We start from the raw sequence: 286,090 nt of genomic DNA, 5'->3' as shown, positions 1-286,090 counted from the left end.
GAGGAGGATACAGGAACAGGAAAACAAGAATGTAGTCATACATATCATTAACAAGATACAACAGATCAATTGAAATTCAGGTTTACTTTTAGGTGCTTTTTACCAAAAGAAAAAGGCATAATGTGGCTTTTTTGAAGGGTGTTTACGTTTCTCCCACAGCCAACAGAATTGGGGCACTTGGTCATATGCATGCAGCTTAAAGTCACTCAGAGTTTTTCCATTTGACTTGGTTGGTTTCACACTGGCCAGAAATCAGAAGATATAGACACTCTATTAATCAAACATGGTTGGTTTTAACTTTCAACAGCATGTGACAGCTCTTTCCATCATAAACATTATATTCAGCATAATCTACCCATTATGTACTGTAAAGATACTGGCGGTTAACATCTACATGTTTCATCACTGTTATAAAAATCGTTGTTTACTTTTTTATGATCGGTTGGTTTAATTATGTACCAGTTTGAGTCTGACCAATTAGCTCACTCAATCTATCAAAGATACAATGTCTGCTCTGTTGAACAAAGTCAAGCGTCTGCTGTTATTAGAATTAGCTTGTGTTGCAGCAATGGTACAGGGTGGTAAATAGGCAGATTTTGTGAAAATAAGAGAGCATACCTTCAGTGAGAAAATTCTGAAGCTGGCATTTGTATGGTGCAGACCATTACAGACCATGTCTTTCCATCAGCAGCACACTCCACCACAGTTCTCTTGGAATTGGAAAGAGGATGGCTATAACCACGGGCTGTGGTTTAGTTATTTTCTGAGCACTTGAGTGACCAAAATGGGCAGAACTAAGTCTTTTATCGGCCTTCTCCAAATGAGGTAGACGGGTGGTGTCATATGACTCCACAGGGCCAAACATTTGTATCATACCCATCCCTTCAATTCTGCCTCTCCATAATGGTCTGTCCATCATTGGTTCATTGCTTTAAACCATCCAGTTATTACAAAACAGCCCAAATGAATCAGAACTAATCAAAACCATCCCAAATGAGAGTTGATTTGACAGGCGATCTGCAAAGTAATTGGTCTGGAACTGAACAGGATTACAAAATCACCATGCTGACGTTGAGCAACACCACCTGGGGGATTAAGTGTCTTGCAAACAGCAATAACCAGTTCATGCTGGGATTTGATCCCACAACTTTCTGGTCCAAGCTCTAGTCCATTTTTGTCTGATGTCAAATATCAAAATGTTAGCATTGCTGCAAGTGAGCTAACAGTCAGGTCTACTGAACTCACATCACACAGTAGTTACACTACTATATAACAACACCAGCTAACCAAAGCTTGGCCAGACGTCTCCACACTACACTGGACAAAGCTTGCTTGTTTGTGCAAGGTATTTTGGGGATCTCCAATAAAAGAAATGTTCCTATTGTAATTTTAATTAACTTTCAGCATGTTGGAACATTCTCATTTGGCCAATTATGGTCTTTAATAACTTACTTTGCCAAATTAAAAGCTACACTCACACCCTTGATATCTAATTTCATTCTAGTCATTACCATTTATATTAAACATGGTGAAGACATTATACATTTGATTGTTAGTCAGAAATGGATGAATAAATTAGTGAAACATTTATAAAGACACAAAACAGCAACTTAACAAACAAACAAAAGCAGCAGCTGGGGCTGATGTTTCTAAAACTCTGAAAGAAGGAATAGATTTCCTTCTGAAAAGTAGACCAAAGTCAGTATTCATGAATCAGCAGGCAGTGAAATGAGGAAAACAAGGCTTTAAATGGGGTTGCGTTTTATTGTTTACACAATCCTCCTAGTTAAGCTCCAATAGAGCACAACAGCTGTAGTTGACAAAGAAGAAAATACCTGAAAGGTGCCATCTTACAGAATCCTTAGATGAAAGTAGATGTAAACAAACATAGCTTTGAATCTCATAGACCTCAGTGAGTGGCTGGATCTGCTCTGATATTGATACTATTAATGCTGTGAGGATGAATTAAATGAGAAAACATCAGAAAACACAACTGAAAGGTGGTCTTCTGTTCAGAAAGTCCTATTAATGATTTACTCACAACCAGATAAACTTTAATTCCAACTTAGAATTAGGTTGATTCTTCAGGTGTTTCCATTCCAGTACCCAGACTCAGACACTAAGAGCCACATTTATACCGTACGAAAAAATCATGTTTTTCAGGTAGTTTCTCCCCATTGCTAAAGCTCTTAAAGCTCATTTATGGAGCCTATTTGCATCTCTGCTGAGAAACAGTGTTTAGGATGACGGCACTCGCAGCTGCAGAAGCACTGGAATGAGTGTGATAATGGATGCTCTGCATTAAGGATGAATTAAGTTTCGAATTACAGTTTCTTAATTAAAAAGGTTCAAGGTGCCTTTTTGGCGGTGGCACGAAGACGCGCAATGGTAATGTGAATAAATCAAAGGGGCCACAAGCTTGCAGCATGCCGCTTATGATAGATCCCCCTGTTAAGAATGGCTTAAATGAAGCAGAAAAAGATGTATGCAGAAGGTAATGACCGTCATTACAGTGGACTCCTGGCTGGTCTGCTAGCGAGTTTGTATTTCACTTTTAAAGAGCGTGCTCCCTTGACCATTAGCAGTGGTTTTCATTCCGACAAATGAATCGCTGCTGCCAGATGCCATTCTGCCACAGTCACTACAAGGTGAAGAGGACAAGGAGTCATCAGGCTTGTCAGGTACTAAAAGCAGCGTTTTCTACAAGTCATATCAGTAGGACAGGTTCACTCAATTACACAGTTGACTGATGGGCCTAAAAGTATGTTAACTCCAAGGGTCGCTCTGAAAAAAAAAAAGTTAAACATTGAAGTAAATCTATATTTTAAATGGTTTTTAATCATTTCTGTATTGATTGGCATCCCAGCAGAGTCTACTGCTCTGTGTGTGGTCTGCATGAGCTATATGGAACAGGGGGCTCTGCTGGGAAATGACAGGGGGATGTTTTAAACAGTAAATGTTGAACTGTCATTTCGCAGTCAGTCAGTGTGTGGATTATTTGTGTGTTCGGAGTCAGTAAATCACCAGAGTGTGTGTTACAGTGATTTCACACAGTCAGAAAGCATGCTTGCTTAAATAAATACAAAAAATATATGTCCAAATAGTTAGTGATCAGTGAAAAGAGGCAGCTGTGTCAAATACTGGCACAGACATTCTCTACCACAAAGTAGAACTCAGCTAGATGTTATTTACACCACTTCTACATTACCTTTCTGATGAGTATGTGAATACATATTTTGGATGTGTTTCAGAGGGGCATGGACTTCACTCTTGTTTACTTTGGGGAGCTTAGTTGTAACAGTGTGGTGAACTAACCCTGCAGTGTGGAGGCTGTACTTTAGCCTGGCTAGCTCTCACTGCTTCAAAATGGTGCTCTACTGCAGCCACCAGGAGGAGATTTGCACCATTTACAGACAACTCAGTAATGAAACTTTGTGCAGAAATGTGAAGATGCGATTGCAATTGGAACACGACGAGTCACCAAAAAGCATGTTCCAGCAGAACCTGTTTATCTACCAACACATTTTACCCCGCATTAGGTTGTGCCCCGCTGTTCTCTACATTCTCTACAGTGCAAGGAAATAAGTAGCAGATTGGTGTTCTGGTACGAATATCATACAGCAGTGACAGTTAACAGGTTATAAATCCACAATTACCAAGCTGAAACTGCCCTTATCTGCGCTCCTACGCAGGCTGAAAGAGCAGAAAGCTTGTGGCAAGCCCAATGCACAGCTTGTGGGAGGCACTTGTCACACATGTTGGCTAATAAGGGGGCAAATACTTAAATAGCTTTTTTTTTTTTTTTTGCAGATGCCAAACAAGCTAAAGCAGTTTAAGCCCGTCCATATTGTTCTGACATTCTGAATAAAACTGTCTAACTCAGGTGCGTCCAAGTGCAGGAGACAGAAATTTAATTAGTTCTGCTAATTACTAGAAAGCCTTCAATATGAAACTAATTGATTTTCTTTTTAATGAGAACAGCGCTAATGGTCCTGCAGGAAGTTATTTCAGAGGTGCAGATGTGGGTAGAGAGTTATTTTGAAGGCAACCTACAACAGGGACTTCATTATACAGCAGTAAACACTGCTGTTCTTGTCATGTGAACGATGACATCACATCAGAATATAGATACCAACAAAAAAAACTTTAGTTTATTTATTTTGCAGCCATTAAGTACCAGTTACTTTTTTTAGTGTCTGAAAAAAAACTCGTAATGTTTTATTCATTTTCCCAGACTTAAAGCAGCAGTATGTAACATTTTTATCAAATAATAACAGCTTAAAAATGATGTTAATAGGGAGAATAGCACTGCTATTGTTGCTACTCTGGGCTCAGCATACCTGAAAGTGCAGTACATAAAAATCAGCTGCGATAATCAGCTACGAGAACTGTGTAACACTGCGTAACCATCGTATTTCTGTAAAATCCTGTTATGAGGGAGGAAACTTAAAGGGCTGATAGGATGAAAGGTTATAGCAGCAAACGTCTGGACATCAAAGACAAGGAGATGTATGGTAATGTTCTTGATATGGTTGTAATGATGGAAATTTTTTCAGCACTGTTGAAATCTATACATAGACAGATGAAGATGAATTGAGAGATGAACTTAACATTTTATTTTATTTATTTACCCTTTATTTAACCAGGTCGTTCCTTTTGAGACACAATGATCTCTTTTCCAAGGGAAGCCTGGACAAGACATCAGTTTCAACATTTAAAACAGACAAGTCACAGTTACACCATAAAACACCAAATCAAACAACAATAAAGTATACAAAAATACAATCTAGTTGTATCAATGGTGTTGAATAACACAGTGACTTTCAAGGAGCGCTTGCCAAATTCAGTGCGAACTATGGGAACATTAAGCAGATAACAATCATTGGAACGTAAGGCATAAGTACCAATGATTATTATACATGCATAGCAGCTCAGAGAGGTGCAATGTCTACATCTTGGCACTATTTGGAAATGAGCTTATGAGCTAACACAAGGAGATATGTATATACGCTCAGTATACATGGCCACCAAGCCAATAATTGTATTACATTAACAGAACTATTAGTGCAAGCAACACCCATAGAAGTTTCAAGACACACACTATAATACTGCACTAATAATTTCTATAATTTCTACAACACTGGGCTATTACCACCCCTACATGTCCACACCTCAACAACTTAAGAATTAGCTTAGTTGCTCAGAGAAGCTAAGGAGCACCATTACACAGTCTCTCACACTGCACACTGCTCCAAAAGGGGGCTGCTGCTTCCAGTCTAAGCTTCTGATAGGCTGACATTTGCATAAGGTGTTGAATGATGTAGAGGTGACTTATATATAAGAAATACCAGTTCTTACATAATACTGCCTTAAAGTTCAGTCATAGTCACCCTATGCGGACACAATTAGTTTTACACAAGGATACGTGAGGTAATGTAATTATTGGCTGTGTATTTTAGTGATTCTGCCATGTGAGTCATCTTTGGAGACTGTTCCCTCCCGCTTCTTTGATTCTAAAACCGTTCATAAATTGACTCATAAAAACAACCCCAGTTTATATTAATCCTGTGTGAATTGGCAGGTTGTGGGCAAATCTGTGGGCAACTGTGGAAAACCTCCAGTGCTGTTGAATCTTTAAGATTTTCCAATGGACTTCTGAGAAAAGCTGCTTCTAACCATCCAAGTCCTCCCAAACACATTCAGTGACGATAACTCAGCTAACAGCTTACGTTATAGAAAGGTACAGCAGTGTTTTAAAAATGTTCCATGTTAGTCTTTAATGTTCCAGAAATGTTCAGAAAATGTGTAACTTAATAAAGGGTTGCATCACAACGGTATTAGAATGTTTCTTATTGTATACACAATATTCCCAGTCAGACAAAAAATTTATGCCACGGATAATCTAAAGTCAATTTTTAAAAAACTAAATTTAAATTAAACAAATTAAAAAACAAATTACATATAGTATAAACAAAACATATAATTGCACTGATAAACAATATTTTTATTTAAGTAATATTTAATGTCATGAAATGTTGTCAAAACTTAAGAAACTGGGCATTTAAACACATAATTGAAGATTTTAATTTTCACTGATAATAAAAAGTTTGATGATTTTGATGTTTGCTTTTCTCCCCTCTCCCAAAGAGGAAAGTGCTGTTTATTTGACTGGGGGCGGCTTTCTCGTGCAAGTGGATGATCTTTGTAATCTCTTCAGAAAGATCTAGCGAAGAATAATGTGTAATGGTTCTTTGTTCTAAACAGCTGAGGTTTGTTAGAATTGTCACAGTAAAAAAAACTGTGTATAGTTATTTGGCTCATGTACATACATGTAATTTCAGTATTGCAAATGTCAATCTCACAGTGGCAATAAAAAACTACATATTGATCTATCCTTGTCCTATTACTATCCTATTGCACAGTTTCTAAACTCTCACATCACTATGATACCATGCTTGAGGTTCATCCTCTTATAATTTCAGAATAAATTTGGATACACAGTATGTGTGATGTGAAAACAATGAATGCATAATAAGACAGTAAGACAATACATTTTTGCAGCTTATGTTCCATATATGGACTGTATATAGAGTGAATAAAGTTTTAACAGTGTTTACATAATTCACCAAACTCATTTCATTTCAATAATGCAAGGATAAACTGGTTTTTAATGATACAGGTCCTTTAAAGCAACAAGGCCACACTCTTTATTACTTAACCTAAATCTCTCAGCTGGTGCCTGGAATTGGCTTTCTGCCTGGAGATGTTAGTAACACATATTCATTACACAAATAGTCATTTCAGCACAGTTTTCTTCTCTTCGCAGCCTGATCGAGCTTTAGTTAATGTGTTGCTATTATGAAGTGTTAGTCCCAGATGTGTGCTTCTGAAAGGTGGGCTTCTGTGTTTCATTTGCTTTCATTTTAGGCCATGCTCAGTTTATTGAATTCTTAATGACCTTTGATAACATGGTCCACTGATATTTATGTACATTTGAGTTTTTCCCATCGGTCTGGTGAATGCCCAGGCTGTAAGAATGTTCGCCATTTATCTTATGTGATGTCCCTAGAGACTTCTACCTTCTGACTGTTCTGGAAAACAAATACATTTCAGCACTAGAAATATAATTTAGATCATTCAGAAGAAGTCTATGTAAACTAGGCAAACAATTTTCAAATTCTATAGACATCCAGAAAATAGAAGGTGCAGTTATCCTTTCCTCCAGGTTATGCTGTTTAGTCAGAACTAGAATGTATATGCTAATAAACTGCATCCAGTACTTTCCTGCTGGGCTAAAACTAACTAGACTTAGGTAGGTTTTCAATCACATGGATGGTTTCCCATAGGACAGAACACACACTAGGTTAATCTGGATTTGTCATTTAACCCTTACTTTGTGTGTTGATGTCAGAAAGGCTTTATATAATTAATGCTTCTTCCCCCGGGTACATCCAGCATGCTCCCCTGATTCCTGCTCCTTTTAAACCCCTCCAGTCACTACAAGAACACACGCAGGGTTAATCTGGGTTGGTCATTTAAAAAGAGGCATAAATGGTCCTTGGCCAGTTAGATGACTCGTCATATACAAGACAGTACACTTATAGATGTTCTTTACAGAACCCTTTTAAAATGGTTTTGTCTAGCACAAATAAGGGTCAAGTCAAGCTCCTTTTAGAATGAAAGTCAAAGAAATACTGTATAGACCTCTTCTATATTTTTTCAGTACTATGTACTACAGTGTATTACAAAAGTGAGTACACCCCTCACAGTTCTGCAGATATTTAAGTATATATTTTCATGGGACAACACTGTCAAAATGACACTTTGATACAATTAAAGTAGTCTGTGTGCAGCTTATATAAAAGTGTAAATTTATTCTTCCCTCCAAATAACTCAATATACAGCCATTAATATCTAAACCACTGGCAACGAAAGTGAGTACACCTCTAAGAGACTACACCCCTAAATGTCCAAATTGAGCACTGCTTGTCATTTTCCCTCCAAAATGTCATGTGACTCGTTAGTGTTACTAGGTCTCAGGTGTGCATAGGGAGCAGGTGTGTTCAATTTTGTAGTACAGCTCTCACACTCTCTCACACTGGTCACTAAAAGTTCCAACATGGCACCTCATGGCAAAGAACTCTCTGAGGATCTTAAAAGACGAATTGTTGCGCTACATTAAGATGGCCAAGGCTACAAGATTGCCAACACCCTGAAATTGAGCTGCAGCACAGTGGCCAAGATCATCCAGCATTTTAAAAGAGCAGTGTCCAAAGAAGCTAAGTGCACGTGCTCAGCGTCACATCCAAACGCTGTCTTTGAAAGATAGGCACAGAAGTGCTGTCAGCATTGCTGCAGAGATTGAAGAGGTGGGGGGTCAGCCTGTCAGTGCTCAGACCATACGCTGCACAATACATCAAATTGGTCTGCATGGCTGTCACTCCAGAAGGAAGCCTCTTCTGAAGTCTGCACACAAGAAAGCCCGCAAACTTTGCTGAAGACATGTCAACAAAGGACATGGATTACTGGAACCATGTCCTATGGTCTGATGAGACCAAGATTTATTTGTTTGGTTCAGATGGTCTCAAGCTAAGTGTGTCCAAAGATAAGTGTGTCATGCCTACAGTCAAGCATGGTGGTGGGAATGCCATGGTCTGGGGCTGCATGAGTGCAGCAGGTGTTGAGGAGTTACATTTCATTGAGGGACATGTAAACTGTGACACTATGTACTGTGAAATACTGAAGCAGAGCATGATCCCTTCCCTCCGGAAACTGGGTCGCAGGGCAGTGTTGCAGCATGATAATGACCCCAAACACACCTCTAAGACGACCTCGGCTTTATTGAAAAGGCTGAGGGCAAAGGTGATGGACTGGCCAAGCTTGTCTCCAGACCTAAATTCAGTAGAACATCTTTAGGGCATCCTCAAGCAGAAGTTGGAGGAGCACAAAGTCTCGAATATCCGCCAGCTCTGTGATGTCATCACGGAAGAGTGGAAAAGCATTCCAGTGGCAACCTGTGAAGCTCTGGTAAACTCCATGCCCAGGAGAGTTAAGGCAGTTCTGGAAAATAATGGTGGCCACACAAAATATTGACACTTCAGGAACTTTCACTAAGGGGTATACTCACTTTTGTTGCTGGTGGTTTAGACATTAATGGCTACATATTGAGTTATTTTAAGGGAAGAATAAATTTACACTGTTATATAAGCTGCACACAGACTACTTTTCATTGTGTCAAATTGTCATTTCATCAGTGTTGTCCCATGAAAAGATATACTTAAATATCTGCAGAAGTGTGAGGGGTATACTTACTTTTGTGATACACTGTATGTACAGTACTATATAGACAAGATTTAAACTGTTACTGTACTATATATAAAACCTGCTTCCCTATGTCAATACAAAATAGACCCCTTTTCTTTTCCAGTACTGTACAGTACCCCTTTCCCCTTTTTCAGAACCACATAGAACCCTTTTCTTTTTCAGTACTGTACAGAGCCCCATTTCCCTTTTTCAGTACTATATAGAACCTTTATCTTTTTCAGTACTGTACACAGCCCCATTTCCCTTTTTTCAGTACCACATAGAACCCTTATCTTTTTCAGTACTGTACAGAGCCCTATTTTCCTTGTTCAGTACCACATAACCCCTTTTCGTTTCCAATACTGTACACAGCCGGCTTTCCCCTTTTCAGTACCACATAGAATCCTTTTCTTTTCCAGTACTGTACAAAGCCCCGTTTCCCTTTTTTCAGTTCTACATAGAACCCTTTTCGCTATCAGTGCACATGTAGGCTAAACAATGGAGTTTCATTAAAATCACCTCTCAAGCTTGTCAGTAATGCCCGAAATATAAATCAGCCAAACTGAAACCCAACCTCAGCAACACCACCTCATTGTTTCACAATCAATCCTCATTAGCCCGAGGCAAAAAACACACACACAAATTGTTTAGTGGCTAAAAATTCTCAATGATGGATCGCACTGGATTTATGATCTCCTGAGCTGACAGCCATAATGGCTTATGCAAATGAATGATTAATTGGATTTTGGGAAGAGCTGTGGCAAACAAGCAGAACATAGAAGAGCATGTAAATGACTGAGGGACAAATATAGAGCAGAAATTGTTGGTGTTTCTTATTCGGACACCTGCTCCATGAAGAATGACATTACCGACTGACATAATTTTTCCTCAGGCTTGATGCTGATTAGTGTAACAGTTCTAAATATATAAACACCTAAAATAACAGTCACTTTTAGTTGTGGCCTTATTACTGTTTTAGGAGGGCTGTTAACATTAAAACTATACTAAAGATCTGTGCCTTGATTGTCAACAAACTCCAAACTCCTTTTGGAAGGGACTGACCACAACCTGGAAAAACTCCACAAGACAAGCCTGATATTTTGGAGATGTTCTGACCCACACCCTAGCCAGCACAATCTGGCCCATGTCAACATGATTCAGATCTTTATGCTTGGTCACATTACCTTCAAGCACTGACTGTTCACTTGCTATTATATTGCTAAAATATTATGTATGTATGTATAACTAACTGACAGAAGTAAATTAAGCTTTGAATTTTATTTAACTATTGACAGACTCTTTACAGTCTCAATAAAAGCAGTGTTTGAACAGACTGTTACTGCACGCTCCACTGCTGCATTTAAGCAACATTGTGCATTCAGATTGCTATCATAATGTCTGGGAAATTACAAATAAAGCCAAAATGATGTGAGTACAGTTTCCTACTCTATCAAAATGCTTCTGAATTTGTAGCCTTGTCTGGGCCATGCAACACTACCACTGGACTACTAAAAACGAGGGTGTTCTGAACTCAGGTGTTTTAGTCAAGATGATGGTGATCAGGTATGGGTTTATCAGGCCCTCCCAAATTTTATTACCTTAAAAAAGGATCTTCACTATCAAAGTCTGGTCTTCGGCACACGGCACAAATACTGTTTAAAACTCTGTATCTCGGCAGGATAAACTTATGTAAGCACAAAGATGAAATAAATAAAAGAGACACAAGTTAAATCTCTAAAGCCATATGTTTACTCAAGTACAGTTGGGGAAAGGCTCTGGTTAATGCCCAAAGATCTCCACTGAGAACAGGATGGTTAAATACTGTCCAAAGACTTTAACTGGTTGAAGCAAAGAAATTTAAATTTACTTCATAAATACGCATTTGGAGTTGGCCTTGCTCTGTACCTGGTACAGCAAGTGTGTGAGAAAGAAACACTTCAAGGCCATAAAACAAGTCTTGCAGTGGTGTTATCTCCTTAGCTAGAAGACAGAGATACTCCCTTTAGAGTGAGACACACACATTGCAACAAACTGGTTGACCCAGCTTGCACATTTGAAGAGGAAGAGAGGTCAAATAACATTAGGTGAGGCCTAATATTTATATGGAATGCATTTGTAAGTGATAAGATAGAGAACACTCAATGATTAACTATGCGATAGCAAAAATTGGTAAAAAAAAAAAAAAAAGGTAATTGGTTTAAAAAAATGGACTTGTTTAAATACCATTAGGATGTTGCTCTGAGTGGCTCAGCAGACTCCGCCAGTTAGAATTCCAGGTCATGCTATTTTGCCATCAGCAGCTAGAGCCTGAGCGAGCACAACTTGTTCCGCATCACTCTTAGTGTGATTCAGGTCGGCACAGGCACTTGCCAGTTGCTGTATCAGAGCTGGAGAGTTTTCCTAGTGATGCTGCATCTGTTGCAGTTCTAAAAGCAGTGGCTGACTTCACATGTATGGGAAAAAAGCATGTGCTAGGTGTCACCTTCGTAGTGTTGGGAGCATTGCAAGTGATCGGGGGGGGGGGGGGGGTACCTAATGAGTGGGTTGGGTAATTGGCTCTTCTACATTGGAAGGAAAACCACAGGTTTGATTCTGACTAACTGCTGTGCTACGGACGTAAGCGTGAACAATAAAGGCTCAAGTAACAGCCAACATTTAACCAGTTCTGAAGTGTTTGGAGCTGTTGCAAGCTAGCTTAGTTAGCAGGACATATCAGCCTGGCTCGGTTTTAGTTAGCTCAAGATTAAAGCTTAAACCACAGATTAAATGTAACCTGTGGTGTGTGTCTGCCCTTGCTTGCTGTATTTTCTTAGTGCCAACTTTTTACATGAGATAAGTAGCACCTACAAGCTCAACACATCAACTTTTTACAGTGTCCACCTTTTTCATTACATATGAGCTGTGACAATGACAATACAACTTCAAAAGGCTAATGACTATTTAATTCTGTGTCATTAAGCACACAATATGTCATGAATATACATTCACCTGAAGTGAATAGACAGGTTTTATCAGTTAATAACCAACAATAAATCATTTATATGCAGAGTGATGTCATTTGTCCATCCCTGTCCTGCTTACTGATGATCACAAGAAAAAATAAACAACTGGAAGCTAGGATTTGATGCTGAATATGTGTGCACCATTGAACACACCATGTAATTCTAACTCTGGAAAAACTGGTAAAATAAAAAAACGGACATTCACTTCTTTCACACTTGTTTTGCTCAACTCACAAGACAAAATGGCAAGAATCTCTTTATTTTGCCTGCTGCAGTGCTTTGACAATACGAATGTAAATTTGTCACGTCAACAAAGCAAATTCTGAAGTCACGAAGGGCCTTAAAGCTAATAGCAAAAAAAAAAACGGATTAGCGAAATAAGCTGACAACCCCGTTAACGTGTTCCTAACACTGATCCCTAACATTCGTACTGCATCCGTAATAAGAACCTTACCTTAGTCCAGATTTATTCCACCTATTTATTTCTAGAAATGCTAATGCATGAAACAGCAGCCTTCGCTCTGACACACACCTCTGCCAGAGTTCAGCCTGTAAGTGCCTTCGGACTCTCCACCAAGTTTTATCCACTGTGTTGAACTAGCAGGCATTTTTAATCCTGTCTGCGCCTACATAAGCCCACAGGATAGTGTGCCGACGTGAGTCAGTAGAAGCTGTTCACTCTCCACATTTAATTGGCTCTGCTTACTGAGGGGAGTAAAATGCAGCGAAACTGCACAAAGTGTTAACTTTCTCTGCCCGCACAGCTTTTATATGATTCCAAACTTACACAGGTGTCCCTGAAGGAATCCACCTATCAAATATGTGCCCACATTCAGGTAGCTGTAGCTCGTAAATCTCAAAATGCCTGTGGTTGTGGGCTGAGATATAGGCTTGAGTGTATAGAAAATCGGGACATTTAGCTTCTTAATTAGCGAGCTATTGCTAAATAATGCTAGTGAATAATGTAAATATTAAGTTCTGGTCAATGATTGGAAATGCTAGTTAATGTTTATTAATTGCTAGTTTGTGCTAGTGCTGGTTAATCCTTATGAAACCTCAGTAAGCATGTATTAAATGTAAATTATCTCCCATAATGCTTAAGACAGCACTAACTAGCTAATTAACTAAAATGAGCACTGACCTTTAACATTCTTTTTTTCTATGGATTTTTCACTATATGTCAGTCCATAGCCACAGGGAACAGTATCCTGAAGTTTACATACTACACATACCTGAGTGTGGATACTTGTTTAGTTCATACTAATTAAATCAAGTAATCCTTTCTATTAGCTAGCTAATAGAAAGAAATGCTAATGATGTTAATGTTCTAGTACACTGTGAGAATTACAGTATATAATTTACCATGCAAATAATATATAAAATATGTAGTGTCTAGAACACGGTATTCATATGTCCAAAGGTTTGAATGGTGGTGTTTATTTTAAACACATATATATCAAAAATACTACTGCTTGCATGTCACATGTGTTGAACGGAAGGGGGCCTAGTACGGAGCTCTGGTGCACTAGCTTTTTTAGTACCCGTAGACAATGCATCATATCAGAGCTGTGGTGATCCATCAGTAATACTATGATTTAGAGCTTAGAGCTACTACTGCATTCTGGTCTTGCCATTTGTTTGCCGGTTCATTCTCTACCTCCACTGTTTCACTTCCACTGGTATACATTTGCAAGAAAAAAATAATGCAAGCTCAGGACCCTCAAATTCCCTTCATGTTTCATCAAGGTTAGAAAATAAAGTCTGCAGAGGCTTTACTTCTGAATAATACCTACTGAGAAGCCTCCTCTATATGCATTTACTACCTCTAATGATGTTGAGTAGAGGGGAAAACAGTGGCGTGTCCATGGAGAACCAGTGGAGTAAGGCCATGGGTGGAGATAGGACATCTTAATGAGAAGAAGGCTAATTAGTTGTTTGTCACTGGAGTGAAACAGGCCAAATGTTCAAACGTTGGTGACTGCTAGCATGGAAAGACATGGGTGTTAATGTGTAAAACACAGCCCTTTCATCACAGCCTAAAATAAAGCATGAGTTTTTACTGAGGAGGCTGCATTGCTTTCAGTAAAGAAGCATAAAGGTTAAAAAGAAAAGGTTCAAAGAAGTAATACTAGTCCAGTGGTGTAGTTATAATTTCAACTGTCGGGAGAGGGGGCACTCTGCACAAACCACCCAGGCCCACCATATGGTTAGTGTTTTATTACAGATATTAATCGTACAGTCATGTCACACTAGGAATGTACTGATAATTGACTAATCAATATGCATAACATTTGTACTGTATACTATTTTGTATGAATATCTTAAATATGTTCATATAAAGTGATATTATATTGTAAATTACTATATTTAAAAACGTTACTTCTTACTAGAACTATATCGTTTTATTTTAGCATCATGCACAGTTCTAATTGGCTTCTTTTAAATGTCTCTTCTTCATTTGCTCTTTAGCATAATTGGATTTGTAGAAAATATGCCTGTTTGTAAGTCTTTTACGACAATGTTTTGGTTAACGGTCAAGCATCTGGTAGATTTTCTGTGTACTAAAACACCTCCTTATACTAACTTTCAGCATTAGATCCTAAAAAACCATAGGGCTAATGTCTGGCAGTGATCTCTGATCTACTGCTTTACAACACTTTAATACAGTGCCCAGTAGATATACTGAGAGGAGTACATGTTTAAGGGTTAACACAGACATGTACATAACATATTAGACATGGAACATGTTAGGCCTGATAAACTAGCAACATTTTTAGAGGATAACGACAGTTTACAGCATGTAATACACTGGCAGTGTCTCACATTACCAAATTTTCAAGATAGCAGGAGTGTATAAAATATATATAAATATATAAAAAACTGGTCTTACCAACCCTGGACTAATGAACTCTTGATCAAGATTTCTGTTTTATCCAAACCTGTATTCTCCAGCTCACAATTCTGTACTGCACGTTTAAGGGTATTATTTGGTAGTTAGCGGCCCTTTGCTGCAGTAACAGCCTCTACTCTCTTGGGACAGCTTTACACAAGATGTTCCACAAGATGTAACATTGCTGTGAGGAGGATTTGATTGCATTCACTCCCAAAGAGAGCATCAGTGAGGTCAGGTACCTATGTTAGACGATTAGTTCTGTCAAACCAACTCATCCCAAAATAGTTGGAAGCAGCTCCATGGTCCAGTGCTGGGGAGCATTAAACCACTCAAGCCCACACTTGGCACTGGGCATAGTGACCTGAGGCTGCTCCAAAGAGTCCTGTTCTATCTAGTAGATTATACAAGCTGTGTCAGCATTGGATGCAGGTTTGGAAGGAGGTATTCAGAGTCAGCTTTGTGATTTTGACAAATGAATCCTTCAAGTAGCTCAAGAAGCTCTTTTAGACTGCTCAGTAAAGGCTTTCCTACCGTCCAGATCAGATTCAGTCATTAGCCCAAGGTTAAAAGCTTCTTCTTTGGACGTGAATATGAAAATATAGTGCAGAAGCTTAAATAGCGCCAGGTTCAAACCCACTTACAGTGATTACAGCAATAACTTCTTATCTGCTCTAGGCAGCCAATGATAACATGGTAATTGCTGAGAAACCACAAAGCCTTGCCCAATCATTTGCACTACTATCTACCTTACAATCGTTCATTGGTAATCGTTCACTCAAAATAAGATGGATAGACTAATCTCTACATTGCATAGCTTTATGCGAAGACAGCCTTATCATAACGAGTCTGGTCAAATTAAATTATTGAAGGTCTTCAAATGCTGCCTAATACAGTGGATCTAAAGAAGAACCTTTATTTGAAAGAGAGAATAACACAAAACTGTCAAGAATTCATGAGCAAGTTCACTTTAAAGCCCTTCGAACAGTACAAATGTCACAATAATATGTGTGTGGCAGTTCATTTTGGGCACCAATACGACCTTGAATTCAGTTCATTTTCCCCTTGTGGACATGGTGACCTAAATTGCTGGTGGTACACTTTGCATCCATTTCACTCCCTCTGTCTGCAGTTAAATACATTTAACATTAAAACTTTCACTGGACAGCTTGATATAAGTATTCCTCACCTAAATTACTGCATGTCTGTCTCACTCCTATTGAGCCATCTTATACCAATGTGCTTTCAGATTTTCTCTTTTTCACAATTTATTTAGAAGAGAGAGGGCAGACACATATTCTGAATCTTCATAGCAAAGTACTGATGAAAATTGTATTTTTATCAAAAACATGCATTTTGTCATACAAGCATGGGCAGATCCTTTGCATCGTTCCTATTTAGCCTGTGTATGAGTATAACTTTAGTGTCATTGACAACAACCATATCTAGTGTCTTGATTCTAACAGCACTTACACCAAAGACACCAAAACTACTGCAATAGACCCAACAAATAACCAAAATAATGTCAGTTGATTTTATTTATATATTCTCCCTGGATGCTTTTTTTTAATCTTTAATCAGATCATTTCCATTACATGAAGCTACAGAAGTGGTACAGCACTGGGTTCTTGATCACAGGGATATAGATTTGATACCTGGGTTCATTAAGCTGACACTGTTGGCCCTTGAGCAAGGCCCTGAACACTCTCTACTCCCTGGTTGCCGGTGGCAGCAATGGCTGCCCACCGCTCCAGGCAGGTGTGCTTACTGTCCTCACTATGTATGTGTTCACTGCACTGATGGGGTAAAGGCGGAGGTCAAAACAAGGTTGTGTTTTTGTTTTAATGGAACTTCAGCATGACGAGATGCTTCAGAAGCATAAACTGAGTACCTATTTGCAGTGGCGCTCTGCTGCCTGCTCAGGGCAGGTGTGAGAATGCTATGATTTGTTATGGGAGAGAGTGTTGCTTACATTGCTTGCAGTTAGCTCACAGTGTTCCTAGGTCTTGTCGACAGGCTCCTAGCTATGCTTTTAAATTTGGCTGGTACTTTTAATAGTTTCTATTATATTAGCGCTTGTGGAACGCCTCAGAGCTGATCACATTGCGAGGTCAGAACTAACTGTGGTATAGTTATGCATTTATACATGAGAAGTCCGGTTATACAGTACATTTTTGCATGAGGGTGCAGCGATCGTAGGCAGGAGGCCGGAGGCAGAGTAGAATGGCTCTCCTGTGCCAATATCCATTGGTGTAAACACAACTTCTCATACCTATTTCCACAGTTCTGATTTCAGACTATGATGTGGATTTTGCATGGCAATGTCAGGCCCTCGTCATCGCGTCCTCCCCCGGGGCGATCCAGAGCCGCCACCCACAGGTCCACATAAGGACTTCCTGTTTGTTTGAGTTGATTCATGTTCATTTTGTGTTCACGTGTGTTTGATTCACTTTCATTTGTGTTGATTCATTGTTCATGTGTTTCACCTGGGACTGGGAGTACTTAAGGAGCTTTAACCTCTCTGTTCTCTACCGTGAATTGACTTGTTTGTAATCTCTAGGACGCCCTGAGGTTCCTCACGTGTTACCGGCGTGTTCAGGTCGGCTCTAGTTCACGACTCACGTTCTGGAGTAGATCTCCAGTCAACTCTCCTGTTCAGGTTCCGAGGCGACCCACGTTTACGGCAGCACACTGCACAGACAGGTTAGGTCTGCAGTTTGCTTTAATTCCCTGATGCCCAGGCTCGGCCTGGGGTTTTTTTTCTAGGTCCCTCCTTGCTTTTCCCCCATTGTATCCCTTTATCTCTAGCTCAGCTCCCAGCTCCTCCCAGTCCCAGGTTTGTTGTGTTCGCCATTTTGGTAGTCACGTTCTGGTTCTGCTTTGCAGTTTCTGTTTTCTGTTTTTTTTTCTAATATGCAAATCCATATCTTCACTAATCCCATGAAACTCAGTCGGAATCACTTTATCTGACCAAGTATGTTACAAATATGGCGAGGCTTAGTCTTAGTACGTGCACACAAGTAAGACATGACACATAATAAAGAGACTAGATACATGCACACACATTGCTGACAAGTATTCAAGAGAATAAGCTAGATAAAACCAGATAAAACTGATTAAAATAGGACACTAAAATACTAGACATACCAGACAAGACTAAATTGTTAAAAGACTCTTTATGAAAGGAGCTAAAGTAGAAATATGTGAATATGTACATATGCAGATTTGAAAAAACATAAAATCTGCTATTATTTACAGTGTGTTACAGAATGATAGGAAGAAAGTCAGAGGGGTTCAAGGACACTTTTATGCTTTTTAAGACCAATATTGTATGCTAAGCATTCTCTCTTGTGATGAAGGCATTTTAAATGAGATAGATGGAGCATGTAGTAATCTAATTAAGGTATTTTGTTAATCTTATTAAGATGCCTTGGGAATATATTGTGAAGTTTCCTCGCAGTGGGATGAGATGGATTAGATTTAAAGTCAATTATGAAGAAGTCGAGGCCTCGAGCTACTCACAGCAACGAGCACTGAAAGGTCAAAGATGGGAATGGTTTCTGAAAGCTGTTTAGTGACTAAAGGAGCTTTAGAATGAGGGCTGGAATGAAATCACACCTTACACTTGCTGGTGTGCAATGTTTTTGTCCACGGCGAAAAGAAGATTAATGAAAAGTGCCGAAGGACAAGCGCTTTCTCTTCCACTGCACTTACTTACACCGATGGTTATTATTTGTAATGTAGATATAATACTGTAAGTGGACGAGAACCTGTAAAGTCTGCAAATCGGAAGAAACGATGATTATCTTACACAAGTGTTTCTGGTGTGTTTAGAGAACGCTGAAAACATTCATCAAATTATCTTACAGTTGGACCAACTGCTGCTGTTTTAATAGAGTAATAACAACAGAACTCCATCTCTCTGCTTCAGGATAACATCTCTTCTTCAGCTGCTTTTTTTTCTTTCTTTGCACTGCATTTATTTCTGACTGTGATTCGCTGTGGTTTTGAGTAAAAGGATATTAAGCTTTGGTATATTTCCTGTCTTATAAAACAGAATTGATGCTTCAGGTTAATATGTTACAGCGGTGTCTCAATTTGATACAGCAAAAAATGAGGAGTGTCTACAGTTGTTAATATGTTAATTTATCTGATTTTATCTGATTTCTCCGCATGTTAGTAACAATACAATTCATTACAATATAACACACACACAGTGTGTTCAGTATCTTATTGAACCCAGTGTGTTCAGACCACTAACACAAGAATCTATTCTAATTGCACACAATTAGAACTTAATTGTTTTTTCTGGATATTAGTTTTATTAGAAGTTCATTTTGGCATCATTTCAAATATTAATTTGATTAGAAACTGATTAGAAACTAATTTTATTGTTTTTTAAAGCTTCATATTGAATTTTAATGTTATTGGAACTTCACATTGGAATTATACAACTTTGTTGTGAATTCTAATTTTATTAGAATTTCATTATGGATGTTATGAAAACTACATTCTGAATGTTACCAGGTGACATAAACACAAAATACAAAGCTAGTGTTAACATTCATAACATTGCATGATGTAAAGCCTAACGTAAAATGTAAAACTTCCAACAGCATATGTCATGCAAACATAGTGGCAAATTCTTGGTAGTTATGATAGAGAATACATGAATAGTCTCAGAGTTCATTTATATTAAGTTCTCTATTTTGGACTCATGAGCCTATACATTTTTTACTAAACAGAAAATCCTAATTTGAGAATTAAATTAAATTAAAAAATGGGATGTTAAATCATATATTTCTGCAACAAAATTCAACTTTAAACTAAAAAGATTGTGTTGCTTTTTTCTTCATTATATTACATTTATTTGTTGGAAATAGAAAGGTTCAGCAATAAATGTCAAATCTTTTTAACTCAAAATGTCAATTGTAGCATAACATGTGGAACAAAGCTGTAGACTTTGTTTATGAATTCTATGGATTTTTTTTTAATGTATATTCTCCTTAATGCGCTACAGCAAGATCTGCTGGACTAACATGAAGTTCAAGGTTTACTCACAATGCAGAACATTCACAGTGATATAGTGACTTAGTGACAAACCTCTGATGTTATTAGAGCTTTAGACATTAGACAGTCTGTTCATTGGCCAGCAGATTTCCTTTCCTTTTAGATTTATAGTTGTAGGTAGCTAAAGTGCTTTACTGTTCAACAGCCTTGTTTTTAGTTATTTCTGTGTTCTCTCCCTGGCTCTGTGTGTGTGTGTGTGAGTGAGTGTAAGTCATTAGGGGGGCAAGCAGGGAGAAAAAGTGGGACATGCTGGAGTCTTCCTAAAACACCTCATTACTGCAGGCGGCTGTTTGAAAAGACTTCTCTCAGACGCTTGATAAAGCCTGGACTTATTGAATTTGAGAAATTCTTTGCTGCGGACACACACCGGCACTCACTGGGTTCAGCCGCACACAATAGCCACCTCCCTGTAAACACTTCATGCACTTTTCAAACTGGTGTGGTGAAAAATAGAGCTGTTACCTAAGATGCCTCCTACTTTAGTGACATTACACCACCATTCTAAAATCCATCAGATATCACTTGTTATACTGTATGTTTCATTTTAAAACGAGTGATTTGAAGTATGATTTTTATATAGAGCTACTTAATTGGATGTATATTGTAATTATTTATTGTTATTAACATTCTCAATGTTTTATTACTGTTTTTTTAAATTTTGAAGGCATTCTGAGATTAAATAAGTCTTAGAACTTTATACTTGATATTGATGTTATTAGAGCTTCATTATGGATATTGATTATTCTGGGTCATACAGTCGGTTTAGAATCATCTACAGCTCTATTCTGCAAGTAACATAGTGCTTTCAACAGTCATGTACACCAACAGACACATGAAGATGGAGTGTCTCCAACCATTACTGTCTCTTTTCTCAGATCGGTGTGAACATCTGGGGACATTAACGTGACAACAACCACACCCCATTGTGGCGGGATCTGACAGAAAACCTGCACATTATCTTATTACAAGCCATTGAAGACTGCAGTTTCCTCACTTACAGCAAATGTGGTGCAGTTAGCTTGAGAAGTGAAAAGCATTAATGATTCAGAAAGACAAATTACTTAAGAAATACGGCAGCAGGAGCCATATGGTGCTTTTCCACCAAATAATCTTGTGCTGAACTAATCGATGAGCTTTTGTTTCTGGCAGGTTATCACCTTTCTCTCAGCCTCCTGCCATCATTCATGAGGGATATTTAATTATGCTGAGGTATTGCCATACACTGATGTTCAGATTTAGCCAGGTAAGACTTAAACTCAGCGTATTGTGGCGAGCTTACAGGAAAAGTGGCGTGATCACTGTGACGTGGTAAGCAGTAAGGCTCAGAGACAACACAAACACAGGGCTCAAGTGACTAACAAACCTTTGTTTTACTTCACCCTCCACCACATCTGAACGAAAACTCAAAGGAACATAATAGCCCAAGTGGGGCTCTAATAGTCTCTACACACACGCACTTATATCACTCCTAGTCTCTGGCAGCTCAGTCCTTGCTTTTCCGTGTAGGCCTGAGCAGGCCCTTTTATGTCGTTCACCTGGGCTCGTTAGACTGAACGCCACAGGTGAACGGCATCAGGGTGGTGTAGGGTGGCGCCATGGGCGGGCTCACTCCCGCCTCCTTGCCGAAACAGTATGCCTTTGTGAGCCTGCAATTACAAGCAGATTTAATTAAAGTGATGGTTGAGGTAGTGAAATATGAACTGTGTACAGTCTCCTCCCCCACCCCAAACGCAGCTGTTCGACTTTGCTTCTTTAGCTTTACACTGAGCTCTGAGGAACAGATAATGGAAGCTTTCTTGTAAGACTCAAGATATATCAGATTGTTAAAGGGATATTTTGGCCAAAGTGAAATATACAATCATCTCTATAGCTCTAAAGCAACCAGCAAAACTACACTGTTTTCAGCCTGGCAAACTTTTTGATTTGCAGTTTGCCCACCGAAGTGGGAAAGTTTGAAAATGCATGATACTATTGTATATTTGTATAGCATTTCATTTGTTATATATGACTGCATACAGTAGAATATTAGAATGAATCACCTCATAAATAACCATCTTTATAAGGATAGGCACATACAGTGAGAGTGTAAGAAATAATTGTGAGTAATATATACACGGATCAGCTATAACATTAATTCCACCTACTTAATAATGTGTAAGTTACCCATCATGCTGGCAAAATGTCTGAATCATTAAAACATGGTCTCCAGAAGACCTCTAAAGGTCAAGATGTTAGCAGCAGATCCTTTAAGTCCTGTAAGCTGAGAGGTGGGGCCTCCATGAATCATGATAATGAACCTTGTGCGCCCATTAACTTTTCATCAGCTTACAGTTTTCCTTCCTTGGAGCACTTTTTTTAGGTACTAACCACCGCATACAGTGAACACCCCACAAGAGATGAAGATACTTTGACCTAGTCGCCTAGCCATCACAGTTTGATCCTTGTCAAGTGGCTTAAATCCTTCCTGCTTCCAACACATCAACTTCAAGAACCCACTGCCATTATAATGGCATTACGAATGCCACTCATTTCAGCTGTCAGTGGTTTTAATGTATATAGCTGGACTGTGTATTTAGTGGGACTCCATAAAGAAATTACAGTCGGACATACATTTTGCGCTGGCTTCGGTTTCTGGTGGAAAAGTGTTAAGAAAACTTTAGGCTGGCAGTCTTGCACTTTTAGTCATGGCCTGGCATGCTGGTCTTCTAAAGCAGACAAAAACACCAGCAAATTTTTACTTTACAATAACAGCTTCAAAATCATGCTGGTGCTCCACTGACTGTGATATAGAAAGTAGTGTTTACTACCCTGGGCTCGGAAACTACACTATGTGACTCTGGTGAAGCAGGCATCACCACACTTGCAAGAACTGTCCCAGCCAACATGCTTGTGTGGGGCTCACATGGGTGTAATGTGGGCTAGGTGGTCATGGGCTTTGAGTGTGTTTGTACTGTGTATGTGGTTTTACTTAATCTCACATGGGTCCCATCTAGGCCCTGTATGCAGTAAATCACCCAGTTGGGGCCCATGTTTAACCTCTCCTGGCCCATCACTGACCCTGGTGGGCATCCAAATGTGGGGCCAACAAGGAATACGAGGACAAAACTTTCTGGTTCCCAGTTGGGCTACTGGGTACATGCTGCATAACCAGTGTCATGTTCATGTCAGACCTAGTACTAGTTATTGATATCATTGCTAGTTCTTATTAAACTATTAGTTATATATTAAGACAGAATCAGTGCAGTATTAACTTATGTGGTTTCTGATGTGCACATAACCCAGAATATTTCCAGACATTACCTGGAGGAGTGCAAATGAACACAAATGTCACGATTCGTTGAGCTAAACATTACCCAGACTTTGTCCAGAGGCCCCCTAATACAAAGTCTGGGTAAAGTGTGAATAAAGACCATGAAACCAAAGATTTATGCTATTCCTGCAGTGTAATGTTCGTGGCATGCCTACTGCACACACTACACAGGTGTCGTCCCTTGCCCAAACCACGCAGAACATTTCATGTAGTGAGAACGTATCTGAGATGGAAAATCTCAGGCTGTATGGTGCATGTCTGAAGGGGGGAACTCCAGACATTTTCCAGCCTATGACTCATTTCTGTTTTCTATAAACATGGTCTAAATAACAAAGCATACTGTAGGTAAAACAGTAGAAGAATTTTGCCTCATGTTTATAGATAGCCTGTAACCTATAGTCTTGGCTGGTTGACTATACTTGGGGTTAAAATAAGAGTGTAAATGTGGTTTCTCTCCAAACTATCACTTTAAGGAGTGTGCTGTATTACTTACAGTGCAGGGAGAGAAAGACACAGAGAGAAAATAGAGGCAGAACAAAGCGAGAGAGCAGCAGGTGCAAGCGTCCGCCTCAGCAAAACATGGATTTGTTGCAGGACTCAAGGACTTTAATGAAATATTCGCGACGCTGATAAGCATATTTGAAAAATCCTGAGGGCCAGACTGTATTGAAGTTGCCATTTGTTCGAGTGCAAGCAGACTGGATAAATCAGCCGCAGGAGCCTGTAATAACAAAGAGAAACACAACACAAAAGTTGGAGGGAATTCATCAGGGAATTGCAGTGGAGGCTACTTTTTGGAGCAGCACATCTGTTCAACTTTTAAAGTGTGCTGCAACTGACCTGTCCATGCTCCACCCACAAACGCTTGTTAACAAGTCCCCCAACTGCATGTTTCAGCACATTGTAGCTATGTGTAGCTCAGTTACACACAGGCATGATCTATCCTAACAGTGTTTTAAGAACTACAACGGACCCATCCATGCTCCACCCACAAATGTGTAGCTGCTATAGCTCACACCTCAGTTTATATCACAATACCTACATTTAGAGTGATATTACTATTCAACCCTAATGAAAGACTGTGTCACACCTCAGTTTATATCACAATACCTACATTTAGAGTGTTATTAATATTCAACCCTAATGAGAGACTGGAGCTCACACCTCAGTTTATATCACAATACCTACATTTAGAGTGTTATTAATATTCAACCCTAATGAGAGACTGTATCACACCTCAGTTTATATCACAATACCTACATTTAGAGTGTTATTAATATTCAACCCTAATGAGAGACTGTAACTCACACCTCAGTTTATATCACAATGCCTACATTTAGAGTGTTATTAATATTCAACCCTAATGAGAGACTGTAACATACACCTCAGTTTATATCACAATACCTACATTTAGAGTGTTATTAATATTCAACCCTAATGTGAGACTGTAACACACACCTCAGTTTATATCACAATACCTACATTTAGAGTGTTATTAACATTCAACCCTAATGAGAGACTGTAACACACACCTCAGTTTATATCACAATACCTACATTTAGAGTGTTATTAATATTCAACCCTAATGACAGACTGTAACACACACCTCAGTTTATATCACAATACCTACATTTAGAGTGTTATTAATATTCAACCCTAATGAGAGACTGTAACTCACACCTCAGTTTATATCACAATACCTACATTTAGAGTGTTATTAATATTCAATCCTAATGAGAGACTGTAACTCACACCTCAGTTTATATCACAATACCTACATTTAGAGTTATTAATATTCAACCCTAATGAGAGACTGTAACTCACACCTCAGTTTATATCACAATACCTACATTTAGAGTGTTATTAATGTTCAACCCTAATGAGAGACTGTAACACACCTCAGTTTATATCACAATACCTACATTTAGAGTGTTATTAATATTCAACCCTAATGAGAGACTGTAACGCACACATCAGTTTTTATCACAATACCTACATTTAGAGTGTTATTAATATTCAACCCGAATGAGAGACTGTAACTCACACCTCAGTTTATATCACAATACCTACATTTAGAGTGTTATTAATGTTCAACCCTAATAAGAGACTGTAACACACCTCAGTTTATATCACAATACCTACATTTAGAGTGTTATTAATATTCAACCCTAATGAGAGACTGTAACGCACACATCAGTTTTTATCACAATACCTACATTTAGAGTGTTATTAATATTCAACCCGAATGAGAGACTGTAACTCACACCTCAGTTTATATCACAATACCTACATTTAGAGTGTTATTAATATTTCAACCCTAATGAGAGACTGTAACGCACACATCAGTTTTTATCACAATACCTACATTTAGAGTGTTATTAATATTCAACCCTAATGAGAGACTGTAACACACACCTCAGTTTATATCACAATACCTACATTTAGAGTGTTATTAGTCTTGTTGTTTTTACCAGCGTTCTGTACTGTCCTCATACAGTAGCTATAAAAACTAAATGTATTTATGTTTGGATCAATGAGCACTGCTTATTTCCCCAGCTTGTTCCTGACTTCTGGCTGGACTTTTGGGTCATCATCGATCCTAAATGTGTGCGTCCTACTAATGCATCATCATCTTATGACCTCTAGAGGTCATAATGCTAATAGCCCTCACACAGTAGAGGTCTCTACAACACAACATGACAAACAGCGTATGAATCGGTGGGAGATGGATGAAACTGGACAGCAGGCATGCCACTGAAAACAGCGTCCAGAAAAGCCATTAAAGATTACACCACACTTTAATCATTCAGAGCGGCCAAGCCCACTGTGGGCTGCGCGTTACATTGACCTGAACTGGACGCCAGACAAGAAAAAAAGCCATTAATATTTAATCACATCCACAGTTCTGAAATGCTTTTTTTGTTGAGGAAATTAATATCATACCACACATGCAGGAGTACACAAGTGAATTGTTAACAATAGACTAAATGGAAAAAGTTGGTTCTTCTGGAATTTCTTATTCACAAACCACACAAGTTGAATAGAGCTCCCAGTAATATTGAGAGGCCCCCTCCCATGGCAAGAATAGGTAGATGCTACTGGGGAGTTTCTGTGTACTAAATTCATATTTTGTAACTGCGAAGTTATTTGATAAATGTTCATTGCATGTAATGGTTCAGCAAGGTGCCATTTCGGCATGTTTTGGGTAGCTACCGTGAAGGAGAAGCTTATCGTGGTTACTGACCTTACCTAGACTGTGCAGGCTTAATTTATGTTCTGTGAGTCTCATACATTCAATCTTAGTCTTGATTCATCTGCAGACTCAGTGCAGCCTTATGCTTTGAAATGTTAATAGAGAGCTTTATTACCAAGACAATAACTATTCTGAGCAACTATCCTACCACATTGTTTATTAGATCATTCTGTTGTATGTTTATAAAGAGTGTAGGGTATCCCAAAATGCTTCAGAGTTGGTTTGCAATGAACTGGCGGCTAATTACTACATTATTAAGCAGTAAGCATGTTTCACATTTTTAAGCCAATGTATTCTTTATCAAGACTATAAATGCTAATTAACTTAATGTGCATGAATATGTTTTTTTTTTTTTGCATCACGCCGGGATACAGATTTTCTAACTTTACCAGTATTTTCAAAGCATCAATGTGATTTTAGTGTCTTTTCTGGTAGGATAAAATTACTGCTCAGAATCAAATGTACAACCAGGTTTTGTATTTAAGTTTAGAATTTTTTTATTTTGTATTGGTATATTTTAATACCAGTAATTGTTTTTTTCTTGATTTACTTGCAGTGCATTTTGAGACTTCCACTTCAGTGTTATAGTTGCATATCACCAACATGGCTTGGAGAATTGGTTAGAATCTGTTACATAGAGCCAGCATGGATAAGTAAAACATCAAACATCAAGGTATTTTGTGATAAATAACAATTATGCAATATAACCAAAAACTGCTTATTAAAAACATGACTTACATATTTTAAACTGTGCCAGAGATGCCTGTTCAGTTTTCAAGATGGTAGACTAGAATGTTATGAGCTGTATTGAAAGCGCCACAGAGATTCAATGAGACCAAAATAGAAGGATTTTCTGTATCCTAAAAAATTTATTCAGAACATGAACCAGTGCTGTCTTTGTCTTCTCAAAGTTTGAGTCAATCTTGAAGATTGAGTCCTCAAATCACTTTTTGATATCAGATATTCATTTAGTTGTTTAAAATCAGTCAATCTCTAGAATTGTCCTCTAAAAGGGAAGGTCTACATTTATATTTATTGCATTTAGCAGATGTGCTTTGCTGTTCACTCCCTAGCTAGTGAGAAAAGACTATCACACTATCTAGACTTGTCTTGCATACATCTTTAGGGATGGTGGGTAAAGCTGAGTTTTGACCATTGCCATTAAGTATGGAGAGGCTGGTCCATTCTTGGCTTTGTAGACCAGTGTCAGAGTTTTGAATCTGCTTGCGGGCAGCTTCAGGAAGTCAATGAAAAAAATGCAGATGAGGAGTTACATGGCTCAACTAAAGATATAATGATGTCATTTTCCCCTGAAGTTACTGTTTCAGCGATAGGTTTGTTTTGACAGCAATATGACATAAAACGCACAAAGTCATATTAAAGATGTATTCAGTTATTACTGCGTTTCATCATTTATTCACAAGTAAAAATGGGAGCAGTATTATGCACATTCTGCACTGGCCTTAGTGCAGTAGTCAGAAAATGTTCCTTTTTTAATTTCACTTACAATACTAAAAAATAAAAAAATAAATGATGCCCCAAATGCATAATTACAAAAAAATATGTCATAAAAGTCAACTACATGTTGTTGTACCAAATATGCCTACTTATAGTTTGATCCTAAAACAAATCATGTACTGCATTAATTGGGTATTCTTCCACCAGGCTGTAAAGCCTCTTAAAAACAAATTGTACATGGACTGACTGCTAAGTGCTACCTGCGCTGTCCTCTTGCTGCCTCACACAGTTCACATCATCTAGAGGCAGTGAGACTATTCACTCACTTATAGTATACACTGTTACCTATTTAGAAACACCTACCCTGTACCTTCGCTCACTGGCCACTTTATTAGAAACACGTACCCTGTGCTCCTCCTTACTGGCCGCTTTTTTAGAACCTCTACCTTGAACTTTCGTTCACTGGTCGCTTTATAAGAAACACCTACCTTGTACATCCACTCACTGGCCACGTTATTAGAAACACCTACCTTGTACTTACACTCACTGGCCACTTTTATTGGATACCTCTACCACTTTGGAACTATTAGAAACCACTCGGTATTTTAGGTGTTATAGCTACACAGTTTAACAGCCCTCTCTACCCCATTTATCACTGACCATGACAAACGTCAGTGACTCTGATACAAGTATTTGGCACAGCGATATTCCTGCAGTAACAGCCTCTGTTCTTCTAGAAAGACTTTACATTAGAAAATGGCAGTAAAGATTTGATTGCATACAGCCACAAGAGCATAGTCTAGCTGCTCCAGAGAAGCTGTTCTTTTGGTAGAGTTCACCCTAAAGCAGCTGACCTCACCCTAGAGAAGAGGTGTCCGGATACTTTCGAACATTGACTGTACTTGTTTACGAGTAGAATGACAAGCTTGAGCAGAGTGTTGGGCTCAGTACTTTTACTGACTCTCCCTCAGGGCATTATTGTTCTTTGCAAAAGCTTTTATTTGGCATCGTCTCTGTCTTCAGGCATCTTCTCTGCTGCCCTAAGGCCTGTGCTTACTTAAAGAGAAGAAATCAAACCCGCTAATTGGTGTTTAATGGAGATGAGATGGGTTGTATTGAGCGGCGCAGCACATGTGGGACGCTCCGGAGGAGCTCATGAGCTCCGGAGCTGGAGGAAGTCCCGGTGGACGCTTCTTCTAAAGCACACTTCACTTCAGTAAGCATCACGCTGACTAGGCCGAGCGGGGGATTGATTTGTTTACGACCGAGCAGGACACGCACAGTCTACACCAGTGCTTACGAGATGAAGCCTGATAAATAGAAAGTGCTCTAACGCATCCACAATCTGAGGAGAGACGCTGATCCTGTGCCCTGTTTTCCTCTCACAGAAGAGTCAAAAGTGAACACACAAAGCGTTCTGATGCTGAATCCAGGGGTTAAAACAAAATGAACACAACCTGTTCATTGTTATGCACATGGTTTATATGTATGTGTGGCTGCTTGATCATGAGTTCGCATTTTTTTACTTTGTTATAATGAATCAAAAACAATCATAATTCATTTTTACAGAAGCATTTTAACTCTCTTTATCCTTTATAATGAAACAGGCTGTCTTTGTGACTGAACCTTTAAGATTTGCTGCCCTGTATTGTGCCTCATTCAAAAAGCAGTCCTGACTGAAATGTACAAATTGAGTTCAGACTGAAATCCTCAGGGCTGTTGGGGGAAAAATAACCTATTGTAATCCCTTTTTGGATGTGAATATAACCGTTTAGGAAGCTGCAGTAAAGCATTGGCATTATGACAGTTAAGAACAGAACAACATTTGGTCGCTTTCCCAACACCTTCAATATTAAATATTTAATACAGACTGTCTGAACATCACTGTCTATACACAGGCTGAATGAATAGGGTTAACTAACTTGATCTAGAGTAAATGAGCGAAGTTAAACTGCTGCAGGATGATTGGGTGGGGCTAAACTGAAGTAGCCTGAGTGGGTGAGGCTAGATTGATGTAGGTTGAATAGGTGAACCCAAACTGATGTGGGCTGAATGGATGAGGCTAAACTGATGTAGTCTGAATGGGTGAACCCATACTTATGTAGTCTGAATGGATGGGGCTAAACTGATGAAGTCTGAATGGATGGAGCTAAACTGCTGTGGGCTGAATGGGTGGGCTAAACTGATGTAGTCTAAATGGATGGGGATAAATTGATGTAGTCTGAATGGGTGAACCCATACTTATGTAGTCTGAATGGATGGGGCTAAACTGATGAAGTCTGAATGGATGGAGCTAAACTGCTGTGGGCTGAATGGGTGGGCTAAACTGATGTAGTCTGAATGGATGGGGCTAAACTGATGAAGTCTCAATGGATGGGGCTAAACTGATGAAGGCTGAATGGGTGAACCCATACTGATGTAGTCTGAATGGATGTGGCTAAACTGATGTAGGTTGTATGGCTGGGGCTAAACTGATGTAGGCCCATTGATTATTATTGGTTTGATTGATTGTGATCCAAAATCTGATTCTGATCGTAATTGTGAATTCGGACCATGGTTCTCATTCTGATTCTGATGTGATTCTAATTCAAATTCCGATGCTAATTCTGATTCATCCTGATTGAGACTGAAATTCTGATACTGGTTCTGACTTTAATTCTGTTTCTGATTCTGTTTTTATTCTGATCCTGGTTCTGATTCTGACATGTCAGTGAGACTGTAATGGGGTTCAGGAAGGCCTTGAAGAATCAAACGTTTGTTCTTGTTTTTCCTGCTCCTGTTGGTTATTTGGTATTGATTTGCTCTGCGGGGACGCAGGCCGGGTTTGTCATTATTCTTTTCTCCTTCACTTTACTTTCTCTCCGGGAGAGGAGGAGAGGTCGTGTGTAGAGGAGAGGTAGACTCTGCAGGCTGATAATATCACCAGCGTTCTGTAGAAGAACAAGGGAAGAAAGCTAAAGGACCACTGGGTTAAGAGACCACCTGGTTGGTGTGTGTGTGTATGTGTGCTGAGAGTACATTGTAAAAATAGACTGAAGGGAAAATGTGGATGAATTGAAGAAAAACATTGCTTTTGTTCAAGATCGTAGCATTTTAATCAAAAAGACAGTTTTGTTGTTGTCATTTTTTTTACCAAGCAGTCCAGCAAATCTCTTATAGACCTAGTTCTCACACTAACCAGACATAAAATAATCTATTTAGCTAATGCAGAAGAGTCATTGTTTATCAGGAACTAAAGTAAAAAATGAAAGACATGTCAGTTTTAGAGCGTTAACTGGATTAAATGAATAATAGAAGTCAATAATAAATCTAATTTTAATTAGGGAAAATGAGTCTTGAAAAAAATTATATTTTCAACGCACGTTCTTATATAATATTCATAATCAACTGTTATTTTACATGTACTGAAGCATGGCTGTTTGTAAGGTCCACTTATATCATTTGTGTGGTTTCATTTGGCATGTCTATATCAGCATTTCACCTCTTTCTGTGTCCCCTAGACTTAAACAGGCTGTTTTTGCTATTGTGCATTTAAGACCAATATAGTAAAGGATGACTGGCCCTCCTGTATTGTACTGTAGTATTAATAAGCAGTCTGGACTGAAACACTATTCATACCTTCAGTGTAAATAGGCAAAACTTAATGTAATACATAAATAGGTATTTGTGTAATTGTGTGTTTATGTGAAAACAAATAACAAGAAGAATGAAAACTAAATTAGGAAATGTTGCTGCCTAGTTCAAGTTTCAAGTTTCAGGTTTATTTGTCATTTGCACAACATGTCAGGACATTTATGCATTGAAATGCTTGTGGTGAGGCTCAGGTTGATACTCTACAGGAGGACAAAACTATATACATACTAAACATATTAAAATAAAGTTAAGTTTAATAAAAAATATATTAAATAAATACAAAATACACACAAAATATACACAAAATACAAAATATACAAAGAAAGGGAGGGATCTGTAGACATTCTCTGATAATGGACTGTATAGACTGGAAAGTAAATGGTGAGTTTTGAAACTTTAACAATGTGGACACACTGCATCAAATTGTATTATTTGAAAAAAAAATTATATTATAATCATATATCCAAGCCAGGAACCTTTATTTGCCTTTAAGAGTGCCAAATAAACTATTTTAGAAAAGAAAAATACAACTACAGTGTTAAACAATGTGATTTAAAACAGTGGCCACTATCACCCGCTAATTCAGCATTCATTTCATTTAATAATGAATTAATGTTTTTTATAATTTTTTTAATAATATTTCTGGTTATAAAATATATGATATACTGTTATTTACAAAACAAAACAAACCAGAAATATTATGATGTTCATGGAACAATCTTTGACCATTTTGCTGCTTAGCCTCAAGGGCATTAAGGGCAATTTTGAGGTCAGCTTGACTTCAAAGTATAGTTTCACATTCAGTTCGAATCACATCATCAAGTGTGTGAAAGTGAACATCATAAGCACTGCTATGAAGAGCATCAAATTCTTTGGTGTTCACATTGCCAAGAGCCTCACCTGGTCCATCAACAGCAGCTGTATAGCCAAGAGCAGCAAAAAAGCCCACCTCCAATCCTCATCCATGGATTATGAAGAGCAACCTGAGCTCCTGCGTCACTGTCTGGCTTGGGAAATGCAACATCTCTGACTGTAAGACCCTACAGCAGATGAGTGAGAACAGCTGAGAAGATTATTGGGGTCCCACTTCCCTTTATTAATGACATTTACACCACACACTCCACCTGCAAAGCCACCAGGATTGAGGATAACCCCTTTCACCCTTCACACAGTCTCTGTTCACTGCTTCTGTCTGGAAGAAGCATTTGGGCCATCACTGCCACACTCTGCCACACATCTTCTTCCCCCAGGCCATCACACTCCTCACACTCACTGTACTGAACTGAACCCCTGCACACTCACACATACCTCAATTTGATGAAAAAGTGTTACCTCTTTTTACTTTACTTTGCTCACTTTCTTGCTATGTACTGTATTCTTCTACTTCAGTAACTGCTGTGCGTCATGGTGTGTCTAACGAGACAGAGACAGGATGAACACTTGCAGAGATGGATCTAAGCAAGATTTATTCAAATACAAAGGGAATACAAAACAAGGTGCGAAGAAAACAAGGTGCAGCAATCTCACGGACAAAACTGGAAATCAAACAACAAAACCTGGGACTGGGAGGAGCATGGAGTGACAGGGGATGAGCTGAGATGTACTGGAGTAAAGACAAGGGAAGGGGGGAAACAGAATCTTCAAGCCTAGCTTGGGATACTGGGGAATAAAGGTGAAACCGCAAGCCTAGCTTGGGACTACAAAAGGGGAGAACAGAAAGCAGCCACAAATCGAGCTTGGGCGATTCTGGGGGGAAACTAGAACTGAGAACTAGAGCAACGCTCTACGTGAATCCAGCGATAACTGGACAACCGGCTACCTGAACGAGATACAGGGCAAGCCCAACCTGAGTATGCTGTGGAACTGCCTTGTGAGCTAGAGTCGCCAGAGAGCACGAACTGGATGCGATGTAACAGAACTGTCTCAAGAACCAGCCTTGAAGACAGCTTGACCAAGACAAGATGCCAGCTTACAGGATAATACCACAAACACATAGAGGTTCAATTCAGGACAACTACAGGCTGGAGTGAGGCTCCTTAAATGCTCCCAGTCCCAGGTGCAACACATGAACACAAAATGAACACAAACAAGGCGAAACGAGGGCCCTTATATGGGCCTGTGGGCGGCGACCCGGGATTGCCCCGGGGGGAGGGCGCGATAATGAGGACCTGACACTGTGTTCATGTAGATGTCATAATATAGTACTGAGTGCTGTGTTTATTGTGTCCAGAGTCTACTGTAATTCATATCTACCTCATTAATTGTCCTGTTTCTTTGTGTATTTGTAGTGTTGTGGTGGAACAGTTGTGTTGCTCAATGAAGCCCATTATATCATTTTCTTTTGTTTGCATGTTATAAAAGCTTGGCTACATATTTCCTATGATTTGTGCTCTTAGGATATGAATGGTATGTTTTCTCATCATTGGTCAATTTCTTATTGCTGCCAACCAGGAATTATTGAGGCGGTGGACCATTCTCAGCAGAGCAGTGACACTGATACTGACAGTGTGTGTGATGCTGGTACAAGTTTACACATTGCAGTGTATACTCTTCACTGTCTCTGCTAGCTTGAGAGAGAGTCCACCACCCAAAAGAATCCAGACAAAACAGCTCTGTGGTGAGAAACGGACCACTTATGAAAATGCTATAGATTGGCTAACACATACTGTGCATCAGCAAATACACTGGGATACACTCTTTAACTGTATCAATGTGGAGGGGGTTCTAATATAATGGCCAGGGAGAGTACCCCCTATAGTAGAGCCTTACTTAAAAGGCACATTAATCAAGGCTGTACATTAGAGCGAATTAACCCTGTTACGTCCGCCTCATTATGGCTTTGGACCAAACCAGACTGATAAACAATGACTCCGGAAATGCAGTGGCCCAGGTCAGTCTGAGTGGTCTGGGGAAATTAGTTGGGGAGACACTAATTGGAGAGAGTGATGAGCTGATCAGACCACTGAGTTATGGAGGTGACCTTTGGGCAGCCGTGTACTGATGTATTAGCCACAGATTTACATCGGCCACACTGGAGCCTGACGACGTCAAACACGCTCATCACTCTCACAGCGTATTTGTGTAGAGTGGTTGTCGATGTGGTTTTTGTATTAGAACTGATGCAGCAGTTTGACTGTAGCACGTCTGTGTCTGCAACCTCTTCTGAAAGATTTCTAGAAGCAATTGTGTGAGAAGTTCTGTCACCAGATTTTTCTTTTATTAAAGTTTCATACACACATAACCTCTGTCTCTCTCAGCTTCTATCTAGTAAACACAAACAGTTACCAGCTGAGAGCAAAATCTTCCAGCAGCACTCATGTCCTCACAAACCTTAAAAGGCTTTATTGTTTCTTAATTTCTTGTATTTTCTATTTTTCACTTACAACATCGGAGCAGTTTTCCGTACCAAAAACGCTAATAGCCCATTTCTACACAACCATTTTCCCCCCTTAAAATTAAACAGGATGTTTTTGTTATTGTTCCTTCAAGACGGCGGTAACAATAAGGAGCTGTGTTTTGATAGGGCGGGGCTAAATGATAAGGGGCTGAAAAGTAATGTAAATCAATTGGTTCTTGTGACATGAGAGTAACAGTGATTTCAAAACAGACATTTTTGCAATATTATTTTTATGTATGAACTGAATGGATTAGGGAGTGAATGATGCGTTCAGGCCTCCAACATTCAAACCTTTTTTTTTGTAGCTGTCCAAACTACAGAATGACTCCCAATTTGGGATGATTCCAGACTGAACCTGTGTAGAAACGCAGGAAGAACATTATTGACCAGACCACCTGCCCCCTACATAGTTACTTTTAGTCTGCAACATAATTATAGATCCGTAATTTAATCATGTTTGCTTTACAGCCCTTAATAAGCCTTTAATTGAAGTTCCACTAAAGAATAAACACAGCAGCAGGTCTGTCCACTGGGGATCACAGTAGTTTATTTGTGTGTGTGTGTGTGTGTGTGTGTTTATCAAATACACACATACACACACACACACACACACTGCTTTTTTATGCTGCAGTTCCTTTGGGCCAGTTCCTCATGAGAAGCAGTATAATGTCCCCATAACGACTAACTTTATATACTTATAAATACTTATAATAATAATAATAATAATAATAATAATATGTATGAATAGTCCTATACCTAACCATAATCTTAACCACAGACCCAAGAAAAAATAGTTGCGCTCTTCAATTTTAAACAAAATAAACAAAGAACTTTTATTTAAAATAGCTTTACAGAGTTTTATTGGTCCTGTAGGTTAGCCTTGTTTGTCTCTGGCTTTCATATGAAGTCAGGTCACACACACACACTCTCTAATTCAGTTATGTTCCATATCATCATGCTGTACAACATTGTCCTTGTTCTTATGTGCAAACATTATCATATTTAGGTTGTGATATACATAATCAAGCAGGCTCTCGTTCGCCTTCCGCTGCAGCACTCTCACAAAACTTCCACAGACTTCAGGCGCTTTATTGACACAATAAGAACATCACAAAGACTACGGAAAAGACGGAATACATTTGGTTGCTAATTCAAGACCCGTTTTCGGCTGCTCTTACCTAACCAAGCATGGAGGATTCTTGGTGTTGTAAATAAATCATGTACTTTCTCTCTGTCCTCCGGCTTCTTCTTTTATTGATGGCAGCCATCGATCGGGGGCCGCTAAGCGCACATGCTTAAGCTACGGCCCATAAAATTAAGGCTTTACAGCTGCTAAGGGACAAAGAAAGAATTATGAGCTAACGTCCAGGTTAACGGCATAGAAAGATTCTCTGATGACTTTGTCGTGATCAAATATTAAACCAGCAGAGGTGTTTACAATTGATTTATTAGTATTATAATCAAAATGAAAGCAAGTACTGTCCCTGATGACTGTGATAGAAGGATCAAAAGGCCAACCATTAGCAAATTAGCATGGCTCGCTGTCCTTAAGGGTTAGCACAATGTGCATATCCTCTTCTCCTACTTTTGTTTAAGAATCGCTGCAGAATTTAAAGCAGACTCTAGATGAGATGTAATCCAGGGGAAGTACTCAGAGCCATTATGGAAAAGCTTGTATTTATCACAAATGATGTGAAGAAAACTAAAAAGCCAGGCCGAGCCTTTGATATGTTGATAACCGCGCATTAAAAGCGGCTGCAGCGCATTGTTGCACAACAACGATTAGAAAAAATCATCCATTTCTTGCCGCTATTAAAATCTAATCAGACAGCCTTCTTTCCCTCTCCAAAGTGTTTGTGCAATGAATCAGACGCGAACGCCTGGAAATGGGGAGAGCAAAATGAGCCCAGACGAGCATTGTGCTACCGCCGCTGCTGTCACGTCATTTTAAAACCACAGCTTCATGTCTTTTTAAGTGAGTCTTTGTGGTCGAAGTGACAAGCCATATTTTCTCCGCTGATGTCGGAGAGAAATTAATGTTGAGATTAATATTCCTCCATAACCCACAAGGATGATCCCACTGCGCCTCCGCCCAAAAGTATTACAGTCTAATTTTAGATTTAGCCAAGCAGCACATTCATTCATCCATCTATTCCAACTCTACTGCATAATCTCAAAGAAAGATATACTGTATTGTAATTTAAAAAAAAGATTTTTATTTTAAGCCAGGAGAAATCCATTGCAGTGAACCATCATAGCAGGGTTCTACAGGACACCAAAACAGGTAATGTGACTAATATAACTCATGTAACCCTACTGAAGCACTTTTATTATTACTATTTAGAACCAGTTTAAATGGTCTATTTTAAAGAACAAAGGAAAAAGAGCTGATCCAGCAAAGTAGATTATTTAGTGCAATGCAATAGAAGAAACCAACTTTGTTATCAAATCAAATCAAATGTATTTGTATAGCGCTTTTTACAACTGTTGTTTTCACAAAGCCTATTTACACAATCAGCTATTAGTAAAAGACAAGAAATGAACAACATAAAAAAAAGAAAAACCCAAGACCCCCAGTGAGCAAGCCAACGGCGACTGTGGCAAGGAAAAACTACCTCAGAGCTGGAGGAAGAAACCTTGGGAGGAACCAAGACTCACAAGTGGGACCCGACCCATCCTCCTCTGATCAAAACTATTTAGAAATTATTGACAAATTCATCAAACCACCTACACTGTTGTACTGCTCAGGTGTGCAACATATTCATAATTATAATATAATAATCATGGTGTAGTATAACTTAATATCGTCGTGGCAGTGATCGTAAGGGTAATGAGAGTAATGATGGTTAACAGTGGTAATATTAATAGTGGCAGTGGCTAATAGTTAAGAGTCCATTTAGGTTTCAACATGGTCATCGCGCGAGGTGAAGGTGGAGCATGATCCAACTGGCAAAAGGAATTACATTTAGGTGAAAAATTTTTGATGCACTGTGCTTAGTATGACCAGAGACGTTCTAAATAAGGAGTCTGGCCACTGGTTGACATATGAATGAAAGTTCATCAAAAAGAACCATCAAAAATAATCAGCTTGCTGTATTAATATGAAGATACAAGCTTAAAAAGCATGTCTGTGTGCATTATTGAACCAAAAGCTACAAACTATTCATGAGTTTGTTTTGTCCAATTCTATCAGTAATTTAACATAGGCTTTAGAAATGGTAATGTAACCTTCCGTTTTGAGTCTTTTTTCAAAGGCCTCTCTCCATTCATAGAGATAGAAGCCTTGAAATAACAGCCCGGCGGCATGGCCATGATGGCCACTGAGTGAACAAACTAACAGCAAAGATATGCCACTTTAAGAGGTTTCCTAAATAACCAGCTTTAAAAAAAAAACACGTAAGTATTAAACCTTTTAAAGGCTTAAAGCATCTTCACATCATCTAACATTTCTGAACCTCAGCCACAAACGTTTCCATTTTCCAAAATCTGTGGCTCTCAAACTCGGCTTTGGGGATCCCCAGGTCTGTGACAAATAGGCAGAGGGTTCACAATGTTTTTATGAACCAAAATAAACCCTGACATGAGCCTAAAGAGACATAATATGAGATCTGCCACAGCATTACTACACTCATCACTCTGCACATCAACTAAATCAACTTCATTTCAAAACACTTCATGTTCAATTTTAGTTAGACACTGAGACCAGACTAAAACTGTCTCAAGTTGTCTAGCAGAAAAGCTTATATGATTACACCAGCAAAACAAGAACACCAACAACACAAAACTAGTTTTGAAACACAGGAATGAGGAGAACAATCTTCAGAAGAAATGAAAAGTGAGTCGATGTTGTCAGCGACTCAGCAGATTGCTAAAAGCCAAATGTCACATGGCAGTGGGGAACAGCTCGTGCTCCCACTAAATAAACACAGTGGTACATATTTGCCCAAAATCTGAACAGTTGGATTATACTCATAAAAAAAAAGAGTCAGCAGATTTTTCCCACAACAGGGGGTCCCTGCCTGCAGAACAAAGTTGGAGAACCCCTGCTCTTATTGAAAAATGATGCATTTTGTTATTTTATATGTTTTCGTCAGTGTTAGAAAAGCTTTGTGTTATACTAGCATTACTGTAATGAGCGTCCTCTTGTGGCTTGTTGCTTTGACAAGAAATTCATTTTTGTCTGCCGACCTTTTCTTTTTTTGTATCCGCTCATTATAACCCTAAAAGCCCATAAAGAAGCTCATGTTGGCGCGTGTACATGCTGCATGCTCCAGTTATGCAGGGACGCTGAAAATGAATGGTCTCATCTGTCTTCCTCTTTCAGCCGGCCGCGCTGGTAATGGAGGCCCAAGGTGGTGCATGGTTGGCCCCTCCAATCTGTTTTCATTTGTGTGGCATTTCATTCTATACAAGATGTATTTCCCTTCGGTGGCATCCAAGTTTCAAATGACAGGAGCTCAGAAAATGAGGACAAATTTTTAGCAACAAAAATAGAGACAGAAAAAAAACACCATCTTCACATAAGAAAGCTATGAGCATAAATTTGGCAACAGATTCATGGCTACTGTGAACGCTCGGCTTGATTCATTCCTTCTGATAATTCTCTCGTTTTTTTGCTGAGGCAGCTGCACCAAATCGACTTGTTTTAGACTTTCTGACAGCATGGTGCCTTTATCACACTGTGAAAATACATATATTCACACATTTGTGGACAAAGAATGATGCAGGATGGAGGGAAAAAACGCTAATGTTGAGAAAGCAAGAATCCAGCATGTGAGAAAGTCATTGCTTAAAGACACAAATGTTCTGAATGTACTCTTGCTAAAAAAGATACTTTTTGCTCACACTACTTTCCAAATTATCTGTCAAGAGATATACTAATGCTCCCCTTATCAAGAATGCAGTCTAATGCAAACAACTGGGCACCCTTGGTGAAATTACAGGTTTTTGTAGTGTAAATAAGTGCATCCTCTAAAAAAGAACACATTGTTATACACAGTATAACAACATTGTTATACACAGGTACTGCGCTGTAAAAGTGGTTTGTCTGTTCAACCTATAATAATTACTTTGTGTACTAACAGCCAATTGAATGGGTTCATTCGACTCAGATAAATACTTTGAAATGAACCAGTATTTATTTGAGATGAATTAACCCAGTTCAACTGCTTGTTCCCAAATGGAGCATATTTAACATATTGGCCCTACCATGAGGAGATCGCTGCTTTGATCCCCAGTGATGCCAGAGCTGTATGTGGCCAGGAGTCCCTGAGAACACAACAGGCCTTGCTCTCTGGGTGGGAAGGATGGCCTACCTTTTCCCTTTATCCATTAGAGCTGGTGTCTGTTTGCTGATCTAACAGAATGAACAGTTAGTGTTCTTTTCCAAGTGTGTTGAGCTCCAGCAACATTGCGTTAGTGGCAAGAAACATAAGATAGAGCTTGATGTGACATAGAGGATGCATATGGACTGTGGCTAGTGAAGTAAACTGGAAATTACTAAAATGAGGATAGATGGAGGGTTTGATGGATGGATAAATAAACAGACTGACAAACAGAGAGACAAGTACTCAGGCAGACAGACAGATCATATGAGAATTTAAATGATTTATATAATATTGAAGTACTTTATTAGGAACACCTACACATTCATGCAATTATTTAATTAGCCAAATGCGTGACTGATTCCTGCAGATACAGACCAGTAGTTCTGGATCAACCATCAAAATGAGAAAAAATGTGATGTCGGTGATGCTGAGCATGGTACGATTGTTGGGGCTGGTTTGTCTACTTACAGAACTGCTGATGTCCTGCGTTTTCAGCACAACAGTAATAAAGGACAAGCATCCAGTGAGCGGCAGTTCTGAAGATGGAACCGCTTTATTGATGAGAGAGTTCAACAGAGAATGGAAAGGCTGGTTCGAGCTGACAGAAAGACTTTTGTGGCGATCATTATGATGAGCAGAAGAGCATCTCAGAGATGCAGACTGGCTACAACAGACAGAAGACTATATCAGGTTCCACTTCTGTCAGCCAAGACCAGAAAGCTAAGGCTGCAGTAGGCACAGACTTACCAAAACTGGAACAGCTGAATACTACAAAAACGTAGCCTGGTCCAATGATCCTTTATTTCTTCTTAGGCAAACAGAAGACAGTAGGGTGAGAATTTAGCACCAACTGCATGAATCCATGGACACAACCTGCCTTGTGTCAACAGTCCAGGCGGGTTAAGGTGGTGTAGTGGTGTGAGGAACTCTTTCAAGTAATCACTAAACAATAGTAATAGATGCCTTTATTGTGCTTGGCTGTGCTGTACTGGGCCTCATTTCAACCTGGTTAAAACCCTTTAGTGTAAATGGATTGGGCTAAATGCTGAATACACTACATCCAAGTTAGTTGGCTTTTGTGACATTATTTTAAAACCAGACTGACAACACATTTAAACAGTGCTGGTTTGCAACACACTATACAGAATGGTACCCAGAATGTACTATTTAACAGTGTTTACTTACTACAGTAAAAACGTAGTTCCAAAAGGTAGAGGAAAACAATGCATTCCACCATATGGGCCCTTTAACCTGTGCAGAATGAGAGAGGAAAGTGCCTTGCAGAGAGAATCAGTGGGGCTGGACATTACCTGACTGAAGCAGCAGACAAATCTCATCTAAGGTCCATTTGTCTCCAGAGACACTGACCCGTTCCCACCTGCTTGACCACAACAAAGTAAGTCAGTGTGGCAAAAAGCGTCCGCAGAGCATCAATCCCTGTGACATGAGAGAGCCTTAAGAGCTGTTTATTTCTCAAACCTTTTACCTTGGTCTATAGTTTCTAGAGGCTGACACCTGCTCTCTCTGCTTAGGTGGAAAATGTTCTCCTCTGTGGACAGCGCAGCCCTGCGTAAGCACATTTCACCATAAATGTATACGTGTATAAAAGGGTCATTCCTAATTTTCACATCATAACAGTCCAGTCAGCTATTCGTGCGCTCTCCAGAGAGACGTGGAGGCTACTGCACAAAAAGAGTGTACCTGAAGACACCACATTCATACAGCAGTGAAGATCCAAAGACTGGAGGACGACCCCACAGCACTGTACACTGACCATCAAATCCTAATGAAAAATACTGTTATTAAAATTTTGTATGCATTTCTCACTGGTTCCAAGTTGATTACTCAATTAGTGCAATTGTCTTCAGTTGGCCCAGCCAGTTGAGGAAATCTTGAAGATCAGAGTGAAGAACATTTCTATTGCTTCTAAATGAAATTTTATTGCAACTCGCATGCATTAATATTTATGTATGCAATATTTAAATATGAAAACCCTTTTCAATTTGAATCAAAGTGTCTAGAAATCAATTAATTTTGAGTTTGTGGGTTGCAAATGCATTTTTTTTACTTAAAGATGAGCAGCTGATCTTCTAATGTTCTAAAAAGCTTTCAATGAATCTACTAATTTAAAAATTATGCATTTAAAATTGCACCTCCAAAATAATATATGTGTATTTTGTAGTCAAAATCAATCAATCAATCTTAATTTAAACTCAAAAGTACAGTGAGGGCCTACCTTAAAGTCAACAAGACAAAGAAGCTGAAAGTGGACTGCAGCAAGAAGCAGGAGAGGAGCTACCAATCCATCACTATCAACACTATCAGTTCCAGTAAAAGACAGTCTGAAGTACCTTCACATCTTGCAGGACCTTGCCTTGCCACATCAGCTCCCTGGTGAAGAAGGCCTGTCAGCGTCTGTACCACCTTAGATGCCTAAGGGACTTCAAACTGCTCTCCAAGGTGGTGCGAAACTTCTACACCTGGAGTGCCGAAAGCATCCTCATGGGGAACATGACGGCCTGGTTTGGGAACAGCACCGCAGACAGCGGGACAGACGGGCTCTCCAGAGGGTGGTGTGTTCAGCTGAATGCATCATTTGGGCCAAGTTTCCTGACCTGCAGACAATCTACAGCAAGCAGTGTTGGGCCAAGGCCAGGAAGACTGTAAAAGACCTCAACCATCCCAAAAATGGACTCTGTCCTCTGTTGTGGTCAGAGAAGGAAATGCTTTCTCTCCCTGAAGGCAAACACAGAGAGAATGAGGAGGAACTTCTTCCCGCAAGCCATTTGGGCTCTAAATCAGGACACCAACTAGGACTGCTCCACATACATTTATACACAATTTATACACACATGACTTTTCACTAAACATTCATTACTTGTAATATATAATAACCCCCAGCTCAGTTGCACAGCAGTACGTTGCACTTTCACATTTGCACATATTACACTTAACAACTTATTTCTTCATTACATATTACTGTTCATTCAAGAATCAAGAGTCAAGAGGATTTATTGTCATTTCACCTATTTACACAGTGTACACAGAGTACACAGTGAAACGTTCCTTGAGGACCATGGGGCAACACACAACACAGTGCAGACAGAAACACAAGTGCAAGAAAGAACAAGTGCAGACAGACAGTACAACACAATGCAGACAGTACAGTACATTACACAGAGTGCAAATGAGACACAGAGTGCAGACGAGAAAGCGTAACAGGCAGGATACAATAAATATTGTTTTTAGATTGTGTAAATTGTGTGCTATCTTTATATTATATTATCTTATTGTTCTGTAAGCACAAATGAACATTTAATAATAATATTTTATAATAATAATCTCTCCCTACAAAACCCCTAACAAGCCATGCATTCATATATGAATTTGCTCTGTTTTCCCAGGATCAGGAGTTTATCATCTGTTTTCTTCATGATAATATCATAACAACTATTTTCATTTCTTTTTGATAATGTTTATATATTTATTATTTTATTTATAAATATATATATTTAAATGTGCTCAGCTCTGATTGGATGGCCTGTATTGTGCCTCATTCAGAAAGCAGTCCATGCTAAAACTTTATAACTGTAGTTAAAGTAGGCTGGACTAACCTGCTGTAAGCTGAACAAGCAGATATACTTTATATACTAAACGTGCAGGTTTTGGACTTAATTTGTGGTGAGGTGAGAAAGTTGTGTGAATTAGATTTTTCTTTGCCAAATTATCACTGTGAGAGACATGATAAATGACTGGACTTCAAATGTGTCATCAATCCAGTTCTGTTTAAGTCTTTATACTCTAGAAAAACTGCACACATTACATCTTTGGAAAATGTGGCACTGAATCAAGAGAACAAAAAGGCTTTGAATGAAACCAAAACCTTTATCATAGAAAATGTGCTGTGAATACATTTTGCTGATGACTAGTACAGCAACTTTGAACCAGAAACGATGAACTCAGTCTTCATTGTCACTGAAAAAGGGACATTATTGAAAGACATAAATGTCTTTTGCAATTCAATTTAACTTTGCTTGACCCTTTTTTTTTAGAGAAAAGTCAGTTAAGGTCCCTAAAAAGTTGATGGCTTTGCAGAGAGGCCATAATTACCACCATCATTCACACACACCGGCATGGATTTCCCACAGAAAGTGCAGGGCTAAAATCTCATATTTCATCCCATTTATCTTTCTTTTGTGTCGTAGGAGCACCTACGAAGGTAAGGAGTTGTGTATTTAAATTTAAAGCAGATTTCCTGTAAAGTTATGAGGTTAGGCAATGTTTACCAGCATCAGCAGCCGTGTTGACGAAGCATAACTCACCAAACGCTAATGATGATTAATGGAAGCTGAGGAGGTTAGTGGTCATTCGAGTGCCCTTAATGATATTGAAACGTTTTTCCCCCCGTGTAGCCTATGCTTTTCATATCTTATGACGCCTATCTGCCTTAATGAATGCAGATTGAAGTCATTTGTCAAAGTGGACATACGATGGGACGTCGGAGGGTTATCAGTGCACAGGGCACCATTGGACAGAATATTAAAAAACGTGAGATTCTGTCTTTGACCTTCATTTGCAAGCTTCTAAAGGAGCTTTTCTCACAATTCAACGCCTCAGGATGTTTTCTTTTACTGGCTTTGTGCAACTCTCGCACAGCTCTAGCTCAGAGCAAAGTGTGTGAGCAATCAATAACTCATCCTAAACCTCATTAAAGACACTCATGGATTTAATTGGAGGCTTAAAAATGAAACATTTATCTGGGGAAATTATATCAGTTCCTGTCGTACATACAGGCTCAGATTAATTTTATTGGTTGTCTGGAGAGAAAAGTGGAAAATGGAAATCGATTTCAGCAGGCATAACTTCCTGTGGGCGCTAAATATTTGGGAAATGGCATTTTGTAACTGGACATGTCTTATTTCCACACTTTGTTTGCAATGTTAATGATATGGCCAAATCTATCATATGGAAACTCAGGATCTCAATATTCTATAAAAGTCTTTTTTCTTTCTTTTTAATATAAAACACTTTAAAGAAGCATATAAAAACTTCCACTCCTTGATCTATAGAGTCCACATTGAAACTAAGCTGTTTTGATTTTTTTTTCAGTAAAATCACATTCTTTACACCACAGTTAACAATTAATAACAAGGAGACATAACCGGTATTTACAAAGTGCTTCTAAAGGTGGATTTTATCCACAGTTTAACACTACAGAGCCAATCTATAATAATAATAATAATACATAAAGAAAGAAAATATAAATAAATATTTGATCTTTTTTACTTTCTTATTTAACGTATTAAAGTTCTTTTAAAGTTCTTTCTTGTATTTTATTTATTTATATTTTTGTTTGCATTATTTCTACAAAAGTCTGCGCTGACAAGAAACTGAAGCCTGAACCTGACCTGTTCTAGACAGAGTGGTCTGAAGCCAAAAAAATCTAATCCAAAAGAATTTATACAGATGAAAAACAATAAAAACAAATATCCCACATAAAAAAACACATACATAAATATTTATATTTTCTGTAAAAGATAGCCTAAACTAAGCCATGAAATCTGATGTTTTGTCAGTCTCAGTTTTGGTACCTTTAAATCTGTGCCTCAAAAACAGCTGTAATTAATTTTCACATAATAATTTTCCAAACCTCTTATTATTCTTTATATTGAAAGGTGGATATATGCAAACATGCTGATTTATGACCAAAAAATCAAAATAGACTTTTTTAAACTCTTGATGAAATGATCTTATTCCGTTGGCTGATCATATTTCCAAAAAGAGACAAAATAAGATAACAATTATAGTACGTTGACTAGACGTTATTTAGACAAGTTCAACTGATTTGGATCTCATGTTAATCTTGTTTTTATGATAAAACTGTGAAAAGCAAGGTTAGGTTCAGAGTTATGCAAGTCGGAAGAGGTTGTCACTGCAGTCATAAATCATTGGCAGATGCCACCTGGGTTTTCTCATCAATTTCAGTGTCATTTCAAGGGGTCAAGTTCAAACTAAACTAATGAGCAATCTGTCATAACACCGAGCTCGAAACTTGGGTTAGCATCGCCATGAAGATGAACTCTCATCACGCTGCCTGACATTTTAAACTACAGATCACAACCTTCATCAGGGTTGTCATGTCTCCTCAGTAAGTCAATTCAATATCATGGCAAAGGTTCAGAAATTCTGACGGTTAGATCAGTGTAGGCTGTTATACGCTCAGAACAGCAGTTTAGCAGTGTATTTCAGGCCGGATTCAGGCTGCTTTCTAAATGAGACACCACACAGGACAGCCAGTCAGAAAAAAGCCTGTTTAAATGTATTAGTCTTAAAGGCACAGTAACACAAGCAAACACACAAACAACAACAACAACAAGTAAACATAAATGTTATAAAAGAACATCAGGGGAAAATAAAAGTCAAGGTAAATGTAGGGTATGGGCCATTTAAGGGAGTAAACAAAACTTGATCTGGTTGCTTATTTTTACACTGATGACTCATATGGTTTTCCTTGTGTCCCCTGTCTGCAGACTGTTTATTTAGTCTGCATGTTTGGTTGCATCTGACAGCCATCTTGAGAAAGGCCATATAATCTGAACATCCATTGCAAGGCATTTTCTCTCTCGTTTTGTGCCTCATCGTATCAAGCTCATTTCATAAGACCTTGGGTGAGAGCGAGTGTGGCTGAGAAACTGACACCTGCTGACAGAAAAATCACCCATTCTCACTTCACACACTCATCCTGTCAGAAGGGATGGTTTTCTGCAGCATATGCAAGATAAAAAAAAACTGGTGCTAAATGGAACATGCAGAAAACAAGGCGCATTTCCAATCAGCGGCTGACTTTATTTCTATTGTCTAGTGATACTGACCATTTTCTGCTTCATTCATGGAGATGATTGCCTTGCTGGGTGCTGTGGGATTTTACCTGTCACGAAACATAACAAAGTCAAGACATCGTGCATCACAACAGGCTGTTACACAAGCAGAGCAACGATCCTGTCTCAGACGGGTCAGGCTGAGACGCTGCTTTGTCTTTGCCAGATGTGACCTAATTCAGCCCTGTATTAATCACCTGAGGCTGCGGAGTCTCCCAACAATCCAAGCAGCCCAGCTCAGCATGCTGATTTACAGCAGGCAAGAAGAAACAGGAGATGAATTTTTGTTGGATGAGTGAACACAAATAAGGCAGGTAGACTGGATTTGTCCTGAGGGGTCTAGATCTGTACTGTATTGCTGTTATATGAACACTACAGCACAGTAACACCTTTTGCTTTTAAATGGTCCTTTATCAATTATTAGCAAACTTTCAACAGGCTATCAGTGGCATAGTAACAACATGTCAAGTCTTTCTACAGTTTGTAGAGAGGGTTTCATTCTCATTAACACACTCACATTGAGCAGATAGACTCTGCAAAATAAAGGTACTTCTAAAGGTTCATTGAGTGATTGCATAAAAGAGACATATTTGATTCTCTTAAAATTCCTCCCACATGTTAAAGATCCCAAGTGAAGTCATGCACAGTAAACTCAAAGTCTTCTGTGGATTTGAACTACTTCTGGAGCATTACTGCATAAGTTATACCAGTAAGACTAAGACTTGGTCCATTTTTTGTTGTTTATTTTTTGGCATTTCAGACATTTCACCTTTTAGATCACAGCTGCACAATGGAGACAATATCCATTATATGTAGATAATCTCCAAGCTCTGTGCATTTGTCTTTCATTTTGGAGCTCTGACCTTTGGCTGTTGGAGACTGTATTAGTTTGAACTTACTGAGCCAGCAGTATTACAGAATTATGCTAAAACTATCAGGAAACAATCTCTGGTAAATCTGGTGAAGTTAACTGAATATGATATACACCACAGTTCCCAGTACTGTGCTGGTTGAAATGTTTTTTTTTTTTTGGCCTAACGCTGCATTCAAGTGCTTATTGGAAAAGCTGTGTATATATACTAGAAAGATAGATTTCTTTTCCCAATAATTATACATGACAATATACACCATTAAAAAAATATTTACATTTACAAACATTTGTGCTATCCAGTGTTGACCAGAGGGGGATTGGTTCCCCTTTTGAGTCTTGGTTCCTCTCAAGTCTTCTTCCTCTCAATCTGAGGGTGTTTTTCCTTGCCACTGTTGCCACTGGCTTGCTCAAAAGAGGCTCAGGCCCAGATCTCTGTAAAGCTGCTTTTGTGACAACATTAGTTATGAAAAGAGCTTTCATTATTTCATTATTTATTTCCATTAATATGATTAAATATATATAAACTAAAAAATATATTAACAGTGTATTAGAACATTTTACCTACTGTAGATTAAGCACAGACATTTGAAGCTTGTAAAAGACTTTCTTTATGTTTTATTTAATGTAAGAAACATTAATGCAAAAGCATAAACAGTAGTATTAATCAGCATCTAGTCCTGTTGTAAACAATGGCTGTGGCTACTGCCCTTTCCTAAATACACCAATAATTCAACCAAACACACTTACCAGAGTTTCCACTCCATCAAGTTTAAACATGTTCAACTCCAGCTAAATGATTATGCTCATCATGGGTCGTTTCTAACAATGCAAACAATAAAGTTCTGAGTTAAGCCCAACAGTGGGACAAATGTTCAAATGGTTTTAACTTCTGCATGACGCACTTCAGGCAAGGCAAACTAGCCTTTGGTCCATTCTGGAGAAACTTCCAGACATGTTAACTGCCCTTCTGTTGGCTGTACTTGAAGTCCAATAAAGAGTTCTGATAGAGGTTGAAGTGACAGTGAGAAAGGTCCATTTCAATCACAACACTGGCATGCGTGTGTGGCTATGTTTGAACTGCTGGTGCCATGGTGTGGTGCACAAGTATGAATGTGCCGGGCGCAGAATCGGCTATATGAGGCCGATCACTGAAAACCGTTCGATTCCAGTCACTGGCCGATCAATCGGTGCATCTCTAGAGAATTCCTATACTGCATTTTGTCTACTTTATTGAAAAAGCACATAGATTACACACAAGCACATCAGGTACATTGGTTCAATTTCACTGCCATTTTTTACTGATGGAAAAGGTTGTTTTTTTTTTTTACACATTTTGTAGACTCATGTATCCTCTAGAATCCTTGTAAATAGGACTTTCCTGGCCATTTGAGTGGTAATTGAGGGGTATTTCCCAGTTTCCAAAATCACTCAAATGCAGCAAAATACACCAAAGACAACTCAGGAAAGTTGTATTAATGATTAGCTGCATTAGATGTGTTATAATAGGAAAACACAAGAATGTGCCAGGGGTACTCCTGGACCAGGGCAGGTAACTACACTAAACTGCTGATGTAATTTCTAAACTCTTCACTAAGGTCACTTCGCTTTACACGTTTACACTGGCCAAGAACCTCAAGAGATAGCATAGCTCACAAAAGCACTGCATTACTCCAGCCATTGCATGGATTTGTTCAGTTCACACAGCAGCACACCTGATTTAGTTTCATTCTTTATGAATATTTCAAATAACTAACAATGTTCAAACAGTTGATGTCTGGCTGATGTCTCTCACTGTTTTAGTCTTGTTTCTCAGCTTTGTAATGGTTTCCTTGACTTTCATTGGCACAGCTCTGGTCCTCATGTTGGCAAACAGCAAATGCCAACTTCAAAGGAACCCAAAAGCCTACAATCAGGTCTAGATGCTGAAAGTTGTCTTGTATTTGCACGAATCAAGCAATTGAAATCACCTAAATTATAACCTGGGAAACCCTGTATGCCCCAAACATACTCTATGAGAAAACCTGTCACAAACATTATGGCATTGTAAAAGGGGAAGGTATTTCTACATGGTTGACAAAACACATTGTTTGGGACACAAGTTTTTACATTACACACACAACACGAATCAGCCCTATATGACCACTCATTTTTATATGCTATGTAGAGTTTTTTGTATAATGACCAGGATAATATTATGGATAGGCTATACAGGGTTCTGAAACAACACTCTTCATATACACACATGGTTGGATAGTAACAGAATTTCTACAACAGTGAGCTCTGGCCATGCAAGTTGATTTCACCATAATGCCATCATATTTTTGCTCACAAACTTATCAGTGCATCACTCCACTGAAAACCGTTGCCATAAATCACATAATGAACATAACGTAATGTAGCTAAATGCCCTGAGCAAGAAAACAAGAACAACCGAAAAGAAACTAAAAGGATTTCGAATGTACAATGAAAACAACAACAAAAATGGAGAATTAAAAAAAATGTAAGCAGGAAATGGAGCTGGACGCATGTTTAGCTGACTGCTGGACGCATGTTTAGCTGACTGCTGGACGACGAGCTAGCACTGCTGCTTGTTTAGCTGACTGCTGGACGCATGTTTAACTGACTGCTGGATGATGAGCTAGCACTGCTGCTTGTTTAGCTGACTGCTGGACGACGAGCTAGCACTGCTGCATGTTTAGCTGACTGCTGGACGCATGTTTAGCTGACTGCTGGTATGATGAGCTAGCACTGCTGCTTGTTTAGCTGACTGCTGGACGCATGTTTAGCTGACTGCTGGACGACGAGCTAGCACTGCTGCATGTTTAGCTGACTGCTGGACGCATGTTTAGCTGACTGCTGGATGACGAGATAGCACTGCTGCATGTTTAGCTGACTGCTGGATGACGAGCTAGCACTGCTGCATGTTTAGCTGACTGCTGGACGATGAGCTAGCACTGCTGCATGTTTAGCTGACTGCTGGACGCATGTTTAGCTGACTGCTGGACGACGAGCTAGCACTGCTGCATGTTTAGCTGACTGCTGGATGACGAGCTAGCACTGCTGCATGTTTAGCTGACTGCTGGACGCATGTTTAGCTGACTGCTGGACGACGAGCTAGCACTGCTGCATGTTTAGCTGACTGCTGGATGATGAGCTAGCACTGCTGCATGTTTAGCTGACTGCTGGACGCATGTTTAACTGACTGCTGGATGATGAGCTAGCACTGCTGCTTGTTTAGCTGACTGCTGGACGATGAGCTAGCACTGCTGCATGTTTAGCTGACTGCTGGACGCATGTTTAACTGACTGCTGGATGATGAGCTAGCACTGCTGCTTGTTTAGCTGACTGCTGGATGATGAGCTAGCACTGCTGCATGTTTAGCTGACTGCTGGACGATGAGCTAGCACTGCTGCATGTTTAGCTGACTGCTGGACGCATGTTTAGCTGACTGCTGGATGACGAGCTAGCACTGCTGCATGTTTAGCTGACTGCTGGACGCATGTTTAGCTGACTGCTGGATGACGAGATAGCACTGCTGCATGTTTAGCTGACTGCTGGACGCATGTTTAACTGACTGCTGGATGATGAGCTAGCACTGCTGCTTGTTTAGCTGACTGCTGGATGACGAGATAGCACTGCTGCATGTTTAGCTGACTGCTGGACGCATGTTTAACTGACTGCTGGATGACGAGCTAGCACTGCTGCTTGTTTAGCTGACTGCTGGACGCATGTTTAACTGACTGCTGGATGACGAGCTAGCACTGCTGCTTGTTTAGCTGACTGCTGGACGCATGTTTAACTGACTGCTGGATGACGAGCTAGCACTGCTGCTTGTTTAGCTGACTGCTGGACGCATGTTTAGCTGACTGCTGGACGATGAGCTAGCACTGCTGCATGTTTAGCTGACTGCTGGACACATGTTTAACTGACTACTGGACGACGAGCTAGCACTGCTGCATGTTTAGCTGACTGCTGGACGACGAGCTAGCACTGCTGCATGTTTAGCTGACTGCTGGACGCATGTTTAGCTGACTGCTGGACGACGAGCTAGCACTGCTGCATGTTTAGCTGACTGCTGGACGCATGTTTAACTGACTGCTGGATGACGAGCTAGCACTGCTACATGTTTAGCTGACTGCTGGACGCATGTTTAGCTGACTGCTGGATGATGAGCTAGCACTGCTGCATGTTTAGCTGACTGCTGGATGATGAGCTAGCACTGCTGCATGTTTAGCTGACTGCTGGACGCATGTTTAGCTGACTGCTGGACGACGAGCTAGCACTGCTGCATGTTTAGCTGACTGCTGGACGACGAGCTAGCACTGCTGCATGTTTAGCTGACTGCTGGACGCATGTTTAGCTGACTGCTGGATGACGAGCTAGCACTGCTGCATGTTTAGCTGACTGCTGGACGCATGTTTAGCTGACTGCTGGATGACGAGCTAGCACTGCTGCATGTTTAGCTGACTGCTGGATGATGAGCTAGCACTGCTGCATGTTTAGCTGACTGCTGGACGCTAATTAGCTGACTGCTGGACGATGAGATAGCACTGCTGCATGTTTACCTGACTGCTGGACGACGAGCTAGCACTGCTGCATGTTTAGCTGACTGCTGGACGCATGTTTAGCTGACTGCTGGACGACGAGCTAGCACTGCTGCATGTTTACCTGACTGCTGGACGCATGTTTAGCTGACTGCTGGATGACGAGCTAGCACTGCTGCATGTTTAGCTGACTGCTGGACGCTAATTAGCTGACTGCAGGACGCATGTTTACCTGACTGCTGGACGACGAGCTAGCACTGCTGCATGTTTAGCTGACTGCTGGACGTGGTGTTGTTAAACAAAGGTGCAGGTGTGTTTATGTGTATTATTTGACTACTAACAGTAATAATCACAATACCCTGTAAGCTATTTTTTATATAGTCTAGCTCACACGCTGAAACATTTACAAATACTCCATACATAATTCATAAAAAGGCAGCAGCCCTTCCCACTGCCCTGTTAGGCAAACCAGCATATAGCTACCAATGAACCAGACCAGCACCAGAACAACCTAAACCAGTTAAGGCAATTATAGATCAACATGGAATTCATGCTGGTCTAAGCTGTTTGTTTGAACTGGATGTTTGAACATGTATATATACGTCTATGGTAAAGACAGGGGAATTCATTCATGAGGACACAATAGTCACAATAGTTTTTCTTTAGTCTGTATTTAAATAAATGGCTTTATAAGGGCAAGTAATCCAAAAGTAACTGAAGGTAATAAGATTATGTTTACTTTAGTACAGTAATCCTTTGGATTAGGTTATAGGTTCATTTTTGGACAGGTAATGAATTTAACGGAATACATTTTAAGTAACCCTCCCACCCCTGTGTAAACACTGCATGTGTGTGTAGTAGTGAAAGCCCTGTGTGTTCTGAAACCGGCTGTACTATCCTACATAATCTGTTTGCACTTGCCTTCAAGTATAAGACACACAATAATCTTTGTGTAAATTGATCCAGATGTAGGCAAGCAGGATCAACAGGGCATCTAAGTTTTATTACAGCCAGTTTTTGTTCAGCTCTGTTCTGTTCAACCTCAGTTTCTGAACACTGGTATACACTCTGTAAAAACAGAGTTTATGAAGAAAAGGCTACAAGGTGTGCTGGAGTATGTCCATGTAAAGCCATTAAAGTCTTCAACCTTTCATCAGCTAAAGAGCATTTACCAGCATGCATTGACGGCTCCATCTCTCTGATCTGGCAGGCAGCCTGTTATGTGGAAATGCGCGATTTTTTTTTGGTTGTTTCAAAAGCATTCAGATTCGAAACTTCTCTCTGAGGCATTGCCCTGCAGTTTGATTAATGATCGCACTCTTAGTCTGCACGTAACACGCAGGGGACTGGCGCTCAGACGAGAGTGGATTAGCTTTAACAGGAGAAAAATGGAGCCTAAAATGACTGTAATGATCCAGCATCTGGCTCAACCCACTATAGAAAGCCTTTAAAAAGTCATCACTGCATATAGTAACACTAAACACTAAACTAATGTGCTTGTTTATTGACACTGAATAGTTCTAAATTGTGGCCTTGTTAGTTTTCTGGCAAACTCTGACAAACTCAACTGCACATGATTTCTCACTCTACAGCCCTTTTCCACAGACCCCCTTTCTGCTGTTGGATCTACTTTCCTCTATTAATAACGTGACCCCTCACTGATGCCGCTGTGTGTATTGGACAAGCAGCGAAGGTCATCTGACAAAGATCGATATTTGTAGATATTTGTAGATTTATTCTGCTAGTGTCAGAAATTCTCATTCCGAGCAAGAAAACAAATGAACAAGAATACATGTCACACATCACTCACGTTTTCATAATTCTCTGAAAAAAACACCAATAATAAGCATTTTCCGATGCAAACTGCACTCTGAATGAGCTCACACTCATGCATGCAGAAAAAACATAGCGCATCCAACAAGAACGAAAGTCTCATGCATTCTTTATAAAACGTGGTAGCTCTTAAAAAACGATGATTGATTCTACACCCTGATCTATTTTACTGTGTGCAGCGCAAACATGCACACTGTGCAACTCCTCTGGAGTCAGATTTACACCATTAAACACACAGCCAACCAGGACATTTCCATTCCTTAAAGCGAAATGACTACTAGGAGGCCTATGGGAAAGAGTTCTGAATGGATAAGAACTGCCTTCTTTGTCAGGAAGAAACTATTTGTCTAACATACAAAATAAGCAATTACAGCCCATTGTGTTGCCATGGCATGTAGGAGGAGGCAACTGTGAAATATTTCATGGATATATCTCACATTGCAAGGCTCAGTTCTGGTCACAGCATCTACTGGATTCAGAAAGGAAAGAATAGGATGTGACAGTTCCAGACTCCTTAGTTCCCATGCTGAGAGATGCTGGATGTACCAAGAAGCTTCACTGCTGATCTTGAAGTTACTTAGTACTTTTATGATTTAAAAATGTCAGCTGCATTACCTGAGCATTGGCTTTTTTGATGTTACGGAAAGTTAAAATGATTCTATTCTCTAAGGTATCATTTTCTGCAGTGAAATCTTTGCTATTTCTCTGAAACAGTTTGGCAACATGAATCCATAAACATCTGTACTTCTGTAAAGCTGCTTTCTGACTGTAATAACAATAACAAATTGACTTCAGTGGAAATCAATAGTGCTTTCTTTCATGTACACAAGAATAAGTCATCCAATTACATTGAAGTACCAGTTATTATTTGTTTAGCTTGTGTAATAATTCATCTCCACTTGATTTTAAACCACAAAATAATTTCATGCAATAACTTCAGTCAGTTCAGCCTTTGACAAACCACAGCTCTTCATAACAGCTGACTTTTGTGCAGAGTACCAGTCAAGGTAAACTTGGGCTAGTTCTCAATAGCGGCTCGCAGGCCTCTAACAAACCTTTCATTGAGGGCATTTCAGAAGCAGCCAAGTTGTCAAAGAGCTTGCGGGCGCGTCTGGCACTGAAAAAACGTGAGACGAGGCACAGCACAACTGTTTTGATTCAGAGCTAAACAAGCGAGAGCAGAGTGGATGGTGCAGCTGCTAATTAAAAGTGTCAAGACTTGATTAGGGTTGGCAGGCAGGTTTGGCTAGAGGTTGGGGTTTTTTTGGGAGGGGGATTTGAAGCTTGGCTTCCTGCAGCTGAATCCCGGAGCTGTTTAGCCACCTGCGGGACCAGCTGTCCGGAGGGTCCGCCTGTACTGGAGGACACTTCCTGGCTCAGGACCACCACCACCACTGCTGCTGCAGACACACTCCTTCTTTCTTCCTAGAGCAGTGGTACTCAACTCCGGATGGCCGGTGTCAAGTAGAATTTGGACTTCCCTGTCCTAACACAGCAAAAATGACCCCCTTAAAGTTATTATCCGATCTTATAGAAATACTTTAGCATTTTTCAGCCTAATCTCCACCTGCTGCATCTCTTAAATACAGCTGATAACCTCTGACAGTACTTTCAGTGTGTTTTCATGTATGTAGAATAAAACTTCAGAAGCTTCTACTTGAATAACCCTTACGTCATTTGTAAGTATAGGACAATGCTTAGTGATTAATGCCAATGGTAATCTACTGTAAAAGTTACTAAATAATTATTGGATTTGATGTAGAGCCCTGAGAAAAATCATCACACTTTATAAAGGTGCTAAACATTTACACTCATCTCATTTACAAAAAAGAGTCAAAATACGAATTATTCAGTATCTACTATGAATTATTCAGTGTCTACTGTGAATTATTCAGTGTCTACTGTGAATTATTCAGTATATACTATAAATTATACAGTTTCTACTGTCTACTGTGAATTTTTCAGTATCTAAAATGAATTATTCAGTGTCTAATGTGAATTATTCTGAATCTACTATGAATTATTTAGTATCTAATATGAATTGTTCAGAATCTACTATGAATAATTCAGTATTTACTATCAAATATTCAGTATCTAATATTAATTGTTCAGTATCTTCTATGAATTATTCATCTGCTATTACTTATTCAGTATTTACTGTGAATTATTAAATGTGTACTGTGATTTACAGAGAAACTCTATAAATAGTTCAATGTCTGCTATGAATTATTCAGAATCTACTATGAATTATTCAGTATCTACTATATATGATTCAATATCTAATATTAATTATTCAGAATCTACTATAAATAATTCAGTATTTACTCTCAAATATTCAGTATCTAATTTGAAATCTTCAGAATCTACTAGTAAGTGTGTACTGTGATTTACTTTATACTCTATGACTATTCCAATATCTATTATAATGTATTCAGCATCTAATGTGAAGTATTATGTAGTATCTACTATGAATCTTTAAATCCTTAAAAGTTTAAAGTGTTTAATTGAGTTGAATTAGGTGTGTTTGGGCAGAGAAAACTGTGCTGGATTGTGGCCTCCAGGACCAGAGTTGTGTTCCACTGTCCTAAAGATTCCTGTCTTTCCTCTGGGACTCCCAGTGGTTTCGCTTTCCGGTTGTCTGTGTGTGTGTGCCTGGACTGACAGCCCTGAATATCCAATCTTTGCTTCTTGCAATGCACTGCAGAGTGAGCCTGCAATCCCATGAAATTGGTTTGTCTCCCACCAGGGGACAGAAACCCTAGGACATGCAGCTACATTATACAGAAAGAGCTGGAGTAAATGACTTGTGTGGCCTCTGTACTCTGACCACGGTCAGCATTGGACAGTCAGCAATGACAGTGTCAGTTTACTGGCAATTAAAGTAACCATCATGTTCACAACTGTATGTGAAAAAAAGCTAAACTGAATTTACGTCATTCAAATTTCAATATAATTTCCACTAAATAAAGGTTACATCACCACAATTTAGCTTTCATTTTAACTTGCATTTCCCAACAGTCAACTTTTAAACAGCTTGCTTTGTGTTCATGATGTTGCAACAATAAACACATTTACATGTGATTTCCCATTGAGCCCACTTTATCTTAAAGTAAGAGTTCTACTCTGCACATTTTAGTCTGTACTGTTATTTCATATATATATATATATATATATGTGTGTTATATAAAAGATGACTGGAGGTATAAGAGTGAGAACACACAAGCAGGGAAGACAAGCAAGTCAGAACTAACACAGCTCGTGGCACCATCAGTCCAGCAACCGCCAACTACAGTCATGACCTCAACGGGATGTAGAACAACCACTAAAGGCCTTTCACTTCTGGAACCAGCCAGAATCTACTTTCGCACCTCCAAGAACCAGAGCAGCTGTCAATGAAGCATAGATAAATATTAGCAAGCCGAGCAAAATACTGTGAATTGGATCTCATGTGGAGGACGTGCTGATGGACGTTCAATCTGAGGTTAGTTAAAGAGGGCAGGGAGGCCTTAATGAGAGAGTGACATACAACAGTTAAATGACAGGACAAGGACAAGTCATTTCTATCGGATTAGGAGACGAATCATCATCTAGACTAGAAAAGACAAAAGGACTGGAAACAAAATCATTCAGAGTCTGTTTCAGAACAGAGCTGTCACATTTATCTATTATATATACACACACACACACACACACACAAATAGGTGTTTCCAATAAAGTGGCCAGTTAATTTAAGCATACGATTGGGGTTTTTAAAAAAGTGACCAGTGAGTGAAAGCACATGGTAGGGATTTCTTATAAAGTCGCCAGTTAATGGAAGTATAAGGTAGGTGTTTCTAATAAAGTGGCCAATGAGTGGAAGCACATGGTACATATTTCTAATAAAGTTACCACTGAGTGTAAGTATAAAGTCTGGGTTTCTAATAAAGTGGCCATTGAGTGTAAGTATAAAGTCTGGGTTTCTAATAAAGTGGCCAATGAGTGGAAGTATAAAGTCTGGTTTCTAATAAAGTGGCCAGTGAGTGGAAGTATAAAGTCTGGGTTTCCAATAAAGTGGCCAGTGAGTATAAGTATAAGGTAGGCGTTTCTAATAAAGTGGCCAATTAATGAAAGCACATGGTACATGTTTCTAATAAAGTGGCCAATGAGTGGAAGTATAAAGTCTGGGTTTCTAATAAAGTGGCCAGTGAGTGGAAGTAAAAAGTCTGGGTTTCTAATAAAGTGGCCAGTGAGTGGAAGTATAAAGTCTGGTTTCTAATAAAGTGGCCAGTGAGTGGAAGTATAAAGTCTGGGTTTCCAATAAAGTGGCCAGTGAGTATAAGTATAAGGTAGGCGTTTCTAATAAAGTGGCCAATTAATGAAAGCACATGGTACATGTTTCTAATAAAGTGGCCAATGAGTGGAAGTATAAAGTCTGGGTTTCTAATAAAGTGGCCAGTGAGTGGAAGTAAAAAGTCTGGGTTTCTAATAAAGTGGCCAGTGAGTGGAAGTATAAAGTCTGGGTTTCTAATAAAGTGGCCAGTGAGTGGAAGTAAAAAGTCTGGGTTTCTAATAAAGTGGCCAGTGAGTGGACGTATAAAGTCAGGGGTTCTAATAAAGTGGCCAGTTTATCTCATTTATGAAATCTGTTCTTTAAGGAAAAATCCAAATTCTTTTTCTTTTTATTTGGTGGACGTTTGGTTCCTGTGTGACACCAGTCAGTAGAAGCCTTTTTTGCCACCTTTACTGAGAAGAGTGCACTGTAAAATGATGTTTATGGTAAATAATAAATATTGAAAGGATGCCAAATGTCCAGAATGCATCCTGAACAATATGATCAAAGAAGCTGAAAATGCTATCTGGTTAAGCCGCTGCCATCAAATGGCAGTTTTGCCACACAAACACATCCTGTGTCTCTGTAAAGAGGCTCCTGCTCTCTGATTAAAAAGAGCTCTAATCAAAGCTTACAATTTGAGAGTAAATACAAATAGAGGACATGACATCCTGAATAATCCTGAATGCATTCTTTCATGGCTCGTGTCTGTAGAGGTGAAGGGTTTATTTGGCTTCATTTGGGAAGATCAAACTGGGCCCTGCGCTTAGAGATCAAAATAACATCTATCAGTCTGAGAGAGAGTGAGAGAGAGAGAGAGAGAGAGAGAGAGAGAGAGAGAGAGAGAGAGAGAAAGAGAGAGTACACAAGAGACAAGAAAGAGAAAATACAGTGAGAGAGGGAGACTGAAAGAGACAGTAGGAGAGAGAAAATGAGAGAACACGTGATAGAGAAATAGAAAGTGCTAGTGTGTGTGTGAACAAGAGTGTGAGAGGGAGTGGGTGTGTGAGAGAGAGCGAGAATGAAAGGGAACAGGAGAGGGAATGAGGAGAGAGTGCCTAAGCAGAGGGTGAGAGTAAGAGAGTGTAAAAGAGTGAGAGAGTGAGAAAGTGAAACTTCAGGCACTGAACTTGTGTGGGATGATAAAGTACATTTGGGGTAGGAGGGGATGGTGTGTGGGTGTGGGGGGTAGGGGTTGTTGAGGGGGTGTGGGGGTGTCATACATTAGATTTTAGGACAAAACTCCCACCGTAAGTTCACCAAATGCTGTGTACCACTTTAATCTCACCCACAACTCTTTAAAGGTGTGAAGTGTGTGGAGTGTGTGTTCTCTCAGGGGTGATGTACAGCGTGTATTGAGCGTTAGGAGCTGTCAGCAGCAGATGCGCGGTGGGACACACTGAGCTGGTGTGTGTGTCCCAGACCTCCACAGAGCTGTTAATTGGTGTGTGAGGCTGAAAGACACTGTAGGACTCAGACAGTGAACTGAGCTCAACTTCGTTCCACAACAACATCACACACCCTCTGAGCCATGCACACACACACACACACACACACGTCTACACACACAAATACACGGAGAGGCTGAAATACGGACAGAAAAACATCAAAATAAATAAATAACTAACTAAGATAAATAATAAAATAGAGAAGGACAGTCTCACACACAACACAGCTGCCAACACACACTAACTAATGGCTTTGTGTTTATTTGACAACATTGTTTAAATGTTAAACCATGTTACAGGGGAATTCCACCTACTTTTCAGAATTCTCTGCAAATCAAATGGCTGATATGTAGATAATGGGGACTCCTGGTACTTATCACCACCACTGTAAGTGCATTATATATATATATATATATATATATATATATATATATATATATGTGTGTGTGTGTATATATATGTTCTAAATAAAATAGTTAAATGTAGCATAAACATGTATTCTCAAAACACACTGTTCACTCCCCAGTCCATTCAGTCCCTATATGGAAACTAAGCTGTGAAAACTGTCCACTTCAAATGTACACATACCTGTTCAGCCCTGTCCGTTTACGCTGGAGTTCTATATGCTTCAGCACTCTTTGAATGAGGCCCTCCAAGCCCCCCCATACCTATGCACTAGACCCCAGAGTGGTGTGTGAGTCGGTCACAGTAAACTAAATTATTTTTTGTTGGTGTTATTACAGTGTTTTTGAGTATAATCGCTATCACGTGTATATGTATGTTGAATATGGACACTGACATGCAAAGACCTCGTATCACCATAATGGCAGGTTTTACAGGAGAATGGAAATACCTTAACTTTCAATAAATGTTAATATAAAATCAATAGTCAATATAAAACAAAAGTCAATATAAAAATATTTTATTTTAAGTCATTTTGGAGCATTTTGATGTAAGCTTTTTTAAAACTAAAATTGTTTTTTTTTTAGCTTTTAAGTTTAAAAAAATTACAATTTGCAGGCAGGAATTGAATTAAACTTCAATGTAACCTAAGGACAAGGTGAGAAATAAAGTGTTTCTAAATGAATCATATTTCTGAGTGAATAAACATAATTATTATTAAATTGACATTTTCACTGACATAAGGGTAACACTGCAGGAATGGTGATGCATGTATGCTTCAGGCTGATTTTCTACAGTGAAGGTAAAGCTGATATTGATTTGGGCAGGTATCAATAACACACACACGCTAATGAAGCCTCCACGGGCCAATATTACTCTTAACAGCACAACAGCATTGATTTGTACCACTTCTAAATGAATTCCTATGCACATTGTTCCCTGTTTACTGCTATGTGCAATATTTCAGAACAGTTTACAGCCTGTCCAGGTATTTGTGTGCAGTGAAAATCGCTGGTGAAATTCCTCAGGGGATGTTACATGGGAATGTTGCAACTGTGGCTTTTTCAACGATTTGGAGAAACACGGGCACTTACGGCAGAGTGCTCGGTCAGTAGACAAATGTCAGAGAAAGTGAAGCTTCTTAGGTAAAGTGCTGGAACTGTGGAGTAAAGACGAAGGAGACAAATGAGGTTGTAAAGGTTTACAGGGAAAATAAAATCATTTTATGTAAGAAAAGCAGCCTAATGACCCAACCTTTCTGTACCCACTGGCATCAAACAGGCTGTTTTTGTTACTATGCCTTTAAGAATGATATATGTAAATGAGTTCTGTTCTGATTGGCTGTCCTGTCTTCTGTCTCCTTTGAAAAGCAGTAGGCCTGCTGTAGGCCTAACAGGTGCACTGTTAAAAAAAAGGTGCTACAAGTTGTTTCTTCAGCGATGTTTGAGCACTTTTTGTAAAGGAGTTGTGAGTGTGAAGAACCTTTAAATGGATAAAGAACTTAAGGACTTCTTTAAATCTTCACACATATCTCTCTTTATATAAAGATTTCTTCTCATTCTTCGCATTACTCAAAGAACCCTTTGTAGCACCTTTATTTTTAAGAGTGTGTATACACACACATATATATATATATATATATATATATATATATATATATATATATATATATATATATATTTATAAGCAATTCTCCATAATATGGGCTCTGTAAATCAGCTAAGGTCCTTGCACACAGTGGAAATGACAATATGTCAGGCAGCAGCCTTTAGCTTTGAGAGTGTATTGTACTCCGCTGTGTGGATATATGATATCATTAGCGTAGCAGTTATCTCTTTTTTATGATCTGAGGTTGCATAATGAAGCACTCTGCTAGATACTCAACAGTAGTTTCATGGAAGAAAATGCAATGGGTGAATGGACAGATGACTGATAGATTGCGTATGCAGTTATGCAGCGGCGCTCACTGCACTAGTCTGGAAGACACTGCCAAGATTAGTATGAATCAGGCTAAAAGGCTAAAAGTTTGAACAGTATTTTTTTCCTTTTTGAGGTTTCAGCCATTTAACAGTGGCCGCTTTATTAGAAACCACAATCTAGAACTTACTCACTGGTCACCTTATAAGAAACATCTACCTTGTACTTTTACTCACTGGCCACTTTATTAAAAACCCTACCTTCTACTTTTACTCACTGGCCACTTTATTAGAAACACCTACCTTGTACTTTTACTCAATGGCCACTTTACTGGGAACCCTATTGTGTACTTCCACTCACTGGCCACTTTACTGGAAACCCACTTGGTCAGTATGTCCGGATGTGTGATGCTGCGGTCAGGAGAGTGTCTTGCATCAACTGGCTCCATATCAAATTACCATACATCAATAGAAGGTCATAGCCAGGCCAGAGATAAGCGCGCACTACATTCGTCATCAGAGAAGATGCCTTGCACGATGCTACTGTAGTGAACACACATCCCTCTCTATAACATATGACCAGCACTTACCAAAACACGGCAAGGCCCTGAGGGACTGAGACAGTAATTTAAACTCCAGCGAACATCACGTCAAGGTAAACACTGATTGATTTCTCACTGCCTGTTGAAACTGCTCTGGAATCAGCGGCATCAGCACTTTTGGGCTCCTCACACGAACACTCCTGGAGTTGATTAATTGTAGACACTCAATTACCCTCTCACACAGATGGCCCATCAGGTTGAAGGTTGATGAAAAGCAACGCTTCTGTGCTTAGCAATGTCAAAGAAATCTGAGTGACGTCACTGCAAAGTATCCTTCAGGCCTCCTTCACTCCCTCTGGGAGAAAGCAGCATCTATCACAGGCTGAAAGGGCTTGCTGTGTCTAAAGAGTTTAGATACTGAAGCATCTCAGTAAGTGTTTTTACATGAACACTAATAATGGGCTTGGAATATTCTCTGGTGTTTCTTACTACCCTTTAAACAACAATATTTACATCTAAAAAATCACAATTTATCCAGGGATGTAGTAACAAAGTTTCGTAGTGATAGCGCAAATGAACTGAAATCTGCAGTGAAGATAAACGTTTTCTGTCTGATGATAACAGACCAAATATAATGTGTAAGCTGTGTAGCCCAATCATTTCTCAGATAAAGATTTACATACACTGTACTTTTATATTTAGGTCTCTTTTTTTCTACATGGCAATCAGCCACTTATTACACATTACTGTCTAATAACGTAAAGCACAGTTTCCTAATTCTGCTCCTGGTTTCCCACAGCCAAGCACAGTACTTCAAGCATTTCTTGACTCTACTTACCTGGGTTAGATTATGAACTGACTACTAGTTCAGTTCACGGCTGGATCTAGTTGAGGAACTATTAAAAATAGTGCTCTGCAGGTCACCAGGAGCAAGATTCAGAGAAAAATTATTAGCCATATTAGCCATATTAACCATAAAATGCAGGCATGTCACAGGCATTAGCCAAAGTATTCATTTCAATTTTGGGTAATTTTACTCATGGTTACTTAGAGGAGAACACACTATAGACTTACTGTCATTCAGCTGCACCAACATTGTAAAAATATATATCTGCAACTGCAGAGCTGGATATGACATACATTTAAAGCAACAATATGTAATATTTTTTTACTCTAAATTACAGCTATAAAAAATCGTGACGCTCCACTGATTTGTATAGTGTCTCTATTGTTGCTACTCTGGCAGGACAGCTGCTATGTAACCCTGCATAACTGGAGTCATATTTGTGTAAAATCCTGTCATATTACTCTACCATGTCAATCCAAATGATTCTTTCACTTTCAAGGCTGGTTCTTTATCTCTCAGCTTGTAAAATGCATGCATGCTACAAAGGCAAAGGATCTCAAGGTGCGATTTGTGATCACTGCAGTGAATTACACACTCCATCTGTAGGGGGAGCCCATGAGCAAAGGAACAAAGACCATTTCTCCATAATGCTGCTTTAAAATAATCAAATCATTTAAGAACGTTTAAGCGTGCATATGCCTTTGTTTTGCAGGTTTCTTTATCCAAATGTACTCACTGAAAACGGTGAAGTATATGAAGCAATTTTAATTTATGCACATTAAAACAAGCGAACAGAACTTTTGCAGGTAAAAAAGAATTAGTAGAAATCGAACAAACAAAAACCCCAGCACTTTCCATCACAGGCGGTTGGTTATCTTCATGGAGAAATTCATTGACCCTTTTAATAATGAAGAACAAAGGCCATTACCTTCCCTTTTAGAAAATATGAACTTTGTGAAGTCGATGTGTTTTCACTGACAAAAACAATACTCGTTCTTGTGACCTCTCCTCCAACTTGTAAATATCTGAACAACACAAAATATGCTCATAGTATTCAAATTATCAAAGGATTAGAGTTATAAAAAAGGTGCTGTTAAAGTGGAATTGGAGTGTTACATTCTCTCTCCTTCTCTTTTTTGTGTTTTACATACAACCGAACGTTAACATGATTATGTTGATGAAACGCTGGGTTAAGGTGGGGCGAACTAACACTGCATTATAATAGTTTGATCTACAAAAGCTACACAGACATACAGTTAATGTTGAGTGTAACTGTACAACAAAAACACTGATATTCTGACCACGGTTAATAACTCGGCTAACAAAAGCCTGAAAGAGACACATTTGAACACGTTTGCCAGACACCAAAGTATCTACATCTTGATTGTCTGGACTTTGTCTGATGTGCCCACTTGCTTCTTCTTTTTCTTCTTCTTCTTCTTTTTTTTGGACAGGTGAATACACATTTCCTGGCCACTTTATCGCAAACCCCTCATGTCCTTGTGTCGCCACTTTGCTGGTGTAGTTAGAGACTGTACCCCATCTGTTGATGCACAGTTGGTGTTAGCCATCCTCTAGCCTTTCACTAGCAGTCATTTCCTGACCACAGAGACACTCTTAACGTGGGTGGTGGACCCACTTTCAACCTAACAATGACACTAACATGCAACATTGCAACACTGCAGTGCCTGATAAACTCCTACACTACAAGGTTGGTGTCACTGCTTTGCTGAAAACAAACCATCCAAAATAATATCTGGACAACAGCTGCCCTGTGGTCAGAAAAGGACCACTGATAAATGGGATTAAGTGGAATTGATGAACTGTGCAGCAACAGATGGAGCTACAGTCTGAAACCGTACACCTATATATTGGAGCTATAAAGTAGGTCCAATATATAAACTAGCCAGTGAGTGGTAGTACAAGGTAGCTGTTTCCAAAAAAAGTGGCCAGTGAGTGTATTCTGGGCACTAATACAAGACCTTGGGAAGATGCCAACTCAGCAAAGCAGACGAAACTGTCCATAAACGCAAACAACCATGCGAATGAATGAAGCGACAATAAAGAAAAAAAAAACATTTTGGGATGAAATTCATGCAAAAAAATAAAAGCGCCAGTGTTTCTCCTCAACGCCAGGCATTTTCTCCGAGAGTTCACAGGAGTCACATACTGATTAAATCACCTTTTTAAAAAGTTTTTAAAACATTTCTCCAGCCCTGGAGATGTTGTTCTTGCCGCTCTTCATGTGTAAGAGTTTTCAGAGTAGAGGTGGAATTTATCGTCCAGAAGAGCGGAATGTTCTTTGTTAGCTTGAAGATAGTTCGGTGGAAGGTGGACAGGTGATGTTGAAATGGTCCCACAAAAAACGTCAAATAGCAAATCACGAAGCAGAAAAAAAATTAGACTGCATGTACCAGTCGCAGTGTTGAAACTGCGCAATTAAGGAGTGCTGGCCATAGAAACCCGGCTTTAATAGTCGTCGTAGGTGTTGACGTCTGTGAAGTAGGCGTTGGTGTATGTTTTTCCAGCGAGCTGAGGATTAAAGTATTTATTTCTTTCCTCCAGGATCAAGTTATTCTTATTAAAAGCCTGTAAATGAGAGAAAAGTGTGTGGTAAGTAGGGTTCTTAATTATTTATCATCTTTAAATAATGGGAAACAACACATTCACAGTGAAAAACAACATTACAGCATTCAACTGTCAGTAAAACACACACAAAACACACAAAACAAAGAAAGAATGTGTGGCTGTAATGAAAAAAAAAATGCTAGCTGAAATTGGTTAAAATTTTTAAGAGAGACTGCTTGCACCAGAAAGGGCTTACTAGTTTATTTGTATCTTTAGTTTAAAGCAACCTTTTAGCAAACAGTAAAAGAGTACCATTTTATACACTGTACACAATCTAGTATAACAGGACCAGTTGTGAAACTGCAGATGTTCACTCTTATTTTAGAAATAAGTAATGAATCACTAAGTAAGGAATCTCTGTAAAAGCATCAATGTCAAACAATGTCTTCTATAATAAAAAACAATCTGATTGTTGTGAAATGTATGACATGCTTCTACTGATAGTCCTGTGCAATTTACAGGCTTCTATTATTATATATACAGGAATCTAGTAGTCTGTCATTAGGGTTCAATATTAATTAAATACTAGAAATGATAATTTTTAGAGTGATATAAACTGATGTGTGTGTTACAGTCTCTCATTAGGGTTGAATATTAATATCACTCTAAATGTAGGTATTGTGATATAAACTGAGGTGTGAGTTACAGTCTCTCATTAGGGTTGAATATTAATAACACTCTAAATGTAGGCATTGTGATATAAACTGAGGTGTGTGTTACAGTCTCTCATTAGGATTGAATATTAATAACACTCTAAATGTAGGTGTTGTGATATAAACTGAGGTGTGAGTTACAGTCTCTCATTAGGGTTGAATATTAATAACACTCTAAATGTAGGTATTGTGATATAAACTGAGGTGTGTGTTACAGTCTCTCATTAGGGTTGAATATTAATAATACTCTAAATGTAGGTATTGTGATATAAACTGAGGTGTGTGTTACAGTCTCTCATTAGGGTTGAATATTACATTTGCATTTATGGCATTTAGCAGACGCTATCCAGAGCGACTTACAAGGTAACTCATATTACAGAGGTGGGCCAGTGTAGTGTTAGGAGTCTTGCCCAAGGACTCTTATTGGTGTAGCGCAGCACAGTCACCCAGCCCAGGAATCAAACCCCAGTCTCCCACATGGTGTGGTAGCTCAGTGGCAGGTAGTGGTGTTATCTGTTGCGCCACACCAACCACATTCTTAATAACACTCTAAATGTAGGTATTGTGATATAAACTGAGGTATGTGTTACAGTCTCTCATTAGGGTTAGCAGTGCATAAATTTGTGAATTAGATAAATGGCACACTCAGTATGAATGTGAAAGAAACAATAAAAGAAGCCATGGAAAAAGTGTCTGATTTGGAAATGTGGCAAATGACAAAGAGCATTGAAAGAGAAAGAAAGAAAAAGAAATGCAACAACATGCAACTCTATGTTTGCGTGACGTAGCCATTCCACAACAACACCAACACAGAATGAACAAATGCTACACTGCCTTCTCACAAGCCTTGGTTGCTGCCCTGTGGAATGGTATGGGAGATGGAGAAATAATCTGGACTTTGGATGCATGGGCACGCACACCTGCCAAAACGTACACGAGGGTGACGGGGGGACGGAGACGGGATTCGCAAGAGGAGAGGAGAGGGCATGTGCTGTTGGAGAGTTAGTAGAAAATCTCCAGGCCGCGGGCCACGCCAGTGTTAGTGGACAAAGGCTGGCGCATGCTGTGGTCATCCAAAGGCAACAGTACGGAAACATCAGGCTGAAAAGAGGAAGGGAGCAGAGTCACGTCCAAAAAGACACGTCCCAACACACCACCTACAGCCTACTGCTCCACATGCTCCATGGAGTTTAATCAATAATCCACTTTCACATCTCTCACAGATAGGCAACATTTAATTTCATTTGTGGATCAACATTTACCCAAAATATCATAGACAATAGTGGCAACTCTCATTTTAAAGGAATGCAAATGTTTTGGTAGACTATTGCCTCTCTCTCTCCCTCTCTCTCTCACCCTCTCTCTCTCTGATAACCAATCAGAGCATAATTTGCCTGCTGAAGTCATGTATCATTCTGTAGTTGGTGTCATGCTCAAATAAGGAGTTCTGGGTCAATGGATTTTTTTCACTGCTGCACTCTCACCAAAGTGTCACAACAACAACAAAAAAACTTTGACAAACAAACAATACCTAGATGTGTCATGACCGAGAGCTGGCTGGGTTTAATGTGGACAACTTGTGGCCTGAGTTCAAATATCATACTAAATGTGGCCCACAGTACACTTGCTATTGCCATGTTTGACTTGTAAGTGTTGTAACTGGACTGTACTTGGTCTCGATTGTGGGTAATTATTTAGTTTTACTCAGTTGTTCAATTGTAAATGTCTAACAAAACACATCTTTCTCTTCTATACTGGATGTTGGTTTTCATCAAAGCCAGCGTAAGCCTGTGGTTCCATGGTAGAACGACAGGGTTTAGCTTTTGTTGCAATATGTACATCAGTTAGTTGTTAGTTATTTATGATTTTAGTAAAACTTCAAGTAAGAACTCATGAAAGTAAGATTACTACTAAACCTCAACAACTACTATACACACCAACTGTGGTCTAAAACTGTCAAAGCCTCTTAACTCCCACACTAACCAAACTTTGCTGGCTGGTTTAGGTCACGTTAGGGCTTGTTTACTCCTGGCATTACCATGCCTTTTTGGTGATTAGGCTTCACTTGTCTGCATCAAAAGCCAATTACCATAGGATCACTCAAGCCACATTCAAACCACAAGTGGGTACACTGTAAATCATGCTAATTTACCAGTAGATAAGAGCAGTATTACAGAGTTTGTTTCTTTGCGGTTAAAAAATAGTCGCATTTCCTAATAGAGCCGTTACAAGAATGCAAAAATCATCTATCGGTCCACTAAATTGTATCGGTCCACTAAATTGTAGAACTCGTACTTTACAGGATATAAAACGGAAATATCAATGTGTTGAAAAGTTAAATCAGATATCATCTGGTGATGCTGAGGACGCATTTTAATGAAAAGTGTCCAGATATATCCAAAGTAGATCCAGATACTATCCAGATACAAAACGCCTGTTAATGCCAGATGTAAACAGACCCTTAGTGAGGTTGCCACTCTTATGATGTCAGTTCAACATACAGGAACATTTGTATTTTGATACACAGCCAAACATGTTGGTTTGGAATAATTTCCATCAAAAGTGGTATTTTTTCAACTGAGACAAGAAACCAAAGTTTCTAAGATCAGTATGACACCAACCACACAATAACAGCACTAAAGAATCTTTAACCTCTTAACTCTAAATGATCAATATATTTATTTTTGGAGCTTTTTGCTTAATATATTAAAGTTTAATGTCAATTTTAATTAAAAACTCCTAACCTAACACCAGTAGTAAAAACTTACCCAGGCAAGACTCCACCTAAATTCATCCATCTAAGTAACGTCAGCCAAATGTCATAAATGTAAATGTAGTCCTACTTTACAATCAAACACAACAGTTTTCCATTAATATCTACCACCCTGAAACGTGTCCCACACTGTCACAGATCTACTTTCTGACAGTTTTCTGATAAATTTTCACCATCTGTCACTTGTTCGACAGAGCTCGAGTGACAAGTTGTTGAGTTTTTTTACCCCGGCAGTTAGCATCACACATTTGCCTCTAATGTAGCTCACATAGATAACAAGTAATGGACGCTAATTAGCATGGTGCTAACTGCATATGAAGTAAACCATGTGGACTGTGACTTGCGTGAGATGTCTGATGTATGACTTACGGTTATATGTAAACATTGACTAAAGTAGGTTAGCATATCCAAAAAACAGCATCCTGAGTTTTATCCAGAATTTAGTCCATGTTTTTAGATATCGGTGTGCCATCCAGCATCAAAAACAAGTGTGTACTGATTATACAGTTAGGTCGTCATGCAGGCAAGAACTTTCCATTACTGGTTAACTACACTAGCCTTGTAGCTCCTTAAAACACCACATGTCCTGAACATGGCTGAGCAACCACAGTTGGAGTAAAGAGGAAACTGTGATTTTTAGCTGAACCTTCACTTTAATTGTCCTTGTAAACATGTCTTACTGATTCAGTGATAGTGGCGTATTTACTGAAAACCTATTCACCATTTTTCCATCATTTCATATCCTGACTGCTAGGCAAAACATAATATGTCCTTTGTTCACTTTTCCTCTATTGGGCTTCAGCCTGTAGTACACAAGAGTGATTACAGCAATGAAATGCTGCATACTGCTTAACACTACACTCTCTGAACTTGCAATGAGGGTGAGCTCTTCCTCTAATTAGCCCAGACCTGAGCCAAATAAAAGCTTAATTGCTCTGTTGACTGCGTCCGCAATAAAGCAAGAGCCTTTTCATAATCACTTTGCCTTCATCGAGCTACATCTGTGTCAAAAGACTCCACTTGTTCCAATCTCAAATTGATGATAATGAGCTCCATTCAAAAACAACAGTGAGCGCTCTCTGGGCAAAAAAGTGCTTGTTTTGGATCAGATCTCATTTTAAAAACACAGTGTTTATTGGCTATAATCCTCCCTGAGCAAGGAACACACAAGTTGGGGAGTTCGCTCTCCACTTATGAGAAAGCAGTGTATGAGTAAATGAGTGTATTTAGACAGAAATGGCACGCTACAAGACAGGATTTACACACACATAGACCATACACCGGTACCTACGGCTACATCTATTTTCGAGCAGCGCAGAGGATTCACTGACCTTAATAGCTTCCACCGAATCGTATTTGTCCAGTTTGTTGATGTGGTTGGTGATGCTGGTGTTAAGAGGTGCAGCAGAGATTGGGTGGATGACTGTTGCGTCATGGGACTGCTGCTGGTACCTCTGGCAGTAGGTGTACACCAGTAAAGTGACCAGACAGCCCAGTATAGAGCTGCTTAAGCCCACAGCAATCATGTGGAAAACGTTGAAGTCTGTGGACAGAAAAGAAACTCAGTTTTCACCAGCAATAACAAAAGCAAACAGATGTTTTATATAAATTATTTCTGATTTGTGGGTTTTACTGAAACAGGTGGACATATTTTATAAGAAGATTTAATTATTATTGAAACTTGATGAACAAACACACTCTAAAACTAAGGACAGGCTCTTTGGAGCAGTCGTTTTATAGTGGTTCCCAATAAAAAACCTTCAGTGGATGGTTCTCTAAAGCACAATTTTTGAGTATGAGGAACCTTTTAAAGTGTAAAAGACTCTCCATTTATTATTAAGGGTCATTACAATTTACATTCAGTCCGGTTATCATTTAGAAAACGTTGGTGTGGGTTGTATGGGTGTGTTGTTGTGTGTATGGTTTTGTTTTACAGGAAGAAAATGTTCTGTTGGACAATCTCCCTATTCATCTCTTTTTGACATAGTTCAAAAGTTCCTTTTATATTGTGTGAAAAAGTCATTTTGAAATGGTTATAATAGTTATAATAATAAGTTTATAAGTTATAATAAGAATAGTTGCCTTCACCTATGAAGTTAGGACCAACAAATAAAAAACATATTAGAAATTTGTGAAATAAAAGGATACATAAAGTATAATTAGGCTTTGCTAAGGAATTCACTGTAAAACTGCAACATACAATGTAAATAATCTAAAATCTCTGATACAAGCTTCATATGCTACAAATGTCAACATTAAAGTTCACTTAAGTAGCAGTAAACCCTGTAGGGAGGGATTGTACATTACCGCCAGCTTACTGCTACCACAACATTATCAGGCTTCATTTTATTCATTTGATGAGCTTCAACCAGAAGCACTACTAGAAATGATCATCATCATAGCATCAAGCATTCTGGAGATTAAGATTTCTGCATGAATCGCTGTTGTATAATGATATTTGTGAAGCTGGGAGAAGTTAAAACAAATTAATGAAGTAAAAACTGCTCAATTTCCCATCAAACATAACGACTACATTTATATAATCCATAGTGACATTTGTGCAACATCGTTGTGAAGGCACCCCTGGTCAACAATTCCTTAAATCTAAACATTTTTTCATGTTTTAGACACAATTTCTATTTATTTGGTAAACATAACATACTGAAAAAATAAAACCACCCATTTAGTGTGTTCTATATAACACACTGCTGTTGTTCAGTGAAGCACATAACAAGTAATTATGCTTTAAATGTAAAGAAGTGTGTCTCTGTGGAGAATGTGACTTATTTGTATTTACAGCATCAGCAATACATGTAATTTAACTACAGATGCCCGAACATTTGCATATGACTCTAACTGTGTCAACAAATATGCATCTATGTAACCAAATGTGAATAATTTATAATGTGACTATCATGAACAGCAGAACAACAATAACAACTCTCAACTTTTGCAACCTTATCTATTGTGTGGCTGCTCTGTGGAAAGTTTTTAGCTGATAAAGGTTTCTGTAGCAAACACCACACTGTCTAGACCACCATTTGATAAGAATACTAATAACAAAAGATCAGATCAAAGGGCATAACTAAAAGCTTAGGGGTCTGAGTTGCATCACCAAAGAGGAAAATCCTGATTATTACAGAATAAGAATTAAGAAATGAACTAAACAGACCATTCGACACTGAAGAAATCCTTACCTCCACAATATCTGTCTTCATGACTAGAGTGTGCGACAGAAATCTCTGAGGAAGAAAAGATACAAAACACGAACTGTTAAGCCTGATAAGACATGTTCACACTGGTAATAATGAATGTGGCAGCCTTCTGGCACACTATTTTAGACATAATTAAAAGTCATGATGTGCCATATAATGTAATATTTGTTAAGTCTTTTAGGAAACACTTTATTTGAAGGATGCTGTTATAGAGACTTCATGAGACAGATGAATCCCAAATGACCCGAAGTAGAAGCAGAGCCAGTGTTTTTAACCTATTCCTTCCATTTAATCTGCTGGTCTTCTTCAACAACACCATCATTTCTCAGTGCTGTCAATATGTAAAGAATATACCAAGAGTCTAACTAACAAAGCTGACAATTCATAGATCAGATACATAAAACTGCATTAAACGTATGCACACATTATAATGACCAATGCTTCACAAAAAAGGACCCACAGATAAAATAAAGTAACTGTATGTGGAAAGAACGTAACCATCCACTGTAAAGAGCCAGACAGATAAAGAGTGAAAGGAAAATTATCCAGACATACAGGAAGTTCCACAACTGCATGTTTGCTCTGCTTTGATGACTTTAATTCTTCTTTTAAATCCTGACAGGGCAGCAGAGCGAGCTCTCCTCAATCAGTATCTGTGTTTAATCTGATCGGCTGAGCTGCTGGAAGTCGCTGATGTAAAATAATGGATACTGAATTATATATTAATGCTCTGAAATCCTTTTCAGGAAAGTCAACCTCTTCTCAACTACAACCATGGTGCTCAATTGTGCTTATATATGAGCTATATCAGCAGACATCAAGATTGACCTGTGAGACCAAACATGTTTAAGAACTCTTGTCCTCTAGTAGACATTCCACCAGCAGAATGGTAATCGACTGGATTTTTTCTATTACTAGCTTCAATCTGCCACCACATGAGTTGCAAAATGTGCATGTCCTCATTGGCAAAAGTACAACTTATCAGCACACATAATCTAAGCTTTCAACAAGCTACTGCAATACCATTACATGAGTCTTCTTTTATTTTGGCATAAACTGATTTTGCATAAAAGGGACCACAGAAGCTCATTCAGAGAACAGTTTGTACTGGTAAGCACTTGTTTTACGATAAAATGTGAGTGATGTTTGACTTTCTATTCATTTCTGTTCATTTTCTTGTTCAGAATGAGAATTTTTTGAACACTAACAGAATGTGTGGGCATTTGGTACCTTTATTACAGATCAAGTAAATGCAGTGACATTATACACTGTTATTCTATATTGCTCTTTATATATGTTTTATACTGATATAAATTACTAACATCACATGCAAATGACCAAAATGGGTGGAAGTGTTAGGTATCACAGAAACAGTAAAGTTGGTAATCCTCAATTTATGAATTAAATTATTTGTTAGCACAATGATATTTGCTGCTAATGCCACAGTACATCTGGTGGTGCATATTATGAATCTTGCCCACAGATTTGTACCATTTTAAAACATGAATTATAACAAATTTCACACATCAGTGGCCTATTATTCTTCATCTAATGAAAAGAACACCAGCTCAAACTGTGTTCAAATGATTGCAATCAATTTAAAGTTAAACTGGATTAAAATCATTAAATATATATTTTAGTAATAATTGATCATTGTTTTCTGTTTTTCTTTTTTTATTAATTTTTTTCACAATGTCGCACTTTTGCTTACCCTAACCTAACCTCCTGTGTTTTGGCTTTTTTTTTGTCCTTGAAGGACTTTAGGGTAGTCATATTGCAGCATGTGTCTGCTTGCTTTAGCTTACTCAGGTAAAAAGCTATATATCTGCTATAACTGGATAAATGTGAAAATGAACAAGACTCAGGGAGGAAAAACAATCTACAGAAAAGGAAACTAAATGATAAAGCTACTTTCATTACTGTGAGTCCGCTAGACTGGGCTATTTCAAACTAACCTTTCAGCTCTTTCAGATAAGTGCTTTACATCATACAATAAACAGAATGAAACTATTTATTTTAAATGGCACATCATACATCACACTCCCTTCCCCTATATACACAAGTGAGCCCTATTCTAACCTTCATCCTTACAGTGCTTTCTCACGCTGGCCAGCGTGTATAAACTGGTAGTATCTCAGCTTTCCTTCTTGTTAATGAATGCAAATGCTTCGGAAAACATATTCCTGTAATGCATTTGTTCGATCAGGCCTCTTAGATGAGAAAAACGATGAGTCGCTAATAAGTCTAGCGCCGCTGCAATCAATGATTTGGCGTGTCTCGTGTTACTGCCTGTCAATAAGAGGAGATACTTGTTTGTACTAAAGTCGATACAGACCATGCTGTGCTGTCTGAGTGTGTGTGTGTGTGCGCGCGTGTGTCTACGTAACTGTTTTCATATATTTTCAGGACAAAATGTCCTTACTTTTGTAAGTGTTATTTACAAAGTATATAATTAGTAGTTTTACTATAAAATAGTCAAACTAAAAGATGTTTGCAAAACCGTTTGTTTTTGGCCCATGAGAAACATGATGAAATATTTTTATACATAATATATAATACAATACAGTACAATAATATATCTACATCTACATAATATAATACATACGGACACATTATTTTATAGTTATCACATATATAATACAGATGGGGAATATTATTGTACATTATGCATTATCATGGGTACATTGTACATTATTGAGCATATTATTAATATTTTGTAATGATACTTTATCATTTTGATGATATACATAATACATATGGGACATCCTGGCATTGTATAAAAAGAAACCCGAGTGCCCACCTGGGATGTAGTTGGAGTCAGACAGGCAGGCACGGCTCTCGCTGCTGTTTCCTGCACACTGGTTACCGGTGGGAAAAAGAACGTCACAGTGACGGAGACGCACCTGAACACCCGAGGAGTCGCAGTGGGACCACTCAGACCAGTCTGACCAACTCTCTGTGGAAATAACAATGGCAGTTGTTTAATTGTTTTTACATGTCATATGCACTCCAGCTTCTGATTTTTGATACCTACCCATTCTCCTTAAAGTAGCTGAATTCACATTAATTCATTAGGGGGGTGTCCCCTAAGCAACTCATTTCACTTTAAATGGAACAGAAAACAGAAAACAATAGAATTCATTCATTAAGATAAATTCTGGTCAATTTTAATACATGTATTAATTCAATGTTGACATAGTTTTAGTTCATGTCTAACAACCATGCTCGTTGGTTGTTTTTTTTTTTTAGTTTTTTTGAGTCTGGCCACAACTGTACCTAGAAACAAGGTTTACAGATCTTAACATTAGATCAAAAAGAAAACCTGTCAAATCGTTGTTTAAGACACTTTAATGAACATCAGTGTCATCAAAGAGTGTTGAAGAAAAATACAACCAAAGCATTAACACACAGCTGCTTTCTCAACACTAAACCTCACCTATAAGTGTTTCTTTGTTTCCAAAGGGTTAAGATCTCGAAACCTTGTATCAAGGTACAGTTGTGACATAGTTTCAGTTAGTTCAAGTCTAACAACCGTGCTGGTCGGTTGTTTTTTAAGATAAGAGAGATAAGATAAGATAGTCCTTTATTAGTCCCGCAGTGGGGAAATTCATTTTTTAAATGTATTGTAAAATTACAGACCAGTAATGCTGTAATAATCAGAAAGGTCTCGTTGGAATAGCAGCAGTTCATGTAATGTAATTACAACTCTATTACATAAGTAATTATCTGAGAGAGAATATGCTATCACAGCAGTCAGAATTCACCTGTCTAATTATGGGTCAAAAGCCTTACTACTGTAAGAACAGTAAAACTGAATACATTGCTGTGGGGTATAAAGTACACACACTCACTGTGTGGCTGTCTTTAAAGGTTGTATCTTGGTGTATCGAATCCATGTTCTATGTAGCATTTAACACTTACTAACAACAAATGGCTGATCTTTTAGATCACTTACACACATACACACACACACACACACACACACACACACACACACACTCTCTCTCTCTCTCTCTCTCTTCATTAGTATTCTCCTCTATGGTGCTCTGTGTGATAGTAATGAATGGTGTGACAGGTAGAGGCGAACACAGCTAATAAAAGGTCACTGTGTAGCTTCACTCTGGCCGAGGCTAATGGATGGACTGACATTTGAATACAGTAGTCATCCCCCTTCCCCAACAGCACTTCAGGGTTTGACTCGCCCACTTTTCTCCATTTGCCTCCCTCACTCCCTCCCTGTTCTCCACACACTCGACTCCATCATTCCTCTTTTCTATAAAGCATGGTGTTTTGATTTTCCTCTTTTCCCCACCAGCCTTGCCTTTCTGCTGTGTATTAGGACTGAAGCGACAACCGGCAGAAAGTGCACAAAGAGCCCGTACAGGCGTGTAATTTCACCATCCACAGAAAACGAGTGTGCTCATGTCTTTCTGAATACGTTAGCACGTCTCTGTGGGTAAACAGTATGAAGTTACATTTTCATGCATTTGAATGAACTGTTTATTCTGCATATGCAGGTTTTCGAGTGCCAGCAAATGCGTGTGCACGATTACGGCACCTGTATGACATTTTTTTCTATTTGAGGCAAGTACATGATGCATATGGATGGACGTGCGTATCAGTAGTGATGTATATATACATCAGTGTGAGGGTTGTGGGTGATTGTAAATGTTTGTGCACATACTGTAATCACAGGTGTGTGGGTGTATCTTTGTACGTTCGGGTTTGCACTGGCATGTATATTTTTGACCCTGTTTGCAATATTTTGTATTAAAGGACTGTCACTTAACATCTGGACACAACTGTACCTAGAAACAAGGTTTACAGATCTTAACATTAGATCAAAAAGAAAACCTGTCAAATCATTGTTTCAAGACACTTTGATGAACATCAGTGTCATCAAAGAGTGTTGAAGAAAATTACAACCAAAGCATTAACACACAGCTGCTTTCTCAACACTAAACCTCACCTATAGGTGTATCTTTGTTTCCAAAATGTTAAGATCTCGAAACCTTGTATCTAGGTACAGTTGTGGTTAGAAGTTCTTTTTCTAGAAGGTTTTATAAACATAAATAACATATCTTTAATACAAAACTATGCATAGTCAAAAATATACATACACCACACCTAATAACATAACCTTTAAGCACAGATAGGGTTGAGGTCAGGACTTTGGGTTAGCCATTCCAAAAGCTTAATGTTGCCTGTTTTATCAATTCCACAACCACCTTTGATGTGTGTTTGGGGTCATTGTCCTGAACCCCCATCTGTGTCTAAGGTTCAGCTGAATGCTGAAGACTTTTCACTCTTCATTATTTCACACATTTTGTGCAATGTACCAGTCTAACTGACAGTAAAACAGCCACACAGTATGATGCTACCACAACCATGCTTAAAACTGCCATCCTCTCCCCAACATACTACTGGCAAACATCTAGTCCTTGGACAAAAATGGGAAAAAAGGGACTACTTTATTATCTGCCTTGTAGAGACATGAATGTAGCCGAAATTCCAGACCAAGCCATTGAGCCGACAGGGTTGTCCTTGCACTGTGCAGACAGAACAAAGGACCTCTCCAGGAAACGGAGGTGGTGTATGTTTTCTGATTAACAATACTTGGTGTGATCGGAAGAATGTGTATACAACCCCAGCAGGCTCACACGGACCAGACACTCTGGAAACTGTACAAGCAGAAAGCCACGCACCCGGAGGCTGCATTTACTGTTGTTGGGGACTTTAACAAAGCAAATCTAAAGGAACGTAGCACCCAAGTTCTTTCAGCACATCTCATAGAGACACATAAAGCCCTCCCCTGACTTCAGTTCAGCAAATCAGATCAGTCCTCTGGCAGCCAAATGTGAATACAGAGACAAAGTGGATGCACAGTTCAACCTCACTAATGCCAAAAGCATGTGGCAGGGGTTCACACAATCACGGATTTTAAGGTAAACTCTTGCTCCATGGTTATCACCAGTGCTTCACGTTCAGATGAGCTTCGTTTCGAGGTAAATCACATCGCGCCCCTGGAGAGAGCCCCCTCCACCTCGGAGTCCATCCTACCTTCTCCAAAGCTGACATAAGCAGATCCTTTAAGCATGCCAACACTCGCAAATCAGCTTGCCCAGAGAGCATACCCGGAAGAGAGCTTAAAGCATGTGCCAATCAGTTAGCTGAAGTCTAATTATGCCATTGCCTCTGCATAATGCCCTCTTCCACCTGGAGAAGAATAAGATGTATGTGAGAATGCTGTTTGTGGACTACAGTTCAGCATTCAACACCATCATTTCCCCAAGGCTTGACATGAAGCTCTGTTAACAGTTCTCTGTGCAGCTGGATCCTGAACTTCTTGATGGGCTGACTGCAGGTGGTCAGGATAAGCAGAATCCCATCCTCTTCACTGACCTCATCGCCGGAGCCCCTCAGGGTTGTGTGCTCAGCCCACGTCTGTACTCCCTGTACACCTACGACTACACAGCCAGACACAGCTCCAATATCATCATTAAATTCGCAGATGACACAACAATCATGGCCCTGATCTCCAACAATGACGATTCAGCTTACACACCTGAACCAGCCGCTTCCGAGACAGCTTCTACCCCCCAGCCATCAGGCTGCTGAACAGCTAGTAGTCCGATGTATTAGTCTAGTCCATCACAAAGCTATCTCACAGGTCTCATCACACAAGATATCTCATCACACCTCCATCTCATACAAACACTCTGTGCCCTGCACTTACTTGCTTACTGGAACTGTAACCAACTGCTCAGTCACACTGCACCCACCAAAGACTTCTTCCCACTTACACTACACTTAAATTCACATCTTATCCAATGTCTATATATAAATAGTAATGTAAACATCCCTATATTTCACAGATTGTATATTAGACTCGTACATATTAGTGTAATAAAGTATGTATTACACTAATAGTGTTGTGTACACTGTTTATTTACCTAATACCTAAGTTAATGTGTTTTTACTACTGTGAGAGATTATGCACATAGGGTTTTTCACTTATGGCTGTTGTCACTCATTCTGCCCCAAAATAACAGTTAAAGGAAATCACGGAAAGCCCAATAATGCCATGACATCCATGTACATGATAAGTCTGGTAGTTGATATGTGTCTACCTGGACAAGGCTGTGTGTTACATAGGGCCTCTTCAGTATGCAGGCCGAGGCAGATGTCTCCCCCGTAGGCCGGCGGGGGGTTACTACAGGTTCTGGTACGAATGTAATGACCCCCGCCACACGTCACTGAGCATTTGGACCAAGGTGACCAACAGGACCAACTGCCATCCACTAGAGAGAGAGGGAAAAAGAGAGAGACCACAGAATTTCATTACCATTGTGAATCTGGCCCACTGTGTTGGGTAACATATAGCTTGCTTTAATTAAGACAAAAGAAGCAGAAAAAATGTAACTGTATAATCACATGGCTGCAAAGGAAAGCAAATGAATCAAAAGGAAACGAAAAAAACTTAAACAAACACAAACAACACTGATTTCTTGTGCAACATATGGATGTAAATTGTGCTGACTGTTCATGTTAATATAGATAGCAAATAAAGCAAATTATAAAGTCTCATTTGAAAACAAATAGAGGCCCAATGTACTATATTTGTCTAGTATTTGATAAAAGGCATACATATTTTTTACATGACTAACCTCTCTTCATCCCCTAGAATTAAACAGGCTGTTTTTTAAATGTGCCATTGAGACATATTTCTTGTGTAATAATAATGTGTGTTCTGAACTTCACCATGGAAACTGATGTAGGATGAATAGGTGGATATACAGTTTTGTGCCCTTGTGAAAATCAGAAAAATATCATTATCTGGACGATGAGTGCTTATTTACTCAGTAAGACACTAGTGTTACAATAAATACAAATGGCATTCATACAAGAATATATAAAGTCATATCAGAATGTAATGCCCACCCCTGTCAGCCAGTCAATTGAAGCAGAGTGCAAAGCTATTGTCATGGGCAAGGGATGCAATTTAATTGATGTCCAGAAGGGCATCTCGCTAACTTAATGGGATATTCTAGAGCTTCCATAGTGAATGTTTAGCGAGAATGGACTTCTCACACATTGAGAGCCTCCTAACGTCATAACAGTGTTGCCCCACTGGCTACTGATAGTGGTACAGAGCAATTGATAGTTCCTCTATACCTCTATAATAAACACCTTCCATCACCTAATACAGCCCATGCCACAACATCTTGCTAGTGTCATCCAAGCCAAGGGTGGTTATTATAACAGGTTGGACCACCAGGTAGGTAGTGGTCATAATATTTTGACTATTATGACTATATATATAATGCAAGTAATGCAAGTCGAGCCAAATCATGTTGAGGCAATCATCCCACAAACCGCTCAAGTAAACTCAGCTAATTGGCTTATGCAGTGTGTGTGTGTGTTATACCCTAACTAGACACAGGCAAAACTGCATCTTGCTTCCCAAACAGCTGTTTCTAATTAATATTGTAGAGCTGTAGATGCTTCGCTGTGGCAGGAACTGAATATGCCTTGGTCATGCACAGCACTCACCAAACAACTCATCCTAACTCTCAACACACTCAGTAATAAGCTTGAGTTTGTTGCTGATTTGCAATCTAATTTGAACTGTACAGAATGTACAATTAAAAACTACAGTAAAAATAAATATACTATCTATTTGTCTGTATCTATATATTTGTCCATCCGGCTCACCATCTGTTCTTGGTCCCCCTTGGTAAAAATATCTGTAACTGTGAACAGCTAATTAGTAAATAATAGATGTCCTGGTTTCCAAAAGACAAAAGAGATTGTAGACACTTTCCAGCAGGAGCTAACCCAGACCTTTATTTCTTGTTTGGGGTATTTTCACCCAGGCTTCTTGTTCTGTAAGATTGAGCCATCATGTAGGCACTGCTTTTTTAAGATCCACAGATTTCCGATTATGTTTAGGTTAGGGGACTGTGAGAGCCAAGGCAAATCCTTCAGCTTGGGCTCCTTGAGGTAGTCTGTTGTTGATTTTGAGCTGGGTTTAGGATCGGTGTATTCTTCTCATTATATATATCGTCTTTTATTTTCAGATTTTTACAGATGGCTTGATGTTTGCTTCCAAAATGTACTATTATTAAATCAAATCCATTATTTACTTTACCACTGAGCATGGGTGATCTAAACCCATGTTCTTTTCATAAAATTCTGCGCCCTTTTTTCTGCAAACATACCTTTACTCGTTGCGGCCAAATGTTATATTTTGACTTCATCGGTCCACAGGATAGGTTTCCAAAATGCATCTAGCTTTTTTTAGATGTCTTTGAAAACTTCTGATGCTGATTTTTGTGGTGAGGACACAGTAAAGGGTTTCTTCTGATTACTCTTTCATGAAGGTCATATTTGTGCAGTAGAACAGTGCACCACAATTCCAGAGTCTGATTAATCTTCCTGAAGGTCTTTTGCAATCAAACAGGGGTTTTGGTTTGTCTCTCTAGCAATCCTAAAAGCTGTTCTTTCAGGAAAGTCTCAGAAAGCTGACCTCCACTATTCCCGTTAACTGCCATTTCTTAATTACATAACAAATGGCTACCTGCAATTTGCTATATCTGTATTGTCATCTCTTGCTTTGTGTTATTTTGCTAGGCAGCTGCTTAAAAAAACCTTTGTCTGGTGATTGTTGGGACAAAGTGTGAGAAGTGAGAGTATTTCTAAAGCTTTAAAATTAGCATTACTTGGTCTTTCCTAAAGATAACTGCCAAAAAAACATAACCAACAATCTAATTAATGTTTGAGACATTGATAAAAGTTTACTGAGAGCTGAAATCTCTTGTACAGTAGACCAAAAAAAATCTCTTTGCATATTCCTGCTTACAAAGCTAAAGTCAGAGCACAGGGTCAACCATGCTACAGCACTTGAGCTTGACAGTGGCAGCTTAGTGGACACAGTCATCAAACCCACAACCCTGTGATCGATAACTCAGCACTCTGACCACTGAGCCACCACTGTCCTCATTGGTGTCTTGGGGTTCCCAATGTTTTGCACGGTGCTCCTTTTCTTTCTAAAACTGTACAAAACAGAAATAATAAACTGATCATGCTGATCTCTAGAAAATGTCATCTTTCACTTCATGCCTTTTAAAGATCACTTTTTAGTTTTTACTCATTTTACTATTTACAGTAACAGAATCTTTGACCAGGGGTGCCCAAACATTTGCATGTATCTGCATCTTTCTGTCTATCTGTCTGTATTACTGTCTATCTCTTAATCCACCCATCCAGCCATCATCTATATATTCATCCAACCATCTATTCATCGGCCTGTCTGTCCATCTATTTATCTAAATGATGGTAGCAGTGCGTATTTTCTGTCTGTTAAAGACACTAAGCTCTACAGCACATTTCTCCCTAATGTCCTGCCCCTGACCCCTGCGCTAATTAATAAGGGGAAAAAAAACCATCAGCACCGTGTTTTTCTCTTTTCTCTTCCCCCCTCTCTCTCTCCTCTCATGTAAATGAGCAGTGAACTCGGGAAGACGATCCGCGACAGCAGAGCTAACGACTCCTGCAAAACACTCGGCCACTTAGAGGTCTAATTAACTCAGTGTAAACACACTTATTCACCCATTCCACCCCACATCACATCAAAACAGCCAAACTCAGACAGGCCTGAGGACCTGCGATGTGCTCCTGACAGTTTCCTCTCAGTTACCTCTCCAGGAGTAGATTGTGATCGAAAATACGTTTGGTTTCGCAATGGAGCTTTGAGGCTGATGTAGCTATTGAGTAATGGATGCTAACTAGCATGGTACTAACTGCATTCCTAAAACATCACACAATTTTTATGTATGGGCTGATAGACTTGCGTGTGTGGTTTCTTACAGTGTATGACTCACCGTTATCTATAAACATGAACTAAAACATGGCAGATAGTAGGAGACAGTAGCAGGAGACTGTACTGTAGCCTGAATCAAGATGGCTTCTACAGTATTTAGTTGGTACTTTTGCCCATTTCTACAGAAAGTAAACGCGAATGTGATATTTTGTTGATTTGAACAAATCAACCAATCAAACAAAATCTTCTAGCATGAACTATATCTCCAAAACTGTCTATTGGAGACTTTATTTCTACACAAAACAAGGGGCTAAACAGCTAGAACTCTTCTTAGTGCTGCAATTTCTGTTTTCTGTTGGTACAAGATCATTATGGTTTTCAAAATGTCCCTTTTACAATCTCATTTGAGAGCAGAGCTGAATTACCCAACTTAGCAATTTGCAATGTACTCATTGAAGTTTTTCCCACACTACGAGTTTTCTCACTTCCTTTATAACAGCTGGCTACAAATAGGTGCATGTTTGTGACTCAGACACAGTCTCAGTCTTCAAATCTAGGCAGAAAACTCATTTGTTTAGTTCAGCTTTTGGTAATTATTGTTTCCCTTTAGATAAAGGTTGCAGATCCAGGGGTTCATGGACACAGGGAATTGTGGTAAACTGAGAAGCTGGATCTGTCGTCCCGCTGCTTGCAAGCAATCACTCAGGTTTGCGGATTGTGGAGTGGATGGATGCCAGTGTTTAAGGGTGCTCCTGTGTCTGTGTTACCTTCTGGCTCTCTCCTTTTTAATTAAGCTGTTATGGTCAAATCTGCCAGAGTCGTCAGCCACACATTAATGTCCGCAACTCACTGTATTTCATGAATATATTATAAATGAATTATATCTCGTTACCTTCTGCAAGCTAATAACTGCTCATTGGTCTGGCCTAACACTAATAAAAGACTGACCGCTGGGCTCCCCTGCTACCTGCATCAGACCAGTTGCCCACCATGTTGAAATGGTTACTTAACTATTTGCTTCTATTATTTATTTTACTTACTGCTACTATTATTATTACTATTACTACTAATATTTCTACTACTATTAATATACTTATTATTAACCATTACTTTAAACATTATTTTCATTATTCTGACCATTATCTACTAGGATTATATTCATTAGATCATATTATGCTTATATCACCACAGCTGAGCAAAAAAGTCATTCTCCAGCTCTGGGGGAGTTTTTCCTTGCCACTGTCACCCTTGGCTTGCTCACCGAGGGTCTTCATGTTTTGTTGATCTCTTGTCCTATTACTGGATTCCTGTAAAGCTACTTTGTGACAACAGCACCATACAAACATTGTATTACATATTAATTTACATTTCAAGTGAAAAAGAATTTGCTGTTGTGGTCTGAGGGTGTCCATGGTTAAAAAACAGTGAACATAAGAAAGTGGTATGTAAGAGACAGCAAAGAGCCGATGTCTTGAGGTTAACTTATTAGCCCAGCATGGACAATTGCTGCTTACTGCAACTCTGTTTCCTCAAACAGCGACTTCACTTAAAACAGGTGACCTAAGTAACTGTGTTACTTCATAAGACCAATAAATTAAAAGGTAGAACTATTTTAATGTCCTCTAGTATGGAAGAATTTAAAGGTTAGATTTGTGTAAGGAGAGCCTGACGTCTGAGCAAATTATCAATTCCCAACAGTCAGTGGCTACAGATGAGGTGTATGATGAATCCAGAGTAGATGCTCTCCTCACTTTATTATGAGGGAGGAAAAGAAAATCAGTCTTTTTAGAGCAGCTTTTAAAGAGTTGGGAGCGTTGCGCAGGGGTGTAATTGAACTTCTCCATGGGGTTTTGTCATCCTTGCTGTAATTTCTCTATCGGAAAGTGACAGATCAGTCAATTTCTGCCGCCGTATGACTGATCATTCCATCCGAGCCCACAGCAACAGCAGAGAAGAAAAGATTCATTTATTTCAGAAAGGGACCGGTGGCAGCTGAGAAACTTCTCTTTTTCTCTCTTTCAAACTACAATAAACGTCTGACATGCTTTCCAAAAGGCCTGTCAGTTCAAGTCCCAGCTGGGCCTTATAGGCTCAAACATGATGCACTGAGGACTAATAGTGTGTGAGAAAGAGACTCTTCGTGTATGCTGCCCATCAAAACTTAGTTTCTTTTAAAGTTAATGCTGGATTTTCACTGCTTTCACTGCTATGGTCAGTCTTTTCAAGAGTCAGTACGTCATATCCACTACAGATGCATTTTACATTACTGTTAGTTTGCTGAATTTAACATATTGAAAAAACACATCAAAGGTTTAATTAGTAAATTTTTTCATTCATTTTAAATTCATAAAATAAATAGGAATTGTACTGAAAATGTGCAGAAAATGGTAAATCTGTTTCCTGTAGAGGGTTTGTTCCCTTATTTACACTTAGAAAATCAACAAAAGAAAAGTGTCAACATTTTCTTTATATAATGTCTATATATAATAACTTCTAAACTCCTTTCGTGTACTTCCACTCATTGGCCACTTTCTTAGAAACCCTAACCTTGCACTTCCACTCACTGGCCACTTTAATAGAAAACCCTACCTTGCACTTCCACTCACTGGCCACTTTCTTAGAAACCCCAACCCTGTGCTTCCACTCACTGGCCACTTTCTTAAAAACCCCAACCCTGTGCTTCCACTCACTGGCCACTTTATTAGAAACCCCTACCTTGTACTTTCACTCACTGGCCACTTTATTAGAAACCCCAACCTTGTACTTTCACTCACTGGACACTTTATTAGAAACCCCTACCTTGTACTTCCACTCACTGGACACTTTATTAGAAACCCCTACCTTGTACTTTCACTCACTGGACACTTAATTTGAAACCCCAACCTTGTGCTTTCACTCACTGGCCACTGTCTTAGAAACCCCGACCTTGTAGTTTCACTCACTGGACACTTTATTAGAAACCCCAACCTTGCGCTTCCACTCACTGGTCACTTTCTTAGAAACCCCAACCCTGTGCTTCTACTCACTGGCCACTTTAATAGAAACCCCTACCTTGTAGTTTCACTCACTGGCCACTTTATTAGAAACCCCAACCTTGTAGTTTCACTCACTGGCCACTTTATTAGAAACCCCAACCTTGTACTTTCACTCACTGGACACTTTATTAGAAACCCCTACCTTGTACTTCCACTCACTGGACACTTTATTAGAAACCCCTACCTTGTACTTTCACTCACTGGACACTTAATTTGAAACCCCAACCTTGTGCTTTCACTCACTGGCCACTGTCTTAGAAACCCCGACCTTGTAGTTTCACTCACTGGACACTTTATTAGAAACCCCAACCTTGCGCTTCCACTCACTGGTCACTTTCTTAGAAACCCCAACCCTGTGCTTCTACTCACTGGCCACTTTAATAGAAACCCCTACCTTGTAGTTTCACTCACTGGCCACTTTATTAGAAACCAAGACCTTGTGCTTTCACTCACTGGTCACTGTCTTAGAAACCCCAACCTTGCACTTCCACTCACTGGCCACTTTCTTAGAAACCCCAACCTTGCACTTCCACTCACTGGCCACTTTATTAGAAACCCCAACCTTGTACTTTCACTCACTGGCCACTTTATTAGAAACCCCAACCTTGCACTTCCACTCACTGGCCACTTTATTAGAAACCCCAACCTTGCACTTCCACTCACTGGTCACTTTCTTAGAAACCCCAACCTTGTGCTTTCACTCACTGGTCACTTTAATAGAAACCTCTACCTTGTAGTTTCACTCACTGGCCACTTTATTAGAAACCCCAACCTTGCACTAAATGGTGAAACATTACAGCTGGACCCTGCTGTTATAGTCCTAAATTAGCAATGGAGCTAGCTTCACTGCAATGGAATCAGGACATTCTTGTTGGTCCAGGAAAGATCAGCTTTATAGTGTGTCAGCACAGATGATGATGGATGGCCTCTGTTGAGCGGATCCCAGGTTTGTGTGTCTGGTGTCTATGGCGACGGGCATTTGATTAATAATGATTATAAATGAAATTCCTCATTGTCTGCTGGCGCAACGTGTTCTGCCAGGTGTCGCTTCATACTTAAGCGGCGGATTTCCATTTAGAAAGCACATTTCTTCCCAGTATCACTCACTTCACTCATTTAATTAGGCACACTCCCCTCCTTCTCCGGCATTAGGGCGAGAAAGAGTGTGTTGTCGAAATTCTCCGATGACAATCCTGCCTGTGAGTTGCGGGCGGAATAATTAGCCTGAAATGTGATTACATGCAATGATGCCGCAGGGATTTCTCTCCATTTTCACTGATAAATTAGGGTCTTTGCACCTTCTAACTGCAGCAATTGTCTTTTATGATCTAATATATGTGTGACATGAAAATGAATGTTTTTTTTTGTTACTTTTATTCGCGATATACGTTTATTGCTTCTCAGCTCTCAACACCCCTCTAACACATAGGGATTACCTTAGGGACACAACTGTAAAATGAGACGTGTTCGCATAATCACTCGAGTGAAGAGCACTAAAAGCAATAAAATGCTCTTGGGAGGTTAGAGTTTGAGTGTGTGTGTAAATGTTTCTGCACCTATATATTACCACAAATGTTATCACAACAGTTGTACGCTCTCCATGAGAAGTTGGGAAACACCTTTTTTAAAATGCTTTTAATAAATGAGTATGTTTACATAATTCCTCTTAACATATTAACCTTAAAATATGAAAATGATTGAAAACCACCAAAATCTAATGTGAAAAGCCAATCCCCTTTCTTCCCAGGTTGTGATGTAAGCACTTATCAGCACTGAAACCCTTTAGGTGTTTAAACCTTGGAGCCTTTTGAGCCTTCAAGCTGTGGGTATAACTTCTGATCAAATCATCATTAAGGTAAAGACTGTTCTTCATACCAAGGAACACACTTTGATGAACATCAAGCTGAGTGTTGAAGATAAACACCCAGTATGCCCAAAGTAATTGCACAGCTGCAGCCATGGGAACAGTAAGTACTGAACATGATGTGGCAATTTACCTGCATGAAACCCAGTAGAATTTGCAGAGCACACAGAGACACTGATTTCAAGACGAAAAGTGAGACATTTCTTTGAAATTGTAGTGTAGTTGAGTGTTGGGAGTGAAATGGGGGAGTGGATTTAGGACATGATTCTAGACAGAAGCAGTAAAATCTACCCTGCCTGTGGGCGGAGCTTCTGAGCTCAAGCTTCTGGCACAGCATAGTTTTGAAGAGAAAATACTGTGGGAGTGTATTTTTTTCCATTATGCAGAAATAAAGGAGATGTTGGTCATTCATGCTGAGGACGCCACGTCCTTTTGGTCTGTTTAATAGGACTTTAATGTGAGTATAAAAGCATATGCCCAAGTAAAATACTGTCCAGAGCTGCCGGTGTGAACAGCACAAAGCCTGAAGGTTTCTCGTTACTAGTGAAAGTAACCCAGTAATGTACTGGGTTCTGAACATAAAAAGGGCTTTACGAAGTTTCACCCACAGTATGGTGCCACAAAACAACAGAGGCCATATGTTTATTTTAACCTGTCAGAAATGCTGCATTTTTCGTATGAACATTACAAAGCTTTGTAGAGCGTTATATCCCACACACTACATTACATAACCACTGCTGGGAACACTGATCCAGCTTCAATAGTGGGTTTTGTTGAGAAATTGCTGCACTTGTGTAAGTATGTGTATAGTGTGTTTTTACCTGGGCAGGGAGTTGTGTTGCACTCCTGGTACTCCTGTGCCGGCCCGAGGCAGGTCGTTCCACCGTATTTGGGCTTGGGGTTGGTGCATGTTCTCTTTCGGCTGCGGATGCCTGAGCTGCAATCTCGGCTGCACTGGCTCCACGAGCTCCAGGCTGACCACCCGCCATTCACCGTCAGTCCAGTAATGCGGCCTGAACGAAGCAGGTCACCTGTTAGACACACAAGCACATATATAAATATAAATATATATTTGGATTTGATCCACTTTAATACATATATGACACTGGTTAAATCATTGGAAAATACCAGCTGTCTTTCAGATGGATTATTCCATAATAAACTGACCAACAAAAATAAAGAATAATACATTAAACTAAACTAAATAAACTGAATAAATAAATAGTAAAGTGTTGTTGATTTTTCTAGCATGGGGATGTCTGTATTTTGTCTGTGTATAACAGCATAGTGTCTTCAATCATTTCTGGAATGAATGGTTTGAAGGTTAGAGACAAGGCCTTGTGAAGTTTGTTGGCAAGTTGTTGGTTTGATCCTGTGAGCCAGCAGGACTTGACGGAAGCGCCCTTGAGGTGGCACTGAATGGGCAGACTCAATGGGCATCTAGTGGTAGAACCTTTGATGTTCTAGATAGCATATTGAGTACAAAAGCACAGCACTGTGACAGTACAGCTAGGACTATGAGCACTCTAAAACAGCTGTATGACATCCAATAAAACATGAGATCACAGTGTGACAGTGCAGAGGGGGCTTGTGAAATCAGAGCTGCTCTGCACACCTTAAACATGTGGACTTTAAAGTGCCCCTAAAAATAATGTGTGTGTTGAATGTGGAGATACAAGGTTTTTGTGCGACTGTGAAGTTTATTTATATATATATGTAAGCATCCATATGTAATTCAACATTCATTCTAATTCTAACTGTAATCTTAACCATATGAACCAAAAACAACTGCTTTTCCTTGTTTAGGTAAACTAAAAAATATTGAAACTTTACAAAGTCAAGACATATTTTTCCTGAAACACACACACACACACACACACACACACACACAAAAACACACACACAGGGAGTAGTTAGGTCTGACCTCCTGAGCTGAAGACATGGGGACACTCAGATTTAGTGCTGAACCTCAGGGATATGAGGTTTGATGCCTTGTCGTAAATAACTCTGACTTTATGATTGACCCGTGATGAGTTGCAAGAGAATATATAGAGCATGAGACGAGGTAAAGGACTCAGATACACCGAGCTGTTTTAATATTAGATCCTTTCATGGTAGGGTATTAATAGAGGCACCTCAGTGAGATGTAAAAAGAACCCTTTGAATTCAGCTGTGAATTTCAATTTGAGTAAATGAACTGGATTTAATTTGGCCGACTGAGGAGAATGTCATCAAACCCTTTATTTCTCTCACAGCTATATCCAATCATGCCCTTCCGCCTGACATCTGCCCAGAATCGCTCCTTTAACTCTTTCAGTCCTACATAAAGGCCTTTCATTTAGATAATCATGTGCATTGCATTACTATATTGTTATTTTTGTTCAGAAACTTCCAAGATTATAAATGTTTTTTTAAATAAAACGTTAAATAAATATAAAATGTTTAGTAATTACTATTAAACATTTAATAAATATTGAAACACTAGATTAAGAGATCTCGATAAGCTTGATAACCACTCCTATACACTATAGCTGAAAAATTAAACCCTGATTAACACACTTTTACACTACAATAGACAATATTATTCCATAACCAACCCCAATAACCACTCCTACACACTACAATAGGATATATTAGTCCATAAACAACCTCAATAAACACTTCTATACACTAGAATCCACAATATGAGAGAATAAACAACCTCAGTAAACACTACAATAAACATATTAGTATATAACCGACTCCAGTTCTATGCACTATATATTTTTTTTAAATATTTTTTAAAATACACTGAACACACAAATATGACACAAATATACAGTAATATTCTGTATACAATATTATATAGCAAAATGCTTTTGTGTTTGAGAATTTTATCCTGTCTGAACAAAACAGTGACACTTTTGATTATTATTATTGTCAACTCTCCAAAGCAGTTGCAGCTGAATCACCGCCTTCAGATCAATACAATTTTACGCCCCACTAGCTGTGAGCCTTATGGTCCTCCTGATCCATGGTTTGTTAGTAGTCGACTGGATAGGCCTGCAGTGTTCTGACCACTACACTGACCCTTTATCAACAAAATCCTCATGCAAACGGCCCTCTAAAAGCAAACACTGTTTCACAACCTGCTGAGTCCAGAGCAGTGTGCTAATGGCTGTTGACCAGGGGTCTGTTAAATGTCCGCTCTGACCTGCAGAAAAATGTGAGTTTGTTGTTGTTTTACAAGTAATTCAATATACATTACAGTGTTTACCAGCGTTTGGGTGTAATTACTACAGCTGTCAAAAATGATTAACTGTCAGTTATCACATCATTGTGATTGTCAATTGTGTTATTTGCTCAGATAAATCCTTTTCTTGTTTAAAAGCAGTTCAGTGTGTTAGAGACGTATGGATGGACAATGTAAGCTTATGTATGTAATACTGTCAATAATTCAGTAACTTTATTCAGAACGCAGGAGCTGCATTAAGCTGAATAGAACAATTCTGTGATTGTAGCCTCTGGCTCTCGCTCAGATTGTGGGTTCTTGTTACAGTAGAGGCTCTCGAGGGGAACTGGAGCTCCGTTCTGCTGCTACTTTCGTTTGTTTGTGTTGGCTGACTTATCCATAGTTTCCAGCGAGTAGCGTCCAGAGCAGTCTGGTGAAGATGCTGAAGGTATTGGTTTAAAAGCTAACACCGTGATGCACTTCAAGGTACATGACCTTTATGTTAGTTTTGATGTAAAAAACTAATTCAAATTGTAATAAAAGATCCCGTCTTCTACCTACAGACCCTAATATGGACTTAACTGAAATTGAAAATCTGCACTTTCTACAGTTTCTCTGCTTGTTTAGATTACTTACAAGTCAGAATATGAAACAGAATGTAAGAAAAGGTGTGTCAGGGTGTACAGGCCATGGGCCATCGTTTGGGGGGTGGGGGGTGGGTTAATCAAGTCGATAACAGAGCAGATTCGTTCTTAGTACAGCCCAGACAGCGGGGTGGGAAAAGGATCAAGCTTTGTAGTTCCTGTCTGCGTTTGAAGCCGTGTGAATGCAGTGGAGATAAACGGAGCGTTTCAAACAGCGGTGACACACACACATACACACACACACTGAGGCTTTTGGCAGGGTTTTGGCAGCGTTCCTGTGATGTCGTCTCTGCGCTCTGATTTGCTCCACAGATCAGTGCTTACAAGCCCCTAATCCAGAAAATTAATTGCTCTTGTGCATTACCACCAAGCGTGCCTCTCACACTGCTGTTGTGAATTGCTAGGCGCTCGCCCAGGAGTGTCAGAAAATGCTTATTAACAGTTAGGCAGAGAGCAATTATAAACTCCTCCCTACTGGCTTCGTATTGTGTTCTGTTAGGCAGATAATTATGTAGAAGTGTTGTTGTTATGTCTGAGATTGTCACTGAGGAAACAGAGAAACAAGAACAAGCTCAGAGAGTCAAACTTAACTACTAAATCTTAAAGGAATAGTTTTCTGAATATAATTTATGAATGTGAAAATGCACACCCCTAGTCTAAAAATAGTCAGTCCGTTGAGACATGTTTGCTTCTTTAGTTTTGCACTGGATCTACAAGGCAGTTATGAAGCTAACAAGTAATGTATTTCTCACCAATTAGCGTAGTGCTTAGTGCTTAGTCCCCCCAAAAAGTCCTAGTTCTTCAAATTTACCATTATTTTACCACCATCAACATGCGATACTTCTGGTGCTGCGCAAGTGGCCGCACTTTACAGCAGCTCCGTCTCTTGAGACGCAGCTCCGTCTCTTGAGACGCTATTTTTTCACCTATATTAGGTTCTGCTGGTTCTGAATGGTTCTGCTGACACCCACATGCCGCCCAGTGGTTCTAAGACAGCCTGTGACAAAGAAGGTGATCAGGAAGTGGTCACCAGAGGCTGAGGAGGCTCTGCAGGTCTGTTTTGAGACCACAGACTGGGAGGTGTTGTGTGAATCAGCTGGTGAGGACATTGACAACAGGACAGGTTGCATCACGGACTACATCAACTGACATCTGCACATCTGCACGCTACTGTTCCAGTCAGGAGGGTGCGTTGTTTTCCTAACAACAAGCCTTGGATCACCAAGGACTTGAAGGAACTTCTAAACAAGAAGAGACATGCATTACAATCAAAAGACAAGGAACAACTGAGGAGTGTGCAGAAGGAGCTGAAGGTGAGACTGAGAGAGAGCAAGGAAGCCTACAGGAGAAAACTGGAGGGTAGGCTCCAGCAAAACAACAAGAGGTGTGGACTGGGATGAGGCAGATCACTGGCTTCAAAGGGAAGCAGCAGACTGTTGGGGGCAGTTTGGACAAAGCCAACGAGCTGAATGTGTTCTTTAACAGATCCCCTCCAGTTCGCTTACCAGCAGCAGGTCGGAGTGGATGATGCTATCATCTATTTACTGCAGAAGGTGCACGCCCATCTGGACCACAACAACTTCTCAGTGAGAATCACTTTCTTTGATTTCTCAAGTGCATTCAACACCATCCAACCTCTGATGCTGGGGAGAAAGATGGAAAGAATGCAGGTGGACAGGTCCACTGTTGCCTGGGTCATGGACTACCTGTCTGACAGACCCCAGTATGTGCAGCTGGGATCCAACCGGTCTGAGTGCTTAGTCAGCAGCACTGGAGCACCACAGGGAACTGTTCTCTCTCCCTTCCTCTTTACCATGTACACCACTGACTTCCAGTACAGGTCAGAACTCTGCCACCTTCAGAAATTCTCTGATGACTCTGTGATAGTCGGATGCATCAGGGATGATGAGGATGGAGAATACAGGTACCTGGTTAACAGCTTTGTTGTGTGGAGTGAGAGGAATCACCTGATTCTCAATGTGGCCAAGACCAAGGAAATGGTGGTGGACTTCAGGAGGAAGAGGACCACGACCGGTCCCATTACCATCACGGGTCAGGATGTGGAGCGGGTAGACACCTATAAATACCTGGGTGTCCTCCTGGACAGCAAACTGGACTGGAAGGCCAACACAGAGGCTGTGTACAGGAAGGGGATGAGCAGACTCTACTTTCTGAGGAAGCACAGGTCCTTTAACGTGTGCAGCAATATGCTGGAGACCTTCAACCAGTCTGTTGTTGCTAGTGCTGTCTTCTTTGCTGCAATCTGCTGGGGAGGCAGCATCAGGAGTGGAGATGCCAGTAAGCTCAAAAAACTGATCAGGAAAGCTGAATCAGTCTTGGCCTGCTCTCTGGAAGGCTTTGAGGTGGTTGTGGAAAGGAGGACTCTGAGCAAACTCACTGCCATTCTGGAGAACACTTCCCACCCCCTCCATGATCTACTGGTCAAGCAGAGGAGCACTTTCAGTAACAGGCTCCTTCAGCTCCGCTGCAGCAAGGAACGGTACAGGAGACTCCCAACAGCGATCTCACTGTACAACGCCTCGTCACTGTGCCGGGACATTATCGTGCACTGCGTGTACTAATAGAACAGTCCTGCTGTTTCTCAATCGGACACTATTCTGTTCATCACTATGTACTGCCACACAGCTCTGTCATCTGCACTGCCACTTTAAAACTTTATTGTTTATCACTTATACTGTACTGATACCCCAGGATGCCTTACATCACTACATTATATTAATGTAGTTACTACACTGTTACACTACACATAATTCATTCTGTATATTACATTATATTAATGTAATTACTGCACTGCAATCACTTTTTCTAGTACTTCTTATTATATAATTGGGTTACATTATGTATATTATAGCTGTATTTATTAATATAGCTGTATTTATAGTCAGGTTTACTGTTTCCTATTTGCCACTTCTTACTACTATTTTAAATGCCTTTTTTATGCTGCTCTCTTGTTTGATTTTGCTGCTGTAAAAACGGACTTTCCCTTTGGGATAAATAAAGTGATCTATCTATCTATCCATCCATCCATCCATCCATCCATCCATCCATCCTATCTATCTATTCCACATAAAACTCAGACACCAGCCAGTCAAAGCATGTTTGCCTCTTTAGCTTAAGCTGGAGCTAAGAGACTAATGTAAATAGCAAGTAATGTACATCTCACCAATTACCAAAGTACTTAGTCCCCCAAAAAGTCCTAGATCTTCAGATTTACTATTATTTTACCACCATCAACATTCCACATAAAACTCAGACACCAGTCAGTCAAAGCATGTTTGCCTCTTTAGCTCTACGCTGGATAATAAATAATAAATAGATCACCAATTAGCATGGTGTTAAACACATAACAAACACATGGAGTTGTTAAATGGGAACTCCTGCCTAAAGCTAGTATTTAATGTGTTACTGATGCTGTTATGTATTGTTCTCTAGTGCCACATTGTACCCCTGAGCCTCATCAGATTGACAGAATCCATGAAATTCTATCATCATCAACTACCTGGCTTCCAAACATTGAAAACATCTTAATCCATCTTAATGTAAATCTGATTTAAACTAGAACAAATGTAACAGTGATTCTCTACATAACTAAAAAAGTGTTTTCTTTGTTACCATAATATCCGTGCTAAAAAGCAACCCTAATTTCAATTAAACTTAAGAGAAAGCAAGAGTGGGATAGAGAGAGATAGAGAGTGGGAGAAACAGACATATCGTCCTTGCAGTGTTGTCCGGCAGTTAGATGAGGAAGCAGTGCAGAGTGACACGATATTGTTTCTCTGGAGAAAAATGAAGGCATCGTTCAGGAGAGAGGAGCCAAATTACAGCGCAGGCATCATCAGTAACAGTCTGTGCTCCTCCGCTGGCCTGATACAGCACTAAAGAGAAACTCAAGGTCTAAAGATGAGCGGTCTGACAACCAGAATGCGGTTGCAAGCCATCAGTCGCAGCAACCGGCTACAGAAAAGCTGCGTCGATCGATTTCTACTGCCCTCACAGCACAGTGGAAAATGCGTGAAGAGAAAGTTCACTGATTTTCCTAACAGTTATACATAATTAAACGGTTGAGATGTAAACAAAGTCATTCAGAGTGGGTTTGGTGTGAAACGCTATGGTCTAAAAAAGCTTACAGAGTGAGAATTGTTCACAGTGGTGGCGAATAGATCTATAGAGAGTTGAATGCCTTTAAAAGCTCCCTCATAGACAGCTGTTACACTAAATGGCTATCAAGGTGCTGCGAAATGCCGGACAGTTTACTACCATAGTGTCTAAACTTCATTTACAGTGGAGGGATTCATGCAGGGGACTGTGTGGCAAAATAGTTGATCATATTATTAAAAAAAAATAAATCATATTAATATTTATTATTTTCACAATCATCAATTTCCATATCAAACAAGGAAACAAAAGAGAAAGACTAGGTTTACTGGTGGGTTTGGATGGTCAATAAAATGGCTAATATTTGTTTTGTAACCATGGTAACTCCAGGTTCCTATAACCACCGCTTTAAAGAAGTCCTAGTAAGTAAGTAAGTTATAATGAATCATTTCACACCCACTCTCAATGACTACTTTCATCTAAACCACTGAACTATGCAGAAATTCAGAAAAATGAGTGCAAGTCCCCTTTAACACTCTTTCTGAAAAGCTAAAGCAAAAAAAAAAGATAAATAACAAGAAGAGATTAAACAAAAGAGGCCTTTGATGAAAGAACTAATTACCACATCAATATACGCAGACAGAGCTGTAAATCATCATTGCCATTAATGAAATGATGATCACCATTAAGATTTTGAGATTTTAATGAATGGGTGGCACCAATAATGTCAATAAGAGCGATTTCATTATTTGACAACATGTTATATTTTCATACACGCTAATCTACTTAGCGTAATTGCTAGAATTCTCTTCGGATGAGTGAAGCAGTAGCTACAGAGCACAGCTGCAGCTGGTGTTTTCTTTTATTTGTCAAATAAACAGCGTTTCTTATCTTCAGACAGGATGATTTAAAATGTACCTGCAATAAAAGACTTGACTTCAAATGAACCGAGATCAGGAAATGTCAGATGCCACTGACGGCCGTGATCCGCTCGCTCGCTTATGCACTATTGACACGACACAGAGGAAAGGGCATAAGCTTCAAAGCCCAGATAAAAGAGCAGCATGTTTGTGACATATGCAAGAAATTACAAGGTGACTCCTGTAGACGTGATAACTGATTGTCATGACCGTCCCCAAGACAGGCATGTTTACAACAACAGCTATGTGAGGAACCACTGCAGTATGTGTTCCTGGCTGTGCAAGGTTTTCATTCTCTATAATCAGTTTTCCAAGGCAAACATCTACAAATACAAAGTTAGTTTTAGTTCATAGTTAACTTTTATAGCATTTTTAACATCTTTCAAGATGCTGGAATGCTTTGTCTTTTTCGTTTCAACCTTTAGCTTTTAGAAGCTACATTTTGTGCTAGTGAAAGTGCTGTAATTTTATTTAAAAAAATGTTCTCATTAACACAATGATTCAGTTCACCCACTTTACTGTCGCTGGAATTTAATGGAAAGGTATTTTTATGTATGTAGTCTTGCTTTGCATTCTTGCCACATGTTTGGATGAAATGAACTAAAGTGCACATGCCGTGTGAACCTGTATACAGATGTATACAGATACATGGTGAGCACTCTCAACTTGAGTAAATAACATTGTATTTGTAGTAGTGGAACAGTTGCTTCTTGTAAGTCGACGTTTTGGATATGGGAGAAATGAGCAGAGTGAGGACTGGAGCCACTTTGTCCAGATCGTGACAGTCAGATGACTGAGTCAGAATGTCTTCCAAATAATAAGGCTTGCAAATAACAAGGGTGGCGTCCTGGTCAGCAATTGCGAGTACCTACTGACAGGGTGTTGGCGAACTGAGGCTCATTGATGTCAGAGGGCATCCTGGTCGAACCGACAGATAGGCTACTGTAACAGAAATGTCTCACAGAAATGTGTAATGATGGTTAAACACACAGTGCAACAGCCCTGCTGAGACTGTGTAGCTGTAGTGGTTAGAGTGCACATGCTGACTTTCCACCATCGAAAGCTCCTACAATGGACACACATTCATCAGAACTGAACAATGGAGCAATGAAAGAAGCCTGGTCCAAAGAGATTTTTCCACCACATGAACAGGTGGGTACATGTTCCCTTAATCTGCTGGTATGTCTTGCTGCCAGGTCCCACAGACAGCACCTTCAGAGGTCTTGTAGAGGGAGCGGTTTTGTTTCATTTGAAGGACTAATAGCATATTAGGCATAACGTATATCATATAGGTCATAATGTTTTGGCTCATTGGTGTAGATAAAAACTGGTGGGTAAATTAAATGAAAAACCTGAGTTAATGAGTGAAGAAACATCAGTCCAGACAGGTGTTCTTCGTGATACAATTAAGCAGTTAACATCCTGCACTGTAGTGTGTGTAAAAGTGCTGAGCAGCCCAGCTGACCTCGGTTTTGGATCAAAAGAGCAAGAAGAAAAGATCTAAGTACCTTTGAAGGAGAGTTCATTATTGGGGCATGGGCAGCAGGAGCTTTACTCTCAAAGACTGTGACCTGTGACCTGTCGATACTATTAGCATTTCTTTGTCCTCTAGTCTACTCATACTTTCAAATTCTTAACCTTGTTTCTGTTCTTTCTTTCTTTCTTTCTTTCTTTCTTTCTTTCTTTCTTTCTTTCTGTCTGTCTGTCTGTCTGTCTCTCTCTCATGTCCTAAGCTGCGCTGTCTCTTCTGCCCACTAGATGCTGGTGCACGTTTGTTTAAGCCTGGCTTCTGCTGCTTGCCTGTCCTCTGCATCCATTTCTACCACTATTAAGTCGTCTGTATTTGCAGCTCCACTTTGATGCTGCCCGTCTCCAGATGTCAGCTCCAGATGATGCTGGTGCAGGTGGTTCACAATGAATCATAGTACTGCTCTCACAATGCTCATGGTTCTCCATTGTTTAACTTTCCATCCCTTTACTTCCTTAACGTAATTAGGCTTGCTGTCCTGCCATTTTGTTGTGCTTGTTTGGTGTCAATAAAAGCAGAATGTGAGTCTTGGTTCTTCTCAAAGTTTCTTCCTTTAGTTCTAAGGGAGCTTTTCCTGCCACTATTGTTTTGGTTTTGGATCTTTGTAAAGCTGCTTTTGTGAGAACAGAATCAGTAACTAGAATGACCTCTGCATTTAGAAGACATCGGGTAATAGGGCTGGAGAAAGTACTGAAAGTGGTGCATTAGTGTAAAAGGAACTGCTCTACTTGAAAAGCATGAGTCACATGAGTCGTCCTTTACCATACTCTCCACAAGTGGGCAAATGCATGTGTAGTGAACACCAAGAGAGACCGGAGTACAATTTCTTACAGTTAATAGGGTTCCAGAAGATCTGGAATATGTTGTTTGTCACTTGTCAGTAAAATGTCAACTAAACATAAATATGAATATCTTGTGAATTATGTAACTCACAAAACAGCAAAATGTCTAATACTCTAGACATATTTGTCATAATGCTAAATCTAAGCTTTTCCTCTGTGGCCTTCTTCCATAATTTAATACCCTGACCACTATCTTCAGTGAAAGCACATCTTGTTATCTCCTGCATCTGTATTTCATCTCAGGGGAACCGCGTTCCATCACTTTAACACCGCTGCAACTTATGGATTCAAATCGATATAGAGAGTCCCAGCGATGAGGCTAAATCTTCATCAAACGGCACTGAATTTATCCCTGAGCTCATCTTCCTCGGCAGAACCACTGACAGCCAAACACACCTTCAGCGTGGAGGTAATTATAAGACTACGCCTCCGCCGTGTGATGTAAGTTAACCACTCAGGGGACGGGGTGTGAAACACCCTCCTAAGGCACAGCTGGGTGCCTGAGAATGGATGAGGAGAGGAGAGATAATTGCTCGGATGGAGAAATGAACCCTGCATCAGCTCCGTAAATTCAATATTTATGAAGTATAATCTGACGCTGGGGTCTCAGAAAAACAGCAGCAGAATTTAGATAAACGATGAGTTAGATAAGTGTGTGTCACAGTGTGTCTAATATGTAATCAATTCAAAGCATGAGAGCACAGCCTTCACTTCACTTTATATCATTAGAAAGACAAACGCTGAACTTTTAAGCTTCTTATCATGTTGTCTGATGCAGATGTTCAGTGTAGAGTTGTAGGGCCCATACCATGAAACACTGAGTTTTCTTCACTTTTTGGAGTTGAATGTAGTATGTAAACATCATTAAGGCAAAAGGTAACACTTCAGTCCAAATATGCAAACAGCAAAACTGCCTTTTTTGTATTTATTATTCTTGTGATGTTACAAAAACCAACACATTTAACTGTATCTTCCTATTAGCCCCTAATATCTATTAGTCTATTAGGAATTATTGAAAAACTACATGGTTTGAGATGAGCGTGTGATAATTTACCATGATAAAAGGTGGGGTAAAAGCTTCCATTACTTGTTAACTACATTATCCAATATATGTGTGAACCAAATGTGTCGGAAGATAGATTACATTTGAAGTAGAAAGGAAAACAATTAGTAAATTAGTCTTTTGGCTGAGCTATGATTCTTCTGAGACTGGGCTTTTTTAAAATAAAGCTCATAAGGTTTTGAGATGAGAACTAAAGTGCATGTGCGTCACTCTTTTAAGAGTCCAAATTTTCTCCACTTTGCTCTCCGACCCACAAAACTCTCTAAATGAACAAGCTGAATTTACACAAGATTGTTACAAGTGTGTTATCAGTGGTGTGTGTGTGTGTGTGTGTGTGTGTTGCACTTCTTTGTTGTGATCCCGCAGTAATTGCATTCTTAGTGGGTGGTTGATGAAGATTAGAAGCTGCTGTAGATCAGCCGTCAGACCACGCTATAAAACCACTAACACACTTAGCAATTAGGCCTGACGCTGAATATACTTTACTGCTGGTCGCCTCCCTCTAATATCAGGGTAGGGCTATAGTTCTGTTCGACAGCGCATCAATTAACATCCCGTTTACAAACAAGAAGTGTTTACAGTCACTAATCCTACTAAGCAGATGTTGGCAGTCAAAGTCTGGCTGCTTGTGAGTAATATGAATGGCAAGAGATATACAATTTCAGAGTGACATTGAGAGTAAAAGTAATCAGACAAACATTTAAAATGGAATGAAAATGAACAGAGAAAAGACATTCAGAAGAAATTTTGAGAGAATTTGAATAGTAGATAATTTTAGCATGGATATTCTAAGTGGAAATGCAGAAGAACAGAATAAATATGTTAAATTTAAAATACAACAGAGTAATGAAATTGAGACCATGGTTCTACAGATAAAACTAATTAAGAAGGAAATTCAACCAAAGAAAGAAAGTAAGATTAGATAGATTTAACAGAAAAAAGAGGTCAATAATAAAATTAAAAATTCAACAGAAGAAACAAAAAATATTGATTTATGAATTCAAATACATAAAGGAAACAAATTAAACAGAAGAAAGAAATGACATTAAATTCTATAAAAGGAAAAAATGAAGACAAAATAAACAGAGATTATGAATCAAATTAAACAAAAGAGATTCTAAATGGAATTTGACAAAAGAAATAAATTCAGCATAAGAAAGAAACCCGGAATGAAATTCAACACCGAGCTTTCAGCCTGTACCCTCACCTGCTTTAAACATCTGTTCTGATAGGGCTATGACTATTAGCACTGGTCATAAATGTAAAATAACACACTGCAACAGTAATTGATGCACTTGCCTCTACAGGTTTCACAATGCTCAAGAACCTCCCCACAATGTTCTCTGAAGGCTTAGGAAGCCCTAAGGTTCCCCACTGCAGCAGCTGAAGGTGGAAGGTAGCAGCAGGTGACTGGAAGCAACTTGTAGTTGCTAACACTCCAATTACTTACACCCTTAACCTTAGTGGGCTTACAAAACAGACTGAATGAGTCTACAGTCGAGAGAGAGAGAGAGAGAGAGAGAGAGAGAGAGAGAGAGAGAGAGAGAGAGGGCACGAATGAGAAGGAATGATAAGAACAAAGAGAGAGAAAGAAAGGGATATAGTGATCGACAAGAGAGTGAAAAATGAAGCAGGAAATAAATGAGAATGTGTGAGAGAGAAGGAGAGAGTGAGTATGAGGAAATGAAAAAGTGAGAGACGACAGATCAAAACAAAAAGTGATCGAGGGGAGCAGAAGAGAGAGAAAGATAGAGAGTGGTAGAGAAAATGACAGAGATGCACTCTAACATGTCTTGCTGCCTTCACGTTAATGGACAAAAAAATTACCTTGCCTAAAAGTCAATGCACACACACTCCAGAGAGGGGGGAGAGAGAGAGACAGAGAAAGAGAGAGAGAGAGAGAGAGAGAGAGAGAGAGAGAGGATGAGACAGTGAGCATCAGAGAACAGCAGAGGAGAAAAAATAAAAAAGACCTAGCATTTAAAAGTTTTGAATCATGCAATATTTATAGCTGCTGTTATTTTATTTCATAATCGGTTGCATAATGTAGATTTGATGACGACTGACAAAGGAAGGTGCCTATCTATCTGTCTGTCTGTCTATCTATCTATCTATCTATCTATCTATCTATCAGTGACAAATACGTGCACCTTCACCTTCACCTATCTATCTATCTATCCCTCTACAATCTTCCATCCATCCATCCATCCAGTGTAGATTTGATAAAGATTACCTGATAAACCATGTTGTAAGCTTGTGAGGTAGTAGGAGATTAGATGGGTGAAGGGAATGAGCTCTATCTATGTCTCTCACTCACTCACTCACTCACTCACTCACACATTCACACACTCACTCATCACTCTTGTATAATTTTGATCAAAAACATTTTTACATTTTCCAATCTTGCATTATGACTATAATTAAACCAGCAGTTTCTGTTTCTGCTCGGTTCTGAGTGATGCTCAAGAACCTCCCCACAATGTTCTCTAAAGGCTTAGGAAGCCCTAAGGTTCCCCACTGCAGCAGCTGAAGGTGGAAGGTAGCAGCAGATGACTGGAAGCAACTTGTAGTTGCTAACACTCCAATTATTTACACCCTTAACCTTAGTGGGCTTACAGAACAGACTGAATGAGTCTACAGTCAAGAGAGACAGAGAGAGAGCATGAATGAGAAGCAGTTTCTTCAAAAAGCAGTCTGGTCTGAACACTCTTTATAACTTCAGTGTGAATGGGCGAAGCGGTAGGCAGAATAAGTAGACATGCTGTATATAAAAGTATTTGTGTGATGTCAGCAAATATTTGTTGGACAGTTATTGTAATTTTATCAACTACGTACTACTTCCAACTAAACAAGAGTGAAGTGAAGTTCATTTCTCCATAATATGGGCCCTTTAAATGAAACAAAAGAATACGGTCATACCGTCCACCCATAGTTTCTGTGGTGACTGCATGTTCACATGAACTTCTTTGCAGAGCAAAGAAAATAAAGCTTATATTTAACATATTTCTAAGCTATTAGATGGAGGGAAAGGTAAATGATCTGACCGTCAGTGGAGCAGCCGGTTGACCCGTCGCTGGAACAGTAGCGCATCTCTATCCTCTGCCTGCCCACCTCCAGCAGTCCCGGCTCGGCCACCCGTGCCTTACAGGTGTAGCGGAAACGCTGTTCGTAATGCCCGCCATTATCTGAGATGTTTACAGGGGTCCAGGGTGTCCAAGGAGTTGTTTTCTTTAGGTCAGGACAGGGCAGGGTGTTACATGACTGATATTCCTATACAGACAGACAAATTAACAGATCTCAGACTCATGGCTGGCTACAGTGTGTCTTTAGTGTCTTTTTTTAAGTTGCAATTCTTTAATTAATAAAGTTTGGTTTAAGATACCAAATTCATATTTGGTGCGTTTGTTAAGTGAAATGTGCTCTTGTTAACGATACAAATTATTTAGTGTTAGCTGATGTCATATACGAATGATAAGGTTAATGGCTTATGAACCAAATTTCTTTATTACTATAAGTACCAAGTTGCTAGAAAAGCATTGTGATGTGAGTAATACACACTAGAATGGTAAAGATCTGGTGCACTGTGGATATATAAAGAGTCCAGGTTGCTTAAATATTCACGTTTAACAAAGATCTATAGAATGGCAAATACCTACTGTATTTCCATATATTATACATTTACAATATTCTGATTTGGTAGCTGAAATTTGTTGAAAAGATGAATATAAACAATGAAGTTGATACATCCAAGGCATAAGATGCATTTATCCATTTGTCATTTGTAATTTTAATATTGTCTATTATTCTAAAAATTGAAAAATTGTCACATTTTTGGTGTGGTTCAATCTTAAAAAAGTTTTTCAAAGGGTTTAAGAGTTTAGTAAAGGAAGTGGTTCTATATAAAATAAAACAACAAATAATAATAAAAAAACATTTGCAATTGGTTCCTCGCCTGGTTAAAGTGCTCTTTGCATTGTTGAAAAACCCTTGTTGGTTCTATATAGCACCAAAAAATGTTCCACCATCAATCAACTACAAGTCACTCTCACTACTATTTGGAACCCTTGTTGTTTAGTGTGTGCTGTATTCATACAGCATTATACAATGTTGCCGCTTTGCTGACTGCTCTTGCTTCCTTTGCTGAACACGGTAGGAAACAATTAGAAAAGGTCATCGATCATGTTCATTCACAGCAGCCGAAGAGAAAATAGGAAGGAAAATAAATAAATAAATAAATAAATGCAGCCACAAGTCAAAATGACACTGCAATTTGATTCGCATTTAAAAAAAAAAAGTGACAGAAGACAAACACACTCACAGCGACAGTGAAGTTTAAATGCAAATCGGATGGAAGCAGAGCTAAATCTGGTGCAACCCATTTCTCAAGCCTCAAAAATGCAAAAATGCCCCCCCAATAAATCATGTTAAAGATCTATAAAGATACGCTATCAAGCTACAATGCCTTCGTGTCAACTTCTACTAACATGTGAACTTTCAGGCCTTTAGTTTACGATGATTTAGAGCACTTCGGAGAAAGCGCCATCAAGCGTTCAGGCGATCTTCTGACACCTGAATAAATTAGCTCACAAAATAAAGAGGCATACGCTTCAGGTAAATCATGTGTGTTCATTTGGCGGAGTGGTGAGCTGTGGCCATTTTCCGTCCATTTATTTATTTATGCTGAGTAGACCTTGAGCGGCCGCCAGACCTTGACAAAAAAAAGATAAAAGTCTTTGCTGTTCATCCGTCAGGCTGTCAAAAAGAGCAAGCGGACGTGGAACAGGGCCCCGGTTCCGCACACGTGCGCTGCAGAGAGAGAAGACCAAGGTTAAAGAGCCACAGGAATTTATGTCCAGGTACTGTGCAGGAGAGGAGCCTCTTTGTCACCTGCTTCAAACCATCTGGACCTGTAATCACCACTCTGTCCATTAATGCTATATACTTAATTACTTAATTAATTACTATTAATAGCATAATGGAACTATGTTACTAAAAACTTCAAGGAAAATAAAGGTTCTAGGTAGTACCCTTCTGGTGTCATATAGATCCCTTTTTAAAGTTGACTGTATCATAATTACATGCATTTTCATTTTAATATAGAGGGTTCAGAAGATGTGTTATTACATCCATTGAACAGCTGTATTAAATGACCCATTTTTCTTTTTCTTGTGTATTTCTAGGCATTTCTAGTGTCCTTCACTTCGGAACAGCCTTCTGTGATGCAGTGGTCGAGAAGTGCATCCCACCTTGGCTGCAGTCTAGGCTTTGGGATGCAGCTATAGAGTGAATTTGAACACTGCTTATAACTTCAGTGAGTGGGCAGCAGGTAGAACAGGTGGGTATGAAGCACCTAAACATATTGTTTTTTTGTTTTTCACAAATGCAGTGAACTCAAAACTGACTGTGGAGTGAGTGGTACTTTAAAAATGAATACATCATATACGTTAATTTCAAAATTGACAAGAAAATGTGTTATTTGTGATACGGGCACTTTAACATAATAATATACAGAATTAAATATGTATGTAATCTGTTATTTACAAGCTTTTCTATTTCAAGCTTTTTTCTGTTTTTTTTTTTATCAAGCAATGATGAAAACATGGTTACAACTGTACGTATACACAAACTTTTCATCAGATTCAGAACATAATAATATACCTCTCCTACTTAAAGGCAGGGTTAAAAGTTTACTACTTTGCACATTGTTTCTCCACTTGTTTCTCCACTTGTTTTAATAAAACTACAAAGTCACAAATAATTCATACAGAAATACAGCACAATCTAGTTATCCCCGCGAGAACTGCAACGTTTAAATAATTAATAATGACCTTCTAGTATGATTTATATTGTTATTGTATGTAATCCATATCGCAAGAAGGCAAATTTAAATTAGGTTTCAGCTTCAGAGTTTCAGTAAGTGTCTATGCAAATTTCATATCTGATCAGCAAAGCAAATCAATTTAGAAATTAGGCAAAGAAAAGGTTCTACTGCAATGAAAAAAAGGGTTGTTTGTTTAAATGATAGTGGAACCTTTCTGATACTTTCAGATTTTTGATACTAACCATTTTCTACATACACCCACCAATCCAAAGTACCCTTTAACTCTGCAAGAACGACTGCCTTTGCCCTTTAAGTATGCTTTTTTAAAGGGTGTATGAGTAAGACATGAACGTTTCAGAAGGCCAATGACGGTTCTTGGGTTGGTGTGCTGTTTGTTTTTGAACTACAAACACAGGGTGAATATTTAACAGGGAGTGTGAAGTGTTTTCTCACAGCATGAAAGGCAAACGTGTTTACAAGAGGACTTGGCCAATAATTACAGCCTTCTAATAAAAACCTCACGGTGTGTCTGGATTCGCCCCCAAACGGACGCGCTTCAACCAAGCCACAAGCTGTTCAGCTCCTTTCATAATGACATCTCTGCTGAACAGCCCCGCTGTCCTTATAACATTAAAGGCCGTTTTGAAGTGGGGATGCAACACTGCATGTCACTAAAATGCTAGTTTCAATGTCACTGTCTTTGAAAAATTGTTTAATTAGAAACATGTAACATTTCAAAATCAGATTTAGCCAGTTTTGCTTCTCTTACCAACAGTGTAGTTGATAAAGCAAGTGTGCCTCTTTTGTTTCGTTCTAGGGGTTGGCCCCTAATCTTAGCCACAAACTAGCACTCTAAGCATAACATGCCACCATGCTGCACTTTTAATGATTTACCAATTTAAATGTTTTTCACACACTTACAAAAAATATTTTCAGGGAACTGCATGACTTACTCATCACATGCTCGCCTTAAACTGTGTGATTTTTGACTCACAGTTAGACACACTGTTATCTATAAGCATGAACAGATGTACATTAGCATAGCTGAAAGACCCCACCTCTTGCCATTGTGACACACAATGAATTATAATTATAAAATGCTAACATTTTTAAACAAACTCTGGGGGCTTTGTTTTCTGCCATTTTCATGGTGCTGTTTTTTCCTCTTCTAGGCATTTTTAGTGTCCGAACACTGTCAGAACAGCCTTCTATGATGCAGTGGTCGAGAAGTGTATCCTACCTCGGCTGCAGTCTAGCATGCAGCTATAGACTGAATTTGAACACTGCTTATAACTTAAGAATGTGCAGCAGGTAGAACAGGTGGGTATACAGCACCTAAACATATTGTTTTTTTTATAACATCACAAATGCAGTGAACTCAAAACAGACTGTGGAGTGAGCGGTACTTTAAAAATGAATATGTCATAGACGTTTATTTTAATATAAAAAAAAATAGGCTAATTAGCATGAGCTTCCATTACTGGTTAGCTACATTTACCTTGTTGCTGCAGTGCCAAAACTTGTCTCATCTAAACAAATACATTTGGGTAAAGAAAGAGGACCTGTTAGAATCTGAGAACTAAATCAGATCTTAAAGGACTCCTGGGTAGCGCAACTGTCTAAGTGTTGGCTCTGTCATTGTTCGATCCTCTGTGATCCAACAGCCATCTGTAGCTGAGAGTCCCAGAGAGCATAACTGGCCTCACTTTCTCTGGGTGGGAAGGAGCACATCTGACATAACAGACTGTACAGAGATAGAAGAGATCAGAATTAGTGTGTTGAGCTTCAGTGGTGTTGCATTAGTGGCGTTTGGTTTCGAAAAAAGTGTGAACTTCATGTGTCTTGGCGGAAGCACATGCTAGTCTTTTCTCTCCCAGCACTGGTAGCATTGTGTAAGTATGTGTGTGTGAGTTGGGGGGGTGGGGGGGTGGGGGTAGAGGTGCTAGCTAGGGAGTGGGAATGAGAAAGGAGTAAGATTAGGGAGAAAGTTGGGAAAAAATGCAGATCTTAAATCAAACCCACATTACAAGTCAAGTGTGCACACTACAAGCAAAACAGAAAACTGAGCACAGCATTGCCGTGACATCTCTGTTGAGGACGGTAAGTAAAAGTGATATCTCTGCACAATGCACTCAAACGTGTCTCGTCTAAATTGGATTCAATTAGGAAATCACAGCCAAATTCAACTGGGGCCGTCCATATGCACTGCGCTCGGTGTTTCAGGCAGGGTATTCTGCTGATGGTTCTTATTGAACTGGCTATGCACCATCTGTGGTCCGCACAGGATCCTAATGTGAGGCATCAGGCAAATTTGATCCAGCCTACAGCAGCACAATCAATTTTCTCATGTGCAATATGTGTGATAAAGCCACACTGTCTTGTCCATCGCAATATCTTTCTAACTGTATCTCTATATTATATCCTAATCCTTCAAATGCTCTTCCATCTTCCACCCTTTTTGTTTTTGAATTGTGTCCTCATGCTCTGTGCCACATCAGAAGTAATGCATTGAAATGATAGGGAGTTTTTTTGCAGGGAGTTTTTTTGTCAGTTTTTCTTTTTTTTAGCCTGAATCTCACACAGTGTGGGTTAAATAAATACAGGAACTACACCCACACTCCATTTTCATTAGTCAATATGAATATGGTTATTTGCTCTTTAATAACCAAAACTGGCATTTGAAATAGAAATAATCAGCTGCCTATTTAAAAACCATGAATGAAATAAAGTGCTACATGGGGTGCATGAGGCAACTGGCACTTTAGCACAATGCATAATTACATTACAGACTGAAGTACAGGTGAAGTAGCAGCATTTAAATACAGTGTGAGTGCACTTACAGTACCTTCCTCAAAACATTTACATCACAAAACTGATGCATAATAGAATTATATAATATATAATATACTGCACGATGTAACTGGTTTTCTGTCCAATCTTTTTTGAACTCAATGAATTTTGAAATTGTGCCCAAAAAAACCTAAATAGAAAAGATAATTTTTAAATCAATTATGACATTACATGGCTAAGACTTAAACGTGAGTAAGAGACTAAAAAGTAAAATAGAATATGAGTGGGTAAGTCAAGAATTTTAAATCATGTTCACGATGTAGATACATAGCATCTGATAGAATCACTTTTATTTATTTTATTTAATATTTTATTGTATTTTGTCATTTTTTCTGAAAATCTGAATGACAACTATGACTCCTTATATATACTTATTTATTCATTTTTGTTCTACATTTACATTTTTATTTATTAAAACTATCTGTATTAATATTGTTATCAGAATTTTTAGCTTACAATCAGTATTAGTGACTATATTTTCATACAGATGAGAGACTTAAAAAAGAAAAAAAAAGAAAAAATCAACAAAAACTTACTTTTTGTGTCTTTTTACTTTCCCTCCATCTGTGCTCACTGTACTCTCTGGAGCCTGTTGTGCTGGATGTGATACCAGGAGAGAAGCATTACTCCATTAAAGTGTTATTATTACACTGGTGGGAATATGGCAGGGATTATGGGCTTTGCTCTGTTCCCTGACCTTTACCCTCTTCTGACTAATGGCTAATCTCACCTCTCCTCACTTTCCTCATTACTGCGCACAGCGCTGTTTATTTCCCACACACGCTTTCACACAGACAATCAAAAGAACGGCATGAGAGCCCCGACTGAAATGAAAAGCAGCAAAGCGCCATCCATTACCCAGAATCCTCTGAGTGCATCTATTACCGCTGCCTCACCTGAGGGACCGGGCGAATCGCACTGGGCCTCCCAAGACAAATAAGCTCAATTATCAGCATTGGCAAGTACACACTCAGGGCCGCTGAAGCCTGCGCAACACGATACACTCCCTCCATGGGCGCGATGAAAGCTGACATCATTACATCACGCAGGAATGTGTTCAGATTCCCTGGAGGAGCTTTCACTCTGTCCTCTGTTTCAATTAACCTGGAATCCTCCCGACACAGCCAGTGTCCGAGTCGAGCGCTTACAAAGCTGTTCTGAATTCGTTCTGTGTGAATTTCATTTTGGACAAATCGAGTTCAATTCCCAAACCTCGTACGCTTCTTTTCATATCACACAGCAGCGCTAACAACATGAGAGAGGGAGTTACCCCGGCTTTCTCTAATGACAATTTGTCCAATTTAACCCGAAAGCACCAACAGTTTATCAGTTTCTAAACAAGACAGACTGTAACCATTACAAAGTTGCCATCTACACATGAAGTGATGAAAAATGATGAAGCAAATTCATGCGTGCAGTTTTTATCACTGGGTTTTAGCCTGATAGCTCCACTGTAAACCTGAAGAAGCAAACTCAGTCTTGCCTGGTCGACTACATGTGGAGGACAGGGTGATTTTTCAACACACTGTTCCTTAAATCTCTGCTCTGAGAGATTCCCCCTCTGTTCTAAAGCAAAATAAAATTTTGCAAAAAATAAACTTTTAAAACGATTAATCAAAAAGTTGTTTTTGTTAATATTCATTTATTTTATGTATTGTAATTTTTTATTTTTAAACATAAGTTCATGACAAAATAGACTTCCTTAAAACACTATAACATTAGAAGCAAGTGCACTTTTTTAAGAATGTTTTATGTAATGTTAAAAAAAAATATATAGCAAATACACCAATCAGCCAAAAGATTTACATATATTACGCAGTTGGAAGAAAAAAAAATGGGCAAGCATTAGAATCTGAGTCACTTTGTGATAACTAGACGACTAAATCAGAGAATCTCCAAAACATCAGGTCTACAAAAGTGGTCCCAGGAAGGATGGCAGGGTCATGAGCTTCCAAAGTTCATTGATAAGATTCTCCACGTTACAAGTCACAGGACTTAAAAGCTCTGCTGCTAACGTCTTGATGCCAGATACTGTGAGTTTTTTGCTAGCAAAAGGGAGACATGCACAATATTAGGTTGGTGGTTTTGATGTAATGGCATATCAGTCTATCAACAAATTTCTAGCAAATATTACTAGGAAACTTTTGAACTTTAAAAGTCAAAATAATTTAGGCATATATAAAATAATATAGGCATAACTTTTTAAATATAGTTGTGACGCAAAGTGTGAGGCAACCAGCATTGTTATTTATAAGTAAGCTCAACTGTCACAGTTTACAGTGCACCATTTACAGTGCAATGCAAAGTTTCCAGCACGCAATTTTCACTTTTAGAGACCAGACTGTTCCCCCACCTCATTCAGAAGCTGACAGCTCGTATCTCCATAACTCAGCTGCTTTTGGAGATGCTGCACGGCACACAATGAAGCACAAAACAAACCAATCTAAATGTTCTAATTTAGCGGGACGCAGCTGATCCGTCATCTTTGTTGTCACCATGCCAATCCAACACACAGCAGTACATGGTGAAGTGAGTTCATGTTGTACAATAGTAAATAAAACAGTGTTGCATTTTTCCCACCCAAAAATTGAGCTTGGTGTGCACAACGCCATCAGTCAATTCATTTACTGACTGAATAAAATGCACAAAGATTTTCAGACTCCATGAATACAGTGTCGAGCAGTCCAGGTTGGTTTATAATGTCTTAAACACAAACACAGCACATTATTAGCGCTGATTTCGTTCACTGGCAGAACGTGGAAATGGAAGATAAGACGAGGACTTAAACGCTCTGCTACACTGCTTATTCATGCACCAGCAATTACACTTTGCTAATTAACGCTACATGCTTTATTGTGCATAACAGCAGGATGCCATTTAACCTTATTAAGTAAATCCTTCATCAAGCCTGGTCAGCTGTAATTCTGCTGCTCAAATACAAGCAATCCATCTGTAACTGGTCTCTCCTTCACTGTAGTAAAGATCATATGGAAACTTTTAGGGAGTACAAGAGGGCCTGGCTGAAGAAAATTGCTGCTTAGAAAGAGGTAAAATACCTGAAACAGATGTTAGCCATCTTTCATCAATTAATGTCCGACACATCCACTACCTGGGGAGAGTAGCAGGTGGTCATGGCAACATTAATTCCTGCCAGCACACACTGCGCTGCAGATAGAAATGACACGTACCTCTGTCCACCCTTACACTCAGGCACACCAGGGTAGTTATAACGGCTGTGATCAGACACATGTACATGCTTCGATGTATGACTGTGTCTCACAACTACAAACTAGCAGCTTCTTGTATTCAGATTTACACAGATTTTCCACCTGGCACAGATGTAGTCAGTCAGTTAAGACGTGTGTGTGTGTCCAAAGTGTTGTTTGTCTTGCCACAAGGCTTATGTAGCTAACAAACACTAGGAGTCAATAGTCATCCGAAATCTTTTTTTTTTTTTAATACGCATAGAGACACACACCCACACCCACACGCACACACTACTTTATCATGTAACTAGGGACAGTTGTCTAAAATCCCTTCTTTTAGTGTTCAGCTACATGCTGAAGTGTTGTTAATATGTATATTCACACTACACTCCTTGACACATTTGCTCCACCTTGACCTCATTCCACATGACCCTGAGTGGTTGCCATTTCTAACATCTACTTTCCTCTATTAATCATGTGGCACCTCGCTGATGTTGCTGTGTTTACTTGATCTGTAATGAAGGTGATATAAGAAAGCCCAGCAGTGTTAGTGTCAGAAATTCTCATTCTGAGCAAGAAAATGTGTGAATAAGAATATAAATGTCTTAACACTTCACTGATTGAATAATTGAAAATACCAAGAAAACCAAGAAAATACCAAGAAAAAAAAAAACAGAAAAAAACAGTGCATCCAACAAGAAGAGAGCCTTGCTCATACTTTATACAGCTATAATAACAGAGTAGTTAGAAAAGAAAGGGATGATTAACATGAATCTATTTTATTTTACTGTGTGCAGTGTAAACATCTACACAGTAGATAGATTTACACCAGTAAACACACATGGAAACAGTACATTTTCATATCACTAGCAAAATGAACATCTGCCACTTTTTCACAAATTTACAGGACCCCTATCCTGGATCCTGAGCTGATCTCTCATAATGTTTGTGTGAGTTTATTAACCAACACTTATAAATATTTTTTTTCTTTACCTTTGAGACTGGTATCTAAAATGGTCTCTGTTCTGATTGTCTGTGCTGTATTCTGCCTCAATTTAAAGCAGTCCAGGATTGAAATAGGGAACAAGCCGTTAGCTGAAACTTTTAGATGTGTGGAAGCTTTTGAAGCTAAAATGATCCATTTGCTTTCCTAGCAGTCTGAATCTAATCAAATCTAATCTAACATTTGACCTTTTCACTAATAACTCTGATACAGACTGCCTGCAGAACTACACTTCACACCACAACAAGCTAAACTGATGTAGGCTGAATGGGTGAGGCTAAACTGCTGTTGGATGAGCAGATAGGGCTAAATTGCTGTAAGTCAAATGATCGTGCTAAACTGCTAAAGGCTGAATGTGTGAGGCTAAACTGCAGTAGGTTTAATGGGCGGGGCTAAACAGTCCTAAAGGCTGAACGGGTGGGACCAAACTGGTGTAGACTTAATTAGCGGTCATATATAAATGTGCTCATAGTTGTGCCATCTTAGTTTCCATATATGAACGGTCTGGGCTGACCATTTTAAAAGCTTAACAATTACACATAATGTTTCCATAGAGCCTTAGACCAGGATCAGCCATAACAGAAGCCTACACACTACACTCACTCGTCTCTATTATCTGAATATACCAAGCTATTGACCAAACGAGCTGCAAGAGCTCTCTGTTTCTCAGTGTAATTAAAGCAGAGCAGTCAGACAACTCCAATTAAAGTTCCCTCACCCCTCAGAGAGATAGGGTGTGTCTCTGGAGTGAAATGAAATGGGACTGAACAGTAGCGGAAAAACTGTGTAATGCAATGACCTCTCAATTGCCCCGTCCTTCTCTTCTTTCATCCATCTGTCTGTCCATTCAAAGACAGCCAGTGTAATTTGTTGCTTCCTTTTTTCTGGCTGGTAAAAATAGCCAGTCTCCTTAAAGTGCTAGTAAATTGAATCGGGAGTCACACACACATACACACACACATACACACACATATGTCCCTTATGTACTATACATGCAATAGTGATCTACTGCAGCATGCAAAAGTTTGGACACCCCAAACTGGTCAAAATCTGTGTCAACTATCTGTGACTAGTTAAGCAGTCACCTGATTAAAAAAAGCATTTATGTAATATTTTAACCAAGACTACTTTTTATTTCCACATTTTACAGTTTCAAAATGACAAAAGAAATTAAGGACTTGAGGGAAAGAAATATGGGCACCCTGTAGTGACACCCACAGAGTGTTTCAATTCTTGTTTGGTGAATGTCTGCCCTTTCTTCCTCACCAAAGGCTTCTGGTTCTGTGGGAGTTTTTTTTTTGCATGCACTGCTTTTTTTGATGTCTATCTGCAGATTTTTGATGATGTTTAGGTCAGGTGCCTGTGAGGGCCATGGCAAAATTTTTAGAATTCTGATGCTGATTTTTGTGTTGAGGATGCAGAAAAGGTTCTTCTGATGATTCTAGCTTAATGGTCATATATATGCAGTAGAATAGGGCATCACCACTCCAGAGTCTGCCAAATCTTCCTGAAGGTCTTTTGCATTCTCTCTAGTTTTGCAGTTCTCTTTAGATGTTTTCTTGGTCTTCCCTGACCTCCACCATTTTAGTTAACTGCCCTTAAGTACTAAGCAAACAGATATCTTCAAATAGCCTTCTTCTGCATTATTGCCATCACTTATTTAAATTTGATAACATGTCCCATATATTATAATAACATGTTATACGTATATAAATTAGTAAATGTTTATTCTAAGATTGCACAGATATAAAAACGCACACACACACACCAACGTTTTAAAATTCTTGGGATGTTTTGGTGTGCACAATTTAGGTGTTTAAGATGTCACCCACGTTGTGATAGGCCTTAGACAGCTGGCCTTGTGAACACAAGCACACACACACACACACACAGACACACACACACACACATCTGAAAAGGGCACAGGCACGATGATAGAGCACTGCTATTGGGATTCAGAGAACTGTCTGAACCTGATTACAAGTCCTGTAAGACCTGTCAATAACTCTGTACAGAACACAGGAGCTTGTGGTATTGAAACTTTATTAGGAGTGTGAGTGGGTAATCCAGTACTCTATTAACTGTGCCAGGTGAGAGTATTTGAACACTAAAATCGCTTTTTGGGTACTGGATTCATTGTTGTGTGTGAAATCAGGGAGACAACACACTCCAACAACAAATTTTAGCTGTTTAATTTTAACATTTTTTAAAGTTTCAACAGGGCTGTACACTCTCAGGTAAAAAGTACCAAACTGTCACTGGGATGGTACCCTCAAGGGTGTCATAGTTTTAGTTAGGGAACATAACTGTGTCATGTTGCTTTGCAGTTATTTTCTGTGGGATTGCATATATATATATATATATATATATATATATATATATATATATATATATATATATATATATATATATAAACACTTTGTTAATGCACCTTTCTCATGGGAGAGATGTAGTGAATCTTCAAGGTAGACATGTGAACCTTTATGACCATGTTGTAGCTTTTTGTACCATGGTAAACAAAGACCTGTACACACCTTACTTTCTGTAAGGGGTTTTGCTAATATTTGGGATTAGGTATGTGTATTATCTTACTTGCTATGAAAAAACAGAGCCTGAATGTAAGTGGCTTGTAAAGTTCTTCTTAGGTAGTGCAGCTGTATAGCTAGCTAGGCTAACTACAATAGCAACAAAAACAGATAATTGATATTTTGCTGGCCCCAATGTTACCACAACAAACTAAAACTAAAATTTGGCACATCATGCACTGAGGTGAAAACAATTCACCTAGATAACAAAGACAACATCATACTTATATACTTATACTTATAGCGGCCACTTCACTGCATTATCTTATCTGAAGGGGCAGTCGTCTCACTCAAGCCATGTCAAATAAGGATGTAAAAGATTGTTTAAAATGCTAAAGCATGCTTTAACCAATTAAAATGAACATAAAATGTTCCTTCACTATTGAATATTTTACTGAAACCTGCTCATGTTCACAGTCAGTGATGTACCTAGAACTTCTAGAAGAATGTGACTGACATTATCATTTATGAAACTGGTCCAATGGAAATCAAAATATTACTGGTTGATTTATTTTCCTAATTAAGTTTGTGGTTAATTCAATGTTTAAGACCAGTGGGACCACTAACTTGGCTATATCATTTAATAATTTGGTTGTTTTAAAAGTTGAATCCTTTCCAGCAAAAACATTAACAGAGAAATATGAGTGTTAGTGCAATACCAGCAGACATGAGGCTTCTATTAAACAGGAATGACAAAAATATTCTAATGTCCCAGATTTCATTAGATCTTCTCTGGAGGCCTAGAAGGTCCTAAGGGTTCCCCCATGCATATGTTAAGCACACATCCCTGTTTTAAAAGTATTAAAACTCAATTTTTTGCTACAAATACAGGAATATATATATATTTTTTGTAATCATGTTCTATAAATTATCTGATGCTTTTTGTTCTTGTGGTTAGCTACTCTTATCAACAATTAGTCAGAATGCACATCCCAATTACTAAAATATTTTAAATATATTATAGGAAAATATATCATTATATTCATCACGAGACACAAGATCAAAAAAGCTCTGCACATCTGCCCTACATTCTCTAACTCATTTCCCAGAATAACCTGGTAAAGTACACCCTGGTCATGTGAGTTAGGCTTAATGTAAACCCACAGTGGGCAATGGACTTCAAAAACGCAGAAGGAGCAGCACGGGCTGGGAAATCCAGGCTGTCTGAGAGTCGGACCTCGCTGTCATTAGCATCCACCCAGCAAAAAAACTAGGTAACAGACATTTGCAGTGGCATTTATAAACGGTCTTCCCGGAATCTATGTCAACACGAATTGCATTAGACTGGTGCAATATTCAGGATCTATTAATAGAAGCTCGATTTCTCAGTTTATCTGTAACACTGTCGCAATGACCTCCATAAATACAGGATCCTTTTCCTGAATACATAGACTAACGTCGCTCTTAAGCTCAGGGTGACCTTTAAGGATGTGTCTCCACTCAACTGTCCTCATTGGCTCCAAGTGTGGGCGTGTGTGTGTGTTCACTTCCTACTAAAGCCAGTCAGGCATCCTCAGTAGACCCATTTAGGAGCGGCTTTTAACCTTTATTTTTGTCTTAGCCTTTAATTGGGTAAGTCTTTATTTGGATAGCTTACTGTAGCTCCATATTATAGATGCTTACCTTTCATATATAGAGATAGAGATGGAATTTCTTACTATCATTGCAGTTGAAATTTGAAAAGAAAAAAAAAACTGGTCATGGTCTCTGCATTAAGCCCTTACACAGCTCTATTACCAAAGAGTAGCCCCACCAGTTTGTACAGGAGCTCCTGTAGTTATTGAATAATAAGTCTTGGAGCGTTAAGCGGTTAGACAGTGATGTATTGTCAGAACTTGCCCAGTGTGTAACTTACCACGCTGCATCCAGGACACTCATTCCCATTCTCACAGGTCCGGCGCCGTGACTGGATGCCACCACCACATGGAACTGTGCAACGCTCCCATGGTGACCAGGCTGACCAGTAGATATGTGGGGGGCAAGGCAGGTGCTCATTACAGTACCTGTAAAGAAACCAAAACAAATAGGGTCAAATCAAGCCTTATATTGTAAACAGTCTTAGCTTAGACCAGATGAGCTAAAGATAAACTTAGCTAAAGTAAAAACAATAATCTCTGAACTAATAAGGCCAAAGCAAAACATGCTGATGATTGGCTAGAACTGGCTTGTCAACCTTACGCTTAGCTGCAGATGAGTGAGGACAAGTTTAGCTAATAATAAGCAAAGGATCAAAGCAAACGCATAAGCAAAAGGTCAGTAATGAGCAGAAACGGTGCAGTGTAAGATCTAAACAAGTAGGAGCCATCTGAATAGAGCTGCTTTTTATCTTCAGAGCCACATGTGAGCTAACAAGGCGATCAGGAAGTGGCAGCATCTACTGCTATTAAACTAGGCAGAGGAGGCAACTACAGTCAGCCATTTTGGCTTCCTTTAATTTTCGCAGATTCAGTGGTTTCTTTGAAAGAACAAATTAGAAGTGGGTTGATGAACCAAATCTATGAAAGTGCATGTCTATATATACCCCTGCCTGGCTGAGCATAATAGCTAATATCCAGAAAATCTGGGCACAACCAGAAGCTCTAATTGGATCGTTTACAAGTGAGGATTTGTCTTGTAAAACACACCAGGCCAATTTGTAAACGCTTGCTATTAGAAGCAAGATTTATCCGCTCTCTTTTTAAGGGTGGCTTTGAAAGTCTTCAAGACTCTGCTGGAAAAACTCTGGAACTGAGAGGAACAGAGCTGGACAGCAGAGGACTAAAATGCCCAGGGCACAGCTGTGGATGCTGAGACAGTGCTTTTTGTTTGAAGGTGTATACATTTTTGACGGTCAGAAGAGACTGAGAAATTCCTTAAATTCTCTGTCTAGTGAATCCGTCAAGGCGCATTTAAAAAAAAATATTTTTTGTTATTTTATCTTTCTTCAATTCATTTTAATGTGGATCTGTCCATGCCAACAGCAAGGCTGCTAAAATGATGTCACATAAGTCTACAATTACACTTATATTATTATATAACAGCATCAGCTACTCAAACTGTAGCATAAAGCTTCTTGACTACTGCACTGGACAAAGCTTGCTGGTCTACTTGGGATATTTTGGGAGTCTTCCCACCTAATAATAGAAGTTCAAGCACAGCAGTGTTGGCTTACATGTGCCAACATTCATATAGATGACTCCTCCGGCACGAAACAAGCTCCTTACAGAAAGTTATTACAGCAAAATATGTTATAGTTCTTCTAAAGTTTTTTTTTTTTAATCTAAGATGTTTATTTAAAATCTATTTGTGGTGGAGGGGTTCATGCAGGGTGGTGTACAGCAAAGGAAACATATTATTTCTACCTCACCATTATTAAGTATAGGTACACTGGTGGGTTTGGATAGTAAGTAAGATGGCTATATTTGTGTTGTAGTAATTGCCCCTGGTTTCCATTATGTATTGTAAATTGTAAAATTCTCTAAAATTAATATTTATTTTTCCAAATAGCAGTCTGACACTCAGGCTGTTCACACCTCAACCACCAACTTATGCAAAAAAGGTGTAAAATACTCTTTTTTTACACTTTACACTTAATGAACCCACACCTCAGAGGATCCAGGGAAAAAATTTATGTAGAACAAAACATAACAGGTTCACTACAGGGGACCGTAACATTGATTTTCCGAAAGGACGTTAATTTTTCCCACTGAGAAAAATGGCTTAGACTTATTTCTTTATTTTTCAGTAATATATGTGAATGGGCCAAAAGTGGTTAAAAATGGACGATAAAGTTATTAATTTTATTCTGCTGCTACAAATACCCACCAAAACACTGCAGTGCTTAAGTTGTTTGCCACAAAACAGAGGAGTGACTCAGAGAAGTTGAACATTTGAAAATGGATAATAATACATGGCCGAGTCAGAGGGAGTCATTGATCAAAACAACCTGCTGTGTTGCAGAGTGTTGAAAAAGTCCAGAGATCCATATGGGGAGATTTATAGCACAGCTAAGCCCGCTGTCAATTAGCGTATGCAAATAGCATTCGTCCAAATTGTGTTTGCCCGATTTAACGAGTTCACTCCTCCCTCTGATGAGAAAGAACCAAAAAAGAAACAGGCAATAAGTCAAATAAAAAAGGAGGAGGAGTAAAAAAAACAATAATTAGCGGTGAGCGCGTCCGAGCGAGATGGAGAGAGGTGCTGTATGGAGAAACATTTGCATAAAGTACATAAACACACTCATTCGTCAAAAGCCTTTCAAGCAGAACACAACGCTGAAAAGCAACAGAAATATTTGCTCCTCCTTCGTATGGTTTTCTCTTGGAGACGAGGTGCTGCTGGCCCAGTGAGCAAAGCAGCCTGGCACTGGCGAGATATGAGACCGTGGACTTTGGCGGAACTCTCTGAATCCAGCACACACACAGTGACACACTGGGGATAAAATGGGGTAGGGACTGTGCTCTGGATTTTGAATTCTATCGCGCTCTCTCTCTCTACACACACCACAGACATCTGTTTATATACCTTGTCAGGACAACATGCAGTCAAACACACAGGGTTCCAAGACAGTTTGTGTTCTGTATAAATTACACTAGATTTCACTAGATAACTAGATAAAGAGGACACAATAAAATACCAAAGGTATATAAGTTCTTATTTATGAGCAAATTGATTCAACATTAAATATCTTTGTCTGAAAGTGTAAATCTAGTAGTATGTAAATTTTTACTCTCAGTAACTGGTGTGATGTCCTCGAGTCCTTCCACAACAGATCTATTGGGTTACGGTCTGGATTTGATAGATTTGGGTTGATCCATTGGGTTATACTGGTGATACTGTCACTCCCATGCTTAACAGTGGGGATGAGGTTTGAATGATGTTTGAATGCAGTGTTTGGTTTCTGAGGAACATACACTTTCATTTAAGCTTGCTATCCTGCCAGATCATTCTTAGTAAGTATTTGCCTGATAGTGGATCCATCAACATTGCCTATAGATCTTGTACTTGTAACCTTTCACAAATACATCCTCAGGAATCTTCTCGGGATATGGAACACTTAACACCATAAACTTGTGTGGTGAAGATAATGAAGACCCCAGTTTATGTTCTTGAAACAATGAAACAGGCTAAATGTCTTTTACCCTTTTATAGTAACCCATACTCCTAAAGGTGCATATACTTTCCCCAAAGATATATATTGTAAAATGTTGCTAAAATAAATGAATAAATAAATATAATATACCACAACATAACATCCATAAGGCACTGTCATGTCCCTGAAACCAGCCTAAGATGGCTTTTGCTCTATTACATGCTGCATCATCATGCTTTAATTGCATCAAAGGTGCAAGTGTCTGTCACTGTACAACTATGTACTATGTACAACAATATGTGTCCTCTGCACCCATCTGTGGTAGTGAACACTAGTAGGGGTAGCGAGCACACACACACACACACCCAGAGCAGCAAAATCCAGCGCCCGAGGAGCAGAGAGAGTGAAGAGCCTTGCTCAAGGGCCCAACAGTGGCAGCTTGTCAAGGCAGAGCCTGGGTATCGAACCCACAACCCTGTCATCAATAGCCCAAAGCTCTAACCGCTGAGCAACCACTGCCCCATGTGTACCGTAAACTATATTATGACCCATTGTTGTATTTGTTATGTTATATTTTAAAGGGGACATATATTAGAAACTCAACCCACAAACTGTGACATCAAACGGAAATAAAATGTGTATTCTTGTTTCTTGCACTGCGATGGAGAAGTCTATGGCAGACTTCAACTGCCGCAAACTGTGTAAACAGCTACCTAACAACACTTTGCTATGTTGGATTAGTCTTCTCCTGCTTCATGAACATCAATTATTTTAATTTTGATTTATTTCATCAACTGGTAAAAGTGTGTGACAAGGCAAGAGCCCTATCAAAAGTAGCCTGAGTAGAAATACACAAAACAGAAATACACTAATCTTGCTTAAAATGTTGAAAAGAATGTGTCACATTTAATGTTATGCCTTTTGGAGTTCATCTTTATTTACTTCACAGTAACAGACATTTTTATGCCTGTTTTGTAAGGGAATGTCAGGACATTTAATAAACAGAATATGTGACGTGGAAGTCAGGACATTTTTGTCCCTGTAAGTTAGTCATGTTTCTCTATTTTTGTCTGTTTTTCTCACAATGTCAGGTCTACAAAATGTTTGAAACAAACACACACACACACACACACCTACACACTCCCATACAAAACACCTGACGGCTGACGGTGGCAGGCCCACAGTGGAGTTGTGTGTATGTGTGTGTGTGTGTGTGTGAGGGTCGGTGCCATCTGGCAGCTGTGTGGCGTGAGCAGAGCGAAGTGTGAAGTGTGACTGCACACACACACTCAGTGCCTTTGAACAGACGCCCAGTGGCAGAGCAGGAGAGAATTTCTGAAAAAAAGACCCTTGCTTACTATTAACGGCTGAAACCAAGCCACTTTTCATACTGCAGCAGAAAGAATCGAGCTGGGGGTGAAGCCCACCTCCAACAAAAACACAAGAATGCGGCTCTTTCTCTTTCGGCTCCAACTCGGACTCCTGCTAAGAAACTAACAAAAGCATGTTCAAGCCATTAACTCACTTCCAGCGCTCTTTTTTCCTCAGATTAAAACGGAGGGCCAAAACGCTTTCACTGCCATTGTTCACCTCTGGGCCAGGGGTACTGCATTCAAGACAACCAGGTAAAAACGGAGGGAGATTTAAAGCGACAGTGCGCCAAAAAAATCCAATAGTCAATCAGTCAATCGGATGTCTCCACAGTTTGCCTTTTTATTTTTACACTGGAGCCCAGAGGCTAATGTAGTGTACTGCATGACATGCTGTTATCTATACAATTTCATGCTGCTACTGTGTTTAGCTATGCTCTGTCCTTTAGTCTATGTTTATAGATAACAGTGACTCTAATAGTGTCAGAAGCCACATAAATAAGTCTATTAGAGAATCCTAAAGCTTCTATTACATGTTAGCTACATTAGCTTCGTAGCTCCAGTGTGAAATTTAAGAAGCAATTTCAGACATGAAAAAGTGATTGATTACATTAGGGGTAAGGGGGGAGGGGATTGTGTAAACATGGTGTTTCCCTGAACTATCGCTTTAAAGTGCAGCTGGTCTGAAGCCAACCTCACACACTGATTATTCACAACCTTTACACCGGCCAAGCCAAAGCATCAAGGCTCCAGCACCTTGGATGTAGGAGGTGGTGGGGTGGTAGGGGGTGCAGGTGAGCTGCAGTATCAACAGTACAGATAAATTCAGAACTAGGGGAGCTACAAAGATTTACTCTGCTTGATTTTTTTTTTTTGCTTCATTTGTATTGTAATAGAATTCAGCCAGTTATAGGTCATGTCTGCTTACATACATGGAAGTTGGTGTAGTTACCTACAAAGTGGGAGTTGTGTAACTATGGAAATGGATGTTGTATAACTATGCATATTGGTCTTAGTGAAACAACACCAATGAGTGTAGTGTAACCATGGAAACTGGTACAGCTGAACCATGACATTGAGTGTAGTGAAATCACAGGACTGGTAAATGGTTTAGTGTAACTATTACCATTGGTTTTCATTGTTAGTGTTAATATAATACACCATTGCTAAGGATTTGCTTGGGGCTCTTGGTGATGCAGTCTACAGAACAACCACTCTCAAAGTTTCATACCTAAGCACTCATAAGTAAGACATTTACTCCCCATATTTTATCAACATGTTTCCTTTCCAAAAAGAGGAAAGAAGTGTGGATAATGGTGGGATTATTCAGTCACTAGAAAACTAAACCAGAAGCCCAGTGACAAAGCAGCGCTCAGGGCACCCAGGACCAACCTCAGCACTGGCACAAGGATTGCTAAGACATCCTATGCAACAGAAATGCAAGAACATTTCACAAGACCATGATGCATGTAACAAGGTTTTCAACCTGCCACTGACTACAGGAGGAGGAATCACCTCGCCTGCAGCGTTGACGCCACCCTCCCAGATGCCAGCTTCATGTTTTGAAACATCTAGCACAGAGGCAGCGGTGAGAATCACGCCTCTACCTGGTGACAAAGTGCTGACTGTGACTGAAGCTGATGTGAGGAGAACCCTTAGAGGACTGAAGCCACACAAGGGCCCAGGACATGTGCTCAAAGAAGTTATCAGTAACATGCTATAATGACTACTTCCCTGTTGCACTTACTCCAATAGTCAGGAAATACGTTAAGCAGTTGGTTTTGGCTGACATACAGGACTCCATTCCACCTACACTGGACTCCCACCAATATGCCAGCAATCAGAACTGCTCCAGTGAGGATGCCTTTTTTCCCAAATCTACTGGGCCTCATGACACCAGGACTACAATGACACTTAAGTCAGAATGCTGTTTATCGACATCAGCTTAGCATTTAACATCATTATACACTACATGTCCAAATGTTTGTGGACACCCCTTCTAAGGAATGCATTCAGCTACTTTAAGTTGCACCCACTGCGGACACAGATGTGCAAGGTCAAGGTGTAAAACACAGGAATACATGGGCTGGAGGTTTACCCAATACTGAGCTGTGGAGAAGTGGAAATGTATTCTCTGGAATGATGGTGCTCCATTCAATACTTTTTTCAGATGAGTTGGCGATGAGGTGGGGTGGTGATCATCCAATATATTAGTAATATACTAATGCTCTTGTCATTGAAAGCAATCTAATCCTAAATGCCCTAAAATCTAGTAGAAAGTCTTCCCTGAATAGTAGAGACAGTTACTCCAACAATAGCAGGATAAGCTTTTTTTTTAATACCCTTGATTTCAGAAGAAAGAATGAATAAGCAAGTGTCCCAATACTTTGTGGACTTATGAAATAACTGAATTTTGGGAGAAGAAACATGCCTGAAGCCACTCCTCCCTAATCTAACATATAAATTCCATCTCTACCTTGTCCAAGTGTCCATGACAAGTCTACACAACCCTCCACCACCCCGTCACTTTCCCTTTAACCCTGTCATCTATCACTCCCGGCTCAACACATCAGAGGGGGGACTTGGCGTCCTACCACAAAGCAAAAGCCACCCGAGTCCCCCCCACAGTCTTCTCTCAAATCATCACAAGATGAAGGCACATAGCAAATGTCCATATAGTGTTTCCCAGAAGCTGGTCCACAAACTCTACTTACTTGAACTATGGCCATTACTCTGCAACTAGGTTGTAGACTTTCTAAGTTTTTAGGCCTGAGACAGATTTTGAAACAGGACATTGTTCGCCATCCCCTTAGGCACTGGAGTCCCTCACGGCTGTGTGCTGCATTGCCAGACATCACAACAATCACATCTTCAAGTTTGTGCTCGTAACTTTCTCACTCAGCACTTCTGTAGTAAAGAGAAATGGATCTAGCATAACCACGAAAGTGGGTTTAGAATTACAATGGAAATACAGGTAGTGGAAATATGGAAATAGATACAGAGTAACCAGTGGAATTGAGTGCATCATAACCATGGAAGTAGGAAAAGTGAACACTGATGTTTAGGAAAAGTGACAAGACTGTTCAGCTCAGCTTGTCATTCCCAGAGTTTCTCTCCCTCCAAAACTATATAAGCACAGCCTCCAATGCATCTTCAGCTCTGCGTGTGTTTCCATGGCAACCTGAGGAGAGACAGCGGGTAGCTCACACCATTGCTGCTCTCCTCTCCTCACACGAAAAGAGAGCATGGAGAGGAGATAGAGGAGGGAGGCAAACACAACAAAGTCATAAATCATCACCAGAGATAGGAGAGAATGCGGGAGAAACCTTTTCCAAAGATAAATCCCAGGATGCAAATATCGCAGCTGTGAGTGTTCTCCAGTGCCTGATGTTTGAAAGAAAGCCAGAAAAAAGCATTTTATCTCTTTTGGCTATCAGTTTATTGAAACATCCCACACCATCCGGTCCAATTTCTCACGCACTTTGTGGACCGCTTAGCAAACTTCAACTCCAGGAAAGCGCTACACTTCAGAACTGCTCTAGCTATGCAATCAGTTCTCTAATGTTAATCAATAATAGCCTTCAATTAGAAAAGAAAAGTGCTTTAGTGGGAGCCTTGTGTATTTACAGTGGTTGTTTCTTTCTGTTTTTAGTGTGGTTTCTGGACTGGGCAGCTTGGGCAGAGGAGAAATGTTTTTTTGTTTTTTTTATGAGGAAGGAGCAGAGCAACAGCCACAGGTTCACCATCATTCAAAAAATGGGATCAATAATATAAAACCAGTTTGGCTCTGAATAAATCTATAAATGATTAGAATAGGTTTGTCTTGTACACCTTCAGAGCTTTCAACTAATCAGTAAAAAGAGGTGTAATGAAATGATTATCCAGAATAAAGTTTTACTACATTTGTATTTAAACGGCTCATATTTTTAACTTACATCTCAAGACAGAAAATTACTGCAGAAGATGATCTATAGTATCTAATTAATCATTACATTCATGTCATTCCCAAAGTCATTAAAATGACTAAAATACCAAACAATGTCTAGTTTCCAATAAAATAATAGCAATATGTAGATTATGAAGTTCTAGATCATGAAGAAACAGTGCTGTAAAATATCCAGAGGCATCAACAAGTCATGAGTTTGCAGATATAAGTAAGACTTTTAGTTTTTAAGCAGAAAGTATAAAGTAAGCTTTAAGTATTACCTTTCAAATGTAAGGGAATTCTCAGGTCTGTGAGCCGAAGTCCATTACCGAGCGTACAGCTTTAATCACTCGACTTTATCATCTTAAAAGAGTCCTAAAACACATCTAAGTGGCTAGAGTGTGGCGCTAACAGAGGATTTGATTGCAAGCACTGGCCTCCCACTAACATAAAAGATGTGTTTAGCACACAACACATGACTCCCTGTACTAAAGATAATAGCTTTAATCTCATCAAGTCATGTACCGGCAAATCAATTTACATCTCCAGTCATTAGTGCAGAAGTCTATGTCTAATCTCTAGTATTTTCATTTTCATAAGTCGTAAACATGCAGACTTGAGCTGGGGAAGCTTGAGCTTAGTGAAATAAAGTGCACCTGTGCAATCTAAGTGTCACATGATCTGTCAGTATATACACACCTTTTCTGAAGGGCCCTAGAGCAAGAAGCACCATTAACCAAACAATACCATGAAGACCAAGGAGATCTCCAAACAAGGCAGGGCAAAATCTCAGATGATCCCCCGGAGCACCATCAAATCCATTAACATCAAATGGAAAGAACATGGTACCACAACAAACATGCCAAGAGAGGGGCCCACCAAAACTTTTAGACCGGGCAAAGAGGGCATTAATCAGAGAGGCAGCATAGAGACCAAAGGAAACCCTGAAAAAGCTGTAGAGTTCCCAAGCAGAGACTGGAGTATCTGTCCATACCACCCGAATAAGCTGTACACTCTCTCTTCACTCAGGTAAGGAGGCAGGGGATCTGTGGGCCAGCCCCCACGATACCATGCACACCGCCCTAATGCTGCGCTGTTTAGGACAAAGAACCACAGGTGGAGCAAAAAGGGAGTTTAGCCCTCACAGGAGAAGAGGGACAGAGGAGAGCAGAAATTCTCAACGAGAGACTGAGGGAAGAAGCCAGGAATAACTTAACCTGGTTCTCAGTAGAGCCTCCCTTGGAGCGTATAATTATGTTTGTTTAAGTTTCGTTTTGGTGTTGGTGATGGGTGGTGTTAATAAAGGCCCCTTCGGGGTAAGCATTGAACTCATCTGTGTCTGTCTCAGTGCTTGGCTGACTACTGGGTCGCAGTGGCCACGCTCCCTTTTTCAAGGATCGTGTCACAGCTGGGCTTTATGGAAGAATGGCCAGGAAAAAAGCCTTTACTTACAGACAAAAATAGGAAGGCTCATTTTTAGTTTGCCAAAAGGCATGTGGGAGACTCTCCAAACGTATTGAGGAAGGTGCTCTGGTCAGATGAGTCCCAAATTAATCTTTTCGGGGAGCAGAGCAAACACTTTGTCTGGCACAAAATCAACACATCATTACCCCAAGAACAGCATCCCCACAGTGAAACATGGTGGTGGCAGCATCATGCTGTGGGGATGTTTTTCAGCAGCAAGGACTGGGAAACTGGTCCGAGTCCAAGGGGAAGATGGATGGTGCTAAATACAGGGATATTCTTGAGCAAAACCTGTTTCGATCTGTCAGTTATTTAAGACTGAGATGGGCCCAACGCAGATTGCTAAAGCAACACTCTAGTGGTTTAAGGGGAAACATGTAAATGTTGTAAATAATAATGTCTTAGCAAATAATTGCTCGATCACCAGCAGAAACCATCTAACTTGAAGGAGCTGGAGCAGTTTTACCTTGAGGAATGGCAAGATGTGGCAAGCTCATAAAAAAATAAAGCGACTTGCAGCTGTAGTTGCCACAAAAAGTGTCACTACAAAGTACTGACTTTAGAGGGGGGAATTGTTATTATGCAGACTGAAGTTTTCTGTTATTTTGTCCTATTTGTTGTTTGTTTCACAATAATAAAATATAAAATGTGCAGTAAGTTGTAGGCATGTTCTGTTAATGAAGTGGGGCAAATCCTCAAATAATCCATTTTAACTCCAGGTTGTGAGGTAACAAAACACGAAAATGGTGAACACTTTTGCAAGGCACTGTGTATTTCAAGCATAGCATAGCATGTTTTACAGTTGGCATCTGAAACTGCACAGTGAAGGCCTCCTTTTGTTTTGTTCAAATGAAAACACATCCAGATGAACTCAAACACATGAATCTAAAGAAACTGAACATGAATCTAAAGAATATGAACATGTTGCTTTTTCCATTACTCAAGGGTCAAGGTTTGTGCAGCTTACACATATACAGCTTCTGAACTGCAGTCCCGCTGAAATCTTGCACACATGCTTATCTATAGGCTATAAAAATAAGATTATTGAAAAGGGAGATAGAAAATGTGTGCTATATAATAGCCAATGTCACAGCATTAACATTCAGGCTTGACCCGAAACATCTTTCTTTCCTGCTTAGATGGCTTACACACAAGGTTCTTACTTACCTTTCCTCACGATTCTGGCCCACACACACTCGGCCCCCATGTCGTGGGGTTGGGTTGCTGCAGGATCGCTGGCGGACCTGGAAGCCGATGCCACAGCTGGTGCTGCAGGGGGCCCATGCTGTCCATGGAGTCCACGCTCCATTTCTGAGGAAAAACACATAGTTGCCATTTACTGACCAATCTGGTACTGTTATAGGCTTCATACTAGTACTTAGTTGACATGTTTTCTGTCTTGATTGGATTTGTTTAGACTGTTGTACAGCAAATAGGCTGGAGCTTTTAAGTATGTTGTAGGGTTTCTAATAAAGTGGCCCATAAGTGGAAGCACAAGGCAGATGTTTCTAATAAAGTGGCCAGTGAGTGAAAGTACAAGGTAGGGGTTTCTAATAATGTGGCCAATGAGTGAAAGCACAAGGTAGGGGTTTCTAATAAAATGGCCAATGAGTGGAAGCACAAGGTAGGGGGTTCTAATAAAGTGGCCCCTAAGTGGAAATCACAAGGCAGATGTTTCTAATAAAGTGGCCAGTGAGTGAAAGTACAAGGTAGGGGTTTCTAATAATGTGGCCAATGAGTGAAAGCACAAGGTAGGGGTTTCTAATAAAATGGCCAATGAGTGGAAGCACAAAGAAGGGGTTTCTAATAAAGTGGCCAGTGAGTAGAAGTACATGGTAGATGTTTATAGTAAAGTGGCCAGTAAGTGAAAGCACAAAGTAGGGGTTTCTAATAAAGTGGCCAGTGAGTGGAAGTACATGGTTGATGTTTCTAATAAAGTGGCCAGTAAGTGAAAGCACAAAGTAGGGGTTTCTAATAAAGTGGCCAGTGAGTGGAAGTGCAAGGTAGGGGTTTCTAATAAAGTGGCCAGTGAGTGGAAGTACATGGTAGATGTTTCTAATAAAGTGGCCAGTGAGTGGAAGTACATGGTAGATGTTTCTAATAAAGTGGACAGTGAGTGGTAGTACATGGTAGGGGTTTCTAATAAAGTGGCCAGTAAGTGGAAATACAAGGGGTTTCTAATAGTGCAAGCAGATATAACTCCACTTACTACCGTTCAAAGAATATTCCAGTTGGTCAGTTCCAATTATATTCATGATAAATCTTTGTGTGTGTGTGTGTGTGTGTGTGTACCTGGAGCAGTTGGCCACTTCCACGCTGGTACCCTGGCACTGTTGTCCTCCACACTGTGGACTCGGACTGTTACAAGCTCGCGTCCGACACTGGCATGACCCGATACTTCCTCCATCGCTATGGCTACATGTCCTCCAACTGGACCAGGGGCCAAAGTGACCGTCCACAGTTACATTCCTCACCTTCACACACACACACACACACACACACACACACACACACACACACACACAGAGTTTAGAGCATTCAGTAAAAGACAAAAAGAGTTCAAAGGAACACAAAATCAATGTCAACAAAAGAAATGAAAAGAGAGATGAAGGAACGGGATAAAGTCGCAGTCGCAGGTTATTGGATCCAAAGTAAAATAAAACCTTCATCTCATTACTCTGAGGCTCAAAATAGTACCAGCGTGAATGAAGCCGCCCCACAATGAACAAATATGCTCATAAAATATGATATGAGGATTTGAAAAATGAAACGTTATTGTGAAACTGTCATTATGCTGAAATTATTAACATCTCCAGTGTTGCACACACAATGACACACGCTGTTAACAGCAGGCGGAGTGTGGTGAAAGCATAGGAAGCAGTGAGACTGAAGGAGAGATTGTTCTGTTGGAAGAAGCAACAGAAAAGCTGAAGGAAAAAATGAAAACCTCCGACCTTCTGTGGGTGGGAGAAAATAATATTGTTTGTGCTCTTTGTGCACCGTTCTCATAAAAGAACCACATTTTCAACACTGTTGAAAAGTGAAAACAATCTCGCTTTGAAAGTTCCCTCTTTTCCTCTAAACGTGCTTTTATAGAGCGTCCTCTGAAGCCTTTGGAAAGACGGGGTAATTCAGTGAGTTAAACTGTTCTCTACAGAGAAAACACGCGGGGTGCAGAGTTTATTTCCACGCATACACTCTCGTTTAATTCCAGCTTTTGTGAATAAAACGCCAGTGAGTAAAGTGCATCAGATATAGTCGGACGGTTTTCAGTCAGTTTGGAGAAGTGGACAACTGACAGTGACACGCAAGTACGTCTTAAAAACTGTGATGAACTTCAGGGATAGGCAATACCCCCTCCTGTTAAACCTGATCTTGGTTCTTCAGTCCTCTCTGATTAGATCCACATTCACAGATTACTGAACCCATAATCAGAGAGAATGTGGAACGGAATGTTGGGCTTTGGACGCTATACTGGCCTCAAGCATGTGGTGAGTGCCTTGCTGCTCTTTAGACTGTGCAGGTGCCCTCCTGGTTAGAATTTACAATAATTATAATAATTGTGTTTTATATGCCCACTCTTCAGGATCCGCTTCTGCTAGGCTCAACTCAGCAGCTCCCTGAGAGCAGAGGTTTGGGGGTCAAGCCAAGTTCCACAAGCTTCTGGTGCTGTACTGACTGCATGCAGGGTCACATTCCAGAACAACAACCAAATATAATTCTGACCATAAAAGTTATAATTAGTTATTACTTCAAAGCAACCAGATAACATAGTCATCATGTTAAAGCCCTACACTAGTACATTACATTAGTCATTTATTAATATTAAGTAACTCCTATTAATCAATACTATAATCTTCATCCAATTATCTTGAAATGAACCAACTGCTAAAGTGAGCTACTTGTCTACTTTTACTTACTTTTTACTTCTACTTGTCTACCCCTACATTTATACATTTATACATACTCTACATTTATGTTTACCTCTACATTTATACTAGCACTACTACAGCTACTACTACTGATAGTAATATTTTTTATACACAGGACATTTGAAGGACGCTCAGGGTTTCACAATGATAAACAATTACCTATAAGAACTATAGTTCATATAGAATTATATAGAATTAACAAAAACTATATATAACAAATAAATGAAAATTAGTAGAACAGATTTAATATATATTTAATATAATGATCATGTATTCTATCTTTCGTTAAATTAAAACTAAATTGAATTGAATGAAAGGCAGAATAACCTGTCCAGTTCAGTCTACCCAGAGGCAGTGAAGTATATAATACCAAAACCAAAAAGAGCTTCAGATATCAAACTTATATTGCTGTATGATCTACTTGATGCATGATGTAAGCCCTACTGCTTTGGACAATGAGCTTCAAAGGCTATATGAGACGTGTGTGTGTGCATGCGTGTGTGTTCTGCCAGAGCTGCGGTAACCGATGCCATGAGGTGCGCTGTGCCAAACAGACTGCAGAAAATGAAACCATGTGAAGATCCAGGACTCTGGCGGCGCTCACTGCTCAAAAATTGATGCATGTGGAGAGAGCGATAATTATAGTTTCATTAAACGGCCAAACCTGAACGTGATCCGGGTGCTACCTGAGGTTTAGTGAATGGCTGAACTGGAGTAATGATCTAACAGACAAAATGAGGTGATGGATGACTGAGAAAAGAGGCTATTCATCTGCAGTTAGAGTGTCATCAGTTGACGTCTGCTGTAGGTACAGTCACTCAGATTACCAGAGAAATCTCCAAAATAGAGACACAAAACTCATCTGGAAACAGGATATATTGGAATATATATGCACTGAAACCTAAACATTAGCTGCTATGCTCATTCCTGCCCTGCACACTCTGGTCTACCTCAGCATACACTCCTGAACTCCTTGTTTTACTCTTCACTGACATGCACAACACATCACTGGTCATATTTATCCCCATGTACTATTGGTATAGTAACTTAGTTTGCACACATGTGCATACACACCTGGATATTTTTGTACTTGTTGTCTCTAGACCTTGCACTATTGTACCAGGTCCTACCTATTCTGCACCGGAGACTTAGCCTATCAGTCTTTCTGTACAACCCTGTATAGTATAATAATAATAAGAATTAAATTGAATTGAAGTAAGTTGAATATAATCACAAAATATCAATATGTCAAGTTTTAATGAGAAGTTCGAGAGAAGTTCGAGTTTTAGTTAGAATTTGAGTTAGAGTGCTGGTTACAACTAATGTCAGTGCTACAAATTTATTACTGTAATTGTTCTGTAACAATTTTTAATAGAAATATATAAAACAAGAAATGTAAAGGAGATAAGGGAAAATACCTTTCAGAACAATGTGCACCCTTGGTAAAGCATAAGAAAATATGCTAATAAAAATATTGAACATTGATTTTTGAGTGAAATAACATTTTATTAAAAAATAGAATTGGTAATGATGTGGATCAAGATACTAGTGCTATCTTTGTTAAACATTTATATATGCAATGAAATAAAACATTCTTTTATTAATTTTCAATCACCTTTTTCATTTATCTTTATCATTACTAATTTCACTATCACTATCATTACTAATATTTCCAGAAATCTGTCTACATAAGTCTTAAGCTGCCCCTAACACAGTATAAATGAACAGGAGAAGAGCCTTTGTTTGTTATTTTAGAAGAAAATAAAGCTCTGCCTTTAACGCAGTGCAATGTGAACTATCTCTTAGCAGCATCTACCTGTTTTCCCAGGAGACAGTGTTTTTATTTACTCTTCACAAGGGTAAATAAAAACATCCTAAATCCGCAAGGAATAATGAGGATAGATTTGATTGCACATGGCTGGCAGTGCAGAAGCGGCAGACACATCCATCACTGTCCAGCGCTGACCGGATCTGCAGTGATGCTGTTAAAGCTCCTTCACCAGGTCAAGCCGTGGAGGGGGTGAATGATGCACACTGAATACTCACAGTACACAAGAGGGTAGAACTGCATCGATGCGTCGTGATGCACTTATGTGAAGGTGGTGATTTGAATGCGTTTTAGTTATATTTGATTAATTGGTTCCTTTTTTTGGGTAAGAAATGGATATAAACTAATGTATGTCTAAATAGTTCTGACTGTGAACTAGATTTAAAATAAGACAGAATCTCTGAACACTTACTGGGCACTGAGTGATGCTCTGCTCCCATTGGCTCATGCTCACACTGTCCTCCAGCATCGTACACTTCTTCAGCACCAGATCCCAACCGCAGTACGGATCCCTTGCCCCTACACACGCTCTGAGAGAGAGAGAGAGAGAGAGAGAGAGAGAGAGAATAACTCTAATTAGCTTTTGCACAATACAGCTTGTATAATCTCCACAGAGAAGCACTAACCAAAAGAATATGACACTATGGAGCTGCCACACATGACCCAAAGGTGTCCAATTTCGAACATGAGCTAAAGGGGTATAAAGCCCCCTGGTCTTGGGCTGTGGAACAGTGGAACTGTGTTCTCTGGAGAGATGGAGCTCCAGACAATACATTTGGTATGACCTGAAATGGCAGCACTAACCATTCAACATCCGTACCTGACCTCACTAATGCTTTCATGTGGCTGAATGCAATCAAATCCTCCTCACTGCAGTGCTGCAACTTGTACAGTAAAGCCTTTGAGAAAAGCAGAGGCTGTTACTTCAGCAAAAAGCACGAAATGCTGCAGGTGCAGGTGTCTACAAACTTTTGGACACATAGTGTAAAACCAGTGCATTTCCCTTTAGATCTTTTATAAAGGGCATTGATCTAAAATGTGTGTGTGTACATGGTGCTAAGCTACAGCTGAGGAATCTTCCGCTCAAGCCAAGCTGTTTGAATCAGCTGTCTTTTGCATCTGAGAGTGTGACCCGTCCCGCCGGGCCGCTGGGCTAAATTTGGCTAAGTCCGGTCCGTCTGCGCTTAACTCAGCACTTCTCATTGACATGCAAATGGAGAGGCCTGAGCAGTGTTTGCTTCACGAGAGGACAGAGAGCACACACACACACACACGTGCACACATACACACACTGCTGTCTCGTACACTCTGCTGTCTCTGCTCTCTCACAAGCAGAGATTAGAAGAGCAAACTTGAAACAGAGCCTGGAGACGCAACGTCAAACACAATCATTACTAACTACTGCCCTCAGGCTAGGGTGGTCTGAGCCTCCATTTAAAAGCGCCCGCATGCTAAGGCTGAGTTAATAAGCTAATATTAATTGCCTAATGAAAGATTTATATGCATAATTTTCAAGAGTGTTTCAGAGGATTTTTATTTAAAAGAGTTTGGTCAAACGAGAGCGGCCATTCCAATTAAACTGCTCAAAAAAATATTGGATACACTGCCAGAAATAAACGATATCATACAGTTACATCCTTGTTCCCCCTCTTTTTGATGCTATGGAATTTGCAACTCACAAATAAATACACTCAAAAAGGTGCTCTTCAATACAAAAAAAAGTGCTCTTCAATATTTCCATATAAAACTAACCTTATAAAATCGGTAGCATTGGCCCTATCATCGGGAGGTTTGATGCCATAGCCATCTGTGGCCGGGACAGTACTCCCTCTCCCAACATAATTTAGTGTGGTGCTAGTTAGTGTGTGCGTTTATTAGCTGACATAACAGAATTAGGATTTAGTGTTCTTCTCCTACTGTGTTCAGCGTTCTAGTGGCACTGTGTTAGTGGTAGTTGGGCAGCATTCACTCTACCAGGACTACAATTGCATTGTGTGATGGGGGGAGCTCTTAAAAAAGGCTAAAATAAAGCTAAAATAAAACGAAATACATTAGTAAAGGTTTTGCTTAACAGCAGTACTACATAGAAACTATTTTGCTTAAAATGCAATATATATATATATATATATATATATATATATATATATATATATTCATGTTTTGGATTTTTATGGTGTTTATTAGAACCTAGGCCTCTTAGTAGCATCTTAAGTGGTAGAGAAAGTGCTCAGTGAGATGCTGACTCGACCATTTGTGAACCATCTTCGCACTAAGATGCTTTTGAGAAACCCAGCCCTGGTCAATTAAGCCCTCTTGTGGGCTGCAGAAGCTTTTTGTGGTTGGTTGTTGGAGGTGCGAGCTGCAAAAGGTTGGGAACCCCTGGCTTTAGAGTAACTAAAGCATGCTAAATCAGCTAAAGCATCAATCAGATGTATATCAACATACATCCAAAAACATGCTCTACTGTGACATCCCTCAAAAAGCAGGGCTGATTCAATGGCAGAGGCCTTGTGAGGATTCAGACAACATCATATAGAGGCTAGCGCTGATGAGGTGTGCAGGACTCACTCTCGGGTCTTGTGGAAGTTGCAGCGAATGAGCGGGATTTTGATGACCTGGTCCCTGACGCCCACGAACAGCTCACTGCGGCTGTGCAGGATTAGCAGGCTGAGGATGGGCTGCCGTCTCCTGGGTGGGAAAAGCTCGATCTCATCAAGCAGACAGCTGCCTGTGGTCTGGTTCAGCGGAGAGAGCACTTTCTTAATGGTGCCGTAATCTGGGGCACAGAGGGAGAGAGAAAGAAAGACAGTAGTTGAAGTGAACTCGGGGAGCATCTCTAATGTCTCTACACCGTAATCAAGATGAAAAATCAGCAAAAAGGTCCAAGATAACATTTTTGACATCTTCACCGCCCAAATTCAACTGCTCTGCTGTATGGTGTTTGCACCACAAAGAGAATGTGCAATTCATTCAAATCTCACAAATGTGGCTCTTTCTAATCCTGATCCCAGAAAGGAAAAAGATGTGAATTAGCAACACAATCACCTTTGCAGCTCCGCTGCATATGAAGGAATTCTCATTTGTGCTATTTCAATAAGAAAGATCCTCTTTTTTTGCTCTATTATACGGCTGTGGGAGCGCTCGGAGAACGGTAAATGGCCCTCACATTAGCATGAAGAAGGGCTGGATTATTGAGTTCAATACCTACATTGAGATATTATCCCAGGAGTATTTAATCTTAATGACTTCAGCTTCGTGGAGATTTAAAGGTTTTATGGAACGTATATTGCTAAGTACAAAGACCATTGACTTTTACTGAGTCTGTGAATAGACTTGGTTAGGTCTAGGACCCTGACATACAGTGTTCTTGTGCCGAGTGCTACTTAATTTGCCACGCCGTCCACAGAGTAACGCCAGTAATCTATTAGAGCAAACCTCAAAAACAATGAACAATTAAACTAAGAGCAATACTATCAGTAAAAAAGGCAGACGGTACAGCCCAAATCAACATGTGGTGACACATGGATCTTTTATGTTGTATGTTGATGACGTTGTCTTAGCAACATCATCTGCCAGTTTTCACAGCAGTCGAACAGATATTCCTCCACATTCCCTGTTCTAGACTGCTTCTAGACCATAGAAGTAGCTTTTTATTTCAAGTGTATTTGATTCTTAAGTGCAGAATTCAGAATTCAGCCCTATGTAATTTGTATCTCCTTATGGTGGCTGTAATAGAGCATGGCTTTGAAGCAGATCAGAGCTAGCCAGGCTTAAGTACAGCTTTCACACAGCGGTGTTAATTTAACACACATATTCAATTGTACCATGCCAAGTAGTGGAGTAAAGACTTCCATTACTTGTTAGACTTGTTAGCTATGTTCGCCTTGTAGCTCCCATGTTAAACTGAAGAAGCAAACATCAGATAACAAACATGTCTTGGCTGATTGAATACATTTGCATTATTTGCGACTACCACTTCAGCATGTCTTTAATCATAAATAGCCCCTGGTCAGCTATGTGGGCTAACTGGCTGCATTTTGCTCTGTATTGGAAGTCTAATGAAGTGTTTTTATCTTTAAGAAATGGCTCTTAATTGTCCCACCTGCACTGACGGAGTTTCTACACTAACTCTTTCTAGATCTAAGGCTGGCTGTGAGAAACAGGTGTGATGGACCTATGAAAAACAGTGTGAGCCACGCTAATAGCATAATTAGCAAATAGCTGCTATTACACTGATTGCTGTCTGTTTTGAAATTTGTCGAAAATGATCTGGGCAAAGTAATCTTCACTGTTTGACAGGTAATTCAATGTATTTTCATGTCATTTAGCAGAAACTCGACCAGATATTTACATTCTGGATACTTAACAGCTGTCCGGTCACGGTTGTTAAATACTTTTGGCAGAAATGGTGCTGTTTACAATGTGTTCATTGATAAATGTACAATAGCTGTGATATGACACGGTTACTTTGCTTTCATTCAGCCTTGCAACCAATTATGTATGCTTCAACATTAATTAATTAAATGAACTACCAATTAGTGGTGTTTTCCCTCCTGCACACATGATTTACATTTTTAAAGTCTGCTTTTCTGAAAAGCATAACAATTTGACAGATTTAAATAAATTGAAAAATTGACTACTAATAATAATTAAATTAGTCTAATGAACATGCTGTGGGTAATGAAAAAAGGACTTGCCTCAAATAGAACATTTTTGATGGGACTTTGCACAAACAAATCATAGAGCAATACTGGCAGATATCATTGTATTACTGTTACAAAGGTCTATTTTCAATATTTTGTAGAGAAACATATTTTTATGCTCATCAGTGTCCTAGATCACATAATATAAACTCTACATGTGGTCAATGATAGTCAATGAAGAATCACCTCTGGTAGTGCATTAATTATATACAAGACCAGGCGTGATATGTACAGTCTGATCTACCTGTCCAATTCTCTTTCACATACACTGTAAGGCCAAATGTATGTGTACACCTGACTATCACACCTATTTGAGCTAATGGCCATCCCATTCTAAATCCACAGGATCCATATGGAGTTGGTTCCTGTTTGCAGCTCCATCAGCTTCCACTCTTTTGGGAAGACTTTCCATTTCCTTGCTGGATTGTGTGTGTCTGTGGGAATTTCTGCCCAGTTGAGCATTGATGAAATCAGGTGCTGTTATTGGCGAGAAGGCCTGGCTCTCAACAGACATTTCAGTTAATCCCAAAGGCGTTCAGTGGAGTTGAGGTCACCACTGGAGGTCCCTCACACCATCACTCATCAAACTATGTCTTTATGGTTTATGGTCTTTGTTCACAGAAGCACAGTCATGCTGGAACAGGAACCCAAACCCCAAACCCAGCCGCAAAGTTAGAAGCATGTTATTGTGTAAAACTGACTTTGTGTGCTACAGCTGTAATATCACCCTTTGCTGGAACTGAGAGTCTGAGCCCAAACTCTGAGCAGCCCCAGACCATCATCCCACCTCCACCAAACTCTGTTGTCAGCACTATGCAGTCAGTATGCAGTATGGTAGGTGGTGTTCTACTGGCATCCACCAAATCCTGATTTATCAATCAGACTGCCAGATAGTGAAGTGTGATTCATCAATCAAGAGAACATGTTTTCACTGCTGCTGATTAAAATCACTAACCTTTGTGATGACAATGGGCTTGGTTTTATACCACTGGTTGCAAAGGGTGTGGTCGAAACACTATGCTCAATAATTCAACTCAATAATTAGGCCATCTGGTGTATATAAACAGTGCAGGTATTTAACAGTGAATAGTAAAGTGCAGTTTTAGTACTATTAGGACAGGATTAGCTGTACTCGTATGTGTGTGGTTTCATTATCTGCATAATATATATATATATATATATATATATATATATATATATATATATATATATATATATATATATATATATAAATTGTAACACATACTGTGTATTGTAAAGAATCCATTGTGTGATTTAAGCATACCTGTGGCCAGGTAGATGATGTGGTAGAGCATGTCTTTGCCCTGCACCACATCCACAGCCACGTGAGAGAAACGCACGTTATCCTCCATGAAGTATGGCACAGGAACAATAGGCTGGATCACCTCATGCATCAGAATGAACTTTTGAGCATCCTGAAGGTTCCTTTCTGTCAGGTTTACGTAGGAGCCATAATCTATAGTACCACACTGAGAAAGAGAGAGAGAGAGAGGGAGAGAGAGAGAGAAAGAGAGATGGAGAGAGATAAAAATGCCCTTTTAAATCACCAGTTTACCAAAATCCAGTGCAATCAAACTATTTAATCTCTGTTCTAAAATAAATGGACGTCCCAAACACATTGTTATCCCCAGTCTGGACCCAATTCTTTGAACATAGTTGGCTAATACCTAGTTTGTTATGGATAAATATAATAATACCATCACAGCTTTGATTTGGTCCCAGTAAGTAATGCCAGCCTGATTTTTTGTACCACATATGTTTCAAATTACACATTCAAGCCAAATGATACTAATGCTTTAGCTCATCTGTACAAGCACACACATTTATACATTCAGATGAGCCAAAGCCAAAAAATAAATATATGTATACATAGATAGATATGACAAGGGCTTTGACGACTCAGAGTGTCAGAGTATCATCCAAACGGTGAGTGCCTCAAAGTCAGCATTTTTGAGTACCTACCGACAGTGGTCCAAGACAGGACAAACCAGAACTGGTGACAGGGTGTTGAGCGCCTGAGGCTCCTCTATGCTCGAGGCTTTAAGGCTATCTTGTCTAGGCCTACCCGACGGAAGCGCTACTGTGGCACAAGCCAGAGAAATGTTTAACAATGATTTTTGGAGGAACGTGTTACTAAACATGGTGCAGCACTGCCTGCTGAGGAGAGGTCTGTGGAGTCAAAAGTGCCCATGCTGACCCCTGTCCACTAGAGAAAACTTTCTATGGTGGACAAGCAATGGAAGAAGGTGGTTTAGTCCGATACATTTTTCTGGCTGGATATGTGTGCAACAGCACTGAACAAACAAGCCCGATCCACGGTGGCTCCACCTCACAACTTTAGAGGTCTTTGGTGTATATATATATATATATATATATATATATATATATATATATATATATATATATATATATATAATCTGGGCAATCTGCCAACTGATGTAGTTCCAACACCTTATGCTGTGTTTACATTATGAGATTAGATAGGAGATGGCAAACCAGATATTACATTGCATTAAATGGATCAGCAATGGCAAATTCTTACCACCAATAGCATCAGCACCACAAAGCTATCACTGCTGCAACGCAAGCACCTGCAACAACATGTAAATGCAGTTTCATTGTTATACCTGGTATTTAAGTGGACAAAATGTAGAATACAGGCCATTTACATATTATTTTTGAGACTTGTAAAACCAGAAGACATTTTTAGAGATGACAAAAGTCATTATAATAGGATAAAAGAGATAAGATGTATCATGCTTATTATGACAAGCAACATAAACATAAACAGCCAACACTGATCCATTAAATATTATGTGATTGACAGTTGATGCAGATCGTTCAGATGGGATCGAGACGACCCCAGTGGGACTGAAAGCATCTTTAGTGTGCGCCATCACATTCGCATCCTCTATCACACTCGTTTCGCACAAATCAATCTCGGGCCGCCTGGCCCCCAGTGGCCGCTCCAGATTGCCGAACGCTCTGCTAAACCACGGAGTCGGTCAGAGGGCTGCGCTCCAGAGGAGAAGCCTTATTTGTGTGTGTAATGTGGAGCCGTGTTCAGGTCGCTGGGCCATGGAGGGCCGCTGAGTGAAGAGTCTGCCACAGGGCAGAAGAAGAGGTATGGGGTCCATTTCCCTGATTTATTCCCCATTCTCTCTGCCTGAGCAGCCGCAGGTCCTGAACTGTCATTTGGCGAGGGGCCGTGGAGCATATGCTGCCGTGACCATCATCAGGATTAAGGGCTGTTAAAGTGTGGGACGTTGCTCAAGTGCTGTAAAATGACAGTGACATATGTAGTGGCCTGTATGTCTGGTACGTTTTAAGCTGCAGGTGGGGAAACACGTTCATGCATGGTAATGTAACATCTTGGCCCTAAAGCAAAGATTGTCTCCTAACTTAAATGTAGTGTGTGTGTGTGTGTGTTCATTATATATCTATGAGACCTTCTTAAACAGCTGTTCCTTTTCTCATTATGTCCTGAGCACATGCATTAATTTCCCTTATTATAAACAAATGCTAGAATACGTTATTGGGAATTAACATCAAATATGTTCTAGATAGATACAAATTATAGATACTAGTCAGAGGGGCACTATTTTTATGTAGATTCCAGCTTGTGATTGGTAAACTCCTTTACTTGACCTCCACATTCAGTGTACACTCTGAGAACGTTCCTGAACCTTGCTTACCTTCCTGCTTTCGTTGATTCTGCCTAAACTGTATCTCATGGTCTCGGTAAATATACAGACAGAGCGGACTAGCTTATGGATCCACAAGCTTTTAGGAGAGGATGTTTCAGTAAAGAATTTGTATATATTTTTGTATAACTGAGCCCAATATACAAAAATAATCCACATAAGTCTTTTATTTAACTTTTATTCACATAGTTACTGACTAATATGTGAGTTCAGTTCAGCATTTCCTGGGTAAAAAAGCCCCCCTGTTATACTGGATAGCACAATAATATGCCAAACACACCATTTAACATTACACAAGCTTCAGGTTTAAGCCACACCCACATCTAAATCCAAATACAGCTACAGATATTTTGAGAACCAAAAAGATGCTAATAATGATTACACCTCTAAAACAAACTATGAATCAGATAAAAAGGGTGTATTCTAACAGACACAGGTGCAAGTTTATATTTGTGTATGGTCACAAGTAGCGAAAACATCATTATGTGTTTTCTAGGCCTTTATTAGGCACAATGGCACAATGACTTTTCAGTACATGAAAATAATTTTTTCAAGTTTCTTGTTGTACTTTAGCTGTGCAGGTATAGCAAGTATACCTTGGATGTACCATATTTGATTATAAAGTTTTGCTTAGAGACTTCTTTCTCTAGGTATCTAGAAAGTTAAGATATCTAGGTAGGAACCAAGAGAGCTCCTACAGTAGTACTTTAGTACTTTAGTACATGTTAGATTCATCACCATCATAATTAGGAAGCGAGGAATCAACTAATCACGCTGTATGTTGCAGTGGATGGGACCAATTTCATAAGAAAAACATTATTCTGTCTAGTTGTAGATAAAGTCACTGACTGTGCATACGCCTGTAGTGTAAGCAGGTTTCTACCTACATGGAATACCATAACGATTGCCTAGCAACACCCTAGCAACCTCCAGGGACTTGCTTGTTATTATTATTAGATTAGTGTCAGAATCTACATGAGCAAGTGTATGAGTTTAGACTATGTAACCTAAGGTTATTTAGTCACGTTAGCAGCATGCTAATTTATTTGTTTTTGGCTTGTGCAAAAGTAATAAAGCAAACCCCAGATACAAAGCCTGTCTATATATTTAGGATGAGGAGCTCTTTTGCTCAATTTCTTCTTAAGAGCATGTTTGTCTGTGGATGGTGAGTTTAGTTTATCGTGATGAGGCATTCTGAGGCGTAAACTCACTCCACCATCACAGCACATGCGAATTTTCCTGCTCATTCAGAGCAGTTCGGCTAAACCTCTTGCTTTCTGGTCCAGGCTCGATGTAATCAGCATCAATCAGCAGGGGATCAGTGCAGAAATAATTTCGCTGGGGCATGGGTCCATGTTGGTCTTTCATGGTTGGAATATACAGCTACTAGTTTTACATCGATGCGGGAAGCAATAAATCCGAAGCTCGTAAATCTTCGCTCTCCAACGTTGACAAATGCTTGATGAAGATGTCATGGTAGCAGAGATAAAGTGGGGCCTGCACAGTTCTGCCAACAAAAAAAAAAGAAAAAGACAAAATCTCCTACAAGGAGAAAGTCTTTTTTTCTCCACCCCACGTGGGCTGCAGCAACTCTGTTATCAAGTAGTATAGCCATCGCCTTCAATAAGACCAGACTGGATTCTACGATTCAGCTGATCCTGTGTAAAAATTAAATACATGCTGAGCAGACAGTTTTCCTTTGGAAAAAAAAAAGCCTCACTGTGTGAAAAGTGTCTGGAGTTTCCCTGCTGGACACGGGTCTCATACCGAATTAGAGCACATTAAAAGGATCAGGATTAGCAGTCTTGCTATCATTTAAGCTGCTTCCTGACACACATACACAGAGATATAAACACTCACACACACACATTTCCCCTCATCATCACTTAGAGTCAGCGTCCCTCGATGAAATTTCAATTCTGACTGTTAGAGAACGCACAGATTTTGAAGAGCGCCTTAAAATTAAGAGCGAAAGCCGCAGTTAAATTATTAGTGGCAGCAACACTCTGCAGGACGCGGATATGGCCTTTTTTATTAGCCCCCTTATCGCTGTAAATTTCCTGACGTAGAGTTTTATAAGGTGGGAGCTTTATTAATAAATTCATGAGCAGTGCAGTGGCCGTAGAAATGAAGTCAAATTAATGAGCGTGACAGTGAGAGGCTCAAAAAACAATGATGCGTGGGATCATACTTGAGCTTTCCCCCCAACGCCATTACCAAACACAGCAGTGGCGGCGGCTTCAGACAGCCAGTCTGTTTGTAAGCTTTAGGTAATTGGACAGCAGCTGGAGAAATAAAAATTCACCTTGCACTTTCCACTTTTCAGAGAATAATCAAGCGATAAAGGTACGAACAGAGGAACATCTTGACTTAATTGAGTTGCCAAAGACAAGTGAAGTGAGACTGTGAACAAGTGAAGATGTTTGCAACATCTGGTTGTTTACCTGAAGCTTCTCTCCTGTTAATCACTTTAGTCTGGTTCCTGTCCCAGAACTCTTGTTCTTTTTAATATCTTTCCCCATGTCCCCTAGTGGACACTCTACTGTCAGAACGGAAATGTAAAGGTTATGTTTATGTGTTTACTGGTGTAACTCTGGCTCCAGAGGAGTTCCAGTGTATGCATGGTCCACACACTAAAAAAGAGCAGTGTGTTTAATCAATTATCCCTTTCTGAGAGCTACCATGTTTTCATTGTGGTTTTATTGTGTTATGTGTATTAATTTTTTTGTGCTTTCTTGATCAGAATATATATTATTATTAGAATGTTATCAGAATATTTATAACACTCTAAATGTAGGTATTGTGATATAAACTGAGGTGTGTGTTACAGTCTCTCATTAGGGTTGAATATTAATAACTCTAAATGTAGGTATTGTGATATAAACTGAGGTGTGTGCTACAGTCTCTCATTAGGGTTGAATATTAAATGTAAGTTTTTGTGGAATAGGTAATGCAGGTTTATAAATGTAGATGTAGGTTGAATTAAATGAAATGAATCTGTGTTCTGTAAAGCTTGCCCAATTTCCTAACAGTAGCTAAGGAAGAACGATTTGTGGACAAGGTTTAAGATAGAAAAATGTCACCCTTTCCTGAGAATAACCACACAAGACACAAAGGGATAATAGCACAGATGAAGAGGCATCTTGACTTAATTGAGTTGGGCAAGGCACACAAGTGAAGTGCAGCTCCAGGCATGTTTTAGGAACAATCTCATTTGATAGGTACAATAAATGTGGGATATCACATTCATCATTAAACACCCATCATGTTTAAACAGTCATGTGCGGGAAAGCTAGTGTCTTGCTATGGTTTATATGAAATAAATCAATAATTAAATCATGTTTATATTATCATAGGGGCAGTTTCTATGGTTTCTAATGTTAGCTGAGGGCATCCTACTTTGACTCCAGACTAAGGACAAAGGGCTAATTTAGTACTGTTCAGTGCAGTCTGTGCTCAGAGCAGATGTGGACTGCTGCTGCAGTGTCAGTCTTTGCTGGTAGCTTACCTGAAAGTCAGGGTTGGGGTTTGGGTAAGGCAGCCAGGCGGAGCGAGAGTTCTCCTGGTATTTAAAAGGGCCGCTGAACACCTGGGTGATGGCACTCAGGTTGAAGGCACACACTGCTGAGGCAGCGATGCTGTTTCTGTGGGAGAATGGAGACTGAATGAAGTCTAGACACAAACAGACATAAACACATGCACACGCACACAAACACTTTTCTAGTGTTCACTCATATGGTGTCAGACACTGGAGGCTATAAAGTGAAAAATGTGGCTGTCCACAGCTGCCTATCACACAGAAGCTACATTTCAGGAGATAGAAAAGCACAAAATGTGGTCTGTCCCAATTTGCTTTACATTGAAATGACATTTAAATCAATAAGGCACTCATTCCTGACCAACGCCATCTTCAGATAGAGCACAACTTCAGTCTAGTTCATGTTTATAGAAAGGTTTAAATTCAACTGTATGGAAATAAGCAACATAGGCATCTATCAATTTTTCTCCCCAAATTATAGAATACTCTTTTTAACCCTAAAAGCGATTTTCTGTGAATCTATATACTATGCTTTACATAAATTATAAGAACAACGTATATAAATATATAAATATTTGGTAACACTTTACTTGGATGGTCTATTATAGATGCCTCATAGATACTCACCTGACATTTAACTACCATTCAACTGAATGTGTTTTAAACGCAACTGATCTCTAAGCTGAATGTAAATAACTGTCTACTGAATGTAACTCTACACCTAACCTTCACCTGAACCTTTTAGTGTATAATTTAAGGTTTAGGTAAAGGTTAGGGTTAGGATTTAGGGATGATTCAAGGGTACGGTTAAGGTTAAGGTTAGGATTAGTGTTAGGTGCAGGGTCACATTTAATAGATAGTCATGTACATCCAACTTAGAATTCAGCTGCATTTAATACACATTCAGTTGAATGTTAGATGAATGTAAGGTGAACATCTATAGGGCATCTACAATGGACCATCCAAGTGAAGTGATACCAAATATTATATTGTATTATATATGAACACTGCACAGTAACATTAATAAAGTTTCAATGTATGCATGCATCTGTGTCTCGTTATTTATTTATTTATTTATCTGCAACACTTTTTCATTCAATTTATTTCACTCAAGAAAAAGGAACTGACATTAATGCTGACATATTTTCAAATGACAGGGAGACAGACAGATAGATAGACATGCATACAGATACACGGATACTTTTCCATTCCATAGATATGGCAGAAAGATAAATGAACACATCTGCACTGACAGATATCAGGTTGTACTCACACATTGGTGGTGAATATGCCGTACAGCAGCTCCAGCTCAGGCAGGAAGAAGGTGCCCTGCAGCTCGTTGTAGCTAAAGGGGATTTCCCCTGGACGAGAGCAATTCAGTCTGGCCTTCATGAAGGTGGTCCAGGTGTCCTCCAGCAGGAAACGCCCACCAATGTCATTCTTACACACTCTAGCAGCGCGGGAAAACACAGTCCTGCCGCAGTCATGCTCCACTGCATTCTCCCGGAAGAAGAAATAGGTGAAGTTTCCGATGTCGTATGAAGACACAAAGTTTGGTTCTGAGTTCGACATAGAGGGACAAATAATGTTGGGTAGGTAGTTAGGTAGTTGTCTTGTCCTAATTCGGACATCCTGACACAGATTTTAACCAGGTAACGCAGATATTCTTTGAATGAGGGATGAATAACTGATGAGAATTTAGGTTTGATACAATTACAGTTAGTAAAACCAGCATGATAAGATACCAGGCAGCCAATGTCTTTAAAATAATGCAATTATATAATAATAATTATTATTTTGTATCTAGTATTTAGAGTACCTAAAGCCAAGAAGAAAAGATGGGAAAAGAAAAGAGTCGCTTTTATGTTTATGCACCTGAAAAATGAAACAATTGAGATATTTTGTTTAAAACTGATTTGAGTAACCCATGATGATAAAACTCATTAGTTATTTAATGATTATTTCTATTATATTCATACCTTTCCTTTTGTTTGATTTTTTTATTACTGGATTTTCTTTTTGTCCTTTATGTTATATTATAGTATATTGAAATAAAACATGATGTAACCTCTATAACAGTGGTATAAATCACACAAACTAGGCTAAAACAACCAATAAGGATCCATTAAAACCAGCCTGAAAAGTCTCTGATGCACGTTTTTCAGACTGGATCAGGACATCCCCAAGAACCTAGGTTGATAGAGCAGAACTTGTGGTACGTCATATTTATTAACAGAATGACGCTTTTATTAATCTCACACTGAGGTAACAGACATGGCCGTTTATCAGGACTGAATATAAAGGTTAAGATGAGAAATGGCTGGAACAAGTGCACTCATCTAATTATCTCTCTCTATTCATACTCAGCGACTGCAGACATTTTCAATATTAATCATCATGTACAATCATGCTGGACTCAAAGACGCTGTTTTTGTCAACAGTGATTTAATTTCTTTCAAAATGGACAAGCTCTTTTTTGGCTTGGCCAGCGGAAGTGGAGGAGAGAAAAAATCAATTTGCCATAAAATTCAAATTTATTAAACCTTTTTGTCTGCAGTGAACTGCTGCGTGTTTTGACTTTAATTTATTTTTCCAATTATCTTTTAATGGGAATCAGATAAAATTCCACACTGACAAGATAGCGGTTGACCTCTCCTTTCTCTTCCTCCACTGAGGCGTGAGACCTTTTCTTTCTTGTCCTCCTTCCTTTCGGACGTGAGAATTTCACGTGGTAAGATCAAGCCATTTGAAGCGAGGAGGCCAATTTGCTTTGTGTGCCGAAAGCAAATGTCAGTGTCACGACCTTCACGGAAAACGCCAGAATAATTGAATGAAGAGAAGACATTCGCTGCAGGATGCTGGTGTGTCTTAAGGTTACACTGTCTGCCACTCACACTCAACTCTTACTTTTCTTACTTGATCAGAAGCGTTTCAAGTTAAAGCTAAAACTAAAGGCACCTAACATGCATTGGCTGATTGACTGCTTTTGGTGTAAGAGGGAGTAGAATGAGATTTTTGAACTGTCAAAACTTCAACAACCCCATCCTGAGCTGTCCCCCATACCGTTGAGCCACTTGGAGTTGTATTGAGCCGTGCGGAGAGGGGGCAGACCACCCAAGCTGCGGTAAATGGCCGGGTCCCTGCCGGAGAAGTCCATGGCAGTGGCAGCATATAGCTCTCCGCTGGAGGTGATGAGCGCAGTAGAGTTATGAAGCGGGTTATAAGGGCAGCGTGCCATCCCACTGATCTGATCATGGATCTCTGTTAGATTAGTCAGCTGAGAGAGAGAGAGAGGGAGAGGGAGAGGGAGAGAAAGAGAGAGAGAGAAAGATTAGTTAGGTTGTGTTATTAATTTCCTGACAGCATCACATCCCCTAGAAAGGGGAGAGAATCAGAGAACCCTCAAAGGATAACGCATTACTTGCCTGTGACCTGTTGCATTAAAGATACAAAACACTATGTATCTGAGCCGTGAGTGTGTTTACTGTAAAACTCTATATAACATTAGAATAAACCCAAATAAACATAAAGTCAGTGATCAGTGAGTGTGTTTACTGTAAAACTATATAACATTAGAATAAACCCAAATAAACATAAAGTCAGTGGTCAGAGAGTGTGTTTACTGTAAAACTCTATATAACATTAGAATAAACCCTAATAAACATGAAGTCAGTGGTCAGTGAGTGTGTTTACTGTAAAACTCTATATAACATTAGAATAAACTCTAATAAACATAAAGTCAGTGATCAGTGAGTGTGTTTACTGTAAAACTATATAACATTAGAATAAACCCAAATAAACATAAAGTCAGTGGTCAGTGAGTGTGTTTACTGTAAAACTCTATATAACATTAGAATAAACTCTAATAAACATAAAGTCAGTGGTCAGTGAGTGTGTTTACTGTAAAACTCTATATAACATTAGAATAAACCCTAATAAACATAAAGTCAGTGGTCAGAGAGTGTGTTTACTGTAAAACTCTATATAACATTAGAATAAACTCTAATAAACATAAAGTCAGTGGTCAGTGAGTGTGTTTACTGTAAAACTCTATATAACATTAGAATAAACCCTAATAAACATGAAGTCAGTGGTCAGTGAGTGTGTTTACTGTAAAACTCTATATAACATTAGAATAAACTCTAATAAACATAAAGTCAGTGGTCAGTGAGTGTGTTTACTGTAAAACTCTATATAACATTAGAATAAACCCTAATAAACATAAAGTCAGTGGTCAGAGAGTGTGTTTACTGTAAAACTCTATATAACATTAGAATAAACCCTAATAAACATGAAGTCAGTGGTCAGTGAGTGTGTTTACTGTAAAACTCTATATAACATTAGAATAAACTCTAATAAACATAAAGTCAGTGGTCAGTGAGTGTGTTTACTGTAAAACTCTATATAACATTAGAATAAACCCTAATAAACATAAAGTCAGTGGTCAGAGAGTGTGTTTACTGTAAAACTCTATATAACATTAGAATAAACTCTAATAAACATAAAGTCAGTGGTCAGTGAGTGTGTTTACTGTAAAACTCTATATAACATTAGAATAAACCCTAATAAACATAAAGTCAGTGGTCAGTGAGTGTGTTTACTGTAAAACTCTACATAACATTAGAATAAACCCTAATAAACATAAAGTCAGTGGTCAGTGAGAGTGTTTACTGTACAACTCTACATAACATTAGAATAAACTCTAATAAACATAAAGTCAGTGATCAGTGAGTGTGTTTACTGTAAAACTCTATATAACATTAGAATAAACCATAATAAACATAAAGTCAGTGGTCAGTGAGTGAGTTTACTGTAAAACTCTATATAAAATTAGAATAAACTCTAATAAACATAAAGTCAGTGGTCAGTGAGTGTGTTTAGTGTACAACTCTATATAACATTAGAATAAACCATAATAAACATAAAGTCAGTGGTCAGTGAGTGTGTTTATTGTAAAACTCTATATAACATTAGAATAAACTCTAATAAACATAAAGTCAGTGATCAGTGAGTGTGTTTACTTGTAAAACTCTATATAAAATTAGAATAAACTCTAATAAACATAAAGTCAGTGGTCAGTGAGTGTGTTTACTTGTAAAACTCTATATAACATTAGAATAAACCCTAATAAACATAAAGTCAGTGGTCAGTGAGTGTGTTTACTGTAAAACTCTATATAAAATTAGAATAAACCCAAATAAACATAAAGTCAGTGGTCAGTGAGTGTGTTTACTGTAAAACAGTAAACAGAACAGTTACTGTAGAACAGTTAGAGGATCACAGGGTTGGTTGGTAACTGCTCTGTGTGTTTTTGTTCTGTTCCACCTGCAGCTCACCTGCTTAACTTTAATGAAGGATTGATGAAATAGACTAGGTGTGGGAACCGAAAATTATGCCCTTCCACCAGGAGAGCACAAGGAAAGACACATCTCACAATGGTTCATTTGTTAGTTCATATGAATTCTAATAGTTCAGTGAATACATGTTTGAGTGAAGCTTTACATATAATGTCCTCAGATGTTCTAAGACTCGCACAGCCTTGTCAGAAAAGCAGCTGTGTTTCTCACCATCCAAGTCATTTATTGCAACACGTGCAGTTGTGGAGTGGCCAATGCTAATTTCAGAAGCTTCAACATTTTTATCTCATTACTTGGCAGTCATGGTAAGCGTTGTCTGCGGCAGCGAGGCGCTAATCGCTCCCCACACACTCGTTTCACCCTTATGTGTGGCGTATGGTGCGGCTGTGATTCATACAGAGTGTGACATTTAGCCAGCCGAGGGGAAGCTCGCATGGCAGAGAAGGAAATTGACATTTGTACACATTAAGCACAGGGGATATGCTAACACAGCTGAAACTCTGGAGAGGTCTGCGGCTTCTTTCTGTGCTCAATGTGTTCTTAATGCGCCTCCCCTACAGTTGAGAGTCAGCTCCAGATGCACTCTGACAGATATCCATCTGCACTGCTGGAGGAGTCATTATTGGGCCACACTGGGGCTGAGGTTAGCTTTAGCTTTCACAACAGGGTGAAGTGGAATAGGCAGCGAGAGTGGGGCCAAATCTTGCGCCCTGTGTCTGAAAAAATGTATAACAACACGACCCAGAACTGGCAGCCTGACAGCGCACTTGCTGGGTGTAAAAATCAGCTAATATTGTCAGAATAATTTAAGAGTCACTGCGTCTGACTCCTAAAAGAAATTCAATTACAGCTTCCTGTGTAACAGAATCTGTCTGGGCACAAGTGCTGGCGTCTACAGATTTTATATGCACCTCTCTCCTATTACAAGCAAAAGAAAACAGGCTAATGGTTTTCTTAGTCTACAATAAATCAGATGCCGAAGCTATACACCTGCACCTGCCTGTCATAGTGTGAGAACTCTTAAAATGCTTGAAAATGAGCATGTTTTCTCTGTCTGCTTGCAGAACTGTATCATATTTAACACTAAACAGGATAAACTTCAGGATTTTACCAAGGATTTTTACTTCACTTTTTGATTTCCTGTGGGTGGGTTCAGCTTTGTGAAGAAAACACATTACTCAAGGTCTTCTGGAAGTTCTAGATACGCCACTGCCTGTGAAGGTGAGTGGTAGTGGGAGCAGCTTTCAGGCAATTGTTAGCAATGGAGAACAGTGGTGGCAGAACAGTGCCAGGACTCTTTACAGAAGGAGTCGCTGTAAAACTGCTGCATTCAAGCTCACATATTTACCAATGCCTATTACAAGCTTTAAGTGCCCATGTGTAATCTTGAAATGCCAAAAAATGTTTTTGCAATACAAACTTACCCTAAAACAAATATTTTTTATTATGATCAGAATATTATTTTATATTTTTTAGCAACAATCTAGAGTTTGAGGGTGCAGCCCCCCCCTCCCCCCCCAGCACCTTTTATTCCCATACCTGCTACTGCAATTCATAACAGAGCACTGTCCTGCAACAAAATCACACATGAACAAATTTGGGGGTAAATTAGAATTAGTGTTGTACAACAAAAAAAAAAAAAGAAATTAAAAAAAGAAAAAAAGAAATGATGCTCTTAACTTAGGCTAGCTTGTTTCCATGCTAGGTTTGGAGCTGCTTGTCTTTAGGCTCATCTCTTTGAATGTGTCCTTAGGGAATACTTAGATCCTGTGTCGACTCACTTGAGCATATTATCTTACAAGCAGCTGATGGCCACAACACTTGCCCTGTGTAATCGGTGTAAAGGAGGGATTATCCCGGCGCTGGCTGAGAGAGGGACTTCAGTGAACAGCTGGAAGCCTTTCAGCTTCCTTCAGGACGTAAAGCCACTTTAAGTTGGCAGCGAACGCTCGCCTGAATTAGCATGTTGGCTAAAGGAAACGGCGACCAGGGCCGGAGAGCGCGTGTGTGTCCTCGCTATGGTGGAAGATGAAAGGCGTGCATTGATGGAGCACCTTCAGACAACAAGAGGCTTCACGGATATAGCACAACATCCATAATGCATATTAAGAGGGTGGGCTGAAAGGCCACGGGCAGCTGTGTTTGTGCTACACTGAGCCACTTTTGTTTAAAGATTCAGATTTACCGGTCACATCGCGAGGACACGTTGGAGTATATTACAGATACTAGCTTTTAAAGCCTCACTTCCTTCCAGGATTGATGCACCAGCCAACGCTGTCCTGCTGGCACGAAACACAGGAGACGCTTACACCTTTGAGGTCCACCAGCTTTCAGTCAATAATGACCGTCAGCCTCATTCAAAAGAGCCAAAGAGGGGGCGACTGTCAATGTAAATAAAGCAAGACTCTCATCATCATCAATTAATCAGCTAGTGCTGGGTGATATATTGTGTATAATGGTTTGGTTGGCACAGTGCGATTATTATATCAAGGTCATATTTCTCCTTACTTTCTCTCTAACAGTAAGAGATTCTGAGGAGTAAAATTCTGGGTTCAGATGATTTATGTTATTAACAAGAGTGACATGGACACACCTTAAAGTCAAGTTTGTTAGCAAAAGAGGGCTAAGAAGAGGTTACACTGAGTAATAAAGGTCGCCAGCACATGTTGAAATGTAGTAGCTGTTGTGCCTCTGGGTCCAATTTAGAGAAACTTGGACAGTGTTTACCTGCTCAGGGCTGAGTCTAACGAAAGCATCTTAGCACTAATACAATGATTTTTCAAATGGTCAAGCGAGCATCACACTGAACACTCTCTCTACCAGTTAAAATGATCTTAACTCAAAGATACTTTTGGAAACTTTGGAAAGCATGTTTAGGTTTGGCTGTCATCAATGATTCAGTTTATGAGATAAGACAATAAGATTGAACAGTGTAACAACCAACCCTGATTCCTGAAAAGTACACGTGATTAATACCCAAATACGGATAAATCACCTAACTTAGTAAACTGCAGTGCATGTCATTAAGCAAGTGCTTCGGATTGTTTTGATGGAACACTTGTTTTTCACAAATGTTTTTTTCAATTCAGTTTAGTTTCTGGAAAATATGGCTAAAATCTGGGTAACATCTATAACACAGTGTGGAGTCTCATTTGGTGTCACTGGACAAATAGAAAAAAAGTAATGTAATTTTGATCATTTCTATCTATTTTATTAGCACAGGCTTCATCATTACTGTGCAATACTGTCCGCAGTGCAGGAGCCAACGAGGGGGTGACTGTGAATGTAAAGAAAGCACAACACTGTCACCATCAATGGTCTGTGCTGGAGAATGGATTTAGTGCTAATCCTGTTTATTAAAGCTCAGTACAATTGACTCACATGCATCAGTGAGAAAAGACTGAGGGCCGGAAACGACGTGCCTACATGAACCAGACTGCAGTGAGAGGTGTTAAATGGCAAAAGCATGTGTAGGCAATGACTGTATTATGTCCAAATGGCCACTGAACCGATTTCTGGATTCAGATGTGTAAGAATAATCACCACATGATCAGCAGCACTTTCCTACAACTCATTCAGTATAAAGTCATTCATTAAGCACAATACAGCGCACAAGATTAAATGGGGTTTTAAAGCTTTGCCATTTGTACGCACTACACCCAAAACACGGCAGACAACTGTATTAATGTCATTTGGCGCTGGACACTGATTATACAATTCTGGCAAGAATTTATCAACCTCCATTCTCCTGTTTTCCCCAGCTCTATTCAACCATCACCGGCACTTTGTCTGTTAAGATGCATATCTTTGTCTTACAATATGACAAAAAACTATTAATTGTTAATAAGCTATAAATATAAAAATATAAAAAATTGTTAAAAATATATAAATAAAATGTAAAAATATAAAATATTGTTTATGGTGATAATTGTCACAAATAACAAAGCAACAAACAAATATATATTCTCATTAACTGAAGAAAATAACAAATCAACTAATGCATTACATTAACACCCCCTCCTTGTTTCTACACTACACACCATCTATCAGCTCCATTTATCATACACTGTGTAGTTTTACAACTCCAGACTGTAGTCCATCTGTTTCTCCGCATACTCTGTTAGCCTCCTTTCACCCTCTTCTTCAATCATCAGGATTTCACAGAACCACCACAGAGCAGGTAGCATCTGGGTGTTGGGTCATTCTCAGCACTGCAGTGACACTGACATGATGGTGGTAGTGGATCAGTCACAGCAGTGCTGCTGGAGTGTTTAAACACTGTGTCTACTCACTGTCCACTCTTTTAGACACTCCTACCTTGTTGGTCCACCAGAAGCTCATCTGTTGCTGTACAGTTTTTGTTGGTCATCCTCTAGTCCTTTATCAGTGGTCACAGGATGCTGCCCACAGGACACTGTTGGCTAGATATGTCTGGTTGGTGGACTATTCTCAGCCCAGCAGTGACACAGGGCACTCCTGTGTCTAATCCACTTACTGATCCAGTGTGTGTCTGATCCATTTACCAGCGTGTACCACCGTGTCACTGTCACCCACCACTCAAATACTACCTGCTCTGTGCTGGTGCTGTGGGGTCTTGACCATAGAAGAACAGGGTAAAACCCCTTCACCTTTGACCATGTCTATATGTTTATATGTATGTTTAATTGTAATCTCCACTTGTGGTTGGACACATATTCAGAAGAAAAAAAGTCTAATTAGTTTTCTGATGAAGGAGTGTGTTGGCAACAACCAAACAAAATGCGTCATTGAACATAGCAGCAGAGTAGCAAAATCTTAAAGCTTTTATAATTCACAAGGGCAATGCCTTTCAGGAGACAAGAAAGCCTTGCCTGGCAGCAGGCTAGACACCTGACCTAAATCTACGCATTAGAAGTGAATAAGTCTGAATGCGACACTCTAACTGAAAATCTGCACTGGTTTTGTAATGCTATTATAAATAAATACAATAAACTTATTATACCAACTATAAATACTGAGTGTTCCTTTTCTTTTGACCAAGTTAAAATCTCAGGCTATTTTTAAAAAGAAAAATACTAAAAACATTCCACTAATGTGTAAACAGCTCCTCCAGTTACATTTGTGTGTTCAATGTAAAATAGTGATGAATCTTTTAAATAATCAAATCATGATAAAAAAATGCATGATGCATGATGCATTTTTTGTTACTTAAAGAACTTTAATAAAATATTTATTGGCACATTGACAGTTAAATTCCTAGTGTGACCTTCTGATCTTTTCAGAAACATTTAACACAACAAAAACCCATGAAGGGAGTTTGAGAAAAGCACAGAAGAACAAGCTCATTTTACACTCCCTGGTCTGGATTTTACTGAATATAATTACAAAGTGATGCTAAGTAGTGCTCAGAGACAGTGAACATTGCTGGCAGCACGTATGCGTAGGTGAACATCGTTGAGTGTACTAACATTTATAACAATAGCTTGGAATTTTTGGATGCTGTGTGCTTTCTGCCGGTAACCCTTAAGAGTCCTATATGGAACAAACAATGTAAACAAGACACCAGTCCCACACTGGATTCTCAGAAGAATACTTTTCAAATTCAGATATCAAATTTGACTGAAATGTCCGTCCCGAACAAACATTACAAACTCTGATTGAACCTTCTGTAATCATCCCATGCTTTTCGCTCACCGTGCGATTGGTGCAGATAGGAGTGAAGGCGTTTGTGCCGCAGGTGAAAAGCCTGTCTCCGTTCACCAGCAGAACACGGATATAATTCTGGCACTCTTCCTGTGGAAACAAATGGCAAAAAAAGGTCAGTTGTCAAACCTGGACATGAGAACAGTCAGCAACTAACATATACATGATCATATACAATGGATCTAGCCATCTGAGGCATTCTGAGACTCCACAACACCTCTAAAGGGGTCCTGTGGTGTCTGGCACCAAAACATTAGCAGCAGATGCTTTAAGTCCTGTGTTGTGAGGTGAGGCCTCCATGGATCACATCAATGAACCTTTCGGTGGTTCACCATTTGCATGTTCTTGGACCAATTTTAGTGGGTGCCCTTCAACTGGATATAAAAAAGACCCACAAGACCAGCCTGATGTTTTGGAAATGCTCTGACTCAGCTGTCTAGCATCACAATTTGGCCCTTGTGGTTCAGATTCTTAAACTTGTCTATTTGTCCTGCTTTTAACACTTCACTTTCAAGAACTGACTGTTGACTTAATGCCTGTTCACTTGCTGAATGTAAGAGCACTTGAACAGACAGGAAACATCTGAAGAACCCTTAAGCAAGGCACCTACCCCCCAACTGCTCCCTGAGTGCCGCAGCTAGGGCTGCCCACTGCTCTGAACCTCTGTTCCTGTCCCCACAGTGTATGTGTGTGTGTGTGTTCACTTCACGTATGGGTTAAAGGTAGAGGTCAAATTCTTGTTTGTGTGCAACCCAAACAGCGATTGGGTGGTTCTTCTTTTTTCCACTCTTTTTATCCAGACAAGAGCAGCTCTGTGGTCAGAAACTGACCACTGATGAAAGGCTAGAGATGGCTAACACAAACAGTGCACCAACAGATGGTCTCCAGTCTTTAACTGTACACCAACAAGGTAGAACTACAAGGAAGGGGTTTCTTATAAAGTGGCCAAAAGAGTACAAAACGTCTGTCTGATATATTTGTACCATGTAAGTGTCAGTGCTGTGCTCAAAATAGCCCACCACTCAAATTATTTCTAGTCAGTGGTGGTCCTGTGGTGGTCTCTTTCCAGTGATAGATGTGGCTGAGGGAGGTCAGTAAACTGTGTAGCAACAGATGGGCTACAGTCTGTAATTCTACACCTACAGTGTGCACCCAGTATATAGTGTTTCTGATAAAATGGCATTGAGGAATTGAGACAAGGACCTGTCTTGTTTCCACTCAGTGTGCATATGCTTTATCACAGTGTGAAAATAAACTGGTCCGAATAACTCAATTCCAAACTTCAGCGTAAGGCATGCAAAGCGCTGCGTTTACAATGTGATAGTGTTTAAAATATATCTACTGCTATTATAGCACCTGAAGGTCTCTGGCTGCTGTAGCACCTCTATCTTTCACAGTGCCTATAGAGAGTTTAGGAGGCAGTAAATCTCGCCTGTCTGCGGCACTCGAAACCCTGTGGCCCTCTCTTTCTCAGGATGTTGATTTAGTGCTTTTCTGTGGTGGAGCCGGAGGGGTCTGCTTTATCCGCTCATCAGAACGCCTGTTAACTCATAAAGCCATTCATTCTTCTGCGCTCAGCAGCCTCAGAAAGACATTTCTCTTTTTACTTCTGCTAATGTAATTTGGCCGGAAGGTAGTGCTGCACTCCGTGTGTAAATGTGTAAATAAACGCTGGTTTAATGTCCCTGTTGCGTCACCCAGTGACACGCTTATGCAAAAAAAAAAAAAAAAAGGGGGGGGGGGAGATAAATTGCTACACTTTGTAAAGTAATATAGTGGATGTGAACTGTGTGCATTACAAACAAATGGAACTGATTGAACTCCATTAGCTCAACCAAACCTTCTACTACCCTGAGGAGGCCAGACTTCAAATGTAAAGGGGACAATTTCACTTTTCACAAAGTTAACAACTTAAAAGCACATCTTATTCATGTTATAGGCTTGGTTGGTGAACCTTTACAAGTCTAGCATTACTGTCGTCCACAAAACTATACAGATGCAACAACATAATTACAAGGGATGTAACGGAACATGTAGTCCTTATGGTTCAGTGCATGCAGTCCAACAGAAAATATGTGGTGTTTGTAGATCCAAATTTCACAAGCTCAGGTTCCACCCAAAAAGCCAGAAGTCTTAAGCTGTAAGCCATTAGCAAATTAGCAACATGCCAAGCTATACACTGACCAACCATAAATTTAACACCACCTGCTTAATACTAAGTAGGTCCCCCTTGTGCGGCCACAACTGAGCACTCAAAGCATCACCTCCACAAGACCTCTGAAGGTGTCCTGTGGTTTGTGGCACCGTTACAAGACATAGCAGCAGATTATTAACACATTAACAAGTCCTGTAAATTGTAAGGTGGGACATCCACGGATCAGCTCGATTAGTCTTAGGTTTCCATGACCCTGTCAAAAGTTCACCAGTTTCGGTCGGTATTGATGGCTGCATACCAGAAAAACCCCACAAGACCTGCCTGATGTTATGGAAATGTTCTGACTCAGTCGTCTAGCTGTCTACGCTTGCCCATTTTTGCTGCTTTTAACACATCACCTTCAAGAATTGACTGTTGACACTTGCTGCCTAATATATCCCACCCCTTGACAGATGCCACTGTTGATGAAGATAATCAATGTTTTTCACCTGTCAGTGGTGCTAATACATGGCTGATTGGTGTACTTAGCTCAAGCTGATTGGCGCCTGAATATGGCGAATGCAAATGACACACTGGAGCTAGAAAATCCACCTACTTCTTTCAAATCAGCAAGGTTTTTTTTTTTTCTGCAGCTTTTCTTGGCTAGGGTGGGGTTTAAGCTTTGAAATGTGGTTAATTATAAGCTAGTTTAAATATAGTCTTAGAGGATCACACTGAAACACTCCTCCTGTTGCACACTAGGTGGGACAAACTGTAACTTGCACCACTGTCTGTTTAAAAGAAAGGAGAAGAAACATAGGTTAGATTGATGCATTTGGGTCTTTGTTGCTTTTTTCCCTCTTGTATGATGTCCAAACTGTGGTGTGAACCACACCGTAAAACCTGTGTACCAATACTCCCCTGATAAATATACATTTATCACATATTGATATGTTGCACAACTAATTATATACATTCACTGAATTCTATTTACTTGTACATACTATATTGTTCACACTGTTTGTTTTAATAAACATAAACAAATGATTGCTTTCCCCACAACAAGACTATAAACAAAAAAATAAAAATATACAATATTTATAAATATATAGCTTAAAATATACATATTTTAGGTTATATATATATAATAAACAATATATTCCAAATGTCTCTTTTACACAGCAGTACCTGACCACATCAATGTTCTCTGAGAATAATATTTCTACATCTGCTATAGAGTCTTCCCAGAAGAGTAGAAGTTGTTACTGCAACGAAGAGGGGCAAGCTACCAATCAATGCCCTTGAATTCAGAAGAAAGCCTCCTCATGTACTTACAAACACGTAGTATGGACTAAAAGTTTAGAATCTGTCTTTTAAAGTGTGTTTGGTGGTAAATGACATCTCAAACGTTTAATGTCTCTAAAAGCTCCCTCACAGGACGTCATTACACCAGATGGTTGTGAATACACTGTCTGATTCCTGAGACACTGTATATTTTATTCTAAAATTATATATATTAAATAAATCCTTTTATGGCAGATGGGTTTCAATAAACTATTTCACACCAACCCCCACTCTGAATGTCTGTTTACATCTCAACCACTGAATTACGCAGAAATTCGGAAAATCAGTGGAATTCCCCTTTAAGAGGAAGTCCTAATCTTAGCTTCTGAAGAGTGCAGCTGATACGGATGGAAAACAATTGCACACAACTCCATAAAAACCACCTCTCTGGAGAAGGTGACTTAGCTTGTAATTCAGAATGACAATCATATGTTGGTCAGAGCGTAAACCCTGCTCATTACAGAGCTCTGAAATAAAGCAGCTGGACATTTGGAAAACCACAATCCAGTGACCAAAATACACCAGAGGCCCCAGGGTTCAGTGGGGGGTCACACTCTGAAGGAAGGTTCGTAGATAGCTTAGCCAGGCTAGTGTATCTTAGCATGGTTTGGCATGAGTGAAGGGCTCCTCTCTACCCTCGGTGTGAGCTGCAGTCAGACGGGGGCTTTAGAGCAGATAGAGTCTAACCCCCCATCTGTGTTAGGGGGATTTGTTCAGACTCAGTCAGCCTTCAAACACTCAGGACCGCCCACACTTTGCTACAGCTGCAAACTAGACTGGCAGGCGGCTGAAGCCTCAAACAGGTAGATTTTAGAAAGGAATTTTAATGGTGTGAAGTACAAATGAACTAGACTTCAGCACGACTGGCTCCTAAAATATGATCTATATTACAATACAGAATATATCATAAGTATGATAATATTGATTCATGCAAAACAACAATATTGATTATACTTGATTTTATTATATTACGAATGAATACTTACTATATGAATATTATGTAAATGAAAAACATATTTAAGATGAAAACTAAATAAAAATAAAATAAATATATCAATTAAATACATCAAATAAATAAACTCACCTCTGATTTTCCTCGACTAAAACAGGCTCCCTTGGTGAACTCGTCACAGTGCCATTCTGCTTCCTGTAAAACAGACAGAGAAACATTAAAAGGGGCAGCCATGGTCTTAAGGAAAGTGGGCTTGGGACAGAGAGGGGTCTAGGGAAGTGAAAAAACCTGACCCTGAATTGCTCCCCAGGTGCTGAAGTGGCTGACCACCACTCTGTACATGTGTGTGTGTGTCTGCACGTTCACTGCCACAGATGAGTTGAATGTGGAGGCTAAATTTTATTGCAGTGCTGTGCAATGGCTATAACAGGGTGAATTTCTTTCTTAACTTTATCGGAAGCGGTGAAGACAGCAGTGTGGCGGCAGTGTGAAATATGCTGTTATTCGGTGTGGGCTCCAGAAGAAGACTTGAGAATCTTTTATCAGAACGTTATGAGAGCCTGAAGCGCAAATGGAGAAACGCAGCATTGCAGTTGCTCCTCTCTTAAAAATAAAGGTGCCAAAAAGGAGAACAAAGGCACATTCTCAAGGGTTCTTTCAGAAGCATGCATTTACACTCTTAAAAATAAGAGTTACTAAACAGTTCACACTAAACTTTCAAAAGGACACATCTCATTTACACAGATGATTCTGTCAAGAACCATCCACTGAAAGGTTCTTTAGGGACCCATAAGTGGATTTGGTGCTGCTATGGCTTTATTCTTTACAATGTACAGAACCATGACCACATGAATGGTTCTACACCTGGTTATTTGGTCCTTCCCCATGATGAAGACTATACCACTGTCGGCTAATAATCACTTACTGTTTCCTTATGAACCTTTCAGTGGTTTTAAGAACTACTTTGTGTGTAAAAGTGTGAATTGTAATGGTTCGCATCCTATTCCTAGACATTACATCAACCTAAGAACCATTCAAAATCCTTTGTGTTTAAGAGTGGTAAATATTAGTCCTTGAAGAGAGTGAATCTTCAAACTCAAGGCTGAAATTCCCTCTGAAGGCCTGCTCACAGCTAAGACATCAGGGCGGAGCAAACTGGGATTAATTCCTAGCAGGGAATACAAACTTGTCTAAAATGTAAAACACTCAGTTCAGTATCTGAATGTAGAGGGTAGATTAAAGCATAAGTTAATGCCTGGTTTTCCTAGCAAATGCCAAGCATTCAGTCTGACACACTTGTCCTACAGTGAAGCTTAAGCCATGAATAAGCATGTTAATGCTCAGATTAATGGGACAATACAGAGCTAATCCTGCAAGAATTTTGCAAATGTTTCAAAAATAGAGATGACACGATACCACTTACCACATGATACCAATACAGATCTCGGAACCTTCACTATCAGCCTATATGACACCTATATATCCTCTATACCATAACCATATCCATCCATACCCATGCACGCCCATAACCATCTACACCAATGCCCATTCATACTATCCATACCTCCAAACTCCTTTTCCAGCCATACTTATACACACATCCACACATCTACAACCATCCCCATTCCATCCACAACCATATTCCTCTATACCCATAACCATATCCATCCATACCCATGCATGCCCATAACCATCTACACCTATGCCCATTCATACTATCCATACCTCCAACCACTTTTCCCAACCATACCCATAACTATTCCCATATCACCACACCTATACCCACCCTTTCCCATCCATACCCATACCCATCCATACCCTTACATGCAATCAAATCCTCCATATCTATGGCTATCAACACAGTCCCATAAGCTCTCAATGTGATTTAAAGTGATTGTGTTGCCATGAAACCCCTTAAGCCTCCTCACTCCTCAATCTGCTCTTGTGGCATTTTACCATGTCTTTTTGGCAGATCAAGTCATTGCTTGTGGTTTTCCACCATGAAAGAAGAGAGAGATCCTTTAAACATCTCCAGCACATCCAGCACAGCTGATCAACGCCAGTGTAGAACGATTTGAAGATCTCTTCTTTGACTGTCTGAGCACTTTTTAAAGGCATTTCAAACTTGGTTAAAAAGGGTTAAGAGTCCTCCTCCTCGTCTCCTGATCTAAGTCACTGAGGGCACTGTGGATGTAACTTTACCCTCACTGGAGAGTAAGGGTGAATAACACACGCTGTGTTTTCCAACAGAACATCAGCCCTAACTGCACTATTTTACAGGTGCTTGCCCTTACACACATGCCACACATCAGCAAAATCGCTCAGCATGAAGACACTTCAGGCTGATGCTCAGTGTGTGTGTGTGTATGTGCGTGTCTACAGTTGTAAGAAAAAGAATTTCAAGGGGATGGTGAGTTCAAACGACAGTGAGAGGGCTGGTTATAATAAAGAGAAAAATATTTCAAGGGCATTATCTGACATTTCAACATTTATACCAATGTAAGTCTCTAAAAATGTTCCTAAATGACTGGGAATAAAATATGTTAACACTGATGTTAACAAAGTTAGAAAGATTGCCTCTTACTTCTGTAAAGTCGTTATTTTGAAGATGCAAGGCTTTTGCCTGATAATGAAAGTATGTTAATGCTAACTTATTTAATAGAAGAGAAATGTGACATTAGAAAGTTAATTCAACATTAAAGTTTATTCAATTACATACATTTTATGGACAAAAGTATTGGGACACCTACACATTAAACCTACAAGAGCTTTAATGACATCCCATTCTAAATCCATAGGTATTAATATGGAGTAGATCCCCCTTTTGCAGCTCTAACAGCAGGTCTGGAACTCAGCAGAGCGTTGGTAACTTTTATGCACTATGAGCCTCAGCACTTGGCCTTGACCCTGCTCTGCTCTTTTCATGGTCTGACACTTTGTGGCTAAGTTGCTGTGGATCCTAAACGCCTCCACTTTCTTAATAATCTCACTCACAGTTGATGGTGGAACATCTAGGAGAGAAGAAATCTTACCAACTGACTTGTTGCAATGGTGTCATCCTATTACAGTACCATGCAGGAATTCAGTGAGCTCTTAAGAACCACCCATTCTTTCACTAATGTGTATAAAGGTAGCATGTATGGCTTGATTTTATACACATGTGGCAATGGGACTAAATGAAACACCTGAATTTAATGATTAAAACGTGCGTCTGAATACTTCTGTCCATACATTGAACAGATGGCGTTTTGTTTAAGTGTACTAAGGGAATTAACACATTACAACCCATTACAGACATTTTGAGTGATCACACCCACAGAAAAGGCAGTTTTATAGTTGTGTCATTTTTCTTGAATGGGATGGTTTCTCCGTGCATCCCCCCTCAAATCAAGCCCTCTGTAACATGCTGGCACACACCATGCAGCAATAACCCTAGAGTGTCTTGAGTTAGTGCAGTGAATGCTTCAGCAAAAATGGCTTTAATATGGAGTAAGATGTGAATTAAGTATAATTAGCAAAACCATTATCTTGACAAATGAGACGATGGCAAGCTCTTAATAATTACAACAGAAGTACCCATTCTGCCTTTATAGCCATTTCTCCTTATTAATGATGTACTAACATTGAGCTTAAATCATTAATGATCCTCGAACACTGTTTGTTCTTTGTACAATTTATTACTATATAAACATTAAAAGAGAATTAATAAGGCAAAGAAATGGAGAACACGTTAGCCTCATTATGCAGTGATCACAATTTAACCCTTGTGCAGTTGTTATTGTTGCTGCTGTAGTATTTCAATAAAATGCAACTTGAATAAATTCTAAGTCAGACTCCAGACTAATGTTGGTGACTTGCTAAAATGAAAAATGCTTGAGATTTGACTTAGAATGATGGTGAATTAGAACTGACTGGAGGGTATGTGAGTTGATAGGACTTGATAGGACTATTTTCTAACTTTTGGCTCAAGTACTTTTAACTCAAGTAATCAGATCCTCTGTGACATGCATTTATCATTTTATCACACAAATGCTGTCCAGTTACTTTAGCTAGCTAGCTAGACAAATAGTCCAAATGGTAATGTTAAACATGTTTACCTTCAGATGATAAAGCATTTGTGTGCATTAAAGCCTATGGACTGCCAGCAGGCTCAAAGGATTATTACAAACTTCTATTACCAGAGAATCACCACACCAGTTTGTACAGAAGTACTTGTAGTTACTGAGTAATACACCTTGTGTATTAAGTGTGTAATAAGCCCTGGAGTTAAGGGGTTAATATTTGTACCATCCACACTAGCAAAATCATCCATGTGCATCTTTTCATGCCAAACACAGCAATGTTTAATTATTGAATTATTATGACTTAAAATGGGTTTTTGAATTTACTATTTAATTTGCACAATATTCAATATTTCCATGGCCTGATTGTTTTATCTTTCAAAGTTGCTTTAACAGCATAATTATTTTTCTTTTTTTTTCTTTTATCTGCCCCTCCCCCATTTTCTCCCTAATTTGGACTGTCAATTACCCAACCCATATGCAATCTCCTCCCATCACACGTAATGTCCCTGTCACTAGTGAGGGCAGACTAGCACACGCCTCCTTCAACGCACGCGCAGTCAAACCGCATACCTGGCTCCATGTGAGGGAGAACACCATGTACCCACCCTGTATGTTAATATTTGAAAATTAATACCAAAAATATTATAGATACAGAAAAAAATGGCAGTTTAACATTTTTCTCTTCTCATACAGACTCAAAGCAAACAGGGTTCTCAGTAAAACTGGCAAAGGGTTTTTGACCCAATTTAACTCAGCAGGGTACTCCCTTTTGGTGTTATATAGATTGATTTACATACATTAACATACACAGTCTTATGCAAGTTAAGTTTGGGCACGCTTGGTTCACTTTGCAGCAGCAACAGGTTCATATTGTCTATATATATTTTCAACAGTTTAGTAGCTTAATTAAACCAAAGAAGCAAAAACAAAATGGCATGTGTGTGGCATGTGTATAATTAATGACATAAATAAATATATTATGTTTGATTCTTTTCCAAATATTAAATTCGGAAATAGAAATTGTATCTAAAATGTGTAGAACATGTTTATATACTAATAATTTCTATATGTTTATATACTAATAATACTTCAGACTTTCTTGACACATAATGCATCATATTTACATTCTATTAATAAAATATCTCCTCTTGTACTTACATACACTGATCTGTGCTGGACCGAGAGTTCAAAATCTGCACTTTCCATGTAGTTTTTCCACTTAAGGATTTACATGTCATAAATCTTTCTTACACAATGTCTGCATGTTTCTGTTATCACTGGTATAACTGTGACCTCTCAGGGGTAAAAGTTTTGAATTCTCCACATTCAGCAAAGCTTCATTTGCAAGATATGCAGTAATTTGCATAATTTATGGAGTCCAGGCAAACAAAGACCTCTGCCATGCCCCTCTAAATAAAACTCAACAATTTTTGAACAGAAAAATGTCACATTCAAGAACAATCAGGTCATTCTGGGCCTTAAACAGCAACAGAGGAAGACTGTAGGAGACTTTATGATGCCGCTTAGCTCTGCTTTGCCTGAAGGCCATTGTCTGTGTTAGGCAGGAGAGTGTGGAACTGAGCAGGCTTTGTGAGGAACAGGTGGGAGAGGGAGAGACACAGCAGGACAGAGTGGGCAGAAACACCCACCAGACTGACCTCTACACTGACAAGAGCATAAGCCTTTCTGTAATTCAGAGGAATTCACTGTGTTTCAGTTGGTCAGAGAGAAAACTATGTGATTACAACTGTATTAGTCCATTACTGTTTAACCTGCTACATATTTAAACAAATATCCTGTAAAGAAACACCCTGTGCAATTATTGGGGTAAGATGACTCCCCCACCAGGGGGACTCTATATCCTGTCAAATGCACTGATATTAGATCTTATTGAATGAATGTTAAATTTGTCCCCAGCATGCATGAAATAATAAATAATATGGTGAAACTTACATTTATTGATTTGTAAGATAAGATAAGATAAGATAGTCCTTTATTAGTCCCGCAGTGGGGAAATTCTCAGTGTAACAGCAGAAAGGGATAGCAAGACACTCAGTTACAAAAATTTAGATAAATAATTTACACTATATACACAATATAAATAAGAATTAAAAAAGCAATAACAATATTATTTACAGCAAAAGACTCTTAATTGCACGAGGGGGGGGGGGTATTGCACATAGTATTCCCTGAACATGAACATGTGTGTGTAGTTAAGTGTGTGTGTATGTGGTCCGCTGGGAGCAGTGCTGGTTGTGCAGTTGTGTATGGCTATGTGCCTTGATTTTTGACCTCTTGAACTTTTGAAATATGATTTTTGACTTTTGAATATGTATCATTATATCTATATTTTAAACTTTAAATTTGAGTTCCAATAATAGATACGTTTTTTTGGAGATTCAAGGCTTTGTTCTACCATCGACAACACCCACACCCACACACACACACACACACACACACACACACACACACACACACACACAGAAGCAGCATCTGCACACACTCACACAGAAAACCTTGAAAATGAAAAAAGTAATGTTTACAACATTCTCGTGTTCTTACTTGTTCAAATTCATTACCAGGAGAACATGACCACCTCACTAAGCAACTGTGAGCTAGAGGAGAGCGTGACCTGGAGGCTCATCCGATGTTCCGTGTGAAATCTGAGGTAGCCCACTTCCTCTCATTACGCATGGAAATGGGAAACAATCCCAGCAGTCTTTGGCGGAAGCTGCTGCTAAGTAGTTATTATCTGAATCTAATGACCGGGCCCAGAGCACAGACTTTCTCTCAGAAATCTGATGGGAGAGTCATGGGGGAGCTGAGGTAGGAGTGCTGATGGACCAACCTGGTCTTGTGAAATTCTTTATTCCATGCATTTAAATGGAAGACTTATTGGACCCAATTGAATTAGCAGGCCTCAGGAATTAGCACGAATGTTCTGTTAGCTGCTGATTAGCTCAAGTAATTGTTTCGCTGGCAGTTGGTAATTGCAGGACAGAAGGTAATAAAATTAAGTATAGGGCTGAGCTTCTGCATGCTATAATTGGCTATATGTTGAACACAACATAGAAAAGGGAATAACACTGTGTAGTGCTGGGTGATACATATCATCTATACAGGTGAAACATGCAGATTTTAGTTTTAGCCATAAACAAAATGTGTTATTTGATGGGTGCTTCAAATAAAGGTGCTATAAATGTTTCTATGAGTAAAGGTTCCTCACATTCACAGAACTCTATTACAAACATGGCTCTTTATTGAACCAAAAGTGGTTCTTCTATGGCATCGCTCAAAGAACCAGTTAAAGCACCTTTATTTTTAATGAGAGTACTTCATACAACCTCTATTAGTTTCTAATGAATGCTGATGTCAGCTGTTCATCAAAACATGGGTATTGATTTTTAAATATATTATTTAACGCTTATGAATGATGTCCTTAAGCAGCAGCCTTCAAATACAATCTCAAAAAAACAAGTTCAAGAGTACAGCAGCGTCTTACACGCACATTCAGAAACCACCTCATGCATACCGCAGTGTATTTGCCCATTCTTTATTAATGACCAATCAGGTAAAGCCAAACAAAAGTTGCTGAAATCAGAAGAGGAGTTAATATTTACTGCAGTGTGAGCTTCTGAAACAGCCAGCTGACACAATAACACCATCGATCACAATAATGGTTTTGTTTCCACATAATGAAACCTCTCAGCGTGTGTCTCTGTGTGTGTGTGTGTGTGTCTGTAAGTACAATGCACTGACACTGCAAGCTGCCACACTGGTCTCAATCACTGTTATGGTTGTGTCTCAACAGGAGTGAATGTAAATGTTAGCCCCAGGCACGAGCATGTGCAACACTTTGCAGAATACGTATACTCACACACACTCAAACACCAATTCCATTAACAGTAATAATCACAATTATGATCAATATAAACAGTAATATTAATCACTAAGTAATAATATTAATTTGGCATATGAAAGTCCAATGTGGAGGTTGCAGTAGACAACAACAAACAACTACTACCTGAAACACCAGGCACTTTAGCAATTTCCCAATGAACTGTCTGATTTCCATTTATATTCTAAAATTAGAGGAAGGGTCAAACAGCTCTCTGTTCTCCACTCTAACAGTTAACTGTGTTTGTGGGCTCCCAATTGGTGCAGCTGATTATCTAACCAAGACCTTAAAGACCTTATCATTGGTTAGAGCACAGATTTGATCCCCTTGTTATACCATAGCTATTGTTATGCACTGTCCCAGAAAACTGGCCTTGTTTTTTTTGGGTGGGTAGGATAGCTTTCCCTCTCCCTCCTTCAGTGTGATGCTCAGTGTGGGAGTTTGTTAGCTGATCACTGAGAGGAAGCCATTGCTGGCTGATGATGATGCTCGCTTGTCTTGCTTGCTGTTAGGACAACGTGTGAGAGTAGTGCTAACAATTAAAACCAGACATAATTTGCAAAGTAGCGTGTGAAATAGTTCCCAATATGTGGCTTTAAGCAGCTCCACCAGTTTTTAAAAATAAAAATAGCAGAATGTAAACAGCACTGTACTTAGCATGCAAAATTATTACAAACTGGCAAAAAAATGCTCATTGGACATTTTGGAAAGCTAGCTGTCCCCAAACCTGTGACAGGCAGTGTATATCTGAGTCACAGCTGCTTCTGCTGCTGGTGGCAGTGCCAAATGCCAGCTGAATGACGGTCAACAAGCAAGGCCTCGGCCATTTGTCTGTGTTACTGTCCCTGGAGCTTTCGGGGAAACCATCTAACACAGTCCACCGACTCTGCCGCCTCAGGAGAAGCTATCTTTACCAGCACGCTAAGATAATCCTATTCATTCTGCATTAATCCCTCAAATTACACACTGACACAGCAACAGGGAGTCAGTTTTCACCTTATAGAGTCAGTGAATTGAATAGAGCCACAAGGAAAAAAAAACAGAGAGGAAGACATTAATTTCTCACTTGGTTTAGTGGCTTATTAACAGCAGATTTATAATCTCAGCCTGCCTCTCAAAAAGCTACTCAGCTGCTGAACAGATCAGGAAAGCATAAGCACACAGTTAAGCTCAGGTGTTCATTTGTCAGGCCTGAAACACAATACAGTTTGAATACAATGCAAATTCATCCAGGCAATTAATCAATGCCTGCAGGAGTGCCACTACGGTACAATACGTGGCCGACTCGAGGGAGCAGGAGCAAAACCAGCTGAGCAAGGTGAACTGCACCCGGTTCCTCTGAGGAGAACCGCAGAAATGGATGAATATCCCCATACCTCTGGGGGGGGGGGGGGGGGGGGGGGGGGGGGGGGGGCGGGTGGAGGGGTTACACTTATATTAAAATAAAGCTACAACAAAGAACTGTTATATATGCTATAGAAGGACCCATTTTGTTCCTAAAAAAACAATGTGTAAGCATGAAAAACCTTTGAATATCCTAAATAACCTACATATCACATATTCTACAGTAATTTCAGGGTTCTTCCCAGTATGTTTTTAAGGAGGATTCTTTAAACTATTCTTGCAGGTCTCATTTATGAAAATCTTTGGTGTTGTGTAAAGAAGTATTTTATTTTTGAGCAGGTAATGGCATCTTTTTTAAAGGTTTAAAGAACTTTTTAACGCCTTAAAAAATGTTCACATAATAAAAGATTCCATGAGGCCAGAACTGGAGCCCAGAGCAGCGGGTAGCCCTAGCTAGTTGGGGTTTAGGTGGCTTGCTCAAGGGCATGTCAGATGTTCCCCTGTTCCCATGTTCCCTGTATTAAATCGATCCCATCACAATGCCGCCAAATTACCATTAATTCAAAGTTTTTTTGGAAACCAAAAGTGGTTCTTCTATGGCATTGCCCCAACAACCATGTCCAAATCCTTAACACAATCCCTAACAAGGCTTATTACACACTAAGGTGTATTACTCAGTAACTACAGGGACTTCTGTACAAACTGGTGGGGCTATTCTTTAATAGCTATTCTGTAATAGAAGTTTGTAAGTTTGTAAAATTCAATAAAATGACCACACTGTGTGCTTCCACTCACTGGTCAATTCATTAGAAACACCTACTTTGTACTTCCACTCACTGGCCACTTTATTAGAAACACCTACCTTTTGTATCCACTCACATGCTACTTCATTAGAAACACCTACTTTGTACTCCCACTCACTGGCCACTTTATTAGAAACCCCTGCCTTGTCCTTCCAGTTTTGGACTACAGGGCCGTTTTCGACCAGATATTCCTGGGGTGTAACTGCGTTATAAAAGCTACTTAGTGAAATAGAATGACATTTTATGATATTAAAGCACCAAAAGTAATAGCAATGATCTGTACATACAGAATTTGAAGCAACTGCCATGTCAACACAATGTCAACAAAAGCCTTCAAAAAAGACTGCCACATGAAGAATCACACACATCCATCAAGGATTATTTTAAAACCCTTCACAGTGCATTCATACCAGCAGGAGATTTAACACTGTAAAGTAGAGAAAAACCAGAGAGGTACTGAGCAGAGAACCCACAGAAAACAGACTTACAGAGAGAGACAAACAGAGACATTCTAATTTTGAGTCGTGCTTTATGTGTCTGTGCTGAGCAGCTATGCTGCTTTATTGCTGAGAACTGTGGAGGGAAAATGCAATGAAATCTAATGCAGGCTGCTTATTGTGGTGTTTTCTGCATTATCAGCGTGTGCATTGTTCTCGTAGCGTCTAAAAAAAACAGCTGTCTGCTGGCTTACGATCCAAACCTGTATAGCTTTAAGGATAGCATTGGCTGGCACGTAGGGTAACTCAATGTAAACACAGACGTAGTCATTATAAATCCTTACATGTCAAGGGCTATTCTTGTTCTTGTTGTTTTGCTATACAGTTTAAATTTAATCTTTCAACAATCAAACAAACTAAAGAAATGTCTTCCATGTTAAACCAATGACGGTATATATCAAATGCAATGATCCATCAAAGCAATAAAACCCCCTGCCTAATATTGTGTAGGTCCCTCTGTGCCACCTGAACAGACCTGTTGAGGTCTAGACTCCACTTTACAATACTTCTGAAGGTGTACTGTGGTATCTGGCAACACGACTTTAGCAGCAAAGCCTTTCCAAACTGGCTCACCTTTGCTCCCCATGCTCAAGTCTTCACTGCTTAGCCCACTTTTTTGTAGGTACTGACTGCATACCAGGACCACATGACCTGCTGACCCAGTCAGCTCACCATTACAGCAGATCTTGAACCTAAATATGCCCAAGTTTAATCTAATTAATGTAACTAATGGAAAATATTAGTTTAACCCTCTTAACACATGTAAAAAAACAATGTGCAATACCCCCCCCACACACACCTGTGCAATTAAGAGTCATTTGCAATTACCTGTAAATAATCTGTAAATTAAATTGTTATTGCTTTTTTACTTCTATTATTTATTTTGTGTATATAGTGTAATTTATCTACGTTTTTGTAACTGAGTGTCTTGCTATCCCTTTCTGCTGTGACAATGAGAATTTCCCCACTGTGGGACTAATAAAGGATTATCTTATCTTATTATTCAGTAACTACACTGACTTCTGTGCAAACTGGTGGGGCTGTTCTTCGGTAATAGGTAAAAGTATCTAACAATGTTTTTGGCCTTCTTGGACATTTAAGGGGTTAATGATGATTTATTTGACAATTTTATTATTTACATAAATACAAAACTAGAAATTTAATTCAGCAGGGAACGCACATATCACCAATATGGGGCCAAAATGAAGAGGATGGATGCATCCATGTCTGTGGTCACTCTCAGAACGATCTGATTTTTTGTCTAATTGTCCGACAGCGTTTACAAGCACTGGACTGACTGCAGTGCTTTCATTTCCTCAAACATATCCACGAATCCCAATTAAGTATTCCAAAACAAAGCTCTTTTTCAAACTCTATTCCACAGAAGCCAATCTGAGGCTGGTCATGCAGGAACTGGGTATTGACTAAACCTCACCCTGCTGTCTTTGGAGTACTGCTGCTGTGCTGAACTTTTATTTTTTATTACTGCCAGGGCGTCTATTAGTGAACAGGAGCTGCAGTAGATTATGATATCAGACCCTCAGACCAGATCAATAGGAGTGTAAACTCAATATCTCTAACAGCATTCAAAAAGAAAAAAATATAGAGCAGCCACCTCACCTGATACCACTGCAAATACATGGCCAAACAGAGCACAGTCTGAGAGGAAACTAAGTATATTTCAGAAAGATTAATGACAGGAGAAACAGAGGCAAGCTGTAAACTGTCTGAAAATGACTGCAATGTCAGTAAGTTTAATAAAGGTTTTGAAGTTTATTTGGCCTTTATACCTTACATCTGAAATAGATTTACAATACATCAAAATTGGAGTTTTCTCATTGTTTACTTTGGGGATCTTAGTTACAGTAAGAGTGTTGTAACTAAGTTTGCCGCATGGAGCCTGTACTTCACTCTGGCTAGCTCTCACTGTGAGTTGTTGATTGGCTTCAAAACTGTGCTCTATTACAGCCACCAAGAGGAAATTCCACGTATATAGTAATGAATTCTGTGACTTCTGTGCACAATTTAGTCATCAAATACACTTCCTATGATAATAGATACGTTCATGATACAGAAACAGTCTTTAGGGGGAATCTAAGCAATTATCTGTCCAGCTGCATGGGAAAATTGGTAGGTGAGATTGCTAAGAAAACATGACCAAAGACGAAGATGACCAAAAACATGTTCTACTTTGTTAAAAGTACAAGATCCTTTAGGAATCCTTTAAATAGAGTGTTTTAAAAATGTTTTAAGTAGATAATGATTTCTTGAGGTTTCTCCACGGTTTCTCAAATTAAAGCACCTCCAAAAGTTATTAAATGATCTTGTACTTTTAACAGTGATACTAGAACCTGTTTAACTACCTAAAATAGACATTTAATTTCACCCTGTGTTAGTTTGTGCCCTGTTCTCCCCTACTGTACTTAAATTATTGCCTCTTGGGATATGTCTATACAATTCTACAATCATTACTGCACACACTGCAGATTCATACTGGATTAAAATGGCTCCATAACTATTACTGTGAGTTTGTAAACAAGAAAAACACAGCAGACACCTACTGGATTAAAAGCTCTCTACACCAACTGCAGACTCAACTAGTGTCAGACTGTGAACACAACACACTGCAGCTTCATACTGGATTTAAATCCCTTCACAATTATTACGGCCAGACTGTAACAACTACACACACTGCAGATTCATACTGGATTAAAATGACTCCACAATCATTGTTGCCAGACAGTTGCAAACACAGCACACACTGAGGAGCCATAACACATTTAAAGATTCAGTTTTTACTGACATAATGGAAAAACTACACACACTACACATACTGCAGATTCATACTGGATTAAAATCCCTCCACAATTACTGCTACACCATACAACTGATTTTGTCAGACTGTAAGCACAACAATCACTGAGGATTTCTAATTAATTAAAATAATTTCACATTTATAACAGTCAGACTATTAAAACCACACTTCAGATTCATACTGGATTAAAATCCCCCATGCTTATTACTGTCACTATAAAAACAACAAACTTTGCAGATTCATGATGAGTTGAAATCATAGATTTTGGCACCTTGAATGAATAGGGCTTAAGAAAGTATGGGTTTATATTTTATGCTAATATGTAAAGTAATACCAAGTGATTTATTTCTAGTGATAATTCTTTCAATGAGGTTAGTCTGTTTTTATGTGCATGAACAGAAATGTGTGGCCTGATTCTGCTGTGTGTTTTACATCATCGCTACTGAAAGCTGCTCTGCTTGAGAAAATCAATAACAGATAGAAACAGCACTTTCCAACCTTCACTTCCTCAGGGTCCTTCTCTCTGTCTTAAGTGTGTTATTTACGTGATGCTGCTTTCATCAGGACATAACAATGGCAAGGTAAAAAAAAACCCTGCTTCCTCAAACAACTGCACAAGCAGGGGCTTATTGCAGCTACATCTCTGATTCCATTATGCAGGCTCGGGATAAACTCTATTCAAAATAACGTTCTCAGTGGTCTAGAGGGGAGACTAAATGTACACAGCAATGCTTTTCCAGCTTTGCCGCTCAGTCCTAAGGGCCTGGAAACACAGCTCTATAAAAAACACAAACATACAGCCACTCGAACCTGAGAGAGAGAATAAAATACATACACTGCTGATTCATACTGGATTCAAATCACTCCACAACTGTAAAAAACGATCGTAAAAACTACTCGAACTACAGATTCATACTGGATTCAAATCACTCCACAACTGTAAAAAACTTTCATAAAAACTACTGAAACTACAGATTCATGCTGGATTCAAATGACTCCACAACTGTAAAAAACGATCGTAAAAACTACTCAAACTACAGATTCATTCTGGATTCAAATGACTCCACAACTGTAAAAAACGATCGTAAAAACTACTCGAACTACAGATTCATACTGGATTCAAATCACTCCACAACTGTAAAAAACGATCGTAAAAACTACTCAAACTACAGATTCATACTGGATTCAAATCACTCTACAACTGTACAAAACTATTATAAAAACTACTCAAACTACAGATTCATACTGGATTCAAATCACTCTACAACTGTACAAAACTATTAGAAAAACTACTCAAACTACAGATTCATACTGGTTGAAAACAATTATCACAAAGCTGTCAATAATTCTCACTGTTATCCTAACCATTTAGATTAATACTGGTCTAAAATCACTCCACATTTATTATCCCCAGACCATGAACACAACACATGCTATAGTTTCTACATTTCTGATTCCATTAAGCCGTGGACAAACTCTATTCTAATTAACGTCCTTAAAGGTCTGGAGAAGAGACTAAAAGTACACAGCGATGCTCTTCCAGCTCCAGCGCACAGTCCTGAGGGCCTGAAAACACAGCTCTATAAAAACACACAAACCTACAGCCACCCGAATAGGAGAGAAAGAGGGAGGAAAAAAAAGACCCGAGGTCAATCTAAATTGGCACTCTCTCCCTAAAACAGATTATCCGAACATTTTCCCTCTTTTTACAGAGTTGCCTGAGGCAGGATTTGTAACACCCCCCCCACCGCCACCAAAAAAAAGCTCATCCAAGACTCCTTGCTGCTGGAGAAGGGAAGGGATTTGGTAAAGATGGAGAACAGGATTGGTCTGGAGGGGGAACTCTGTGCTCATCTTTGTGCTGCAGAATTCTCTGGGCACGCTCAAACAAAAAGCTGCAGCAGCTTCTGTACCTCCGCCACCTCCATGGGGGGTCATTGCTATTTAGTGTAGTCCCCCCTCCCCATTTCCAGGCCCAGCCGTCACTTTAAATGAAAAAAAAAAAAAAATCAACTAAATTCCTCGAAACGTGCCCATGTTTGCATGGTTACTCACCAGGTTACAGGATGCTTATCTCAGCAGGGGGTTTACTACAAATTTGCAAAATTACACCCTCACAGAAACAACCGCCAATAACAAACCTCATAGGGTTCACTGAAGTACACTGAAATACACATAAATAAAGAAGAAACTGCTGATTGTTTGATATTTAAAGTTGTAAGAAGTCTCTCTTAACGATAGGCTTTATATTAAAAAACATAAATTTCCTCTATAACAATTTAAAGCATCTTAGCAATAACAATGTCATCAGGCGAGTGTTACAAATATAAAGGGCTCATATCCTACACTTTGTATGTATTTGAATAATATCCCTCTGGTCCAATTATGATGTTTTATGTTTGAATACAAACTGAATTCTGGGCACTACTGGAGTATAAAAACTAATTTTAAAATATACATTTAAAATGCTATCTGCGGATATCAGGAGGAACTTCAGACTGTACAAACAACACCCACTGTTTCACACTATATTACAATTGTGGCACAATTATCACTGTGACATTGTTAAAATGACACATTGCAGATTTACACTGGATTAAAATCTCTCCGTGATTTCTACTGTCAGTCTGTAAGCACTGCAAATACTAGAAAATCCATAGTGAATTGAATACTGCAGATTCACAATGGATTAAAAACTCTGTGTTTATTACTGTCACTATAAAACAACAAACTGCAGATTCATACTGGAATAAAATCTCTACACAAGTATTACTGTCAGTCTATAAAAACAACAAACTGCAGATTCATACTGGAATAAAATCTCTACACAAGTATTACTGTCAGTCTATAAAAACAACAAACTGCAGATTCATACTGGAATAAAATCTCTACACAAGTATTACTGTCAGTCTATAAAAACAACAAACTGCAGATTCATACTGGAATAAATCTCTACACAAGTATTACTGTAAGTCTATAAAAACAACAAACTGCAGATTCATACTGGGTTGAAATTAGCATCGGACACAAAATACTGACATCGGTCAGGCCCTACTGACGTACTGTAGACTGTTGGGTTTGATTTTTCAAGGTATGATAAGTAAATGTAGACTGTACAGAACGAAGACTTGAAGACTATGATAAACTAGTCTACTTCAGGCGCATTAGTCCGCTATGCAGTGTAACTGAATGTTAATGATGATTTGGCTTTGCTTGCTCCTAACCGAACTCCAGCAGACCTCGACTCTACAGCTCTATTTAATAATACAAAAATGCTTCATCACCTGATATAAAGGCACAAATCTCTGGAAAAATGTGTCAGAACTGGAACAAACTGATTACTAAACTCAACTTGAGCTGAACAGTGAGCCATATTGAAACTGTGACCTGGGTTTTTCTTGTGATGTTATGGGAATCAATTTACGCATATCTATAACTATTTAGCTTACAGATTAGCACCATTCATTCATAGTAATGAGACACAACACAGGCCAGCCAATCAGAACAGAGGTCATTTACATATATATTAATCTTAAAGGCACATGAATGCAGAGAGAGAGAGAGAGTGAAAGATTTTCAAACCTGGATCAGTGAGAGGTCCTCCAGATGTAGCCTGAAGAGATGATTTCTGGAAGAGAGAGAAACGAAGACAGTAAGTGTCATTTAGATGGTAAAGTGCGGAAAGCTGTTGCAGTGAGGGTCAGAAGGGTCCATGGTGTTGATTGTCTATTTCTGTGAATTGTACTTTTGTAAATATGGGTTATAATACTACTACTACTACTACTACTACTAATAATAATAATAATAATAATAATAATAATTACAGTCCAGAGGAGAAGGTCTAGAGATTTTTTAAACATTCTCTGCATATGAGATTTCTGAATATCTAGTCAAAAAGTCAAAAAGTTCAGACCCACCTGAGTAAAGGATATTGTTTCATAATCTTAATGATGTTTTAAAGTCTAAACACATGATATTAATCTTATTTTAAGATCAGTAAAAATAGCATCTATTTATTAACGTACTATGTTAGCTATTAGTATTAGTTGTTTCCTGTTTAGGCAATATATACAGTCGAGTGTATACACACATTCTGTTGATGTTAAAAGCATAAATAAGTGAAACAGTGTTCTACAGGAAACAAATCTAAACATACACATTTTTTTCTGTATATTTTGAACCAGTATTTGGATTCATATTTATATTTAGAATTTTTGTGCCACTATTTTTTGCTTATGCTACAGTTTAATAGTAATTTTTAAAATTGCATTTAAATTGCATGTATATATTGTTTAAAATGTTTAAACTGCATTATTGTATACTTATATACAATATATCTTTATTCATTAATTAATTTATTTACTTATTTTAAATATATACACACACCAAGTCATTAGCAGCAGATCTCTTAAAGTTGCAAGGGGGGGAGTTGTCCTGTGAGCACACTGGTAAATATTTTAATTGAATTGAAAGTAAAGAAGGTAAAACGTCAAATCTAATAGGTGTCTCCAAATGTTTGCCTGTTTCTGTATATGAATGTTAACTCAAAGTATGTAAAATTGAAAGGGTCTAGGTCTGTGGAAGTGGCCTAAGGCTTTTGGACTCTGGTCGGTAGATGAGGCCTGAGGCTGACTATGCAGTGAAGGAGAAATCCAGTCTTTAACAAAGCTGCACAAAACCTCACCTCAGGGTGCTAAATTACAGTGGACTCTCTGAAAGCGACTTCATTTGTGAATGCAGACTAAACATCAGTTTATATCACATATAAATCTCATTTTGAAAGTTCCTCGTTTAATGGTTTTATGTCTAGCATGTTTATACACATCTGTCAGACCTCATGAAGGCTACGCCTGTTTCTGGACAGTAATTAGAGCACAGCCGTGTACCAAACGAAATTATAGCCAGTAGGAATTACCAGTAGAAAATGTCATCCACAAATGGAGGAGTACACAACTGCTGAACTGGTCCTGCTCTCAGTTGCAGCTGATGAATGTTTCCATTAGTTGGAGAAAGTGCAGCTATTCCATATTGCTTTAGCTACTGAGCCTAGTTAATTAAAACTTCTATTTCACAGACCAGATTTCTCCACAGGTACAGTAACTCTTACTAAGGCTTCTCAGCATGCCTTTAAAAGAATTAAATGTTAGATGACATAGAGTTAATCAAATTCTAAACCTGATTAAAGCTTGTTTAACAAAAGCAAACCGTGACTAATAGAGCTGGGCCTTCAGTTCGGGCTACAACTGTTTCTACTATGGGACTCTAGTAGCATGTGAATTAGACACGACCATGTTTTGCCCTTTCCACATGAGAAACTGCCCTCCTCCCACCTCCTGACTCATCAGTAGACCTGCGAAAGTGGCATTATTTTGGGGAATAGTGGCTCATGACAGGGTTATGGGTTCAATACCCAGGCTCGGCAAGTTGCCCCTGTTGGGCCCTTAAAGTCCCTTAACCCTATCTGCTTCTCGGGCACCACAGCAATGGCAGCCCACCGCTCCAGGCATGTGTGCTCACTGTCACTGTGTGTGTTTGATCACTAGTGTGTGAATATGTGTGTCACCTGCATGGATGTGTTTAAGGCAGAGGCCAAATTCCATCTATGTGCAACAAAAATGATGAATATAGTGGTCTTGTCTTGTCATTGGCTCTGTCATCAGTTTAATCCCATATGATGCCACAGCCATCTATGGCCAGGAATCCCAGAGAGCACAGCTGGCGGGGTGGGTGGGTGGTCACACAGCAAATTTTCCAGTGTTGAATTGATACTTACAGTGTTACATCAACAGGCATAGTGTTGTAATTAACACTCACAGTGATTATTTAACACTGGCAAACGTGCCGTCTAAGATAACCCTACCTCTCCCCCATTACTCAGCATGATGCTACCCAACACAGGTCTCTGAACATAAATGAGCAGTTAGTGTTTTCTGAGGAGCTCGCTGAGCTCTAGTAAATCCAGGAAGCTCATGCTTGGGGGCAATTAAGTAAATTATTAAATTGTAGAGAAAAAAAACAATAAACAAACAACCAAAAAAAGATCGAACAACAATGATGGTTGATTAAATTTAAATAATAAATCTTATTATTATTATAGACAGTGATGTGGAATAGCTGAAAGCCTACAGTCTACTTTCCAGTGCCAGTTCCAGACTATGAGTCTAAAGTAATTTATTTAGTACAGCAGAATTTTATCACCAGTAATAATGAAACTTCACAAATTATTACTGCACATGAAAAAACAGAACTAACCGAAATCTGCCCTTAAATCATGTTACCTGTGCATGTAAGAGCTCAATAATGGCTTGTATTACATGATGATGCAGCCATGAAGAGTGTTTTCCAGCTCAGGCCTCTGTGATTAAGGCCCATTTACTGTATCGACATGTCTATTGATCGACTTCTTCTGCATTACTACTACAACCTCCCTGAGCCCATCAGCCATCAATACCACTCTAACCCAGGCTTTCAGCACATTTACTCATTCTCTACAGAACTAATGTATTGGCAGCTTTGCATCTGTCTGAGAGCATAGTAAATAGCTGTAAACTGTGCGGTAAGTAACTACACTTAACATCATATTTTACCAGCTTAAATCTGAAGACTACAGTACTGTGTTCGAACATCACAAAAAGGGTACAGAAGCACAACAGATTTTACAGTTAACACCTTATTTAAAGGGTACTTACACTGAGACTTCATAACACACACATATATGCACTGAGTAACATATTTAAAGATTGTAAAAAAAAAACTAAAATATTTGTTCTTATAATTCTCTCCTCTGAGGTTCCTCAATGATGTGAATGGCCAGAGCTAAACTGCTGTAGCCTGAGCAGACAAATATACAACTGTCTGCAAATATTTATGTGATGACGTGATGTTCTATGTGAAAAAAACGCTTACTGATCACTTTAAATGACCAAACACTCACTTGGGAAAAAAACACAGCGCACCCAACAAGAACAAAAGCATTGTACATCTTTTATACAGCGATAAAACATGGTAGCTCTCAGAAAGAGCTGATCAATTCTACATGCTGATCTATTTAACTGTGTGCAGCATGGACATGCACATACCACAGCTCAGCTGGAACCAGATTTCCACCAGTAAACACATACTCAACCAGCCAGTTTCTAGTCCACCAGCAGAATGAGAATTAGTGGGCCTGCAGAAAAGAGTGTACCTGGTTATCACTGAACTGATAACACAGTGCGGAGGTATGAATACTTCATGAATGTAGTATTGTGGTATAAGTGTTGGTTCTTTAATAACAGCAGTGGTTTTATTTAGATTACAGCAGAAGTACAGCAGAAGTACAGCAACACATATTGAAGTCTTATAATCACATCACAGTCACCCAGACTCATTAAAGACTGTATGAAAGATCTATAAAAGATTATCTTGGACAACTTTATAAATATATTAGCTTGGTCTGTACACTATAACATCTCTGTGGTTATAGTTCGGAGAACAGACCTGTGTTCTGCTACTTGCTCCTTAACGCCAGCATATGTCCTTTTATGAACAGCAATAATCATTAAGTTATATGCCTGTTTAATTTATACGAACAGTGGGTCGGGAAAGTAAACTGTGCGTGACTCTTAGAGCCCTCTACTCCTCAAACAGAGAGTCATATTAAACAGACATCAATCAAAACAGAGAGGGTAACGCCTGTGGGATCAGACATTTAAACAACTGAACATGACAGAGATCCTCAGCACAACACACTGCCTCCAGTGCTTCAGCAGTGCTATATAACACTTTTACAAAGTAAAGAAAAATGAAAGCAAAGAAGCTCTGAGGGTTGTTCCAGATATGTACTTTAAACAATATCTCAGAAAGGGAGAATAAGAACCTCTTACTGAGTGATGCCACTGAAGAATCACTACTAGTTCCTATTAATAATAATAAGGTTTTCTTAAGAAAAAAGTAGTTATTTTTTGGTTTGTGCAAATAACCCTTTTAGCATGTTTATTTTATTTTATTTAATGAAATGATGAGGAATTGGCTAATTCTGTCAATGCTAAACATGTGTTATAAAGCTCTTCTGTAGGTCTGCAGTATTACTCTTTAGTTTAAGGGCTTAGAAAGCCATTTACTTCATAAAATATAATTTTAAGTCATCTTGTAAATAATGACATTTTCTGTTTATAAATACAGCAGGTAGTCTTCAAATACAGTGTTATCAAAGCTTTAAACTCCATTAAATTCTATTTTTATATTTTTATGCCTCGTTATCAAAGATGATGAAAGTGCATACGCTGTAATGACAGTAGTGATATGAAACCAGGGACAAAACCTGCACAAAAAAGAACATAAAGGCAAAATAGGCCTAAAAACACTTTCATTGTAAAGGCTGCTGAATTTATGCACCTTGCAATGTTTGTTAACTGTAATCTGGACTAATAACGCCGAGTCTCCTGTGTCTACTAGCTTTGCCCTGGAGTCTAAGCCACTGTGTGGATTTATGAGCAGCCTCAATGTTCCCTGACCTTGATGAACATCAGAGTCTGCTCGGCTGGAGCCCGTCCACACACACCATTAGGCCCGAGAGCAAGTGGCATGCTCTGAAGCTTGGGCAGGAAAACCTATCCGCCCTGGGGACCAGCAGTCAAACTAAAGCGATCACAGAGCAGCGACCATACATGACCAGAGACTTCCCCTTCACTGTTCACTCTGAGCGCCATCGATTCTCTATCTGAGCCAAAGCCTGCAGCACTGCCGGGCATTTTAGCTGCAGTAGAGCTGGCTTGCATTTCTCCCTTTGTTCAAATTCAAATTAAGAAATATTTGTTGCTTTTTGTTCTCCGTATAGATTTTACTGCTGCAGCCAAATTAAGTCATTACATATAAGAAAGTAGTGTCTTTATCCAGCTTTGTATTTACTTAATTTGCCTCCTATTCAAATCTATACATGCTTAAATTAGTAACAAAGATTCTGGTGAAACTGTGGACTTCAGTTAGCACCCGGTTAAGAAATAGGACAGCACACTGTAAGCAAAAATTAGGCTATATAGTGCTAAAATATTATATTTATCAATTATGTGTAACCATTATAATATTATGTATTGCACTTTTCTGTCATGGTTCAACATGAGACCATTGCCTTTACTAAATAATCCTTGAAGAACGCCTTTCTTAATAGTGTAGGGTAAGCCAACCACACACAAGTCACCGAGACAGCAATAAGTGCAAGCCTGACCATTATTTCCACTGTATCAATTATTATAACATGATATTTGCAGGCTAAGTTAGCTTTGGTGGGTTAAGTTAGCTTTTGCTTGCTAGTTAGCTTTTGCACACTAGCTAGCTTTTACTCACAGAGAATGCAGTTCCACTGCTCCACGGCTGTTGGGGGGGCTAAATACCACTTTATACATGCCTGACATTAGCAAGTAGGTTCATGTTTATCTGCTCCAGAGAGTCCTATTCTATTGGCAATACAACATCCTCTATTCGTCCATTCATCATATAAGCTAATTAGAAAGAAACTAAGCCAATAAACCCTGTACAGGGAATGTCAGCTGTTGATAACAGCAAATCTATTGCTTCACGTTCTCTCACTGGGCTCAGTACTTCTATTGCTTTTAGAAGCTTAATCCAACAGCACTTAAGCCTTGTTGTTCTCCTGTAATTACTAACGCCCCCTAATGAGTCAGGTAGGTAACAGCCTAAAACACAGTTCTGGTTACTGCAACTCAAAATAATCTGCTCAGCCACAACCAAATGCAAGCACCAGTAAACTGTGTGCATTGTCAAGCACAAGATTAACCTCAAAAGAAAGAATCATCAAAATACATGCTACCAAAAAAGGTGACTGCAATATCTAGATCTTCCAATCTTTCAAACACAGCCTGTTTGCTTCATGCAGTCAGTGGTGTAAAATTGAAGTGCATTTTCAAATCTGCACGACTTCAGTCCCTTCTTGTGTTTGTGTAGTTTTCTTCACTTCTTCCAAGGCCATCTAGTTCTGGAAGCTGTCGAGGTAAGAACTCTTCGGGAGAGTTCTGCTGACGGACTGAGTTGTGAGAAGTCTTTGAGTGAATGTGCCATCCTGTTTTAGAAAAATAATCACAGCTCAAGTGCTTGTTGTGATGGGAGAAAAAAGACCAAAGAGCTTCCAGCCTGACTTTAAAGCTGTATTTTCTGAGCCGTGTGAGAGCTATTACAGACCGGACTGCAACATGAGCTCCTTTAAAAAGACAAACTTCAAGGACATGGCACTCTGGTGATGAAGTCAGAGTGAACACTCTGAATCAAGTATATGTAAACAACTCAACATCCTGAGGAGGATGAGGACTGCTCAACAGAAATGTCCTGTGCCTCTTCTACTCACCGGGGCAGTACTGATGAAATTATCTGTATTACAGTATTTTAAAAAAATACACAGTATACTCCAAGAATTGAAGGTGCCCGAATGGATTCTTAGAATGCCATAAAAGAACCAAATCTGGTTCACTTAGATCCTTTTTTTGTTTTGTAAATAGCATAGAATCTTTGTGCAATGCCATAGAACAACCACTTTTGGTCCCCAATATGTGGTTCTTTTCATAATGGATGTACATGCAATACAATGTGCTCCACATAACGTTAATGTTCTAAGAAGAACCCTTCAACTGGTATAGAACCTTTGCATTATACCTTTGTTCTGTTCTACACAGTCACACATCTCTTTCTCAAAGGTGGTTTTATTACAACCCTTATCAAACAACCCTTTAATTAAGAATGCATTACATACATCCAACCAGGTGAAAACTACAATCACAAAAAGGAAAATTAACATTTATTTAGTTTTATGAACATTGGGCAGTCTTAATAACATCGCTATTTCTCATCAAGTATTATAATATTTAAACTCATGTTAAAAAAAAGAGTCATTATGTAGCTCTTTCCTTATCACACGAAGGCTAGCATGCTCTTCCTCTGAGACACATGTCCCATCCACTAACACAATGGCACTGGAGCTCAACACGCTTGGAGGAGAGCACTAACTGTTAATTGAATTACAGGCATCTATGGTGAAAGAGTGGAAGAGGACCATCTGGAGATTAATAAACTGGGGATCAAACTCATGATCTCCCAATAGGGACAACATATAGATCACCGCCCCACCCGGGAACCTGGCCATATTTTTAAAATATTTTTACTGTTCTTTCGAGACAACGTCCTGTAAGTTGTGAGGTGGGGCCTCCATGAATCACATCAATTAGACTTAGGTGCCCATGACCCTGTCGCCAGTTCACTGGTTGTCCGTTATTGTCCACTGCATAGTGGGAGGAGCCCACAAGACTGGCTCTTGTCAAAGTGGCTCAGATTCTTATGCTTGACCATTTTTCCTGCTTCAAGAACTTCACTTGCTGCCTAATATAACCTCCCCTTGACAAATGGCACTGTAGATGAAGATAATCCATGTTTTTAACTTCACCTGTCCTAATGTTATGATGGTCCTAATGTTATGGCTGCTTGGTGTGGACTTTATCACTACAGCAACAATACGTCATTTGAGATATATATAGAAAATTTACTAATTTCAGGACAAAACAGAGCCACAGAACATATAGATCACCGCCCCACTCGGAAACCTGGCCATATTTTAAAATATTTTTACTGTTCTTTCAGGACAACTGATGTAAACCTACAAGATCACTTGTTCCGATCAACGTCAATTGTCAAAACACTTGTTGATGTGCAAAGGCATCAAAATTGACAAATACAACTTTTATGACAATGTAGATCAATGTCCATTCTCCTGAAAGGCTTCATTTAGCTGTATCCGTGCTTCCCTTCAGTCAAGCATTATCAGTTGTTATTTATCAACCACAAAATAAGCATTTTGTGCAGCACTGATATTGAAACTGTTACAAATATATATGGGCATATTCATCTGGTCACCTGGGACGGCTTGACTTTGGGTTTACCTGCCTTCTGACAGAACAGCCAAAGGTATCTGACTTGTAAAAACCTGTATAGTGAGAACGCTCTACTTTCATAAGCTAAATTGAATGTACAGCATAGCCTTAGCCATCACTTTGGTATGTGTTTATCATAACCTGAAGGAGAAACCTACACTAAATATGTTGAATTTTCTTCTAAAATGAAAGACGACTCCTATTTGCCAGAGAGAAAAGTAATTATTCTTCTGGCCCCAGCTCCATGGGTGAATGGCCTGCTAACGGTCCTTCATCTGAAACCTGCAGTTGTCACTAAATAATTGCTTGGAGACTTTCCCAGCTGCCAACAGATTTTCGTCTCTCGCTTTTTTTTTTTTCTTTTGCGGTGTGGAAAATGAGGACAGGACGATATAGAAGCCTATGTGGAAATCATCACACTGCTTAATTAAAGATGGACACAGACAGACTAATAGTGGTCCTACATTTTTGTACAGTTTCATTTTCAATGTATGAACGTTTCCCGTGAGCCTTCACCAAGTGACAGGATGTATCCCACCCTTAATAGTGAAGGTAAAGAGAGACCTTTATTATGTGCCAGTATTAGAGTAGCTGTAGGTAACTGTACCACTGTGATATTTACACAGAAGGAAGTGCAGTCCATATTGCAGAGTGTATGTAATTAAATATGCTAATTAACGTGGATTTACATACATACAGTTAACACAGTGTGTTTGACCATTCGACTTGTCTGTAGTTGTTTGGGCTGAAACCCAGCTGCTCATGCTCCGCTGTATGTGGCTCTGACAGTATCTGTGATTGTAGGTCTTCTCGTTCAAACACAGCTATTAAACAGCTTTTAAAGTGACACCTTCAGCACCTTCGACTGACTGTTCTGGACAGCACTCACAAAAGTAAGAGGCTGCATTCATGGAGCTAAACCCTTGACTATTAACATAACATATATGATCTATACAGTCACTGGGGAGCCCATGCAGCCACTGCTGCTCTCGTTGAATGGTGGTAATGAAGACTGGAGACCGTGGTCACTGTTCAACAACAGATCTGACCATTTGAGGCATGGACTCCACCGGACCTCTGAAAGTGTCCTCTAGTATCTCATACCAAAACATTAGCATTTAAGTCCTCTAAGTTGTAAGGTGGGGCCTCCATGGATCACATCAATTAGACTTAGGTGCCCATGACCCTGTCTATATATATACATGACCCTATATATATACAAAAATTGACTAATTTCAGGACAAAACAGAGCCATGCTGACCCTTAACTGAAATTTCACATGGTAGGTCAGTTTGAGTCCATTACCTTGCGCCCACAATCAGCTCGTTCTGCCCAGGGTCAAAGGTCAGCTGCGAATAATCCACCGTACCCTCTGCTCTGAAGCGACGGATCCATGGCTCAATTTCTGCAACAGAAGAGATGAAGCATGTCAGATCACATGGTGTGTGTGTTTATGTGTGCGCATCCCTCTCTATGCCCTGTGGTGTATTAACCCTTGGCCTTGGTATCAGAGCCTCGGACTGAGGCCTAAAAGGCGTAAACACATCATCACAGCTGTCTAACTGCTGCTGAGCTGTGTGATCGCTGATATGCTACAGCTTCTGGCTAGACTAATTTCACACTTCTCCACCTTCTTTGTTGTGGGTTTTTAGGTACTGCCTTATCTGTTTGAATTTAACTGTACATACAAAATGATTTACATATTCATATTTTTTTTCATACTTTTTATACATACTTTATATACATTTCTATATAACTCATGCAATGTATATTTAAATATTTCAAACTAGACAACATGTGTTTATATGTTCAGATGTTCTGTTAAAATATTTTGGGACCTTAAATATTAAAAAAATACACTACATATTTAAGTCATTTTTGTCAAGTTACCTGACTAGTCATTTACAAAAAATATTTTATTTGAACTTCATCATTGGTGTTGTGCAGCTTATTACTTATTACTTGAAACCTGAAAATCTGCACTGGACAATTCGGTTAGAATAATTTTGAACACCAACGTGGTTTTACACTATTTAAAACAGTGGGTCCAAACTTTTAGGCATACACTATGTATTATATGCTATTTGAATTTGTCAGATAGCACAGTATGATGCATTGTCTTGCTTCTTATACCAGTAGCTCAGTGTCATCGGAAAGACACAGAGAGGGGATACAGAGAAGAGAAATCGATTAGGGCACATTAATGGAGAAAGAGGTGACGGAGAGGGAAACCCTCTGATTAAACTTAATTGCCATTTATGACTATGTGTTTCACTCCAATATTAACAGTCTCAGTAAATCTCAGCTGTCATTTCCACCATGATTGGTTCTAATTCCGATGTAGAATTGAGTAGAGTGAATCTGGTGACACACATACACACCTGGTAGCTTTCCTTGATGTTTCTGCTGTTATTTACTTTAGTAGTTGTTTTTTATAGTGGAAAATGCCCTTTTCAGTGTTCTCCAGCTCTATCCTCAGTTTCAGCTAATGAGTTAAATTGCCATCTCAATTAAATTCATTCAGGGCAGTGAGGTGAATATATATGTTTGTTTTGTATCCTAAAGTGTAAGGAGAAGCTTTACACTGAAAGGTTTCTAATACTGCCATTTCCAAAATTGTGTCACTATTCAAATTGTTATGGACTGACTGGGGGAAGCTGTGGCCTAAAGGTTAGAAAAGCGGGGTTGGGACCAGAAAAAAATGTCCCAGACAAGCAGGAAATGAGGGTGGGGGAGTAAAAGGAGAGCGCTGAGATGTCCTTGAGCCCCAACTACTCCCTGGGTGCTGAGGTGCATGCAACGTGTGTGTTCACGGCCACAGTTGGATTAAATGTGGAGGCTACATTCCATTGTCCTGCTGCGCATTAGTTATATAGGTTGATCCAAATCTTACTTTAAAATTTCCTCACAATCAACATGTCTCTAGGATCTCAGAGCTATAAATACTACTATAGTTTTCAGCAAGAAAGGCTAAAAGATAAAACACACCATCAAGAGCAAACTAAAACAATAACAGGGTAAATCATTAATTCTATTTAGAGAATTAATTAAGAGATCTTTCTTCTGATAATAGCAGTGTATTTCAGATGCGGGGAACGAGAAGAGACTTTACTTATTGTTGATACTCCTCTAGGGGCTGTTTTTCACTCTAAGAAAAGGCGTGTAATGCATCCAAACTTCAGCAGCTATCCCAGAAGACCCACAACATCAGTGACTTCACTTCTTCACTGTAAATCTCTCTTTCCCCTACGGGACGAGCTTCAGTTCAGTGAGAATGCAACTTTTAAGTGAATATGGATCCGCTTCATCTGGATTTACAATCTGTCTTTTGCGTAAATGACTCTATGCTTGGCCCTGAATACTCTTCTAAGACTTTTAAAGAACGTTCCAACTCCGACAAAGTGAAGTTGATGACAGGAATTTAGGATAACTATCAAGAGACACAGCTGAGAAAGCTTCAGACCACTTAAATGTGTTTAAATCAGATTTAAATCTATTATGTAAATAAGCTTCATCCAGATAATGATACTCAAGACACACGAAATGACCAGGTGTAGACGGGATCTCTAAGTGTATCCGTCTTTCAGGCCACATTTGACAAGAAAACCAATCTCCCAGGAAATTGGCGTCACCTCCTCCAGCTATTCTACATATGGGGTAGACCACACTCCCTGGACTGCCACCAGGGGCAACAGGGATATTGCTGCTCCTTCCAGAGTTTCTCTGCTGACTTTAATTTAGCAGCCTCTTTTGCTGTCCTTCATGTTGAGCAAGCTAGCTTAAATAGTTGCACATTTTGCATGGGATACCAGTCATATTAAACCCCAGGTGTAAACAGGATCAATGGCTCTCACTGGCTCATTGAAACATTCTGCTCTTTTTAAGTCTTAATGACAGACTTACAACTGGGTGTTTTAGCAGTTTTTGGTGTGAACTGGTGTGAAAGAGTGTAGGTGCCCATTCAGAATAGTTCAGCCAAGCTGAATCTGCCAGACCCTTTTAAAGCCAGTCTGGAAATGCCTGCTTCACACATGGCCATGCTTTTGGCTCCTCTCAACTCATTTTGAGGCAGATGGACAGTAATATGGTGGCCGGCACTACGAAGGCCGGCACTACGAAGGCATGCTAACGGCAAAGCACCTGACACTGCAGCTCTTTCATATTTCATATTTTTCCACCATCTGAGAGAAGCGGAGGACAGCACACAGTGCCTGAAGTCACAGTATTTCTGATTTTAACTGTGGGTAAATTAACCGATTAGCTGCATGTGTCCCTGTTGCACTGTAGGATTCTTTCCCTAATCGGGGAAGCTGCTATACCCCCTCCTCAAATGGACATTGGGTTTACAGCATGGGCAGGGATGTATGTTAAAGTACGTTCTAGCATGTGGTCATACTTGTACAAGATGATACTTGTACAAAACATTATGACCACCTACCTAATATACAGTTGTTTCTCCATGCACAGTCAAAATAGCTCCCTCTACAAGACCCAACAAGGTGTTTTGTGGTATTTGACACCAAGAAGAGGTGAAGCCACTGTAGTCTGAACCTGTAAAGTAAAAGAATAAGGAAATTATCGGACCAGGATACCTTTTTCCACTTCTCCGAGGTCTAGTTCTGACATTTGCGTGTCTATTGTAGACACTTTCAAAGGTGGACAGGGATCAGCATGGACACTCTGGCTGCGGATATGCAGCCCCATATGCAGCGCTGTATTGTGTGCTGTGGCACATTCCTCCAGTAACCATCATTAAACATTTTTGTATCCCTGTAGCACATATCTGTCGGTTCGGCCCAGACTAAATAATATTAACGAGACTTGGGTACCCTCACCCACATCATGTACCCACTGTCGGTAGGTACTCGCCACTGCTGATCAGGAGCCCTCCCCCCTAGCCTTACTGTTTAGTAGACACCTTCTGGCTGTAATGAACTGGCCCTTGTGAAAGTGGCTCAGGTCCTCACGCTGTCCATTACTCCTACATTCAACACGACTACAAGAATGCAATGCACACTGCTCTTAACCTCCTAGAGGGGACTAACACCTCTGTTAGAACGTGGTTGTTGACCTAAGCTCTGCCTTTAACATCATCATCCTGTCCAGACAGATCTCCAAACTTAACACTCTTGGAAAAAGTCACACACTGGATCATGGACTTCCTTGCCCGGCAGACCACAGCCCCCCCCACACACACACACCCTCACAATCAGCACAGTATGCCCACAAGGCTACATCCTCTCACCCATGATCTACACTCTATACACCAACAGCTGCATTGCAAAACATAGCTCCAACACCATCATCAAGTTTGCAGACGACACAACAATAATAGGCAACATCAGAAACAATGATGAGGGACCATACAGGGAAGACATGAAGCTCCGTGCAGAGTAGTGCACTGACTACAACCTCTTCCTCAACGTCAGCAAAACCAAGGAGCTGATTGTTGACCTTAGGAGGGTGAGCAGAGTGCACACGCCACTGAGCATTGAGGAGACAGCGGTGGAGAGAGTGAGCAGCTTCACATCGTCAGGAAAGCCTAGCAACGCCTCTGCTTCCTCTGACAGCTGAGGAGAGTCAACCTACCACAACAGCTCCTCTGCAACTTCTAAAGGTCCACTGCAGAGACCAGCATCCTGACCAGCAGTCTGGTACGACAGCAACACTGCTGCTGAACACAAGACCCTGCAGAGAGCAGTGAAAATTGCCCAGTGCATCACTGCAGCGGCCCTCCCACTCATACTAGACATGTGCAACAGGAGATGTTGGAGGAAAGCTCACCCAAGCCACTTCCTGTTTCAAGGCCATCTGAAAAGAGGTACAGGAACATCAGAGCCAGAACCACCAGATACAAATACTCTGTGCATTTACATGTGCACACATGTATATTTTTGTATTTATTGTGTTCATTATCTTTGAACTTATTGTCTATGCACCCTGTTATGTATCATGCCCCACCAGTTCTACACTGGGGACTTAACAGTGACCTAACAGTGTTTTGTTAACCTGTACAACCCTGTATTAGTATAATGACAATAAAGTTTAATTAAATTGACTTAAGCCAACAGATATCTCAGACCTTCACATGTGATGCTGTTACAATCTATGGTGTGCACTTAATCACTTAATCTCTAAGGTCACAAACTATAACTACTTTTTTGCCATAAAACATCATTCTCTGACTTGTAACTCATAATCATATTGTTACCTTAAACCTGAACTTCTTTATATTCCAAAAAAGTGCACATTACACTAGAATTGCACTAGATGGTGGTAGCTGGGATTTGTGGACAAATGTCAATTGTGGCCATCATATATAAACAAAACTGTACTCTACTCTTACAGAAAATTTTAATTTCTTAGTTTATTTATTTGTTTCTTTTCATTTTAACAATGTTTTAATAACGTAGACACTACACATGATGTCTATTAACCTCACCCTTTTTACTAGCACTGATCATTCAATGGAATGTGGATATGTATAGATCATTCACTAGGAGTGTGATATACTTATAATTTCTAACATATTTAGACATACATTTATAACATCATTATAATGTTTCTTAAAAGATCAAAAATGATTCCATTGAAATAACATGCTAACATATGTGCTTCATCAGAATATGAATGTTGCACGATAAGGGCTCTTGGGAAGTAATTCTGCACTGGGGCCAATACGATCTTAGTTTCCTCCCGGCGACAAAATACTTGCTAGCTGCCCAGGACTAAAGTAAAATTCTGGCCACGTCACCGTACGAAGGTCGTGAGGCATAAAACAAGAATTCTGTTGTCCATGAGCCCGAGCTCAATATGGAAGCAATTTAAACAGTTTGAGGTTTCAGCATGTCAAAAACTTTACTTACTCCAGTCCACAGTCAGCTCCCCTGGAGATCTGCTGGGTATCAAATGCTGTTACCTGGACATCAGTATCCTGCACTTGCTTAGTTTTAGAGTGGGATAAAATCTGGCGCGCTTTAGCAGAGTCAAACCAGAAGCTTTACATTTCTCGCCTCGCGTGTTTGCCCTTTTATCTGAGTGTAAATTCACTTTGAATATATTACAGAGGGAGGAGAGCCTGAGGCAGGCCAATAAATCAGCCGCTTCAAAGCTATAAACAAGTGTATAATAAAATAATTCAGTGTTAGGGGAAATTTAAATAGAGTAGGTACTTTGTTGTAGGAAAAAAGCTGACCTAATAGCTTATTTTAGTCTATAAAAAAAAACACAAAACTGCTAAAACACTACATATTATCTCAGACTGTCTACAGACAAACGGCAGACAAAACACAACTGAAAATACACCGTATTCTGGTGGAGTTAGCGTGTGCTGGGCATAAAACACATGTTGAGTTGCTGCAGACGCAAATAGACTATGACAAACACTTAGGATTACATGTAGCCGCAGTGTATTTAAAGAAGCCTTAAAAGCTTTCCCCAAAGGGCCAATTAAAGTGCCCGGCTTTCGCAGATGCCAATGTTACTGATTGCTGCAGTGAATCTGATATGGCAATTTGGTTCTTCCTCGGTTCACTACACGTCTTTATAATGAACAGAGCAGTCATCAATGACAACAGCAGCAGTCTGCCTTCTTTATTAGGTTTCAACAAACAAGCCTGTGCCTGAAATACCACAACTTTTACAGCGGCAGTGATCATTCATTTCAACAGTAGAGGACAGACTGTGAAACTTTGATGCTGAAAGTGTTAAAAAAAGAAAAGGAAAAATTTTGGCCAAGAAAATAATTTAATTTATTCAAATTTCTCCAAAATTTGGAGTTGATCATTCCAGAGCCATTAGTCTATTTCTTTAGTTTAGCATTAGCTTATAAATCTAGCAATAGCCTTCCTTATGTGGTTTGCTTCTGTTGTTAGCTCTGTACTTTTTGGGGGATGAGTCAGAATTCTCAGTTATGGAGAAGTCAAATAGTAAATTAAAACTTTTAATTAGCAATTTAGATTCTCTCTAACATTGTACACTCTACTGTATTTAAGACCCTGTATATATGAACTAGTAATGCCACACTACCATGTTGCCATACTATCCATACCCATCCAGTACCACCTATACCATTCACACACACCCATACCCATCTATAACATCTATACACATCCAATACCACTTATGCCATCCATTCCCATCAAATACCACCTATACCATATGTACTTACCTATACTTATCCAATACTACATACTGTACACCATCAATGGCCACCTACATCATATATACCATCTTTACTCACCTATAACATCAACACCCACCCATACCCACTGACACCATCCATACCATTCACACACATCCATGCCCACCTATACCATCTATACCATCCAATACCACCTATCCCATCCATAACCATCAAATACCACCTATACCATCTATACTTACCTATACTTATCCAATACCACATGCTCTATACCACCCATAACCACCTACACCATCTATACTCATTCATACCCTCCTAATACTACCTATACCATCACATCAACACCCACCCATACCCACCTATACCATCCATAATCATATATATCCACATTATACCATCCATATCCCTCCAATACCATTTACACCATCCATATCATTCACACACATACATGCCCACCTATACACATCCAATACCACTAATACCATCCATGCCCACCTATACCATCTACACTCATCTAATTCTACTTATACTATTCATACCACTAATATCATTTATGCCCCCTCATACCATCTATACCCATCCAATACCACTAATACCATCCATGCCCACCTATACCATCTACACCCATCCAATACTACTTATAACATCTCTACCACTAATACCATCCATGCCCATCTATACCCATCCAATTCTACTTATACCATCGATACCACTAATATCATTTATGCCCCCTCATACCATCTATATGATAACTGATGATAACTCATGGATGATCAGTTATCATTCTCAAGTCATGTTGCAAACGTAGCTCGCTCCTGCAGATTCGTCCTGTACAACATCCAGAGAATTCGACCCTTCCTCTCTAGAGAGGCCGCCCAGGTGCTTGTTCAGTCTCTTGTCACTTCCAGACTTGACTACTGCAACTCTCCTCTGGCTGGTCTCCCTCTGTGCACCATCAGGCCCCTGCAACTCATCCAGAATGCAGCGGCACGGGTCGTCTTCAATGTCCCTAAATTCAGCCATGTCACTCCACTGCTGCGTTCTCTGTAGCTGCCCGAATCAGATTCACAACCCTGATGCTGGCCTACAAAGCCAAGAACGGACCAGCCCCTCCATACTTGATGGCAATGGTCAAAAGCCGATCCGCACCTGAGCGTCCAGGCTCTTTTCTGTCCTGGCACCAAAGTGGTGGAACGAACTTCTCCTGGGTGTCCGAACGGCCGAGTCGCTCGCTGTCTTCAAACACAGACTGAAGACCCACCTCTTCAGAGAATACTTGGACGAATAGAAGAGTACTATGGTCACCTTATTGACTTCTGCTTAGTAATGCTTAAAGCTTAAAGGTATCTTTGAACTATTAGTCTATTCTGACTAGCTAAGGTTTTTCTTGGGTAAATAGCAAAGCACTTTTGTAAGTCGCTCTGGATAAGAGCGTCTGCTAAATGCCTTAAATTTAAATGTAAATCTATACCCATCCAATACTACTTATACCATCCATCCCACTAATACCATTTATGCCCACTCATACCATTAATATACCCACCTATACCATCCACATCCACCAATATATTCATACAGACATACTGCTGTTGCGCCAGAAGTAAAAATTTCAGTTGGGAGTTCATGTCACATACTATGAATTTATGGTCTGGCTCTGGTTTTAATATAGCTCATTACAATAAGATGAGTGGCACCTTTTTAAGTTCCATGTGGATTTTTTCTTTCTTTCTTTTTTTTTTTTTATAATTTGAGATTATTTAACTTTAACAGTTTGACTATGTAATGATTTACACATGCAGATAGCTTAATGCTAATCAACTGTTTCCATTACGTTTTGACCACATTGACAAAATCACACGTCAAACTTCAGGTTACCAACATGTGCTGGCTGATTGACTATAGGCTTACCGGTTTCAAGTAACATTCATAAACATTTCGGTTTATGATAATAGCAAAACTACGTGGCTATGAAATGCAGGTAAGACATTCCAGACAGTTTATTCTCCTGTTAAAACTTTGCAGAGAGGACTTTGAATGACAAGTCTGTGCAGGCTGGTCCTGAAGGTCAGGGGTGTGTAAAGTGAGGAAGGAACGGGCCATCTGGTTTCTAACCTTGTCATCTACAACAAAAGAATTTTTTCTTTCTCTCCTTCACACAAACCCAAGAAAAAGCTAGATATCAACACCACTACGCCACGATATCTTGAGACTGCAGTGTCAATCAAAATCACTGCTAGTTTTATTTTTTACCGGTAACCCTGTCATGAGCAGCACAAGGTGACTCCCTGATGCAACTCAAATCGCCAGTCCAATGAAAACGATCCTAGCAGCTATACAGAACAGAAGGGACTTAAGGAGAAAATATTGTGCACATCAACAGTTCAGAAACACTTGTCTTTTTGTGACATTTTCCAGCTATTGTTTGATTTTTGACTTTTACTTTTCAATTAATGCTTTTGTTATATTTACATTTAACGCTTATCAAAAGTGTATTTTCCTTTTCACTAATAACACATAAACTTTAAATCGACTGCAGACATATTGTTTGTTTATCAGAAGATGACTGTATTATTATTGTAGCTACAATGAAGTATTCTGCAATTACAATCACAGATAGAAAAGTATCTACAGTGAATTATTCAGTGCTTGCTTTGAATTATTCAGTAACTGCTGTGAATTGTTCAGTATCTAATATGAATTGTCCAATAGCTATGAACTATCCAGTATACATAATGGATAATTCAGTATCTCCTGTGAATTGTTCAGTATCTACTATGAATGGTTCAGTACCTATAATGAATTATTCAGTATCTATTATGAATGGTTCAGTACATATAATGAATTATTCAGTATCTACTATGAATGGTTCAGTACCTATAATGGACTGTTCAGTATCTACTTTGAATTATTTAAATAACTGTATAAACAAGCACCTAGAGGGAGTTAAGTGATGTTTTTGTTACCCAAACCCAAAAGCGCTCTTTAGTATTTGTCATACATTTCAAACCTTGGCGTCTTCAAACTACTGACTCTAGTCACTGCAGGCCTTTTGGCAAGGTCTCTGTCTCAGTGCTGATCTCTGCTTTTCTGATGGATACTTACTGTTTTCATCAGTAAGGTTATATTGCAGTCTTGGATCAGGCAAACCTGGTCTTAATAAAAATGAAGCTGAGTGCTGAAGCTAAATATACCCAAAGGATTAGCACTCAGCTGCTTTATGTTGACAGAAAACAGATTTTCATACTTAATTAAAAAGTAACAGTGAAAATCAAACAGTATTTTGAAATTCCCCAAAGAAGGCATGGCGTTCTCAGACTCTAGACAGACTGGGCATATTTTTTTTCTCTGAGGAGAATAAGCTGTGGCTAGTGTCCTTCCAGCCCTTTGGTCCCATGTGGATACGGATTATGTGGCCCATTGAGAAACATGCCACTCTATCACTTCAAGGAGGAGAAAAGAGGAGCGCTGTTCAGGGACGGACCATGTGTGTGTGAGTGTGAGAGAGAGACCTACACAGGCATTCCGATGACTCATATTCCCTTTATTGATTTTTCACACAGGCTGGTTCAAATTCTGCACAACAGAGACTACAGCCTCGACTATACAAGCCAATTTAAAGGAAGAGCAAAGTGTTTCTATCAGGCCTCGGGCCAAGCAAAGCAGATTTCTGGGCTAGTCTGTCTAGAGCTGAGGTTGAAAAAGGTACAACAGAATCCCCCCTGAGTTTAAAGAAGGGAACTACTGTCTATACAAGCAACCGATGTGAACAATCTCTCTGACACTGCAGGTTAAACCCATTTTGGTTACTCATTTAAAGTGATATTTTGGTATAAAAAATGTCCTTTTTCCATGTGAGGATCCAGGGCTGAGTTGTGGAAGTGATCCAAACAGAAATAATATGTTTAACATTATTATTATTATTATTATTATTATTATGATTACTATTATGTTGGTCAAGTTGGAGCTTTGTGTGAGGCCTGGTACTGGGTGTGGTTGTGATATTTTAAAAGAACAGCTGCTCAGTATGTGTATTTGTTGGTATGTGTGACTATGGGGACTTGCGTTCATTAACACACAATCAGTCTGGGCACATAAATTACTGCATTATTACCTGCTCCAAAAATGTTTTTTGTGTGTGTGTGTAAAAAAAAATGTGTGTGTGTGTGTGTGTGTGTGAAAGAGACAGATCCGTGTTGACAGATTTTCTGCTGTCTCTGGCCACGTCTGCTATTAACACTGAGTTCACTCTGCATTCATAATGAATAATCTGCTTGTTAACAGGTTTCTCTGAATATGTGTGTGTGTGTGTGTGTGTGTGTGTGTGTGCGTGCGTGCATGTGTCTGTGTGTGAATGCAAAATCTTTTAACATTTTAGTGAAAAATCAGGGGAAGGGGGACCATCACAGTCCCATCATCTCAAACATTTGACATTCTGTCTATGCAAACAATTCCGTCCATTATGCTACAGTGAAACCCCAGACACTATTCTGTGTTAAATGCTGTTAATGCTTAAGTTAAGGCCTTAAATACTGCTATATGTAAATAGTCTATTTGGCTCTGATTGGCTGCTTACAACTGTGTCTTTTTTAAAAAAGCAGTCTGGATGTACACTTCAGCATGAATGAGCATGGCTGAACTGCTACAGACTAAATATGTGTAGTTAATGCCGCTTTTGTTGGAATAACTGTCTCTACTCTCCAGGGAAGGCTTTCTACTAGATTTCGGAGCACTGATGTGAGTGTCAGGATGCTGGATGATCCCCACCCCACCTTATCCTCAACTCATCCCAAGTCATCCCAAATGTATTAGATGGCACACCATCTTTCCAGAGCTCCACAGCTCAATGCTGGGGGGCCTTCATACCCCTCTACCCCACACCTGGGATTGGGCATGCTGCTGACAGATTCATAGGGTTCCAGAGAGCTCTATTCTTGTGTATAAAGTGCTTGCCCTCAGAAAGAGCCATGATACTGTGCCCTTAAGGAAAAGTACCCATGATCTGCTCCTGTACCCTTACCTTCTGTCCAATCTAAGGAGCAACATGACCACAGAGGCTCTACCTAATGTTCCTGAATTCATACCAGTTTAAAAAAAGGAAAGCCTTCATACATTTAGAGCTGCAGCTCCTTGAAACTGACCTTGTTGTGCATTAGCCACACTGGATGCCCTCTGGCTAACACTTTCTGTAGAGCAGTTCAATTACTTATTGAGTCTGCTTTTTGCATTTACATTGATTACACAACCCATGAATTCACAGATAGAGAGAGAGAGAGAGAGAGAGAGAGAGACAGAGAGAGAGACAGAGAGAGAGAGAGAGAGAGAGAGAGATGTATATTTCAGCCTGTGGGTGAAAAAAAGTTTGGTGAAAAAGTTTGTTAACACTGTTTGGTCTCTCACTTGTGTTGGCCACACACACAAACACACACTGGTTAAAAATGTATGTGGATGCTGCCTCTAAGCATGCCTGGGGTCAGACATATAAGGCCTTTAATGAGGAATACACATAACAACCTTATACTTACAATAACTTTAACATAGTTCTTGGACACCAATCACCAACTCAGTGGCATAGTTTGACTGATTTTAACCTTACATCCTAAGACTAAAATACAGGGGTGATTCCAGGGGTGATTCCTGTGTTTTAAATACGTTCACAAACACTGCTGCACATCAATTCTGCTTTACTGACTCCAATATAACTTGGAGTTGGACCCCAATCACCACTTGTTATGTAATTTGACATTGGACAGTCTGCGGACTTCAACATGTATTAGCAAGTCATCTTGGTTGCCAACAATGATCATGTTACACACACGAAATCAACGCCTTCGCTCACGATACTGAGCTTATGCTTCATGCTTTGTTATCTCAGCATTTAATTTTTTTTAATGGGCCTGTCAGAATTATGCCTGGCAAATAATTATGTGAGCTGCTGCTCTGCATTTACCCCGCAGGCCAAGCGACTAATTATTGAAATTAAGCTGAAAAAGCAGCATTCCTTTCATTTATTGTTTTTGTAACGTCATGAAAAACATTCACACTCATTTACATATATCTGCCAATTCAGCCTGCAGCAGTTTAGCCTCGCTCATTCATAAGGAGTGTTTTAGCCCAAACTACTTTTTGAATACACAATGAACAGGAGCATTGTAATTGTATCATAGGAAAACACTACGCTATGTAGTATTACTATGTACAAAAGTATTGAGACACCTGCTCATTCTTTGTTTCTTCTGAAATCAAGGGTATTAAAAATGTTTTTCCTGCTTTTATTGACATAACTATCTCTAATGTAACTGTAATTCTGTTCAGGGAAGACTTTTCACCTCGATTTTGAAGGAGCACTGCTGTGAGGATTTGATCACATTTAGCGACAAGCGTGTTAGTGAGATCAGGATGTTGGATGATGACCATATTGCAAATTTTAGGAACTTGAGAATTGACATTATTTACATGATCCTCCATTTTCACAGGCTGAAAGTAACTGGACAAAATAACAATCAGAAATATATGGATTCTAATTAATACGTGAATGCAAATCTTTTGCTGTCATTGACAGTATGGAGCCTGGAACTTATGGACATCAGCAAATTCTTAGTTTTCTCTCTTCAGATTCTTTGCCAGTTCTTTACAGCCGCCTTCAGTTGCTGCTCGTTTATGAGTCCTTACTGCCCCCAGGTTTGTCTTTAGTAAGGGAAAAGCTGCTTAATTGCATAGAGATCAGGTGAATGAGGAAAAAGGCTGCACCTGGCCATGAGACTGCTTATGAGTCAGCTGTCCAATTACTTTTGAGCCTGTGAAAATGACATGTAAAAATGGCTGTAATTCATAAATGGATAATGCAAGATTTATGTTAAACAACTTGATTCCTCTAAATCCACTGAGATGATACACAAAGGAAAAGTTACAAAAACTTTCAAAACGCTGTCCAAACACTTACGCACTGTATAGGATATGGGCCCTTCACATGTTTTCACTTGCATAACAAATAGAAAACACAAAACTGCACATTTTACCACCCAAACCTTCCTGAAATATTTTTTTTGTTACTGGCAACTTTCCATCAGACTGTAATGATCTTTTTTTGAGATTTGATAAATCCTGTTTTGTAAAACCGTCTCTCAGCATATAATGAACATGCAAATGAGGTGCTCACCTGTGTGCGAGATGAGGGGGTGTTCCGTTTTTTGGCAGGGTGATTCTGGAACCCCTGTGCTTCCCCAGCAAGACACTGCCACGGGCAGCAGCAGCAGGAGGAGCAGGCGGTGGGCCGGGGGCAGAGCCATGAGCCTCCGCTGGACTCAGCACACTACTGACGGGGCCAGGGAGAGAGAGTGGGGCGCTGGGCATCTGCCACCAACAGCTAGAGAGAGAGAAATAGAAAGAGATGTTTTTTAGAGAATGTTGGCTAAAACTAACAGAAGGCAGCGAACTGTTCTTCAGGGTGACAATAATTAGCCTTTGGAGTGAGATATACTCACTGGATTGGAAAAGAGTTTAAAAGTTTTATTTGAGGCATTAATAAGAAATATCCCCATACTGCCAGCCATTTGCTGCTACCTCTATATACCAGACAAAACAACAGCTTGCAGGCAAGGAAATGCTTCAGCTAATTGTGTTTATTTTGGGAGAGTTGTCCTTTCCTCGATTTGTCTTTTTTCTCATGTGCCAATCATTATTTAATTGTTTAAATAACATCAGAGTAACATCAGTAACATCAGTGTTACTTTTTCCTTCAAAGTATATACCCGATTGCACAGAACAGTACCCATACTTTTAATATAGTACAGTTTCTGCTCTAGTAATTGAGTTACATTGTGATTTCATCGCATTGCTTTCACTATAGTATAGTTTCTGCTCTTTTAATTGAGTTAGATTGAGATACAGTACCATACTTTCACTATAGTACAGTTTCTGCTCTTTTAATTGAGTTAGATTGTGATACAATGCCATACTTTCACTATAGTACAGTTTCTACTCAATAACAAGGGTAGCTGTTTTTTAAACTGGCTTTAGGGGTTAAGCTTTTAAATTCTTTTGTAAGTTAAAATGAATTGAATGAACTAATTAGAAGAATCTGGGGACGGAGCCATAATACTTGATGTCTCCAAAATATGACAACACAATGTTTTGCAAGAATGTACATGATTTAGCACATAATTACATCCTTCAGCATGTTACCACATCATTTCTCAACCGCTGATTCCTAACATATCAATTTATTTTCGGTAGGTGACAAACCAAATTAAATTGTTGATATTTTTACATTATAATGCAGGTTTGCACAAATAAGTGTCACCAAAATATGTGGAATTGTTATATACTCAGAGCACAAGTAAGGGCATAACAAGAGAAATAATAAAAACAGAAAGAAGTTAAGATGGTACACTTTTGACCTAAACGGGTTCTAATCAGATTGAGATGGAGCAGCTGTCTCACTCTTCACTCTGACCTCTAATCTCTTCACATTGACTGTTTGACCCCTGCACTATGAATCACTGGAGGGGTCTGCAGCTTTATCCCCATAACACACATACCAACAGAGACACACACACTTACTCTTCAAAAGCACAGTGAGGATGTCCTCCACTGCTGAATTGAAAATCAGCGGATTGTTGTCCACTTATACAATCTTTCAGTTGTAAAAATGTACAACTGCTGTGAGGTCCAGATCCGAATCAGCTCCCTAGGAATTAACTGCCATAATCAAATCTGCTCTGAATGACCAAAAATCAGAGAGCTCAACTTCAGCTGACAAGAGAAAGGCGACAAAAAATGGCTACAGAAAACTACAGCAATACAAAGTAACAAGAAGGAATTCACAGAGATTCAGGGGTAAATTGATTCTTTTGAATCAACTAGTTTAACTGATTCAAATCTAAATTGATAACATTGCAGCTACCATCAGTGTTCACATCCACATTATTGCCAGAAGTGGTTTTAAAATAATTTCATTATAATTTAAGTTTTAAGCAATCTGAATTATCCAACATTTGATTGAACAGTAATAGTTTAAATCTGTTAAATTGATCTGAAGTTCATGCTTTTTATTGATGTGCTGGGAGGGTGGGGGGTGATAAACTGTGATAAAATGGTCCATAGTCTTTAACCGTATGCCTACAAACTGCCCATTTATGGTAGGCACTTCTAATATTATGGCCAATAAATATCACTATTAGGTGGACTTCTCTGACAATATGGTCAATAAGTACAGGTTAATAACGTAGATGTTTCTGATTATATAGTCTGTACACAATCTTCATAAATTTAGCATGTTAATGCATCATGTCACAAAGCAAAAGTCATCTCAAACTGCTGGCATGAACATGGCAATAGTGTTTAGTGTTCTTCCATGGCCGTCCAAGTCACCAGATCTGAATCTAACACAACACCTCTGGGATTTGATAGAACGGAAGAGAATCACAGCATGAAAGTCTCAAAGGAATGTCTCCAACGTTGAGTCGAATCCATGCCATGATTATTTGAGGCTGTTTTGAGAGCAAGGAGGCCCCAAACAGAATCAGTATTAGTAGTAGTCCTACTAATAAATAGACAATTTAGTACTAATAAAGTGACTGGTGAGTGTAAAGCATGTGTATCTAATCACGTGGCCAATGAGATAGGTGTTTCCGATAATATGGCAAATGTAAGTAGAATATAGGAGAACATACTAACCAGGCAAATGAGTGCACATTTGTTCTCCTAAAATACACACAACTGACTTATTTTCGTCACACTCTGCAGTCCTAAATAACAAGGTCTCTCTTGACGTAAGGTCATAGAGCTGGGAGATGGAACATGCAGTGCTATCTCGTCCTGTTAATGTAAAGCACCTGTGCTGTGGGGTTGCCAAATCCCGCCAGTCAAAAAAATCCCACCAGCTCTCTATTCTTCAGAAATGTTCCTCCCATAGTTGACAGCTCAGACAAACCGAGACAGTCACACAGTGGAGCACGGCTGAAATCAATTACGTTAAAGCCCTTCTCATCAGTTCTCATGCACTACAGACGGCGTAACACACGGTGACAGGACTGTGCAGTGATGTCTCGTGAGTTTTAGAGGGTGGATCGGCTTGGTGGATTTTAAATAGTGGCTTTTGTGGTCTATAGTAGGTGTAGGCTTACATTCCTGTCTGGCTGCACATGTGTATGTAACCCCTAAACTTGAAAAAATGGTCAATATGTGGTCAATATTTATTTAATAACAATTAGAAGTGTAAGTAATAACTGATACAGAGTAATATTAATCACCATTATTAGAATGGATGGCACTATTGTTACAAACTAAGGCTAGGCAATATGACCTCAAATCAATATCTCAATTCATTGAAAATTTTTATGTCAATTAATAAACAATTATTTTAATGAATGAACATGGTATTTTTCTTTGGTATACGCTGCTCATGTTGCTCAGTTGGCTCAGTATTTGAGTTCTCATCCATGTTGGTTCCATGTTGTAAACTGGATGGGGCGAGTCACGTGACTACATACGGTACTATGGTTTTAAGGGGAAAGTACATGAACACACAGAGTGGGAAAAGTATTATCAGAATTAAAAACAAAACAAAACGAAAAAGATAGAAAAAAATGATTTGTTTACATTACATTTTACATTCACTGCCCAGCCCTATTACAAACTATGCTAAGTAAGGATCTGGAAATTTGAGGACTTCAAGGTGCCAGTATTCAAGTACTGACATCATTATTTGAGTAACTGCTAAATTTTATCAAAGGAAGACAGATAAGGTCTACTGGCTAACAATTTAGTGAAATGCTTATTTTATGGTTTAACAGGAATGTGACAGAAAATAAAATCTGACAGTTCAATAAAAAGTATGTTTTTTTTTTTTTACATAATTACATACCTTTACTCAATGTAAGCATGTTGTCAAGGACATGTTGCCAAGCATTTGATGCAGAATAAAGTATAAAAAGTTTATATAAATATATAAAGTTTGAACACATTATATTCCCCTGTATGCCTGTGAGTTCTTTTCTGGATGACGTTTCATCTGTTCATAAATACATAGGTCTGAATATTAAAACTAGCCAGAAAGCACTGTCATAGACATAGTTTACTTAGACTGAAATCAAGACCTGCTCAGAAGAACTGTGAAAACTGAATAAGAAACCACACCTAACCAAAGCACTTTAGGTGACCTGGACTGAAAGCGTTGCATTAAGTGAGTAAAAACAGATGCTGCAAGTGATTACAGTCATTACAAAGTGTCTACGCTGCAAACAGCTTCATTTTCATTCATTATCTTCTGTCTAAACCTGTAATTATACACCTCAGAGAGGTACACTGTGAGGTCAAAGACAACTCATATGAAGTGTACAGGGCTGGACTCTCCAACATTTCAGTTTCAGTTGCATTTCAGATCTATATTTATCATTTTTACATTTCTGTAAATATCTGTAAATCTTTTCTTATATATATTATTAATTAGCATATTTTATTGATTAACATTTTCCTATTAACATCCACGTGTTTTATGCCTGAAACATTTTAAACAATGTATTAATTTATAACATTCAATAATTAAAATAACTTTAGGAAACTATTAGAGGGCATATAAGTTTTAGAGAGAGTGTTCACATTAGTGATCACTTTACCATGACAACAATCTTTTTTTGTGTGATGAATTTCTGTACCTGTTTGACTGTGTGTAGTTTTGTGCAGGTTACACTGTAAGCCCAGCTTACTGTGGTGCTCCTAAATATCACATTCAAGTTGTGTTTTTCTCTGTGTTTGCACAGGTGGTTTTTCACTGAACAGTTTAAACACACTTGAGCTAAACACACAGACACACACACATACTACAAAGCTGTGTTTCTGCAAACACTATATAACACCAGACTTTACACACCAGCAAAACCAATAACAGTAGGAAAAAAATGTGTCACAGCCAAATCACCACACAGTGCTACTGCACCCATTTCATAGCTGCTGTGGAGAATGCAGTGACCATAAACATCATTCAGCAATGACCAAAATCGATTTCAGCAAGTCAATAGGAGCTATGAGGCTATAGGCTAATGTAGCTAACAAGTTATGGAAGCTTATACACCACCAATTAGCATAACCGCATGCCTTAACCATCACACACTCCCCCCAAAATGCGTGGAGTTGTAGTAGTAGTAGTAGTAATCTCTAATAGGCTTCATTACGTGGTTTTAGACAATGTATGACAGTAATCTATAAACAGACCAAATTCATCATGACAGCTGATGCTAATTTTAGCTGTATGCCTATATAATAAATCATTCATTTGATTTTGCAGAATACAGTGGATGGGATATAAACAAAGATGTGAAGGGGGTAATTATTTGTGTTCATGCCATTTACAATCCAAATCCACCAGTGAATCAACACCAATGTATTAACACCAGCGAACCTACACCAGTAAATCAACACCAGTAAACCTACACCAGTTAATCAACACCAGTAAACCTACACCAGTTAATCAACACCACTGAATCTACACCAGTTAATCAACACCACTGAATCTACACCAGTGATTTATACCAGTGAATCAACACCAGTATACCTACACCAGTTAATCAACACCAGTCAATCTACACCAGTGAATCAACACCAGTCAATCTACACCAGTGAATCAACACCAGTGAATCTACACCAGTTAATCAACACCAGTAAACCTACACCAGTTAATCAACACCACTAAATCTACACCAGTGATTTATACCAGTGAATCAACACCAGCATACCTACACCAGTTAATCAACACCACTAAATCTACACCAGTGAATCAACATCAGTGAAACTACACCAGTGAATCAACACCAGTGAATCTACACTAGTGAATCTACACCAGTGAATTAACACCTTTGACTCAACATCAGTATACCTACACCAGTCAATCAACACCAGTAAATCTACACCAGTATATTAACACCAGTCAATCTACACCAGTGAATCAACACCAGTCAATCAACACCAGTGAATCAACACCAGTCAATCTACATCAGTGAATAAACACCAGTGAATCTACACCAGTAAATCAACACCAGTGAATCAACACCAGTGAATCAACACCAGTGAATCTACACCAGTGAACCTACAACAGTGAATCTACAACAGTGAATCCACACTAGTAAATCAGCAGTAGTGAATCAACACCAGTGAACCTACACCAACATCTTCTGAGTTTTAGATGAAATGTTGACGGTAGTAAAGTAGTGGCACATATGAACAAATACAATATCTTTGGGTACTAAGAACACACTGCATGCACCACCACTTTAAAACTATAGTAAAACAGTGTCTCAGACATCAGAGAGTGTAATAACTTCGTGTGAAGAATCTTTTAGAGGCATTAAACTCTTTAGACGTCACCAACACTGTTAACGATTCTGACTCTAGTCCCTTTAGAATTTTTTGCTAGCATTTTCTGTTGATACCAGACCAATCCAGACCATATATGACATCTCTAGCTATGTGACACAGCCTACTTTAACCCATTTTTATAAATAACAAACTAAAGCCTGGAATGAAACAGCTGACGGAGCCGCCGACTCCTGTCTGGTTTGAGGACGCATTAGGAACATCTGGTGCAAAAAAACAGGAAAACATAGGCCATCTAGTTCACACTGCCTCTAGGCATCAGAACACACAATGCATAATTAAAGAGGTATTTTCATGCAGCGTCTGTTGGGTTGAATAAGACTCATCTGGTGGATTCGAATTGCTCCAGTCCTCCAGAAATGATTGAGAGAATGATGAGGTGGCAGTTAGAGAACAATTGTGGCTCAGGCTGCACACCTGAAATACTAAATAATGAACAGTGGAGTTAATAACAAGACTACCAAATGTCTGCACAGTGATCTCAGCACAAAATGATATTTTAGGGGATTTTACTTAGCATTGTCTTTCACAAAACACAGATGTTTTAATGATAAGTATTTTTAACTTTACAGCAGCTGTATTCTGCCACCCTGTGCGAACAGAAGATTAAAATACTGAAAAATGTTGTCTATTGTGGTCTGCAGTCTAGTGGCTGAAATTACAGGGAAATAAGGGTTAAAATTTTGCCAAGCGGATGCTCTAATATTTGGGTTATCAGCAAAAACTACACTCAGAAAGATGAAGGAGCCAAATTGATTTTTTGGTGTGTTTCCTAGAAGAAAAACTGCTTGGGCTCCTTAAAGAACCAAATCATTTAGATGCTTTTCCCTGTACTTCGTACAAGAACAGAAATTCCATTCACAACACAGTGTCCACTGAGTTTTTAGTTTTATAAACTGTTTTTCCATTTTATTTATTTAAGTTTCTTTTTTACAAAGAAGAGGATGTCTAAATGATTGATTATTGATTATGTGTTACAGATGCAGCAGGCAGATATTCTATTAAAAGATTTTTTTTTTATTTTGGAAGGTTTCATGGAGGTCAAGATGCAGTTTAGAGATGCACCCACAGGAAATTTCTGGTCCAATTCTGATGTCCAATATTTTTATTTGCAACTCTTCAGATGTCGATACGTAAACTTTTCAAAAATGAATAAATTCTGACTAAACTAACAGCATTATAGTAAATTATTACATGTAGATTATTGCAGAATCCCAGCACCACCTAAACATTCAGCTCCTCTTCCGAGTTCAACAAATACATCTTCAAATACCAGTCACATCTGTGCCCCAGTCTGACAGTGATAAACACACACTATAAACAGGAAATGAACTCGTTCAAACTTCCCAATGAGGAATTATGGAAAACTGAGGTTAATGTTATTGTCACTGAAAATCCAAAATGATGATTGTGTAGTCACTTATCAGTAGTAGAACAAGAGCAAGAGCAGTTTCAAAAGAGAGCTCAATTGTACTCTTCTGACAGGATCTGATGCTGTGTAGTGTGTGAAACGCTGAATTACAATCACTCTTTGTGTTTTTGCAGCAGGACTGCTTTTTTGTTTGTTTGTTTCTACTTAATATCGTTATCATGCATCATGAACTGAGTATTCTGATGTCATATCAATGTGATATCATCCTCATCATTGCTTGTGAAGTGATCGGACCCCTACAGCTGCGTATCATGAAACAATGCTGTGATACACGATAGAATAAAATAGGCAAAAGAGACGACAGTAAGAAAAGATCAGCCCACTCATCTCTCAGTCCATGCTGGTCCTGCTGTAGCAAAAGTGAGTGGCATATGTGAGCTGAAAAATCCACTACAGAGAGATTTCTGGCACTGAACAAATAGCTGTGGCAGCAATTTCCCGGGGTGCAGCGTGTACATGTCAGTTGGTAAACATTCACTGTTTTTCTCCAGAAAAACACATTTTCCGCTAGCGGCCTTCTTATCCCCTGTATTCATATTTTTTCTCAGTCAGATAGAACCGTTCCCATCTAAAAGCTAATGCTGCGTTACGGGACCAACCGCTCGCTCTGTCTGCTGAAGCTACGCGCCTCTAACAAAACGAATGCTGCAACAGACAACATCTGTCAACAAAGCAGGCCCTTTACATTGCAGCTTCAGATGTTTGTTCGTGCTTTAGTTTTGCTCTTGATAAGTGGAAGAAAACTCCACACTTTAATACTGTGACGTGCGCCAACATACAAACAGGGTTTGAAGGGTCCATCCAGAGGAAAACACTATTTTCATATAATTTTCCTTGAATTTGATGTGGTAAACACTGTAAACATTGATAGTTTCAAAACGTACAGTTCCTTCCCCAGTGAAATATGGAAACAGCTGCAAAAGCAGGCCATTTTGAATTCACTATTTTTGTAATCTCAGACAAACAAGCTCATTTACATACATCCAACTATTTAGTATTTATACAGCAGTCCAGCCCCACTCATTCACACTAAAGTTACAGTAAAGAGTGTTTCAGTTCAAACTGCTTTTTGAACAACAGACAGAGCGGCCTATCGAAAAAGAGATGATTTACTTGAAGGCACAGTAACAAAAATAGCCTGTTCATTTTAAGGGATAAAAAAGGGTAGTTGACAAAAGTCATTTACAATATTATAACTGGTGCTGGTACATAAACAAACACAAATTTTATATGTGGACCTCAGGGAATAGGACAAATCTAGGAAATTGTCACTCCTTATTAAAATAAACCATGATCAGAACAGAAGAAATACGAGAAAGAATTACTCTGTAAAAGCGTCATACATCATCCATTTACCCCATTTATTAGGAAACATTTAGAGTTTTTTTTCTGGTTTCTTAGCTTTTGCCTTAAATGTACAGTTCTATGTATAGAACCATCGTATTATGTGGAAGTTCCTCCAACTCACTTTTGCAACAATGGTTCTTTAAAGAACTGTCAACTGAAAGCTTTTTGGGGAACCAAAAGTGATGTTTCTATGGTGAAGAATCCTTTCTGGTGCTTGTATTTCAATGGGTGTAGTTAATGACTGATGTAGAATTATGACTGTTTTGCATCTATATCTGACATTCACTGGAGTCTTAAAGGTACATAACTTTACATTCTTTTGGTATTTAATATGACATAATTGAACTGCAGTATGCCCTGTTAAGTTATGATTACCTCATTTCTGCATCAGTATGTTAAATTCAGAAAATAAACAGTACTTTTGCATTAACATCTGCAGAAGTGAGTCTCTGTAGAGGATGTACCTCTTCAATAACATCTCCATACTGACTTTTGTGTTTAGTAGTATCTAAGATTGGAGGTATCTTTTGAGTCCTAGCCAATACAAACTAGCTAAGGGTATTTTCTGAGTAAACAGAGAAGCACTTTTGTAAGTCACTCTGGATAAGAGCATCTGCTAAATGCCTTAAATGTAAATGTACATGACATTCGACCAAGAGGACCCAAACTCTTGCATATGAATATGTATTGGTTTTATATGATGTTGGATGCAAGTTTGTAATTCTAACCTTGACAGTGTTTTCTATCTCTGCTTGGTGGTCGGCTTGTTTAATTGTAACAAAGCAAGTTGAATGTTTTTGTCAAGGTAGCAATTTTCTGAAATACTGGTAACTCTGAAAAGTCAAAACTTTCAATGTTGTCACTGTTAAAGTTTAAAGCTTAAATACTACAGTTAAAATCTGACTAAAAACGTTTAAAAGTAGACAGTAGACAGTAGTGTGAACTACTGAAAGCACGACTGCACGATTAAAAACACTGTATTTCAAAACTCAGATTAACAGCACTTGTCTGAGTTCACACTGTAGCTTACACCTTTTCCTCCTTTCTCTCCAGATAGATGGCTTATGTGCATAGTCCCTGACACAAGAAATGTGATCAACTAAAATAAACTAATCCTCTCAGCATGCTTGTTGAGAGCCAGCTGATATAGGCAGGACTGATGGAGTGCCTCTGTCTCTGCTGAAGCTGAATTAAAGTTGCTGGGGGACGGGCAACCACAATTGCAGGCTGGTTAAGAAAACAGCGCTACTTAAAAGCTGACATATTGAGGGTTGTGTTAGCTGGTGTAGCGGAGGTTTAAGGCTGCTAAAGAGTAGCTTTAGGGCTGGCCAGCCAGCCACAGCCACAGTCCGATTTAAATCTGGAAGAGCGCACCCAGCAATTTCAGCTCGTCACACCCTAACTCTCCCAAAGCTTCCCCATCCACTGCTTTATTTTTAACTGTCCATTTCTCTCCACAGGCTTCAGGAGATGGAGGGCTGGCTCTCTGGCTGAACGAGCACACACTGACTGACACATAGAAATTCAGCTTTCTCCACGTTGTTGGACGAAGCAAAAAGGCACCCGAGTTGTTTGGCTTCTGTCTGAAGCAGCAGAACCGCCCAAAATCTTTTCTTTCTTCACTCAAGGTCACTGGTGGAGCTTCACTGCTAGCGCTTTCAAAGCCACAGCTACGCTGAAGTGCCTGAAGCACACAGGCGTTCAATATAAACAAAAAAGTGAACAGTTCTGTGGAAAATGTACACAATGTCACCCCACTTACTCTACAAATAGTCTATCAAGTCAAGTCTGAAGTAAAGGGAATTTGTCAAAATATACATGCTGACAAATAGCCTGGTGCTCCAGCAAGTGGAAATCACCACACACTGGCCTCAAACTGTGTGGAACTGTCTCACACACTGCTATCTATAAACACGGACTAAAAAAACAGTCATGGCAGTATCAGTACTTATTGGTATGTCAATAATCATCTAAAACTTAAAAAAAAAGAATGAATCTGATTCTGCAACAAATCAACAAATCCTTCCTGTAACAGCACACTCGAACTGCGTGATGTGATGTGATGTGTCATTAGCTGTATGTTCCCTCCTGTGTGGTAATAGAGTGCATGAGTAATTTGAGCATGATAGCCTACTTTAACATCACCTTAAAGGGCCTATATTCCACATTCTCTTGTATTTTATTTTATTTCCCTAAGGTCCACTGTCCCAAAAAACAGCTGTAATTCATTTTTACCTATGACCTTCAAACTATGCATGCCTGACTGCCTCAAGGCCTGGTTTGTGTGTACCTGATTTGGTTGCCTGTGGATGTGATGGTGGCATAAAACCCATTCAAACCTTTAAGCAATTTCATTTAGGTTCTGCAGCATTTAAATTTGAGCAACCGTCTCCTACAACCTACTGACTCCAAATTGAGTACATACAAACTAGGCCTTGAGGTTATCTGTGCATGCTGAGTATGAAGGTCATAAGTCACACCACTGCCTTTATATTGCCCTCAGATTCATTTAGTTTAGGCCTATAGACTTTAGACAGGGATTTTTTGTTTCCCTGACGTCCATTTTTAAACTTCTGTATGGCACGGTTCCCAGCTATATCTCATCCCCTGCACTCATTCCACCTGTTTAGCCATTCCATGCTCTCGTACAAAATTCAGAAGTGACCAGGCCTTTTCTTTTACTTCCATTTGAAAACAGTCATATGTTTTCATAAAGTCATCCCCTATAGTCAACCGTTTTCAAATGTTGTCAAATTTGAATTACTGAAGCATTTATTCATTATTTTAAAGATCGTAAATGTTGTCATCTGCCCTGCGTTCATTTCTTTTGTCTTGCCATCGGTTTCTTTTTTTTTTTTTTTAGTTATTTTATTGTATGTTTTTTTTATTTTATTGTGCAGTACTTTGGTCAACATTTTTTAATGTGCTATTTTTTTTTATTTAATTTAATTTTCCAGGAACAGCCATAATTATTTTTACATTACTGTTTTTCAACCTCACTGAAGTATACATTAGTTTTAAATAACTATAAATTAGATTTCTGTCAGCCAATGTTTTCAAAGATTTCAATACTGTCATAAAAAATATATATATAGAATCATGCAATGTCATTTAGTTATTAGTGTGTATAGACGGAAGTGTGTCATACAGTGTCCGAAACCACAGCAGTCTATTAGAGATTACTGATTTTAGCCAGGTGTGTGATGATTAAGACATGCAGTTAGAACCATTGCTTGTTAGGTACATTAACCTCACATCAACTTCCCAGCTCCTCACAGAAGTTGAACTGAAGATGTATTGGCCAACAAACCATTTTGTAGTTAAGAAGGAAAAGTGCCTTTTCACCAAAATTAAAATCCTTTGTTAATGTAAGTTCACGCTCTTTTTGAACAAAGTGTCTTCAGAATGTGGAGTGTCTCTGTTTCCGTCTAGTATCATCAACACACGAGACATGTTGAAGCGAGACGTCAGTAAGACTATACAGCTTAGTTCCAAAAATATTTAGGCTGGGACTGGCTTTCCAATAGCAGCTTCACTCTGCAGTGCAAGACTGATTTTCCATCTGACCTAAAGGTAAATCATCGGTGTTCACTGGCCAAACAGAGCCGTCTCTAAAGAGTAAAACCTGGACAGGCCCTGAGGCCTAAAGATGAATGCCCTTTCCTCTTACAGCTGCTTTAGTTCCTCATGAAAACATCACTGTCAGAGCCAGTCTGTCATATGCTGGAGAAGAGAAGAAGAAATAGCAGACTGTTAAACACACTGCCAGTTCAAAGTTTGGGAACACATAGCTTTTAAAAACGCTTGTAACACAAATGAGCATGGCCTGTTTTCATGGTAAGTGTGTTTGATTACTGAGTTGAGTGCAGTAGAAGTCACAGAATTCACTCCTACATTATTCAAATCTCCTCTTAGTGGCTGTAACAGAGCATCATTTTAAAGAAATCAACACATTGAAGTGAGAGCGAACATACAGACTCCAAACAGTGGGGTTACATTTAATACACTGTCACAACCAATGCAGGCCTTTTCAAGCGATTTCACTGCTTGTCGTTCGATCATTTGGTGTAAGGTAGTCAGGAACTAGATACTCCCCATTTACATTAGCACATAGCTATTTCATGCTTATAGGGATTTTGTATAGGAATGCATCCATACGGGAACAGTATTGTGAACAGACTGTGTGTTTTTTTATGTATAAGCTGGGACTAAATACATCTGAATCAGTATTACAAAGAAATAATATGTATTAGTATAGTAGAGGGATATAAATCCAGTAATATGAATAAAATGGAGATACAGTATTTTAGTGTAGTCGGCAAACCTCCAAATGCATGAATGCATGCCTTACAGCTTGAGATATCACATATCTAAACACCTGTCTAATACTGATATGATTTAGATATCATTGTGTATGCCTAAATGATTTCAAAACAAGGCTGGGATCTTCCAGAAAGGCTGCCAGATTAAAAAAAAATCTGTCTAAGCAGCCAGCATCATACTAATAACAATAACAATAAGGAAGTTTAATCCAGAGAGGCAATTTTGCTGCCTTGTTATGTCTTTGCTGCACAATAATAAACTATTTAAAGAGACGACTGACTCTGCTTACATCTATAATGCCTCATAATGTGTTCACCATAAAGTACAGGTATATCAGAGGCCACTCTTTTGATTTTCCCATAAATGATAATGATTTTTTTTTTTTTTACTTTTGTGAGCACTTGAATAAATCACATGTTTACAAGCAGTGAACTGGTGCTGAAACATAGAAGTTGTCAATATCCATAAACACTCTGGGATTCAAGACATGTCTCTCCAGCTTCCCTGTTGTGTTTTCTCGCTTACTGATCTGCCAATATAAACCATTTACTGGGAAAAGAGATCAGAGGAAAGATGTGCTGGCTCATTCAGAGCCCATATCTGTGATGGCTAAAACTGCAAAACAGAAATTTATCACCGCAGAAATATATTCATGATAGGTGATATTTGATCAGCCGCTGATAGTGAGAAACTTACCCAACATAATAGTGAGAAACCTAAACATGCTTTATGAAGGCTAGGAGTATGAAGTAATGACATTATCTGTTAATCAATATTTTAAATGTATTTAATAATTGTATTTGCTTTGAGGACCCCAGCCGAGATCTACTGCTCTGTGGTCTTAATGGCCTGCATGGAGCAGGGTGCACTGCTGGAAAGTAAAAGAACACAGAAACTGTTGTATCTCAGATAGTAATTATGTAAATAAAAGCATATTTGTTTGGTTGATTTTGTAAATTGATGTCAAAATATGGTTTTATTTTAGAGCTCAGTAAGGTAGTGCTTAGGTCAGGCTAATGTAGTGAACCGCTGATGGCCAGCTGTGTCCGAATACTTAACTGAAACATCCTCTTCTAGGTTCTGCCTAGTCTGGTAGTCACAGGGATCCATAAGCTAGTCAGATCTGTCTGTGTGTACTGAGACCATGAGATCAAAGAAAGCAGACCAGACAGCAAGATTCAGTAGAAACAAAGATGCAAATGAGCAAGTGGAGGTTGTGTCTAGAGTGGAGTTTAAAATGGCAAGACTCCAGATTGATTTATATAGTTTAATTAAATATTAGAATTAACATTAATATACTATTAACTTAATTCTCTCTTTCTCTATTAGTCAGATTCATTAATTGAGCTGTGGCACATAAATCTTTACACTCTAACCATCCATGAAGCTATCTTTAAGACATTATTTTGACAAGCTATCACATCACATTAAAGAAAAGATGAATTTTCTGGGCAGGAACAGAAATCCAACCTGAACACTATAGTGAAAGCATTTAGGATAAAAAAGCCCATGACAGGTTTCCTTTTGATATTAAGCATACTTTCATTTTGCCTTTCATCTATTCTGCATTCTGCTGTCACTTGCAAAAAGATATGAAAATAACCCCCACAACCATGCAATCACAGTCAGACTGGTATTTTACTTACTGGGATTTCTTAGCTTAACAAATCATAGAATGAGGTTTGTGTTTCACCTTATGTATGACTTTCACTGAGAACATTTCTTACACTTTTCTACCAATTTAAAAAAATAGACAAACAAAGTGTTATCAAAGCCAATGATCTAGATCAGCAATTACTATGCAGTCAATGTAATATACATTTTTGCAAATTTAGCAAATTCCAGCTGCCCTTGATGCTGTGTGAACATGTGATGACAAATAAGTAATACCGTGAGCTACAGTCTCTCATTAGGGTTGAATATTAATATCACTCTAAATGTAGGTATTGTGATATACACTGAGGTGTGAGTTACAGTCTCTCATTAGGGTTGAATATTAATAACACTCTAAATGTAGGTATTGTGATATAAACTGAGGTGTGTGTTACAGTCTCTCATTAGGGTTGAATATTATTATCATTCTAAATGTAGGTATTGTGATATAAACTGAGGTGTGTGTTACAGTCTCTCATTAGGGTTGAATATTAATAACACTCTAAATGTAGGTATTGTGATATAAACTGAGGTGTGAGTTACAGTCTCTCATTAGGGTTGAATATTAATAACACTCTAAATGTAAGTATTGTGATACAAACTGAGGTGTGTGTTACAGTCTCTCATTAGGGTTGAATATTATTATCATTCTAAATGTAGGTATTGTGATATAAACTAAGGGCTGTGTTACAGTCTCTCATTAGGGTTGAATATTAATATCACTCCAAATGTAGGTATTGTGATATACACTGAGGTGTGAGTTACAGTCTCTCATTAGGGTTGAATATTAATATCACTCTAAATGTAGGTATTGTGATATAAACTGAGGTGTGTGTTACAGTCTCTCATTAGGGTTGAATATTATTATCATTCTAAATGTAGGTATTGTGATATAAACTGAGGTGTGTGTTACAGTCTCTCATTATGGTTGAATATTAACAACACTCTAAATGTAGGTATTGTGATATAAACTGAGGAGTGTGTTACAGTCTCTCATTAGGGTTGAATATTAATAACACTCTAAATGTAGGTATTGTGATATAAACTGAGGTGTGAGTTACAGTCTCTCATTAGGGTTGAATATTAATAACACTCTAAATGTAGGTATTGTGATATACACTGAGGTGTGAGTTACAGTCTCTCATTATGGTTGAATATTAATAACACTCTAAATGTAGGTATTGTGATATAAACTGAGGTGTGAGTTACAGTCTCTCATTAGGGTTGAATATTAATATCACTCTAAATGTAGGTATTGTGATATAAACTGGGGTATGAGTTACAGTCTCTCATTAGGGTTGAATATTCATGACACTCTAAATGTAGGTATTGTGATATAAACTGGGGTATGAGTTACAGTCTCTCATTAGGGTTGAATATTCATGACACTCTAAATGTAGGTATTGTGATATAAACTGGGGTATGAGTTACAGTCTCTCATTAGGGTTGAATGTGATTTAATTAAGTTGAATGGACCAGCAATCTGGAAAGCTTGTCCAACTTCACAACAGTAGGTACGAAAGAACACATTTGTGGGCGGAGCCTGGGAAAGCCAACTGGGAACACGGCAGCTGTCTTTATTTTTTTTATTAGGATTCTGGACCACATTCATTACAGCGATCAATGACATGCAGATAATCTGTATGAACAGAAACAGTCGGACTGAGAGAAGAGGGAACCTAAAACTGATCTAAAAATGTCCTCCTGCTGTCTAAAATTACATATTCTCACCCACACATTCACACCCACCAAAACACTCGCACATTCACATATATACACACCTGGAAATTCAGAGATTATACCCATAATGCCTGTCACAGAGAGCATTTGACATTTTTAGGAGTTTAATTACACGCTTGGCCAACATGAGCTGGGTGAAACTCTCAGTAAATTACACCGTCTCTGTCTGCAGCTGCACATCCGGATCGCACAGCCCAACACAAAGCATCCCACTGAGACCACAGCACACACACACACACACGTTTCTGAAGAAAAAAAAAACTGGACACACACTGACTGCTAAGTTGCAGAGGTGTGTGTCAGTAATGAAAGCTGCCACACAACGAGTCTGGGACATTATTACACAGGATATGATGAGCTAGAACAGACTCCGAAACCAGAAAAAATTGCCTCAGCTTTGGTGTTATCTAAGATGTATCCTATCAGCCCAGAGCTGGATATTTAACTCTATTGGTGTACTGATGGAACTTCAAGATGAAATAAGAATAATATTAATATTTGCATTTTAATAATGTAATTGTGAAACATTTTATTAAAGCTGTTGGGGGGTCAGAAATGTACAACTACTATACATTATTCGGCATCTACTGTGAATCATTCAGTATCTACTATAGATGATTATTTATTTAATAGGAATGAACTAGTAGTGCCTTGACTCATTCAGTATTAACTTAAAAATATTCAGTACTTATAGTTCTGTACATACTATAAATCCAGTAGATAGTATGAATATTTATTCAATAACTATTATGAATTATTCATTAACTACAATAAATTATTTAGCATCTACCATAGATAATTCAAGGCCTACTATGAAACGAATGTGTAATTTCTGCATTTATGTGAGTAAGGACTAAAGACATTTAGTTTAAGGGGTTAAATGAGCTCATCCTGTTCAGTATGCAGTACAGTGACTAAACTCACCACAAGGCTTACTGTACATCTTCCGCCATATTCCCATCAAGGCCGTTTCTAAGAACAAGCCAGACGGCAGTGTGTGAGCGTAAATCAGATAAAAACACACACACGCTGTCAAAGCACACAGATAATAACAAGACCTGCTTCAACCGCCGTATAATTAAACTCTAAAAACAAGCCCACTTTAAAGGCACGGGCGCCACCGATGGAGCTGACTGGCTTTACTGAGTTTTAAGATACGTGGTAGGCGTCATAAATAATTACTGAGCTCCAGTGGAACCAATTAATCACACATGTATGGGGGTTGATGTGGCCCATAAAAAGAGTGTAGAAGCTTATGCTCTCTCAAAACAGATGTGATAAAAACAACACATAGTGTGAGATTTTCTTTTTTTTTATAACACATCTGCAAGTCCAATAACTGTGAGATTTGGAAAATATAACACCATGAAACTGTAATACAGAATCTATAACAAAATGTTACACTTCTTATATTGTTAAGAGCATACATATTCATATGTATATGCATTTCTTTTTTAACTTATAAAACTATTTTTATATTTATAGAGCAAGATAATGACTCAGCTGTTTGTTACCATTTAGTTAATTTAGTTACTGTATATTGGTTCTTGTTGTTTACATAACCTGTATATTTAGTTACTATTACACCAAGACATGCATAATACAGAAAATACTCTAGACTACTACCAGGCTGAAAGGTAAATAATCTTTTTAATAACCTATATATAACAGAAAATATAGTTTTTTCTTTTCCTTTTCTTTTTTAAATGAGCTTGCATGCTCACTCTGAGAAAAAAAAAAAACATAGTGCATCCAACAAGAAAACTTTAAACACCTTTACACAGCAATAAAAACATGGTAGCTCACAGAAAACACTGGTTGAATGATTCTACAAACTGATCTATTTTACTGTGTGCAACATGAACATGGATGTGCCATACCCCCCTGAAGGCAGATTTACACCAGTACAAACATATCCAACTAGTCTTATTTCTTTCCAATTGAATGGCCACTAGAGGACCTGTGGGAAGAGGTTAATTAAGCTGTAAAAATATGTTCATTGTTCATATGTATTTTTTCCTATTATCCCTTTGTATTGAAACACTACAAATTAAAATTCTGGTGACGTGACAACCCCTAGTGTAGACACAATAGCACACACACAGACACAGCTTGAGCTAATGAAGGGTGGGGTGCTGAAACTGAACCACACGGTATCTCAGCAGGACTGAGTGTGTTGTCGCACACACACAGTCGAGGTCTTTTTTCCTGGAGGAGCTGTTAAACAAGCAGCAGGAACAGCCAGCAGCTCCGCTAGCCCTGCACTTCATTCCAATAAAACCAGCCAAACAAGCCATCCCACCAGCTACCACCTCTACAGACTGACTTAATCACTTTTAAATGAGCATAACAAGACAGATTTCAGCACATTGTCATCATGGGATGGAGTTTTTACTAACATTAGTGACAGGTGTAGAAACTTAGTGACTGTGGTCAGAAACTTATAAAGGGTGAGGGGTTTCTGTTAAAGTTGTCATGTTGTGGACAAGGTGTGTAAAAACCCTGATTTACTCATTCCAGAGCCATGTCAATTAGAATGGTCCAGCACCCAAGTAATAGCTGGTCAGCGGTGATCCTATGGTGGTTCCGCTGATGGGTTGGGTAGAGGCTGATAAACTGTGCAAAGTGCACCTGTATGGTGGGTCTTTCTGATAAAATGCAGCTACAAGGGACACTATGTGGACAAAAGTATTGGGACAGCTGCTCAGAGTTTTTTTTTTTCCGAAATTAAGGTTGTAGGAACTGTCTCTACTGTACAGGGAAGGCTTTGCACTAGATTGTGGAGCTTTGCTGTGAGGAATTGGTTGCATTTAGTGACAAAAGCATTAGTGAGGTCAGGATGGTGGATCCTCAACCCCTACCCCCCAACTCATCCAAAAAGTACTAAGAGCACCATCATTCCAGAGAGCAAAGCTCCACTGCTCCAAGCTCAAAGCCGGGGGGATGAAGGGCTTTATACCCCCCTAGGTATGGTGCCAATAGGTTGATGTTTATCAGGGACTAGTCAAGCTATGTTTGTGCATTTGCACATCTGTGTCAGCATTGGTGCAACTTAAAGTGGTTGAATGCACTTATTAGAAGGGGTGTCTGCAAACATTTGGACATATAGTATAGGTGTTGGCCACTCAGTGTATATACTTTTTTGTTTGTTTTGTTTTGAGAAATACCCACTCTCGTATGCACATAACATGCTAATAATTATGTATGCCATGTAAATGAAATCCTTAGATACCCGCCGAAATGGTGTGCTGTTTTACAAAAAATATTATATGGCGTGAGAAAGACATCTGAATGCAGCCTAATGAGCTTATTTACATTTTAGAGGGAAAGAAAGTAAAAGTCAAGTGATTTGGTGCTGCATCATTGAAATTCAGCACATCTGAATGCAGATCCAAACCAATTAAGGTATTATGGGAATGATATCACTGCACTCTATCAACATCAGATGCTCTTATTTCCCCTGATACACTACAACTTCATTCTCCAAATGGTGTGAAATACAGAGTAAACACAAAAACAAGCACTTCAGGTCTCACTGGACGTCTCCTGTAAGGTTGAGGCATTGCTAAAAGTAGTCCAAGTTCATACAAAAACCGACACTGCTATTAGCCTAGTATGCAAACAGCTACACTATCACTGGTTATAATTATGGGCTTTCTGCGCACTGTTTCAAAATATGTGCATCATTGTGCATTAGAGGTTGACCAAGGTCAGCAGTGGACTCTGCTGAAGATCGGTCCAGCTGGCTGTGGAGATACTACACACTCTATTACTCTGATTACGCTATAACTTACAACACATTATAAACACATTTGTGATACTGGTCAAACATTGTGTTTTTTTCTTTGACAGATTGACAGGCTTTATTGTTGTATGTCTTGATTCATCAAAACATCCTGTGCTGTGATTGGTCAAAGCACAGGGCTTGTTTGCATAATGCAGTCTTTTGTACTTCAGTACTGCAAAGACCAAAATCACAGTAATCAATGTGCCGACCTACTGTGATAGGTGTAAAAACTTTTGCACTTGTTTATGAATCAGAATACCCACTGGTCCAGAGGTGCTGCATGCATAAACAAGTAAATGTTGCAGACTTCACAGCGGCCAATTTTCTGTCAGCTTATGCCCAGAAGGCCGGTCTGATGCTGCAGGCCGTATTTCTTTATGGTATTCACTTATTAAACAGCAGCCATTTTTTCAAAGACACACACTGGATGAGGAAAGAGTAACTGATCTATTTAATTCCTGAGTATTTTTAATGTGCACCCTAATAACTGTAACTGGAGACTGTAACTCACACCTCAGTTTATATCACAATACCTACATTTAGAGTGTTATTAATACTTAACCCTAATGAGAGACTGTAACACACACCTCAGTTTATATCACAATACCTACATTTAGAGTGATATTAATATTAAACCCTAATGAGAGACTGTAACTCACACCTCAGTTTATATCACAATACCTACATTTAGTGTGTTATTAATATTCAACCCTAATGAGAGACTGTAACTCACACCTCAGTTTATATCACAATACCTACATTTAGAGTGTTACTAATATTCAACCCTAGCAAAAATGTCTATATTTCTAAAAACAGACAGATACCGATTCATTAATATGCTGCACTAGTGAGCTAGATTTGTTATTATGGCTAATTCATTTACATTTACATTTATGGCATTTAGCAGACGCTCTTATCCAGAGCGACTTACAAGGTTACTCGTATTACAGAGGTGGGTCAATGTAGTGTTAGGAGTCTTGCCCAGGGACTCTTATTGGTGTAGCGCAGCATAGTCACCCAGACCGGGAATCGAACCCTCGAATTCAGGTAAACGGACACTGGCTTGCTAATTTGCTTACCTGGTCTGTCCTGGCAGATAACTTATAAAACACCAGTTCAGATTAAAAACACTCGAAATGTAAAGGTTTTGACATAAAAAGAGTTCTAAAACAATCGCCCTATTCAGACTGGGTTGAATTTAAATGTGGTCCTGGGGTAATTTCCTCTTTCACAGAAACTCCTCTGTGATTTTATTTCCGTACAGAGCGGCCATGTCTGTGTTTTTCTGTCCCTTTTTTTGAGAGAATTACTGGCTCAATTACCTGCTGTTTTTCAGTCAACTCCACCGTGGTCTGAAAAGGCAAATGTCACCTCGCATTGTAAAAATAGGTTTTAGGTGGCCACTGCTACGCACTGGATTTTAGTTGCTAAGAGTGTGTATCCCAGATTGCCTGGTTGATATTTAACACCTTTCGTTTTGTGAAACAAAAACATTCTGAAATAGTCCCGGATGCAAGAGTGTTGTTGTTTTTTTTCACAGGTGTCCTACTAATAAACTAATCAAATAAGCTAAACTTTTACAAGAATTTTGCCAGCTTGATAACAAAATAACCAGCATTTATGGGTAGAACATAGTTTAGGTTCCCACTTTGTAATAAACACAATGGTCCCCATGTGGGTAAGGTGAACTGAACTATTTTGAGCGTCAATGATGATGGCATTGACAGCCTGACACTTTTTATTCACATGTCTTTCGGAGTGGAAGTCTGAAAGCCACTTGTAAAAGAAATGAAACATGAAAGAAACGTTACAGTATTTCCTTTATATAGTTTTAAAACCACAATTCTGATCCTGTTTCAGTCTGTGTATCACCTTCACACTGTCTGAGGCTCAGTTATCAGTTTCACCACTCCTGAAAGGCTGAAAGGGTACATAGGCTGGAAACATGAGACATTCACCCTACAGTATAACAGAAAACACACACACACACACACACACACACACACACGCACACACACACACACACACATACACATACAAAGAGACACACACTGCAATACTATCCTTATGGGGTTTTTCCACTGAACTGTTACTGTAATTGTTGCCAAATATGGCTATATATGATCCAACCCTGACCTTAGCCCACAGTAGCCTCAGCGCTTTGGGTTTAAAACGACCAAATTCAACATTTTTTATTTCCCTCTCAGGTTCACATTTACAATATTTGTGTGGTTTTAATGTAGCAAAATGGCCTAATTTAATGTTTATATGACTACATCCAACCCCTATTTAACATTTGGAGGTAAAAAAAGACTGTTTTTGCTTTTTTCTTTTGGCGATAACACAAAGAAATTGCATTCCTAATAGGCTGTTTTTCTGATTTGTTTCCATATATGGACTGGGGGAGGGGGGTGAATGAACAGTACTTTTTGAAACTTTGACAGTGTTTACATACTACATGAAACTCTTTTTAGTGTGAGAATGAGGACACTTTTTCAATGTTTTCAATGATATAAGTCCTTTAAACTTCCAAAAATGCTAGAATATTACATACATTTCTTTTTTCAAGAATATATGATTTAAATTGCACACGCAGAACTTGAAAGACAGTTTGTACCCATTTATATACACACACATACACAGCAACAAGACACAGAATGAAACGTCCACGACAAAAGACAGTGCAACAGCGTTAGCTCATCTTTTCTGAACTGAGAGAACATATGACGACTGCACAGCCTCAAGGCGGGTTTTATTCTTGGAGGAAAAACAAATGATGGAGGATGAAATGAGAGCATGTCAAAACAACCATCCATAAAGCTCAAAAAGAGCATGCTTCAACCCGAAGTAAGACAGTGCAATGAAACAGCAATACAAGCAATACAAGAAGCCCCCAACATGAATGAAATACTAAATTAGATTTGAAACGGCCGTATTAATTTGCTTGCTGGAACAGCATTAGGCCTGCTTACCAGAACCGAATTATACAGCCTATACAGTCCTGCACACAATTTGAGGCTAGCTGAGGTTATAAACTGTAAAGATGTTAAGTAAGAGCTTATCTTTATGAAAAAAAAAAAACACTAACATCAACATAGCTCCATTGTGAGTTGATGCATGGGCCTGAAACTGAAGCCCCAACCTGACCTGTACCCCTAAGATTCGACCCGATTAGAACAGACTCTGAAACCTAACCCGAATTCTGCAAAAGTCTGTAGACAGAATCAAAGACAAAATGTGTGAGAGTGCATAATTTTTTTTCTAAAAATATTTCGAAATATTCTTTAAAAAAAACACTATTTAAAAATGAACTGGGCCTGGAACCTAAAGCTTAATCATTTCCAGCTCTCTAGTGAAGAAAGACCATTGTTTCCAGTTCCCTTCCAACACCTAGTTTATCTAATCAGTGCCTTATTAGTAAAATACTACAAGGAAAAGATTCCCTTCATCCCTATTCCAATCACCCACTACATCACAGCCTCTTCACAAGGGTAATCAATCCCTCCGTCAGTGCTTCGCTGAATTAAGGCCACCTCAACCACCATGTACTTAGACCTACTTTCCATTTCATGAAGGAGATTTATGTCAAGAAGAAGTATTAAATGTTTTCATGTTGCTGTGGGCAGAACACAGCAACCGCTATGGTCTGATACTGGCTTGACAAGGATCCAGAAGTACAGTACAACACTTTGTACATGGCCCGTTGTCCTAACCACAAAGTAGTCAGACCTAGCTTATTAAGAAAGTTTATGTCAAAACGTATCATAGCCAAATTATACAGAAAAAGATGGAAAACGTGCACCTTGTGGTTACATATAGGGACCAGTCCATCCCCTTCACCCACTCACTACATTACAAGCTTTTCACTTGGTCATCAGGTTAAAATTTTATTCATGCAAAAAATGTAATTCAGTTTGATATGATAAAGTGAAAGTTTATCAAAATTTAAGTTTATTTATTTAGTTTATTTAATCAATCAATATTATATTGGTATTTTATAATAATTCACCAACCATCAGCTTTTGCACCCTGCTCTCATTTTTGAGGTACGAGAAAGGAAGTGATTTTCGTCTCACTGTGGGTTTGAGTGTTTAATTTTTCATGCAGTATAATCTCTATTAAAATGAGTACTTTATTTGTTCCACTCTGTTGAGTGTACTGTTTGTTACCCTTGAGTATTGAATTGAGAGGCTTGCATTGAACAATAGGATATTATGTGTTGCATTGTTACACTCCTATGGAGAAGATAAACAACATTTCAAACGAGCTTTATCCTTACACACACAAGCTTTAATCCAGAGCAGTTTACTCTGGCAGGTGAATATAATGTTCTCTGTTTTTACCAGTGGATCTTATTGGTATAACATACAAGTGTTTCTGAATTCTAAAAATCCACAGTCTATAAAGTTCTAGTAACTTAAAGGGCTAAATATGTCTTTACTGAGCAACAAATCAAACAACAAGATTTAATAACAAAAGCACTGAAATCTGAACACCAGTAATAAAACTGCATTTTTAGAAGCAGTGCTTCTAAATGACTGTATAAGCGTTTCTGCAGCTACTGTACTTGACTGTATATGACTGTATAAGAACTTCTGCAGTGCTGGTATCATTTTTTAATGGAACCTTAAAGGACGTGTTCAGCAAAAAAAATAAGTGAACATGATTCATTGCTGACCGAAAGTGCAATCAATCTGCCAACAAGAATGAAATTCCAGTTTCAGCGTAAGGATAGAGATATACTTGCTGTTTTGCCATACGATCCCATTGACAACTGGCTTTGTCATTAACATAACTGTTTACAGACTTGTCCACTTGCCATGCAAAGCTTCTGAGGGTGCATATCACAGATGACCTGGCATGGACTACACATATCACCACCCTTGTCAAGAGGGCACAGCAGCACCTTCACTTCCTGCACTATAGAGAACATCCTGACCAGTAGCCTCCCAGTCTGGTATGGCTGCTGCACTGCCTCAGACCAGAAGTCACTGCAGAGAGTGGTGAGGACGGCAGAGCTTCTTCCCACAGGCCATCAGACTACTCAACTCTCTCTAACAACACACACAACACGCCTTTTATGACTTTTAAATTCTTATCTTTGTAAATGCAGCTATTTTTGTACAATAGTTAAATGTTTCTTATGACTTGAGAACTTTCTCACTATGAAAAACTAAAAATAATGTGCAATGTTCTACACAATAAGCAATATTTTTTTCCTGTTTCTATATATATTCACATATTCTATGTCTACCTGTCGTACATGTACTTGTTTTTTATGTCATATTTGCACCTCAGAGCATGAAGCAATGCAACCTCAGTCAGCTGTGCACTCCTTGCTGTGTAGTCTATAATAAAGTCAGATAATAAAGTTCACTTTGATGTTGACTATGTGCTATACATGTAACTGCAGGCTTCCACTGGCTTGGAAGGGTAGGCCAGAAAACACTGATCATAAAGAACATCCAGATTTGAGTAATGTAAACACAGAGACACTCAAGGACATTAACCTTTGGATAATTAAAAAAAAAAAAACGTCAACGGCACTGTGTCACTGGGCAGAGGCGAGGACATATCATTCTGTTGCTGGTAATTACAGAGTTGGTCACAGCTTTTCTTCAAAACCCTCTGCCATTTTGATGCTGCTGAGTGCCTGCACTGCCCTTACAAGTTTTGTGTGCATTTCATCTTTCGTACGTGTAGCATTAAATTCTGAGAACGTGCACAATCAACACACAGAACAGACACAGAATGCTCGCGGCAGCCACCATGTATGCTTGACCGCATAGTTAACAGTAAGTATGTGTCTAGCCTAAATGTTTACAGTCTATGCATGCTGTTTTTTAAACTGGCTTATATAGCTTTTTGACAGATTTCTGTCAGATAGTCTAACCAATTGACCTACTGGTGACAGTTTAAGTGCACTGTTTGTCTATCATCTTCTTTAGTGAACTAAACAAGCAAATTCCAGAAACCACACATGTCTTGGCTGATCGACTGCATCTAGGGTCTATGATCAATCATTCATTCCATCAAACCATATCAAATTGTTTGTTTGATACAAAATGCAGTGAACTGTGAGTTAGTGTGGTCTGCCAACAGTCTGAAATATGCAGAGGAGTGAATAAGGAAAAGGTGCTAAAGGCCAAGTGTATCAGTGGATTTCACTTTTCTGCGCCAGAAAGAGCCAAACTACTCTTCACATGACCAGGTTTAAATAGGTAGTGCGCATAGCAAAGAACTATCTATCAACTGCCCTGAAGAAAGGTCTGTCTAAAAATATACAAGGTAGCTGACCCTAGTCACAGTTTTACATATCTTGACTTCAAAGCAATGGGAGATCTCTTTTGATGCTCTTGCGTTTTTTCAAATTCTATTTTTATCCATTGCTTTTACTAAAGAAACTTTATTATAGAATTTGTAATATAGTTATAAACTGATTAATTATAATTCAATATAATGAATTCAATTATACTTGCCACTTTCATGCTGTTGTTTCTACATTTCTCACAATGTAATTGCAGCATAATTAGACATTTGTGTGGTAATATTAACACACACTTACTACGAGCTGTAAATTGGTGTATAGTTCTGAATCCAATCAAGTAATTACCAGTCGTTGACCTCTACACTCAAACGTCATGGATGCTGAACTTGTTTGATGTCCACCCTTCTGACCCAAACTAATGGGGAGTTCCATATGCGCAGTTTCAAAGCTGTTGCAGATGTTTTGGCCTTTTTTTGATGGTTTCACTCGTCCTCTGTGTTTGTAAGCAGACCAAGCCGTGCGTCCGGCCTACAGCAGGCACTCATGGGTCAGTGTTTTGTTTTGAGCAGCTGTGTTATTATTGCACTCAAGTCATGTTGACGGGTCATGCAGCCATCTTCCCATGACAAGCTTAGGATGTTTGGGAAGAATTACAAAAGACATTTAAGATGCAAAACTTTGTTCATGAGGATGTTTTTTTTTAGCAGACATCTGTTTCTGGACTGAGTTCCTAATGCATTGACGATAAGATGTAGCAGCATCTCATCGTGTGGAGAAACAGTGTGAAAAATGTAAAGTGGAAACTTTCAGTTCATCCCACTTCAGTGTGAATAAGAGGAAAAGGAGATATTTCATTATGATCTGAATCTGATGAAAAGTGATTGCTGTGTGTGCAGCCTTGCCTTGCATTTCATCATTTCTGGACATCAAAAGAAACAGATAAAAGTGAAAGATTTCACTTCAAAATGTAAAATGTATGTAAATCTCATGCATTATGAAAGAAACAATGTGGTAACAATTAAATATATAATTAAATGAAAGCAATAGCAGATCTGGTATAACTCCAACATGTGTTTCTATTTTTAGATATGCCTTGCAATGTCTGAAAACACTGGTGACATGGTTAAAGACTGGCTCATATTATTTTGATCAAATTTACTTTACGATTGAACACTGATATTAATCAAAACACCCCTAGAAACTGAAACAGGCTTCAGTATTAAAAAAGGCCAGTGTCTTAATATCAATTAAAAGACAATACACACTGTGACTAGTTTATTAAAGGGAAACCTGTCAATACAGAATGTAATTTCAATGGAAATGGAATTAATTCCGTGGCATTAGGTAGGTATATATGTAATATATACCCTAATTATTTATTATTCTCTGTATGCACTTGTATTGTGTTGCACTTGTGTTCTGTATGCACTGTGTCTATGTTGCACCATAGTCCTGGAGGAACGTTGTTTCGTTACAATGTGTACTCTGTATATAGTTGAAATGACAATAAAAAACCCACTTGACTTGACTTGAATGTATCATAATTAATCAAGTTATTATATATTTATATCTCGGTTTTTGAAGAGTTAGGACACATACACAGCAAATGCAGATCCAACATGCAGACAAATAATAAATGAAATGTACAAATAAAAAAATGTACTGCAATACCACATGACACTATTACATACTACATATTGTAATTCAGAACATTGTAACGGCTGAAATAGAAATGTGATTTATTAACCATCAGCCATATATTATGATTCCATTACCCTATGACACGTCAGGTGATGACAGTAGGATAAATATCTCTGCAACCCGACTGTGTTATATTTCTGGATGCTGTCAGTGGGTCACGCTAGCACTACTCGAGGTGTGGAACAGTCAGATAGAAACCGGAGCGACTACGTGCTACAGATACAGCCTGATCATCTTTCTCACATCAACCTTATTTAGAAAGTCACACATTAAGACTCAGGCTGTCAAAAGAATATGAAAATAATCACTTTAAATCATTTTATGAAGTGCACTATAAAAACAAAAGGTTCTTTGAGCAATGCCGTAGGAAAAAACACTTTTGGTTCCATAAAGAACCACTTGCCTTTCAAATTGATAAAGAACACTTCAAGAAGAGGTTTTTGGGGTCTTTTAAAGGTTCTTCATACTCACACATCTATATGACAAATATGGTTCTATGGCATCACTTAAAGAACCATTTGTAGCACCTTTAAAGACTGTGCAGAGTCTTGTTTGCTCAAATCTGATCCTTTTTTTCATTTATTGTGTTATAGCTGTATGAGTGCAAAGTATTTATAACTTTTAATAATTCAGTAACATTATTCTACACCTGAACAAGAAAACACCATCATTTTCACAGAGTGATGACAGTTTCCAATCTTTATCATCATGTCCAGTGAGAGCAGCAGTGGCTCCATGTTCCCCCAATGACTGTATAGATCTATTTATCAGTAGATAATTGATTGTAGCCTCTTGCTCTTGTTTATACAGATCATAGGTTCTTGTAACAGCGTAGGCTCTTGAGGGGAACTGGAGCTCCACTCTGCCACTGGTTTTGATAGTTTGCTGCTGGTTGATTTATGCACAGGTCTCCCCTGAGAGCAGTCCAGCCGTGTGCCGAAGCTTCCGAATGTATCTTTAAATGACAGGAGCTCTAATTCCTCATTCTATTAGAGCAACAAACATTAGAGGATGAACAGCTGGGCTTTAGCTTTCACTTATACTGAATGGTCAAACTAGGAAAATGAATGAACAACATTAAAAACATTACTAATGTTTATAGTGTTCATGCGTTATAAATATGTAAACTTTGACAGTACTAGGCCAACAGAGAATGGGCAGCCTGGTTCAAACTGACAGAAAGGCTACATTAACTCAGATGACCATTCTGTACAACTGTGGTGAGCAGAAAAGCGTCTCCGAATGAAAGACCACATCTGGTTCCACTTCTGTCAGCCAAGAACACAAAGCTGAGGCTGCAGTGGTCACAACAAAACTGGACAGCTGAAGATAAGAAAAAAATAGCCTGGTCTCGATTTCTGCTGAGGCACACAGTTGGTAGGGTCTGAAATTTGCGCCAACAGTGTAATTTGCTTAACCCAGCCAGGCTGGTGGAGGTGGTGTAATGGTATGGGAATGTTTTCTTGGGACACCTTGGGCCTATTAATACTAATTGCTTCATGACCACAATTTACCAATCTTCGAACGGCTACTTCCAGCATGATAACGCACCATGTCTCAAAGTAAAATCACCTTAAACTGGCATGAACATGACCTTGATTCTGTGTTCTTCAGTGGCCTTCTCAGTCACCAGATCTGATCCAAATATAACTTTGATATATCTTTGAAATGTGGTAGAACAGGAGGTATGCTATATGAAAGTCTGCAGGAACCAAGTGACACAATCATGTCAGCATGGACCAGAATCACAAAGGAATTTTCCATCATCCTCTGGAATCCATACCATGAAAGGTTTAAGCCTTTTTAAAGGTTTAAATTGCACACTGATATGTATATGTAGAGAGAGAGAGAGAGAGAGAGAGAAAGAGAAGAAGAGCAGAGAACTATAAGGAGCACCTGGAATCTCCATAAATAACACACAGCACACGCCACCGCACAGGCCCCTCACAGCTTTAGCTGTACTGACTGAATCAGACACGTGAAAACGGGCAGGCGGTGGCTGACGGGTGCAGCTGGATAAGCAACCCAGCAACACTAACCCAGAGAGAGGAAATCCCACATGATCCACACACTTTCAGGACACAGAGCACCTAACCAGATCAGGGCATGACCCATTAAGAACTCCTTCAGGCCTAGAGTTATTACTGTCGTTTAGCTACATTATTCCATAAGTGCCATTACATACATATTTATACATAAGTAGTAAGTTAAGCAATGATGGTCATTTGCATTTGGTTTCCATTCCATATGGAGATGTTTAAATCTTCAGTCCTGTCCGTAAATACTGACAGATGTTTTTTTCTTTCCTCTACACACAGTAATGACTTTCAACATTTTAGGCGTTTAGGTTAATACAGTTGTATGCAAATATTTTACACATGCCTGATCAAATGGCGTAAACGTGTTTTACATTAAATTAAATTCAGCAAACAAATAGAAATAGAAATCTGTCATATTTAAAGTTGGTTCCTTGTAGAGTAAATATGTGACACCTTAAGACTCACTTAAGATTCACTATTAAATTCAGTTTGAGCCAAAAGAAAGGTGTTTTCTACTTATTGTACAGCTATTGTATTATAGCTGTATGAGTGGAAACAAGTAATTATAATTTCAATAATTCAGTAACATTATTCTACACCTGAACCTGAAAACGCCATAATTTCTTCAGAGTGATCAAAGTTTCTAATCTTCATCATCAATGTCCAGTGAGGGCAGCAGTGGGCTCCAACCTACCCTCCACAGACTGTATAGATCGGATATATCATATACTTTATATATAAATCCAGAGGTTTCGTTCCTCCACGATTGTAGCGTCTCGCTCTCATTCATACAACTTGTGGGTTCTTCTTACAGTGGAGGCTCTTAAAGGGGAACTAGAGTTTATAAATCCATGAATGGATGCTTTCCATTAAATTAAATTAAACAAAGAAATAGAAACTGTGCTCTAAAATGAGCAGCATCTGTCATATTTAAGTTGGTTCCCTGTAGATGATGTGTTCACAAAATACAATTTTAAATGGGGGTGCCAGAACTTTTAGATAAGACTGCATTTAATTACATAGCGCATTATGAGACAAATTACATTCACATTTACAGTCTGTGTGGACAGGTTCGAGTCTGTTTTATCTGGTTTTACTTTTTACTTTGCATAAAACAAGACTGTACACACAACTTCTCATCAAATTCAAATCATAATAAAATATCTCCCTTTCTACGTACAGACACTGATGTGGGATGGATTAAAAGTTTAGAGTTTCTCCTTGTTTCAGTGAAACTATACGTCAGAAATAGTTTGATACATTTACAGCTCACTTCTGTTATTGCTGTTATTATTATAAGTATGGCTGGACGATGTGGTAAAAATACTATATCATGATATTTAAAGACTTTTTTCGTGATACACAATGTTTATCACAATACACAGATCTAAAACATCAGTAGCGACAGATTCTTATACACTACTGTTCAGATACTCTCCCGTACTGAATACAGTGATTTTTATTCAACATCTGCTGCTCTTCATCTAATTAAACCAGTCTAATTACACTTTTACAGTTTATTGATGTTTATTAAGCACTAACAGTATATTCAATATGCTTAGAAAAGTATTTTGTTTATTACAATATGATAAATATTGTCATGTTGCCCAGCTCTACTTCTAAGGCAATCCAAAGAAGGTTAGAAGGAAGAACATCATGCTTTGCACCTTTAACCCACTTTCACACTCTCAAAGGTAACTTTTTTTGCATGTCTGATTAAAACATGAGGTGAAAGTGAGGCTGGTATTCTCCTAATAGACTCATCAGTGCCCTGAAATCTGGGAGTGGGGGGGTGTGTGGGGGGGTTGGTTTGGGTGTAGCCATGTTCACACCTCCAACAGTTCATAAACAAACAAAAACAAACCGAACAAACCAAGGCACAGGTGCAACCAGTGCAGAGAATTTCCCACACTCTTGTGAGAGCCTTGCAGCCCCCCCAGCCTTACCACACACACACACAGACCACTGTTGCTGCTTTTAAACTGTAGTAGTCAAGTCTGAAAGTCCAAAACAATAACATAGTCTTCCCGTGCCTCGGGAACGTGGTCTGCGAGCACTCTCTGAACGCGTACAGCGGCGATAAAACATCACAGCACACATAAATAATCTCTTTAATGAGCCCCTCCACCCTCCAGTTTAATGATGACTGGGCTTTTCCATTTAGCCGCTCTACAGGACAGGCACATGTGGCCTCCAGGTGGGTTTATTCCACAGAGACTGCGGGCACTGCACTATTTCTAACGGCTACGATCCTTAAATCATGAAGGACCACCGTTTAACACAGCTCCACTGACAACTCTGGTGTGGCCTACGGCTGTTTCCATCCTTTTCTGTCTCGCTTTTGTCCAAATACATTTCAGAAAGCAGGAACAGTGTTGCCTTTAATGGACTCATATTTAATTTACACTTGTTTGACATGTTTACACTTGTTTGACATGTTTGCTGTCTGAGGTTTGCTTCCTTGGAGCTACAAAGGTAATGTACCGTCGTGGCCAAAATAATGGCACCCTCGCACTTCTCTCAAAAAATACACCACTTTTCCTAGAAATGTGTTGCAGTTGCAAAGGCTTTGGCATATTCACACTCCAGAAAGGGACTGGACAAAAATTTTATTTTTTACAATTATTAGAAATGATTAAATGAAATTTCATCATGTCATGCTTCTTTAATTTGTATGTGTGGCATGTAACAGGTGCTGGCAATATATAAATCACATGTTTAACCAGTTTAAATGGAGAGAAGTTGACTCACTCTTTGTGTCTGTGTACCACACTGACCGTGGAGAAAAGAAGGAAAAACAAAATTGTGAAATCCAAAAGCTGACCTCTCAGTCAGAGGTAATGGGTCTTCCAGCAGAACAATGACCCAAAGAATACTTTACAAAGCACCCAGAAATGGTTTAAGCTAAAGCGCTGAAAAGCTCTGAAGTGGCCAGCAATGAGTCCAGATCTAAATCTTATAAAACACCTGTGGAGAGATCTCACAACAGCAGTGGGGAGAATGTATCCTTCAATATCTGTATCTTCAATATCAGGAGCACTTGCCAAAAGAAGAGAGGTGCAGAATTCCAGTAATAAACTTATTCATGGCTACAGGAAGTAACCGTTTACAGTTATGGTTTCCAGAGGGTGTGCTACCAAATATTATTTTAAGGGATGCCAGTAATGATTTCCTGTCCATTTCTGGAGTTCTGTGTGGAATGATATCAGATTTCACCTTTTTTGTGTTATTTAATGCAAACAAAAGAAGTAAATGTGAATACCAAAGCACTGGTTATTGCAACAATGCACTGGGAGAAGTGGTGCATTTTCTGAGTAGCCCATGTTTTTGGCCATGACTATAGCTAATAAGTACTGGAAGGTAATTCCCAGTCAATTAACAATTACCAGTGCTGACTGCTTACCTAAATAATCACACACTCGTCTCAAATCGAATGGAGTTGTTCAGTACCCTCTAATAGACTTGTAAATGAGATTTCTGGCACTGTATCTCAATACCCAAGCATTTGTCTGGCCTAAAATGAGTTGGCTGCAAGCATTTAGACTAAACAGCTGCTATTAAATTCAGTGAAAGATGGAGTTTAACAACCTGCTGTTTGAGGTGGTGATTTAACATGAACCCATTCTGCACATCTGCGTAACATTCGTATCTAGAGCATGTTACTATGACAGACAAGGGCAGTGACAGGAGACTTTCCTATGTGCAGGATAGTGGTGTTTACTGTACTAAACATCTGCATCATCACTGGAGGTTTAAAAATATATCATCACTGTCAAGGAAAAAACCTTGTATCTCCAAAACCTCTAACTTTCAATGGAAGTCAGTGTAAAAAGAATCTATTCCAATCAAGACATGGTACAGATTTATGACATCATGAGTGTCTAATTGAGTGAACATTGTGAAGCCACAGGAACACAAAACAACCTATTTAATTCTAATGAATAAAGAGAGGTTGGAAGATGATCATATAAAAACACAACTTTGTTAGATAAATGAAAAACCTTGTATCTTCAAAAATTCTAACTTTTAATGGAAGTCAATGTAAAAATCTATTTCAAATGAAGTTGACTGCCAGTTTCACAGATTCACGTTATGTCAAATAGTGAAAAAAGGGCAATACAGAGAACATTTTAAGGTGCTTTAAAGAAACCTACTAAAGTCTAAACCCACAAAAACAGCCAGTTTTGAATTCACTGAATATGTGATGTCACAAAATCCTAGAAATTCACATATACAGTGTATCAGTTTATTAAGCCTATAGCAATTTAGTTTCTCCCGTCCATGCTTTAGTTATAAGGCGTGTTTCAGCTTAGACTTCTCTTTGAACAATGCTGAATAAGGCTTTAAAGACACAGTAACACAAACACAAAGTGTTAATAAGTGTACACGTGTCACATCCTCACTGCTGCATGCTTTAATACATGATTACTGTTAATTTACTTACTTCATTAAATTTATTAAATTTAATTTTCCCATTAAGAAACATGTACCAAATAAATAGACCCAGTGCTCTAAAATTTGCACAATAGACCTTTCATTTTTAAGTTTGCCTCCTTTATAGCGTGTGTTGATGTAAATGCAGTTTAACCAGGAGGGACTAAAACTTTTGCATAAGACTGCATTATGAGACAAACTGCATTCACCTTTAGAGACTGTGTAGAGAGGTTCTAATCTGCACTCCTGACTGTTTTCTGTTTGTTTTGTCTGGTTTTGCTATATGTAAAAGGAGTCTGTACACAAAAAGACAACTTTTTTCATCCAATTAAAATCTTAATAAAATTTCTCCTCTTCTACCTCCAGACACAGATGTGAATGGAATGAAAATTTACATGGTCTCCTCATTTGTTTCAATGAAACTAAAAGAGTGAATTTACATCAGTCCTATGCCAGGACCAGACTACACAAATTCAGGCCAATTTAAACTTGATTTTGACAGAGCTGACAAATTGCGAGTGTAGAATGTGAGCGTCATGAACCAACGAACAGGCCGCGCAGTGTGACATAATCAAAGAACTACAATTTCATGTCTGGAGCGCGGCACAACACCCCAACAAAAAGTCTACCATATCAGAATTGTTTGTATTTTTCCGCGTAGTTTGACATATCTTAGGACATGTTCCCTGACGTCGCCCAACTGGAGGATAGAGCACGCTCCGGCACACACATGGACATATGCTGAAGAGAGAAAGGGATGCTGCTGCAGCTGTCAGGTGAAACAACAAAGCCAGAGAAAAGGTTTGTTTAGCTGTGGCAACAGCCTTTCTGACCCTTCATCGAGGGAGTACCATGACCAAGTTTTTCAATCATTTTTCCCACAAGAGACCTCCAGGAGACCCTGTTTACATATAGTGAACCTGGTAGCTACAGTAGCTACATTTATGTAATGTTAATGGTATGGTTCTCTCTAAGGTTCTCTATGAAGGATTTTCACAAAACCTCCAGCATCACACATGGCACCTCTGTGGCCATGACTTACAGTTTCTTGACCCTCCTCCCCAAGGATCTACAAATTCACGCAAGGCTGGTCAGCGCCAAACATGTAGTGTTGTCAGTATCTCGATTAAGAAAAATTTATGACATCATGAGCGCTTAATTGAGTGAACATTGTAAGACAAAATTATGTAGTTTGAGCTTGGCATTAATAACACAGGAACACGAAACTGCCTGTTTAATTCTAAGGAATAAAGAAAGGTTGGAAGATGATTATATAAAAACACAAACGTGGGTTTATGTATGTATCTATACACGTGAACATCACATGAAAATGACAAGAAACTAATTTTGCATCTCCAAAAAAGTGAGCTAGGCTACCATAGACCACTGAAGTTAGCTGTCATTCTTTCAGACAAGACTGATCTCTATGTGGCTGAAATGAATGGGGTTTTTTAAAAATTGCTGCTGTCACCCCAGGGGTACATACACATGTTCCAAACCTCATATATTTTGTTCTGTGTTCATTTTCCATCCGAACATCTCTGAAACCAATGAATTACGAGGTAGCTAGCGGGTTGAAATATGAATTTTGCTACATATGAGCTAATAATACTGAAGAAACCAGCGAGCTTTGTCAAATGAGCTTAGCTACAATTGGAGTAACTAGTGTTTATATAACTTATAAAGTTATATAACATATAACTTTACTAGTTGTAAAGTTTAACATTCAATTTACTTTTGTGCAACTTGTACAACGAAGCTTGTAGTATAGATGTATCTTTGTACTGTACTTTCTTAAAAACTAAGTAACAGAGAACTGGTATGACAGTGATTATAGCAGCATCTATTACTAATTAACTAAATTTGCTTTGTAGCTCCAGCATAAAACTAAAAAAGCAAACTTCAGAGACCAAACATGCCTTGGCTGATCAACTGAATTTAGGATGAGGGGACTGAGTAACAGTGAATTTTCAACAGATGACTCCTTTGATTCCTTCCAAAGCAAGCAGACCTCCCTCTTTAGTCGCCATTTCCTCACACTTATTAACAGGTTCTACCCGTTCCTGAAAGCAGACCATATGGACAGGGTTAGGCTGCGTGGTTAATGAGCGTACAAGAAAGCAATTGTTCAAAAAGCGCTCGGTCTGCAGTTCATTTAAAAAAACGAGCCGCTCTCTTGGTTTGCGCTGGTTTCCATTTTGGAGCTTTAATGAATCGCGCATGAGGAACACAACTGTAATTACAATATAACACAGCAAAGAGCAGAATATGTGATAATTAAACAGCCTAAAGTAAATAAATAAATAAATGAAAAAATAACACCTACACCTACACAACAAAGACCTGGTTAGCTTCACTGCTCATTATTTGCAACTCAAATATCTGAAGTACCGCAAGTAAAGCTAAAGCTCTTAAATGATTCTGTCCTTAAATGCCTGACTCTGAAAAAAAACATGGTATTTAAGAACCTTTACAATATGTGTTTCTTTAAACTTTAAAAAAAATGTTCTTCATATTGGTACATTTCATTTTAGTAAAAAAAATGTCAAATGACCAGGGTGCTCAAACCTTTGCAAAAGACTGTATCTAATCTCTGCCATTTAATCTACTTTTCTCTGGTAATAACGTGATCCGCTAATGGATTTACTTTTCATGGATTTTCAAGTTCTGCCACACATTGAACGGTTCGTTTTGGACCCAAAAGTGGCACTGCTACAGCATCGCTCCAGTGAACACCTTTATTTTGAAGAGTTTTGGTAGTGAAAGGTTGAGATCATAACTGATGTAATGCAAGAAGAGAGTAAATGAATTAAAACTGGCTATCAAAAGGTCATCCATCAGGCAGCGGAGGTAGACACCAGCAGGGACAATGTGAGGTTTCATCCTCTGTCTCGCGGGACGCTGCGAATGTCAGAAAACACGTGGCTCCCTCACACAGCCCAGACTAATTGCTCAAGGGCAACGTCGTTTCTCTCCCACTTAACAGCCAATAATATTTAGCTTTCATGACCACCGTAGGGAAACCATTAGAGCGATTCCCCACAGGAAAGACCAACCGAGGAGCCTTATTTCATTAAAGAAATCAACTCTGATCATACCATATCGCCTTTACACATACAACAAACTGCAATTTATTCAAATCAGCTTTAATCTGAATATATTTCCATCACCTCTTATACTTGCATCTATTTTTTCTCTCCCCAGTGGTCATGTCTGGGGTACGTTGTACTACATTAAACAATGTTATTTTACTTCATTTCCCAATTTATACAATTCTAGATGCCACCTTTTTTTCTCTCAGGTTTCTCCAGTTTCCAAGTGTCTTTTGATGGTGTAGCAAATGTGTAAATACAGTAGTAGGGAGTGCAGTCTGTTCCAACACTGCTTTTATACAGACAAAAGGTTTGTAGGCAGTTTACTGCTTACCCTTGGATGTCACTGGGCATTACAGGTAATTAACTGGACTTGAACTGCTTAAATGGCAATAAAAAAAACGTTGTAGTATATATAATGTATAAATTAAACTGTGGAATACACAGATGCACACATTTCTATTTACATATAGGCATTTACAGAGTGACCCCACAGTAAAAAAAAAGAAATGCAGCACTACAGGACATACATATAATATTGTTATATTCCAAAATGTACAACATATAAACAGAATATATACACGATATACTTGTCTGTGGTAGTGTGTAATATCACTAAGCTGTTCAGTTCCAGTTCCAGGTAACTGTTTTTGAGGTTTAATGATCACTTTTGTTCATCTTAACCAGTTATTGACTTTTTGACTTTGAATATGTAGCAGAACATATGTGATGTTGTTACTCCCAAAAATACATATATATATAATAATGACAAATAATAATGACAAATAATTGATTGTGTTTTATTATTTACATAAAACGTATTAGCTGTCATGGAAATATGGTCATTCTTGTTTACCTGGTTTTATTTATACATTTCTGTATGCAGGCTTTATGTTGCCTATTGATGTTAGTACTCATGTAAGCTGAATAAAATCGGTTCTTGTTTGCCCAGACACACACCGGCCATCACCTCTTTTCTAACTGCCACCGATGCAACGTCCACGGGCAACCAACATGCTTGTAGGAAAGTGCCAGGTACCGGCCAACAGAGGCCCGTGTTAGCCAGCATCACACTAAAGCGATGTGTGGAGAGGGAGCCATCAACCCACCAGGAAAGAGCAAGACCAACTGTGTTCTTTCAGGCTCTGGCTGCTGATGGCAGGCAGCATGACCTGAGATTCAAAACATGTTATTTTATACTGGCAAAGGAAATATTATCAATATTATTGTAAAAAAAAAACAGCTTGAGAACATTTGGTGTTTGGTGTATTTGAAAAAGTGTAACAACTGTAACTTTTTGAAGGACTATGAGGAACATTCCAGATTATGTAGATGTTGTACACCTGATAAAATGTTATTTCTTCCAAGAACCACTTAATTTAAATTTAATTTCAACAACAGTTTTATTTAAACAAGTGTATTTTTTCATTTAGTAGGAGAATAGCGAAATGCAACAGTCCAAAAACACTTCTTCCCACTCACACTTCATTTGAATTCACATTTTATGTCTATATGAAAACAGTAATATGAACATCATATTTCACAGGTTATTATTAAACCTGTACATCTTACACAGTGCAATAATGTGTGTATAGTGTAAGTTAATGTGTATATATTTATTTATTATATATTTGTCTTTTTACTACCGTGAGGGGCTATGCGCCTTTGTCACTCACCTTTGCACTTGTGTTAATGTGAACTGACAATAAACATGATTGGATTTGATTGGATTTGACTCAGGTATGTCTCTGTGGAGCTTTTTCCGTTCTGCTCCTTCAATGTTGGATCCATACAGAGAGTCCAGCCGTGCCTCCAAAACACCAGTAAAAGAAAGACCAGCAGGGAAACAGAGTGACCGTTGTTGCATTGCTGTGCCGCAGACTATTTTTAACCACCTCAGCCAGACTGCCACAAACCCACTTCTAGTACGGCAAAGGAAAATGTGCCTCAGGTCCACAGGAAATCTGTCGGCTGAGCTGCCCCGCCACCCCCTACGCCCTCATACACTATTTAACCAAGAACAGCACAACTGCGAAATACAAAGGGCTTCCGTCACCAACAAGGTCAGGCTGCCAATATGCTCAGCCTGGACACACAATCACCAAAAGTAAAAATGAAGGTAAAGTTAAATCTGGGCATATTATATACATTCTAAAAAATTATGTGCTTCTGGGTTTTTATAGACCAGGGTCACCAAGTCCAGTCCTTGGAGAACAGTGTACAGCACAGTTTGATGACTTCACTGATAACCTAGAACCAAGTGTTCTCTGTTAAAGAGAATAGGAGGTATATATAAATGTGACCTCCACGTCTATTACTTAAATAAAAAAATAAAAACTGCAACATGTAGGATGTAGGATGAATAGGTGAGACTAAACTGCTTGTTGACTGATTGTTGTGGCCATACTGCTGTAGACTAAATATGTTATGTAAACTATTGTAGACTGAATAGGGTAGGGAAACCGCTGTAGACTGAATAGGTTAGGCAAACAGCTGTAGACTGAATAGGTGAAGTAAACTGCTGTAGACTGAATAGGTAAGGCAAACAGCTGTAGACTGAATAGGTTAGGCAAACAGCTGTAGACTGAATAGGTGAAGTAAACCGCTGTAGACTGAATAGGTAAGGCAAACAGCTGTAGACTGAACAGGTTAGGCAAACAGCTGTAGACTGAATAGGTGAGGTAAACTGCTGTAGATTGAATAGGTTAGGTAAACAGATATAGACCGAATAAGTGAGGTAAACTACTATAGAATGAATAGGTGAGATAAACTGCTGTAGACTGAATAGGTGAGATAAACTGCTGTAGACTGAATAGGTGAGGTAAACTGCTGTAGAATTAATAGGTAAGGCAAATTGCTGTAGACTGAATAGGGTAGGGAAACTGCTGTAGACTGAATAGGTTAGGTAAAGTATTGTAGACTGAATAGGTTAGGTAAACAGCTGTAGACTGAATAGGGTAGGGAAACTGCTGTAGACTGAATAGGTTAGGTAAAGTGTTGTAGATCTGAATAGGTTAAACTGTTGTAGACTGTATCAGCAAGGCTAAACTGCTGTAGGCTAGATAGACGGGGGGGGGTGGCTGTAACAACATCACATCATATTTTCTGATCCATATTCAGTACAGATGGGTACAGATGGTCTCGCATAAGGTCATAAATAATTGGTTTAGATGAACAAAAGTGATCATTAAACCTCAAAATCACTCCACCCACCCACTTGGAACTGAAACTAAACAGCTTAGTGATATTCCACACCACCACAGACAAACAACATACTCAGATTTTTTCTATATTAACTGTTTAACTAAGAAGACAGTCTTAAAATAAGGTCCTTGTGTGATTCCTCTTTAATACTCATAGTCAAACTATCATCTACTAAACTGCACATTCACAGCCCAAAGCCTGCAGACTTTAAACAGGCAACATGGCCATCCAGAACTCAGCAGGGCATGAGAAACAAACACAGAAAACTAAAAATATTCCCTGATTTATTTGCTCCCGTGGCTTCTTCTCTGCAGGCAGGATGTGATCAGTGCGAGGGTGAAGATCACCACTTCCTGTCCAAGCTGACTTCCGAGTCTTCCCCCCACTGCTCCCCCTTCAAAACACGCGCCGTTCTGTCTGAGGGCCTTGGATCGTTGTGCTAAATCGTGTTCTTGGAAAATAATTTTAAGCCTTTAAATATAAATGGCCCCCACCGCTAGTGAGAGCAGAACCCACCATCGATCTCCTACGCATAGCCTGGACGAGCAATCATCCAATTCTGAGCAGTCCATCAACACGTTTTAAGCGCATCAGACAGAAATGTGATGTCTGATCGCTTGGTGCTGAGCTCTCTGCCCCTGTGTTTTAAGCAGAAAGACTGTAGAAGGTTTTCTATCGATTAGTTGTGTCTCCACCAAATCTACACTGTTCTCAGACAGGGTGGGGAAATTCACAGAGCCTCCCTAACAGTCTAATGGCCTAATGGCTGCTTCAGTTTAGAGCTAGCAGAAGAATGCTGCAGGTACCTTATTCTACCCCAAAGGGTCCATATCATTGACAGTGAATGTTTTCTCATTTTCGGGTAATTAAAGGTTGAATGTAGCATGTTAACACTGGTAAAGTTTCAAAGTGTACATTGACGCTTTATTCCATACAGTCCAGCAGCAAAAACAGCCTGCTTTTGACTTCATGATGATGTTTGAAGGAATGTTTCCACTCTGATTGATCTGATCTTTTTGAATGAGGCACAATACAGAGCAGCCAGGACCATACCACTGTATATCTGTCTTAAAGGCGCAGTAATCAAAACAGTCTGTTTAAGTGTAAGGGACTGAAGTTGTAAAAATGAATAAAGCATAAAGCATATGGGCCCTTTAAGAAAGCCTCTCACAGAACATTTCCACAGCCTAATCTCACGCTCTCTCAGTGATACTCTGTTATATAGGAAAGGAGGAGAGTAAAGATGGGAAAAAACGAGTTTTTCTCTCTTCTGCTGTCACATCACTGTCAGCCTGCTCTGCCTCCGCCGGCCTCGTGCACGCTTCACCTGTCAGCCACAACGCCGCAGAACCGGATGCTATCGCAAATCCGGACAGACTGGAAGCGCACCCGCCACCCAAATATCAAATTGTTGTCAGAGCAGTGAGATGCACAGTTTAACGGCCCGTCTCCGCCACAAAGGAAGAAACGACTCGGGCGCTGGTCCTGCAGGGGGAACGCAGTAACGGTTATGAATCACCTTCTGAGTCACTGACATTTTACACCGCAGACAACAGGCAGGGGTGCAAATCTCGATGGCATTTAACATCAGAATAAAGGAGCATGAATTATAATTCTTGGAAGGTAATAAAATACAGTAAATAAATCATTCCTCAGTACCAGATAGAGTTCACAATATCTAAGGTGGACAGGAGAGGAGGGAGAGGAGTGGCGAGAGGATGAGAGAAAAGAAAAAAAAAAAAGAAGAATGAAAAGATTTGAAAAAAAAAAGTCCAATCATTTTATTAACCTTTTGTAACAACATAGTAGACATTTTTTCACAATCAAATTGCTATTGTTAAAGGCTAAACTCATCTTGTAATTTCTCTCATGAAAATAGAGTGTGTAATACTGATTCTATACGCTAGCTGGAAATGCCTTAAAAGGATATGATTATATGAAAGCTAAGAAAAAACTGAAGTGTATTGGCATGACATCTCTTCAGACAATTACTTCAAGCTACACAGAAAGCTGATGTAATAAACAAAAAAGATTGACTGACCTTTTCTAAACTCCTTAACAATCAAATTTTTGTTGAAGGCAGAAAGGTGACAATAAAATATGTCTCTATGTTACTCTAAAAAGTGTATGTGACCGCTCGGTTGAGTTGCCCAGTTAGGGTAAACAGAATTTAACACTAACGTTAGCTCAGCATAAACACTGCTCCAGATTATATCGCCCATTTTCTTACTAGACTGAGTTAGGTGTTTTACCTTCAGATTGGCATGTCTTTAAAGCGATTTACTCTTTAGATAATATCATATGAGCTTTATTTTTGCTAAAGCCATTGTAGCCCAACCTCAACTGTAATTCAATGCATTAATATTACATATTAAGGTTTTTTTACAGGTTTGTTTGTCCTCAACTGTAGACTGAAGCCCACACTGAGGCTCCAGAAGGCTCTGCACCACAAAAGAACCATCTCTTTCTAGACCAAACAGAAGATCCTACTGATAACAGCTGCAGCTTCAAAAGGGAATTCCATAGACTTTTCAGAAGTGCTGTACAGTTCAATGGTTGAGAAGCAAACACTCATTTAGGTTGGCATTGGTGTGAAATGGTTCATTTTCAAGAAATATATATATATATATAGGAGCACATTCTGTGGGTTTAGGTTCATTCAGAAAAATTAGGTTCAGAGGAATTCTAATGTTGTTTGACATAAGTACATATCTGTTTAATGTATAAGCTGGATTTCAAACCAGTGTTGGTTTTTGACAGTTAGTGAATTGATTTCCAACCAAAATTCAACATCTGTACAATGCTGGATTTAATGTCAAGCCAGTTTTAATTTTCAACTAAAATGTCTTTCTGACGTGAAATTGACATGTGGTGCCTGTTGGGAATAGACACAGAGGGGCAGTGGTGGCTCAGTGGTTAGAGCTCCAGGCTATTGATGCCAAGTTTGTGGGTTCGATACCCAACCTTGAGCAAGGCCCTACACCCTCTCTGCTCCCCGGGTGCGGCAGCAATGGCTGTCCACTGCTCCGGGCATGTGGGCTCACAGTCACTGTGTGTGTTTCACTGGTGTGTATGTGTTCACTGCATGGATGGGTTAAAGGTTGAAGCCAGATTCCATCTGTATCTGACACAAATGGTGAAAATGGTTGTCAAGTAATCCTGTTTGAGCAATCCTGAAACATAAGCATGCTTAATTAGACATGATATCCATATCATAGTACTGACTAACTCTGTTTACGCCTACGCTAAGAACATAACTGTAATCGTGCCACACTTTCATAGATGCTTTTACTGCTCTTTATATTTAATCTGTTACTATGAAGATGATTCACCAGTTATGGATACTACGCTGCTCAGATTTTTTATTTATGAGGCTAAATTCAACCTATGCTAATATACTTTTAAGGAAATAAATACACCGGCAAGTCAGCAGTTTGCGGGTGTCAGTTGCCACTTCTTTGCAAGTGAGTGATCAGATCGGAAACTTAAGCACGGACAGCTTCAGTCCCTTTATATTAATCTAACAGCAACCTCATTGATTATGTACTGCGCCAGGCCTATTAGCATTATGATTATATTGCTTCATATTTGCAAGACAATAAAAAAGGCATCTGTGAACCACTGTACAGAGTGTAAAGACTGGCCTACATAATTACTTACTTTTGTTTAACTAAATGAACACCTTGGTGCTTTAAAACACCCGCAGGAACTTATCTGGAGCGCTGACTGATCAGGGTGCTCAGCGTAAAGCTGTCGCTATCAGTAAGATCACTATGATCTACTGTTTATCACACTGTTTTGTAGAGAAATTAAGGTTAATTGTGATCATACCACAATGCAATGCACAAAATTAAATTAAATATTTAATATTTCTCATTTTTAGATTGTTATGAGAATATTCTACAGTAATTCAACATATTTCTAGACATTGTTTGACTTTTTAAGTGATTTTCTCCACTGATAGTGTTTTATTCCATTAGCGGATTACTTCTTTTTAGCAATAATACTTGCTCTACCAACAGAGAAAGATATGTAAGTTAAATTAAAAAATAAAAGACATAAAACATCAAAAAATTAAAACACAAAAAAACATAAAACATAAAAAAGAACAAAAAATGAGATATTCAGACTTTATTTTTTACAGTGCAGTGATTTGGAGCTGTCACAATTAAATGATTACCCCTGATTTTGCTAATATAATGCAGTACCATTAAAAAAAAACAGTAAACAGTGGTAACAGTACTTACTGATTCAATAGTTTGACAGCTTTACGCTGAGCATACCAATCACTCACAGCTCTGAGTTGAGTTTCTGCAGATGTCCTGATGAATGAAGGTGTTCATGTAGTCCAGCACAAGCTAGTTATTATGCAGGGCAGTCAGTTCCAGTACACCCTGGTTCAAATAGTATAAACTGATTTCCATATCGGCCTTCAGTGTTATCTGCATAGGCCTGTACTGTGACTATAATTAAGAGACGACGGTTATATTCTGCAGCTCGGACACAGGCACCAGAGAGAGTCAGCTTTCTTCAGAGGACTGGACACTTTTTACTCACACTCTATTTCTCTCTCACTCTAACACACACACACACACACACTGCTCAGCTGGGATTCACACATAAACCCCAGCAGGATCAGATCTGCACTAGACATGATGATTTTACAACACACTCTGAGGCCAAAGAAAGAAAAACAGCAGAGGGAAAGAAGAGAGAGAGAGAGAGAGAGAGAGAGAGAGAGACTATTCATCACTCACTCTCCAAACACAACCTTCAGTAGAGCAGGATCATCACTGTACAGAGAGAGGAGGAACACACGGTCTCTCCTCCCTCGTTCTTTTTCATTACTCTGTCCTTGTCTCTCTCTCTCGGTTCATTCGCTTTCCCTTTTCCCTTCTCTCTCTCATTTTCTTTTTCTCTCTCTCTCTTCTCTGTCTATCTTCTCGTTCTCCCTTTTTATCACCATCTCTCCCTCTCTCTCTATTTCTCTCTGAGTCCTTTTTTTTTTCCTTCTTTCTCTCATTCTCATTTTCTTTCTGTCTCTTTTCTAGTTTATATCTCTCCGTCATTCTCCTCTTTGCTCTCTCTCTCTCTCTCTCTCTCTCTCTCTCTCTCTCTCGTGGTTTCAGCATAAACAGGGATGCCCATTAAATCAGCAGTAAAGAACAGCAGCAGACCTTTATTAGTGAAGAAGAGAAGTCAGTCTTTATTTAACTCCCTATCAGTCCACACTCTATGATAAGACGGCTGTGGACACACACACACACACAGGCCCGAGGGATTTGTTAACAGTATTCATACAAACGCACACACACACACGTGCGCTGAGCGAGTTGTGGATTGCGTTTTGAAGTATTCCGATGCTGAGGGAAACAGAGATGTGTGGCTTTGGGGCTACAGTAAACAAATCAGCACAGAAAACTGATGAGCTGAAGAGATGCTGCTAATTTTATCTGGCACATGATACACATACACACACATACATACAGACTATAATGTGTAATCTTGCAATTCACTATGTGGACAAATGTTTGTAGACACCACTTCTAATAAATACATTTAGCAACTTTAAGTAGCACCCATTGCTCACAACACGTGAAGGTTCGCTGGTGGTTTTGGATGGGAGATAAAATGACTATGTTTGTGCTGTAGTAATGGTGAAGCCTGGTTTCTATCACCACCACTGTGAAGACACCTGAGTTGGTAAGTTTCTCTATAATGGACTATTTCATTTCAAACCCAGTGTGGGTTTTCTTATCAATGACTGTTCACATCTCAACCATTGATCTCTGTGGAATTCCCATGTAAATTCCACATAAAAACATATATAAATATATAAACATATATAAATATGTTCAGTACTTGTCCAGTAAGGTGCATTTTAAGGACATCTAAATATCTCAGCTATTAGTGAAGCAAACACTCCTCTCTGTTTGGGAATTTGGACCGGTTCATTTGCTTTACTCTGACAGTTGTTGATACTATGACTTCAGTTATCACGTAAATCTAAATGATTCCCACAGTAAATAGTGCAGTATCATTAATTCAGTATGATAAACATCAACTTATCAGAAAAGCAAGTGCAGGAAACATCAGAATTTAGGTTACAAATAAGTGAATAAATGTAATCATAAGTTCAAAGCCACTGTCAGGGGTGCATTACATTTATTGTCTATTGTCACAGATTTTTACAAGTATATTTATAGATATGTCAATACAGATACTGGTACCACTTTAAAATAGGACTACACATATAAAGAGACAAGAATGTTTTATTATTGGTTTATTAATGGTTATTAATTAAAGCTTAACACCTTAAGAATCATTAATATGCATTTTTAACACAAATAAAAAGTGGGCCCATATGTATATCGTCTGTTAAAGTTCTGATGTTACTGGTTTCTGTTCTTACTTTATCTTCCCTGTAAGTCATTGTTAAAGTGCTCATCTTCAGCAATGATCTGTCAACATGAATTAATATTTAACCCCAATCATATCTATCTACCTAACCATTTAAAAAAAACACACACACAGCTTTTCAGAAACAGCACTTTCCCTTTTGTAGATCATATAGGCAGCCCTAATTTCCTGTGAGACATTACTTTAGTCAGGATACACAGACAGACAGACACACACACACACACACACACACACATATTGTCTTGACTATCATTTTTCTCCACGTGTACTTATCTAATCTTCTTCAGTAGCTATGGCAACATTGTTGAACCTTTGCGAGCAGCATCAGTGACAATAAAGCTTCGCTTTGCAAATTCTTTCTCCCTAGCAAACCTATTGTGTCTGATGGACACTTCACATTTCTCACAGAGGGTCTAGACCCAGTCATGGCAACGTCCTCCGCGCAAATGAACGTGACCCAGGGGCGCACACACTGAAAGCACTGAGCTGCTGTATGATTAACAGGGACTGAAGGTTAGCATTGTGTTTGATGGCAGCCTGAAGGTTGGTGTGTTGTATTGGGCTGCAGCTGAGCGAGGACTTGCTTCAAGATAAGAGACTCAGGCTTTATGTACTGAAGCTCTTCATGTTCTCCACTCTGTACCACAGCTTCCACATTCTTAGCATGTATATGGAGACATTTTCAAACTGGTGAAAGTCACTCGATTAGTGTTGCAGAAATGCACCTACATGCATGTACACTCACTGATCACTTTATCAGATATCCCTCTCTTGTAGCCCCACCTTCCTGGTGGGTAAGCTCATCTGTTGATGCAGTATGTCTTAGGAATCTTCTTGATCATCATTAGTGGTCATTCCCTGACCACAGAGCCGCTTTTGGCTGGACATTATTTGGTGGTGGACCAACTGACGTGTGTAAAAACCCTAGAAACCACCGGCACCACACACTACCAGGTTAGTGTCATTGCTGTGCTAAGAATGATCTACCACCCCAACCACAGCTAGACAACAGCTACCCTGTGGTCAACAAGCTGACCAATGAAGAGGAACAAACACAAACTGTGCATCTACAGACAGGCTACACTCTCTAATAATTTCTTATAAAGTGGCCAGTGAGTGAAAGTACAAGATAGTTGTTTCTAATAAAGTGACCAGTGAGTGGAAGCACAAGGCAGGTGTTTCTAATAAAGTTTTCAAGGAATGGAAGCACAAGGTAGGTGTTTCTAATAAAGTGGCCAGTGAGTGGAAGCACAAGGTAGGTGTTTCTAATAAAGTGGCCACTGAGTGGAAGCACAAGGTAGGTGTTTCTAATAAAGTGGCCACTGAGTGGAAGTACAAGATAAGTGTTTCTAACAAAGTGGCCAGTGAGTGGAAGCACATCAATGTACAGTGCCGTATCCATAGCAAAACAAGTGATGGAAGTGAAGTGCAAGAACAAAAAAGCCTCTATCTCTTATCAGAGGAGAAGGTATTTATTTTAAATGATCTTTCGTCTCGGGGACGTCTTGTGTTTGAGTGTGTCTGTGACAAAACAGTCTCTTTGAAGTGGCAGTCAGATGTGCACATCTGTCAACACTGAGAGAGACTGGAGTCCTGGATGTGTTTGATGGCTGCTTTAATCCAAATGGAATCCTGAACATAACTAAGATCAGAACTGAAGAAAGACAAAAAGGTGCTGCTGCAAACAAATACCTCCAATCTTCAGCACTTCACCATGGCGACCAAGAAACCTCCTGAAATCGAAGTATACAAAAAAAAATCTAATTTATCTTAATTGTAGTCATATTGTTAGACATTTATGGTGCTAACTGCATCGCCATATCAACACACACTCACCACAAACAATGAAGATCTGTTCAGTAATCTTTAATAGTCTCGCTTGCATAGTTTCTGGCACTGTTTGACACACTGTTGTCTATGAACATGAACTAAAGGCCGCTGTGAGCCAAGAACATCCACAGACACCCTGTATAGAAACCTTACTGCACCTTCACCCAGCCACACTGCCTAAAGGAAACTCAACAGCTCGCCTCAGAATTCAGCACTTTTCAGTTTTTGGTCCTCCGGGACTTTAACAACTGCAAGGCAATGAACTCTGGAGAATGACTTTGCTAAAGACAACCCAAAATAATATAACCATCTGGACATATGTCACTTTAGTCAATAGTCCACAGTTTACGCTTTATGGAGAAGTCTGTGGAGGAGTGCACTATGACCAATTCTTTTAAATAGTCTGCATTATGGAAAACATTTTTTCCAACTCTGTTTTGCAAATAGAGCAGTTTGAAGTAGTATGTAAGCACTTAAAATGTACAGTTCCCTCCCCTTTCTATACAGTCTGTGCTGTACACTAAAACTAACCTACCAAAAATAGCCTATTTTGGCCTATAGCCTTTAGCAGTTCAGCCCCACCCATTCACACTGAAGATTCAAGGAGTGTTTCAGTATGGCCTGCTTGTTGAATACAAAGACGGCAATCAAAACTGAGCTCATTTACATATAATCAGTCATGTATTACATATTCAGTCTAGTTAACACCAGATATTCAGTACTAAGATCAGTCTACATTTACTCTCTTTGTAATGAATGCATATATACGCATAAGTAGGGTTAATTTAACCCTTTAAATGCTGCCCCAACACAACCATTTTCGCTGTATATTGTCTTCAACTTTACCAGTACGGTTAACTTACTCATGTGTAACCACTCACATTTAGTATGATTAAGAAATGGGTATAATAAAGGATTGGTGTGGATGGTGATGATGGGTATGCATGGTTATGCATGGATTTGTGTACAGATGGGTAAGGATATGGATAAGTACATATGGGTATGTTTGGAACAGGTATATGATGGTATGAATGAGTATAGATGGGCATATATGGGTGTGGATGGTATGATGGGTATGCATGAGCATGGATGGGTGTAGTTGAGTATAGTTGGGTATGAAAAGGTTTGAATGGTATAATGGATATGAATGGATATTGATAGGTTAGGGTACTGAAGGATGTACGTATGGATGGGAGTGGATGGATATGAGTCTGATATAAGATGGGTGGGACACGGGAGGGCAGCAGAGAACAAATCTGATCCTGTAACAAATCTATTCTGAAACAGCACACACTCACACTGTGTGATGTAAGGATGTTAGCGGTGTTTTTTTTCCTGTGGGGTAGGAGAGTATTTGAGTAGTCTGGGTTTGATAGCCTACTGTTAGATGCTCAGTGAAGAGCTACAGTCAGGAACAGCTTATTAACAGCTATTGGAAGTACTGGGTGATCCTCAAGATTCTCAATATCCTCAATATCGGTATCAAAGGTTTTATCCTGAGATCTCTAAACTTAAACATCTGTTATACAAACACATCGAAAAAAGAACTCTGATACTTTACAGTGAGTTGACATATCCGCATGTCTTGCCGAAGAGAGAGTGAGTTTGTGTGTATGTTTGTTTGTGCGTGTGTCTGTGTGCGCATGCATAAAATAAAAGATGCTGCAATCTGGTGTAAACTTTAACACATCCTCCTGGGAGTGAAAAGTCTTACAGGTGAAGTTATTGTTCATTTTTAGAGCCATAAACAACTGCATTTGCCGCCTATTTAAAGAGTCACTTCACATTTCTCGTCCAGCTGCCCCGGCACACTGCGGGGAAACTAAAACGCATTAAATTTGTCCAGCCCCGCGTGCGTGTGCGGATGAGAATGTTCTCTTGCCGCGCAAGGTTGACGCCATTATGCTTAATGACCTGACAAGTCCTATTGTGTTAAATGAGATTGGATATGTCAGCGGCTAACAGTGCTGTGCTGACACAAAGCTGCTTCCACACTGCACGAGTTACAATGCTGAAAGAATCCAAAAAACTTAATTGCAGTGACGGGACGCAAAAGTGTATGGAGACTAATAAAGAGTGATACACTGCAAAAAAACAGACACGCTGGCAAGAGCAATCATCTAAACATCATCTATCCACACATCCCTTTTAATGAGGGAGTTCCGCTACTTTAAGATGCACCCAATGTTAACACAGGTGTTCAGTTGTGCACGCACACACACAGGTTGTATAGTCTCCATTAAAAAGTACTGACCAGTGCAATGGGACTTTCTGGAGCAGCTACATATGGTCACAGATAGAGCTCTCACCTTTGGGATGAGTTGAAGTGGCAGAACATCAACATCCAACATCAGCACCTGATGTTTCCATGGGCCTGAATGCAACAGTCTTTTTAAAAGAGTAGAGGCTGTTACTGCAGCAGATGCGGACAAACTCCTTATAAATGCCCTTGTTTGGAGTAAACAAAAAAAAGATAGACAACTAACATTCGGTATCTTAGCGTATGTTAATTCTCATTATGAAAAATGAATATCATCATTTTATAAGAATATTCTTGAACATTCCTACTTACTTGAAGTAAATTATGAATTAAATTATCTTAGTATCTGTTAAAAGATTAGCCAATTTCGCTACACCCTTAAAAAGGGGGCTCTTCATGGGTTCATGGAAACCCATGGTTCTTCTTCTGTTTACAAAATAGTCTTATAACACTAAAATCTGTTCCACCATTGAGGCAAGTCAAAGAAGTACATTTTAAGTCCTTAAAACTGCTCAAATAGTAAAATAAGACTGGTAGAAATAAATTGAATATGATCGAATAACATTTACTAGATTTAAAATGATCTCACTTGCCAAGATCCGTCGAATCTAATAGGTTCTATTGTAATAGCTGAAGCCTTTTTGGTGCTATATAGAACCATATAACGTGAGATGTCACGGTTTTATTAGAAGAGTTTTACTCCAATGCATTATGGCATCACACATAAACTCTAGTAAAACTCACTTAACACAATAAAAACACACTTTTCATCTGTCTCTGATAATGACAAATGATGCTAAATGAATCATCAAACAGCATTGAAATGTCTAGTGTATGTAAGCTTCACTTCTAAGCAGCGAAACCAAACACAGAAATGGCTCTTTATGCATTTTGGAATTAAACTCTTCATGTTTAACCACTGACTTCACTAAAGAACCCTTAAGGAGCATCATTTTTAAAGATGTAGTTTTAGCATACACCCCAGTGCACCATCATTCAAAGCTAATGTTTATGTCAGTAGGAAGACATCATTTTAGAAACCCACCACATGACATTTTTTTAAAAGAAATGAGTGTGAAACATTGCTGATATGTCCCTCACTCTATTATCTCACATTAGACATTTCTCATTTACCCTCAGCTATCAGCACTAGGAGTCTGGGTGCAGTACAGTGGGAATGGGGGAGTATATGCTTTACCTACATATGCGCTATAATGTGCTACTAAAAATATGTGTACCATAACACTCCTTTCTAAAGAAATTTCATAGTACATTCACACAATTATTGCAGTTCCCTACAGAATAACACTACCCCAACTTTGAGCTATAGATATTAAATACAGACTTTATAGAAATGAGTGCCTATACAGCTCTATAGAAGTCTCACGGTTTCTTAGGGTACTACACTTTAAGCAAAATGGCTTCTAATATAGTGCTGACTCCTAATTTGAGCTGGCATCTATATAGAATCACTGACTTTACCAGTGGTAAGGTACACCACTGATACTTCAGCAAGTGTCTCTGTAAATTTCAAACCCCAAATCAGACATTTATGAAGCGGTTTGAAGCCCTATAATCACAAGTCTGTACATGGATATTATTGCAATGCTCTAAAAAGCCCACCACACTGCCATTTAAAAATAACAAAAGACTGATGTGTGTGTGTATGTGTGTGTGTGTACCTTTTTACAGGTAATAATGGTGTAATGATTTCAAAACAATATAGAAATATTAGCAGTGAACCAGTAAAAATGTTTCTCATTTCCCATCTTTCAAGAAAACCTCTGCTAATGACGAAATCTATCTCTCAGAGTAAAGAGGCTGGGTAGGGGGTAATGCACGCTAAATGAAAACAAAGACATGCAATGACTTTTATGAGGCAGCTCAGTGTTCATAGCTCAGCTGAACTGATTTGCTGGCATTGGCAATTAGACATTCAAGCTCTGCTTAATCAATGTAAATATATTAACAGCCAGGTCAAATGTATCAAATCTGAGAATATACATAATATTACATTTCCTGCAGTTCACTACATGATGATACCATGCACATATTATACATTATTATAAGGCAGTGCTAAAGAGTGCTAAACAGTTATACAGAGGAGACAATATCTAGCTAAATACAGTAAGCAAGTTCTACAGCTCAGCGGACCCCCTGTAGTGTCTATAGTTCTACAACAGCTGTGTTTTGTTTATCAGTGGCCTGAAAAAAACTCTTTTATCAATTTACTCAATTTTACAAAAGCGGATATTTATGGAGCACTATGAAGCCATAACAAAAACAGACCATCAATCACTCACTGAACATCTGATTTAATAAAGTTATAAAGCATTGTTAAAGCTCACTGAATCAATCTGCCAACCCAACCCCCCTTATAGGAGGACATAAACTCTGTGACAGCGCCACCCTGTGGCGGATTAAATCTCAGACCAAAACTTGCCCTGGCCAGTGGACTGCTGCCTCTCTCCTAAAATGTAACTGCGTTTTAAAGACTTTACAAATGTCTTCATTATGTACACTGCGAGCGAACCGCGCATGCGCGCACAGTACACAGAAATAAACACAGTACCTGCAGCTCCGCGCAGACAGGCTGGATTACAGCTGAGCGCGCTTTAAAAGTGACCCATCTCCCAACAAACTGGAGCCAGTGAGCAGCAGCGCGCTGCTTTCACCTCTGTGCCTAAAAGTGTAGATTTGGAAGCGGCAGCACTCTCTGAGCACTCCGCTCACATGCACACGCACACACACACACACACACACACACACACACACACACTTCAGTCCGGTAGTAGACTCGCGCGCAGCTTTCCTTACTGGAAACGAAGCGAAACGTGAACCCCGCGGCGACCACCCGGAATAACAGAGCGCGAGACAAAAGCAGCAATGAAAAAAGGGGTCACTCACCGGAGAGAGAGCGAGTATTCCTGTTCATCAGGAGAGAAGGAGAAAAAGGAGAGAGAGAGAGAGAGAGAGAGAGAGAGAGAGAGAGAGAGAGAGAGAGAGACAGACAGTAAAATCCCACTGAGTGTGTGTGATCCCACTGAGAGCGCGAGAGGAGTGTGTGAGCGAGCGTATGTGGACGCAGATGTGGAGGGAGAGCTTCAGACTGTGGGTGAGTGAGTGAGAGAGAGAGAGAGAGAGAGAGAGAGAGAGAGAGAGAGAGAGAGAGAGAGAGAAGGAAGAAGGTGGAGATCTGAGGTGAATGTGTGTGAATGAGCTAGAGAAAGAGAGAGAGAGAGAGAGAGAGAGAGAGAGAGAGAGAGAGAGAGAAAGAGAGAGAGAGAGAGAGAGAGAGAGAGAGAGAGAAAGTGGATGAGAGTGGATGACAGAGAACTGGAGAAGGAAAGCAAGAAAGTGAGATCTCACGAACGAGCAAAAGAGAGAGTGTGAGAGGCAGAGAGAGCAAGAACGACTGATATGAAAAGAAGGATGGAGAGAAAGAGCAAGAACGACTTAGAAGGAGAGAAAAGAAGTTACAGAAAACAATAGAGAGATGTAGGGGGGGAGGTATAAACAAGAAAGAAGGGAGAGGGACAGATATTGAGAGCAAGAAAGAGAGAGAAAAGGAGAAAGGGAGAAAACATACATAGTACTCTTCTGCCTCTTATATTTAATGTCAGAGTCTGTGTGGATATTCTGGAGGGATAAACCTGCAGTCTCTGTCTGGACACAACAAGCGTCTCGGTTGTATAAAACTGCTACCACGACAATTAAGATCCACAGCAAACTAACAGTAAACAATAAACAGACCATTTCCCTCCAGAGGACTGATGTTTAACTATGTCCACTTGATTAAAAACACCTAGTTTTCTTACTGGCCACTTTATTAGAAACACATACCTTGCACTCCCACTCACTGGCCACTTTATTAGAAACACATACCTTGCACTCCCACTCACTGGCCACTTTATTAGAAACACCTACTTTGTGCTTCCACTCACTGGCCACTTTATTAGAAACACCTACTTTGTGCTTCCACTCACTGGCCACTTTATTAGAAACACCTACTTTGTGCTTCCACTCACTGGTCACTTTATTAGAAACACCTACTTTGTGCTTCCACTCACTGGCCACTTTATTAGAAACACGTGCCTTGTGCCTCCACTTACTGGCCTCTTTATTAGAAACATCTACGATATAGGTATACAGTTACAGGCAGTAGCTCCATCTACAATCTATCAGTCCCCCTCTACCTCATTCACCATTGGTCAATTTCTGACCACAATGCCGCTGTTGACCAGTGGTGAACGATTCTCAGCAAAGCACTGACACTGACATATTGTATCGTTTATGGTAATGTGGGTGGAGCTGAAACGGGTGTGTCTAGCACAGTGGTGTAACTGGGGTGTTTTACACTCATCTGAGTCACTGCTAGACTGAGAGTGGGTCCACCACCCAAAAATATTCAGACATGAGTGGCTCCTCGGGCAGAAACCGACCATTGATGAAGGGTTAGAGTATGGATAACACAAACTGTGTATCAACAGATGGGCTGCAGTCTCTAACTTCAACTACACCAGAAATGTGAGGCCACAAGGTAGGGGTTTCTGATAAAGTGGCCAGGGAGTGCATATCACAGTGTACTGTGCATAAACTGTGACAAATACTGTAAGCAATCCTCCTATAATAAGCCGTCTACTCCATGCATACAGAGTTTTATTTCGGTGTGTAGTGATGCATGCTCATATTGTTGATCCTTGCTGACACTGTTTGAATTTTGACTACTTTGGTTAGACTAAACGCTTGAGTCTCTTTGTTATTCCCCCACATTCGAAATTCAAAAGGCAAACGTGTCACTGTGGAGGAGTCAAACTGAGGTTTACATTTCAAGTGGCTTTTCCTCTGCAAGTTCAGCATTTACCTTTGAATTTACTCAGACGGAAGCCCACTCGAATGAAAGCAAAGCAAATCCAGAAACCGTGTACCACACCAGCATTTTCACAACCTGTCTCTCTCTGCTTTTTTCTGATGCCAGCAATATCACAAGTGTAGAAATGCCTAACATGTCAGGCAGAGTAATAACTATGTGGATGGAAAAAGGGGAAAGCAGCTGGTCCAGAGTTTTTCATATGTAATTTCTTCTGAGGTAATAGTAGCCTAGGTCTGTGAAAAGGCGCATAGCTGTAAAACTGAGACTCGTCACACCTTTATCACACTGTGGAGCAGATCAAACGTGCGATAAAGACCCTTCTGAGGTTTGAACGCAGCCAAAACTTTCATATCTGCAGACATTGCATTTGCTGCCTGTTTTGGCCTAAGGCACGATCCAAAAGAAATCAAATGGGCTTCAGCTAAATAGCCTTAGTGATTTATGCTCATCGGTATGGTGGAAAAAAATAAGGTTAGTGTTAAGGTGTAGTGCTGTCTGTCTTTTTTGACTGTAGTGTTTTGGTCTTTCTAAAACTTAATGAAAGCAAGAAGAAAATAAATCTAAAAATTCTGTTACAACAAGGCAGAGTCTACCAAGGCTCTGTCTGATGAAGCATGTTCATCTTAGTGAGGGTCCTGATGAAGTTTCAGATGCAACTGCAGATGGCTCTCTGCATTCGTAACACTTCAGGTCTGGGCCATTTTTGTGTACCACAGAGTGATAAATGTAGAAAATGTAAAAATTGGCATGATGGGTTCCTTGTTTGGGCATGACGCTAACTGCAGACACATCCTTCAAGGTCTCTAAAAGTCTGATGTTTATGACATGCAGCTAACCAGAACAAGAAACATACAGCATCGTCTTTTTCCACAGCCCCCTAGTGGCCATTCCATTACTTGAATATGTGTTTTCTGGTGCAAATCTGCCTCCAAAGGAATTGAGCTGTGTGCATGATCAGTACATCAGAATCAATAATCACTTTCTGAAATGACAATGTTTTTGTTGTTTAAAAGAGGCTTTTGTTCTTGTTGGATGCGCTGTGTTTTTTTCCCCAAGTGAGCAGGAGTGTGAGCTTATTCAGCATGCAGTTTAGATCAGTTATCCTTTATTATTGTTGTTTTTTTTGCCATCTCTCCCAATTCTCTCTTCTATTGAGTCATTACCAATTCCCACCTACTAACTAGAACATTCCCTACCACATGATATGAAGCAAGCATGTTCTTCCTGCAAGACTCATAAAGCCCCAGGTTATACTTTTCAGACTGCCACTAGCGCAAAGCCACCAGTCAGATGAGCTTGCTTGTGGGAGAGCTCTAACTGCTAATTCTGGCTAGCATCATGCTGAGTGATGGGGAGTGGGAGGACTGTTTTTCTCTTGGACTTCCAAATGTCTGTAAATGCAACATCAGTGAGGCATCACACCACTAATAGAGAAAAATAGATTAAACAGCAGAGATGGCAGCCACTCCTGGTACTGCGGAAAGGAGTTAAATATGATGAATGCAACACAGTACTACAAACACTACACCAATAGTATTGCTTGTTTAAGTTATATTTGCATTAATGCTATTAATTCTACATTTAACTTCTTAACCATTGAAAAGCAGTATTTTTGTCACAATTGGCTGCTGAGTTATAGCTAAGTGGTTGCTGTACCATTCTTCTTTCAGAGTCTTACGTTTATGTATGTGTTCCCTGGAATGATGGTGGTCCTCCATCCCACATTTAAGGGATGAGCTGGGGAGTTGGGGATGAGGTGAGGTGATGATTATTTAACATCCTGACTTCATTAATGCTCTTATCTTAATCAAATCCTGACAGCAGTGCTCCAAAGTTAGTAGAAATCATCCCCAGGAAAGTAGAGACAGTTACTCTAATACCCTTGATTTCGGAAGAAACAGTGAATCAGCAGATGTCCCAATACTTTTGTCTATATAATGTAAGTAAGATTTAGTTCAGAAGTAGCTAGCTTGAAGATCAGTAATGAAAAAGAATACTATATGGAGGTTTTAACTGGAATTGAACCTAGGCTAAATACTCTATTAGAGGGAAATTTATATAATATACTGTGTATATATATGAATATTTTACAATGTATAAATGACTGTTTTAATTATTAGGCAGAAAATACAAGTAGAGGGAGGTAAGACAATGCTCAAGTCGTTTAACAATAGTAGTTACAAGCTGCTACTTTCTACCTCTGGTGTTTTCTGTTGAAATATATTTCTGTACAGGACTGGAAACAATGTAACTGCCACAGTCCTGGACTTATGTCCACAACATAGGAATCATTACAAGCTTAGATTCCAGCTAATGCGCTCACCTGGACTCAATATGCTGAAAAACTGGTATCAATCTGCTCCTTTAAAGGAAGAAAGGAGTCTATTATTCCCTTCTAATGAATCATGCACTGAAAATGCGAGGCACGACTCAAAATATGATGGACGACTATTGGAGCGGAGGACTGTAAGCCAAAGGGTTTTCCATCCATCACTGCAGGCCGGAACCAATCATATTCCACTCTGCTTGGATACCAGATAAAATCTCTCCATTGTTTTGGAACTCATGGTGGCTAAAACCAATACCAACACCTCCATAAACTTGCTTGTTTATAATGAAACCACTACAACTCTAAGTCCAGTACAAGCTTACGTGGTCCAAAACAAACTCTACATTAATTCCCCACCAGTGAGTTAACTATGCATGTTTCCAAAACAATCTGGAATAATAGAGCCAACATTTGAGATTGCAATTATTTTTTGAGTGCACTAACTGACCAAATCACCGTCAATAGACTTGATCTTCATTTAAAAAAAACTAGGACTGCCTGAAGCAACTTCAACAACAACAAAAACCCCCCAAAACAACCTTTTTTGACGCAAGAAGGTCTTAGACAGGGTGCCTTTCACCAAACTGCACATTTTGTATTTCAAAGTGTTGCAAAGGCTCCGATTTTTTTTGACAAGGTCTCAGACCTTGATTAGAAAATCAAGCCTGAGGCATGTCACCAACTGTAATTAGGAACTGCCAGCTGAATCAAATTTCAAGCTTAATAAATTCTCTGTGGGCTCCTCTAAGCAACTGTCTAAAGATCTGAAAATGAAAGTAATCAATGCCCACAAGGAATCTTGAATAAGAAGATGGTGTGGTGTGGCACTGAGCTACCTCACTGTGTGGGAGACTGGGGTTTGATTCCTGGTCTGGGTGACAGTGCTGCACTACACCACACATTGGGCAAGACTCCTAACAGTACAATGGCCCACCCTTGTTAAATACGAGTAACCGCGTTACTCCAGTTTCTCTGCATAAGAGCGTCAGCTAAAATGCCATAAATGTAAGATGACCAAGCATTTTGGGCTGGTGGCTTCTACAGTGTGGACTGCTGGTACGTGTTGCTTGAACATGCAAAATCATAAAACATTGGTCATAAGAAGGAAGTCATACCTTTAATTCCATAAAATGTCCATAAATCCTAAATGTTAGACTACCTCTGAAAAGGCCGAAGCTGAAAAGAGGATGGCTTCTCCAACAGAATAATGATCCAAAAAGTACTTCAAAACCATGAGAACTACCCGAAGAGATAAACTGAAGCTCTTGGAATTGCCTTAACATCCTAGAAAATTTCAGCAAGACAGCCCTAGAATATATCAGAATTAGAGGACTTGTGCAGAGACGAATTCTAATAACGAAAACACTTTAAGCTACAACAAGTGTTTGCAAGCTGCGATTTTCTACCAGCGTTGTTCTTGCTGAGTCCTAACTCTCTAAGATGCCCAAACTTTTTGATTTCTTTGGTGCTAATATGCATATGATTATAATAGGTAATAAAACATATGCATATTAGTTTAAATAATTACAGAAATATAACAGTAACATAGTTTCAGGCTCCTCCCACTGTTTGTATACTTGTAGTATCTAGTATAGTATATACCATAGTATATAGTATCTATAAGAGCATGTGCTAAATGAGTAAATACACTGTAACTCTAACTGCAGTGTTTTAATTTTTATATTTCTAATTAAATGCAGACTACATGCCTAACAGAACTAATACCCAATGACTCTGCACATTTTCAACAGCCTGAATTATAGCAGAATTTTGCTTCGCTATAAGTCAAAACTCCTCTGGTAATAGCTATGTTGGTTACAGAAGAAATCTTTGAGGAAATATAACTAAGTGGTGCATGAACTCATATTTTAGTGCAGTCAGACATGTATTTTTCAGTATTTGTGCATGGTGATGGTGGTGGGTAAAATGTATCAGGTTCTACCAATGTTCGAGTTCAGATATCACAAAGCCATAAAGGTGGATGGAAAACACTGTGGTAATAAACGAGGGAGTTAATGTTAATAATGTTTCTGTGAAGATTAAGCAACTGCTGAATAGCAAGAAAGCATCATGCAGTAAACCAAAATTATTAACATGAACAACAGCTGAACATGCCTTATGTACTAAAACAGCAATGTACACTATATGGACATAGATGTGAAAGTATTAGGACACCTACATATTACACCTACAGGAGCTTTAATGGCATCCTATTCTAAATCCATAGGTATTACTATGGAGTTGGTCCCCTTTTGCAGCTCTAACAGCAGGTCTGGAACTCAGCAGAAAGTTGGTGACTTTTATGCACTATGAGCCTCAGCACTTGGCCTTGACCCTGCTCTGTAACTTTACATGGTCTGACACTTTATGACTGATATGCTGTGGTTTCTAAACGCCTCCAATTTTTTAATAATCCCAATCACAGTTGATGGTGGAATATCTAGAAGGGAAGAAATTTAACCAACTGACTTGTTGCAATGATGGCCTCCTGTTAGAGTACCACACTGGAATTCAATGAGCTCTTAAGAACCACCCATTCTTAAGTTAATGTGTGTAAAGGCAGACTGCATGGCTAGTTGCTTGATTTTACACACCTGTTGCAATGGGACTGAATGAAATACCTGTCCCGATACTTTTGTCCATTTAGTGTAAGCGGACTAATTGTCATCACAGTGCTAGTGAACACCAACACTCACAACAACCATATTAAGTAGAAGTAAACAGTTTAAGTCTGTGAAAGTAAAAGTATCTCTACAAAAACACAACAGCATCAGCACAAGAACTGACATTCTTCTCTTTTTGGATCCTTTTAGTATAAAATAAAATACTACAGCACTAAAGTGAAAGGTGTGAGCTACAGGAAAGCAACCTAATAGCTGAACTAGCAGTAAACAATTACAAATATTATACAAAAGTATTTAATGATTAGAACAGAGGTGAGGAGAATAGGCAAGTGGGCATATTTGCAAATACTAAGGAAAGTGCAAATTTGTCACAATTTTACAAAAAAACACTTCCAGTCTGAAGTATTGACTATATCTGCTAGGAAGACTAGCCCAGCAAGCGGACCACAACAATACATATCATCAGTTAACATTAAATAATGTAATTTCATTTCAAACTTTAGGCTGTTTTCCCTTTCAGACAATGTGAGCATACACACAACTGCTAGTCAGTATACACAACTGGTTACTACACACACCCTTTACTAGCAGTGAGCAGTAAGGCTGTATATGTTTTAGTATAAGCCATGTTAAACAGTTACAATGGGCTGTAATGGAGAGCAAAACATTGAACATGATACTTTCTTATTTCCCTATTTATTGGCTTACAGGGATTATAGTTTTGGTGGTAGACAGTGTTTATGGGCAGAAATATTGGAGGGGGGGGGGTGATCTTCCTAAATCTTTGTTTCAGTACATTAAGCTGCAGAAAAATAAGCTTTGTAAATCAATCCCATACAGACACTCTTTTCAAACACTGGTCAGTGTGAGAGATTCGTCTAGGTTAATGACTTCTGTCGTTTGTTTTACACAGTTCTGTTTCTGCACAATTGATTCGCCTACAATTCCTTGTCTAGACTATATTATAGCTTGGGAATTTTATAACATATCCAAGAAGACAATTCACTTTAATTAGTACATTTTCTCCATGAATGAGAAACGCAGCCATGTGAAAAGCAGGACATTGTTCTCTGTATTCTAAACAGTCTCTTTACTGACAGACCACTCAGGTAATGCACGTTTCCCTTTATTATAATTATGCCATAGATCATTTTTACCCCACTGAGAATGTAGATATTTTATTTTGATGCTGCTATTAGCTGCATTCATTTTACATTACAAAGCTAATTGCAGTTGTATGCAAAGGCTTAAGCACTGCTCTTCCCATGACAAGCTGATTGGTCGATTAGATAATAGCATGACTGGGTATGAATAAGGTGCATGAATGCTTGTAATAAAGTGATCACTGAATGTAAAATGAATTTACATTTATGTATATCATTTCTATATTTATGTATTCAAGGTCAACTCCTTGACCTTTTCCTGTTTGTTCTGGTGGAAAAAATGACAAACATGACAAATACAAATGCGCAAAATATTTTTGCAAACACAATGGTGTTTTATATATATATATATATATATATATATATATATATATATATATATATATATATATATATCCTCTTCTTTACGGACACTAATGTGGGACAGACTGAAAGTGTACAATGCACGCCTCCCTCCAAATTCTGTTTCAACAAGTTCTCGCCACTCACAAATCTCTTTCTTCAAAGAACCACCTATAGAAAGGTTATTGTGCTTCTTCTATGTCATCACTGCAGAAACCCAATCATTTTGAACAGAGTAGGCGGGTTATACAAACAGGAGGTGTGGAGAAGTAAACCTGGCTCAGCAGTGACTCCATCATGGCTGACAGCGGCCCTTGGGGTGCTGGCTGTGGCCGTTCAGGCTCCATTAACCTGAGGAGGTTAAACTGGCCACCTGTAAAGCACCTCAGCCATCCTTTACCACTCTATACAGTCTGCACACCAACAGGCAAAGGTATGGGGACTCACAGCTTTTCAAAGTCTTTCTAATATAAATAAGCATGTTCTTATTGTCGTATGGCGATAACTTACTTTATCAGATAATACTGTAATCAGGTCATTATTTACTTGCTTTGGTATTTACAGTAACAGGTCATTTGACCAACTGTATGTCTACCTAAAATCGTTAGTAAAAACCACCCTAAAACCTAAAGCCTGAATTGTGTCCACTCAAAGTGTCTGTTTGAGTCTATGAGAGGTAACTGAACAATTCCACAAGTGTGTGATGATTTAGGGGTACAGTTAGCATCATGCTAGTTGGCGATGTAGAAACCTCCATTACTTGTTAGCCGCATTAGTCTCATAGCTCAGAAGTCAAACTAAGGAAGAAATCAGACACCAAACATGTCTTGGTTGATCAAATACATTTACTGCAAAACTGTTCATTCACATTCCTTCACAGTCTGTAAATCAGGGATTAAGTAGCTGCCATGAAAATGCTGTAGGGGATGGAGTGGCTAGACCGCGGTGAGATCCTGTTCAGCCCAGGAGCTGTTTATACCCTCATATGTCCCGTGTTAAGTTTCAGGGGAACTTCCCTGCCCTCTTTTGCACACATAGGAGGACATGAAAATCATATTCAATACTCAAAACGTCTTCAGTTCAAACGAAGCAGTCATGGGAATTTCAGCTCACTAACCACAAGTGAAGATAATTATCACGAGAAGGTGGCAACATTAGAATCGTTTAGGGAAAGATTGCTGTCTAGACAGATAGAACACTGTACGCTGTACAGAGCTGTTGTTCAGTTGGAGAGATGTAAAAAATTGTACACTGAGTGTGTTACAGTCTCTCATTAGGGTTGAATATTAATAACACTCTAAATGTAGGTATTGTGATATAAACTGAGGTGTGAGTTACAGTCTCTCATTAGGGTTGAATATTAATAACACTCTAAATGTAGGGATTGTGATATAAACTGAGGTGTGAGTTACAGTCTCTCATTAGGGTTGAATATTAATAACACTCTAAATGTAGGGATTGTGATATAAACTGAGGTGTGAGTTACAGTCTCTCATTAGAGTTGAATATTAATAACACTCTAAATGTAGGTATTGTGATATAAACAGGTGTGAGTTACAGTCTCTCATTAGGGTTGAAATTAATATCACTCTAAATGTAGGTATTGTGATATAAACTGAGGTGTGAGTTACAGTCTCTCATTAGGGTTGAATATTAATAACACTCTAAATGTAGGTATTGTGATATAAACTGAGGTGTGAGTTACAGTCTCTCATTAGGGTTGAATATTAATAACACTCTAAATGTAGGGATTGTGATATAAACTGAGGTGTGTGTTACATTTAGAATATTTTTTAATGGTTCTATATAGTCTTAAATATGTCTGAGTAGTTTGAGCTACTTGTATGAAAGAAACAATGGACTGTTAATATTGTTATGGGAGGGGAATGTATATGTTAATTTAACACCGCAATTGTAAGAAAAAAGTGTCAGATAACAACTGCTGTATTTTTCTCCTAATAGTGGTGATTATCATTCTCTCCAGTAGAGCCTGTGCAGTTTCAATAATAGACCCAACCTCAGCACTAACAACACTAACCTTAACCAACAGAGCAGCGGCCGCCATCATTACCATTTTCACAGTGTTTGATCGTTATTTCTAATCTGCCCTCCTCTTCAGTAATGGCGACACCAGAGTCAGGTTGGGCTGCTCATTAAGAGTCGGCCACCTCCGTAAAGTCGACCATCCATCATCCGGCCGCTCACAGGCCCAGCACTGCTGCCGCCGCAGCTTAACAAGCCAGCGCTACCTCCTCACATGAAAAGCACTTTGTTGACAAGCAAGTGTACACTGGGGTAATTGGTTTTTTTGCCGCACACCAGACAAGTTAATTAATTTTAATTACTCGTTGGGCTCGGAGAGGGTCAGGCGGAAGGAGTGAGCGCAGGAGTAGGGAAGTACAGTTTGTCACTGTGTTTCTATGTTATTGGAAAGAAGACAAACTTTGCAGAGCTGGCAGGGGGTAGCTTCTTCGAACCGCCTGCCTTTACCGTCTGTCTCACAAACGAACAACACAAATGTCAGGGTGTTTCCACATCAATCATAATATTAACAGTCTATAGTTATTCATTGATGGACCTGCACCTGTCCACAGGTTAGGGGCAGTGGTGGCTCAGCAGGGGCAGTGGTGGCTCAGCGGTTAGAGCGCCGGGATATCGATAACAGGGTTGTGGGTTCGATTCCCGGGCTTGGCAAGCTGCCACTGTTGGGCCCTTGAGCAAGGCCCTTTACCCTCTCTGCTCCCTGGGCGCTGGAGTTGGCTGCCCACCTGTGTGTGTGTGTGTGTGTGTGTGTGTGTGTGTGTGTGTGTGTGTGTGTGTGTACTCACTGCCCCTAACACACATGTGTGTGTGTGTGAGTGTGTGTTCACTACCAGATGGGTTAAATGCGGAGGACACATTTCGCTGTACAGTCCACACTGTACAGTGACAAATATGTGCACCTTTATCCTTAGGTGTCCATTTCACTCTGCATTTTTACCTCCTGTCATGAGGTACATGAAAATGGTGTTGTGCCTGAAAATTGAGTGACATCTCATGGAGATGTTTTAGAACATAAGCCTTGTGTTTTCATGCAGACGGGCACAGCTTTCTGATAATGCTGACTGACAACCAAGTTTTCTTTTAATTACATTCAACATTCAAACTCAAAAATGGAAAAGCGACAAAACTCTGTTTAGGAGTGTGCTACACCCTCTTAAACATACATGTTTTAACTTTGGGTATAGAGCTTTAGGGAAAATGACATAATGTGACATGAAGTTCTTTAAACTTCAAATAGGTTCTTTAAACTCCTACATCTTAAAAACAATTTTCTAAAGAACTATACATTAAAATGCTCCAAAAGTGGTTATTCTGTACCTTTGCTTCGAAGAACCCCCTTGAAGCATATAACGGTCCACACCAAGAACCATTTAGAAGCCTGAGTGGAGTGAGGAATCTCAGTGGAAACTTTCCATAATTTCTTCACAACTTTAAAGAACTTGAGAAATATCACCAGAAAGCATAAATAATTATAATAATCATATACATCAAATAAATAATTTATGTTGACTAAAAACTTTAACTAAAACTTTACTGCTGAGAATATGTTTTCATTATTATTATTTTTTTAGTAAATCAGTATTTACATGTTTAAAAAATATGAATTTTAATTTGAACTTTATGAATGAAAAAAAGAACATTTCAAACTGTGGTTTAGAAACTGAAGATGAAAAAATGGCTCCTACAGCATTATAATGATTCTAAAAATCCACAATAAACCACCTTAAGCCCTAGCACAAGCCCTCACAGTCCCCTGACCTAAACATCATTGAAAATCTGTGGATATACCTCAAAAGATCAGTGCAAGAATATCACAGAACTAAGACTAGCTACAAAGCGTATTTATGTAAGGCGGTGCCCAAACTTTTGCCTTTGATCATATTTAACTTTATGCCAATCTTTTACTCTCTTCGCTTGTCACAGAATTTTTGGTGTGTCTTCTTTATATGACATATGGTTCTTTCAAGAATCAGTCCCATAGCCATTTTTCAGCTTTTGCTAAGAATGACATGAACCTGAGTGGAGTGCGACGTCTCAGACTTCTTCGCAACTCTACAGAACTTCAAGAACATCGGCAGAATTTTGTCAAATATCTGAGTTTAGTCCATCAAGTTTGTATAAGTGTTCAGAAATCTTCCATGCTGATCTGATGCCACTTTTATTTCTTCTCTTATGGGTCATACGAGGACAGGGTTATGTAATAGCTTATGAATGAACATTATTACTTTGGCCCGGACTGAAAATGATGGCCACTGTTGCACCGCAGTGGCCGAGAAAATACAAATAATAAACCACAGCAATCACTGTATCTTAATGGAACCAACACGCACAAAGTAGAACAGATTTCAGAGCTGAGTGTGAATGAGAAATATGCAGTGATACAGTACCCACTGTTAGGTATGAAAGCAGAGTGTAATTGCTTACATGGTCCACTTATTTTTTAAAAATTGGATTGTGTCGGATATGACGAGGCAATCTGGCCACAGGGCGCATTTCTACGTGCCACTGTGGAATAGCAAATGAGTGGAAACAGAGAGAGTAAAGGTGTGGGTGTGGCCTGGTGCTACTATATTAGAAAGGAATCAAAGGTGTGGATTTGGGTTTAAAGGGTCCATATCATAGAAAAAAACATTGCTTCATTTTTAAATAAAATAGTATTCAAACATTTGAGTTTCCAAAAATGCAGTTCACTCCACAGTCCTTACAGCCCATACCTGCAGCACATTTTGAATGCATAGCTTTTGTGATGTCTTCATATTCTTTATATTCTGCCAATAGCATTTTCACCCTGATGTTATAAGGAGTGTTTCATCCTGCACTGCTTTTTGAAAGGGGCACAACCAATCAGAATATAGGGAATAAAAAGAGATGGTATAATGGTCATGTAAAATTTAATTCTGATTTATTAGGGGGCAGGGGGGTCATTTGGCTATACTTGCCATTGTCCACCCTGTTATAGGCACATCAGACAGGGGTCAGAGCACAGTTATACTAATCTAAAAACATGTTTGGAAGTTATAGTCCTGGAGCAAAGAAATAAATAAAGAATTCTTTCTCATTTGAAATACACCAGGGGTAGCATTTTAGTCATTTGTCTTGCAGCTTGAACAGCCTAACGAAAGGATTTCATGAAATCACAGACAAACAGAAACCCAACCACTGCCCTGACACAGGTAAAATAGGCCAAATGTTCAGCTTATGCCGAATTTGCCTTTTTCGATACATTCAATTGTGTATTTTTGATACATTCAATTGTGCATTCAAAAGTGTAAATGTTAACAAAGCAACGTTTAGGTCTTTCTGAAAACAGACAGCAACTGTAGCACATTACTCATCTCCAACCTCATGGCTCATGGCATCACTCTTGGCTTTGGGGATGTATCCCTTAGCGCAATGTTTAAACACACACTGACATTTCAGAAATAAAAGTGTCCAAAGCCACAGAATCCAAAAATACGCAGGCAGGAATACCTCTCGTTGTCTGAAGTGGAGATTTCAATGAATTGCTCCCATGTGGGGTACTGAGATCCCTGCGGGCCTTTGTAGATTCTATTGGGGAAGGGAGAGTTTTGTTTCTACATTAAAACATCGACCCGCTGCCAGCCTGTCAGGCATGAAGCATGGATCGCGGCTTTAGCGCCTACTCTAATGGAATAATGCATATTGTTTCACTCCACTGGGAGAGATACGAGTGCTAATGATGCATTTTGCCCACTGCTTTGAACGGCGAGTGTTCGTTCACTTGGATTTGTTCTCACATTTGTTCCAACTGTTTAAGCGGATTTCTATTAGAGATAATATTTAGCTGCTATGCTTAATCCTGAAGCATTAATAAAGTGACTGCCCATCTACCTTGTACTTCCACCCACTGGTCCACCTACCTTATACATAGGTCTGCTTTACAGGTTTAATGTTACAGACTGTAGCACATCTGTTGCTGTACCTGGATGCTTAAATGGTTCTTATCCTGGGTAAAAGGTTCTTTGAAACAGTGGAAAACTGTGTAGATGGTTCCATACTGCTGATATGGCACTGGTACCAGTGTATCAGGTACATCAGTGTTAATAAATGGCGTTTTTTACACACGTCACTGTCACTGTAAGGTTGAGAGTAGGTGCACCACTCAAAAATTACTAAAAAAAATGACCACTAATTAAACTGACCACTGATGAAGAGCTACAAGGGCCAGGAGAGGGTACAATAAGACAGATAAAAATCATTTCCTGTCATTAAAGGTCTCTGAACTTTTTGAAAAGACAACTTATTTTAAAAAAATTTAATTTAACGGAACAGAAAAGTCAAATATTGACCCTGAAGAAGAATGAAGGATGAATTTCCTGCAGTACTATTAACACAGTTTTACCTGACTTACTCCACAGGACCCTTCCCAATGCCCATCTACATCAGCAGTGTTAATTAAACGCCTCTCTAATCCCCGGTGTCCATTTTTCTTTTTCCCGGCGACCTTTTTTTGCTTCCATTGTCTGGGTGGTATCAGTGAATAGTCATTATCTCTTAATTAACTGCTATCAGCCATGCCACAATGGTCACGAGACCAAAAACAGCATCTTTCAAAATGACAAAAGATTACCGTCTCCATTGTTTTAATGCCAAGTTGATGTTGCATGGACCTTTATCCATTTTCAGGCGTCCATTTACAGCGCTGTGCCTCCTCCTGCTGACAATAAGAAAACGAAGTAGGGACAGTGGAGTGGAGGATCATGCTGAAAATGACTCATGCTGCTAACAAAATTATGTTCCATTTTTCTTTCACCTTTCAGGTATTTGTTTCCTGCGAAATATAATGGCATTCAACCAAAAATGACTGTTCAGCCAAAAAAGTAGATATGTCTAAGGTCTGCTTATTTTGTTTTACACTGGAGCTACGGGTGTAACAACAAGTAATAGATTACTTTAAAGATGCCAGTGTGCCAAACAGTATCAGAAATCATTCAATATTAGAGATTACCGAGCCACAATTTGAGGCATGTGTGTGCTGGTTCAGGCATGCAGTTAGCACTACGCTTATTGGTGGGGTATAAGGCTCCATTGCTTGTTAGCTGCATTTGCATCATTGCTCCAGTGCAAAAGTGAACTAGGAAACTTTGGACACCAAACATGCATGGGCTTTTTGCATAGGGGAGGAGGACTTCTGAAATTATTGTTAATAATTATTATAAGTTCTAGTTTATTAAGTGCTGTCATCACCAGCTGGAGCTATGAATGTGACCAGAATTATCTGTTAACATGTATAAATGTGTCAGGCTATCAAAAACAGGGTTGTGGGTTCGATTCCCAGGGCTCGGCAAGCTGCCACTGTTGGGCCCTTGAGCAAGGCCCTTTATCCTCTCTGCTCCCTGTATGCTGGAGTTGGCTGCCCACCACCGCTCTGGGTGTGTGTGTACTCACTGCCCCTAGTTCACTAGTGTGCGTGTGTGTATGTTCACTACCACAGATGGGTTAAATGCGGAGGACACATTTACCTTTACTTTTGGAGGTACTTCAGTTTTAAACTGTGGAGGAACCTCCTAAAGGAACCTATTTCTTCAAAAAACTTTTCTTAAGGGTTCCTCAAAACAACATAAGAGGTTCCTCCACCGTTTCAAACTGAAGCACCTCAAAATGTTCCTTTCTTATACTGTTAACAGTGTATAGTACTGAAAAAGGGTTTCTTTAGCATGTTCCGATAGTGAAATTCTTATTAGTCCTATACACAGCCTCTTTTTTTTTTTTTAAATCTGTCTGCAAAATATGTCCACAGTGTGAAGAACCCTTTAACCAAACAAGTTAATGCTGTCATGTTTCTATATAGAAGTATTTCCCTTTACTAAAGAACCTAAAGAACAGTTTATTTAATCATTTTCTTTCTCACGAAGGAGCAAACTGAATGAAACTGCAGCACACAAGGCTGTGGACAGAGCTGTGTGGATTATGCGAGTTAGTCAGTATAAAGCTGTGATTAAAGCCTGTTGGCCATTAATAATCACACACTCGTAGCCTGCCTTTGAATCTCTGCTCCAGTCTGCTCCAGCCGAGTCAGCAGTGATAACCAAACAAAAGCTGTCCATCAACACCGTATCCCACACCAGCCGTCAACTCAATTACGATCCAGACGAGAAGACGCGCTGACTCAGCCCATCCTCTCCACTCGTGTCATTTTTTATTATGCCTTTCTCTCATCGCCAAGAGCTACGAAGGTAGCAGATCAAAGAGGAAGATCCCTTAGACGTATCGCCTTCAATCGAACACGAGCGTCACGTGATGAAATGATGAGCGTGAGCGATCGTAAAGAACAGATGGCTTTTGTATGTATGGGGGTTTGGAGACGGATAATGAAATCTCATGCCGGGACGCAAACCATGGCAATAATACAGAAGAATGTTGTAAAACACATGTTTTTGTTTTGGATGTTAGTTGTATGTATAACAAATGTATGCACAGTACACTCTCACAAGTTCGAGACCACTCCTTTTTTCAAAACAGACATTAGCCACAAGTCCTTCCTTTCCCAAAAATATTTATGAAAGTCAGTGAAAAAAAATCTTTTTTTACAGAAAGATCCAAAGAAAACAATGGTGCAACACCACCCTATCAGATAGACAGCACCTCCTCTTTGAGAGAGAAGAGAAAATCAAGCTCCACTATTGATTAAGATCTGAAAACATCCACAAGTGTCTGGTTCATTCTTCCTCAACATTGTGTTTCTAAAAAGACAGGAAGCTGATGGAGAAGCTCTTACCTAGAAAAGAAAACAGACACGTCAAACAAAGAAGCTGCTGCTGTTCCCACAACAATGGACCGATCACCTCATAAACCTTAATTTTCTTTTTATTTATTTATTTACTATTAATGATTTATTTTAAATTAAAATTATTATTATATTATATAATATATAATATTATATATTATAATTATATATATAATATTATATATTATATATATAATTTATATATATATAATATATTATATATTATATATTATTATATAATATAAAATTATTTATTTATTAAAACTGTTCAAGCACTGGAACTGTTTTAAAAGTATCGAGGGGGAAAAAAGCAGCACCCAACCCTACAAAAAAATGTCTGCTAGTTTACAAGAACACATTAATGGGCAAACCCTGACCTTTCACACTGACCTGTTTTACTTTGTTACTTTACACACACTCCCCCTCAATGCACAAGCAAACCCTTTGTGACCTGCCAGTATTTGGCCTTTAAGAGGTCACACACCCGGCTGTTAAAAGTCTGGGCCAAACCTTGTAACCTAAATCTTCTGTCTTCAGCACTCAGCTTTTCTCGCTTTAGAACAAACCTTATGGTCTTAGCAAAAACATCTACAGTTGAGTAGCCCCCCTAAACAACTAGGTTCCATATTAAATCAAATGTATAGAACCACCCCCATTCCTAACCTCAACCAAAACTTGATTTTGATGTCTGTAGTTTTGCACTGGAGCTAAGAGGCTAACTGATGGATAACAGTGTTTCGTAAAGTGTCAAAAACACATAAGCACATCTATTACAGACATCTAATAAAGATTATGTAAATGTCTGGTATCATTGGAAACCAAATTTTCCTTACCTTTTCTACAGTGGATGCAAAAAAAGAGGGGTCCACTTACAGCAGTTTGGTCCTGCCCATTTACGTTGACATTATAAGGAGTGTTTTAGCACTGATTGCTTTCTGAATCTGGTGCAACACTGAGAAGAGCTCATTTGCATATATTTAGTCTTAAGGGCCCCAGATCGAAAACAGCCTGTCTAATCCTAAGGGATAAAGAGAGGCTAAAAATGGTCGAGCAGGAATGCTTTCGACTGTTTTTGGATCAGAAACCCACACAAACATCTTAAATGCACATCAGGGACAAAAAGAAATCATAGGATAAGTGACCTGTAATAACCTGATAGATAACAGTAGGTCATATAGGGTCATAAAAGTCTGTCAGAGATTACTGATCAACAGTTTAAGGCGATTGTACGATGGTTCAGGTGTGCAGTTAGCACCATGCTAATTGATGGGGTATAAGCTTCCATTACTCGTTAGCTACATCAGTCTTGTAGCTCCAGTGTAAAACTAAAGAGGCAAACATTGTACAGTGAACATGTTGGAGTAAATATTAGATTTTTGATTGAAGTTAAAGTTGTGTAGGCTGTGTGTGGTTTCCTCTTGTTTTACATGTTTGCCTTCATGGAGATGAAGAATGACAGTGGCTTCACACTTCTGCTCCCAGGCAAATCTAATTCAGGAAGCTATGATTTCTCCATAAGCCTCATCATGTGTCAAATACTCTACTGCTGCTGTGACAATTTTCCCTTTGCGTAAAGCGCTACCTTCTGAATATATGCAAAAAAATAAAATAAATAAAAATAAAAATAAAAAGCAGAAGGTAAAATCATGCTGCAACCCTTACTGGGAAGTCACCTAGCAAAAGTTTTAGCTTTTCAAAAACTATAAATTGTAATAAAAATGTATTTAGCCTACAGCAGTTTAGCTCCACCCATTTAGCCTACAGCAGGTTAGATATGGCCATTTGGCCTGGAGCAGTTTAGTCCCTCTCATTCAGCCTCAAAAAGTTTAGTTCTGCCCTTTAAACTTACAGTCCTTTAGCTCCACCCATTCAGCCAACAGCAGTTTAGCCCCCTTCATTCAGCCTCAAGAAGTTTAGTTCTGCCCATTCAGCATACAGTCGTTTAGCTCTGCCCATTTAACCTACGGCGGTTTGGTATTTTCAGTATGGTACTACCTACAGTAGTTTAGCCCCACCAATTGAACCTAGACATAAGGCTGATTTGATCCCCTGAAACAGCAGGACGTGACTGGAGTGCCATTGAGCAAGGCACCTATCCCTCCAACTGCTCCCCAGGCGCTGCAGCCATAGGGCTGCCCACTGCTCCAGGCACATGTGCTCACGGTCCTCCAAGTGTGAGTGTGCTCACTAGTGTAAGCATGTGAAGGTCCACTGCACGGATAGGTTAAAGGCAGATGGTAACAAATGGTGATTGAGTGGTTCTACCTTCTTCTTCATCTATAACAGTTTAGCATGTTGTCAAACCATTCATCATGAAATTATTTTATATCAAAATATATAGAACTGCCAGAATCACATTTTGAAAAATGTCAAAAACAGCATGAATATATTTAACACCTACACAGCCTTTTACTCTGGTTTTGTGTGCGATTTCATCATGTAGTCTGAGGACGGATGATGGGTAAAGGTAAACTGTAGTGGGTGGTCTGTGCATCTCATGCTTGTTCTCATATGACCATCATTTTCTATGTATAGTAATGGAGATATTTTTTCCCCACAGGCTCTGACACCATACTCTGTGCCCCTTGTTTAAAAACAGCACGACAAAGACAGGGAAAAATAAAGTCTGAGGGGAAAATCAGTTTGGCTCCTTTTCTCCACACCAATTCCGCTGTGTCTTTAATCAGTTATTGAAGTTAAAAAACTTCCAAAAGCACTGCCGGCGTGCCTCCAAACTGAATGAGTCATAATTAAAAATGAGCAAGCTGCTTTCATAAACGGATCTTTCCGTACAACAGCAGAAATAATAATAGTCAAAAAGCAGTTTTTTTTCTGCTGGCTAATTGTAGTGGTGTGTGGAGTGTCTTTAGGGGAGGACATTTGTTTCTCTGTTCTGAAGATAAGAGAAATTTAAACCCTACATCACTGATAAGGCCTAATCTAATGAGGCTGTAATTTGTCTGTCATCGTAGATTTCGATTACAAGATATTTTGGGCTTGTGCAGAGTTGTCAGTTGTCAGACGCGCACGCACACACACACACACACACACACAAAGGCACAATAGTCTAACATTTTGAGACAAGCCATGCAATCAATTCATTTTTCTTTCAGCACTTTCCAATCTTGGCCATTCTCACTTAAAACCACAGGCATCATCACCATCATCAGCAGTCCACACAGTCATAAAGATGAATGTTGTGCCCCAGGCATGTCCATTTACTCCACTCTCCTCTGTCTGGGCTGTCAGCGAACAACGCTACATTGTACAATCTACAAATGTTTTTTATAGATCCCAAGTCATAGAAAAATACAAATTTCCTTAATTTAAAAAATATAAAAGACAGTGATATACACTTCATTAGGAACATGTTACTAACACTGGGTAGGGCTTCCTTTTTGCTCTTAAGACAGCTTCTTCATGGTACGGATTACGCAAGATGTTGGCAACACTCCTTTGAGATTGTGGTCCATGTTGACATGATTGTGTCACACAGTTCCTGTAGATTTTCAGTAGCTACGATTACGTTCACGCTACGATTCTCCTGCTCTACCACATCCCAAATCGTTCTATTGGATTCAGATCCAGTAACTAGGAAAGCAACTGAAGAACACTGAAGTCATTGTCATGTTCATGAAGCCGGTTTGAGGTGACTTTTGTTTTGTGACATCGTACATTATCACGCTGGAATTAGCCGTTAAAAGATGGGAAATTTGTGGCCAAGAAAGGATAGACACGGTCGATAACAATACGGGCTGTTGGCACTTAAGTGATGATTGATTGATTGATTGGCATTTACTGGTCCAAAGTGTGCCAAGAAAAAAATCCCCACACCATCACACCACCTCCGCCAGGCCTTGACACAAGGCAGGTTGTAATCATGACTTCATTCTGCTGAGGCTAAATTCTCACCCTACCGTCTGCGTGCCAAAGTAAAAATAAAGATTCATCAGACGGAGCTCCATTTTTACAGTGTCCACGGCAGCCTCAGCCTTCTGCCGTTGTAGTCCATCTTTTCTGCTCACCATAAATGTACAGAGTGGTTATCTGAGTTACCACAGCCTTTTCATTAGCTCAAACCAGCCTGACCATTCTCTATTGACCTCGACCATCAACAAGGTGTTCAGTAGAACTACAGCTCCAGGTGTATTTTTCTTTTATTCTGAGTAAATTCTAGAGACCAAGAGATCAGTAGTTCTACAAAAAAATCAAACTTTCTGATAGTAATTGTGAGCTTGCTGGGTAACCTGAAGCTGCTGGGACATCTCGGCATGATATTACATGTTGCAGCACATGAATAGGTGTACAAATCTTTCTAATAAAGAGCTTAGTGAATGTACATGTGAGCTTTCTGAAAGTTTCTTTTGTACACTCCTCAGTCCAAACATGGACTCCAAGCAGCAAAAGCAGCCTGTGAGGATTATAATGCCACAACAATGCAGCACATTTGCATATGATGGCCCAAATAACACACTTATAAAGGGTGCTTTTAGTTATAAAGAGTGTTTCGGCCTAGACTACTTCTTCTTTTTTTCTTTTTTCTTTTTTTGAATGAGGAACATTATCATTATCTAAATAAACATAAACATTATCTAAATAAAATGGATTTATTTAAACATAACTACAATATGGTGGGAATGAATTTTCGTTGCTTTTTAAAATCAGTTTGAAGCTGTATGTAACCATGAAAACAATTAAAAGTGGTTCTGTTCCTGATTGCCGGGAAGCAAATGGGTCAACGCAGCTTCCAAAGGATCCACACACTGGATGACGTTGATTTTCCCCCACAGCCCTGAGGATTTCAGTCCCAACTTACCAGTTTGTTCTGTACATTTCATCTTGAACTGCTTTTTGAACAAGGCAGAAACAGGGCAGTCAATTATAAAAAACAGACCTTGTTTACATACACGTATTAAAAGTATAGTCATAAAAACAGCCTGTTTAAATCTAAGGCATTAGGACAAGCTAGAAAACTGCTGTGTTGAAATGAATTAGGGCAGATTTTTGTTCATAGACCAATTAATTCTGAATAACAGCAGGTGAAATAAGTATTGAACACATCACCAATTTTCTCTGAATATTATTCTAAATATTTCTCTAAATAATATTCTAAAGGTGCTATTGGCATGAAATTCTCACCAAATGTCGGTAACAACCCATTCAATCCACACATGCAAAAAAACAACAGAAATCAAACCATAGATGTCAATCAATAAAGTTAAGTGTAATAATGAGAAATGACACAGAGGGAAAGTATTGAACACTGTATCTGACATTTATTTAATGCTTCATTCAAAAGCCTTTGTTGGTGATGACAGCTTCAAGACGCCTGCTGTATGGAGAAACTAGTCGCATGCATTGCTCAGGTGTAATTTTGGCTCATTCTTCTACACAAACACTCACTTCAAGTCCTGAAGTTTCTGTGGGCTCCTTCTATAAACTCTGAGCTTTAGTTCCTTCTATAGATTATTGATTGGATTTTGATCAGGTGATTGGCTGGGCCTTATTTTATTTCTCTGAAACCAATTGAGAGTTTCCTTGGCTGTGTGCTTGGGCTCATTGTCTTGCTGAAATGTCCACCCTCAATTCATCTTCATCATCCTTGTTGATTTTTATCAAGAACGTCTCGGTACATTTGTCCATTCATCCTTCCTTCAATTATATGAAGCGTTCCAGAAACATTGCTGTTTCATCAGCAATGAAGACTTGCATGGTGAGCGGACAAACATGCCATTGCGGTTGAGTGCTTTACTTATTGTTTTCTTTGAAACATTTGTACCTGCTGATTCCAGATCTTTCTGTAGCTCTCCACAGGTGCTCCGTGGCTCTTCCGATCATTATTTTTTTACTGCTCTGGCCAGAATCTTGCGGGGAGCTCCTGGTAGTCGCCAGTTTATGGTGAAATGATGTTCTTTCCACTTCCGGATTATGGCCCAGACAGTGCTTAGAACCTTTAAACCTTCAGTAGTTTAGAAATTCTTCTGAAACCAAAGCCATCAGTATGTTCTGAGAGAGCTCACTGGTTTTACCCACCATGAGATGTTTCTTGTGAACAAGCTGATATTAATTTACACTGTCAAGATTGCTTTGTAATTACTGATAGATTTTAGCTGGTGTCATGACTTTCCATGCCTTTTTGCACCTCTATTTCTTCATGTGTTCAATAATTCCCCCCTGTGTCATTTCTCATTATTATACATAACTTAATTGATGGACATCTATGGTTTTACTTCTTTGCATGTGTGGATTGGATGGGTTGTTACTGACGTCTGATGAGAATTTCATCAGTGTCAATAGCACCTTTAAAAATATATATACATTGATTTGTATTGAAAATTGATTATGTGTTTTTAATACTTATTTCACCTGCTGTGCAAACAAACCATAGGATGTGGGTCCTTTAAAGTCATTTATAGAATCAACCCAAAACTGGGAATAACGGGTATATATATAACGATAACCCTCCGACTGTGTGGATGCTACTCAGACATGCGTTTTTAAAGCTATCTCAAACCCTCAGGTGGCATCACTTTGGCTAACACCAATTCAAATCTGACATTTTTTTTTTAAATGAATCCAAGTCCTAATTAGCATTTGATAACTGTAGTATAACACTCAGTTAAACTCTTTCAGGAAACAAAGAGAGATAAACGGGCAGCACTGGAGCCTCAAGGGAGAAAGAAACAGAGCGATTAAAGAAATCAGAGAAAGCACTGATAAGGCAAAACCAGCAAACAACTTTGCTCTTAAGTGATCCACTGAGAACACTTAACCGCTTAAAATCAATCCCACCTTGATTTGGGGACGGATTAAAGTTTGAAGTTTTATACTGCATGCAAGTCATACTAGACATCTGCAGTTCCAGACACCTTACGAAATGAGAGTGACCATGGCTGGACTAGTGTTTATAATATGCTGGGTAGTTTCCATTTGCTGCTATTATACGTTGGCTGCTGTCAGACCATTTGGGAAAACCACAGCTCAGACAGGCAGTTACCAAGCAAACGCTGGGGACCTTGTGGGACCTCATGACCTTCCGGGCAAAGAGTAGTTGGGGTAAAAGGTAACTAGCTAAACAGGCAGCAGTTATTATAATTAGCAATACAGTATAGAAGGATGTGGAGCCACACAGAGCTCACTGCCCACTCTTGTAAAGTAAATCCTATAGAAGTCAAAACCTGCCTTTATACATTGATTTATATACAATGTACTCTTAAACTTCAATACCTAAACCCTTGAGCATAAGATGATATTGATATGATCTCATTTCCTTCTTTTCCAGCAAGGTTTTGCGCTGCACTTTAAAAACACACTGAAGTCACACCGCTGCTGCAGATCCATTTTGGGCAGCTATGAAAGCATAATTAAAAAGTGAAACTTGAGTAATGGCTTCCAGTTTGGAGGAACAGTCTGTTCCAAGTTGGTGAGAAACTAAGCTGGAGAGAAATGGATAATTATCACCTCATAATTTTAACTGTGTAATCTAAGGGACATCTAAGGTTCTGCTAACAGTTTTGAAACACAGCCCACCAGCTCTGGAAACATATAAATATTGTATACCTGTGAAAGACATTGTGCTTTTTCAAAAACAGCATCATATTGGAAGCATGGCTGCAGTACAGTTCGCACAGTATGTTATTGTCATCCTGATACTGTATATTCCAGCACAATAGTTTTTTTTTAAGTCATAATTGGTGCAGTCAGTACTGCTGAACACCTGTGTGGATCCTAATAAGAGAGATTTAGAGTGAATGTGAAAAGTCTGTAAACACAAAAATGACCACTGTATTTCAACTGCAGAAGCTGTGTACTAACAAGTAGCTGACTCCATGTGAGCTCATTGTGCTATATACTTTTTGATTTAATGTTTCTCCTTAAATAATCCATTGCACTTAAAATATTTCACAGGCTTTTGAATGTATATTTTATTTCTTTTCCAACTATCCCAGAAAATCTAAGAACACTGAATACCATGATACACATTATGTACCATGATGTTGCTTTTTGGAAAGAGAAATGGCATGTCACTGTCGGTTTTTCTTGTAATTCAGTATAATACTGATAGAAATACTTCTGATGTGACATGGTTAGACCAACCTGCATTACTTTTCACCAAAATTACTTTTTTATTTGTTTGAATCTATGAATGCTGCTTTTATTTATTAGCATGTGCACAGAAACTCACCAGCAATTTGACAGAATATCCACAACACACAGTGAAGTGATGCCACAATAAAAGGGCTCTTACAATGCAGTGATGTTACAGTAAGAGGGTTGTAACAATTTAGTGATGGTTAAATTTGGGGGCTGCCCCCATGCAATGATGCCAAAATTAGGGGCTTGTCACAATGTGATAATATCACAATCAGGGAGCAGTCACAAGTCAATGACGCAATCTTAAAAGAGGGCTGTCACAACATAGCGATGGCACAATTAGACAGGCATCACAACTCGGCACAATTTGTGAGACTGTCATGATGCAATGCTGTCACAATGGGGGGCTGCTAAAATCCAGTAATGTCACACACAGAGGTCTGTCATGGTCGTCAGTGACGTCACAATTAGACCTACAAGAGCCAACCTAACCAAATATCAACAACACCATTTCGTTTTGTTCTGTTACTCAGAGAAAAATGTCGGATGAGGAGAAAAGCATTTGAAACTTGAGCATTTTTCACATTGCTTTTGCATGTTTTCAGGGCTGTGGCCCAATTTCAAAATGTTTAAAATCAAATTAAATGCTTTTTAATGCACTTTTAAGATCTAAGCAAATAAATAAATATATATATATATATATATATATATATATAACATACCCACTGCAGAATCGTGCACACACTCAAATATGATATGTATTTATTTATATTTTCTTTTTTTTTTATAATAGAAAGCTGTTTAGATCCCTACCTTGGAAATAAAGCCAAACGCCACATCCCTTTCTCCTCTGTTGTGGTGACATCAGCACTCATAAGCCTTCAAACCTTTCAAATGTTTAAACTTTGGGCCAAAAGAGCTTTAATCTGTGTTTTAAAACCAGTTTGGAAAAGAAAACAATATTAGGTTATAGCTGCACTTGTTACTAAGTAAGACACTTGTGTGTTATGAATGTGTGAAAAGTGATGCAGATACATCAGCTCTAAACCCGAGCAGGTGTTTTTTCTACTTTTCTTCTTGGTTCACATAGAAAAAAGCATTTCTTGTAGAAAAGGCAACAAAGGACCCTCAAAACTTTTGACAGAGTCTAACGGTGAGTCAGAAATGGTAGGTCAAAGCGAATGTACAGGTAAACTTACACTGGGAGCAAACACTATATCTGGATTTGCTGCTGCAAGATCCTCCTACTCTTCCCGGCGCTGCAGAGACTTTAGCAGCCTACACAGGACAGCAGAGGGCAGGAACTCAGGAGAGGTATGCATATTATAATAGCCAAGTTTACACAGCTGCAAAAGCACTATATATATGTATGAAAATATTGTGACAATACAGGAAGCTCAAGAAAATACAAATACTGATGTTTCAGTGTTGGACACTGAGCAGTAGAGCAGGGTAAGGTTCATACACAGTGTTTTACTGCCTTCTAGTGGTTGTTATTTGCCATATAGCCATAAAACGTTTACAAAAAATGATGATTTTTTATTTTATATATATATATATATATATATATATATATATATATATATATATATATATATATATAATGGGCTTACATTCGCTTTTTTAACGGGTTAGTTGGGGGGTGTAGTGCTGTGTTAATTCTATTACACAATATTATATTTTATTATATTATATATTATATGACTCTCCACACAATTATTAAAATAGTATTATGTAATTTGCAGTCTATCAAAAGTTACAAAATACTAAAAAAGATGAAACCTTTAGAATATCTCATAATAAAAACACTGAGGAAATGTGTGTACAAATTTAAAACAAATACTATCAGATTATTTGCAAGCATCCGTACATTTCATAAAGTGCTTTTTAAAACTTATTTTGAATGCATAATTTTGGGGTATAAATGCTTACTGTAAAATCTCACGTTTTATGAGAATTAGCGACCTGAGTAGTAAAGCATGTTGGCCCGTTAGTTAAACAATAACCTCCTACCTTTATATCACACATTTTCGCTTCATTTACACATAACTGTAACACTAAGCGATGTAGTTCATATTATCGCTCACACACAAACATATTAATGACAAGCGCAGTGGCCAGGTGCTGCTAATGCCACTGTCTTACTCATCTGTCAGTGATTTGAGCGCTAACAGCGCCCCCTGTGGACAACGCTCAGACTGCTGAACGCGGAACCGGCTGTGTTTGGCCATATTAGGGAACTATGGGCTGGGTTGCCAGGTTCGCAATTTTCCAATTAGGCTAGCCTGAAAACTCGCAGCGTAAGCTGGGTGAGTTTACGGGACAGTTTTAATTAACCAAGTCAGCCAAAGTAGTTTGTAAACAGCAGTAAACGTCAAAATAATCGTATACATGTAGCTATAATGATTCAGGGGCTGATTGGCCTGCAACCTGCGAGGCACTGAGAGGCATGTAGGGTGTATCAGACTAAAGCAGGAAAGCAGTTTTGCATTAAGGGTACGTCCTGTTTAAATTCATTTTGATCTCAGGCCACCACAGCTTGTGTTAACCCATATTTCTATTTACTCATTTTAATTATTTGAGAAAGGCCTACACCAAATAAAGCGTAACGTTATGTGTCCCACATTTGGACAATTCACCCTACAATAGACTATAGTTAGAAAGAAGTGGCGATTGATGGGCAGGTCCTGATCATATATATATATATATATATATATATATATATATAGAGAGAGAGAGAGAGAGAGAGAGAGAGAGAGAGAGAGAGAGAGAGAGAGAGACCCTAGCTTTGCGCGGTTTGGTACTGGACAGCAGACAAGGGTTTGGGTAAAAATAAATGCGCTCAATTTTGCCCCGATTAAGTGAATGTGACTTTCTGGTCGACAGGTTTTACGCAAACTGGCGCGCTGGAGATTTGTTAATTGACCTGGAAGCAAGAAGAGGAAAGGCGTTTTCCAAAACGGCTGCGATCTCACAATGCAGTAAACAGAAACTTCCCAAATACTTCCCCCCTGAATCCCACTGGTCCCCCTGAATCACGAGCACTGCTGTGCACTGAACTGACCTTACTTTAGTCAACGGTGTGAGTCACACGGTGGCCTTGGGTGGTTTGAGTAGTTTCTGATCTATGAATATCGTGCAGTCGTTTTAACATTTCCATCATTGCACAGGTAGGCAAATGTAGTGTTAAGGGTCCTGTCCAAGAACCTTTTTGGTGCAAGTTCCAGGCAGGGAATCTAACCCTAGTCTGCCATAAGGATTATGGTGTTATCTCCCACGACCCTACAAACATCAGTGGTTGTGTATTGTATGTATAATGTTGGACAAAGTAGAGAACTGAAGAAAACTTATAAAAGAAAAATAAAAAGCACTGGTTTGCTCTCTGAAGTTAACACTGGTAGCTTATGCCAAGTGACAGTGTGTCCAAAGTGACACTACATCCCTTTCAGAGATCATATATGAA

General features: G+C 39.1%; 1 protein-coding gene across 4 annotated transcripts; it reads right to left on the bottom strand.

Moving 5' to 3' along the window:
* Window positions 1-64,983: 64,983 nt before the first annotated feature.
* Window positions 64,984-257,512, bottom strand: sema5a (sema domain, seven thrombospondin repeats (type 1 and type 1-like), transmembrane domain (TM) and short cytoplasmic domain, (semaphorin) 5A). 4 transcript variants are annotated; one of them, XM_072688679.1, is made up of 23 exons: window positions 257,319-257,512; window positions 239,525-239,668; window positions 202,670-202,876; window positions 188,676-188,775; window positions 179,041-179,086; window positions 162,170-162,232; window positions 157,599-157,697; window positions 149,632-149,845; window positions 147,842-148,127; window positions 146,539-146,674; window positions 140,591-140,795; window positions 137,171-137,378; window positions 135,015-135,132; window positions 131,135-131,316; window positions 130,010-130,153; window positions 118,868-119,015; window positions 104,592-104,817; window positions 90,045-90,254; window positions 80,633-80,803; window positions 76,303-76,458; window positions 73,485-73,529; window positions 71,619-71,830; window positions 64,984-66,822 (listed from the first exon to the last, which is right to left on the bottom strand). In XM_072688679.1, exons 3-23 carry the CDS (start codon window positions 202,797-202,799, stop codon window positions 66,703-66,705), a joined length of 3,219 nt encoding a protein of 1,072 aa, XP_072544780.1. In that variant the 5' UTR covers window positions 202,800-202,876; window positions 239,525-239,668; window positions 257,319-257,512; the 3' UTR covers window positions 64,984-66,702. The 4 variants fall into 4 exon arrangements, with proteins under 4 accessions (XP_072544780.1, XP_072544773.1, XP_072544789.1 ...); XM_072688694.1 differs by lacking the exon at window positions 239,525-239,668 and adding an exon at window positions 68,449-68,615 and having other exon boundaries at window positions 66,742-66,822; XM_072688672.1 differs by lacking the exon at window positions 239,525-239,668.
* Between the last annotated feature and the right edge of the window lie 28,578 nt (window positions 257,513-286,090).

Source organism: Salminus brasiliensis, chromosome 1 (assembly GCF_030463535.1).
Source record: "Salminus brasiliensis chromosome 1, fSalBra1.hap2, whole genome shotgun sequence".
In the NCBI taxonomy this organism is placed as follows: Eukaryota; Metazoa; Chordata; class Actinopteri; order Characiformes; family Bryconidae; genus Salminus; species Salminus brasiliensis.
This window is presented reverse-complemented; position numbering and strand designations above follow the sequence as displayed.

What these genes read in the sequence shown, in the direction of transcription:
- sema5a (XM_072688679.1), bottom strand. Translation starts at nt 202,799, where the DNA reads ATGGCTCTGCCCCCGGCCCACCGCCTGCTCCTCCTGCTGCTGCTGCCC. An exon ending in AACTTCCACAAGACCCGAGA is followed by an intron (nt 135,133 to 137,170) that starts GTGAGTCCTGCA and finishes TCTCTCTCTCAG; the next exon opens with AGCGTGTGTAGGGGCAAGGG. An exon ending in ATTCGGTGGAAGCTATTAAG is followed by an intron (nt 66,823 to 71,618) that starts GTCAGTGAATCC and finishes TCTCATTTACAG; the next exon opens with GCTTTTAATAAGAATAACTT.